The sequence below is a fragment of the Schistocerca cancellata genome, chromosome 8, assembly GCF_023864275.1.
Source record: "Schistocerca cancellata isolate TAMUIC-IGC-003103 chromosome 8, iqSchCanc2.1, whole genome shotgun sequence".
NCBI lineage: Eukaryota > Metazoa > Arthropoda > Insecta > Orthoptera > Acrididae > Schistocerca > Schistocerca cancellata.
The window spans coordinates 522213446-522501803 of NC_064633.1; the positions used below are offsets into that span (position 1 = coordinate 522213446).

The 288358-nt window shown below is 40.3% G+C and overlaps 2 protein-coding genes and 1 long non-coding RNA gene across 6 annotated transcripts; 1 reads left to right on the plus strand and 2 right to left on the minus strand.

Moving 5' to 3' along the window:
- Positions 1–22699: 22699 nt before the first annotated feature.
- On the minus strand, positions 22700–220959 carry LOC126095212 (putative protein FAM10A4). The gene is made up of 7 exons (XM_049909949.1): positions 220807–220959; positions 219865–220161; positions 193587–193754; positions 177552–177796; positions 40240–40464; positions 30280–30520; positions 22700–23546 (listed from the first exon to the last, which is right to left on the minus strand). The coding sequence occupies exons 2-6, from the start codon at positions 220154–220156 to the stop codon at positions 30284–30286; spliced, it is 1167 nt and encodes a 388-aa protein (XP_049765906.1). The 5' UTR covers positions 220157–220161; positions 220807–220959; the 3' UTR covers positions 22700–23546; positions 30280–30283.
- Positions 86858–160650, plus strand: LOC126095211 (uncharacterized abhydrolase domain-containing protein DDB_G0269086). 4 transcript variants are annotated; one of them, XM_049909947.1, is made up of 12 exons: positions 86858–86990; positions 137200–137307; positions 137393–137448; positions 137937–138968; positions 139158–139422; positions 141608–141660; positions 145571–145775; positions 149338–149454; positions 153414–153586; positions 156871–157062; positions 157525–157788; positions 158471–160650. In XM_049909947.1, exons 1-12 carry the CDS (start codon positions 86927–86929, stop codon positions 158849–158851), a joined length of 2910 nt encoding a protein of 969 aa, XP_049765904.1. In that variant the 5' UTR covers positions 86858–86926; the 3' UTR covers positions 158852–160650. The 4 variants fall into 4 exon arrangements, with proteins under 4 accessions (XP_049765904.1, XP_049765905.1, XP_049765902.1 ...); XM_049909948.1 differs by having other exon boundaries at positions 139200–139422; XM_049909945.1 differs by having other exon boundaries at positions 137937–139422.
- LOC126095213 (uncharacterized) lies at positions 159230–166407 on the minus strand. The gene is made up of 2 exons (XR_007521929.1): positions 163164–166407; positions 159230–163014 (listed from the first exon to the last, which is right to left on the minus strand). It is a non-coding gene; the product is annotated as an uncharacterized LOC126095213 (long non-coding RNA).
- Positions 220960–288358: the final 67399 nt, after the last annotated feature.

Below are 288358 nucleotides of genomic sequence, written 5' to 3' on the forward strand. Positions count from 1 at the left end.
ACAGCTTTGGAAAAAGGTGTTTAGTATTTCAGCTTTACGCGTGTCATCCTCTGTTTCAATGCCATCATCATCCCAGAGTGTCTGGATATGCTGTTTCGATCCACTTGCTGATTTAACGTAAGACCAGAACTTCCTAGGATTTTCTGTCAAGTCGGTACATAGAGTTTTACTTTCGAATTCAATGAACACTTCACGCATAGCCCGCCTTACGCTAACTTTGACATCGTTTAGCTTCTGTTTGTCTGAGAGGTTTTGGCTGCATTTTAACTTGCAGTGAAGCTCTCTTTGCTTTCGCAGTAGTTTCCTAATTTTGTTGTTGAACCACGGTGGGTTTTTCCCGTCCCTCACAGTTTTACTCGGCACGTACCTGTCTAAAACGCATTTCACGATTGCCTTGAACTTTTTCCATAAACACTCAACATTGTCAGTGTCGGAAGAGAAATTTTCGTTTTGATCTGTCAGGTAGTCTGAAATCTGCCTCCTATTACTCTTGCTAAACAGATAAACCTTCCTCCCTTTTTTATAATTTTATTTACTTCCATAGTCAGGGATGCTGCAACGGCCTTATGATCACTGATTCCCTGTTCTGCGCTTACAGAGTCGAAAAGTTCGGGTCTGTTTGTTATCAGTAGGTCCAAGATATTATCTCCATGAGTCGGTTCTCTGTTTAATTGCTCGAGGTAATTTTCGGATATTGCACTCAGTATAATGTCACTTGATGCCTTGTCCCTACCACCCGTCCTAAACATCTGAGTGTCCCAGACTATATCTGGTAAATTGAAATCTCCACCTAAGACTATAACATGCTGAGGAAATTTATGTGAAATGTATTCCAGATTTTCTCTCAGTTGTTCTGCCACTAATGCTCCTGAGTCGGGAGGTCGGCAAAAGGAGCCAATTATTACCCTAGCTCGGTTGTTGAGTATTACCTCCACCCATAATAATTCACAGGAACTATCCACTTCTATTTCATTACAGGATAAACAGCGACAAACACGCCACCACCAGTTGCATGCAATCTATCCTTTATAAACACCGTCTGTGCCTTTGTAAAAATTTCGGCAGAATTTATCTCTGGCTTCAGCCAGCTTTCCATACCTATAACGATTTCAGCTTCGGTGCTTTCTATCAGCACTTGAAGTTCTGGTACTTTACCAACGCAGGTTCGACAGTTTAAAATTACAATACGGACTGCTGCTTGGTCCCCGCATGTCCTGACTTTGCCCCACACCCTTTGAGGCTGTTGTCCTTTCTGTACTTGCCCGAGGCCATTTAACCTAAAAAAAAACCGCTCAGTCGACGCCATACACCCCTGCTACCCATGTAGCCGCTTGCTGTGTGTAGTGGACTCCTGACCGATCCAGCAGAACCCGAAACCCCACCACCCCATGGCGCAAGTAGAGGAATCTGCAGCCCACATGGTCGCAGAACCGTCTCAGCCTCTGATTCAGACCCTCCACTCGGCTCTGTACCAAAGGTCTGCAGTCAGTCCTGTCGACGATGCTGCAGATGGTGAGCTAGCGCTACTGGCAGTCTTCACCAAATCAGATAGCTGCCGGAAACCAGAGAGAATTTCTTCCGATCCATAGCGACACATATCATTGGTGCCGACATGAGCGACCACCTGCAGATGGGTGCACCCTGTACCCTTCATGGCATCCGCAAGGATCCTTTCCACATCTGGAATGACTCCCGCTGGTATGCACACGGAGTGCACATTGGTTTTTTTTCCCCTCCCTTGCTGCCATATCCCTAAGGGGCCTCATTACGTGCCTGACGTTGGAGCTCCCAACTACCAGTAAGCCCACTCTCTGCGACCGCCCAAATCTTGCAGACTGAGGGGCAACATGAGGAGTTTGTGGGGAGATTCTTAAGAAACGAAAAGTTGTAGCTAATTAAAAATAAATATTGCTGCACTGTTGAAGGGAAGATTTCGAAATATTATTACATCCATCAGTGGATACTACACAAAATAAATAGAGAGAATGAAGAGAATTGGAAGCATGTGCCACAACAGATAACAGACAAATTATTTGATATATTCATTATAGACCTAAGAAGTGCCTGGAAAAGTGGCAGTTAGACTGTGCATTCAACAACAGGGGAAATGCATACGCAAGCCGCTGGGCACTTGTGATACTTGCCAGAAAACAAAGACAACCTACACCCAATTATACCAGAATCCATCAAACACATAGTAGTGATTGACCTATTCAGACCATTGCCTGCATCCCGAGGAAATTAGACCCAAATTCTGGTTGCAGAGGAATTAGTATCAAAGTTTATGAAGTTTTATCCATTACAGAAAGCTAGCAGCAAGGCCATTATTAGTAAATCTGAAAAGGACTGTTTTAGCAATGCTTGTAAACAAAAATGAATCTTAAGTGAAAATGGATCCCAGTTCCAATCCAAGGAGTCGAGGGAAACGCTCGAAAGAGATCAAATAGAACAGACTGTCATTTCCCACTATAGACCAGCCTCCAACCTGGCCGAACAGACAGTGAAAGAGTTGAATCGGTTATGTAGGACGTACTGTCACCATAAGTATGGTTCATGGAGGAAGTACTTGGAAGAGTTTGAGCATATCTGAAACCCCTTACCCCATGATTCAATGGGGTTTGAGGCATGTGAGATATTACTTAATTGGTAGCCTGACAGTGTTTTCCTCAAGTTAGTTGAATACCCACCTGGAGGTAACAAAACCTGGGAAAGGAAGCTGCATCTTGTAGAAGAGAATATGAGGTAAAAGGCGAGGAGAAGATAATGAGGCAAAACAAATTAGTGAAATCTACTGTATAACCTATCTAGTAGGAGGCTTAGTACTGGTGAAAGTACATGTTAAGTCAAAGGAAACATATTCATAGATACATAAATGTAATCATGCGTACAAAGGACCATATAGAATTGTTAGGGTGCAGCATCCCAACATGGCTGAAGTATGCTCAAACCAAACAAGTACATGGTAAGGAACATGTCAAGAACATAGAGATATTATCCACATGAAGACAGAGGTAACACATATGAAAGGAAAGAGCAAGACAGTTAAAGTGTAGGGAACAAGCAGCTCTTTTGTCTGTACACCAAGGGGCGACTGGTACACACCTAGCTAGGTCTTCCTCTTTTCAAGTCTCATTCCTCTACCACCTTAACAGTCTAATACTAAATAGAAGTTAAGAAAATAACAGTGATTATTCATTATGTCAATAAATAGATTAACTAGTGGTTACTCAGACAACATCTAGAATGTAATAGGAGTTATTGTTTAAATTATCATATTGTCATGGTCGTTTTGGTTGTCCAGGCATTCCAATCAAAAGCAATTAGTAATACCTATGGTATGTTTTATTACGATTATAGGAGATAAATATTAAGTATTGAAGAAGTCATGTCTTATGTAATTGTTTGGAACTTAAATTACAAAAACAGTAGTGCTAGACCTGAAGGTAAACATCAGTTTCAATATGGAAAAGAGCTGTTTAGTATCAGCAAGGAGTTTTATGTAATCGTGTAGTTTTTGTCTCATAAGTAGTGAATGAATAAGCAAACTGTAAGGAATTGTATCTAAAGAACAGCTGATGGGTATGGTCAATAGATGAATGTGTATAGTGACGTATTGTCGCAGAAGAAGCTGAGTAACACAGTCACCATGGTGTGGTGGTTATGATACTAGACGGTTGCATGGAGGGTTGGGAGCTCAAAACTCACCTCAACTGTGAAATTTTAATTTCTATACTCGGTTCTAGCACATTCTAGAAGTATCGATAAATGTAAAGAATCATTGTACAGGAATGTTCTGTAGCTGTATATATACCATATGTGTTCTGGCCGGAGGCAGTTCACTCCGTGCTTTTGTATGTGCAAGTGCTTAATAAACCTCCGTTAAGTGAATTTAGTGTTCATCATTCATCTAATTACGCCTTCTTCTACGTGACATTACTCTGGTGGAGACGCTGGGTATTGGAACTTGTGATAGCGCACATTATCGATGACACAGTGGCTTCCATCAGGCCGGGATCACAATCTATCGGAGACACAAGAAGAAGAGGATGTTATGATGACAGCAATTGTGTGTCACCACATGAGACATCCTTCTGAATTCTCTGGTGACGATGGCCAAGATCTAAACAAGTGGCTGAAGGTATATGAGCATATAGGCAAATTTAACAAATGGGGTGACACCTTGTGTTTAGCTAACGTATTTCTCTATTTGGAGGGCACTGCCAAGCCATGGTATGAGAACAATAAGGAGGAGTTCACAAGCTGGGAAGTATTCCAGGCGAACTGCACAAGTATTTCGGCGACACACAACTACAGAAGTGCAAGGCTGAAGGTAAATTAAAGTGCATGGCACAGCGTCCAGGAGAAACTACAGCATCCTACATTCAAGACATCTTGGAGCTTTGTAAAATAGTGGATCCTAGAATGAAGGAGGAAGATAAGGTTGCACATCTCATGAAGGGTGTTGCTGAGGACATGCATCAAGCCCTACTCCTGGAGGTTTCAACAACAGACGACTTCATAAAATGGTGCCAGTATATTGAGACAATGCATCAAAAAAGAATTACACGCAAGAAGTTTGAACGGCTTCCAAACGTTGTATCGATGTCTGTGATGGAGGAAGGAACTGATTTCACAAGTGTTCTTCGTCAGATAGTGAGAGAGGAAGTTCAGAAGGTACTTGGATAGCACAGCGACAAAAAACCAAGATGCTTCAAGAGGAAGTGGACCAGACATTGAACCCAATCTCTCGTCCTTCATTTCCCTTTAAAATGGTGAAAAGGTCGAGACCCAGGCGAAGTTACATTCCTACAATGCCGCATGAGGTACCTCTTTGGGTACCAAGGAAGACTGACGTCTGGAGGACCCAGGATAACCAAGCAGTATGTTTCCACTGCGAACTACGGGGACATATGGTGCGCTATTCTCAAGAAAGGCAACAGATATTTGATGACGCCCGCGCCAGAAGACAGCAGACCCATCTTAGCCAACACTAACTCCGGAATGACAAACATGAACAAGAAGATGTGGGTGCAGGACGACATAGGTCACCATTGCTGCAAGCTAGCTGCTGGAGAGGACGCTCCCCAACATGCCAATCAAGATCACCATCACCGTTTAGAAGCTCCAGCGGATCAACTAGTCGCCGCAACCTGGAAAACTAAAGGGTGTGACCTTCTTTGGAGGTGAGGCCACCGAAGAGAAAAACCCTCCGCCGTCAATCACTACAAAAATGATAGAAAACTACATCAATATCCTCATGGATGGCCGACCAGCCCAAGCTCTTGTGGACTCTGGAGCATCATATTCACTCATTTTGGGAGAAGTACCACCGCCAGTTGCAGAAAACCGTATTCGTCAACAACAAAACATCTCTGCTGAAGGTACCTAATGGGAAATATGTAAAACCTACAGGAAGATGTGTCATTCGTGTGGGTATAAGTGGCCATACACAGCCCTTTGAATTCGTCTCACAAGAGTGTAGTCATGACGTCATTCTCGGATGGGTCTTTTTGAAAGTTATAGATTGTGGTCGCTCGAAGATTATGTTAGACGAGATGAGATACTGTGGACAGGAAGATGCCCATCCGAGTGTGGGGAGACTATGTGTGCTGGATGAAGTGATCATTCCTGCAGTCAGCGCTGGAAAGGTAACTGTCATGTGTCATACCATGCATCAGTCCATGGATCTTGTAGTGGAATTAAGAAAAGCATACCACTGAGGAATCACTTGGTTATCCCAGCCTCTGTCGTCCCGTTTAATAACGGATATGGTGAATTGTGGATAGTTAACTGTCGACGAGAAGCGCAGATCCTTCCAAGACGCATGTGTGTAGCAAACACTAAGCCATTCATTTCCGAACAGCTGAGTATCATACAAACCTCCCAGGACGAGTCTGTGGGCGAAATTGGTGCTACCACTAAAAGACAAGATCTTCTAGCTCGACTATCACCAGATCTCACTAAGGAACAACAGAAGAAGCTACTTGCCATTCTTCAAGATTTCTCTGAATGCTTCAATCCACAGGTGAAGAGCAAATTAGACAAATCGATGGTGAAGCACTGGAGTAGCACTGCAGACCATCAACCAATAAGCCAGAGAGCATACTGTGTGTCAGCAATGAAATGTCGAATAATTCGTGATGAGGTAGAGAAAATGATGAAGAATGACATCATTCAGCCTTCGCAGAGCCCATGATCATCACCAGTGGGTTTCGTCAGGAAGAAGGATGGCAGATGGTGCCTTTGTGTTGATTGTTGTTGTTGTAGTTGTCTTCAGTCCTGAGACTGGTTTGATGCATCTCTCCATGCTACTCTATCCTGTGCAAGCTTCTTCACCTCCCAGTACTTACTTCAACCTACATTCTTCTGAATCTGCTTAGTGTATTCATCTCTTGGTATCCTTCTACAATCTTTACCCTCCACGCTGCCCTCCAATGCTAAATTTGTGATCCCTTGATGCCTCAGAATATGTCCTACCAACCGGTCCCTTCTTCTTGTCAAGTTGTGCCACAAACTCCTCTTCTCCCCAATTCTATTCAATGCCTCCTCGTTAGTTATTTGATCGACCCATCTAATCTTCAGCATTCTTCTGTAGCACCACATTTCGAAAGCTTCTATTCTCTTCTTGTCCAAACTAGTTATAGTCCATGTTTCACTTCCATACATGGCTACACTCCATACAAATACTTTCAGAAACGACTTCCTGACACTTAAATCTATACTCGATGTTAACAAATTTCTCTTCTTCAGAAACGCTTTCCTTGCCATTGCCAGTCTACATTTTATATCCTCTCTACTTCGACCATCATCAGTTATTTTGCTCCCCAAATAGCAAAATTCCTTTACTACTTTAAGTGTCTCATCTCCCAATCTAATTCCCTCAGCATAACCCGACTTAATTTGACTACATTCCATTATCCTCGTTTTGCTTTTGTTGATGTTCATCTCATATCCTCCTTTCAAGACACCATCCATTCCGTTCAACTGCTCTTCCAAGTCCTTTGCTGTCTCGGACAGAATTACAATGTCATCGGCGAACCTCAACATTTTTATTTCTTCTCCATGGACTTTAATACCTACTCCGAATTTTTCTTTTGTTTCCTTTACTGCTTGCTCAATATACAGATTGAATAATATCGGGGACAGGCTACAACCCTGTCTCACTCCCTTCCCAACCGCTGCATCCCTTTCATGCCCCTCGACTCTTATACCCCCTTTCACGAATTGACAATACACTAGATTGTCTGAAGGGGGCTAAGTTATTCTCAACCATGGACATGTACTCGGAATGCTGGCAAATCGAAGTAGATGAGGCTGATCGTGAAAAAACTGCATTCATCACCCTTGAGGGCCTGTATGAGTTTAAGGTAATGCCATTTGTTTTGTGTAATGCACCAACAACTTTTGAACAGATGATGGGTAATCTTCTAAGTCACCTGAAGTAGACGATGTGTCTTTGTTATTTAGATGACATTATAGTGTTCTCAGAGATATTTGATGAGCATATAAAAAGACTGAGGGCCGTTCTTAAGTGTCTCCAGCGAGGTGGACTGAAACTTAATCCAAGAAAGTGTCTCTTTGGAGCAAAAGGAATCAAAATACTTGGACACCTTGTGTCAAACAAAGGTGTGCGGCCAGACCCGAAAATGTGAGATCTCTAACGGAATTTGTTATTCCTAAAAGTATTAGAGATGTGAGAAGCTTCCTCAGATTATGTTCTTATTGCTGTTGTTTTATCAAAGACTTTTGTGTCAAAGCCAGGCCACTACAAGAGTTGTTAAAAGCCGATGTTAAGTTTATCTGGATTGGTGCTCAACAATGTTCTTTCGGTGTGCTGCGAAAAGGTGTGACGACTGACCCTGTACTTGGTCTGTATGATGAGAGAGCACCTACAGAACTACACACAGATGCCAGTGGGAATGGGATTGGTGCTGTTCTGGTGCAAATTTCGGATGGAAAAGAGAAGGTTATAGCCTATGCTTCTAGGACACTTTCAAATGCCGAGAGAAACTACTCAACTACAGAAAGAGAATGTCTTGCTCTGATCTGGGCCATGTGCAAATTTCGACTGTATCTCTATGGAAGGCCATTCACAGTTGTTACAGACCATCATTCACTTTATTGGTTGACAGGTCTTAAGGATCCAACAGGACGACTTGCCAGGTGGGCACTATGTCTTCAAGAGTATGACATTACCATAGTGTACAAAAGTGAAAGAAAACACCAAGATGCCAACTGTCTCTCAAGAAACCCTGTGCAAGACTTTGATGAAGATAGTGACTGTCTCGCTGCACTTCAGGATCTCTCTGCTGAGCAGGAGGAGGATGCCAAGATATCTCAAATTATGCTTGCCTTAAATCGGCCAGAAGATGTGAAAGGACAATTTAAGGTAGTTAATGGATTACTTTGCAAGGAAAACTTTGATCTGTTTAGAAAGAGGTGGCTACCAGTGATACCTAAACACATGGGCTTAGATGTTCTACAGAAATTCGATGACACACCTGAGGACGGACATTTAGGATTTAATAAGACATACGATAGGATCTGCAAGAGATTTTTCTGGCCAGGTTTAGTTAGGAGTGTCCGTCACTACGTGTCGCACTGTCTAGAGTGCCAGAGGAGAAATGCAGTTCCTTGGGAAGCACCTGGCTGACTCATACCAATTCCACCAGCTGAAACGCCTTTCCAGCGTGTTGCGATTGACTTCCTCAGACGATTTCCAATGTCTGCTAATGGCAACAGATGGATTATTGTTTGCGCTGATTATCTGACACACTATGCCATTTCAAAAGGCGTGAAAACAGCCAAAGCATTCGAGGTAGGCAAATTCATTGTGGAAGACATTGTATTAAAACACGGTGCCTCAAGGTCGTTAATTATCGATCGAGGGAAAGTTTTTCAACCGAATCTTGTGACAGAGATAAACCGTCGGTGCAACATTACTCATCACATGACGACTGCCTACCATCTGCAAACTAACGGGCTTACTGAGCGCCTTAATAAGACCTTGGCCGACATGCTATCATTGTTCGTCATTGTTGAGCTGAGCAACTGGGATGAGGTGCTACCTTTCGTGACGTTTGCCAACAACACCGCCAAACAAGACACAACAGGATTTACGCCATTTTTCCTGGTGCATGGGTGTGAGGCGACGACAATGATGGACACTGTGTATCCGTTACATCCTGCAACCCAGGTTAAATTCGAAGCTCCAGTGACAGGCAACAAGCAAAAAGGTGACGAAGAGCGTAGCAGCAAGGGAAGTTCTAAGAAGATCACCACCAGGGTAAACATCAGTCATCAGGAGTCGGAGTATGGAGGACCGATGACTTGTTCCTGGACTACGAGGACATAACACCAAGATGCTGTTTTCTCAAGGAGGGAGCAATGTCACAGAAGAAGCTGAGTAGCATAGTCACTGTGGTGTAGTGGTTATGATACTAGACTGTTGCATGGAAGGGTGAGCTCAAAACTCACCTGAACTGTAAAAATTTAATTTCTATATTCGGTTCAAGTACATTCTAGAAGTATCCACAAATGTCAAGAATCATTATACTGGAATGTTCTATAACTGTATATATACCATATGTGTTCTTGTCAAAGGCAGTTCGCTCCGCACTCTTGTATGTGCAAGCGCTGAATAAACCTTCGTTAAGTGAAGTTAGTGTTTGTCATTCATCTAATTACACCTTCTTCTAGGTGACAATATAATTGCCAAATAATGGTCTATGTGAATAATGTTGAGATATAGAGAGAAGTTAATGACATATAGAGTTAATGGAGCATTGTGGAGTTTTTGTGTATTCATGGAGTTTAAGGAAGATGTTTGGTTGATGGCCAAGGAATATGTATTTTAAGTGAAGGTGACATTGAATTGAGATGGTGAGTTGAGGTAGATATGTATATGTTCATGGAGATTTATATAAGACATATGGAATAGCATGTAAGAATTGATGTCTGACTGTCATTTATGTGCACACAAGTTATCCTATTTATATCAGTTGTAGTTACAGGTTGTAAGGATGAAAGGCGTATGTTGATGGTAAGTGGACAATAACTCATGAAGAGTAGAGAAATAATGATTCAATCATCAAATTAGCTGTTGAGGTTCATAGTTTATGTTATAAGGTTGAGTGCTGGCAATATGTGGTAAACAATGATAATTGATATTTCAAATACTGAATCTACATAACAAAAACTATTTATCATCCTATGTATGATGTTAGTAACAGCTGTTCAAATTCGGTAAAAATTGCCTAGGGCAGAGTAATATAGCCATCTCTTTGGAAACTGATTCTGAGCCTACCACATTAGTGATAGAGCCACAGATAAGCACAACAAAAAGACTGACAGTCTTTTTGTTGTGCCTATCTGCGACTCAGCATCTCCGCTACATGGTGAGTAGGAACTATCCTTTTCATAATATTATTACATTCCATCCTGGATCTTCCAGTGTTCAACATTAGTGATAGACTTACATTTCCGCAATCTGGTAAGGAGTGAGGCACTGCCAATTATTTGTGTTACTTATTGTCTGTTGTTTAATATTTTTTGTGTTACTAGTGTGTTAGAGATAGAGGTATTTTGTCTCCTTGTATGGTGCTGAGTTGAGGTGATAGTGATAGCGTTTTCAGAGGGCAAGCCCTGCTAAAAGGATGAAAACCAAAGTGGTAGCCAAAATTAAGTTAATAAGTGCTTTTGTGCTGTGCTGCATAATAGGTATCTAGCATTTTATGGCACACAAACTGTTGAAAAGAGAGATTTATTGTACAGAATGTAAAGAATGTGTATAAACTATTTCTTATTTTTTTCTGTAAGATATGTTGAATTTTTTGTGTAAGATTTTCTATAGAGGCATTGTACAAGCAGAGCCAGAGGTAATTTACTCGATATTTTACAATTTCAATGTGTACTTGGATTTTTTTTTAATGTGAATAAACTTTTCCTGTGTTCTTTTTCACCTCCTGCTACAAGGAAGCCGTTTTGCATGGGGATGTAAGGGGCTCACAGTCCCTTACACAAGGATAAATGTAGTTTTGCCTCACACAGGTCATGGTGGTCTAGATATCGATAGTCGAGCACCAGTGAGATACAAAAGTTGTTAGTAAATGGAATGAATACAGGCAATGTGCAGTGGCAGAAGTCACTAAGTGAGCTTTAAGCAAGGAAGATGTGGTGTAATGGCAGAAGACCAACCATAATACTTATTGTCGAGTGAGTGTGTCCCCGACACTGTGTGTTGACCGTAAGCAATTTACCCGTCATGACAAAAGAGCTTATTCTGAAGTGTTTTATTAAGTATCTGCACCATATCATGACTACACATTTCACGTCATCTGCATCGACCACCTACAATTGGATTGCAGTAATGACAGTGATGTGTGTGTGCTACTTAATGCTGTAGGATTGTCTTCTCTATGGAAGTATTACCTACCGGGCGACAGGAGATGTCCCAATAACAGAGTCAAAGTGGTTAATTGCACATATATTTTATACAAGAAGTCCACTGTGTTGGTACAATCTGGGTAGACTGTCGTGCAACCATTAGAACCTGCTTGTACTAAATACGATGGAAACACACTACACAAAAACTCCCTCAAACAATTAACATTAGTTTTACTGATCACAGTCACAGGAAACAGCAACAAATACATGGCTTGTTCGATTGATCCAAGCTTGCAACTGAAAAACTTAACTTGCAGGGAACAAAACATCATCAGAGTAATCACATAACTATGCACTACCTAACTACAAGCATGGGGGATACAGAAAATAATCAAAGAATAAGAAAACCAAAACACACACTTATGTATATAAAACACAATGCCCCTGGTGGCTGGTGTGAAGCATTCGACAGTCCGATTGTTTCTAATGCAATCTAGTTTAACATAATCTAGTTTCTCTCAAGTCTGCCATCTGAACAGCATTTTCCAGGTGCCAACACCTTGTTGCCGTCTTGTTTGATTTATGTAAATCTTACAAAACAACCTAGCCACATCATATCCTCGCCACATTATATGAGTGGGGTCTCCGGGGCCTGCTAACGATTTTTATCCAAAATTTCCTGTCGCTCCGTACTTTCCATGTCTAAGTTGGTGCCTCCCATAGTTCCCCCATATCCAGGAGAATGGGTTCCCACAGGGCTCTGTATTGGGTGTATCTCTGTTTTTAGTGGCCATTAATGGTCTAGCAGCAGCTGTCGGGCCATCTGTCTCGCCTCTGTATGCAGACAACTTCTGCATTTCGTACTGCTCCTCCAGCACTGGTGTTGCTGAGCGGCACCTACAGGGAGCAATCCACAAAGCGCAGTCATGGGCTCTAGCCCATGGCTTCCAGCTTTCAGCCGTGAAGTTGTGTGCCATTCACTTCTGTCGGGGCCATACCATTCTTCCGGGACCAGAACTTTACCTTAATGATGATCCACTCACTATAGTGGAGACATGTCAATTCTTAGGACTGGTTTTCGATGCCCGATTGATGTGTCTTCCTCATCTTCGTCAGCTGAAGCGGAAGTGCTGGCAGCATCTCTGTGCCTCCTCTGCCTGAGCAACACCAACGGGGGTGCACATCGCTCTATGCTGCTAGCAGCTGTACAGAGCCCTTGTTCAATCCCGCCTTGACTATGGGAGTCTGGAGGCCCAGGTCAGGGCTTACAATTGCAGTTCACGTCCGATCTCTTCTGTCTGAAGTGGAGTCCTTGCCTTTACCACCTATACTTCAGGTGCATTCATGTACACCTCCATGGTGCACACCTAGGCTGAAGCTTCACCTGGACCTTTCACATGGCCCTAAGGACTCAGATGACCCCGCAGCTCTCCGCTGTCACTTCCTTTCGATTCTTGACAAGTACTGAGACCGGGAAGTGGTTTACACTGACATCTCGACAGATAATGGGCACATTGGCTTCGCATATGTTCATGGAGGATGTATCGAACAGTGCTTCCTGCCAGATGGCTGCAGTGTTTTCACTGCAGAGCTGGCGGCCATTTCTTATGCTCTTGAGCGCATCCAATCGTGCCCTGGCGAGTCGTTTCTTCTCTGTACTGACTCCTTGAGCAGCCTACAAGCTGTCGACCAATGCTACCCCTGCCATAATTTGGTAGCAACCATCCAGGAGTCCATCTATGCCCTGGAATGGTGCAGTCGTTCTGTGGCCTTTGTGTGGATCCCAGGCCTTGTCGGAATCCCAGGAAATGAACATACCGACAGGCTGAGCAAACAGACTACACAGAAACCACTTCTCAAGATCTCCATCCCTGTAACTGACCTGCAATCATTATTACGCCACAAGGTTTTTCAGAATGGTATAATCTCAGTACACACAACAAACTGCATGCCATTAAGGAGACTACAAATGTGTGGAAGTCCTCCATGCGGGCCTCTTGCAGGGACTCTGTGGTTCTCTGCCAGCTCTGTATTTGCCATAAGTGGCTACCTCCTCCGCTGCGAGGACCCACCTCGGTTTCGCTTTGGTTCACATATGACTATCATCCACATCTTGCTGAACTGCCCACTTTTAGTCCCTCTGCAGTGGACTTTTAACCTTCCCAGCACTCTTACCTTCGGTGTTGGGTGGCAGTGCCTCAACAGCAGATTTAATTTTACATTTTATTCGAGGGTTTTTTTTTTTATTGTAGCATCTAAGGGCGGGCATTTGGCTTTCTCTTCGCAAAAAGGGGAGACAGTCATCTTTTTCTATGTCCATAGTAAATTTGATACTAGCACTGGATAGAATTCAAATGCTCAAGAAATCGGCCATACCACAAATGTGTCATCCATGTACCTCCAGAAAACCATTGGTTTAAAGCTTGCTGAGTCCAGTGCCTTGTCCTCTCAAAGTCTTCCATGAATAAATTAGCTACCAGTGGGGAGCAGGGGCTTCCCATAGCAATGCCATCCTCTGCTCATGAAAATCACCATTAAACTGAAAATGAGATGATAAAAGCACATGTTTAAGTAGGGCCGTAAAGTGATTATCCAAATATTGGCCGATAAGAGATAAAAAGAGTCCTTTAAAGGTACCTTGGTATATAATATATCTTGGATGGTTCTGAGCGTGGTTTGGTCACAGGAACAGTAATTGTGGATCTCTCCGCAGCTTATGATACTTTGCAGAACAATATCATCTTGCATATACTACGTCAATTAACAAGTGATTATGACTTTACCAGCTTCATAGGAACTCACCTTCAGTACCATAGATTCTATGTCGAGCTACATGGCAAGAAAAGTAGATGGAAAAAATAAAAAATCAGTCTGCCCCAAAGTAACGTCCTAGCCCCTACCTTGTTTAACATCTACAGCAACGATCAGCCACAATCTCTTAACATAAAAAGCTTCATCTATGCTGGCAATCTGGCACTAATATTTCAAACCAAAGATTTCAGAACAGTAGAGAGGCATCTAACAAATAAGACTTCACACTCTCGTGCCACATTGCCAAAGAACTAACTGAAACTGAATCTGGTTAAAACTCAAGTACACAATTTTCATCTATGAAACAAAGGTGCCAACAGAAAATTTGAAGTTGTATGGGATGGCATAGAGTTGGAGCACTGTGACTTTTTCTAATTCTGACCCTTTTCCTAAACCTCTCCAGTCCTTTTCCTTCACCTCTCTTCCTTCCCCTTCAACCCTTCTGTCAGGAAGAGGAGCTGTGTGTTCTCTTGCCACTGCTTGGTGAGTAGATTTTTTTATCTATCCAATTACATTACTTTGGGCACTTGGTATGACAGCCATGATCATACACAGACAAACCATAGCCAAGTTATATGCTTGTTTACGATGTGTCCTGATGACGGGACAGTGGTCTGTGATGTTGTTATCTTGATACTTTTTGACCAAGTCCTATAAATGTTAGGCTGTTATTACCTTCTTTCAAACAGAAAAAAATTATATAGTTCCATTAGAGTAAAAAAAGTCAGCATTGTAATTCAGTGGCTACAAACGATAAAACTTACTTGCTAATATCAGATAATACACTATACTATCCGCTATAATTTGTTGACAACTGCGCCTCGGTATATTAATTCATTCGGGATATATTTGGGGTAGCCTGTCTTAAACTGCCTCGCCTTGTATATTTAACTGCTAATACAACTTCACTTTACTACTTGTTGTAATTATGTGAACATACAGAGCAGCGTCACAAAGGGAAATGTAAATGATAAATTCAGCACAACTGCCATTGTAAAATGCTGGAAAAAATTACATCAAACAGCTTAAAAGGATTTTTTTCTTAAGTTTCTTTACTGGTACAGTGTATTATTTGTAATACCTTGTTTATGTCAAGTACTTTGGAGTTTTTATGCTGCTCGTATCCAATAATGAATGTGTCTGATATTTCCCAGTCATACATCCAATTACATCTACAAGACTGGAGTTTCCTAGTACACATTCATGTCTCTACAAAAACAAATTTTTTTCTTATTGTCAGGGATATTTGAACATATGCTTGGCATATTTGGTATGCTGAATCTGAAAACGGATTTCCCCAATTGGCTCTAGTTTCTTAGATACAGGCTATTTCTGACATGTAGCATTTAATTTTTAAATTACAGTAAATCGGTTGTGAATTCCATAATTCTGTATGCCTATTCATTTCATATTTTGTGATTGCGTATGTACAAATCTACTATCTTATATGTTTACACGTTATAGAGGTGAAGGTGAGATTATGGGACGTGATAGTAATTTGAGACACCCTATTGTCTCACTCAAGGGAGTCAGTTGGTCACACTGCTACATTGAAGGTCAGGGTCCCCCACCTCTTTGTTTGTGCTCAGAGCGGCAGTTGCGCGAGGAACAAGTGTGTGACAGAATGGGATGTGTGTAATAGCTGTTAAAAGTTTTAGTTAGTGAAGAATTTCTTGTTCCTTGTATCAAGAAAAAGGTATCATTTTTAGTTGTTAAATTATTGTTAGTTAAATGTAAGTTATAGATCATATTATAATATATATTGTCTTATTAGTTCCACTTTATCATATTTATAAAAATATATTTTTGCAAATATAATTTTTATTTTATTTTATTCTTTTCATAGATAAACCTGAGCTCTTCGTGAAGAGGTTGTTTCAACTCTTCTGATGTGTTCTGCTATATTTGTGGAGAATACACTCTGCAAGAATAACGGAAGAACATTACTTTATAAAACAGGCCTATCTAGCATATTTTGGGATTAAACTGGGAGACAAAGTTAAACATTGGGCTCCTCAAAGTTTGCAAAAGCTGTGCCAAGTCTTTACGACTGTGGACTAATGGTAAATGGGTAAATGAAGGAGTTTATACTTTGGAGTGCCAATGGTGTGGCAAGAGCCAAAAAACCACCATAGTGATTGTTATTTTTGCATTGTCAATGTAAAATATTTCAATCACTACAAGAAGCATTTAGAATCAGCAAGGCGACATGTGCCATATAGCGTTGACATACCTCTACCAGTGTTCAGCACTCTGCCAAAACTGTTTCTTTCAGATGATGATGATTTGCAGGACCTGAACACTAGTAGTAGTGAATCTGAATATGAAGGAATATATCTAAAAACAAAGATGATGTGACTTACCAAACGAAAGCGCTGGCACGCCGATAGACACACAAACAAACACAAACATACACACAAAATTCTAGCTTTCGCAACCAACGATTGCTTCGTCACGAAAGAGGGAACCTTCCCTCTTTCATGACGAAGCAACCGTTGGTTGCGAAAGCTAGAATTTTGTGTGTATGTTTGTGTGTCTATCGACGTGCCAGCGCTTTCGTTTGGTAAGTCACATCATCTTTGATTTTAGATATATTTTTCCCACGTGGAATGTTTCCCTCTATTATATGAATATGAAGGAAGTTCCACAAGACATCAGCTCTTCAGTCAGGAAGAGCTTAATGATTTGATAAGAGACCTCAGTCCTTCTAAACAGTCTTCTGAACTCTTGGCATCTAGACTAAATGAGAAGAAATTCCTACAACCAGGACCTAAAATCACAGCTTACCAGACAAGAGAAGATCTGCTTCCATACTTCACTCAAGATGATGCACTTGTTTACTGCAGTGACATCCCTGGTTTACTACTAAAAGTGGGACTACCAAATTATCAACCTCAAGACCGGAGGCTTTTTATCGACTGCTCAACCAGAAGCCTAAAATGTGTGTTGCTGCATAGTGGTAACTGCTATGCATCCATTCCAATTGGCCACTCGATGAAACTTCATGAGGAATATGAAAATATACAAATGATTCTCCAGAAACTTCATTATAGTCAACACCAATAGGCTATTTGTGTTGATTTAAAAATGGTTAACGTTTTGCTTGTACAGCTAAGTCGATACACAAAATCCCCTTGCTTTATTTGCTTGTGGGACAGCACAACAAAGCATGACCACTGTGAAAAAGTTTCATGGCCATCAGAGATAGCTTAACTGTAGGAGCAGCTAATATAACTGTAGGAGCAGCTAATATCCTAAAAGAACCATTAGTTGACAGAAACAAAATCATTCTTCTACCACTTCATATCAAGCTTGGTCTAATGAAGCAATTTTTGAAAGCATTTGACAAAAATAGTGACTGTTTCAAATATATACACAAATCATTCCCTGAACTCCGTAATGAAAAATTAAAAGCTGATATATTTGATGGTCCCCAAATTGGGAAGTTTATACATGATTTGGAATTCATTAAAGTTATGCATTGCATTGAAGCATCTGCCTGGAGCAGTTCTGTCTCTGCTGTCAAGAATTTCTTTGGTTACCGCAAACGACATAATTGTGAGGAACTTGTGCAAAACGTGCTCAGAAACTTCAAAAGCTTGGGAGCTAAGATTCACTACCAGCACAGCCATCTTGATAGATTTCCAGACAGTCTTGATGACTACAGTTAGGAACAATGTGAAAGATTCCATCAAGGTTTTCAGGTGACGGAAGAATGATATCAAGATAGACAGGACAAGCATAGGATGACAGACTACTGCTGGAATCTTCAGCGTGACTGTCCTGATGATCAACACAAGAGAAAATCACACAGGTGGAGTTTTTCCATATGCTAATTGTTATATTTTTAGAAGACTGTTTTTTCCTTTCTTCTTCTATTACAAGTTGAATCAACAATGAAACTGCATTTTTGTGATCCTTTTCATATGTTTTTCTCATTTCCATTTGACTGTGTATACAATGTATCTCAATCAATATTTTGAATTTTTGTTTCTTTGTCTATCTACATATTGTATGTTACCACAATAAATAGAGCCAATCTAGCAAAACAAGTGACATATTTCAATTCAGGGCCATAAAGTTACCTTAAATTGACTGTCGATTAATTAGCAACAAAATCACTGATGACCAGCATAATTTAATGGATGGAAAATGCAATGAGAAAACTGTAAAATTACAAGAAACAATGCTTAGTCAATACTTGTTTCCCGGAAACAGAATTCTATGTACTGCCAGTACACATTTAAAAGTAGAAAAACTCTAAAACTAACTTTTGGAATTTTTTGTTCCTCCCTAAGGAAGTTAAGTTTACTGCTGTTTCTTTCTACTTGTAAATGTGTCTGCAGGACTTATAATTTCACCTGGAGGTGTGTATAATAGCTAAGCCTTTTGTCGCCTTGTATACTTCAAGCATCGTATACGTGATAACGATATGACTGTAGGAAAAAATTTCTTACATAATCTAACCCAGCACGTACATGTCACTTTCTCTTGAAGTTTCCCCAGCGGATCAAGTATTCCATTTTTTGGGAGTGCATCCAGGATATTATTAACTCTTTTACTGATATTTCGGCCGGTAACTGTTCAGCCATCCTCATGATGAGTCGCTAGCAAGATTTTTAAAGCACCTTAAACTGTGGAGAAAATGTGCAAGAATCAAAGATAATAGAAAAAAATATTACACTTCTACGAGAGAAACGAAACAAGTGCCGAGTCAGAAAATCCACGGTGCTTATAAAGTATTTGGTTGATTATTATGGATGGCATACATTGGAAAGTCAGGCAGTGACAACCTATAACAATATTACTTTGAGAGTACAGATGTGAAATGAAGGGTTTCCTTGGTTTGTCGAGCTGGAAACCCTCGCCTCAGTTGAACAGCAGGTTATCTGCCAATTGTATTTCCACAGTTTCATTCACCATTCAATCCCAGAAGGATGATGCTGTGTCCATTATCCTAAATTTCGTGTAATCTATGGAATGGCCATTGTAAATACAATGAGCAGCCTACTACAGATCAGCAAAACTGCAGTGCTTGGACATTTAAAAGAAAGCAAAGATACTGGCCACATACTCACCCTACTGGTATTCAGTGGTCAAGGAAGCTGTGGCAATACAATTATCAGACAACCTGCTCAACCGAGACTTGTGTTTCCAGCTCGATAAATCACGGAAATCCCTCATTTCACATCTACATCCTTCAGGGAAACACTGTTCTAGGTATTTGCTGCCTGACGTTCCAATATATGCCATTCATAATGATCACTCAAATACTTTGTAAGCACTGTGGATTCACTGACTCTTTGTTTTGCTCTTAGAGCCGTACAGTTTTGTCTATGACTAATTCTCTTGTTAGTGAAAGTGTTATCTTTGACGCATGAGTGTTTACTCCATAGGGCTTTAAAAATCTTGCAAGCGACTCACCTCGAGAATGGCTGAAACATTGTCAACTGAAATATCAGCACAAGAGTTAATATCCAGGATTCACTCATGAAAAATTATGGAACATGTCAGATTGTCTACTACATATAATTATTTCAATAAACTTCTGTTACTGGAGAATTTTCTGTTGGTGCGACATCAAAGTCACCACAACAAAATACCTCATAATAGTATTCTCCACCTATCACCATATATTTGACTACTACCCTGGCGCAAAAGAAACAAGATTGTTCACATTAATAAGAAACTGTTTGTCATGGCATATTAGTGTGTGACCCTCACCCTGAGACAAGTTTCAACAAACTCGATGGCAGTGGAGAATAAGCTCCTACAGGTGTTTTCCAGTGCTCCACTGAAACATGTCGTGTATGAGATTTTACACCACAGCTACAAGAATGATGCTGCAAATTTTTATACTTACCAAATATTTTGATTGTGATAATCATTTTGAACATAAGACTCGTTTGAGTCTACACTTATTGGCAGCCAGTCCTTCCACTGGTCAAACAGTTTCTGCATGGCTCTTTCCACAACACTCCTTTCACACTGCAATACTATACTGCTTAATCCAACAATCTTTTCTGCACATGAACGTACACAGTGGCAGACAACCCTTCACTGTACTGCAGCAACTGGCCTAGTAGATCATTATTGCTTAGTGTTACAGAACGGAAACAGATATTCAAAAATCCTAAAAGTGAATAAAAGAATATTATGAATGATTTTATCCACCTTTAGATGATAAAAGATTCACTTATGTTCCCATATTATGAAAAGTTTGAAGAGGTTGGCCTGATAACCGTTCCCAGGAACGTATATCCTTCAGTGTGCTACAGAAGATCCTCTGGCACCACAGCTGAATTTTTGGCAGTAGTATTCGTCTGCTGATCCATGTATACAACCTAAGGTTACATAACTGTGTTTTAAAAAGAATAAGACTAATGTAATCTGCACTAGTGAATGAAGTGTGTGAGTGAACACTGCTGCACACTATGATGCAACTATACAATCATGTCTGATATGGCAGTAAAATATTGATAATGGATTTAACATACCTTTATGAAGATACACTGCTGACGTAAAATGTTATGACCATCTGCTTACCCCTTGAGCAGGCACACCTCTATGTAACATGTGCCAACTCCAAACAACATTGTTTTGCACCATTTCGTTGTTGGTTCACAATTCCGAGCCCATACCAATTCCTTCATTATTGCTTTGCTAACACTGTGATAAACTGTGTGGTCATACATCAAAGTGAGCAGCAGTAATATACAATAAACAGGGAGCTAAGTAAGGGGGGGGGGGGGGGGGGGGGAATTATGATCCATGCAAGAAAATAACCCAGATTATGAGCTAGCTGCTTGCCGTGGGTCATTGCTGAGGGGTAACACCTGTCCGCAGCGACAGAGTGATATAATGAAAGTTTATTTCATTATTGACAAATTAAACTGTGCTTTAGTTCATATTATGTAAGTTTATTTTAGTGTTGTCCAATTAAACTAAGATTGAAATGTGATTTTGCTCATACTTGTTTACCTTGGTAACATTAATACAGCTATTATTTACAAGTGATGAAAATTGGCTTGCTCGCTCGAGGGTTAACATTCTGGTCCTCCTCTGCATGGCCTGAACTCCACTAGTCTTTGAAGGTTTCCACATACATGTGGCACAAAATGTCTACACACAGGTCACACAATAACCAAAATTATGGGCCGGTTGTCTGGGGGTACGGAATTGGTGTTCCGTATCGACACATATGTTCCATCGAGCTAAGACTGGGCGAATTTTGTGAGAAAGACATCAGCTTGCGTTCACTGCCATGCTTCTCAGACCACTATAACATGATTCTGGCCTTGTGACACGGATGATTATGCTGCTGTACGAGATCAGGTGTGCCACACATCAGGGCTGTTTACAGAGTGCTATAGCCCCATCTTCCACATTCTGTGATGAGGTGTAGACATTCAACACCGTGTTGCGTACTAGCGGTGTCAGTGACCTTCAACCACTTGCCATAGATGCTTGTTACAACAGCATGTAAAGAGTTGACCAGCTTTGTCGTTCTGAGATGCTCATTCCCATGTCTGAGAACACACAAATTGTCCTTTGTCGAAGTCACTTCTTTCTCAATTTGTGGCCTGTATTGTAGTTGGAATGATTCACTACTGTTTCTGCTCTGCTTATATATTTTGCTTACTACATAACATGCTACAGTGCCACCAGGCAGCACTTGATCTCATGGTGGGATGTGGTCACAATGTTGTGGCTCATTAGTGTACAACATTTTTATTTTTGTCGGTTTGCCCCCATCCCACTGCACCAACAGTGTATCATCAAAATTGACAAAATACACAGTCAGAACGTGAATGTGAATAAATGATAAAATAAAGTCACTGTCCCTACCACAAAAGAAAAAGAGTATAATACCACTCCACAGAAAGATTTTTAGTTACCTATAACAACAGTTTAATACAATAAAAAATGGCGAGGGACTGAATAATTGTTGCACACAATTTAGACAAGGACTTATTGTGATAAATGGATTCTGTGCCTCTTGGCTGCAACTTTGCAGAATTATGTACTGCTAACTTTTTTCTACTATTGGTATTGAAAATTGTCACCTTTTTCAACTTCCTCAACTTCTTTCCATGATAAGAATGTTACTTCCAGGCAAAAGATTAATTTCTATGGTGAAACAAAAGTTTGAATATGAATGTGAAGGAACTATTGGTATTGAAAATTGTCACCTTTTTCAACTTCCTCAACTTCTTTCCATGATAAGAATGTTACTTCCAGGCAAAAGATTAATTTCTATGGTGAAACAAAAGTATGAATATGAATGTGAAGGAATAATAAAGAAAAGTAAAAGTTGTACAATTTTTTCAAATATATTTTCACCATAAACATGTACACATAAGCTCTGACACATGCTATAAAACAAATGCAAAAGCATAGGGATGTATTACTGGAAACACGATTACTAAAAATTATTTATCAATTTATTTGCCATAATGCATAGGCTCACAATCTTGAATAGGGAACACAGTAAACTCAGATCTCTTTTTTTTTTTTTTCATTTTTGGTAATGCATGTGTTGAAATCATATTTTGGTAACACAATGACATGAAACATATCACTGTAAGACTGAATGAGTCAAAATAATTTGAGCAATTTATCTCTATCTTCTGCAGAAAATATCAATATTAAAAATATAACAATCTCAGGCTTTCACGGCATGTACCTTTCCCAGATTTGCTCAGACTGTTAGGTGACCAAAGAGGGAAACAAGAAAACAATGTAGTGAAAATCTGACCCTTAACTACCATTAATCATTCGACTAGCAATAGTTTTGCAACAGACCAAACCTGTTTCACTTAAGAAATGTGTGGATCCATTTTCAAAGTCTCTCTTATCACCGGAACACACAATACTAAATAATTGTGCATTTGGCATTACTTCACTGAATTTTGTACATAAAGCTTCCTGCAAAGCTGGTGGTATCCAAACATCTGAATAACTACAGCTGACCAATTTTACCTGTGTGCCTTTCAGTCTTTAGGGTCCAAACAAATCAGAGAAAAAGTAATGCCATGCAAAGAATAAAACATCACAATGTATATGTTTATGTAGCACAATGTATATGTGTCACAATTGACAAGAATGTTGACTCACTCAGCAACTATTACTAAGGTTTAAAAACATGTTAGTACTCATCCAATATAATAACAGTGCACTCTGGAAACAATGGCAGTATCAGTCTTGGCTACGAAACAATAGTATAGTATTTTGAATAAGATGCACACACTTTCAACATCTACAAACTACAGAACAATGCAGCCACCACAACAATGTCCATTTTCTTGAAATATTTGAAAGATGTAGCTGCCCAGTGTTCTTGGCACCATCTAAAAGCAATAGTGATAAAAATAATTTCAAAATTTGTGTTAGCAATAAACACAGCAAAACATATGAAATTATGTGACAAGTTCAAAACAAATGAATGAAAACAATGTACATAAAATCATACATAACATAAAACGATGCCAGTAGTCAAACCAAGTACACAGGCTGTCACATGAGGAATGGTCAGCACTCACGGATTTAACAGAACAGCCATTCACAGCAAAAAAGTCCAGTAAACATGGACTCCAAAATGCATACCTCCAGAACCATGAGCACTACTTCATCTTCAGTACTGTTAAACAAATCTCTTCTACTGCACGCTTCTACTGCATGCTCCTTGAGAAGTGGTAGTATGGACCAAATCAAGAAAAAAATGTCCAGTAAACATGGGCTGCGACGTGCATGCCTTAGGAGCTATGAGCCTTTGTTCATCTTTATATTTCCTGAAGAGTTCATGTATTTCTTATCTGCTCACCACACGTGAAAACAATAACAAGCAGAAAGTCTCTCTTCTACATTCACATCTACATCAGTACTTCCCAAGCCACCTTGTGGTGTGTGGCAGGGGGTACTTTGTGTACCACTGACATTTCCCCCTACTCCTGTTATAGCTGAAAACATGTTATAGTTGAAAACAGTTCGTGGGATGAATGATTGCTGGTAAGCCTCTGTGTGAGCTCGAATTTCCCTAATTTTCTTCATGGTCTTATTGTGAGATATACATAAGAAGAAGCAATATATTTGTTTATTATTCTAGGAATGTATGATCTTGGAACTTAAAACAATGAATCTCTCTGTGATGCAGAATGCCTCTCTTGCAGTGTCTGGTGCTGAAGTTGGTTGAACATCTCCATTATGCTTTTGTGCTTACTAAATGAACTTGTAACAATAAGCACTGCTCTTCTTTGGATCTTCTATATTTCCTCTATTAGTCCTATCTGGTACAAATCCCATACTCATCATCATCTTCATCATGATTTCCGTCCAGTGAGCCGAGTAGGAACTCAGTGAACGAGGATCCTGTACTGACGAGCAATATTCAAGCACTGGTTGAACGAGTGTTTTTTAAGCCACTTTCTTTGTTGATGGACTTCATTTCCTGAGGTTTCTTCCAATAAATCTCAGCTGGCATCTGCCACTTACTCATAATTAAATTTATGTGGACGATCCACTTCACATCACTCTGTACTCATACTCCTAGGCATTTTATGGAGGTAGCTACTTCTACTGAACATGTGCTCATAGCTTTTAAGCTGGTTTTACAGGACACATCTATCGTTTACAAGTCTGTACCAGTACTCAAAGCATACAAGGCTGGAACTGCCAACATTTTCATTAATCGTATTACTCGATACACCTAACATGTAAGTCTGCACCAGTGCCCCAAGCATAGATATTCAGAACCACAGGCTCATTTAAGTTAGTTGCATTGTTGAGTGTGAAAGTTAATATTTTTGTAACACTGCTATTTAATCATATAGAAACTTCTGAGGTCTTGCTTCATATTTATTACACAGTTATTGTTTATTTTGTGCAGTTATACTGAAATTACTTTATGATTATACAGAATTATGGACTAAAGTGTTCATTTTACGTCATGTTGGTATAAACAAACGATTATCTATGTTCATGTTTCACAGCGTTTTAGACATGGAGGTTGCAATTATCTACGCATCATCTGCTGTGACAGTGCTGACTTAGTTGTTAGGAGAAGAACAGAACAATGACAATAATGTCAAGAATAGGAATTGGGTTTGACCCTGGCTGGGAAGAAGGAGTGAAGACAGAGACATATGCTCCCTGTTAATGAAGTAGTTTAGACCCGAAGATGAACAATATTTAGGAACTTCATCAGAATGGATGCACCTTTTCAATCGTTCAAGATGGGATTCATGGGTTGACACAATAATGAGGGAAGCTATTTCACAATAGTGTGACCCCAAAAATGCGAAACAGCTTTTACAGCCCCCAATGGTCATGGCTGGCACAACTACTCTGACTCTTGTGGGTGTTTCCTGAACATTATCTTTCCTAGCATGCTAATATAGTACAAATGATGCAATCAAATCAAGCACTTCCGTTACTTTCACTAACTGACAAGGTATGTACACATCTCAAAAGTAAAATTATATGCACATTTACATGAAACATATAAACTCAAAATTAAACATTTACAGATGTATCTAATTGTGTGGTATAGTGTTTCTAGAAGACTATACAGACATCTTTCCTTTTTGTATGCCTCAATGAGCACACTTTTACTTTTTGGTTCCATTTTGATTTCTTCAACAACGAGCTATCATTAGATATACAACTTTTCTCAACAACAACACAAAAAAGAAAATTTTCATTTGTTTTATTGCTGTATTTATGAAACATTACTCACTGAAAAATGTACAAAATATCTTGCGCAATAGCCAAAAGAGTCCTCAAGAGTTCATGTATTTCTCCTCTGCTTACCACACGTGAAAACAATAACAAGCAGAAAGCTGGCTCGAATAACTGCATTCTACACATGAGCACCTACATCTCTTCTACTGCATATGTGGGGGGTCAACAGCAAATAGATTGGTTTATATTCCTCCCCAGTTGGAGAGATTTGTTTCACAATATTAAAGATGGTGAAGTGCTCATAGCTCTTAAGCTATACATTTTTAAAACCCATGTTTACCAGACTTTTTTGCTTTGAATGATTGTTCCTGTCAAATCCCTGAATGTTGGCTATTGTCCTGGGACACCCTCTATTTTTGACAGCAACATACAACTAAACCCTGAATCACTAACTGCTAAGAAAATTTGTGTTATAAATAATTTTTTGTTACATATGTAAATTGTACTTACAATGGATAATGTCACTGAAATTTTCTCAACTACCATGCTGGCACATTTGTTTGAAGTTCTTATTGACATCATCCGGTTTAAAAATATTAGCTCTGCCTCCAACTAAAACATGGATATCTCATTCTTTTAGTTCTGTGATCAACCAGCCAACTGAATGGCATCCACTGCTTTATTAATACTATTAACATATGATTAGACATATTGGAGAGTGTATGTGTAACTTTTTATTACTGTGGCTACATCTCTGTTGCCTTTGCTTTTTGTTTTGACAAGAATAACTACTCATACCCCAGTAGAGTGCATGCAGAATAATGTGGCCAGTAGAGGCACAGTTGGTGGGGAAACTGTGGGAAAAGCAGTAGTGATGGGGGTTGCAGACAGGTGCTTGGAACATTGTAGAGGAAATGCCAAGTGCCATTCTAAACTGAAGACTATGGTCATATTTTTGGTAAATATTCATACTTGCATGGTGACCATCCAAAAAGATTTACTATCACCTTTGCTTTGGTTAGTACCTAAAAAGAATTCCACTAAAAATAGAACAAAAGCATGAATCTGTTAACCATTTGTAGCTTTCAGAGATGTGTCATGAACTGTGAATTTTGAGTAAAAATTGTATTTTCCTTGTTGCCATGTTATAATTTGCTTCTAATGCCAAAACACAGCACAGTTTACACAATGTCACCTCACTGACATGTTGTGCAGCCACAGCCACAGATGTCAGAGAATTCTGACACAGTGGTTTATTAAGTGAAGCACTAAGGACAAGTAAGGTCGAGAGAAATCTGAAACAGTGAGTTATTAATGAAGCACTGAGGACAAGCAAGGTCAATAGCTTATGAAGAGACACATCCTTGGTATAAAAATAAATGTGTAATGTCTTCAATTCTGTTGTTCCAAAACCCACAGCACTTCTCATTTGACCAGCTGTCAATGTGGATTAAGAATTATATTCTTTCATCGAAAAAGTCTAAAGTTATTCCACTAACATGGTAGATAACGAAGTTTCATATTATAGCCATAGGGCAAAATTTGCTTGGTATCATTTGCCAAAATCTCGTTTCGATATCTCGCACTGTTTATGGAGGGGAGGAGGAAATTAGTGTTTAACGTCCCGTCGACAACGAGGTCATTAGAGACGGAGCGCAAGCTCGGGTGAGGGAAGGATGGGGAAGGAAATCGGCCGTGCCCTTTCAAAGGAACCATCCCGGCATTTGCCTGAGGCGATTTAGGGAAATCACGGAAAACCTAAATCAGGATGGCCGGAGACGGGATTGAACCGTCGTCCTCCCGAATGCGAGTCGAGTGTGCTAACCACTGTGCCACCTCGCTCGGTCGCACTGTTTATAAGATATGAGGGATGTTATGGATCCTTCATTCTTGCTTTATTGCAATCGCAAGTGAGTGAGCTACAGAAGATCAATTTTCTCAAGGTTGGTGACAAAGGAAAATTTTTATGTGGCAGTTAAATCTCATATGCTACAACATATTATGTACTACATAATATGCACCAAACACAAAATCATAGCAATCTCTATTTTTCTCTGCAAACTTTTTCACATTTTGTGCCATGACTGGCTTGAAATGGGCACTTCATATAAAACTGTAATCAACGAAAAATGAAATTTTTTTACCAAATAGTTTCTGTAAAACAATTTGAGAAAGACCTCAGGGCATGCGCCTCGTTTCTGTCATCACAGCTGGCCAAAAGCTAGCAAACAATGTTCTAAACAAATGGATGAACTAACCCAGCATTTTGAATGAAAACTGGTCACTGCACACCAGTCACCATACCCTGCGCAGACTCTGCCCATAATCAATACGTCAGGGGTCAACAACCCCTCCCCCCCCACCCTCTCTCTTTCTCCCCATTAAGTCTAAATGGCTACTTATAATGCACTGTTGATAGGTGCACTGTCAGATGAAATCTAGATCTGTAATGCATTAAAGAAGACCAATGACATTACAACCAATGCTGACCTCCTTTCTGTCCTGAATTACGAGGGCAGTTCAATAAGTAATGCAACACATTTTTTTTCTCGGCCAATTTTGGTTGAAAAAACCGGAAATTTCTTGTGGAATATTTTCAAACATTCCCGCTTCGTCTCGTATAGTTTCGTTGACTTCCGACAGGTGGCAGCGCTGTACGGAGCTGTTAAAATGGCGTCTGTAACGGATGTGCGTTGCAAACAATGGGCAGTGATCGAGTTTCTTTTGGCGGAAAACCAGGGCATCTCAGATATTCATAGGCGCTTGCAGAATGTCTACGGTGATCTGGCAGTGGACAAAAGCACGGTGAGTCGTTGGGCAAAGCGTGTGTCATCATCGCCGCAAGATCAAGCAAGACTGTCTGATCTCCCGCGTGCGGGCCGGCCGTGCACAGCTGTGACTCCTGCAATGGCGGAGCGTGCGAACACACTCGTTCGAGATGATCGACGGATCACCATCAAACAACTCAGTGCTCAACTTGACATCTCTGTTGGTAGTGCTGTCACAATTGTTCACCAGTTGGGATATTCAAAGGTTTGTTCCCGCTGGGTCCCTCATTGTCTAACCGAACACCATAAAGAGCAAAGGAGAACCATCTGTGCGGAATTGCTTGCTTGTCATGTGGCTGAGGGTGACAATTTCTTTTCAAAGATTGTTACAGGCGATGAAACATGGGTTCATCACTTCGAACCTGAAACAAAACGGCAATCAATGGAGTGGCGCCACAACCACTCCCCTACCAAGAAAAAGTTTAAAGCCATACCCTCAGCTGGTAAAGTCATGGTTACAGTCTTCTGGGACACTGAAGGGGTTATTCTGTTCGATGTCCTTCCCCATGGTCAAACGATCAACTCTGAAGTGTATTGTGCTACTCTTCAGAAATTGAAGAAACAACTTCAGCGTGTTCGTAGGCACAAAAATCTGAACGAACTTCTCCTTCTTCATGACAACGCAAGACCTCATACAAGTCTTCGCACCCGAGAGGAGCTCACAAAACTTCAGTAGACTGTTCTTCCTCATGCACCCTACAGCCCCGATCTCGCACCGTCGGATTTCCATATGTTTGGCCCAATGTAGGACGCAATCCGTGGGAGGCACTACGCGGATGATGAAGAAGTTATTGATGCAGTACGACGTTGGCTCCGACATCGACCAGTGGAATGGTACGGTGCAGGCATACAGGCCCTCATTTCAAGGTGGCGTAAGGCCGTAGCATTGAATGGAGATTACGTTGAAAAATAGTTTTGTGTAGCTAAAAGATTGGGGAATAACCTGGTGTATTTCAATGCTGAATAAAACAACCCCTGTTTCAGAAAAAAAATGTGTTGCATTACTTATTGAACTGCCCTCGTACATCATGGTCATGGAACACAAACATTCCCATGGAATCGAACATGATGAACTGGTTGTGTTATGTGTGCAAATAGTGTCTAGGAACACATTTATAAAAAAGCTAATAGCAACTCAAATATCTATCATATCTGTCATATAAATCGAAATAACAAGCATGACTTTTCCTGTCATGTTCATGCTCTGACTGTCCATTTAGCATGTCAGTGGGATGGGAAATCAGTTGCCTTTCAAAAACCTTGTCTGTGATGCTTTTCTCATAAACTAATAATTATTTTCTTCATTTACTACTAGGTGATAATGTGAAGTAATTCTAACACTGAGAAAACTCTATGCTACCCTTAAAAATGAAGTTGTAGCTTTTACATGTTAAGCTTAGATAAAAAAAAAAAAAGTATTGTGACTGAAGGCAGAATATTACTAGTAAAAATATCCCTAGGAACATTAATATTTGACTTTTGAATTTTGAGCAAGAAATATGCTTCACACCAGCACCTAAATGAAAATTTCCCAAATCTCACCAAGCTGCCACACCGTAACTGTAATTATACCCACCTTTTCAGTCAAGACCCACATCGTCTCCAGAGGAGGAAGGTGGTGGGGGTGGTGTGGGACCGGCACCTGGAGGGAATCCTGCCCCGGGGAAAGGCATGCCTCCCATCCCTCCGAGGCCTGCACCTGAAAACTTGGCTGTCAGTTTCTCCATGGCAGCCACAACCTTTGGATTGTTCTGGTACTTAACCATGTTGGCAGGATTGGTTGAGATATCACGGAAAGCTGCTGCTAACTCAGGATCCTGAAAAGATAAGAAAGGATTTAACAAATATAATAATCAGCAAAGAACCTCAAACAACACAGATTATTGCATCAAGTGCTTCTGATGTGTTGTTTTGTTGTCTTATTAAATGAATAAGTGATTTGTACAATTTTTCAGTCAACTAAAAATGATTTGTTTTCATCAAAGAAGTTTTAAGTGTGATATCTTGGAGTTGCTGTGCATCAGTGAGTCCTATGTTGAGACAATATAATCCATTTAACCATAAATTAGCCATGGCATTTGGTCAGAAGATCAGTTTAGATTGCCAATTTTCCACCTCATGACCTTTGTGAGACCTCTAGAGCTTTGGCTGCTGATAAATGATTGTGTGGTGCCATTTTTTTTTTTTTTATTTGTAAATTTCACAGATGTTAAAGAGTGTAGGGTGACTGGATAATGCATCCTGCATCTCCACATGATGAGGGTACTTCATATTCCACTGCCACCTCTCCCCTTTTCTGTTCCAAATGCTAATGGTGCATGAGAAGAACAACTACTGGTAGGTCAACTAAAAATGATTTGTTTTCATCAAAGAAGTTTTAAGTGTGATATCTTGGAGTTGCTGTGCATCAGTGAGTCCTATGTTGAGACAATATAATCCATTTAACCATAAATTAGCCATGGCATTTGGTCAGAAGATCAGTTTAGATTGCCAATTTTCCACCTCATGACCTTTGTGAGACCTCTAGAGCTTTGGCTGCTGATAAATGATTATGTGGTGCCATTTTTTTTTTATTTGTAAATTTCACAGATGTTAAAGAGTGTAGGGTGACTGGATAATGCATCCTGCATCTCCACATGATGAGGGTACTTCATATTCCACTGCCACCTCTCCCCTTTTCTGTTCCAAATGCTAATGGTGCATGAGAAGAACAACTACTGGTAGGTTTCTGTATGCATTCAAACACCTAGAACTTTACTTTTACAGTATTTTCAAGAAACATATGTACAAGGAAGCAGTATGCTGGTTGACTGTTGCAGAACATATGCTCTTGGCAGTGTAACAGTAAACCATACTGTGATTCACAATGACTCTCTTGCAGCATCTCTCACTGGAATTGAATGAGCATCTACATGATGCTTTTAACATTATTAAATGATCCCATGACGAAATCTTTTGCTATTTTTGGTATCTTCTCTATTTTCTCCATCCTACCTGGGAAGGGGCCTAGACTGAGGAGTAATACGGGGTGTTCAAAAAGTCTCTCCGCAGTGCCGTACGATTGTTAGCCGCGCGTGCCGTATGCCGCAGTGAATATACCTAAATGAAACTCAGTGAAATATAAGTTTTTAATTTATCGAACATTCATTTTTACTGAGATAAATGAAACGGTGGAATGTTGGGAGAGTCCACTTGAAGGAAAGTAACCCAGGCAGGCAAACAATCATAAGGCAAGCGCGGCTAACAATCGTACGGCACTGCGGAGAGACTTTTAGAACACCCTGTACTCAAAATACTCAAGTAAGGGTTGTAGTACTGTTTTGCACAATCTGTTTTGCATGAGGTCAATAATATTTCCTGAGAATTGTCTAATTAATCTCCGCCTAGCATCTGCCTTCTCTATGATTAATTTTATGTGGTAATTTCAGTTTCAGTAGCTCCATATACATACTGAGATATTTATTGGATGTGACTGTTTTCGGCCGGCCAGGGTGGCCGAGTGGTTCTAGGCGCTACAGTCTGGAACAGCGCGACCACTACGGTCGCAGGTTCGAATCCTGCCTCGGGCATGGATGTGTGTGATGTTATTAGGTTAGTTAAGTTTAAGTAGTTCTAAGTTCTAGGGGACTGATGACCTTAGAAGTTAAGTCCTATAGTGCTCAGAGCCATTTGACTGTTTTCAGAGATCATTTGGCAAATGGATAATCAAACAATGATGAGATTTTCCATCTGTTAGGTGCAGTGCATTACATTTGTTTCTCATAAGGGTCAAAACGCGCGCGCGCGCGCACACACACACACACACACACACACACACACACACACACACACAAAAAACAATCCATGAATATCTTGGATTCAATGCTAGGAACAATAACTACAAAAATTAAGGGACAGTATATGGAAACTTCATTCGGGCTTTGATGCTATTACATTCTCCTTCTCATTTGGTTATTTGGATATCCATTTTCTGTCTCCACTTTCATGTCGAATGTCCCAATGTTTCATTCTCTCCTTACATATGCATCCTGACCCCTCTAATTATACCCCAACCAAATTCATACACTGAATGAATTACCTAAGGAAAAGTGTGCCTGGTAGCCTGGAGAAATTTTAGATCAGAATAACAGAAATTATCTATAAAACTACTGTCCAATATCTTTGACATGCATCAGTTTCACAATCTTAAAACATACCCTGACCTCAAATGAGATGAGAATCATAAACAGAATGACCTCCTCCCTACAGACCAGCATGGATTCCAAAAACATCAGTCATATGAAACCAAGCACTCACTTTTCTCACACAACATCCACAAAACAAGGCAGTCAGACAGATGTAGTATCTCTTGGCTTCCAAAAACATTTGCCTCAGCAACAAATCATTGCTTATTAATGTAACTATGGTCATATATCAAACAAAACGTGTGACTGGAACTGACAACTTCCTAAGTGGACAGCCATCTGCAGGAGCAGAAGTAAAGTTAAGTGTGCCCTAGGAAAAAGTGTTGGACCCCTGATGTTCACACTGTCTATTAATGACCTGGCAAACAATATTAATGATAACCTTGAACTTGATGCAGTTATTTGTAATGAAGTACTATCTGAAAAAGCTACACAAATATCAAGTCAAATCTTGAAAATATTTGAAAGTACTGCAAACAATGGCAAGTTGCCCTAGATGTACAGAAAAATGAAACTGTATACTTCACAAAATAAAAGAACTTCGTATCCATGGCTACAAAATCAGTGATTCACGAATGGAATTGGTTCAACATGTACAAACAAATGTGTTAACAATTTGAGGGGATATGAAATGGAACGAAAATGTAGGTTCAATTGTAGGTAAAGCAGGCCACAACTGTTAGTTCACTGGTAGGATACCAGGAAAATGCAATCAGTGTACAAGTGAGAGTGCTTACAAAACTCTTGTGCGAATCATCCTACAATATCAGTGAAGTGTATGGGACCTTTACCAAATAGGACTAGTGGGTGATACTGAACAATTACAAAGAAGATCACCATGACTGGTCACAGATTTGTTTGAGTCACAGGAGAGCATCGTCAAAATGCCGAATAAACAAGCAGTATGTGAGGGATCCAGGAATATACTACAGCCTCTTTCATATCTCTCATGAAGAAACCCAAAGACAAGATTAGTCCAACCAGTAAATGTGAAATATCCTCTACTATTCACTTCATAGTGAGGTTATGAAAAGGATAGATTGCTACGCACCATACAGTGCAAATGTTGAGTCGCAAATAGACACAACAAAGACTGTCAAACAAGTAAGCTTTGGCTAAAGGGCCTCCTTCTGAATTAGACAACATAATCATGCAAACACAATTCACATGCACATGACCACTGTCCCTGGCTGCCTTGACTATATGGTGAGTAGCAATCTATCCTCTTTACAATTTTGTAATTATTCCATCCTGAATTTTTCACTGTTTGATTCTCTACACAGAAGTTCACAGAGTACTGATGTAGATGAAGATTTATGTAGTCTACCGTGTCATTATATTTGCTTAAAATTACTTATTGCTTGAAACTTTATGTGGCATAACTTATTTCCTCCAACCAGAGCTCTGTCAATGCCACACGCCAACTGTTCACCACTGTCATCATTTGCTGTGTGGAGTAGTGCAATGTACAGCCCATGTGTATACCACTTTGTTCATTTATGTTGCTGTTTCTGGTAGATTTTTGTGTCTGTTGAAGTAAGAGGTTAAAAAGACAGACCCAAGATACAGAATAAGAAACAAAACAAAAAGCCTGAACAAAGAATTTTGCTTAAAGAACAACTGTGTCAATTCAATTCATGTGAAATGAACAGGAACTTTGAGAGGAAAATCAGTAACCTCTCTAAATTTCCAGTGCTGTGATTGGTGTAATCTGAATCACTCAGTGTCATACTAATGTGGAAAAATACAAGAAGGAATTAAGAGAAAAACAATTTCTTGATTGTAACAGGAAAAAAGATTAATGTTCAAAAGTGCATAATAGCACTGTATCCTTCTGCAAAAGGACCAATTCAATGTCGTATAAACAGTTATCATCACAGAAACATGGAGGTCTACGGAAATTTAACCGAGAGAACAAGATACTAACATAGCCATTTCTCATATAGCTGATCTGGTGTACCTTAGACAAAATGCAAGAACGACAGTCTTTAAAAAAGTCTCAAAATTTGTCATTTTCATTCTCATGTAAAAATGTAAAAAATCAGGACTGTAGTTAACTGCTGTTGCCAACTGATATTTATTAAACATTGAAATTCAATTTTGTCTTTTACAATGATATAGAATTTGTTAGTTGGCCACAAGAAACTTGAATGCCTGATCCCAGCAGTGTAGATACACTGAAGAATTTAGTGCAAAAGCAACTTTACAAATCAGCAGAGTGTGCAGACACTGTCAAATATCTGCTGTTGTGCTGAAGGCAGTTTGTCTTCTGTGTTAAATGTACAATCCAGATGGCTATCTTTCTTCTACAAAAGGAATAGAATAAAACAATTTTTTCCTGTGCTCTGCATGATGCCAATAAATAATGTAACTGATAGCTATGTTCTGATTTTCAACACAACACAGTAAAATAATGAAATAAGAAGAAATAAAACATACAGTATTTGAAAATCATGTCATCAGAAACTAATGCCAAAATTGGCAAAATATAGCACCAAAATTTGCAGAAAATAACAAAAAATGATAAAGGAAATAACATCAAAATTGGCAATAATAACACCTTAACTCTGCATAAAATAGAATGATATTTTTCTTTCCCTGCCTATGCATAGAAATCATCTTAGTTTGCATAAGCCTTCTACCATAAGAAGTGAATCAGGACTTTTTCACTGCTGCAAGTTGTTCTCAAGAATCTCCATTTCAAATAAAAATTATTTCAAGTTTTTACCAGATGTAAAAGAACTTAATTTTGAGGACATAGTTTGAATTTTATTTAATACACAGCATATTTCATGGTTGTTCTCGGATAGAGACACAAGAAGTTAGATTAATTTTCCAACCACCACAGCAAAGATTATTCATCTATCTGCAGCAGCTGCCGTTGGTTGCTGACACCAGTTTTCTCGAACAGCTGCTTAATTTGAGGTTACAGCCGGGTTAGTTCGAGGCATATTCAGAAAGTAAGTGTACTGTGACCATAATGGGCTGTGGTTTTTTTCCCCCACAGTTTGCAACAATGAGTGACCAGAGCGAGCATCGCAGGAACAGAATAGTATGTAAACTCATGTTGTAGTGTTCAGTTGCATAAAGATGTCAGTAAGAAATCCCATCAAATGTGACCCACATGCTGTGAAGTGTTCCCCAATCACAGAAGAAATAACAGTTATTGAATCCTTTTACAATTCAAAAAGGTTTATGGTGAAGGTGTTATGAACAGAAAAAGTGCTTGTAACTGGTGTAGGGAGTTTAGTAAAGGCAGAACAAATGTTCATGACAAACAGAGGAGTGAAAGATCTTCCATTTTGGCTAACAAGCTGGTGCAAAAAACCAAGGAAACTGTTCCTAAGGACCAACAATCGACAGTGGATAAAATTTCTGTGATGTTTCCACAACTCTCCAGAACTCTCTTGTCTGAGACATTCACAGAAATGCTGGGAGACCAGAAAGTGTGCCCTTGATGGGTCCCAAACAGCCGACACAGCAGTACAAGAAACATCAGGTCATTAGGGGAGGCGAACATCTTGGTCAACTTAAAATGGAAGGTGAGGATTTTCTGAGCTATACTGTAACAGGAGATGAAACTTGGGTGGCACATCACACACCTCAGACAAAAAGAAAAACGTCATAGTGACACCACTTCCTCAACTACAAAAAAAAAAATTCAAAACCACAATTATGGGGGGGACAATCATTGCCTCAGTATTCTGGGATTGAAAAGACATCATTTTGCTTGAATTTCTGCCTCAGAGGGAGACCATCATTGCACAACAATATTGTGAGACCCTAAGAAAACTTAAAAGGAGCATTAAAAAAAGGAGAGGAAAGCTGACAAGACAGTGTGGTTTTTACATGACAACGCTCGTCCTGACAAGGCCTTAGCCACCGAGGCACTCTTGGACTCATTTGGTTGGAATGTTTTGAACCACACACTATATTCCCCTGTTTTGGCACCTTCAGATTAAAGAAGCTTGTGCCACGGCTAACCACATGCAGGTGGTGATTTGTGGAAAAATATTCAACAAGTGTATCAATAATATTCTGTAATTTTTTAAATACAGTTTTTCTAAAAAGATATAACAATATAGTGCACTTACATTATGAAAATGCCTTTTTATGAGTATCTTTTAGATTAATTATCACAGAATATGTCATCTGCCATTTTGTTCTCTCACAGACAGCAGATGTGGTTATGCTGTAGCCATGTGATAAATACTATACAATAAATTATTTCAATCAAAGTATAGCAGTATCTTAAAACAGTGCATTATGATTCTGCTCAAGCTTTCCCTGATGCAGAATAACAGAAAACTACAAACTTCATCTTGGCTCTTTATTTGAAACAAACACCTAGAAATAATAAAGCCATGTTCTATTTGTTCTTATATATAGGGGTAATGCAGGAGTAGCTCTAATAATGAATAAAAAAAATAGGAGCATGGGTCAGCTACGACGAACAGCATAGTGAACGCATTATTGTAACCAAGATAGACACGAAGCCCACACCTACCACAGCAGTACAAGTTCATATGCCAACTAGCTCCGCAGATGACGAAGAGATTGAAAAAATATATGATGAGATAAAAGAAATTATTCAGATAGTGAAGGGAGATGAAAATTTAGTAGTCATGGAGGACTGGAATTTGACAGTAGGAAAAGAAAGAGAATGAAAAGTAGTAGGTGAATATGGAATGGGGATAAGGAATGAAAGAGGATGCCACCTGTTAGAATTTTGCACAGAGTATAACAGTTCATAGCTAACACTTGGTTTAAGAATCATGAAAGAAGAGGCCTGGAGACACTGGAAGATTTCACATAGATTATATAATGGTACAACAGAGATTTTGGAACCAGGTTTTAAATTGTAAGACATTTCCAGGGGCAGATGTGGACTCTGAGCACACTCTACTAGTTATGAAATGTAGAGTAAAACTGAAGAAACTGCAAAGAGGTGGGAATGTAAGAAGATGGGACTTGGATAAACTGAAAGAACCAGAGGGTGTAGAAAGTTTCAGCGAGAGCATTAGGGAATGATTGACAGGAGCAGTGGAAAGAAATACGGTAGAAGAAGAATTGGTAGCTTTGCAAAATGAAATGGTGAAGGCAGCAGAGGATCAATTAGGTAAAACGCCAAGGACTAGTAGAAACCCTTGGCTAACGGAAGAGAGATTGAATTTAATTGATGAAAGGAGAAAATATTAAAATGCAGTAAATGAATCAGGCAAAAAGGAATACAAACGCCTCAAAGATGAGATCGACAGGAAGTGCAAAATGGCTAAGCACATAGAGGCATATATCACTAGGAGTAAGATAGATACTGCCTACAGGACCTTTGGAGAAAAGAGAACCACTTGTATGAATATCAAGAGATCAGATGGAAAACCAGTTCTAAGGAAAGAAGTGAAAGCAGAAAGGTGGAAGAAGTATATAGAGGGTCTATACAAGGGCGATGTACTTGATGGCAATGTTATGGAAATGGAAGAGGGAGTAAGTGAAGATGAAATGGGAGATATGATACTGCGTGAAGAGTTTGACAGATCACTGAAAGACCTAAGTAAAAACAAGGCCCCATGAGTAGACAACATTCCATTAGAACTACTGATAGCCTTGGGAGAGCTAGCTATGACAAAACTCTACCACCTGGTGAGCAAGAAGTATGAGACAGGCGAAATACCCTCAGACATCAAGAAGAATATAATAATTCCAATCCCAAAGAAAGCAGGTGTCGACAGGTGCGAAAATTACCGAACTATCAATTTAATAAGTCACAGCTGCAAAATACTTACACGAATTCTTTACAGACGAATGGAAAAACTGGCAGAGGCCAACCTCGGGGATGATCAGTTTGGAGTCCTTACGTTTCTAGCATTTGTAGACTTACAGAAAGCCTTTGACAAGGTTGAATGGAATACTCTTTCAAATTCTGAAGATGGAAGGGGTCCAATACTGGGAGTGAAAGGCAATTTACAATTTGTACAAGAACCAGATGGCAGTTATAAGAATCGAGGGGCATGAAAGGGAAGCAACAGTTGGGAAGGGGATGAGACAGGGTTGTAGCCTATCCCCGATGTTATTCAATCTGTATATTGAGCAAGCAGTAAAGGAAACAAAAGAAAAATTTGGAGTAGGAAACGAAATCCATACAGAAGAAATAAAATCTTTGAGGTTTGCTGATGACATTATAATTCCGTCAGAGACATCAAAGGACCTGAAGAGCAGTTGAACAGAATGGACAGTGTCTTGAAAGGCAGATATAAGATGAACATCAACAAAAGCAAAATGAGGATAATGGAATGTAGTCTAATTAAACCAGGTGATGCTAAAGGAATTCGATTAGGAAATGAGACACTTAAAGTAGTAGACGAGTTCTGCTATTTGGGGAACAAAATAACTGATCATGGTCGAAGTAGAGAGGATATAAAATGTAGACTAGAAATGGCAAAAAAAAAAAAAGCGTTTCTGAAGAAGAGAAATCTGCTAACATCAAGTATATATTTAAGTGTCAGGAAGTCTTTTCTAAAAGTATTTGTATGGAGTGTAGCCAAGTATGGAAGTGAAACGTGGACAACAACTAGTTTAGATACGAATAGAATAGAAGTTTTCGAAATGTGGTGCTACAGAAGAATGCTGAACATTAGATGGGTAGATCACATAACTAATGAAGTGGTACTAAATAGAACAACTTGACTACAAGAAGGTATTGGTTAGTAGGACACAGTCTGCGGCATCAAGGGATCACCAATTTAGTGATGGAGGGAAGTGTGGAGGGTAAAAATCGTAGTGAGAGACCAAGCGATGAATACACTAAGCAGATTCAGAAGAATGTAGGTTGCAGTAGTTACTCAGAGATGAAGAAGCTTGCACAGAATAGAGTAGCAGGGAGAGCTGCATCAAACCAGTCTCTAGACTGAAGACCACAACAACAACATATTAACACCACCATATGGTAGTTCGGGTTACACACAATCCCACTGTTCAAGAACTACAATAATGAAACATGTTTCTTCTGTCACATTTTGAAAGTAAATATCAACTTGTCATTCTGTAATTTTCCAATCTTTAAGATAAACTTGTCTTCTGATAAGATTGTACCTTCTGGACATAACCTTCTTGTCACAACAAACAACATATACCAACTTCAGGGTCAGGGAATGGGTTTAAACACAACCTGGGATGCAATGGACTTGTCTGTTTTCACAAACTCATTGATTAAGCAATAGGAGACACTGAAGTTCCTACCACTAAGTAAACATAAGAAGAAAGTAGTTTCTCCTTGTCATCTGCTCAAAAACCTCTGAAATAAAGCAGGTGCGTGTGACTAAAGACCATTTTAGTTTCCTGCATTATCTACCTACCTTGAAAGCCTCAACAATATCAGGATCATTAAGCAGTGAATAGAAGTCGAATCCAGGTGAGCCGCCACCACCACCACCGCCTTGCTGCTGCTGTTGCTGCTGGGATGCAGCCGAGGCTTTGGCATGCTCCTCACGTGCTTGCTTGGCACGTCGCAGCCGCTCTTGCAGTTCACGTTCAGCACGTTTGCGTTCGTACTTGCGGCGATGTTCCTCCAACTTGCGTGCCTGCACAATAAAATACTCTAGTATAAATGACATTATAAAGTGAAGGTTCTATTTGTATACCACATAAATAAAAACATTATAAATGCTAAGAGGCTAGCAGTTTGTCGGCTTTAGGATTCTGGATGCATGTTATTAGTGCCCTTTCAAAATTAAATCTGAGCGCTCAATAACAAAAAACAAAATATCAACAAAACAGAACTAAAAACAGTGACAAACACATTAGGCGATACAAATGCCAGAAATTGCTTTAACAATTCAGACACATTAACCCTCCCTATGAAAAATTCAGAATGTGATTTGCATCCTCACAGACATTTTTAACACCGGAAGCATCATTATCTAAAATGGAGTGCAAACTGCCATCTAGAAACACCTGATGCTCTTTTTATGGCGTAAAAACCACATTCAACAAAAAAAAGTTCGTTGCAGACATCACAATCTGGTTGGTCTTTTGTTGGTGGTGAAGGAAGTCTCTCTCTCTCTCTCTCTCTCTCTCTCTCTCTCTCTCTCTGTGTGTGTGTGTGTGTGTGTGTGTGTGTGTGTGTGTGTGTTTGAGAGATAAAATGGCACAACCCGTAAATGTGGAAAAGAATAATATTAATAAATTCTCACGTATTTTTTGTTGGTATAACATATCCTCGAAAATGAGAGGACACTGATTTTTTGTGTATGCTGTCTTTGCTACTAAATGAAAGACAGTTCAGCAGTTGTTATTTAATTTTTTGTACCTTTTTTAACAGAACAACAGCAGCAGTCTGTAGTACACAATTCAATTTCTAATATACACTTGGCAGATTGGAACAAAATTTAGTGTTATTTTTTATTATTTCATTTAACCCTTTAAAGACTACATCGAACCATTAATTACCTTTAGTCCACTTCTGCTTCTCATCATACATCATCTCACTGTGGGTCTATAATCTTTCTAGTGCCTATGGGTTTCTTTAGTTTCAGACTCCTTTCCCCATCAGATGTTTGGATGTGAACTTGTAAGAATCACACTTCTGTTTGTATGTAGTATGTGTAGTTTGCAGTCAGTCAACAGTGACTTCTGTGAAATCCTTTTCTTCAGACATGAAAACTTCTCTCAGTTACTTGTGAGTAATCCACTCATGTTATATAAATTTCGAATGTCTTATCTGTGCAGTGGAACTAAACATTCAGTCACAGAATACAGGTCATCTGAAAATTTGCACTTACACATACTATAAAGAATTTTGGGTCTGAATATTTCCCTCAGTGCCTGTCATACTACTTCCTTGATGGAATTCACATTGCTTCTTGGTGACAATGTCTCACTTGTGTAAAGAAATTCTGGGAGAATAACTGTGTGTCAGTGGTGAAGTTTGACTTTAGTGGAAAGGGACTTCTGTTATACATGTCCCAGATAATTTTGCAGACACTATGCAGTTTCAAGTTACTTATTTCCTCCCTAAAAGCCTTGAACAAATTCTGAGCACTGCTTTGCTTGAAGTTTCCTCCATTCTACTCAAATGGTAATTGTGCCTAATTCACCTGATTGTGATTGGTGTTTGTTTCTGTACTTCTAAACAGTACTACAGTTCTTTAGGCTTTGCCTGCTTGTATACTGAACTGCAGGACTCTGTCACATTCCAGAACACACCACTTGTGTTCATGTCTTTTTGTGAATGTAGGGCAAGTCTTCTTGCTGATTCATAAGTGGTGTCAAAAGTACATCACTTATTTGTCTGCAGTTACTGTAAACTTTTGCACATTTTGAGCTGATTCATGGTATTTTAGATGGGACTGAAGTGGATAATGATTTGTAAGTAGTTATGGCTGGACTATATGTAACCCTTGTATACTCAAATAGATCATGTTTTCCAGACAGAATTTTCCAGTGATTACTACATGATTGAACTGTTTTTAAACTGGTGTTATTTCAATCTGCCTCATTATGGAAATTATAGGCAATGTTTTATAGTCTAATTTTTCAAATGTTCATGTTTTTCACATTTGTCCAGCAGTGGAACTACTGGTAGTAATACTAATAGAGTGACCAGCCAACCATAAACAGCACAGCATAAACATGAATAAAAACCACAAAAAATCATATTAAAAAAAATAAACTGAAACAAATCTGTAATCTTAAAGTTGTTTACAACAAGTGACAGGAGATAGAAACACAAACTAATGTAATATCTGATCAAACTGAAGTTGTTGTATATGAAATGCAATTTATTCATCTTGTTGCATACAATTTGCAGATCAACTGCTTTACGTCAAGGGAGACGTCAAGATTTACCATGACTTTTTTATAAAAATAATACCACTTTTACATACATCATTATAATATTACTACACAATGCTCGCAGTAGTTTTTGTCACACATGAATTCTTCAATAAAATAATAGGACTTTTCCCTTAGAAAAATAAAGCGCAAACTTTTACACAAGCCAAGCTAGATTTTGAATACATTCCTGCATTTTGGTTTATAGTACTTATTTTAACCCATATTCTCTGGTGCTTGGGCACAGGAAGTTTCAAATTCTCTCTCTGTCAATTGTCATAACAGTGAGGTAGGTTTCAAGCGCGCGCGCGCGTGTGTGTGTGTGTGTGTGTGTGTGTGTGTGTGTGTGTGTGTGTGTGTGTGTGTGTGTGTGTGTGTGTGTTCTATACAGGGAAATCAAACCTCATAAATGTACAGGCAAGAAATATATAGTATCACCTTTTATTTTTTTTAAATTTAATATTATTTTTGAAGTGAACAACATGATACTCTTTGGTGACACACTTGTTTGTAATATTACAGGAGTCGTCCCTTTTGTTGAATTCACTCGCATGGTTATGCCACAATGAACAACTGACTCAATATAACAGTGACGACTATCTTACTGGTACCCATTTCATTTATCTGCTAAGTGGTCTTGTGAACCTTCAAATTCAAATTTTTGGTATGATATTGGCTATAAGACTTAACATGGTTTGCTTCTGTGGTCTCCTGATCATTACAAGTCATTTTTATGGTCTCTTCTGATGATTTAGTTACAAATTGTCATCATCTAGGTTTTAGTGACATTCAGTTGTAGTTCTTCTTCTTCTTCTTCTTCTTCTTCTTCTTCTTCTTTCTGTTTTGGCCATCTGAGAGCCACATTAATTCATACCAGCTTTGTTTCTTCTGGCCCCTCTCTTTGTCCAGTATTTTTCACTGTTCTACTTGGCAACCTTCTTTTCTCTTCTGTACGTGATGATTCTGTCCAGGATCTAGTTCTGTCCTGGAAACCCGTGAAACCTTATTTTTTTCCCTTTTTTAAATTTAAAAATCACCCTATTGTATATTTCTGGTTCCTATATTAAAATTTTTTCCAGATCATATTGTACCTCCTGGATTCAGCAGACTATGATTCTCTTCTTCACAAGAAACTGTGTTTGTTTACTGTGTTCATCTCACCTAGTCCATTCCAAGGATGTGTCGCAATAAAACGGTCCTCCTCTTCCTGGTGATTTCTGAGATTCTCTCTATCTTGGTATACAGTTCTTGGTTCACTCGTCTTCTGCTCTTTGAAGTCCCAATATCCTCCTGAGAATATTTTATTCCAGCAGTCCTAGTCTCTTAAGCACTTCTGTTCCTACAAGGTTAAGACTTTTTGCTGCATAGAAGACTTCAGGACAGATCACTGTATGGTAATGTCTCAATTTTGCTTTGAGCAAAATATTCTTCTTATTGCAAATGTTTATTGTTATTTTGTATGCTAAGTTCAATTTGTTTACTGGTGCACCCATTGCTTCTTTTTCTTTCTAACCAGTTTCTACACATTTCCTAGGTCTTTAAAATTCTTTGCCTTCTGAAGTTCTTCTCCTTCTATGTTATCCATCTAGGAGCTGTCATACTCTGTGTCTTACCGGTAAAGATCTGTAGACCTGCTTTAGCTGGTTGTCTCTGTAGATGCATTGTTTGGTTAAATGCCTCTTCTAATTAATCTGACAATATCATAATAATGTCTGCAAAAACTAGAAACTATATCCATGTTTATTTTTCCTTGTGCTCCAGTCATATTCCACCCTCTCCTCTCATTTCTCGCCGACATTCCCTGCTCACCTTGTCAAGTACACAGTTAAAGAGCAAAGGTAAGTCCGTCCCCCTGTCTCATTCCAGTTTTGATCTTGAAGGCCTCTAAAAGCTATAGTTTGAACTTAACCTTGTTGCTTAACATTTGGTTAATTAGTTGACTGGATTTTCTACTCAAACTCACCTCCTCTAAAATTTTTGGAATAGTGTTTGCCTGCCTACTGAATCATAAGCTTTCTTGAAAGTCTACAAATGTGAGCGCAAAGTTCTTGCTCCTCTGTTCTTGATATACGATTACTGGTCTCAGATTTAAGATTTGTTCTGCACTTGATCTCCCCATTTCTGAAGCCTTATTTGGTGATGGAAGTAGAATTAAAGATTTCTTTAGTACTTCCACTTTGGTGGAATTTTTTCAGAGACTGGTATCTAACTTCGAATTTGAACTGATATTCCATATCAAATAAGACTGAATGTTCATCGGTAGTAGATTTTAAGTCAATAACATGGAAGAGAGTGAGTTGGGATCAAATATTGAACCCTTTAGGGCTCTCTAAGAAACTTTTTCCAGTCAGAAGTATAACTGCTTATATTTGTTGCACTTTGCTCCTTATTTGAGCCAAACCATCATGATGCATTGTTCTTGATCTCGTTCATCCAGTCTGTTGCGAAATAAGGATTGGTTTACTGAACTGAATGCTTCTGTCTGAACATAGAATATTCCTGTCACCAATTTACCTACATATAAAGACACACATTAACCCTAACAATACCAAGGCATTTTCCAAAGCAGAGATTACCACCAAGGGGAGTAGGAGTGTATTTTATTCTCACACAAAAAGACGTTAGAAAAAACTAAATTCATTACTTGCTGTTGAATTATATTAACAACATACTTTGTAAAGAGGTGCCTGTGCTTAAGTTGGATCCATAGCCTGAAAATACCATTTAGTGCACACTCTCGGGGATATCAACGCCCTTTCAATAACATTTATTACCAACTTTATGACCACTACAAAAAATTTAAAATGCAAATTTCATTCATTGTTTACTCTCAACCTACTTTTTAATGAGATACTGATGTGTAAGTACGGTTCTGAACCTGGAAATACTGAATACTATATTCATTAGGGGAAAGTGACATCTGCTACTGAGACTTACATTTTTAAGTTTAAATGAATAATTTAAAACCTATATGGAATCTGGTAAAAGAAGGAATTTAAAATGGTAATTATTTTTGATTTTATAATACAAAGTAATGCTGACTGGATTACAATATTTTCGAAAGTTTGTCGTAAAGATCACCCCCCGTTTTGGTATTGCAAAGGTTAAAAACCAAAGCCAGCCTTACAGTTATGCGAAGCTATCTCAATAAAAAGGGCAAACTTTTTCCCCAAACTGCTAAAATAAGAGGAGAGGAAAAACTTTAGTTGGGCAGAAATTATAATTGAATACTGGTACTAAAGAATCAACCACAAACAGTTACGTGAACATAGTTTTGATCTTAGCGACGTTTGAGCGTCATTCCCGAACGCTTTCCGCGGACGCACAAGACTTTATATTGCGATTGACGGGTGCTGCCCCTCGCGGCCGTTAATTTAGGCGAGAGCATGAATCTTCAGCGGCGACAGCGAGATGGCGCTAGAGCGCTGCTCTATGCCCACCCTTATAAGGGGCGGCCGGCCAGTTAAATATAGGCGGAAGTCGAGCTCCGCGCGGGGGTATTAATACTGGGTAGATGCTCACCGCCACAACCACTAGCGGGGGCTCGAAGCCCGGACGCCGGTTCTATTTGATACGACGCCGCCCGCGCTTCCTTCATAGTAAGAGCAACGACGGGAGGAAACCTGAAAACAGTCATAACCGAATTTTCCAGTTTCCGTAGCTGAAAACTTAAAATGGAAAAACGTGAAATTACGATTTACTACTTCACTTGGTTCTATAACGCAGTATACATCATTCATGTGAAATCATTACGAAACGATGACAGATAAATAAAGCCGTACAGTTGAAAAAAACTGCGACAAACTATCAAAATTGTATTATGTATCGCCAATTAAGATTTGTGCCATGTCGCTATCTCACAGTAGTTTCTCGTTTCTTGAATAAATAAAGTTTTCCTGTGTCACTAACCAATATTCATCAGGTTCCTCTGACATCATTTTGCGTCATATATGACCTAGGATGAGAAATATGTAATCATCTGGCGCAATATAGCTACCAAGATAATTTCGTGAGCACCGGTACAATTTTTTTTTTTTAAAAAAGCTGCCACCACAAATCTGAGTCTTATTAGTTTCCGTTTTATGTAAAACTGTAGTGGCACCTGCATGCCTTGGTACATTCTTTCTATCATGTTTACGGTTTCATCGACCACAGAACACCTTGTAAAATTACTTGCAGTTTGCACAAAAGCGGCGTTTATTAGAATCTGCACAGCAGAATGAGAAATGATACGTACCCATTAATTTAACACAATAATATAATTACTGGTTTCTAACTATAAGATACCACATTCAGACAACAGGGTGTGAAAATCGGTGTATGTCGAGGGATTTAAATGTACACAGATATAAGCAGAAGAGTTTTATGCCACTTAAAATTTCGATACTGGTTACTTTTTCCCTTACGCGTATAAACCATGAACAGAATCATATATGTACATACATAACAAAATGCTAATCTTCTGAATGATGATGTAAATTTGAGCCGGCCGAAGTGGCCGAGCGGTTCTAGGCGCTTCAGCCTGGAACCGCGCGACCGCTACGATTGCAGGTTCGAATCCTGCCTCGGGCATGGATGTGTGCGATGTCCTTAGGTTAGTCAGGTTTAAGTAGTTCTACGTTCTAGAGGACTGATGACCTCAGACGTTAAGTCCCATAGTGCTCAGAGCCATTTGAACCATTTTGTAAATTTGAACGCTATCAATCTTAATGCAAAGCACTAACAAACTGAAAGCTTTGTGATAGATAAGTCTCAGTTTCGAAACTATGGGTGGCATTATTCTGTAGCAATGAATAAAATTATCAAATTGTTTTCTGTTTCTGTTCACATCTCGTATAAAAAAAAGCATGTCTCCAACTGCCCCATAACAATTCTAAACCCTGTGAATCAACGTGCGTATAATTCATGGGTTTCATGTAATGATAAAATCTATCGAAAAGATGCAATGGTTCATAGGGGTACCCCCTCCATTGCGTCATTTAGCCCTTTCCCCTCCTATTTTTCTGTCAATCGTGTTCTCTCATCTCTAATCTAAACATCACTTCTAAAAGCCACTTTGCGGTATCATCACTTACTGTACACCGTCTGCCTGCCGTTTTCATAGAACCACAAATCGGACGAGAAGCATGCGATCATTTGCACAAGTCAGGGCTAGCTGCTTACTATTATACAGAGCAGGCAACTTGCGCTGTCTGAGGGACAGCCGGTGCTACAAGACGAAGAGTTGGAAACCGTCTGCGACGACAGACCAGGAGGAAAAAAGTAACAATACGACGCGTCAAACCTTGCCCTGCATTGTGACCAAAGCGGAAAATAAGTTATGCCGAACGACGCCCGTCATAGGAGCATGAGGGGTTAAGGCGTATGGCGACGTGGTTTCTGAGTTAAGCTTTCGAGTCTCTGAGGCATCAAGGGATCACCAATTTAGTATTGGAGGGCAGCGTGGAGGGTAAAAATCGTAAAGGGAGACCAAGAGATGAATACACTAAGCAAATTCAGAAGGATGTAGGCTGCAGTACGTACTGGGAGATGAAGCAGCTTGCACAGGATAGAGCGGCATGGAGAGCTGCATCAAACCAGTCTCAGGACTGAAGACCAAGACGACGACGACGACCACCACAACAACAACAACAACAACAACAACAACCCTCGCATGTCCATCAGCAAACAGACCTGCGTCGAGTTCCTATGGGACTTGCTGCCGACTGGACCTTTAACTCGTATCTTCAGTCCACACCGAACAAACATATATATCCAAGGGGTAGTTCAAATGGCTCTGAGCACTATGGGACTCAACTGCTGAGGTCATTAGTCCCCTAGAACTTAGAACTAGTTAAACCTAACTAACCTAAGGACATCACAAACATCCATGCCCGAGGCAGGATTCGAACCTGCGACCGTAGCGGTCCTGCGGTTCCAGACTGCAGCGCCTTTAACCGCACGGCCACTTCAGCCGGCTATCCAAGGGGTAGTCATAAATTTAAATTAGCACCTAGAAAAAATGGATTTAGTAATTAAGTAATTGTTTGCAGGTACATATCTGCAGATCTGATACATATTGAAATTTCCGTCCCACACTGCCACAACAGGCCACTGGAGAAGTAAAAAACAAACGGCGCACTCCGACTGTAAAGTGGAATATCGTGCGTAATTTCTTTTCTGCATCTGAAGGGCAACATCGCTGCAATAATCCACAATGGCGTCATTTTCCGCTTTCGTCTACAACTGTTTTAATTGTATTGAAATTTCGGCTTATCTCTCATTCGTCAAGTATAAGATTCGATAACATATTAAGCTTCGCAATACCATGGGGAGTTTCTTTATGCCCACCTTTTTTGAAATATTGAAATCTAGTCACGTACCTCATACTTTAAAATTTTGAAAAAATAATTGTTTTCTAATGAGTTCTTCTAGCAGATACCATAATTGTTTAATCTTTTCCAGTAAAACTTTAGCCAAAAATTTAAGTCTTAGCAATGATTTTTCGCAGCATATGTCATTCATATTTTCCGGTTCTGGACCGTTCTTACACATAAATATATCTCTAAAAAGTATGTTGTAGATAAAAATCAACGACAGTTAATTAAATTGGTATTTCTTTTAAATTCTGTGTCAGCAATAATTAAAACTTTACGACTGTCGGTCAATTTTCCCACGGCGGAACACAGGCAGGCCTGCATTTTGCAACGTAGCGCGGTAAGTACCACGAATACGGCACCTGGGCCGTGTATTCTGGGACACGTGAGGCGGGCAACATCCCACCTGTACACTTTACACTCGTTTTCGAATACAGTGGCTACAACAGCACTGGCAGAAGGGCCTGCAAAACGTACTAATTATACCTTCTAAAGCTGTATCTTGAACACAACAGTGCTCTGGCTGTTTCGCTCGTTTACACTACGGTTCCAATCAACGTTATTTTACTTCAGACCGCCCAGTGGCCCTACCTTAAATATCATTAATATCATTACTTGCAGCCTCAGGGGAATTTTCTTTGGTTTTGAGAGTACTGCCTCATAACGACGTAAGAAACTACATTATGAGGGAATTTAGAGCCTTCCACGAAGTATTAAGGTCGATCAACGACATTTTTCACTTTACTGGTTTAAAACGTGAGTTTTATTTATCATCACGAGACGAAAATGTTTCTATTAAACTGCAGAAATAACGAGGACAATGAACAGTTGCTTCAACTCCTCTATTGTGCGTGAGAGTTTATGAAATCTGTAACAGCGTTTCCTAACGCATGTAGGTATAAAGTTTTCTTCTTATTTTTAGATGAGGAACTCTAAGCTCTGGTAACATTTTCGATACGCCTTCTAAATATTAGAGTGTAAGTAAAACCTGAGATTGAAAGACAACTTTTTCAGGCTTGCAGATAATAGGCCAATTAAAGAAATACTCATAAATTAAATGAAAGAATCCATCATGTGACTGTCCCATACGTTCATTACTAACAGTATACCGTCTTTTCGTTGCAATAAGGCGATTTATCCAATAACGAAGTTCAACTTCGTTTAGCGCTTGAACAGTCTGCGACGTTGCTGCACATTTCTTAGATCTGGCTGTGTCCAACAAGTTCTGATTCAATTAAGCCTATTGTCAATTGCTTCGCTGGCTGCACGAGTCTTAGCCTGAGCGAAGAATACATTTCCTATCTTCCAAACAAGTTAAGTGTGTGTGTGTGTGTGTAAATCAGAGACTGCTCACAGGCAAAGGGCCCATTGCGAGGTGCAGCGACGCTGTCCAGCGATCTCCGCTCGGGGGTTGAGAATGCTCAACAGATGGCAAGCTGTTATGCGCTATTTGCAGAGGGCTTACACGCGCGTCAACTGCTTTGACGCAAAGCAGTCCCACGGGTGCGCGCGGAAGCAGCGGAACGTACACAACGATACACGAATCACGCCCACGTTACTTTTCACCGTACGCGACCGCTTGGTTGCTCTTGCGACCAATTCGAAAACGTTTTACCCAAATACTGAACGTAGACAAGACATAGTAGCACATATCCGTATTAGCAAAACGTGAATAAATTACCAGGTGTAGAAGTATGAAACCGGAATTTACTATAGATGGTACTAGCCGTCAGTGTACGGCCCGTGAGACCGCGTCTGCAGCGCCATTTGCTTCCTGTAACGGCTGACGACAAATGTCAACACACCATGGGCGTAAAGGTAGGAAGGAGCAATATAGTGCTTGACTGTTCGGTGAAGGTATGTTCTCGAAACTTCAACAAAAGCCCGTACCGAGCTGTTGAGCGTCATGCACAAGGTGGTTTTTTTTATTGCAAACGTTTTATTTTTGACAAACCTTCACATAATGTGTTACATTTTATCTACTAATATGAGAAGTTGGCATGAGGTCCCAACTCACAATGGACACGTTTCGTAACAAAATTTTCGAAGATCAGAAGATGTCAGCCAAGCCTGTCGAAGCCTGTTGCCAAAAGTACGTACGTATTTATGCGATCTTGTACAGAGACAGTTTTTTAACAATTAGAACAGATAGCTCCTTCTCACTTCGCAACATGAGAAATTTCACTAAACGTATAATACATAAGTAGGTGGAAAGATCCGTTACTGCTCAATTACGCTTATGGTTCGAAACAGAAACAATCGTCAAATGTCGGAGCTCTGACTTCTAGAAAATGCTATGCTCAGTGCCAAACCCGAAGCCATTAAATGTTTCCCAAAAATGAAGTCGTCATTACACGATAGACTACAAAGGCGCACTCGAAACGGTGGATCATCAAAGGCTTTTCAAACTGTTCCCATCAACAGAAAAAGTAGTAGCTGTGATTTTCTGAGATTATGACGCAGTTCTCATGGCATACTCTATAAAGGCAGAGCCATCATCGTTGGGTATCAGGGTTTACTAGTTGACAAATTGAACAGTTGTATTTAGTCTAAGCGTCCAAAAGGAGAAAGTTTCTTACACGTCACGATGGCTTATTCCTCACATACGCCATCGATCGTTGCTTCGAAGTACTTCCACATCCGCCGTTTCATCTCATAGCAACCACTCTTTCACCTGCACCTACATAATACTCTACAAGCCAACTAACGGTGTGTGACGGAGAGTGCTTCTGGCACCACTAACTGATTTCCCCCCGCCTGCCATACACACGAATGGCGCCTGGGAAGAATGATTGTCGTTGAGCCTTCGTATTAGCTCTAATTTTTCGGTTTTTTTTCCCGTCGTGGTCATTTCGTGAGATGTATGTGGGTGGAAGTAATATGTTATCCCTCTCCGCATAGCTCTCGCGCCGACTAAACGCGCCATCCTTCGCTGGATCTTCTCTTTGTTACCAAATTTGGACAAAATGGCTGGGTTGACCAATTCAACATACTATGATGCTGAACCTGAGACACACTAATTTTGCACTTTTGGGTAAATCTTATTGTATTTATGGCATAAAATGCCTGAAAGATGGTAGTGATTCTGCATTTACTAGTAAACTGAAGAACATTATGAATGCAACAGTTTCCATCAGACATCACCGGAACAGTGGCATGTGCAGAATTAAAAGGGCGCTGATGTAAGCAGATTCCATATCACGTAAACTTTTTTAACAACCCTAGAGGTAGTTTTCAGATCCCTTATATGGGAAATTGGAGAAAGGAAAAATGCGTCGAACCACTTTCGTCTTGCTGATGTCACTGAACTGTTAGGTTGCTGCGAAGATGATCTTCAACAAAGGAAGGAACAACATAATACTCTGGTGGTTATTAAGATTTCAATATCAGGAAGGATAGTAGATTTTAAAATTCTACTTATTGTGCGTATGAGCCACAGCACGAAGAACGTATGATATGGAGGTAAATAGGTTGTAAAATTTAGTACACGGAGCTGCCACCTCTGACAGCATTAATGTCTCTAATCCGACTGTGCTTTGGCTTGAACTGAGCATGGATCACTGATACAGGTACGTCATTCCATGCTGCTCCGCCTTTATGTCAGATTTCAACAATAGTTGCGGTTGGCGAATGATGGCCTGCCAGTCTCTGGGCAATCCATGACAACATGTTTTCAGTGGATGAGAGATCTGGAAATCCGGTTAGCCAGGGCAACAGTCGAGCACCCTCTGCGTCGAGGTAGATCAGAAACTTGTTTTATTTTGTTGAAAGATAACGTCAGGAAAACTCTAAGATAGGGCATGTCGGAAATGAAACGCGCGATGTCCATTATCGGCTCTGCGAACTACAGGTGATCGCGTTGTGTACCTAATGGCAACCTATACACCACCACACGAAGTGCTGGGCCCGAACGACGGTGACGAATGCGATGTGGCAATTTCCGTCTCCTCGGAGCCTCCACACACGGATACGTCCATCCTCATACTGTAGGCAAAACCACGACTTGTCTGAAACGACGACACGGTGCTACTCATGTGTCAGCGTCGTAGTTGAGCGCAGCACCACTGTCGGTTGAGGTCCCTCCGCTGACGCGTCAAAGGAAGCCGCAACAATGGTCGCAGATTAGGACTCCTGTCCTATTAGTTCCGCGATCAACCGGCCATATTTATACTATCTTCTGCTTTATTAATATTATTAATGTATGACAACAGTATGAACACATATAAGGGAGAACGCGTCTATTTTTTTATCGTGGCTCTTGTTTTTTGTTTAACAGGAGTAACTACTCATACGACAGTGTTTAGCGTCCAACAATATTAAATCCATCCATCAATCCATCCATCCATCCACAATGTGTGTTCTACGATTCTGTATTCGTATCACAGTCGACCTACGCGTGCTGTAATATCGCGAACAGTAAATCGCAGTCTCGATTGACCACAATCGAATTCCGACATACGAATGTTGTCAGCCGTTCCTCCTCCTCCTCCTCCTCCTCCTCACACGAAGCACAACAACGTCTTCCAACAATTCACATTGAAATGCTATTTTTGCTGCGTTATTTCTCTCTAAACGCAGATGCCGTTACTACTGCCTACTTTGTGCGGTTGCGCTGCAATGTTAATCAATTGCATATCCGAGCAAAGTGCAAGCCTACACTTCATAACAATTTCACGTTTGTTGCAAGCCTTCTTCGTGGTGTTGCAGTTCTCATGCCCGGTACTGGTCTGGATCGGGAGGGTTAATTATAACGGCAACGAATATGAAATAGATGGACCGGGCGTAGATGAGTTTTGAAAATACACAGGAGAAACATGAATGCGCACTGCTAAATGCTGGAATGCATGGAAAGGTTGAGTGGTCGTCTTTACCCAGAATTTGGTATTAATCTGTACCATTAAGGGACAACACTGGCGAAAAATGCGAAATATAGGGCTACGACAGGCAATACTGACCCTACGTCTTATCTTTGAAGATAGGTTAAACAAAGGCAAACCTATGATTCTAGCATCTGTAGACTTAAGCGAGAGCTTTTGACAATGTTGACTGGAATACTCTCTTTGAAAATATGAACGTAGCAGGGCTAACAACATAGAGAGCGAAAGGTTATATACATCTTGTACAGAAACCAGACGGCAGTTATGAGAGTCGAAGGACATGATGGAAAGCAGTGATTGAGAAGGGAGTGGAACAGGTTTGTAACCTATCCTCAATGTTATTCAGTCTTGGAGAACGAATTACAGTTCGGGAAGCAGAATTAGAAAGTTTCAGGTTTGCCGATGACACTGTAATTCTGTCAAAGACAGCAAAGGACTTGAAAGAACAGATGAACGGAATGGACAGTGTGTTCAAAGGGGATATAAAACGTACTTCGACAAAAGCAAAACAAGGGTAATGAAATGTAGTCGAATTAAATCAGGCAGTGCTAGGGAAATTAGATTAGGAAGCGAGACACGGAAGTGATAGATGGTTTTTGCTATTTGGGCAGTAAAATAACTGATGGTGGCCGAAATAAAGATGATGTAAAATGTAGACTGGCAATGGGAAGAAAAGTATTTCTGGAGAAGAGAAATTTGTTAACATCGAATATAAATTAAGAGTTAGAAAGCCTTTTCTCAAGACATGTGTCTGGATTGTAGCCTTCTACAGAACCATAAAAGCTTATCGTCAATTGTACTCCGGCAGAAGAGACTAATTTCTTGTTCTGTATCATGTGGCACGTTGATGTTGAGGGTTAGTAATATATATACATAACATTCCTGTGGACGTGGATTGTAATAAAATTATTTCATCCTGCTCACGTTGTAATAAACTGATCTGCTAATTTGTGTGTTTAGTATCGTTTCGGCCCTCTCCAGGAGTCGAGCTAAGAACCCATCAATGTACCGACGAGTGTTATGGTACGCCAGAACAGCATCAGCATAAACGGACGACATTATCAGCACTGTTACTGGACATCATTAGCGTAAAAGTGGCATTTTTGTCACAAAGTGTTTCAGCACCCGAATACTCACTTAAGTTTTGCATATATAGCTTTTGCAAGCCATATACTATCTCCCTATATCACTCTTCATGTTATAATGGCACAAATTAATTCACTTTGTTGTTGTGGTCTTCAGTCCAAAGAATGGCTTGATGCAGCTGTCTATGCTACTCTATCCTGTGCAAGCTGCTTCATCTCCAAGTAACTACTGCATCCTACATCCTTCTGAATCTGCTTAGTGTATTCATCTCTTGGTCTCCCTCTACGATTTATACCCTCTGCACTGCCCTCCAATGCTAAATTGGTAATCCCTTGATGCCTCAGAATGTGTCCTACCAACCGATCACTTCTTTTAGTCAGGTTGTGCCACAAATTCCTCTTCTCACAAACTCTATTCAGTACCTCCTCATTAGTTATGTGATCTACCCATCTAATATTCAGCATTCTTCTATAGCTCCACATTTCGAAAGCTTCTATTATTCGATGTTAACAAATTTCTCTTCTTCAGAAATACTTTCCTTGCCATAGCCAGTCTACATTTTATATCCTCTCTACTTCGACCATCATCAGTTATTTTGCTCCACAGATATCAAAACTCATTTACTACTTTAAGTGTCTCATTTCCTAATCTAATTCCCTTAGCATCACCCGGCTTAATTCGACTACACTCCATTATCCTCGTTTTGCTTTTGTTGATGTTAATCTTATATCCTCCTTTCAAGACACTGTTCATTCGATACAACTGCTCTTCCACGTCCTTTGCTGTCTCTGACAGAATTACAATATCATCGGCGAACCTCAGAATTACAATATCATCGGCGAACCTCAAAGTTTTTGTTTCTTCTCCATGGATTTTAATACCTACTCCAAATTTTTCTTTTGTTTCCTTTACTGCTTGCTCAATATACAGATTGAATAACATCGGAAGAGGCTACAACCCTGTCTCACTCCCTTCCCAACCACTGCTTCCCTTTCATGTCCCTCGACTCTTATAAATGCCATCTGGTTTCTGTACAAATTGTAAATAGCCTTTCGCTCCCTGTATTTTGCCCCTGCCACCTTTAAAATTTGAAAGAGAGTATTCCAGTCAACATTGTCAAAAGTTTTCTCTAGGTCTACAAATGCTAGAAATGTAGGTTTGCCTTTCCTTAATCTTTCTTCTAAGATAAGTCGTAGGGTCAGTATTGCCTCACCTGTTCCAATATTTCTACGGAATCCAAATTTATCTTCCCCGAGGCCAGCTTCTACCATTTTCTCCATTCGTCTGTAAATAATTCGTGTTAGTAGTTTGCAACCCTGACTTATTATACTGCTAGTTCAGTAATTTTCACACCTGTCAGCACCTGCTTTCTTTGGAATTGGAATTATTATCTTCTTCTTGAAGTCTGAGGGTATTTCGCCTGTCTCATTTATCTTGCCCACCAGATGGAAGGGTTTGGTCATGACTGGCTTTCCCAAGGCTATCAGTAGTTATAACGGGATGTCGCATATTTCTGGGACCGAGTTTCTACCTACACTATGTGATCAAAAGTATCCGGGCTCCTGGCTGAAAATGACTTACAAGTTCGTGGCGCCCTCCATCGGTGATGCTGGAATTCAATATGGTGTTGGCCCACCCTTAGCCCTGATGACAGTTTCCACTCTCGCTGGCATACGTTCAATCAAGTGCTGGAAGGTTTCTTCGGGAATGGCTGCTCATTCTTAGCGGAGTGCTGCACTGAGGAGAGGTATCTATGTCAGTCGGTGAGGCTTGGCACGAACTCGGCGTTCCAAAACATCCCAAAGGTGTTCTATAGGATTCAGGTGAGCACTGTGAGCAGGACAGTCCATTACAGGGATGTTACTGTTGTGTAACCACTCCGCCACTGGCTGTGCATTATGAACAGGTGCTCGATCGCGTTGAAAGATGCAATCGCCATCCCTGAATTGCACTTCAGCAGTGGGAAGCAAGGAGATGCTTAAAACATGAATGTAGGCCTGTGCTGTGATAGTGCCACGCAAAACAAGAAGGGGTGCAAGCCCCCTCCATGAATAACACGACCACACCATAACACCACCGCCTCCAAGTTTCAGTGTTGGCACTACACTCGCTGGCAAATGACGTTCACCGGGCATTCGCCATACCCACACCCTGCCATCGGGTCGCCACATTGTGTGCCGTGATTCGTCACTTCACACAACGTTTTTCCACTGTTCAGTCGTCCAATATTTACGCTCTTTACATCAATCGAGGCATCGTTTGGCATGTAACGGCGTAATGTGTGGCTTATGAGCAGCCGCTCGACCATGAAATCCAAGTTTTCTCACCTCCCGCCTAACTGTCGTAATACTTGCAGTCGATCCTGATGCAGTTTGGAATTCCTGTGTGATGGTCTGGATAGACGTCAGCCTATTACAAATGGTTCAAATGGCTCTAAGCACTATGGGACTTAACAGCTGAGGTCATCAGTAACAGCTGAGGTCATCAGTCCCCTAAACTTAGAACTACTTAAACCTGACTAACCCAAGGACATCACACACACCCATGCCCGAGGCAGGATTCGAACCTGCAACTGTAGCAGCATCTGTCTATTACACATTACGACCCTCTTCAACTGTCGGCGGTCTCTGTAAGTCAACAGACGAGGTCGGTCGGTACGCTTTTGTGCTATACGTGTCCCTTCACGTTTCCACTTCACTATCACATCATAAACAGTGAACCTGGTATGTTTAGAAGTGTGAAAATCTCGCGTACAGACTTATGACACTTGTGACACCCAATCACCTGACAACATTCGAAGTCCGTGAGTTCCGCAGTGCGCCACAGTCTGCTCTCACGATTCTAATGACTACTGAGGTCGCTGACATGGAGTACATGGCAGTAGGTCGCAGCACAATGCACCTAATATGAACAATGTATGAAACTTCCTGGCAGATTAAAACTGTGTGCCCGACCGAGACTCGAACTCGGGACCTTTGCCTTTCGCGGGCAAGTGCTCTACCAACTGAGCTACCGAAGCACGACTCACGCCCGGTACTCACAGCTTTACTTCTGCCAGTACCTCGTCTCCTACCTTCCAAACTTTGCAGAAGCTCTCCTGCGAAACTTGCAGAACTAGCACTCCTGAAAGAAAGGATATTGCGGAGACATGGCTTAGCCACAGCCTGGGGGATGTTTCCAGAATGAGATTTTCACTCTGCAGCGGAGTGTGCGCTGATATGAAACTTCCTGGCAGATTAAAACTGTGTGCCCGACCGAGACTCGAACTCGGGACCTTTGCCTTTCGCGGGCAAGTGCTCTACCAACTGAGCTACCGAAGCACGACTCACGCCCGGTACTCACAGCTTTACTTCTGCCAGTACCTCGTCTCCTACCTTCCAAACTTTGCAGAAGCTCTCCTGCGAAACTTGCAGAACTAGCACTCCTGAAAGAAAGGATATTGCGGAGACATGGCTTAGCCACAGCCTGGGGGATGTTTCCAGAATGAGATTTTCACTCTGCAGCGGAGTGTGCGCTGATATGAAACTTCCTGGCAGATTAAAACTGTGTGCCCGACCGAGACTCGAACTCGGGACCTTTGCCTTTCGCGGGCAAGTGCTCTACCAACTGAGCTACCGAAGCACGACTCACGCCCGGTACTCACAGCTTTACTTCTGCCAGTACCTCGTCTCCTACCTTCCAAACTTTGCAGAAGCTCTCCTGCGAAACTTGCAGAACTAGCACTCCTGAAAGAAAGGATATTGCGGAGACATGGCTTAGCCACAGCCTGGGGGATGTTTCCAGAATGAGATTTTCACTCTGCAGCGGAGTGTGCGCTGATATGAAACTTCCTGGCAGATTAAAACTGTGTGCCCGACCGAGACTCGAACTCGGGACCTTTGCCTTTCGCGGGCAAGTGCTCTACCAACTGAGCTACCGAAGCACGACTCACGCCCGGTACTCACAGCTTTACTTCTGCCAGTACCTCGTCTCCTACCTTCCAAACTTTGCAGAAGCTCTCCTGCGAAACTTGCAGAACTAGCACTCCTGAAAGAAAGGATATTGCGGAGACATGGCTTAGCCACAGCCTGGGGGATGTTTCCAGAATGAGATTTTCACTCTGCAGCGGAGTGTGCGCTGATATGAAACTTCCTGGCAGATTAAAACTGTGTGCCCGACAGAGACTCGAACTCGGGACCTTTGCCTTTCGCGGGCAAGTGCTCTTGCTCTTAGAGCACTTGCCCGCGAAAGGCAAAGGTCCCGAGTTCGAGTCTCGGTCGGGCACACAGTTTTAATCTGCCAGGAAGTTTCATATCAGCGCACACTCCGCTGCAGAGTGAAAATCTCATTCTATGAACAATGTATGTTTTTGGGGCTGTCCGGATGCTTTTTATCACACTCTTGTAAGTCTTTCAGTGCCCTGTCGAATTCTTCACGCAGTATCATATCTCCCATCTCATCTTAATCTACGTCCTCTTCCATTCCCATAATATTGCTCTTGAATAACCCTTTATATACTTCTTCCACCTTTCCTTCTTTGCTTAGAACTTGCTTACTATCTGAGCTCTTCATATTCATACAGGTCGTTCTCTTTTCTCCAAACGTCTCTTTAAATTATTTTGTACGCGGCATCTATCTTACCCCTAGTTATATACGTTTCTACATCCTTACATTTGTTCAAATGGTTCAAATGGCTCTAAGCACTATAGGACTTAACAGCTGAGTTCATCAGTAACAGCTGAGGTCATCAGTCCCCTAAACTTAGAAATACTTAAACCTAAGTAACCTAAGGACATCACACATATCCATGCCCGAGGTAGGATTCGAACCCGCGACCGTAGCAGCCGCTTGGTCCCGGACTGATGTGCCTAGAACCACTCGGTCACCGAGGCCGGCTTACATTTGTCCTCTAGTCATTTCCGCTTAGCCCTTCTGCACTTCCTGTCAATCTCATTTTTCAGACATGGTTCCTTTTCGCCTGCTTAATTTACTACATTTTTACATTTTCTCTTTTCATCAATTAAATCCAATATTTCTTGTGTCACCCAAGGATTTCTACTACCTATCGTCTTTTTATCTACTTGATCCTCTGCTGCCTTCACTATTTCATCCCTCAAAGCTACCCACTCTTTTTCTACTGTATTCCTTTACCCCGTTCTTGTCATTCGTTCTCTAATGCTCCCTCTGAAATTCTCCACAACCTCTAGTTCTTTCAGTTTATCCACGTCCCATCTCTTTAAATTCTTAGCTTTTTGCAGTTTCTTCGGTTTAATCTAACGTTCATAACCAATAAACTGTGGTCAGAGTCCACATCTGCCCCTGGAAATGTCTTACAATTTAAAACTGGTTCCTAAATCTCTGTCTTACCATTATATAATTAATTCATACTGCGTTTGAATTTAGAATTAAACTGATTGTTTGTAGCGAATGGGTATAACTATATAACAAACAAAAATGATAACTTGTAAACAGATTTTTATTTCCTCAATACCAGACAGAGACGTCACGTTCAATCTTGGCTGATGCTTTTAGATGACAATATACCATGCTTCCATAACATAAGGTTTTCTCGGAAAATTCATTTTGTGGTTTCGTTATTGTTCAGTCCTGGTTTCTACCCTGTCAAGCGCAGCTGATAGAGAACCGGCCGTATGTAATCACATGGTAGATGTCGACAAGTAGGCAGCGATCTGCCACTAGACTACTCAATTATTGGCTGTCGGCGACCAGGCAGCGGCCGCACAGAAGAGGTTAATGTGGAAGCCAACAGAAGAGGATGTGTGCATCGCGAAGGAAAATATACGGCCAAGATGTGGATCACACTATTTTTCGAAAAATCGCAACTGGCTGGTGAAAGTCCAGAGCTTTACGATGAACACTCGTCTTCAACACACCCTGCTACTAAGCGACAATCTTCGGTTCTGAGAGCAAGACGGAGCAGCTACGAACTAAATACCCGCTCCCACAAATAGCTTACTACGTACACAGAAGCGGCGTTTAGTTTCATACACCTGGCAATGATAAATTATGCGGTAGCGAAGAAAACAGCGTAAGCGACGAAGAAATGAAAAATGTACACTTCAGGAGCACAGCTTGAGGACACAAATCAAATAAATAAGAAAACAATGAACTACGACCAAAGTAACAACACACGACTCGACGATTTCTGATCATTGCCAAGACAGAACGCATGGAAGACACTGCGTGGATCTGAAACAGGAATAAACGCAACGTAAGTAATTTTTTTCACCGCAGGCAAAATACTTACTAATGAAAACAGATTTAATATAGAAAAGCATAATTTTTAAATTTACGAATCATGTGAACGTTACATTCCTACTGTGAAGGATACTCTGTAAATCGGTTGCGTCAGGGGACGTTCTTGAAAAGGCTAATAATTTGACGACTGCTCGCATAATGCACGTTCGAATCCTGGTTCCGGCACAAATTTTCGTCTGTTACTTCAGACATATATAAAAGGAGTAACTAACAAACATTTGCTTTCGTCAGGCACACATGCAATCACACAAAACACACTGAACAGAAAACAGCACACGTTAACTATGAAGAATTTTGGTATTTAAGGCAGTTGACGACTACGCAAAAGAAATAATGGTAGTTTACGAAGAATGCTTATTACCGGTTTGACGTTCGGCAACAATATATGGACTAACAATGCAGAAAAATCATTCAAAAATTTAGAAATTTTTAGCGAATGGGTGATGTGTGTTCACAATTACTAGAAGAGACTGTAATGAAAACGAACTCGACAGGGTCAGGACTTGTAGCCACGAGTACGGATGAGAGATGACAAATGTCGTTCTTTGCTGGATTGCAAGAGATATTGAGAACTTTAATTAATTCTTGCTGCTGATGATGAGTGAGCAGTAGCTGTACTAGTGCAGCATAGCGGAACTCTTCTGCTTTCATGTCAAGGAAAATGGTGCGGATAGTCATCGTTTGCTAGTGGAAGTGTGTGGACAACACACACTGACCGAAATAAGGTGCAGAGATTTCAACGATTCAAAGCCAACGATTTTGAGGTGAAGCGTCCTGGTCGATGTGGTATATCATGAGCAGCTGCGACTGGGTGATATGGTAAATACTAAATTCTAAGAAACACAATTACTCTAGTTGAACCACGCAGAGGCAAACTCCCACAATATGCCCAGAGACATATTGTGTTGCAAACCGACTGACTTCGACGGGATGTCTTACCCCAAGTGCCAAATCACCATACACCGCTCCTTCTGATTATCATTTGTTTCGATCTATGCAGCACGGCACTTCTGAACGACACTTGACATCTCTTTTAACGCTCCCGAAAACTGGCTCCGTGAGTACATCACCTCAAAAGAACCTGAATATTTTTTACCGCGTAATCCATTTGTTACCCGAAAAGTGGGAAAAGGCTGTAGCTGCCGAAGCACACTACATGAATAACTTGTCTTATAATTCTATTAAAATAAATGTGTGTTTTCTTTCCAACAAAAACCGAGAATTAATTCAGGTAGCCAATAACAAAAAGGGCCAAAGAACGCCCTAATGGAAGATTGGTAAATTATATTGTTGTTGTTGTGGTCTTCAGTCCTGAGACTGGTTTGATGCAGCTCTCCATGCTACTGTATCCTGTGCAAGCTCCTTCATCTCCCAGTACCTACTCCAACCTACATCCTTCTGAATCTGCTTAGTGCATTCATCTCTTGGTCTCCCTCTACGATTTTTACCCTCCACGCTGCCCTCCAATGCTACATTTGTGATCCCTTGATGCCTCAGAACATGTCCTACCAACCGATCCCTTCTTCTAGTCAAGTTGTGCCACAAACTTCTCTTCTCCCCAATCCTATTCAGTACCTCCTCATTAGTTATGTGTTCTACCCATCTAATCTTCAGCATTCTTCTGTAGCACCACATTTCGAAAGCTTCTATTCTCTTCTTGTCCAAACTATTTATCGTCCATGTTTCACTTTCATACATGGCTACACACCATACAAATACTTTCAGAATCTACTTCCTGACACTTAAATCTATATTCGCTGTTAACAAATTTCTCTTCTTCAGAAACGCTTTCCTTGCCATTGCCAGTCTACATTTTATATCCTCTCTACTTCGACCATCATCAGTTATTTTGCTCCCCAAATAGCAAAACTCCTTTACTACTTTAAGTGTCTCATTTCCTAACCTAATTCCCTCAGCATCACCCGAATTAATTCGACTACATTCCATTATCCTCGTTTTGCTTTGGTTGATGTTCAACTTATATCCTCCTTTCAAGACACTGTCCATTCCGTTCAACCGCTCTTCCAAGTCGTTTGCCATCTCTGACAGAATTACAATGTCATCGGCGAACCTCAAAGTTTTTATTTCTTCTCCCTGGATTTTAATACCTACTCCAAATTTTTCTTTTCTTTCTTTACTGCTTGCTCAATATACAGATTGAATAACATCGGAAGAGGCTACAACCCTGTCTCACTCCCTTCCCAACCACTGCTTCCCTTTCATGGCCCGCAACTCTTAGAACTGCCATCTGGTTTCTGTACAAATTGTAAATAGCCTTTCGCTCCCTGTATTTTATCCCTGCCACATTTAAAATTTGAAAGAGAGTATTCCAGTCAACATTGTCAAAAGCTTTCTCTAAGTCTACAAATGCTAGAAATGTAGGTTTGCCTTTCCTTAATCTTTCTTCTACGATAAGTCGTAGGGTCAGTATTGCCTCACCTGTTCCAATATTGTAGAAATCAAAACTGATCTTCCCCGAGGTCGGCTTCTACAAGATTCTCCATTCGTCTGTAAAGAATTCACGTTAGTATTTTGCAGCTGTGACTTATTAAACTGATAGTTCGGTAATTTTCACATCTGTCATCACCTGCTTTCTTTGGGATTGGAATTATTATATTCTTCTTGAAGTCTGACGGTATTTTGCTTGTCTCATACATCTTGCTCACCAGATGGTAGAGTTTTGTCAGGACTGGCTCTCGCAAGGCCGTCAATAGTTCTAATGGAATGTTGTCTACTCCCGGGGCCTTGTTTCGACTCAGGTCTTTCAGCGCTCTGTCAAATTCTTCACGCAGTATCGTATCTCCCATTTCACCTTCATCTACATCCTCTTCCATTTCCATAATATTGTCGTCAAGTACATCGCCCTTGTATAGACCCTCTATATACTCCTTCCACCTTTCTGCTTTCCCTTCTTTGCTTAGAACTGGGTTTCCATCTGAGCTCTTGATATTCATACAAGTGGCTCTCTTTTCTCCAAAGGTCTCTTTAATTTTCCTGTAGGCAGTATCTATCTTACCCCTAGTGAGATAAGCCTCTACTTCCTTACATTTGTCCTCCAGCCATCCCTGCTTAGCCATTTTGCAATTCCTGTCGATCTCGTTTTTGAGAAGTTTGTATTCCTTTTTGCCTGCTTTATTTACTGCATTTTTATATTTTCTCCTTTCATCAATTAAATTTAATATTTCTTCTGTTACCCAAGGATTTCTACTAGCCCTCGTCTTTTTACCTACTTGATCCTCTGCTGCCTTCACTACCTCATCCCTCAAAGCTACCCATTCTTCTTCTACTGTATTTATTTGCCCCATTCCTGTCAATTGTTCCCTTATGCTCTCCCTGAAACCCTGTGCAACCTCTTTCAGTTTATCCAGGTCCCATCTTCTTAAATTCCCACCTTTTTGCAGTTTCTTCAGTTTTAATCTACAGTTCATAACCAATAGATTGTGGTCAGAATCTACATCTGCCCCTGGAAATGTCTTACAATTTAAAACCTGGTTCCCAAACCTCTGTCTTACCATTATATAATCTATCTGATACCTTTTAGTATCTTCCATGTATACAACCTTCTTTTATGATTCTTGAACCAAGTGTTAGCTATGATTAAGTTATGCTCTGTGCAAAATTCTAACAGACGGCTTCCTCTTTCATTTCTTACCCCCAATCCATATTCACCTACTATGTTTCTTTCTCTCCCTTTTGCTACGCTCGAATTCCAGTCACCCATGACTATTAAATTTTCGTCTCCCTTCACTACCTGAATAATTTCTTTCATCTCATCATACATTTCTTCAATTTCTTCGTCATCTGCAGAGCTAGTTGGCATATAAAGTTTTACTACTGTAGTAGGCATGGGCTTCGTGTCTATCTTGGCCACAATAATACGTTCACTAGGCTGTTTGTAGTAGCTTACCTGCACTCCTATTTTTTTATTCATTATTAAACCTACTCCTGCATTACCCCTATTTGATTTTGTATTTATAACCCTATATTCACCTGACCAGAAGTCTTGTTCCTCTTGCCACCGAACTTCACTAATTCCCACTATATCTAACTTTAACCTATCCATTTCCCTTTTTAAATTTTCTAACCTACGTGCCCGATTAAGGGATCTGACGTTCCATGCTCCGATCCGTAGAATGCCAGTTTTCTTTCTCCTGATAACGACGTCCTCTTGAGTAGTCCCCGCCCGGAGATCCGAATGGGGGACTATTTTACCTCCGGAATATTTTACCCAAGACGACTCCATCATCATTTAACCATACAGTAAAGCTGCATGCCCTTGGCAAAAATTACGGCTGGAAGCTTTTATCTAACAGTGGATGTCATACGTCTGGTGATGTAAAACACAATAAAATCGAAGAGCCAGTTAATGAGTATTTCGTATTTTGGGCAGTTGAAGGCTATGACTGAATGGACAGCAATATAAATGAACATAAGAGTAAAAATGACCAGCTAGCTTATGAATTACGGTTGTAACGTCCCACCGGTAAGTGAGTAGTTAAAAATGGTTTAAATACCTGTGAATATCTTGACTTCGGTGTCTCTCGACGACTGTATACATGAGCTAAAATATGCTTGTTCAATAAATACGGGTTACCATAATGGATTTCACTACAATGGTGTAGGCCACAACTGAAGTAAAGTAAGTACGTAAATTTATTCACTTCAAAACCTATATCTTACGAGCTCACGATCAATCTTCGCTGTAATAAGCCTCGTTGTTACTACTACAGCTAACCGATGGTAGTACATGCTACACTGGCGATATTAAATAGTCCAGATGCAGTAATTTGATAGAAATGCGTGTGTGAGGTCCATTGCATTGTGCAATACTAATACTCAACAAAGTACGAATATAAAGTCACATATCATTCTGCCTTTTGCGATATTAAATCAAACTGTTTAACGGCTCCGAAATAATCCGTCACTGCACTGTTCTAATATGCTGTTTTAGAAAATGCCCAAGCCACGAGTTGCTCTATTGTAAATCCAAACCTGAATCATGCACTAAGAACTTAATCTCAACTGTACGCACAGATCTGTCCTCTAGTGGGTCCAACACTCATCTGCCTGGCAATACTCGAGGCAGAGTATTTATACTCTTCCTACAATGTACTACTTCTTATAATAATGCAAAACATAGTTTATAATATGAAATAGTTTAACAACGTTATCAAACACTCTATAATATTCTCAACTTTGCTAGAACAAGTTTAAGACATTTTCTAAACAAATAAAAATCACATTAATATTGAAATTGCAGATATAAGCATTGTAACAATGCTAAACGATCAATTATCTATATTTTGTTAATTAGACTCGAGATTTAATTCCTACCATTTACAGATGATGAGAACGAAATACTTTATAGTTTTATCAAAACATTTTCCATATATTAATTTCCCGAATCTGATTTTCACTGTTTAAGGTGCAAAGGGTATTGTAACTACTATTGTTTGGTATTGCTATTATTCTTCTAAAAGCCTTTTTCCTATTATCGAAAAGTAATTGATTTTAATTACAGCTGGAGTTATAAGAGTATTGATCTAGTAATACATAATGCAAGGGTGGTAACAATAAGCCTGGTATGTTACACGGTGCCGAGACAAATACTTTAATACGAATGTTCTCTAAAAACTGAGGGGGAGGGGGGAGAGGGAGAGAGAGAGAGAGAGAGAGAGAGAGAGAGAGAGAGTGAGTGAGAGAGAGAGGTGGGGGGTGGGGTGCACGGTCCAGTGAAGTTGAAGTTGCGACACGCTTTTAGTACCCAGTGAGTGAAACGTTTCGCGCAGTAGACACAGCCGGCAGTGGACACCCGCCAAGTTGCAGTTTGCGGAACGTGCGCCTCTTTACACCGAAATTCCTTTTTTTAGCCGGTTGTTTACCCTACCACCCTTAGGACATTTGGGTGCTCTCCTACCTTAGACTACACAAATCACATTTTACGATCTATCAATTTTTCCATGAATATATGAGAGTTATAAAGACTGGAATGCATTCTTGAGACAGCGAATTGCGATGTACAGGGACCTACTCAGACGTAATCGCAGAGATTATTACAACTGTCGGTCACTAAATAAATCGTAAACGCCAGAATACTGCATACCATTTTAAATATCGTGGTCGAGTGCTTTCTTAGAAGGTGGTAGTCCACATTGTACGGAAGATAGCTGGTAAACAGTATTCCGCGGTCAACGGTTGGTGACGCACTCCTAGTGCAGGACAGCAGGAATGCCACAGGAGTAAATTGACGAGAAGTGATGGTGGGGACTGCATTTAATATAAGCTGCTTTCAGTACAGGAATTCAACAAAGGACGACAAAAATCGCAAAGGGATGGTTAGTCAAGTAATTAAAATAATGATTTTCTTGGCATAAGCAGTTGTATGAGGTGAGGGAGAGGGCAAAATAATTTACAATGTAACCACGGAGTGTGTCGCCGGCGTTGTTGATGTAAGATTTTAGCACTGATTTTCGGAAACTGTGGACACTGAAGAGTCGATGGAATTAACCGTATCGTGATTGCCAATTCGGGCTGTAAGTATTCCGAATAATTCTCTTAGCAAGAGACAATGACCCCACACAGTGTTTTGTCGCTTATGTATGTCACAGACAAGAAGCCGGCAGCAGGGGGCAGTACCTGGCCCTGAATAACTTTCATTCTGATCGTTTCCGAAGAAATGCTCCCTGTGTTTTTGTAGCAATGGTGCCACCCACAGACTTTTTCACATACAGATACAGTATTTTCACTCAGTTTCAGTGTCCATATATATTTTACACACAGATCACTAAAAAAGGAATTCAGAAAGGGGCTTCTGTATTTAGATAGATGAAAGTTTCGCGCAAATGTGATATTTTGTGGTGCAAGGGGGCTGCTTGCGATGTAGTCAAACTGGCAATATTTGGGTCATTACATCTAACTAGGCACGCTCTTCTAATTTTACTTTGTTCATGTTGTTGTTGTTGTCTTGAGACCAGATACTGGTTTGATGCAGCTCTCCATGCTATTCTACCTATGCAAGCTTCTTCATCTCCAAGTAACTGCTGCAACCTACATTCTTCTGAATATGCTTAGTGTTTTCATCTCTTGGTCTCCCACTACGAGTTTTACCCTCCACATTGTCCTCCAATACTAAATTGGTGTGGCCGGCCGTTGTGCCCGTGCGGTTCTAGGCGCGTCAGTCTGGAACCGCGTGACTGCTACGGTCGCAGGTTCGAATCCTGCCTCGGGCATGGATGTATGTGATGTACTTAGGTTAGTTAGGTTTAAGTAGTTCTAAGTTCTAGGGGACTGATGACCACAGATGTTGAGTCCCATAGTGCTCAGAGCCATTTGAACCATTTGAACTAAACTGGTGATTCCTTGATGCCTCACAATATGTCCTGCCAACCGATCCCTTCTTCTAGTCAAGTTGTGCTACAAATTCGTCTTCTCCCCAATTCTATTCAGTACCTCATTAGTTACGTGATCTACCCATCTAATCTTCAGCATTCTTCTGTAGCATCACATTTCGAAAGCTTCTATTCTCTTCTTGTCTGAACTATTTATCGTCCATGTTTCAGGATTTTAAAGACAGTATTCCAGTCAACATTGTTAAAAGCTTTCTCTAAGTCTACAAATGCTAGAAACGTAGGTTTACCTTTCCTTAAGCTATTTTCTAAAATAAGTCGCAGGGTAAGTATTGCCTCATGTGTTCCTACATTTCTACGGAATTCGAACAGATCTTCCCCAAGGTCAGCTTCTACCAGTTTTTCCATTCGTCTGTAAAGAATTCGCGTTAGTATTTTGCAGCCGTGACTTATTAAACTGATAGTTCGGTAATTTTCACATCTGTCAACACCTGCTTTCTTCGGAATTGTAATTATAAGTCTGAAGGTTTCGGAGGAGAGCTTCTGTAAAGTTTGGAAGGTAGGAGACGAGGTACTGGCAGAAGTAAAGCTGTGAGGACGGGGTGTGAGCTGTGCTTGGGTAGCTCAGTTGGTAGAGCACTTGCCCGCGAAAGGCAAGGGTCCCGAGATCGAGTCTCGGTCCGACACACAGTTTTAATCTGCCAGGAAGTTTCAAGGCATTGATTGTTTCTTGGCGCTAACATACTTCACATACGACCAGAATCTATTTGGATTTTCTGCCAGGTTTCAAGAAACTGTGGAAACTGTTATAAGCGTCTCGCATTGAATTCCGCGCTAAATTTCGAGCCTTGTAAAAGATCGAAAATCTTGGGGATTTCGTGTGTGTTTAAATTTGGCATGTTTGTTTCGTTGTTTCTGCAACTGTGTTCTGACCCGTTTTGTATACCAAGGAAGATGAGCGCCGTCGTTTGTTAATTTATTTGGTATAAATCTCTCAATTGCTGCCGATACTATTTCTCTGAATTCAAGCCACATCTGGTCTACACTTTATAATTAATTTGGAAGGAGTGGAGATTCTCTCTCAGGAAGGCGTCAAGTGAATTTTTATCTGCTCTTTTTGAATAGGTATACTTTTCGTTTATTTTTGGAGGATTTGAGGGTTACAATATTCAATCTCGCTACGACAAACCTGGGTTCACTAATCCCTGTATCCGTTTTGATGCTCGTTATTAACCCAGGATTATTTGTTGCTAAGAGGTCAAGTGTGTTGTGAAACCGTTTACTATTTGCGTGGGCTCATGAACTAACTGCCCGAAGTAATTTTCAGAGAATGCGTTTAGCACAATTTCGGATGATGTTTTATGCGTACCCCCGGAATTAAACATGTATTTTAGCCAACATATCGAGGGTAAACTAAAGTCACCACCAACTATAATCGTATGAGTGGGGTACGTGTTGGAAATCAATCACGGTCCATACGTGGAATGTACGTTGGCGGCTGTAGGATCGTTTAGTCAGCCGCAAATACCGGTTCTCTAATAGTGTTCGGCAAAAAGAACGTCGCTTCCCTCCAGGAATCCTCATATAAAGTCACGAAGCATCCTCATAATACTCGCGTGTTGCTCAAACGCACCGGTAAAAAAATCTAGCAGCACGTTTCTTACGAGCCCCCCCCCCCCCCCCCCCCCCCCCACACACACACACACACACCTGATCAGTCGTGTAACTACCACCATAGTGAAAATCCGGTGAATCTTTGCGCAGTACTCTAGTTCGTCCGTCTATCGAGTCACGTCGCAAATTGTCATTTCTGAGGGCAGAGTGAACACGTAAAAATGCCTAGAAAATAGTGTCATTCGCCAAGTGCGAAGTCCTGCTGAGTGATTTGGCCCGTTTTCATGCAGCTCACATAACTTCTCGGCCGCACACTGCAGGTGCAACGAAGTCGCTCCTGCAGCATTTTCGATGGAAAGTGATTGATTACCCATCATACAGCCCAGGCTTGGCTCCCTCTGATTTTCACCTCTTCGCTCACATGAGCCGCTGGCTATGAGGACAGTATTTTGGCAGGCAACAAGCTGCAGAGCAGTGTAGGGAATTGGCGGAAATCACAGGCAGTTAACTTCTATGACTAGAGTATTGGGCAGTTGGTACCATGCCACGACAAATATCGAAGTCGGAGAGCCGACTACGTAGAGAAATAGACGGGACGTGTAGCTAAATGTTGCAAACAAAACATGTTTTACTTTCACTGCGGTTTGTTCCCTATCGATCGGAGGTTCGGGGGCGGGGGAGCTCGCATTTCCTTCGACGGCTTCCTTTAAACCGACCTGTTGAAGATCCCAAACATCCGACCAATACTTAAGAAAGGGTCGAACTAGTGTTCCATATGTGATACGCGGTCTCATTTCTAGATGGGCTACACTTTCCCAAAATTCTCCGAATCAATCGAAACCGACCATTCACCTTCTCTACCGCCGACCTTATGTGCTCGTTCCACTTCATGTCACTTTGCAACGTTACGCTTACATATTTAATCAACGCGAATGTTTCATACAGCACATCACTAACGCTGTATTCAAACAACACAGGATTGTTTTTCCTACTCATTTGCATTAACTTAGTTTTCTAAATTTAGAGCAAGCTGCCATTCATCACAACAAACAGAAATTTTGTCCAAGTCATCGTGTATTTTCCTACTGTTACTCCACGACGTCATTTACCCATTAACTAAAGTTTCATCAGTGAACAATCCTAGATTGCTGCTCACTGTATGAGTCAGATTTTTATGCATATAGAGGACAAGAGAGGTTCTCTTAAACTTTCCTGGGGTGCTCCTGAAGATATCTTTGTATCTGACGATCACTCGGCCCCCAGAACAACGTACTGGGTTGTATTACGTCGTGGCACTCTCATATCTGAGGACCTATTCCGTATGGTCGAATCTTCGTTAACAGTCTGCAGTAGGGCTGTATCAAGCGCATTTCGGAAATCTAGGAATATGGAATCTGCTTGCTGCCCTTCATCCATGGTTCCCAGAGTATCGCGTGAGAAAAGGGCAAGCAGAGTTTCGCACGAAAGATGATTTATAAATCCGTGCTGATTTGTGGAGTAGAACGAAATTTATTATATTAGAACTTAGAATAAGCCCACGAATCGTGCAGCAAACCAATGTTAAGGGTGTTGGTTCGCAATTTTTCGGATCCGTTCTTTTAGCCTTCTTTTATACAGGAGTCACTTGGCATTTTAATGGTCGCTTGGATCTTTACGCTGGGCTAGAGATAGCGAGAAATGCAAGCTAAGTGAGAGGCCAATGCCGAAAAGTACTCTCTGCAAAACAGAACTGGGATTCCATTTGGACCTGGTCACTTATTTGTTTTCAACTCTTTCCGTTCTTCTCATCGTTAGGGATACTTATTTCTGTGTCCTCCATATTGGAGTCTGCGCGATGGTCAAACGTCGGTACAGCTCTACGATTGTGCTTTCCTTTCGCTGTCTCCTACTGCCACACCAAACTGGTCGACGAGTGACTGGTTAGAAGCCTTTGACTCCCTTAGTGATTTTATGAAGGACCAGAATTTTATCGGGCTCTCCGTAAAATCATTGGCTATCGTATAACGGTGGAAGTAATTCAATTCTTCACGCATGCATTTTTTTTTTTAATAGCGCACGAGTTTTTACTAACTTTTGCCTGTCAACATTTCCGTGTCCTGTTTGGGCGGAGAGTGCACCAATCTCTTCTCCCTCATCGTTTTCCGAATCCAGTTATTAAACAACAATGGGTCTTTAACAAATTTTATTTACTGACTTGGCACACACTTCTCCAGAACTTGTCACATATTTCGTTCGCCGGTTGCTGTTACGCTTATTTGATAAAAAATGCAAACGCACTAGTGATAGCCTAGAAGTGGACGAATTATGTGATTTCATTTACAGACGCACCGCACCTTTCCAGAAACGTACCATCACGTCTGTCTTCCATCTGCCGCCCCTAACACTTATTTCAAGTCTTCTCAGTTCACATCGCTTCTTAGCATAACCTCTAAATCCTTATACGATGTGATGTGATATGCCCCATAGGTTCACCAGTAATCTTGTAATCGGATACTGTATGTCCCTTTCTAATTCTGATGTTCATTATCTTGCATTTATCCACATTTAAAGACAGCCGCAGTTATTACACTGTATATGTTTCCGAAGTCTCTGTGTATTTCCTTACGATCGTCTAACGACGACTCCTTCCTGTAGATAACAGCGCGGTCAGCGAACATTCTCACAATGCTGCCGACCCTATATGAAAAATCGTCCCTGTCTACTGGAGGAAAAACGAGTACTTGAGTTAAGGGTCACTACAGATGCAGCACAACCTCGTTTTGGTACGGAACGAAATCGGCCGCGTACTATCAAACAAAGCATCCATGCATTCGTAGTAAGCAATTTAGAAAGATTACGGAAGAGAAAAATCTAAATGGCCGGACGGAGAATTGAAAAACCGTCCTGCTGAATGCGAGTCTAGTGTCTGGTCACAATGCCACCTCGGTTTGTTTCTGTGTGCGAGGCGTATTCGTAAAGTACGGGCTGTTTCCCTATATTTACAAGTTAGCAACTTCTCACTACAAAGTTGCACGAATGCGAAGTCGTCTATTGATTGTCTGCGAAGTTACGGAACTGATTTCGTAGTCTTTTGTCGGTGTAGGTGAAAGCAAACATCTAATGGATTTTACAATCGTTGCTCTCGCCATCTGCAAAGAGAGTGCTGTAATTAAGTTTTTTTTTTTCTTTTTTCTTTTTTGTGAAAATTGAACGACAGCTGCTGAAATTCACCAGCTGTTAACCCTAGCTTATGGATCTACAGTAATGAGTTAGCACAATGGTGCAGAGACTTTAAAAATGGCAGTACAAATGTGTATCGTGGAGAGAGAAGTGGAGGGCCCAGTATCCAGACCGATGGAATAGAGGGGCAAGAGTTCCAAAAACTGGTTTCGGATCGATGACTTAAATTAGTGCTAAGGCTCATGAATTTCATCGTAGTGGACACAACAACTACTTACAATACCTTCACAGAAAAGCTCGAGTATCGAAAGCTGCACGCTAGGTGGGTGCCGATAATGTTTACCGACCACCACAAAGAGAAAGGAATGTCAAGCGGAGTCGAGTTTTTGGAACTAATGGTTCTACAATTGTCTATTCTTGTGTTTGGAACAATGAATTCGTAGAGGTCCTTTAGAAGACGACGTGGAACTTAAGATCACACGCCCGGTGGGGCTTTCATTATGACATGAAAACATCGATACACTCGTGACAGTGATAGTCGGTCGAGCTTTCTTATGTGACAAAATACCGTCAGATTTGAATCGCTTGTAACTACGAGGCACTCAAAGGACAAAAGTCATGGAGTATATCCTAATATCGTGTCGGACCTCCTGTTGCCTGGCACAGTGCAGCAGCTCGAGGGGCATCGACTCAACAAGTCATTGGAAGTCCCCTGCAGAAAGACTGAGCCACGCTGCCTCTACAGCCGCCCATACTTGCCAAAATGTTGCCAGTGCAGGATTTTGTGCACGAAGTGACCTCTCAAGTATGTCCCATAAACGTTCGCTGGGATTCATGTCTGGCGATCAGTGTGGCCAAATCACTCGCTCGACTGTCCAGAATGTATTCCACACCAATCGCGAACAACTGTGGCCGGTAACATGGCGCAATGTCGTCCATAAAAATTCCATCTTTGTTTGGGGACATGAAGTCTATGAATGGCTACAACTGGTCTCCAAGCAGCCAAACATAACCATTTCCCGTCAATGATCGGTTCAATTGGACCAGAGGACCCATTTCATTCTATGTCAACAGAGTCCACACTATTATGGAGCGACCACCACCTCGCGCAGTGCCTTGTTTGTAACTTGGGCCCACGGCTTCGTGGGGTTTACACAACACTCGAACCCTGTCGTCAGCTCTTACCAACTGAAATCGGGACTCATCCGACCAACTCACGGTTTTCCAGTCGTCTAGGGTTCTACCGACATGGTCACGAGCTCAGGAGAGGCGCTGCGGGCGATGTCGTGCTGTTACCAAAAGCACTCGCGTCGGTTGTCTGCTGCCATATCCCATTAACGCCAAATGTCGCGGCACTTTCCTTGCAGACACATTGATGTGAAGACCGTCGGCCACTGCGTTCTCCGTGGTGAGAGATAATGCCTAAAATCTCGTATTCTCGGCACACGCTTGACACTGTGGATCTCGGAATATTGGATTCCCTAACAATTTCTGAAATGGAATGTTCCATGCGTCTAGTTGCAACTACTATTCTGCGTTAAAAAATCCGTTAATCCGCGTCGTGCGGCCATAATTACGTCGTAAACCTTTTCACATGCATCACCTGAGTGCAAATGACAGCTCCGCCAATGCACTGCCTTTCTGCACCTTGTGTACGCGATTACCGCCTTCTGTACGTGTGCATATCCCTATCCCACGACTTTTGTCACCTCAGCGTAATGCGAAGACAATGACTGAGCCCACAACGGGTGGGTCATGCCAGCAAGTGTCTGTCGCACAATATTTGTTTTGCACCGCGCGACTGCTACGGTCGCAGGTTCGAATCCTGCCTTGGGCATGGATGTGTGTGATGTCCTTAGGTTAGTTAGGTTTAAGTAGTTCTAAGTTCTAGGGGACTTATGACCACAGCAGTTGAGTCCCATAGTGCTCAGAGCCATTTGAACAATTTTTTTCTGAATTTGTGTGGTGTGAAACCAATTGAAATTCATCGACAGTTGAAGGAGACATGTGGTGACGGAGTTATGGATGTGTCAAAAGTGCGTTCGTGGGTGCGACAGTTTAATGACGGCAGAACATCGTGTGACAACAAACCCAAACAACCTCGTGCTCGCACAAGCCAGTCTGACGACATGATCGAGAAAGTGGAGAGAATTGTTTTGGGGGATCGCCAGTCAGCTCAATGGAACCACACAGATTCACCGCCACCAAAAAAATTTCGGGTAACCGCCAGTGCTGAAAAAATGATGGTGTCCATGTTCTGGGACAGCGAGGGCGTAATCCTTACGCATTGCGTTCCAAAGGGCACTACGGTAACAGGTGCATCCTACGAAAATGTTTTGAAGAACAAATTCCTTCCTGCACTGCAACAAAAACGTCCGGGAAGGGCTGCCCGTGTGCTGTTTCACCGAGACAATGCACCCGCACATCGAGCTAACGTTACGCAACAGTTTCTTCGTGATAACAACTTTGAAGTGATTCCTCATGCTCCCTACTCACCTGACCTGGGTCCTAGTGACTTTTGGCTTTTTCCAACAATGAAAGAGACTCTCCGTGGCCGCACATTCACCGGCCGTGCTACTATTGCCTCAGCGATTTTCCAGTGGTCAAAACAGACTCCTAAAGAAGCCTTCGCCGCTGCCATGGAATCATGGCGTGAGCGTTGTGAAAAATGTGTACGTCTGCAGGGCGATTACGTCGAGAAGTAACGCCAGTTTCATCGATTTCGGGTGAGTAGTTAATTAGAAAAAAAATCGGAGGCCTTAGAACTTGAATGCACCTCATATTATTCCAACCTCGTATAGCGCGTGGAAAGAATGAACACCTATATCTTTCCGAACGAGCTCTGATTTCTCTTATTTTATCGTGGTGATCGTTCTGCCCTAAGTAGGTCGGTGTCAACAAAATATTTTCGTATTCGGAGGAGAAAATTTGTGATAGGAATTTGGTGAGAAGATTCCGTCGCAACGAAAAACGCCTTTCTTTTAATGATATCCAGCCCAAATCCTGTATCATTTCTGTGACACTCTCTCCCATATTTCGCGATAATACAAAACGTGCTGCCTTTCTTTGAACTTTTTCGATGTACTCCGTCAGTCCTACCTGGTAAGGATTCCACACCGTACAGCAGTATTCCAAAAGGGAACGGACAAGCGTAGTGTAGGCAGTCTCCTTAGTAAGTCTGTTACATTCTCTAAGTGTCCTGCCAATAAAACGCAGCCTTTGGTTAGCCTTCCCCCACAACATTTTCTGTGTGTTCTCTCCAATTTAAGTTGTTCGTAATTGTAATACCTAGGTGTTCCGTTGATTTATCGTGTAACCGAAGTTTAACGAGTTCGTTTTAGTACTAATGTGGATGACCTCACACTTTATTTCGTTATTTACACGATAATGAAAGATGTCGTCTCATATGACATAAATATGCTCGGAATGATGAACGTTCAAGTCACAGGAAAACTCGCGGCGAAAGGAATTCAAAAAGCCTAAGGTGTCCAATGCCGAGTGAATGCGAGAGCTGCGGCAGGGTCGAGAGGGAAAGGAACAAACGGCGCAAAGCGATTACAGAGCTGGCCAATCGGGCATACAGCGTCCTGCGACAGTCCAGACGTCTACGGGTTATGTGCAGGCGCCGTTGGAAGGCAACACAGAAAACAGCGATACTATACAGATGGCAATTTGACGATTCCAGACGAGTAACGCGACCACGACATACGACGTGTTGTCAACCGACGCTACTGCGATCAACTTGTGATTTATCTATTCTGTAACCATTACACTACTATGCATAATCATTGTATTAAAGAGATCGGCGATTAAATTATATATTAATATGAAATACTTGTAATGATTTGATCCCGACGTTTCCACGAAAAATCTACGGCGCGGACCCGAACTGTGCTCATAATATATACTGCCCGGCCAGTATTAGGACTGCGATAGTCTAGTAAAAAATTCATCGAGTCAACCGCACTCAAACCAGTACACGGAAACTTGAACTGTGATCTGATTCTCCTAGGCGGGCTGACGTGAGCGCAGCGTCTGTGAAGAACGTGGGGAATAGTAGGGCAGCGCACGTGACGTATCCCACGCTGGCGGAAATGACGCGGGAGACGAGCGTGGGTGTTCGCCACGCCTCCACGCGAAACACTGCGCTACTCGAGCCAACACACAAGCGCACATGCAGAGAGAGAGAGAGAGAGAGAGAGAGAGACCCGGGGTTCTCTAACGAGGATACACTATTATGCCCGGTCAATTCTTATCCATTTGAATATCCAGGCATGTGTACGAACACTGTTCTTACCGATTCCAGGGTAATGGCCGCTCTATGAACATTTCTCTTCTCAGTTAACAGCTGAATTCCTACTTACAGCTTTCGTCCCGTAGTACCTTAATGCCTCTGAAAACTCCGTGAGGGCAAGACGAAGACTTAATCGCACCTACGGGTTATGACGACAAAATCAGAGAAATTCTTATTTAACGGATATTACCCAACAGTTTTCTTCGTACAATCCTTCCGTAGATGAATGGCAAAGAGATAAAAATGGTACTTGTCGTTTGTGGTGTACTGGTATAGATATAAATCGAGAAACATGGAAGGAAGATTAGGATTTAATGTCCTACTACACAGGGAGTACAACCTCCACCGATTCGTCAATGAAAGAGAAAAAAATTGAGCATGTCCTTCTTCAAATGAACCATCCCAGTATTTTCCTTATGCGATATAAGGAAACCTATTCCTAAACGGGGACAGGAGTCGTTGCTTGCTTCATTTCACTATGCAAACGATCAAATAATGTTGCGTTACAAGATTCAATCGATAATTCACTCTTTTCTAAACAGTTCACGACGATAATACTCAGAGGGTACCGACAAACTAGTGTCACTGTTTTGCCCATTGATTGGTTTTGTTTTCAGGATGTAATGGTGGTTGGACCTTACGTCTACAGCCACATCTATACTATGCCTCAGCTTCTTCAGACGCTATTATAAAATGAGAGACATCGCCTTCTTAGCTCTAGATTCGGCACATTTCGCACCATCGCAAGCACAGGAAACGCAGAAATTCATTACGAAATTTCAGTTCGTAAGAGGATCTCACGAATTTTAATACGCCCGGTTTCTATTTCAAGATTTTCACTAGCGTTTCCTTAAAGAGAAACATTAATCGCGCAACCAGAAGCCACCAAATATGCACTGCTCTTATGACCACATTTAAATTTATACATACACGAACAATTAGTTTACAACACTGCGTCAGAGATCGTATAAAAAATCCACAACTCACTTTATACTGGAATGTGGTAAAAATCTCTCATTACTGAACGGCGTTTGTCTTTGTCCGCTTCTGTGGATCATATGAAATAAACCAAACTAATTCGCATTGTGCATTTGTTTGAGAGGCTGAATAAAACCTTTACAAGGTCATGTTCACCAAAAGTTTCCACTATTTACTATAAATTTATCCGCTTATAAACCCAGCCTCTGGTGTTATTAAAAACTAACAAAATCCGCACAAAATCGATGGCGATTACTGCCCTTCGTCGTATATTCGTTTGTAATTTCTCTCTCTCTCTCTCTCTCTCTCTCTCTCTCTCTCTCTCTCTCTCTCCCTCCCCTACCCTGTCGTTAACGCTGGTTTCAGAAAAGCTCCGTGGGCGCTCGCTGCGACTGTGACTCAGTGAAGCAGTCACATCTGGACTCTATACTGACCCAGTTTGCAGAACAACATGCGCATCCGCTGTGTCTGTTCTAATTCTATTTGGTGACGTCCAGAGTTTCCGAAGGAAGTCAGGCCTCTAACATTATTTTAGACGTTGAGAAATTAGTAGTATTCGGAGCTGATGTAACACTGGCTATTCCACGAGTTTACTTCAAAGAAATTAAGTTCTGTTAATATCTCACGTTTCTGTCAAATCGATCCCCAGTTTACTAAAAGTCTTCATTTGTTGGAATATGTGGCAGTCAGAGAGTACTAAATGAAACGCAGAGACAGACTTTTGCAGGCGTCTAGTTTCTTTTTAATTTTTCTCCCTTTAATTCGCAATCCGGGCCTCATTCATGTATGTCTTCACCAAGTTTGTGCGTGCTATTTGCCAGATACCCTTAACCTTTTGCAAAGCAATTAATAAGAAGGGTCCACTTTGCTTTCCTAAAAACAATGACCTCAATCTTTGCAACAGATGATATTATTATCCATGCAGTCAGGGTGAGTCAAGTAAGATGTAAACGTATTTGAAATTATAATGAAATCAAGACCATTAGCTGCTTACAGGCGTTGATAAATATAAACGGGAACAGTTGAAAATGTATACCCCAACCGGGATTCGAACCCGGGATCTCCAGCTTACATGGAAGACGCTCTATCCGACTGAGGCAACGAGGACACAGAGGGTAGTGGGACCTCAGGGACTTCTCTCTGGCACGCTCCCCGTGAGACCAACATTTCCAACTAAACGTCCACACACTACATTTGTAGTGCCCCTGGCCACTATACTCATTACTCGCGGCAGTCAATCTACCGATTCCCACAAGAGTTTGAGCAATGTGAGCGCATACTTCTTGCATCACCTGTAATCTGTCCGTTACTTTAGTTTCTACCTGATTTTCATGTTTATTACTTTGTCAAAATATCTTCCAAGACATCTGCTAGCTTCAATGAAGGGAACATTCTTTCCTCATCATCCGTTACGATTAAATTTTGCGATCTATAAATGCCTCTCGCAAAACTTACCAAGGAGCGAGATAATTTCTTAAATTCTCAATTCAACTCAATAGGTGTGCGCTTTATTCTCGTTGCTTCCGCCATATGATTCTGTCCGTCCGTCTTCTTTCTGCCGTGTATGCTATCGTTGTATTTTCAGGGGGATTCTCCAGCCATTCTTCTGGCCGTTCTAATCTTCACCGGCTCTTTACATTCATCATCAAACCACGGCTCCACCATTTCTTTGCAACTCCACCAGTGATTCCGGACGAAAGGCGAGTCATGACTTTTTCATGGTATCATTATATGAGCATTACAAAAAATAGGTTGAAAGTAAAAAATTTATTATAGAAAATTACAGGAAATAGGTTTATGAAGTCATAGTTAGTACAATGTCTCAAACTGCCGGCTTTCGGCATTTACACACTCCTGTAGTTTGGTTTGTACACTCAAGCACAGCCTGGTACAGAATTCTTTATACTGATAGAAGCCGATCTCGGGGAAGATCAGTTTTGATTCCGTAGAAATGTTGCAACACGTGAGGATATACTGACCCTACGAATTATCTTAGAACAAAAATTAAGGAAAGGCAAACCTACGTTTCTAGCATTTGTAGATTTAGAGAAAGCTTTTGACAATGTTGGCTGGAATACTCTCTTACAAATTCTGAAGGTGGCAGGGGTAAAATACAGGGAGCGAAAGGTTATTTACAATTTGTACAGAAACCAGATGGCAGTTGTAAGAGTCGAGGGGCATGAAAGGGAAGCAGTGGTTGGGAAGAGAGTGAGACAGGGTTGTAGCCTATCCCCGATGTTATTCAATCTGTATATTGAGCAAACAATAAAGGAAACAAAAGAAAAGTTCGGAGAAGGTATTAAAATCCATGGAGAAGAAATAAAAACTTTGAGGTTCGCCGATGACATTGTAATTCCGTCAGAGACAGCAAAGTACTTGGAAGAGCAGTTGAACGGAATGGACATTGTCTTGAAAGGAGGATATAAGATGAACATCAACAAAAGCAAAATGAGGATAATGGCAAGTAGTCGAATTAAGTCGGGTGATGCTGAGGGTATTAGATTAGGAAATGAGACACTTAAAGTAGTAAAGGGGTTTTGCTATTTGGGGAGCAAAATAACTGATGATGGCCGAAGTAGAGAGGATATAAAATGTAGACTGGCAATGGCAAGGAAAGTGTTTCTGAAGAAGAAAAATTTGTTTACATCGAGTATAGATTTAAATGTCAGGAAGTCGTTTCTGAAAGTATTTGTATGGAGTGTAGCCATGTAAGGAAGTGAAACGAGGACGATAAATAGTTTAGACAAGAAGAGAATAGAAGCTTTCGAAATGTGGTGCTACAGAAGAATGCTGAATATTAGATCGGTAGATCACATAACTAATGAGGAGGTATTGAACAGAATTGGGGAGAAGAGGAGCTTGTGGCACAACTTGACTAGAAGAAGGGATCGTTTGGTAGGACATGTTCTGAGATATCGAGGGATCGCCAATTTAGTATTGGAGGGGAGCGCGGAGGGTAAAAATCGTAGAGGGAGACCAAGAGATGAATACACTAAGCAGATTCAGAAGGATGTAGGCTGCAGTAGGTACTGGGAGATGAAGAAGCTTGCTCAGGATAGAGTAGCATGGAGAGCTGCATCGAACCAGTCTCAGGACTGAAGACCACAACAACAACAACAACAACAACATGAATGTCTTTGGATGCTTTTTACATGAATTGACACTAATGGTCAAGAGTGCATGGTTTTTTTGCAAAGACTATCTTTGATAACACCTCATAAGAAAAAGTCGATTGGAGTGAGGTCCAGTGATCGTAGCGCCATTCAATTGGCCCTCATCGGCCTATCCACCTGTTAGGCAATTCGTTCTCAAGAAACCCATGCATTGTTAGTGCATAGTGGAGAGGAGCTCCATCGTGCTGGTTCAAGTGGCTCTGAGCACTATGGGACTTAACATCTGAGCTCATCAGTCGCCTAGAACTTTGAACTACTTAAACCTAACTAACCTAAGGACATCACACACATCCATGCCCGAGGCAGAATTCGAAGACAGGCGTCGTGGAAAAAACTGGCCCGATGATTCCATGACATGAAAGGCACGGATAAACTGTAAACCCAAGTTGATTCAATTGTTTTCTTCAGTTACAGCATACGGGTTTTCTGTAACGTAATACACACAGTTATGCCTATTAACAGCGCCTGGCAGCCTAGAATTCGCTCGTAAGACCAACAATTTTTTTCGAATTACGCTGTCACCTGCATTTCTTCATTCCGAAGCATGTCGCGGAATTCTAAATGGCGATCTGGACCCTCATCTAGTAATCCATGAAGTAATCTTGGCCGATACACTTATAAATCTAAACGCTGCATTAGACTACCCAATGATTACGGGAAATGTTCAGCAACTCAAAACAGGTTCTCCTTTTGGATTGCTTCGGGCTTTGGATAAATGCCTGTGCAACTTCCATTTCATTTTTATGGTTAGTAACATTCACTGGTCGACCACTCTTTGGCGCATTACAGATAGACCCAGGTAGATCAAATTTGTCGTGCAACCTGTAAATTGATAGCCTACTTGGTGGAGGTGTATTGAATTATTCTGCCCATTTCTGTCAAACCCGTTAAGGATTTTCTGTCTTCCTCTCTCGTTTAATTATCCACTTTCGTTGGTGGTCGCTTAAATTTCAAGCTGTGATTAACGGACTATCAGAAAAATAAAAATCTGTCTTAGAGCTGATAAAAATGTAGTATACCATATTTTATACCTACTTATCCACCCCCTCCCGATATTTACTGCCCTTGCAGACAACCCTCGAGATCTCGCAGATGATATAGTTATCTATACGAAGTACTACCTGAAAAAGGTTGCACAAATACCCAATCGGATCTTGATAATATTTCAAAGTGGTCCGAAGATTGGCATCTTGGTTAAGTGTTCACAAGTGTAAAACTGTGCACTTCACAACACGAAAAACTGAAATATTATACAGGGTTTTCGGGAATTCCTGTTACAAACTTGTAGGACTTCAGACGTGAGTGAGTACATCATAATTTGAGCAGTAACCCATGTGCGGTGATACTGTTTCCATTCTACGACGGTTTCACTTCAGATATTAAACTCATCCATTTCAACTTTAGGAACCGAATTAGGCCTGATGCAGTACAATTATTAGGTAACAATTCCAAAGGAAACATAACGAAACATCCACTTATCGCGTAAGCGCATTTGTTTGTAGTTAACGCACTAACTGGTTCTGCATACTTGATGTTCCTACTAAACGTACTGCACTCGTTCTCGGGAGAAGTGCCACTGAATGTCCGCCTCGCAGCAGGGCAGGCGTTAAGTGCCATTAGGTGGTTGTCTGACGTAGTACACGCCCTCCTGTTCAGCAACTTGAGACTTTTCTCTTCCTATCCACAGACGTGGATCCACTACGTAGAACCTGAGAATTTAAGAAGTAAAGAATCCCAGAATCACTACTGCTGTGTAAACACCGCCAGGCGGGTCTACCATGCCAAGTTGCTTGTTATATTTATCAGATACACTACCTGATCAAAAGTACCCGGACACCTGTATCTAATGCGGTATTGCGAACTAGAGGTCTCGAGAGGTGAACGGCCAGTATAAAACTATGCGGGCAGTGTTGCGTTTTCAGCAGAGAAGTAGCTTTCCGGCAGGCATATGATAGCATTAATCGGCCAGCCCTCTGGAAGATAATGCAGTAATTCAGCATATCAATAAAGTACGTTAGGCTGACTGCAGCTTGTTACAACAGAGCAAGTTGCCAAGTATGGTCTGCAAATCAATTGTCGGCACCCTTCACAGTTATGAATAGGTTGAGGAAGGCTGACGCTCTGTCGCCAGTAGAGATGGGCAAACTGAAACACGTAATTGTTTCGAAACAAATGAAACAGTACAATGTAATGTTCCGATACGTTGTTTCGAAACAGCGAAACAGTTTGTGTTTTGTATTCTAATAAACCTACACATTTTATCATCTTGAATGTCTACTGTATAAGTATGTCCATATAAACACAAATGAGGTGCGAGAGCGCTAATCATGTCGCAGAAAGTATGAAACTATCACTTAGGCGTCTCGGCAGTTTCGTATTTCCTGCAGCAAATGCGCTGCTTTCGTGTCGCGTGACTTTCATACTTTTCAATTGGCTGAGGACAGCCATAGCTGAAGACAGAAGAACCACCACGAACGGAACTGGAGGTGGGAGCAAACTGCAGAAACACACATCCCGTTAGTATGGGTAATATTCCCATCCTGATAATTTCCATCTACATAAAGGGAATCATTGTGGATAATAGGCACAGCGACTATAGACTCACAAATAACGCCAAATAATTCGAATAAATAACAAAATATAACAGAATTTTTTTTGTCTTTCAAGGTGTTTCGAACTGTTACTATAAATTCACCATGCTTCCCAGCCCTTCCCGTACACCATTACACTGTCAGTGATTTGTCAAACAGATTGCTTGCAATTATACCTACATCAAATTTATGTATATGTCTAATAACGGTCACTACGCCTTTTTTTTATTCAAAATGTTGTAGGCTTACTTGCGTTTCTTAATATGATTACTGTACACGAACAGAGAAGCGTATGTTATAAAAAAGTGTAATTTAACTGAATGATTTTCACATATTTATTATTTTGAATGTGAATAGTATGCGTTGTTTTATTGTTTGGTTAGTGTTTATAAAGCAGATGTTACGCCATTTCGAAACAGGACAGTCAGCTAGAAACGAAGCTTTCTTTTCGGATATCTTACGATTCATGCTATTGCTTGTCAAAAAGATTTCGACACTCTTGAAAGAGTTTCATGATGTGGTATGTTGTGTTTCAGTACCTGTGCCGAGCCCGAATCTCGTCCGACACAGAGTGGAATGAAACATCACTGTTTCGATACAATTAGTCCGTTCCAGGCACAGGTGGACTGAAACAGCCTTATTTTGAAACAACGATACAGTTTCTGTGTCTGGCTCGAGATCGAATCTGGTCCGAGACAGGGGCGGTATGAAACACCACTGTTTCGAAACAGTGAACCACAACCGTTCCGAAACACTGAAAAAGTTCCACGTATCGATACACTGTATCGAAAGATAGAAATAGTGGCCAAGTCTAGTCGCCAGTTCTGTTCAGCAATGCGCTAGAAAAGTTGATACATCCAGTTGACCGTACTAGAGTGATGGAAGTGAGGTGATCCTTGCATTTGCAGATGATGACGTGATCGTAGGCGAAACTCTGAATGAGGTGAGAGTAGATACATCTCGATTTATGACAGAAGCGAGCAAACTAGGGTTACTCGTCAATTATGAGAAAACAAAGTATAGACAAAATGATATGGACGCAATCGGTATAAACGGTCATAATTTTGAGAGTAGAAACATCCAAGTACCTGGGGTCAATATTGTCAAATAAAAGTGACGAGAAGGAAATTCTACAAACAATAAATGCGAATCGGCTGTTACTACATTTTAAACCCCCTACACATGTCACCCACAGTATATAAGGAAAGCAATATACAGATGTATGTGACAGGTTGTATTGTACGGTTGTGAGACGTGGGCAGCTATACAAACCGTGGAAGAGCACACCCGTGCACTCGACAGCAAGACTTTTAAGGAAAATTTATCGTCCGCTACATACTCAGAAACTGGAAGATGGGAAAGAAGGCGGAATGAAGGTCTGCGTCGGCGGTTAAAAAAAGCTGATACTGAGAGAGTGATTGCTTGACAGGACATGTTCTCCGAGCAGAGGGTACTCTGGTAAGGAAAGTATTAGTACAATAGCCAACTGTAGAAGGGGTCGTCCGCAAACGAGATGGAAAGACACAGAACTTTATAGTGACCCTGGAAGAAGTAGATCCAAGAGCCAGCATTGAGGGTAACAGAGACAGAAGTACAGGTCAAACATATGTAATCAATTTTTTTGATGTTACAATTCTATTCAGTCACGGTTCGTGGACTAGACGTGTTGATCAATTCATTATGTTTTTATGTTTATAAATTTGTATATTTTTGGCTTCTGTCATGAGCCTAAATGGCCTGTTTTTTTGCAATAAATGATGATGATGATTAATAATAATACCTACTGTACACCTACTTATGCATCCACCTCCTGTACAATATACGCTTCCCTGGAGTGTAAAGACTGTAATCAAAGGTAAATTGGAGCAGAACGAGGAATAGACATAGTGAATAATGAATGCAATAACAAGGACGAAAATACAGGAGGATGAAACGGAAGAAATGACATCCGTGTTAATGCACAAAAATTATTAAAATCATGTGCACGTAAGATTTTAAGTGGAAAAAGAATTGTAGGAAGAAGAAATGAGCAATTGAAAAAGTTAATACGGTCATTAAGATGACGTGACAAAGGAATAAATAAATTACATTTAAATTAATTAAATGAATAAAAATAATGATCCTAGTCATTTCGATAAAGATTTGTAAACAAAAAAATTCGAAGCAGCTAATGAGATTCGAAACCACAAGCTCCTGCATATTAGGAAAACAGTCTTCACTGGTTAATTTTTTTTTTTTTAATGTGTAGAGCACCACGTAAAGTTCCGCATTTTTATTCGTCGATTATTCGCAAACGAGGGTTCGGCAGGGTGAATGGCTGCAGGGCGTCACACCTGGAACCTTAACCTACAATACCGGGGCGCTGTGGGCGCGGCCCGGCTCGGTCGCGGCGAGGCGCTAGTGGCGCGCGCGCCCCGCCGGCGGGCCCGGCGGCCAGTGCGAGCCGCGAGAGCCCAGCGGCCAGCCCTCCCAGCTCGCCATGGGGTCCTCCACCGCTGCCACTGCCACTGCCGCACTCGTCTTCGCCGCAGCCTTTGTCGCAGGTACTGCACAGCACAGCACAGCACGCCACTCGCTCACCTCTCCGTCCTGCGCCCAAGAGGAACCACCGGACCGGAGCGGGACATTCCCTCCACCCAAAGACAGTGCTGCAAACACCCGCACATCGCTGTGCTACCGTTAAGCCGTCGCATACCCTGTAGCTTTCCTCGGCTTCTTCACAGTGCGCCCGACTACACAGACGCTGAGGCACGAAATCTCGACTCGTTTCAAAACGCCTCAATGTGAACTCCGATACCACTGTGTTGACTACTTATTGTGTTGTGAAGTCGCTGCGAGGGATCACATTATAATTCCGCCCGCATCAGGTGGGGAATAATAAGAAAGCGAGGAAGGCATCCGTCGTAGATACGAGAATGCTTTGAACCTAGACTGCACACGAATGAAACAGGGCTAGTTCCAACTCAAACGGTTCCAAAGTCGAGACAATTACTCGATATAAAAATTTAATACTTCAGTGAAGTACACGCTAGTGTTGACTATACCAGACGAGTTAAAACTCTGTGATGGACCGGGAGTCGAACCCGGATACTCGTCTCTCGCAGGAGTTACGTTACCAATTGTGCTATTCGAGTACGGCTCACGGCGTGACCCAAAACTTCGAGTCGGCATTGACTTGCACCTATAATTTCTCCAATCTTCACAGAGCTCTCTCCTTCGATGCTGTTAGGAACAGCACCTTCGGAAGAAAGGATATAGCAAAATCGCAGGTAACCGGCTTAAAAACCCAGTCTGGCACGCACTGATCACGCATATTTAAAACAGTTGCTTACATTTCAGTTCATAATACCAATTGTAGAAGATAGTAGTCATGGAAGGGACTTTAGACATTATTTCCAAGTCTCTGTCACGGTCATTGAGTATTGTCTCACGGTGAGGATGCCAGACAAATCCACACTATTTTTCTTGAGGGAATATTCGCCTGCAGTTATTTTGCGGAAGACACGGCAAATCTACATTAGAATGGCCGGAGATGGATTTCAACCCCACTCCTCCCAAATTGTACATGTTAGTGCTCTAACCACTGCACCACTTCCATCGTCACTGCAAGTAATCGAGGTCAAAACAAGGCTATAACCCAAGTTTCCATCAGTTTCCAGTAACAACAAATGCTTTGTGCGACACAACTTCACTGCACCCCTTACAAGGCTGCAGTCAGTTTTCTGCCTGTTTATATTTCCCGTTTAAGACAATTCGTATGAAAACAGTATGGCAAATTTTTGTACCATGTATCACGACTCAAAAAAAAATATTCCAAAAACCCAGTTGCTGCACAGCTCTAGCACTAAAGTGCTTTATTCTGTCCAGAGCCGTGTGTTAAGTCACGTGTGACATTTGAGCCCAGCCAGTACGGCGGCAGCTCTTGCAGAACGTGTGATAGGCTGCAGGTGCGCAGTCTGACCTGCAAGGGATGTCCAAAAATAGCGCCGGATCGTAAGTGCACGGACGCTTCATTGGAGAGACGGGGCTGCAGGTTGTTTAATCGCCCGTGCCGCGGACCCTACCGTAAAATGACCGACTTTTTTCGTCTTCGAAATCTGACTCTGCTAGTTGGGGGGCTCCCAAGAATTGACGCTAAGCTGGCTCGATGTTCTGGCGCTACGTCAAGTCACTTTCTTGCAATTATTCACCGCCTCTGACGACCCACAGGAAATAGTATCCCTCTTACAAAAGCACATTTTCCTCGCCGAGTTTAGATAACCTGTCGCGTTAATTCGCTCTTCCTTGCCGAACTTATAAATATCATTGCATCATTTCCCTGGAATATCTCCAATAGTAAACTTAACTTTGACGTTAATTTTGTCACGATCTGTATGATATTCGAATGAATTATGTAACAGCACGTAACAACGATGAAGGTTTAACTTAGATGGAACAGCGTTAAGAACCGTGGTTATGTAAAATGTTCTATCTTAGGAATCTCGTCCAATCTACGGAACTGATGTCGTACGAGAACGCATGAATAACCGATGGATAAGCAGTCTTCACCACCACCATTGATACATCGTAAAGTGAGCAGGTACACTGCTTCATATCGCTCAAATTCCGTGCAAATTCTTTGGCGGCGCTCAAAGCTTTTAGCAAAGGTGGCCCAGTTGGGCGCTGGACAGATCCCAACGGCTGACGCACGAGACACGTAACGCGCTGGCGAGCAGTCAGCTGAGGCTCTGAAACCCTAAGGGCAGCAGTTGGCGCTTACTAAATAGCGAATTCCCACGTCAACGCAAAATGAGTTACACAAGATACCTGAATGGTGCGAAAAGTAGCAATACGTCCTCAACAATGAAAGGTGTTTTTCTCGCATTTCCTTTGGATGAAAATGACAACTAAATACTTAGAACCTCAGTTAGAAGAAAACTTTAACTGAAATGGTCAGATGGAGAATGACGAATCAGAGAATGCGCTTTGTTGACAGGACACTTACAAGGTGCTCAACAAATCAATGACTTTTTCGTTGCGGTGAAATCTTTTCACAAAATTCCAATGAACAACTTCTTTCTCCGAATGCTGAGATATTTTGTTCCTCCTGCTTAAAACGGGCAGAATGTGCATCTCGATAAAATAAGAGAAATCACAGATCGCAAGGATATATTTACGTGTTGATTTTTCCCACGCGCTCTGCAAGAGTGGACAATAAGAGATTTAGTTTGTAGGTGGTGTCTTGCACCACAAACTACACCGAATTTTGCCAACAGACACTTTTCCGTGAGAAATGCCATATTTACGGACCCGACGACGACGCAAGATGACGTAAATTCCTTATCCCTACCCCAATCCATAAAAATTGTTGACGATGCCAACGAATGCATCATTCAGTTCGTTTGAGCTCCTTGGAAACTAACTCGAAGTGGTCGAAAGAAAGTGATAAGAACCGAATAAACTGAAATAGTAAAACTGAGTTTAGCGTATGACGCATTTCTAGAAATCAATGGTCCATTTCGAAGATCGATATGTTTACAGCGTCCGCGTTTCTTATCCTTTCGTCTCCCTTCTACGGAAAGAACAATAATCTTTATTAAGTACCAGTAGCAGGTTGCCTATCTACTGGCTTTCAGGGGCAATAAAAATTTCATTTTCAATACTTCGCGTAATTATTGATGTAATTTAGAAATTTAAAATGCTGCCATAATCTACTTATTAAGAGGTACAATCTTAAAGTAAAAGTTTAACACAATACGACAAGCCTTGCAGCTACAAAATGTGTACGTGTCTCGTGGCACCCTTAGTAAAGGTGCGCAAATACCGGGACTTCATTCATCCAGTAGTTGAGAATTAGAACGCTTCCAATAAACTTTGCGCATAATTTCAAAGCTTTACGAAACTTTTTCTCCCTGACGCCCCCCCCCCCCCCACACAAAATGATGAAAGGAAAAATGTTGTTTTTTTTTCCAAAACCATGTTTTTGCTGTTCATACAGTAAAACTTCAGCATCAAGCGTGAACTCTATTCGCAATACATTTTGTAAACAGTATCTACATATACCACCGAACGTAGTTGCAAAATTATATCACTGTACGACACACAATTCAAGTGATATGTTTTGATTAAAATGGAGCGCAAATCACCAGACTAGATCCATCCAGCATTTCGTAATGAAAGCACTTTGTGACTGTCAATGAACTTTAAAGCATAATTTCAAATATTTAACACATTAACACATCTGTAAAGTAATCAGACGTCTGAAACTGTTTCACACGTGAGCGTTGGATAAGTTAAAGAATCAGAGGTTTACTGGCATGGACTAGAGAGAAGAACCAGCGAAGAGCAGCTACAAAAAAAGATGTACGGCATCACAGAGCAGTTTACTGTTGAAATTACGAGAGGGTACGCTCCAAGAACTGTCGGGCAAATTATTACTTCTTCCCACACACGACTCGCCAAGTGACCACAACGAGAAAATCAGAGTTCATACGGAGGTTTGCCGGCGGTCGTTTTTCGCGAGTAGCTTTCGCAAATAGAACAAGGGCAGCGGGAAATGACAGTGGTACCTATAGTAATCCCGTCCCACACATTAAACCGGTTGGCGAAGTAGAGATGCAGATGTAAAATAATATGCATTTTTTTCAGTTGTCCTGTACACATGAATATGTTTCCTAGTTGAGCGCCAAAAAGCACGGTGTTGCCTTTAACACTAAGATACCCTTTATGTGGTGGCACAGTTAAGTCAGTCGAGAAAACTGTTTCTGGCTGAACAAATTGTTTCTAGAGAAGCAGTACGTGCGGAAAGGACAAACCACGCATCAGCAGCAACCAGAAGTTTCAAAAGTTTTCAAAGTTGTTCAGAAAATAGTAGCCTAACTGTGATGGCAATAGCTGATCATGGTTTGGGTGTAGCTTTAACACACTATCGTTGTCGATATCATTACCAAGACAGATTAAGAATTTCAAAAGTGTCTGCCTATGAAGTATTTCACTGATTATTCCAAGACCTCTTGAAGTGAAGTTGGGAAAATCACGTGAAAGTCTACGCCAGAGAGAGAGAGGGAGAGGGAGAGGGGGAGAGGGAGAGGGGGAGAGGGAGAGAGAGAGAGAGAGAGAGAGAGTTGAATGAGACTGCGTTTTCCCCGGACCACTAGAAGAGGATAGTTAAACGACTCCTGGAGAAAGCCGGGTTTGGAAGAGAGGACACTTGAATGAAGTTTTTGTATTTACCACGCACCACAGTCAAATCATTAGCTGCCGGCGACGCTTAACAATTTGTCGTACTGCTGGCATTGCAGGATTAAACGCACCAACTTCGTTGCAGGATGAGAGAAAAATCGACCGTGATCAGTAGACAATCATCGCAATGGCTATTTCTTGAAATTGTTTGGCTACAGCGAGGAAATGTGCGTGATCTGTTGCAAGGAAAGTTAACAGCAGAATAACCCGTAAACACTGAGGTCACTACAGAGGAGTGCTAGCTCAACTAGATCAGTTTGGCCTTGACCTTCTCGGGAGAGAGGGGGAATACATACCCAGGTAAGCCCGAAGAAAAAGAAAGGAATACCCATATTAGATCTGTGGCTGTGAATTTAAATCCTGCTACTCACGAAAATGAGACTAAAGTCAGAATCACTGCGTCCTTGCGTTCGTTCCCACTGTCCGAATGGTGCGCGCGCGCCTAGTCCTTACCCTGAGATAGTTAATATTCGGTGCGACAAACACCAGCTTGCTTTAAATGTAAATAAATTTAAGTTAATGCAGATGGACGCGAGAAAATTTCTGATAATGCGTAATACGCTATGAATGGTGTGACGCTTGACTTCGATTAACTATGCTGGCATAACGTTGTGAAAGGACACGATATGGAACAGCAAGGCGAATGGACGACAACGGTTTATTGGGATAAATACTGTTTTTTCCCTTCATTCTTCTATCTGTTAGTGTTTTCCACGTATTCTGTTCCTCGCTGTTTCTGCGGAAACCACGTCATTTCTTAACTAACATGCCCGCCTAATTTTCAATACCCTTTGGAAGCGATACATCTCAAACGCTTCGATTCTCTTCTTTTCCCTTGCGAAAGCTAGCGAACCCATTAAAGACAGCGTATAAAGGACGCTTGTGCGACCCATTCCTGAATACTACTGGGAGTTTATGGGATCCTCGTCTAGTCTGATTACAGGAATGGAGCTTACATATTTGTTACGGAAATATTCCACAAGCCGAGTTCCAAATTGCGAATCCATGGAGGGATTTTTCCGCGATTTGATATCGAGCAAATTTAGAGAGCCAGCTTTCGTGACTGCAGAACTACGATACTTCATCTTGTGTAAGGACCGTGAGGATAAAATAAGGATGCACGGGTGCTATCGTTTTTCTCTCGCTCCATTTGCGAGCGAAACAGGACCGTGAACATACTGTGGCTCGCGGAGTATGTATGCACAGGCGTACGTACACTCAGGAAGAAATTGAGAAGAAAACGTGAATCTCAGCACGCTGGACACAACAGTTACATGCGTTCTTTCGAGAATTTAATTGTGTTTGGAAGGTCATAATGAAGAAAGTTAAGTTTTCAGCGTCCCCTCGATGAGGTTATCAAAGACGGAGTACGTACTCTGACTAGTCAAGGATTGGGAAGGAAATCGGTCGTGCGTTTTCCAACCATTGTGGTATAATTGTCAAGTAATATAGGGATGGCCACAGAAAACAGATTCGGATGGCAGGACGGGAATCTGAGTCTCTCCACCCAAATGCTCGGTTACGGATCGACCAAGCTTCGCGCACGGTCCTCTCAGATTCAGAGAAAATTTTGGCAGAAGACCGAACACAATTGTTTATTTACGCCAACGGTCCCATATCTACATTAAATACGAACGATTAGCTCGAGCGTTAAGACCGGCGGATGAATCACTGGAGGGATGCACGTTCGGAGCTGAATGCACTTTCGCCAGCAGCTGTTACGTGCAACTATGACGAAACTCTGGCGGGCGAGCGAGAGTGCTGGAGGTCGCTCGCACTGCGAGGGTCGCCAAGGTTCCGATGCGGGGACCCGACGCACCGCCGCCGGCGACAGCTGGGCCGCCACCGGCCGCCGGCGCAGTCATTGGGCGATCGCACGCTAGCAGGCAGGGCAGGCGCGCTTTAAAATAAACGTGACTATTTCCGGACACGAAAGCTGAACCCCTGGCCAGCCCGGCAGCTGCGGCGCCGGTGCGCGCTGAGCGACGGCTGTAGGCGCCAGGGTCAGGACACCTTCCTACCCAACTGTACAAACACCCACATTCTGCAAACCAGTGTGAGGTGGACGGCAGAGGGTACTTTCCATTGTACTACAACTCGAGAGTTTCTTTCTGTTAGAAACGCGTATGGAGCGCGGGAAGAATGACTGCTTGAACTCCTCTGTGAGCGTAGCACTTCGTCTACTCTTGCCTTCTCGGTCACTACGTGAGTGATTTGTAGAAAGTTGAAGAACATCTCTAGATTCTTCACTTTACACTTGTTCTTGGTGCTCTGTAAGTATACTTTCAGATACACCTTCAAGAGACTAGCAAATTCACGTTTTTCAAAGATTAAGTGACGCTATCCCGTGACTTAAACAGAATTCCACCTGCCATTCTCCGTATAGGTTCCCTGCTTAGTCCTATCTGCTACAGACCCCACACACCTGAGCAATAGTCTAAAATGGGACGCAAAAGCAATTTGTAAGCAGTCTCCTTTGCAGAAAGATCATATTTCCCCGGTAAATTACCAAAAAACCCAAGTTTTCCACCTTCCTTACTTACGATTCAGCCTTTGTGATCATTCAGTTTCGTATCCCTACAAATTGTTATACCCAGGTATTCGTATGAGTTGACCCATTTCAAGTGTGACTCTGTGACGCTGTCGCTGAATACTACTTTCCTATGTTTTGTGAAGCGGACAATTTTACATTACTGTACGTGTAAACCAAGCTGCCGATCTGTCCAACCCTTTGAAATCTTATCAAGGTCCGAATGGATGTTGTGCAGATTTTTCAGGCATCTGCTGCTAAAAATCTGCGATTACTGTTAATACTGTCTGCAACCTCATCTGTATACAGCATTAACAGCAAGAGCCCCAACAAGAGACACTCGTGGAGTGCACCTGAAGTTACTTCTACATCTGTCGATGACTCTCCATCCAAGATGACACCAGCGTCCTCCCTATAAAGAAATCCTCAACCCATTCGTAACCGAGCCAAATGCCAGGGAGCCGTTGTGGTTTACTCTTAAGACTCCACAGCGTACGATCCTAAAAAAAAAAATTAAAAAAATAAAAACTATCAATATATTGCTTCCTCCTAGATATATGACCGAGCGAGGTGGCGCAGTGGGAGCACACTGGACTCGTATTCGGGAGAACGATGGTTCAATCCCGCGTCCAGCCATCCTGATTTAGGTTTTCCGTGATTTCCCTAAATCGCTCCAGGCAAATGCTGGGATGGTTCCTTTGAAAGGGCACGGCCGCCTTCCTTCCCCATCCTTCCCCAATCCGATGAGACCGATGACCTCGCTGTTTGGTCTCTTCCCCCAAAACAATCCAATCCAATCCTAGATATATCTCGTGAAAAACCATAAAGGTAAAATTTAAGAGAATTGAACTTGCAGAGAGGCTAACCATCAACCGTTCTTTCCGCCAACTACTCGTGACTCGAACAGTAGGGTTAGTATAGATGTAGATCTTAGTATCTTTGAAGGACAGTTCCTTGCGTGGGGGGACTACAGCTGCCCCGCGGAATGAACTCAGTCGACTACACTAACGTTTGTGAAAGCAACGACTACCGAACGAGTCTTCAACCTCAAGTTTGGCATGAACGCCACAGTGCGTCACTGGGGCTTGTCCTATTTAGCGTGGTACACCGTTGCCTTTCTCCGACCTTTCAACTGACTTACTCCGCAGGTTATAGAAAGTTTAATGAGAGCGGTTCCGAATAATGGTGCAGCTTGAGTTTTCTCACATATGTAAATAATTACCTGAGGTGAAATACGCGGTAAGTAACTTAAAACTCCTGGAGTAGGCTGAAAATTGAACCCTCAATGTTTGAATTTGTAGCCCTACACACACTTAGCCATCAAACCGCAAGAAAATACATGTTACTGAAATGAGCTCTCACAACATATTAGGCTTACACTGATGAGCCAGAACATTACAACTTCTCACCGCTAGATCAAACGCCGACGGGTGGCATTGCGGATACGTGACGAGGTAAGGAAAGTTTAAGACGTAATCAGATGAAAACGAGACATGTGAAAAAAAGTAAGTAAACAGTGTATTATTTCGGAAGCAATCGCCGTTACGTTAATACATTTGTTCCACTGTGTGACAAGTCTGTCAGTGCCTTCGTGGAAAAATGCGGTTCAGTGCTCCAAAAAAATGGAAATTGGGTGGGGACAGATCGAGACTGTATTGACGTTGTGTAGCGGCTTCCCAGCGAAACTTCTGCAACATAGTCCGAACAACCTTGGCAACATGTGGGTCCGCCAATGTTGTTTTGAGTATATTTCAGACGTTTCGCTGGAAAGCCGCTACATCCATACAGTCCCCTTCTGTCCCCACCAAATTTCCATTTTTTTTTTTGGAGCACTGAACCGCCTTTTGCCACGAAGGCACTGACAGACTTGTCTCCCAGTGGAACAAATATACTGATAGTAACGGCGTTTGCTTCTGAAATAATACACAGTTTACTACTTTTTTATCTGTCTCGTTTAAATTTGACTGCCCAATACAAAGAGAGACAAAGAAGAATGGGAAATCATTCAGCGACTATACATCCGTAAATGGGGAAATCAACTAACATAAGCGACTCTGTCACGATTGTTATGGTTCGGAGCCGAGCACCTCGGAAACGGCGAACCTGGTCGGCTGTCGTAAACATCTATGGAAAGTTTCTGAAGAACGATGAAACCACGAGAAGCGATAAGGTGCTGGATGTCACACCTCAACACTAAACGTGGAGGCAGAAGGCTTGCCCTCTCCATAAACCGTCGTCTGTAGTAGATCTGACGACAGACAGTGCAGGTGAAGGTAAAGTGTTTCGGAGAACACGGTGCAACCTATATTTTTGAACACTGGGCTTTGCATCAGATGACCCTTACGTGTTCTCACGCTACCCAACGATGTTGCCATTAACGATTGCACTGGGCACTGGATCAACGAAATTGGACCACGGATCAATGGAAACGTGTCTCCTAGTCTGGGACCAGGTCGATGGTCACGTCGGATACGCCGTCATCCAGGCGAGCGGATGCTCGAAGCATCCACCACGCCACGGACGCAGGTCGCTGGGGGCAGTTTTACGCTATGGGAGACACTGACCTGGGCTTCAATGGGACCCATGGCAGTAATCGAAGGAACCGTCACAGCTGCCGGCTACGTGGACATTATTGCGGGCCCTTCATGCTTAATGTCTTCCCGGCGGCAATGATATTTGCCAGGACATTAAGTGTCCGTGCCAAAAGGAGGTTCAAATGGCTCTGAGCACTATGGGACTTAACTTCTGAGGTCATCAGTCCCCTAGAACTTAGAACTACTTAAACCTAACTAACCTAAGGACATCATACACATCCATGCCCGAGGCAGGATTCGAACCTGCGACCGTAGCGGTCGCGCGGTTCCAGACTGTAGCGCCTAGAACCGCTCGGCCACTCCGACCGGCCCACAAGGAGGGAATCATGTTCAGTGGTTTGAGGGACATCACAGTGAGGTCACGCTGAAGTCTTGGTCACTAAATTCACCTGATCTGAACCCGAGGGAACACGCCTGCGACGCTCACATCACAAACCACGAGCACGTCATTTATGAGCACAGCGTGATCTATGCGTAGACAGTTGGTGCCGCATAGCTGCTACGGAAATCTACCACGGATTTGTCGAATCCATACCACGCACAGCAGCTTCTATATTGCTTTACCAAGGCGGACAAACACAATATTATACAAATGCTTTGGCTCATGAGTGTATTGCTCGTGTGGAGAACTTGTTACTTTCGATGAACCTAAGTCCCTGCAACGTCTGCCTTCATCTCTCACTGGAGGACGATAGGAACCTGCACCATAATGTGCGTTCATTTCTCCACCTAAACAGCCATGTGGACGCTCTCCATACGTTCTGAAAAACAATGCGCCACCCTTTCATTCCCGACTTACGTGAGAATGGTTCACTCTGCTTCACACACCTGAGCGCTCTCGAGCGTTCCCCGATTCTACACTCCTGGAAATTGAAATAAGAACACCGTGAATTCATTGTCCCAGGAAGGGGAAACTTTATTGACACATTCCTGGGGTCAGATACATCACATGATCACACTCACAGAACCACAGGCACATAGACACAGGCAACAGAGCATGCACAATGTCGGCACTAGTACAGTGTATATCCACCTTTCGCAGCAATGCAGGCTGCTATTCTCCCATGGAGACGATCGTAGAGATGCTGGATGTAGTTCTGTGGAACGGCTTGCCATGCCATTTCCACCTGGCCCCTCAGTTGGACCAGCGTTCGTGCTGGACGTGCAGACCGCGTGAGGCGACGCTTCATCCAGTCCCAAACATACTCAATGGGGGACAGATCCGGAGATCTTGCTGGCCAGGGTAGTTGACTTACACCTTCTAGAGCACGTTGGGTGGCACGGGATACATGCGGACGTGCATTGTCCTGTTGGAACAGCAAGTTCCCTTGCCGGTCTAGGAATGGTAGAACGATGGGTTCGATGACGGTTTGGATGTACCGTGCACTATTCAGTGTCCCCTCGACGATCACCAGTGGTGTACGGCCAGTGTAGGAGATCGCTCCCCACACCATGATGCCGGGTGTTGGCCCTGTGTGCCTCGGTCGTATGCAGTCCTGATTGTGGCGCTCACCTGCACGGCGCCAAACACGCATACGACCATCATTGGCACCAAGGCAGAAGCGACTCTCATCGCTGAAGACGACACGTCTCCATTCGTCCCTCCATTCACGCCTGTCGCGACACCACTGGAGGCGGGCTGCACGATGTTGGGGCGTGAGCGGAAGACGGCCTAACGGTGTGCGGGACCGTAGCCCAGCTTCATGGAGACGGTTGCGAATGGTCCTCGCCGATACCCCAGGAGCAACAGTGTCCCTAATTTGCTGGGTAGTGGCGGTGCGGTCCCCTACGGCACTGCGTAGGATCCTACGGTCTTGGCGTGCATCCGTGCGTCGCTGCGGTCCGGTCCCAGGTCGACGGGCACGTGCACCTTCCGCCGACCACTGGCGACAACATCTATGTACTGTGGAGACCTCACGCCCCACGTGTTGAGCAATTCGGCGGTACGTCCACCCGGCCTCCCGCATGCCCACTATACGCCCTCGCTCAAAGTCCGTCAACTGCACATACGGTTCACGTCCACGCTGTCGCGGCATGCTACCAGTGTTAAAGACTGCGATGGAGCTCCGTATGCCACGGCAAACTGGCTGACACTGACGGCGGCGGTGCACAAATGCTGCGCAGCTAGCGCCATTCGACGGCCAACACCACGGTTCCTGGTGTGTCCGCTGTGCCGTGCGTGTGATCATTGCTTGTACAGCCCTCTCGCAGTGTCCGGAGCAAGTATGGTGGGTCTGACACACCGGTGTCAATGTGTTCTTTTTTCCATTTCCAGGAGTGTATATCGAACATTTGGGACGCCATCGGTGAGATGTGCGCACCTTGAACCCAGGTTGTCCGATTTCAGGTGGTTGTGTCCAACGATTGATTGATCATGGATCACGGTCACAATGGCGAAACATAATTCTCCAAATCGCTAAATAGGTGTCTTTAACTGAATTACAGAGTAGAAATGGAAAACGTTCTAAGTGTCAAATCTGACGTTTGTCAGTGGAATGAACAAACACTGTGACTCTGTTTATATTTTACTGACTTGTATAAAAAAAATGGGGGGAGAGAGAGAGAAGGTATTCTGATACAACAGAATTGTGTTGCTCACCGCAGCACCGGAAGAAATGACACAAGACAGAAAATAAAACTTTATTAAGAACGTTCTAACAAGGGAACCTCCCCATCGCACCCCCCTCAGATTTAGTTATAAGTTGGCACAGTGGATAGGTCTTGAAAAACTGAGCACAGATCAATCGAGAAAACAGGAAGAAGTTGTGTGGAACTATGAAAAAAATAAGCAAAATATACAAACTGAGTAGTCCATGCGCAAGATAGGCAACATCAAGGATACTGTGAGCTCAGGAGCGCCGTGGTTACCGTGAGCAGCTTGGGAACGAGAGGTCTTTGGTTCAAGTCTTCCCTCGAGTGAAAAGTTTACTTACTTTATTTTCGCAAAGTTATGATCTGTCCGTTCGTTCATTGAAGTCTCTGTTCACTGTAATAAGTTTAGTGTCTGTGTTTTGCGACCGCACCGCAAAACCGTGCGATTAGTAGACGAAAGGACGTGCCTCTCCAATGGGAACCGAAAACATTTGATCTCAAGGTCATAGGTCAACCGATTCCTCCACAGGAAAACACATCTGATATATTCTATACTACATGGTGACGGCATGTGCGTCACATGACAGGAATATGTTGTCGACCCACCTAACTTGGCAAATGGGTAAAAAGATTCTTCTACCTTGCCCGATTTAGGTTTTCTTGTGGATGTGACAATCACTCCCAAAAAAGTGATGAAAACATAAGAGTTAGTCACATAAACTGCAACAAATGAATGCAACTGTTTCACAGTCGCACAGTTTTCCCTGTGCTCTGTCAAAACATATGTTTTTAACGTTTTCAAATTTTTACGTGTGTAGACTGTCAAATCCTGCATATGTCCAAGCAAATCTGGACATGTCCTGGAATTCTGGAGAGCGAAGTTGATCATGTGTGAGTGCCTGAACTTTGATAACTGACACACGCTCACGTAAACAATACTGCTCTGTGTACCTGTGCAGCTTCGCAAAATCATATAATCTTTTCACAAAGTATTTTATTTGCCGAAAACCAAACACATCTAACGGTTGCACAAGAGGTGTACAACCTGGAGGAATGGTAATCACGTCTAGTCCCACACTAAAATTGTACAATGCCTGATCCTTCTGTCCTGTATTAGTCTTTTCCCCATTTTTCCTGACGCACTACAATTAACAATGACATTCGGCGTTTGCGCAAGTACCCTATTCACATGTTGCTGAACTTGCGGTCCAAATACATCATTTTTTTCCTGCAAACATAAATAAAACGTAGGTAAAAGAAATCCTGCTTAGTTCAGAGCATATTATGTGGTATAACTATGTGAAGTGGCATGCAGCTGGTCTACAGTACATTCCGTGTCGCCTCGCCTTCTCCAACTAACGATAACGTGCGGGACTGATCTGTGTTGATAATATATGCGTCTTCATACTGTTGGAATCTGACGTTAGTTTCTGTAACAAACGTCTTGGAACACTAAAAGTTCTTCCAGTTTATTCGCGTAGTTCTTGCTTACATATTTCGTAATCTTCCTGTTCGTAATTTTGCATTTTCTTTTGAACGCGACAAGCCAATGAGATGAAGCCTTGAAGTCCAGGCCGATTTGTTTAGCGTAATGCAATCCCCAAATCTGTGGGTCTGTATCATGCACTGCACTTAATTCATTTCTGGCTTTAATAAATTGTCGGTATATATGTTTTTCTAGTTCACTGAACTTCTGCCTTCGAATTCCACCTCGTTCCACGACTTCTTTGCAATATTTAATTGTGCTTTTTTCCTCCATCCCTTCAAATTTCTTAAATTTACTTCTTACTTCACTACATAATCTATATGTGCGTCTTTTAATTGGTTTGGACAGTAAACTGTATTGGAGCATTTCCTTCATGTAACCCAAAGAAATACCATCAGATTGAAGTCGCAGTATTTCCTCTTCGTGTTCTTCGTACGGATCGTCAACAATCTCATCATCCGAACATACCCAGCCTGGGGCTGGCAACTGTGATGATAACGATGAACACGGATGTCCAATACTCCGTGTGCTTCAAAATGAATATCGGCGTTTTGAGGCTTTGTAACATTTGTTACATTCAACTTACACTATAAATGAAAGAGCAGTCAAATAGTTTTTTTGTACACCAATGCGCATGGACTGTTTCCTATGTCTTCCGTCGGAAAGCGCTGGTAGCAAAGACGGCGAATGGTGAACAGACAGCTTTTTGTGTTTTACAGTTCTCAAGGACTGAATCTGTTGTTATGGTGCAACGTGCGTTCCGTATTACGTTCCACTGTAATCCTCCAAGTGAAAATTAAATCCGTGGTTGCAACGAGACTCTGGTAAATTGAATTTTTTTTTTTGGGGGGGGGGGGGGGGGGGAGAGAGAGATATACGGCGGCGGATAATTTATGGGCCTCTCTTTTTCGGTGAAGCAATTATATTTGGTATTTCGTATCTCGATGCGCTAGAACTATGGCGCTTGGGAGCAGCTGAACCACAGAACTTTATCTGGCAGCAAGACGGTGCACCGCCTTACTGGCGTAACTCAGTACGAGATTGGTTAGACGACGCTGTAACCGCTGGAGCGGCCACAAGGGCCAAATGACAGAGCTTGTTTCGCACGGCCTCCACGTTCACACGATCTGACGTCATGAGATTTTTACCGTTGATCAAGGATCACGTGCATGTGCATGTGCCTCCGTTATTATCTGGTCTATTTAACTTTAATAAAACAGGATTGAAGCAGACGCAGCAACAAATACTATGCAAGTCTTCTTGGGAATCGTGTCTACCCCTACATGAAGTACGTTTTTCCTGGGCACGGTGGCATCTACCAGCAGGACAATGCAACGTGCCACACAGCTCGCACTGCACGTGCGTGGTCCGAAGGGCACCAGGTGGAGTTTACCGTACTCCCCTGGTCACCAGAGTCCCCGAATTTAAGCTCGATCGAGAATGTGTGGGACCACCCAAGCTGTTCACGACACGGATCCTGGCGCAGATGGCCACGGCGCTGGAGTCTCCAGGGCTCCACATAACCTGTCGGTACCTTCCAGAACCTCACCGACACACTCCTTGCGCGTCTCACAGCGGTCCGAGCTGCAGAAGGTGTTTTGGTTATTCACAATCTGACAGGCTGTCACATTAAACTGAACGGTCAGTGTAGATATGATGTAGATTCCTGACGCCACATATCCAAATCCGGGGCTATCTGACTCTCAGTAGACTGTCGATCGCCCCGAGAGGCTCTGCGTAGTTCCCTTCGGAGTCTGCTGGTACAACAGCTCCATACCTAGCAATCATACGCAACTGCTCTCTCGACGAAAGACCCGTATCTAATGCCTGGAAACGCGCACACGTCACACCAATACTAAAGAAAGGAAAAAAGAATAATCTGCTGAACTACAGGCTCATCTCACTGACGCCGCTTTGCAGGATTTTTGATCATATTTTGTGCTCGATTATTATGGATTATCTCGAAGAACACGATTTACTGACAAATGGCCAACACGAATTCAGAAAATATCGTTCTTGTGAAACACAACTAGCTCTTTAATTACATGAAGTGATGAGTGCTATCGAGAGGATATCAAATTGATTCCACATTTCTAGATAGCCTTCTGTCACCATTCTTCAAAAGCAACTTCTAATCAAATTGTATGTATACGGAGTATAGTCAGAGTTGTGCAACTGGATTCGTGACTCCCTTTCAGAAAAGTCACACTTCGTAGTAACTGGCAAAGTCATCGAGTAAAACATAAGTGACATATGGTTTTTCCCAAGGAACTATGATGGCCCTGTGTTGCTCCTAATTTATACAGGATGGTCTGAAATAGTTTGAAAAATATTGTAAGAGTGTTGCAGGGTAGGTTGTACTGAGAAACTATTGTTAAGAAAAAATTCGAAATATTGCGTCATTCCCGAGTTAATTAGCACTGGAGCTTCTCAGACTGTTTTTATCACCCTATAGAATCGATTCAGAGACAATCTGGGCAGCCCTCGTAGACTGTTTGAGGATGATGCAGTCATTTACCGTCCAGTAAAGTCAACAGATGGTCAAAGAAATCTTTAAGGGCAAAAAGTGGCAACTGACTCTACATATCGAAAAGTGTTAAGGTCATCCACACGAGTACTAAAAGGAATCCATTCAAGATCAGTCACACTACAAAACACACGAATGGAAGGCTCTCAATTCAACTAAATACCTAGGGATTACAATTATGAACATCTTAAATTGGAACGATAACATTAATAAGGCGATTTACTGGCAGAACATTTAGAAAATGGAACATGTCTACCCAAGAGACTGCCTACAGTACGCATGTCCATCCTCTTCTGAGAGTACTGCTACGCGGTGAGAGGTAGGATTGGCGGAAGGCATAGAGGAAGTTCAAAGGAGGACAACTCGTTTTGTATTATGGCGAAATACGTGAAAGAGTGTTAAGGATATGATACGCTAGTTGGGTGGGAATCATTAAATGAAAGGCGATTTTCGTTGCGACGAGACGTTTTCACGAAATTTCAATCACCAACTATCCCCTCCGAATACGAAAATATTTTGCTGACCTCAACCTACATATGGAGAAATAATGATCATAATAAAATAAGGGAAATCAGAGCTCACACCGAAAGATGTAAGCCTTCATTTTTCCAGCGCGCTGTTCGAGAGTGGACCGTTAGAGAAATAGTGCGTAGGCGATTCGATGACCCCTCTACCAAGCACTTAAGTTTGAATTGAAAAGTAGTCCTGCAGACGTAAATGAAGATGAAAGTTCTTATGGGACCCCAAACGTTTCAAAACAAACGTGCACTTACTACAAAAAGATTCGTCAAAAGGCCTGGATTTCTTGTCAAAATATGTCAGTTTTGTGATAAATACAAATCCTCTTCGTTTACTGCAGACTTCTTGACTATGATCTGCTTCACATTTAAGACAGAAGAAGTAAAAATAATAATAATTCGTGTAACTATGATCACAGTGACTGGTGTTAACAGTTGTTTCCACACAAATGTTTCCTTTTTAACACTGAGGAGCGGACTTTCACTTTCTGCGCGCGAGTTTTACAAACCATACCACTATTAACTTGGAACGGTCACTCTGCTTCAGATATGACAAGAGAATATCTCATGGAATTCTAGAGTAATTTCTTTTAAAGCACCGGGTAGGCAAGATTACATCACTAACTAATTCTTCGGCTTTTTCATAAGAGTCCTTGCAATGTTTACTCCCGCATTACTCAACTAAACGAACCCGACGACAAAAATTACGATAATTAACGATTTTCGACAGCGTTCTATGTACTCTAGTGTGAGAGGAACTGGAAGAATAGGAGGTGTGTTACAGTGTTTTCTCAGATCCTTCTGTTTCTGGATTTTTCATTCACTCACATGAATTCAAAGGATTTTATCGAGGAAAAGAACACTGATGGGCCACGGAGTGAGTACGGAAATACAATTAGTAGGTTTATATGGGCTTCCACATCAGGTTTTCTGTGAATCGATTTCCCGATATCGTTTCTGGTTGGTCATGTAAACCTCTCAATGTCCAACCTGGAAATGTCGGTTCGGCCGCTAGCTTTCAGTTGACACAGTGTTCGCTCCCATGTATACGTTCCACTGCATTAGATTCGTCATTCCCTTGTCGGATTCACACTTTCTTAATATGTCGGTAATATGAGCGAAGTAATTTTGTGTCGAACGAATTCATTATTAGTTAAGAGAAGCATATTTTATTTTTATTACCCGGAAACAAACAGAGAAATGCTGATTATTAGCTGGATAATCGAAAGTGCACAATCAACGCCGGAATGGATAAGATTTTTAAGTAACTACTCTTGATGAAATTTCTCCCCTACATATGAGTTCGCTTAGGAAACTGTACTCTCTCCAGTAAAATCCTCACGTGTAAATTATTATACTGCCGTCGTACATACTAAATCGGCAAGTTGACTTCCAGACACAATTGTTAGCAAGAAAATCTGTCGCTCGAAAAACGACATCTGATCGAAATAGCAAAATCTATTCAGAAAAACACGTAAACGCGACACCAAAAAACGGCTTCCGCTAATCGATTTTCACCTTCCGGAAGTTTTGCGGAATGCAAACGCGGTGAATATTAGTTACATTTGAAAACTTGTAATACTAATTATGTCATCTCATGTAATACGGGTGAGACATTAACTTTTCTCCACCGTCATTAAGCAGAAGGTTGGCCTGCATACCACAGATACCCGCCTGAAAACCACGTCCGGGCCGGCTGGATTCGAAAAGGGGCCGGTTCGCCTCCCCGTCCCAGAAGCGGGCGCTCCAACGCGCACGCCTATCCTGGCGGGTGCTTCCTGTTAGGACTTCCATAAGTTCTGGAGAACAACCGCCGCCATCAGAAAGTCAGAAGCCCTTAAACCAGCCTAGCAGGCCTTGACCACAATCCCTCTGGAAGGGTTATGGAAAGACCGGCCTACCTCCAAGCCGATGTACTCCTCCGTCCTCCGGATACCGGATCTTGCGTCCACGACAGCGAATATGACGTGCACCTAGGTGCGGCCAGCAACTGGTATGTTACAGCATTGTCGTAATCGCGATACAGACTCACACGTGTAAGAAACTCCTCAAAAAGCAGCAGACATAACAGCATGTTCACCACGGTTACGTATTCCGCAATGTGGATGAAGTAGGGCGGGCGAGGAGCCAGCTGCTCTCCGATACGTCGCCATCTGTCACGCTGCAGAAATATCGGAGCCGGACGTCTGAATATTCAGTCCTGTCCCTCGCTTTATATATATTAGGCGGCGCACACGTTCGGATGAGATAATTATAGAACACAAAGATTCGCATTTACCTAGAACATCGCTATATTCGCGATGGTTGCCAGGTCGACTAAAAGGCCGAAACAGTTCCCTCGTCACACACACACAGCGCGCTCCAAGTCCTCACACTTAACGGACAGCCAGAAGCAGGACAACACTACAGGACGGCGTCTTACGGTGCTTGCCAAAGCTAGTAAACACCTGAACACAGCAGAGAAGATTTGGGCTAATCGCTGTCTCACGTAGACAGTAGTGGTTGTTAAGTGTAAATCCCTAATATTTAACGCTTCTTTCCCCATTTACGATCGGATAAACTTAAACTGGCAGACACGGAACGTGAAACCAATGACAGGGACGTGTCTCAAAAGGGAGGGCAGATTCTGAAGAAAGTCGTGCATAAAAATGACGCAGATATAATAATTAATGTGATGAGCACTATTATATTTTTCTTCTCTTTTTCCTTTCCACCGTTGTAGACAAGACTTTCATGAGTAATTTCCACATAATTACGCAGACTAGGACTTCGGCAACATTAGCGATGGTGGCAGAACCGCGATCTTCAAAGGAGAGAACACGCATCACGGTGCAGCCTAGTTGTTAGACAGTGATTCCCAGTCTTTCTGAGGCTACTGCCGCTTAGTGATATTAGCTAGTACCCGCTTCCCCACCATCATCTGCGTTAGCGTCCAATTAAATTTTAGAAAGAAAAATAATTTCTTTGGGTGCTTTCATTTTTAAAATGACAAAAAATACACGATACTTCGTGTTACAGGTATTTTGTTAAACCACAAGCTAATGAGTCAATGACACAACTGGTACTGTTTATTTCTAACAACATTTTAGAGAATAATGAAGCAATTCTCACTGTCAGAAAAGCAAGCTAACTGTTCTCATTGAGGACAGACACTTGTTACATAACATTCTTCCTCTGGACTACTATTTTCCCTAGCAGTACATGCTTCACCCGCACCCTGCATCCCCACTTAAATTCAGCCAGATTAAAATGTGTGTACTATACTTGCTGTTATTTTGGTCTTCAGTCTGAAGACTGGTTTGATGCAGCTGTCCATGCTACTCTACCCCGTGCCAGCTTCTTCATTTCCAAATAACTACTGTGACCTACATCCTCCTGAATCTGTTTACTGTATTAATCTCTCGGTCTCCGTCTACAATTTTTACACCTGCACTTCCCTCCGAACTTCCCTACAAATTTACTGTTTGTAAATCGCTTCATTGCTGGATCTCTTACTTCTGAACTGGCAGAAATTGAACACTTCAGGGAGCCAATACATGTTATATGAAAGACATTTATTAACACAAATTATCTCATTAGCATTTCACAAAAAAGAAAATTTTCTTGATAACTATTTACGAACCAAAGGTATAGCACAATCGCATTCCAGCTTCGTACACGGTTCCATTCTTGTAGCTAAATAAAACTAATTATAATCTCCCACCACATACAATATGTAATTGTGAGTAGTAAAATTTAAAAAAAATATATTTTTTAATTTTTTTATTTAGTTAGGAGTGCAGTCCATGACAAAACACAAACGTGAATTAGTATAACATCCCTTTGCTTTCAGCCTATATGTCTCAATTTCACAGTGGCTGAAATGTAAGGAAGATGTTCATACATTAGTTTCACAAGTTGTAACCTTCATCCCACTGGGCCATGCATTAATGCTAGCATTTGGGGAGAAGAAAGTAATTACTGGTACCTTGTGTAACAGTATTACAATTTTACAAAACAGTGATAATAGGAATGATCTTTTAAGAATAATTTAGTTTTGCAACCAAATGCAACCCCTCAGAAAATGTAATTACACCAAGTTGGGGACCACTGTGTTACAGGCATAGTTCGCCACGCAGTGGGTAACGATTTCTCCACTGTCAGATACGTATCTACTGCCCCAGTGTTCACAATGCGTGATTTCGTGCCGTCAGCTCTGCCTCTACAGAAAGTAGCTTTGTATAAATGAAGCATAACTACATCCATTTCTGAACTTGGGTTTTCGATAGCATTTGAGCTTTTTCATAAAAAAATTGCTTTTTGTTTAGCTCGATTTCTTTGTTACGCAGTCTCTCGTGACATTTTGAAAAAACTGATTCAGTAAAAAAAAAAAAATCAGTTCTTTTGATTGTTACAGTTTCACATTACTGATTGATAATGAACAGGTTACTCATAAGTTTATAGACTAATTCTTAATGAAATTCTGTGGAGTTATGTTACTGCATATATAAAATAAACATTAACTAATATGATTTTTACATGCATATAAAAGGCTATAACAAAGATTAAAAACTTGTAAAACATGTATACACTCGTATATTAATGCACAATCTGAGTGCACTTTACTCACTGATAAAGAACATACATACGACAAACCCAAGTTCCCACAGTAACAGGCAGTTAGAACCAAATGGAAATTAATGCAGATCCAACAACTTTTAGGAAAGCAAGCAATAACAGTCTTCCCGGGATTTCAAATGTGTACGTAATCAGCTAGTGAGCTGTTTCGGTGGGCGAGAGGTGAAAGCGTTATACTTGAAATCTGCAAACTATCTTTCCTCCATTTCTCTTATGACACGACATTGAACTATAGCTTTAGTACTCTCATTTAACTGGCATCTGAACTACAATAATTTTCCGAAACGTGCTGCATTCAGACCTTTGGAATTTAAAATATAATCAAAGTGAGGATAACAATCGACTTGTTTCCACATTTTGCACGGGAATGTATTCTTCGTGGGGATAACTTTTCCTTTTTCAAGTTTGTGAAATCTAACATTTAAAATAACAAAATCTGAAACGCCAGCAACATGTCTGGAGTCAGCTGTTACATGGAAATGAACATTTTTTTAAGACGATAAAAAGAGTTTTTCCATCTCCTTCGGTAAAGCTCTAGTCTCATTATTTCTCTTTCTCTTGAACTGAATATTAAAGGTGGACTGTATTTGGTTACCGGCAAGAACAGAAAGTGGTATTATCTTCATAAGGGAGCCGAGCTGGAAATTAGCGTAATCAGTGCTCGTTGGCTCACTGCTAACAGGGTGATGCACGGCTGCGATAAGAAATATCAGTAATTCAATGCAAGTATTTAAATGGTTGGTATTGCAATGATTCTATATAGGTATCAGACTTTGTAATACGAGTGTAGAACAAATGCAGGTTCCTTTATTGACCATGCAGTGTGCAGTCAAGGTTGCAGCAATGGCAGTCAATCAATAGTATCACCATATCAGTAACATCCAATTTAACTCGACGTTCGACATAAAAGAGGCTGCAAAAATATTTATAAATCAAAGTTAGGACAATGAATAATGACAATATTACTTAAGAACATTGTAGTTTTCAACCAAATATTATTAGTCCAAGTAATCTTGGTTAGCTTCCTGTATCACTTTCTTCTCGGCTTCCTCTGCCTGAACTGCTAGCACCATATGCCAGCAGTTCAGGCAGAGGAAGCCAAGAAAAAAGTGATACAGGAAGCTAACCAAGATTCTCAGCAATTGTTCTTTACACAAAATTCCAATCAAAAAAGCTATTCATTTTACATTATCTGAGAATTTGTCAGGCTGGTATGCTTTTTATATACTGCCCTATTATAATTTTTAGTGCCCAAGCTAAAACAAAGGTACACTGTCTGCAAAGCTTCAATCCACCATACTTTAAGGTATCACACTCCGATGTATGAAAAGGCTTAAAATGTCTGTTTACTTTTGGATGAGTCAAGCTTCAACTCTCTGATTACAAATGAGTCACCGTGTTAAATATTTGACATTAACCATATACACCAGAAAAAGTTAAGAAAAGATTTGAAATTATGTTTGAAGTTTGTCGGAAGCCGCTAAGTGCTTTCATTATTAAACACTAGATGAGTATAATCTGGGTCATCCGTCCTCCAATTGAAGCAGAAGTTAGTTCTCCGTGCGCCTCAATGTTTACTTCATATATCTCAATGTTTATGATGTCGTATCTCTTGAACTGTGTGTCACAATGATATAATTCTGCAGATGCATTCAGTGGCACTGTGACAATATCTGCAAAAAGTCTTGCAAGTAGAGTTAGCAGTAGAGAAGGAATACAAGCAGCAATCAAATGAAAACAAGACAGGTGGAAAAAAGTAAGTAAACTCTTCATTATATCAAAAGTAATCACCAAAAATAACTGTTTAACACATTTATCCCACTGTGAGACATGACGGCCGTTGCCTGCATTGAAAAATGCTTATTGTTGCCTACAGAAACGTGACTGTAGCCAGGTGTGCACCTCTTCGTCCAAGGCAAATAAAAAACCACAAATGTTTTTCTTCAAAACTCTAAAAATATACAAATCGCAGCAAAACTTCTGCAGCGTCCTCGAAACAACCTCGACTACGTATGGACAGGCATTTCGTCGGTAGGTTGTTTCGACTACACTGCGGAAATTTTGCTCGGACGCCCTTACACATCCTTCATACACACACAGAATCTCTCCCCAAGCCATTTTCATATTTTTGCAGCCCTGAAAAAAAGACACTCGTGGCCATCAATTTGCTCGAGACGAGGACGTGAATGCCTGGATACAATCATTGATTCACAGGCAACCACAAACATTTTTCCATGAAGGCAATAATTGTCTTGTCTCACAGTGGTATAAATTTATTAACATTTTTTGTGATTATTTTTGAAATAACGAACAGTTTACTTACTGTTTTTCCATCTGCCACGTTTTAATTGTACTACCCTTGTAAATTAAAATTTCATACTTGATGCCGAAGTTTTACTGTATGAACAGTAAAAATTTAGTAAATGATTTTTTTTTTTTTTCATTTCATTATTTTGTGGGGCGTGTCAGTGAGAAAAAGTTTCATGAAGGTTTGAAATTATGTAGAAAGTTTTTTTTTTTTTTAATAACTCTTCCTCAGTTGCTGGATGACTATAGTCAGGGTAATTTGTGCACCAACATAACAAAAAACAAAAACAGTTTCAAATTGTAATACCTGTCTGAGCGTCTAAACTTTTAAAACATAAGATTATATCTCATAACGAGTATATTATGACAGCACTTCAAGTCTTTTATTCAGGCAATAATTTTAGGAAATACTGAAATCAAATTTGTGTTGTTCCTGCAAGCTATTAGGTGGGCAGCCTACAACTGGACCTATGCACCAAGAAACAGGTTAGCCATGTAGCAATACAGACACTCCACACGTCACCTTAAAGCATGTCGCGGAGAGTACTTCTGGTACCACTACCATTTCCTCCCTTTATTGTTACGTTCACCAATGCTGCATAGCACAAACAACTGTCGGCAAGACTCTGTACGAACTCCGATTCCTTGAGATGGATGTGAAAGGAAGTAATATGTTACTCGGCTCTTCCAAAAACGTAAGCCCTCGGGATATTAACCGTACACCTGTCCACGATGCACAGTGTATATCTTGCATTTGTCGCTGCACTTTGACAGACATCTCTGTAATGCTCCCGTGCTTATAAACGAACACTTCACGAAATACTGCTGCTCTTCATTGGGTCTTGTCTATTTCTTTTATTAATTCTACATCTACATGCGTACTCCCCAAGCCACCGTACGGTGCTCGGAGGAGGGTACCTTGCGCCACTACTATTGCCCCTTTCCTGTTCCGTTCACAAATAGTGCGAGGGAAAAACAACTCCAGCACGAACTCTAGTTTTTCTTACTTCATGGGCCTCCCGTGAAATCTACATTGGTGGCAATAGTATCATCTACAGTATTTTTCAAAAAGTGTTCCACGAAAAGAGCACTAACTTCCCTAGAGGGAGTCCCACTTGAGTTCACAAAGCATCTCCCTAATACTCAACGTATCGATTGAATCTACCAGTAACAAATCTCGCAGCGTGCGACTGAACTGCTTCGAAGTCTTCCTTCAGTCCGCCCTGGTGAGGATCCCAAATACTCTAGCAGTACACAAGAATAGGCTGAACTAGTGTTCTATACACAGGGTGTTTGGGGAGGAAAGGTCAATATTTTACATAGTGATAGTATAAGTAATTCTGAACAAAAAATGTTATATGACCACAGGTCCACAAATGCTTCGTTAGGGAGGTATGGGTATAGGAATGAACGTTAATTCTGCAAAACTGATGTGCACAATGAGAACATATACACAATACGACTACACAATAATGTGATTTTCTGGAAAACAATGTTACAGAGATGTACAGTTATGAGATACATTTTTACATAATTTTAATCTACTTTGCATTTAGTACGTAATGCATTACAACATGCATGTTACATGTATTCAGTTGAAAGAGACATACCACGTCTTTTATAAACGGCTTTAACATTTATCGTACAGAGGTTGTACAGTTCACACAACAGGTTTGAATATCCCACCATGAATGTCAATGCACTTTTACACTCTAGCGATAATATGTTGTGTTGCTCATTCAATTGCCTGTGGTTGGTTCCTAATCAATTCAGCAGCATCCACGATGCAACGAAGCAGTTCATCTCGTGTATTTACCTTCACTTTGTGCACCTCTCATTTCATCCAACCCTACAAACAGAAATCTAAAGGTGTAAGGTCAGATGATCTTGGATGCCAGTTAATAGCACCACCACGGCCAATTCAGCGGTTAGGGTACGTGCGGTTGAGATGGTCCCTCAAAAAAATGGTTCAAATGGCTCTGAGCACTATGGGACTTAACTTCTGAGGTCATCAGTCCCCTAGAACTTAGAACTACTTAAACCTAACCAACCTAGAGACATCACACACATCCATGCCCAAGGCAGGATTCGAGCCTGCGACCGCAGCGGTCGCCCGGTTACAGACTGTAGCGCCTAAAACCGCTCGGCCACCCTGGCCGGCTGATGGTTCCTCACATGTAAGGTAACATATAGAGGGGCACCGTCATGTTGAAAGTACATTCCAGTTCGCTTGGCTAAAGGAATGTCTTCCTATAGTTCCACAAATGAATTTTCCAAAAAATGAAGGTACGTCTGTCCCGTCAATCATTGATCGATAATAAATGTATCTATCAAAAGGTTACTGATCATGCCACGCCAAACATTTATGGCAAAACGAACTTGGAAATTGTTACCCACTGAAGAGTTTGTATTTTCCCATGACCATCGATGATTATTGCACGTGTCGTTTATTCCATGTCGTGAAAACTGGGCTTCGTCAGTGAACAATAGGCATGGAAGCAAATGACTATTCTCAACTACCCAGTGACAGAATTGAAGTCATTGGGCATTGTCACCAATGTGTAGATTTTGGACACGGCGTATGTCAAATGGATACAGGTTTGCCAAATGTAATGTTTCCCATGCACGTGTCTGTGGGTCATTCATACGCACGAACATTCTTCGTATGCTCATACTGGGACTCTGCTCAACACTTGCGATAATTTCGTCCTGTTCTTGCAAAGTCTGTTGACGTGCATGCTCGGACGAAAAATGTTTGCTTGGAAGAGAGCCTGTTGCGTGCAAAGCGATAAACACTTTGGTAAACACCCTACAATCAGGTAATCGTTGAGTCGGAAAGCGCCTGTGGTATTCTTCTCTTGCAGCGGTAGCACTACCATCGCAGAAGCCATAAACATACACCATACCTGTGTATTCCTCATTACTGTAGATGCGTGGCATTGTTAGCAGCGCTTGTACGAACACAGTTAACACCATACACTAACCGATCTGTCACCGGGAGACTACACAATGTGGCTTACACGGCACAACTGCACAAACAATGGGTGATTGTACTAAGGACATCACATGACCATAATACGTGGTAGGTTGCACAGCACAAACATGACATGATCCGCGCATTGTTTACAAGAAAATCACGTTACGTCCAGTTGTATTGTGTATACGTTCACGTTGTGCACATCAATTTTGCAGAATTAAAGTTCTTTTCAATACCCATACCTCCCTAACAAAGCATTTGCGCACCTGTGTTCATATAACATTTTTTGTTCAGAATTACTTATACCACTACTGTTTAAAATATTGACCTTTCCTCCCCAAACACCCTGTACAGTCTCCTATACAGACAGATCACACTTTCCTAAATTTCTCCCAATAAACCTTAGTCAATTCACTTTCCCTATTACTGTTCTTACAGACTCAGTCCATTTTATATTGTTTTGCAATGTTACACGTAGATATTTAATTGATGACTATGTCAAGCAGTACACAAGATTCTTCTGCCATTTATCATACCAACTAGAAATTTTGTCTAAGTCATACTGTATACTCACTCAGTGACGACACCTTTCCATACACCACAACACCATCACAAAACAACTGCAGATGCTGCTCATCCTGTCTGTCAGATCACTTATGTAAATAGAGAATAAGGGCAATCCTATCGCATTTCCCTGGGGCACTCCTGGCGATACCCTTGCCTTGGACGAACACTGGCCATCGAGGACAATGTTGTGGGTTCTGTTAGTTAAGAAGTCTTTGAGCCATTCACATATCTGAAATCCTATTCCATACACTTGTACATTTGTTAACAGTCTGCAATGGAGCACCATGAGAAACGCTGTAACAGTTTGGAGACCATGCACTTGGAGGAATATTGGGCCAAGGGAACCGGCCATTTCTGCAGTTACTGGCAATCATGTAATTGAAGGATCTTAAACTTACTAACAACGGGGCCAAGCTTCAAGATTTTTAATATTTACTTTAGTTCTTCGATAGATCACAAATTTTAAAATAATGACCTGAAAAAATAATTATTTTCCCAAGGAAAAAACTGCGAGGTGAGTTACTGAGCAAATTTCTTCCTCTTGAGCTTTCAAAATTACTTGCTCACTCAACGAAGATGACGTATTTGAAGCAGAATTACAGAGAACTGCGGAACATATCGAGTAAAAGCAAAAAAATTATATCAGTGATCATATTGGCTCAGGCATAAACAACAGTAGCTTTTACTTTCGACAGTAGCTATTATGTTCACTGTTTCTTTTGAAATAATTGTAGAAATGAACTAAACAAGGCACCACCAGTCACGGGGCAGTTTGTGAGACTTCCGCACATAGTTGTTATATGAAATGAGTCCAGTTTTAAAGCGACTATGGCTCACACGTCAATAAAATCGTGGCCCGACATCTACTCGGGCGCGATCTTCGCAACAGAGTCACGGAACGCGCTGTGTTCAGGCTTGGTGTTCAAAGTGTTGAGAAAATCTAGGAATATGGAATCTGCCTGCCGCCCTTCATCCACAGTTCACAGGATACTATGCACGAAAAGGGCAAGCTGAGAGACGCTTTCTAAACAGGTGCTGATTTGTGGACAGATCTTCTGCCTCAAGGAAATTTATTGTATTTGAACTTAGAATGTGGTTAAGAATTCTGCAGAAAATCAATGTTAAGGATATTGGCCAGCAATTTCGCATTCTTGTACCCCCTCTGCCATCCTTATATACAGAAGTGATCTGCACTTTCTCCCAGTTGCTTGGGACATTCTGCTGGGCGAGAGATTCACACCAAATGCAAGCTCAGTAAGGGACCTATGGCCTGCTCAGTTAGCCGTGCAGTTTAACACATTGCTTTCCAGGCAGGAAGGTGTGCCGGTCCCCAGCACGAATCCGCCCAGCCGATTAGCGTCGTGGTACGGTGTGCCAGCCAGTCTGTGGATGATTTTTAAGGAGGTTTTCCTCCTGCCTCGGCGAATGCAGGCTGGTTCCCCTTATTCGCCTCAGCTACACTATGTCGGCGATTGCTGTGCAAACCATCAAACCATAACTACCATGCAAACACTGGGGTTACACTCATCTGGTGTGAGACATTCCCGAGAGGGAGGATGGGGGGGGGGGGGGGGGGGTCCACTGTGGTCCGAACCGTACAATAATCCTGCGTTCACTGTGGGGCAGCGGAGGAGTGAGTGGACTGCTGTAGCTTGTTGTGGGGTTGTGTACCACTGAGGGCTACGGCGGGGACAAAGCCTCTCCGTCTTATCTAGGTCCCCAGTTCCATACAATACAAGGGACCAATGCTGTAAAGTACTCTCTATGAAAATAAGTTAGGATCTTATACACCATCCCAGTAGCCACTATGTTGCAACTTCAGGCCTAAAACATCAAATGGCTACTAATGTAAATTAGACTGTGGTGGTGGTCAAAACCACAAAAAAGTCCTGTAAATATATACCTAGAAACAAATACTTGCTAAGATAAGGGCCATTCTGCTTACACTGATAATGTTCAGGACTCAGTGGTGCTGGCTGCCTTCCTGTTGACAACTCCTGCTCATTTCTCATTGGTTGTATTTGTTTATTTGTTTAATTTATTTACGTGTCAAGTTCCGTAGGACCAAATTGAGGAGCAAATCTCCAAGGTCATGGAAAGAGTCAGTACATGAAATTACAACATAAAAGAAATAACAGATAAAAATAAATATTTACGAACCCGAAAAAGTCAGTCCATAAGTTTAAGGAAATGCAATCAACAATACAACAAGAATCAGCTTACTTTTTCAAGAAACTCCACGGCAGAATAGAAGGAGTGACCCATGAGGAAACTCTTCAGTTTCGATTTGAAAGCGTGTGGATTACTGCAAAGGTTTTCGAATTCGAGTGGTAGCTTATTGAAAATCGCTGCAGCAATATACTGCACACCTTTCCACACAAGAGTTAAAGAAGTCCAGTCCAAATGCAAGTTTGATTTCCGCCGAGTATTAACTGAGTGAAAGCTGCTTATTCTTGAGAATAAGGTAATACTGTCAACAAGAAATGACAGTAAGGTATATAAATATTGAGAGGCCAATATCAAAATACCCAGACTCATGAACAGGGGTCGACAAGAGGTTCGTGAACTTACACCACTTATTGCCTGAACCATCAATTTCTGAGCCAAAAATATCCTTTTAGAATGAGAAGAGTTACCCCAAACTATAATACAATATGACATAATTGAATGAAAATAAGCAAAGTAGACTAATTTTCGTGTTGAACGATCACTCACTTCTGATACCATTCGAATACTAAAAATGGCAGTATTAAGTCTTTGAACAAGAACCTGAACGTGGGCTTTCCATGACAGTTTACTATCTATCTGAACACCTAGAAATTTGTACTGCTCAGTTTCACTAATCATATGCCCGATCTGTGAAATTAAAACACCAGGTTTTGTTGAATTGTGTGTTAGAAACTGTAAAAACTGAGTCTTACTGTGATTTAGCGTTAGTTTATTTTAGAGAAGCCATGAACTTATGTCATGTACTGGACTATTTGAAACCGAGCCAATGTTGCACATAACATCCTTTACTACCAAGCTAATGTCATCAGCAAACAGAAATATTTTAGAGTTACCCATCATACTAGGGGGCATATCATTTATATAAATAAGGAACAGGAGTGGTTCCAACACTGATCCCTGGGGCACCCCCCACTTGACAGTACGCCACTCAGATCCCACATCACAGCCGTTATCAACATTGTGAATAATGACCTTTTACTGCCTGTTGCTAAAGTAAGAGGTGAACCAATTGAGAGCTACTCCCTGTGTTCCGTAATGGTCCAACTTACTGGAGCAATATTTTGTTATCAACACAATCAAATGCCTTAGTTAAACCAAAAGATATGCCAAGTGTACGAAACCTTTTGTTTAGCCCATCCAGTACCTCACAACGAAAAGAGAATATAGCATTTTTAGTTGTTAAACGACTTTTAAAGCTGAACTGTACATTTGACAGCAAATCGTGTGATATCTAATGATCAATTATCCTTAATATAAAGCCTTTTCAATAACTTTTGCAAACACTGATGGCATAGAGACAGGTCTAAAATTACCTACATTATCCCTTTCTCCCTTTTTATAAAGACTTACTACTGAGTACTTTAATTGCTCAGGAAACTGACCATCCCTAAGGGAAAAATTACAAATATGGATAAATACAGGGCTAACATGTGCAGCACAGTACTTTAATATTCTACTAGGCACTCCATCTTATCCAAGAGAGTCCTTAGTCTTCAGTGATTCAATTATTGACTCAATCTCCCTCTTGTCTGTATCACAGAGGAGTATTTCAGACATCAATCTTGAAAGTCATTTGCCAAGAAAGTTATATGATTTCCTGTAGAAATTAAATTTTTATTTAATTCACCAGCAATGCTCAGAAAATGATTGTTAAATACTGAACATATATTTAATTTATCAGTAACAGAAATATTTTTACTGAGAACTGACTTTATATCGTCGACCTTGTGCTGCTGACCAGACACTTCCTTCACAACTGACCATATGGTTTTAATTTTATCCTGTGAATTAGCTATTCTATTTGCGTACCACATACTCTTTGTCTTCCTACAACATTTTTAAGCACCTTACAATACTGTTTGTAATGGGCTGCTGTAGCTTGATTGTGACTACTTCTAACATTTTGATATAATTCCCACTTTGTTCTACAAGATATCCTTATCTCACTAGTCAGCCACCCGGGCTCCTAGTACCCCATTTAGAACATTCTGATGGAAAGCAACTCTCAAAGAGCATGAGAAATGTGTTAAGAAGAGCATTGTATTTATCAGCTATGTCTGTGGCACTATAAACAGCCGGTCAATCTTGTTCCTTGACAAGGTTTAAAAGAACTCTCCATTGCTGTTAATTAACATTCCTAAATAGTTTGTAATGAAATACGACTTTGGTTTGAGTGCAAAAGCCTTTTACTGTTAGAATTTGTGCATCATGGTATGAAAGGGCATTCACACTTTTACTAACAGAATGTCCATCTAGTAATGAACAATGAATTAAAATATTGTCTACAGCTGTGCTACTGTTCCCCTGTACCCTAGTGGGAAAAAACACATTCTGCATCAGATCATATGAATTTAGGAGATCTACCAACATCCTTTTTCTTGCACCATCATATACAAAAGTAATATTGAAGTCACCACATATAACTAATTTCTGGTACTTCCTACAAAGTGAATCAAGAACCCTCTCTAGCTTGAACAGAAATGCATGCTCTGAAGTTGGAGATAGAGGACTTATAAACAACAACAACTAGGAATTTAGTTTCACTAAATTCAATTGCCCCTGCACAACATTCAAATATCTGTTCGGTGCAGTGTCATGATATGTCTATGGACTCAATAGAATACTGTTTTTTACGTATATAGCCACTCCCCCACCTCGACAGGAACTCCACGAGAAACACCCAGCTAATCTTTATCCTGTAAAGGAAGCCTTTGAATTGTCAAATTATTCAAGTGGTGCTCTGATATACCAATAATTTCAGAGTCAACATCTATAAGCAGTTGACTAACTTTATCTCTATGTTGTTGTTGTTGTTGTTGTGGTCTTCAGTCTTGAGACCAGTTTGGTGCAGCTCTCCATGCTACTCTCTCCTGTGCAAGTTTCTTCATCTCCCAGTACCTACTGCAGCCTACATCCTTCTGAATCTGCTTAGTGTATTCATCTCTTGGTCTCCCTCTACGATTTTTACCTTCCACGCTGCACTCCAATGCAGATACGATACTGCATGAAGAGTTTGACAGAGCACTGAAAGATCTAAGATCCCTTGATGCCTCGAACATGTCCTACCAATCGGTCTCTTCTTCTTGTAAAGATGTGCCACAACCTCCTCTTCTCCCCAATCCTATTCAATACCTCCTCATTAGTTATGTGGTCTACCCATCTTATCTGCAGTATTCTTCTGTAGCACCACATTTCGAAAGCTTCTATTCTCTTCATGTCTATACTATTTATCGTCCATGTTTCACTTCCATACATGACTACACTCCATACAAATACTTTCAGAAACAACTTCCTGACACTTAAATCTATACTCGATGTTAACAAATTTCTCTTCTTCAGAAACACTTTCCTTACAATTACCAGTCTCCATTTTATATCTTCTCTACTTCGACCATCATCAGTTATTTTGCTCCCCAAATAGAAAAACTCCTTTACTACTTCAAGTGCCTCATTTCCTAATCTAATTCCCTCAGCATCACCCAATTTAATTCGACTGAATTCCATTATCCTCGTTTTGCTTTTGTTGATGTTCATCTTATATCCTCCCTCCAAGACACTGTCCTTTCTGTTCAACTGCTCTTCCAGGTCCTTTGCTGTCTCTGACTGAATTACAATATTATCGACGAACCTCAAAGTTTTTATTTCTTCTCTGTGGATTTTAATTCCTACTTAAAATTTTTCTTTTGTTTCCTTTACTGTTTGCTCAATTTACAGATTGAATAACATCAGAAGAGGCTACGACCCTGTCTCACTCCCTTCCCAACCACTGCTTCCCTTTCATGCCCCTCGACTCTTATAACTGCCATCTGCTTTCTGTACAAATTGTAAATAGCCTTTTGCTCCAGGTATTTTACCCCGGCCACCTTCAGAATTTAAAAGAGAGTATTCCAGTCAACCTTGTCAAAAGCTTTCTCTAAGTCTACAAATGCTATAAACACAGGTTTGCCTTTCCTTAATCTGTCTTCTAAGATAAGTCGTAGGGTCAGTACTGCCTCACGTGTTCCTACATTTCTATGGAATCCGAACCGATCTTCCCCGAGGTCGGCTTCTAAAAGTTTATCATTCGTCTGTAAATAATTTGCATTAGTATTTTTCAGCTGTGACTCATTAAACTGATAGTTTGGAAATTTTCATATCTATCAACACCTGCTTTCTTCGAGATTAGAATTAGTATATTCTTCTTCAAACCTGAGAGTATTTCAGCTGTCTCATACATCTTACTCACGATATGGTAGTGATTTGTCAGGGTTGGCTGTCCCAAGGCTATCAGTAGTTCTAATGAAATGTTGTCTACTCCCGAGGCCTTGTTTCGATTTAGATCTTTCAGTGCTCTGTCAAATTCTTCATGCAGTATCGTATCTCCGATTTCATCTTCATCTACGTCCTCTTCCATTACCATAATATGGTCCTCAAGTACATCGCCCTTGTATTGACCCTCTATATACTCCTTCTACCTTTCTGCTTTCTCTTCTTTGCTTAGAACTGGGTTTCCATCTGAGCTCTTGATATTCATACAAGTGGTTCTCTTTTCTCCAAAGGTCTCTTTAATTTTCCTGTAGGCAATATCTATCTTACCCTGGTGAGACAAGCCTCTACATCCTTACATTTGTCCTCTAGCCATCCCTGCTTAGCCATTTTGCACTTCCTGTCGATCTCATTTTTGAGACGTTTGCATTCCTTTTTGCCTGCTTCATTTACTGCATTTTCATATTTTCTCCTTTGATCAATTAAGTTCAATATTTCTTCTGTTACCCAAGGATTTCTACTAGCCCTCATCTTTTTACCTACTTTATCCTCTGCTGCCTTCACTACTTCATCCCTCAAAGCTACCCAGTCTTCTTCTACTGTATTTCTTTCCCCCATTCCTGTCAATTGTTCCCTAATGCTCTCTCTGAAACTCTCTACAACCCCTGGTTCTTTCAGTTTATCCAGATCCCATCTCCTTAAATTCCTACCTTTTCACTGTTTCTTCAGTTTTAATCCACAGTTCATATCCAATAGATTGTGGTCAGAGTCCACATCTGCTCCTGCAAATGTCTTACAATTTAAAATCTGATTCCTAAATCTCTTTCTTACCATTATATAATCTATCTGAAACCTTCCAGTGTCTCCAGGCCTCTGCCACATATACAACCCTCTTCCATGATGTTAAATCAAGTGTTAGCTATGATTAAGTTATACTCTGTGCAGAATTCTGTCAGGCGGCTTCCTCTTTCTTTCCTTACCCCCATTCCATATTCACCTACAACTTTTTCTTCTCTTCTTTTTTCTACTGTCGAATTTCAGTCCCCCATGACTATTAAAGTTTCGACTCCCTTCACTATCTGAATAATTTCTTTTATCTCATCATACATTTCTTCAATCTCTTTGTCATCTGTGGCGCTAGTCAGCATATAAACTTGTACTGTTGTGGTAGGTGTGGGCTTAGTGTCTATGTTGGCTACAATAATGCATTCATTATGCTGTTCATAGTAGCTTATCCACACTCCTATTTTTGTATTCATTACAAAACCTACTCCAGCATTACTCCTTTTTGATTTTGTATTTATAACCCTGTATTCACCTGACCAGAAGTCTTGTTGCTCCTGCCACCGAACTTCACGAATTCCCACTATATCTAACTCTAACCTAGCCATTTCCCTTTTTAAATTTTCTAACCTACCTGCCTGATTAAGGGATCTGACATTCCGCACTCGCATTAAGGGATCTGACATTCCACTCTCCGATTCGTAGAAAGCCAATTTTCTTTCTCCTGATAACGACATCCTCCTGAGTAGCCCCACCCGGAAATCTGAATGGGTGACTATTTGACATCTGGAATATTTTACCCAAGAGGACGCCATCATCATTTAGCCATACATGAAAGCTGCATGCCCTTGGGAAAAATTAAGTCTGTAGTTTCCCCTTGCTTTCAGCCGTTCGCAGTACCAGCACAGCAAGGCCATTTTGGTTAATGTTATAAGACCAGATCAATTCAGACTGTTGCCCCTGCAACTACTGAAAAGGCTGCTGCCCCTCTTCATGAACCACATGTTTGTCTGGCCTCTCAACAGATACCCCTCCATTGTGGTTGCACCTACGGTACGGCTATCTGTATCGTTGAGGCACACAAGCCTCCCCACCAACAGGAAGGTCCATGGTTCACTGGAGGGGGGGGGGGGGGGGCTTTATCTCTAATACCTCTTATATTTTGATGAAATATGCTTATTTCTTCTCTACCTGGAAACATTACATCTTCGGGAGGTGCGCCCTTAGTTAGAGGGACTTCCTTTAAGCAGGTATACCTATCAGCTGACTTCAATCTAAAAAAGGTGCAGCTCTAACACCAACTACTACAGGAATTTTTCCATGAGTGACCCCCCCTCCCCCCCACCACCACCACCACCCACTACACTGTCACCTGTAAGCTTAGCCAGCCTCCCCTTCCCATACATATTGGGGTGCAGGCCATTCCTAGTGAACTCCAATCCACTGATAGACCCAACTGGCACCACTGAGATGTGACCCATGACCTCTGCCAGCAGCGCCCTCCCCAGCCCCATGTTAATGCACCTAACAGCTGCATTAAGATGAGGCCGATCATGACGCTGAAACAGTTGCACGAAATGCACATTAGTGCCACCACTTTGAGTAGCTATCTTTACCAGGTCACCACCTACATCATATTCCCCATCCCTATCAAGACTGTTCCCTGCTCCACCCATTACCACAACCTGATCCTCCTCCGTAAAATTCCTACATAACTCCTCTATGCTGTCAGTCACCTGAGTCAACCCTGCACTAGGCTTCACAATGCTGGTGACCTGGTACTCACTCCCCAACACTTCCTGCAACTGCTGGCACACACCGTGTGAACTACCTAACAGCAGAACCTTCTTCATTCTGTTAGACTTTGCAACTAACCTAGGCCTCCTAATTGCTGAGGACTGTGCATGTTCCCTACATCTACAGCAACACATTTCTGTACATGAGTACTACAACTGTCATGCTGTTGTCAGACACTCATCTGTCTCCTACATCAGCCATCCATACTTATCGTTTTGAGACTGTTTTGCTATCAGAACAAAATCAGTGATTTGTTAGAGTGTGAGCAACCTGATTGGTGTACTGGAGTCCCATTTTCTCATATGGGAGACATTATATCCTGTTACGGTTTAGTCAATGGCATTAAACGACAGACACATCTCGTGTATGCCAAATGACATCTTCAAAGTCCCATTCCATCTGAAATAATGTTCAGCTAGTTGTTATAGTGATTTTCAGACACAGGATTGTTTGCAACAAGGGCAATGGATTGCAGTAGACTGTGCACAGTTGGCACTTTTGATATGAAACTTTTGTGATGAGCAGGTGATAATCCTGAAACCAGTATGTGAAATATTGGAGCTTCTGAAGGTGTAAAGGTGGTGCATTTAGCATGAGCAGTTGCTTTACCCATACCTTCTACAGAGTGTGCAAGCTCTCAGGCCAAATGACCTTCATACAGAATCACAGTACTGCCAATTGATTCTAAGACGGAGCATTAAAGATCTGCAATTCACAACTAGCATTTTATTTACAGATTGGACGGGATTCTCACAGAGTGAAATAATAATAATAACAACAAAAACCAGGTGTGGGCAAAGGAAATTCCTTGATAGATCATGGACGAAAGGCACAAAATTTGTTATTGTATCAATATGTTGGCACAAATACTGAGTAGCACACTCATAGGGCTGTACACTTTTCTTGATAAATTCCTGCATGGGAAGTAACCCCTGTTATTGGAGAATGTTACTCTTTCAGAAAGACTTCAGAAGTGGGTTATTGGCATTGGGACAATATCTGTTTTCTACATCTTGTATGACAGTGCATAATACAAACATTTCATAAGCAACAGATTGGTTTCTGGCTACATGGATATTTGAAGTCACAGGTTTATTCCAACCCACCGACAATGAGCACACATTACAGAAGCTTATGTCTATGCTTGTGACCAATTTTGAGGGCAGCTGAGTGTGTTCGGAGGAGTTAGTCATTCTTTGTAGAGGAGGGCTGACGAATGTGTAAGAATGAGTGTCAACAGACAGACGGTCATCATAAGACAGAATGACACTATCTCAAAAATTATTTGTTTGTGGTCATGTGTTAATAACTTTCTTTAGTTCTGGCCAGTACTATCATATCTGACAAAATGGGGCACTCTACGTAAACATCCTGTATAAACAAACCAATGGTTAATGGTGAAATATCGATGGGGCTGTTTGTGAGCTATGTTATTCTTTATAGGAAATTTCCAACACCAGGCAATTTCAGAAAAATGCAGGTAGACCTGCTTGGAGTTGACATTTGCTGCAGGGATTGGCAATTGATCCTGAGTGCTAATAAATCTAAAGTACTACACTTAAATAGGCAGAGAGATCCACTATTGTTCTATTACATGACTCAAGATAAATTACTGCAACCAGTAACAGCCTACAATATCTAGTACATAACCTACATAGTCACCTAAAGTGGAATAATATCATAACACTAGTTCTGGGAAAAGCAGACTCCAAGCTTGAGATTCATTGAAAGATTTCTGAGGAAATGTAATTTATGCGTGAAGGAAGTAGCTTGCAAAGCACATGTTCAACCAATTCTTGGGTATTGCTCGTCAGTCTGGAGTCCTTATTAGGCAGGAAGCAACTGAAAGAGTTGAAACAAGTCTCCAGGTCTGGATGGAATCCCAACTCATTTTTACAGAGAGTACTCCACTGTATTGGTGCCTTACTTAGTTTGCATTGGTTGTGAATATTTCGCTCACCAAGAAATCCCAAGAGACTAGAGAAAGTGCAGGGGAGTCCCATAATATAATGAGAGGGACAGGGGTAAAAGAACGCAAAATTACTGGGCAAAATCTTTTACAATTGATTTGCAGCAGAATTCTTGAACATATTCTCAGTTCAAATATAATATATTTTCTTAAGACACAAGGGCTTCTGTCCAAAAATCAGATCGAATTTAGAAAGCATCGCTCATGTGAAACTCGGCATGTCCTTTCCTCTCTTGGAGGACTAAATCATTTTGTGTGATATATATGGAAAACAAACAACAGAAGGAGAAAAAGTAACCCCTCACTTACAACATCCACAAAGGCCACACAGCTCCAGCTGCAGTGCTGCTACAAACAAAACACTTTCTATCAACATACTGAGAATGGCACTCCTGAAGTTCAAAGCTATGCCTATTGTACCTGAGAAGATTGGTTGAGGTATCTTACAAACTATCCTCTTGTGTCTGACTTCCCGATAATGTGACACAGGCCAGTGGTCTCAAACAAAGTCACTGCCTCCTATATGGCATAACAAATATTAAGTTCACATGCCCAAATATTCTAATCATTTAGGAGTTTCTAAGACCCCCAAATTACAACTTATTACTTTATGTTTGGTCAATAATCAAAGCCAGATCTCTGGCTTCATTTAGGATATGGAATTGCAAAGAGAGTGTGACTGACATCAGAATGAACAACCCTAAAAGCTTGTGACTAATTAGATGAAATTGAAAAATAACACCTGGAAACAAAAGCTGAATGCTGTAACAGCACAGGCACAGTACGTCTGCTAACAATGAAAGCTCCAAAGGAACAGTCTTATGTGAAACATGCTTCTCCTCCATATCTCCTCACCCATTTTGATAATGTTATCATTATCTCTCTTTTTTTGTTTTAGTTGACCAGTCCATCTGTTAAGTGTGACACTACTTTGGCCAGGTTAGTGGCTATATGAAGGGACCTTAAAAGTAACACGTTGTCCCACACTCAGACCATTCCACGAGAGGCACAAGGTCAGAGAAACGTACGTATTCTGGGTTTCCCACAGACAAGAATTCTGCTATGGTAAGATTTAACAGACACATCACTGTGTGGGACTGAAATGGCGTGGCAACTGGAAACCTATTCTAAAGTTGAAGTATGAGAGACATTTTTATTCTTGTGGACAAAATGTCTAAATTGCACATAAATAAACCATGAAATTCTGGCAGAATACAGACCAAACGCAATGTTGCGTCCAGACATATTGAAACAGTGCCAACAATTTGACCCAAGCCACACACATGTGGCTGATGCTGATTGAGAAGAAAGTCTATCAACACTGACCACAGACAACAATGTATGGGCAATGGAGTAACAAATTCACAGCAATCACAAGTTTTCCAATAACAAGGACATCATTCACAGCAGTTTTTGAATGACTCTGTAACCAAGGGCCAGATTTCTACCACTGAGGAACTGAGTGACTGGTAGAACATCCCAACCATTGTTTACAGGATCTTGACGACTATGTCGAAAAATAATATTGTATATCTAACAACAGAAACTCCAGGTTGGAATATCAACAACATAAGAAAAGATAGATTGCTACTCACTGTAAAGATGACACGTTGAGTTGCAGTCAGGGACAGGCTTTTATCTCTGGCAGCATGAGCTGTGTAAGTGTCTTTTCGTTGTGTCTTGCCGCAATTCAATGCCATCTTTATAGTGAGTAGCAATCTATCTTTTCCTTATATTGCTAATATCATGTATCTGTGTCACTTTGAAGTGCAGTGTACCATTAAATAAAAGTTACTTGTTCTGCTGTGTGACAATGTGTGACTCACTTTCTAGAGTCACCTTGTCCAAACTTAAATAAAGATCTCACATGACTCAACAATGTTGATAAAAGACAAAACACTTCTGATTTCAATGCAACTGATACTTATTCATTTGTCAGTCAACACTTCAAGGGAACCAAAACTATCAACATATTTTGCACTGTTCCATTTCCTGGGCACTTGCAGCAGGATCTGTAATGTAACTCTTATCTGAGTCTAAGTCATTCACATACAAGCAAGTATTTCAGGTCCTCTCTACCACTACAATTTGGTATCTAAGGATACAAACTCTCGGAAGAATGCTTGAGTGAGGTTCTTTAAGTGGCTAGGTGTGAATAGTCTCCATATATACGATATTTTTACCAGACTGAACTGATTAATTTGTCAAGAAAATACAAGAAGAAATGTATTCATTTCATAACACTTATCTGGCCTCAAAGCAACATCATTCAATGATGGTAAACAGAAGAAATGAAAACTAGCTTCTGCTGATCTCTGAGCATCAAGGTTCTGTGAGAATTAACCTACAGTTTATATTATGACTGCAGAAACTGTGTATAAAATTAATGCCACACGTAAAGGCATGACAGTAATCTGCTACAGGTGGTACTGCACAAAAACTTAACCAAGTTTTCTCTGTTGTATACCAGCCAATAGAGAAACAATGAGGGAGACATTTGCAATCTTCCATTATGCATATCTGCAGTGACATGAACTGTACCTCACAATGGACATCCTCAAATTCAGTTTCTGGCAGTTGTTTAGAGGTAGAGGTAGCTGTTCTGAAACTTTTTAACTGTCCTTAAACAGAATATATGGGGTTGTAAAGCATTCACAATGGCAGAAGTAAAGTTCAAATTATGGGTGCAACAGGCATTCTAATTCATTCATAAAGCGAGCAGACACGCTGGCAATAATTTTCTGTTGACATGGCAGTCAAATTTTGATTGTCACATTGGATCAGTAACTTGAACTATATAACATATCAAATCCCAGTGCATCCAAACAGTCCTCCAGTCTTTGCTCACAACGGCCACATCACATGGCTTATGTGTATCACACAGATATCGTGGATCTGTACGAACACAGCACGCGGCTTATTGCCTACTTTGTTTATTACACTGTTGAATGAACAGCACATGCTATTTCACATTGCACATAAAAGATGCAACCTGATTTTACAGTTCTTTCAGCACATCACTGTGTCTACATCTGTATCTATACTGAGCACTACAACATCTGCTACATGGCACAGAGAGCACAGTACACCTGTACCATTTTACTCCTAACAATTCCAATCATGGATGGTGTCTCAGAGAAATAGTATTATACTTTTATTTTACAGTAAGTGAAATTGTTGAATGGAATGATCTGTAAAATAAGGGAAAGCAACCATTCACCTATAGTGGACTGATGTGTGGAGCATACAAACATGTAACAGAAAGCAGCATTAATACTAGCTTTTGAGCTCTTGCTCTTTTTATTGGAATAGTACAAAGTCACATACACAGCCACTCAAACGTACACACCTGCAGCTGAAACAAGACTGTTTCCACAGTGGTTACGAATCGTAGTGACTATGTGGCTGAGGTTCTCCACCAATTTTCCAACACTTCTTATACAAACTAATGACCATGGCTCCATTCCAGCAGCCCAATATGACCTCGGGCAGAGCCTCAAGGCCTTAAATCCATCCCAAAACCTGATGCCTGAATCCATCTTCCTCCTCACTCAAGCAACCCCCCCCCCCCTCCCACACACACACACCTACAGTCCAAATTCCAAACCCATAGGTCTCCCTGCTAATCATCCCATTGTGACTGGATACAATGCTCCCACAGAACAAACCTCTGCCTTTCTTGGTCACTATGAATACAACATCCTTGTACACCAGGCCCTCATGCCCATGGCCTTGTGGCCATGGAACATTGCCTTTCCCAGCATTGCCCGGATAACAAACCTACCACCTCTTTCCTGGTCCTCCTAGCCAATCACATGCTGACCCAGGATTATTTCACTTTAGAAGGCCAAAGCTACAAACAACTCCATGGCTACTCACATGGCACCATCCTATGCCAACTTATTTATAGAATACTGGAGGAATCTTTCGTATCCAGTTAACATTTAAAATTCTTTGTCTGGTTCATGTTCATTTGTAATATTTTAGTGATCTGATTAGTGATGTGACTGATGACACCGGCAACCTTTGCTTTTTCCTCCACAGCCTCAGTACCTACTCTCAAATCTGCTTCACCTGGTCCTCCTCAGTACAATGAGGTACCTTCCTAGATGTCAACCTGCACTTTTGAGATGGCTTCATAATATGTCTGTTCATATCAAGCACACCAAACACCAACATTACATTCACTTTGACAACTGTCACCTCTCCCATGTAAAAGAATCTCTCTGTAACAGCCTTGCCACCGTTGAACACCACATCTGCAGTTGAAAGCAGGTGGTGTCGAAATATAGCAATAATCCTACCACAGCTTTATTGACAGGAAATATCCTACCCAGTTCATCCAAAAACAAATCTCCTATGCCACCTCCTCCTCTGACACCTGTAAAATTGTGAACCAGCCATCAATCAGCACCCCTCTGATCACTCACTACCACTCTGGCCCTGAAAAGCTCAACCACATCCTACACAAGAGCTCTGACTACATCTCATCATGCCCCTACCTCTCATCGTGCCCTGAGATGAGGGATATTCTATCCATAATCCTACCCACGATTCCCAAAGTAGTGTTCCACCACCCACCCAACCTTCAGCATACCACTGCCCATCCCTATTCCAATTCTGCTCCCAATCCTGCACCCCTTATGGTCAGCCCCGGTTCAAGATCTGTTCCATACATCCGCTGATCAATTCCTACAGCTGTCCAGTCACAGAAATTTTCTAGCAACTAAAAAGGCAGGGCCACATGTGAAAGTAGCCTTGTTATATATCAGCTAAGTGGCAATTGCTACACAGCATTCATGTGGGCATGACAAGTACACAACTGTCAAGCTGTGGCAAAATGCAAACTTGACCATACAGCAGCCAAACATGCTGCAAACTACAAGACAAATGACTTGAACAGCTGGTTCTCTGTGCGGTTATTTGGATACTCCCCTCCAGCACAAGTTTCTCTGAACTATGTAGGTGATGATAATCTCTCCAGCATATTGTGCACTCAAGTAATCCCCCTGACCTAAATCTCTGTTAACACACACACACACACACACACACACACACACACACACACACACACACACACGTCTCTGTCTCCCTCTTCATTTCCATCGTCCCCTCCATTTTTCCTTTTCCTATCTCCCTTATTTCACAGCTCTTACAAGTTCTACCCTCTGAACTACCCTCATTTTGTTGGGCAGCCACTAATCCATTTGTCAGAAGACCTGCCTCATTTTATTCCACCCTTGGGTAGTGTGTGTGTGTGTGTGTGTGTGTGTGTGTGTGTGTGTGTGTGTGTGTGTGAACTTGTACTAGAAAAGCAAGAGCCCGATAGCTAACATGAATATTGCTTTCTGTTACATGTTTGTTTCTATGCTCCACACATCAGTCTGTTATATTTTTAAATATTTTTTTTTGTTTTTCTATGTCTATAAATATGTAACTCTATCTCTTAACAAATATCTGTGCTGGATAACTGTCACAAAAATCGGTCACACAATAAACAATAAATTAAACAGCAGCTTAAGGTGTTACATGTTGCCACTTCTACCTCCATATACATAATGATATCTCAAACTTAATCACCGCGATCATTATGCAACATGTATGTGGGGAAAGCAGTATGTTTCTTGACTCATATTGGAATATACAATTGAAGGGTCATATCATGCACAACACAGCATCCCGCAATGGTGATTTCTGACACAGTCTGCACTTATTAAACAAACTTGAGCTGAATCATAATGAAATTCTTAAATTCCTGTCTCCTCCTCCTCTATTCCAACAATTCAAGACTGATGAACAAGACTGACAACCAAGTTGGCAGTAGTTTTTAAGAGACTACCTTCATAGGTGAATTACATTTCCATAGACTCCTTCTAACAAATCTTAGTATGACTTCTGCCTTTGTAACAATTATAACTGGGCCAAAATAACACAATGATTGACAGCTGCGCACGATAGTGTGCAATGTTCTCTCTGCATTATGGCCTGGCAGCAGCAGCTGTGCGGTACTATACTGGATAAATTCACACGAGCCACGTCAAGAAGGGACACTGAATGTTGTGTCACGTCCTTGTGCACTTTAGCCACTGTCTTCTATCATTCAGTGGCGTAATATTAGGATGCTGTATAGAGAAACACAGCACACAACAAAACAAACTGCAACAATTATGTTACTGATTGCAAGAGTTGTACACAACTGAATGTAATAATCAGTATATAAGGCAGCAGAGTGAAATAGCAACAGTGAAAAGTACTGAATGTACACTAAGTGCATTCTCTATTTGGTTGTTATTATGGCAGCTGTCCTGTAAAGAATTAAAGTTTGTTATTTTGATCCAGATATAGAGAACTATGCATATCTGGAAGATGATTATTTGGAAATTTGGAGCAACAAACAGATGTGAAACTAATTACACTGTTCTACCAGTTTTGTTTGTTGCAGGATTGTTGCAATTTTTTTCATATGAATTAGCATTTCATGATCGTTATCTTGATATAAAAAGGAAAATACTCCAAAGAAGATTATAAATTCACAAAATGATAGAATGGCTGGCTGGTACTACCTTCAGGAGGCGTATTTCCAATACTGTCAACAGACATTTTTTTAACATCAAAGAAACTGTTACTAGATCCCAGAACTATTAGTTCCTTCCTCAGGGGGGAGCACAGGCTCTATCACTCAGCTATCTTCTTCGGGACACTCTCTTGCTCTATGGGGTTGTTTCATCTTAAATCACTCTGGAAGGATATTTCTAGATAACTGTGACTGTTTCCAGTTGCTGCATGGCATATTGTGTCTTTTCATATATTTATACACAATCCAGTTGCTTATTCTAAAGGTCAATATGACTCTTATCCCAAGCTATGCTTTTGTAACAATTTTCTAATGATGTGAAACTCTGTACGTAAGTGCAACATGTGTATGGATTAGTTTGTGTTGATAGGTTGCATTTTCCAAATATATCTCTGTTTTTCCTACTGATGTTACTTAGCAATGATTACTATTGTATTCTGTCACTCTCCTCCCTCCCTGTATACTGTAATAGTACCAGACAAAATGTACATATTTTATTTGCTGTAGAGGGAAATGAAGTTATGTTGTTTGGTTCACTGTACATGACAATTACGTTTTGCATTCTATTGCACTTTTCAGGCATTTCATTGTTACTACAGTCATAACAATTGTAATTACCTCATCATTTGTATCATTTGCACCTGATACTTTGGTCCTTAGATTTCCTTTTTAATTTTTCCTGTAAAATGCCTTTTTACTTGAAAGATGGGTATTGTTAAAAAGCACTACATGTTTCATTTAGTGGAAGGTGAGATGAAACAAACAATCATTTTTTTCATGGGCTTTCCACAAACTGATATAGGCAGACACATTCAGTGCCATCAAATATCTTCTTTAAAAATTATCAAAAGAAGATATTTGATGACACTGAGTGCATCTGCCGTAAGTATACATCAGTTTGTGGAAACCCCATGGAAAAAAAAAATGATCCCCCACATGACCCATGGACCCTGCCGCTGGTGGGGAGGCTTGCGTGCCTTAGTGATACAGAAGAGTATCTGTTGAGAGGCCAGGCAAACATGTGGTTCCTGAAGAGGGGCAGCAGCCTTTTCAGTAGTTGCAGGGGCAACAGTCTGATGATTGACTGATCTGGTCTTGGGCAACAGTCTGGATGATTGACTGATCTGGTCTTGTAACATTAACCAGTGCTGGTACTACGAGCGGCTGAAACCAAGGGGAAACTACAACCATAATTTTTCCTCAGGGCATGCAGCTTTACTGTATGGTTACATGATGATGGCGTCCTCTTGGGTAAAATATTCCAGACATCAAATAGTCACCCATTTGGATCTCCGGGTGCGGACTACTAAGGAGCAGGTCAACATCGGGAGAAAGAAAATTGGCATTCAATGGAATAGACCTTGGAATGTCAGACCCCTCAATACAGTAGGTAGGTTAGAAAATTTAAAAACGGAAATGGATAGGTTAAAGTTAGATATGGTGGGAATTCGTGAAGTTCGGTGGCAGGAGCAACAAGACTTCTAGTCAGGTGAATACAGGGTTATAAATACAAAATCAAAAAGGGGTAATGCAGGAGTAGGTTTAGTAATGACTACGAAAATAGGAGCGAGGATAAGCTACTATGAACAGCGCAATGAATGCATTATTGTAGCCCACACCTACCACAACAGTACAAGTTTATATGCTGACTAGCTCCACAGATGACAAAGAGATCAAAGATATGTATGATGAGATAAAAGAAATTATTCAGATAGTGAAGGGAGTCGAAACTTTAATAGTCATGGGGGACTGAAATTCGACAGTAGAAAAAAGAAGAGAAGAAAAAGTTGTAGGTGAATATGGAATGGGGGTAAGGAAAGAAAGAGGAAGCCGCCTGACAGAATTTTGCACAGAGCATAACTTAATCATAGCTAACACTTGATTTAACAATCATGGAAGTAGGTTCTATATGTGGCAGAGGCCTGGAGACACTGGAAGGTTTCAGATAGATTATATAATGGTAAGATAGAGATTTAGGAACCAGATTTTAAATTGTAAGACATTTGCAGGAGCAGATGTGGACTCTGACCACAATCTATTGATTATGAACTGTGGATTAAAACTGAAGAAACAGTGAAAAGGTAGGAATTTAAGGAGATGGGATCTGGATAAACTGAAAGAACCAGAGGTTGTAGAGAGTTTCAGAGAGAGCATTAGGGAATGATTGACAAGAACAGGGGAAAGAAATACAGTAGAAGAAGAATGGGTAGCTTTGAGAGGTGAAATAGCGACAGCAGCAGAGGATCAAGTAAGTAAAAAGATGGGGGCTAGTAGAAATCCTTGGATAACAGAAGAGATATTGAACTTAATTGATGAAAGGAGAAAATATAAAAATGCAGTAATGAAGTAGGCAAAAAGGAATACAAACATCTCAAAAATGAGATTGACAGGAAGTGCAAAATGGCTAAGCAGGAATGACTAGATCACAAATGTAAGGATGTAGAGGCATATATCACTAGGGGTAAGACAGATACTGGCTACAGGAAACTTAAAGAGACCTTTGGAGAAAAGAGAACCACTTGTCTGAATTTCAAGAGCTCAGATGGAAAGGGAAAACAGAATACGAAACAGAATTGTCAGGTACAAAGAGTTCAAACAACACAACTTCTCAGACATTTCCTTCTACAGGAAATAAAATAGTACATTTTGTCAAGTACTATTGCTGTACACAGGGAGAGAGGAAACTGACAGAAAACCAGTAAAACATTACTGTAGTGAAATGAAGGAACATATAATAGGGTACACACTACTAAAAGCACTAACTAGATCATAATTTAAAAAATGCCTCAATACACTATAATATCCAAGCCACTTTGCTCTGAACTTAAACTGCATGAGCTTCATATATAAAATACCCTGTGTGAACAATCAATAACAATTGTTGCTTAGAAGCAGCAATAAGAATAGCAAGAGATACATTCAGCAGATGCCGCCTATCAGTGCAAACTTCCACATACCTTCCACAGGATCTCTCTCTCTCTCTCTCTCTCTCTCTCTCTCTCTCTCTCTCTCTCACACACACACACACACACACACACACACACACACACACACATTACAGTTTCCCTTTTTCAGTTACAGTCATTTCTAGTTGTCTTAATACCCCTCCATGCTCCACATAGGCACCTTCTTCTTCTATCCACAGTTAACAATCCATTGTCAGCTGACTGAGTCAGGACGAAAAGTACATGCTATGAGGGGTGGTAGTATTAATACATGCTTTGAGGGGTTGTAGTTTTAGTACAAGCTTTGAGGTGTGGTAGTATTAGTGATTCTGAACAAAAAACTTCATATGGACATAAGCCCTATTCCAACTGGTTCCAGACAGAAGGTGTCAGGGCACAAAATTAAACTACATTAAATTTCCTACAATAAAAAGACCCTTCTCATTTCTTCTCTAGGACTAACAGTTTGCACGAAGAGAGAGGGAGAATATTGAAATCTTGCACTTAGCGCATGTGCTCTGATAGTTTTGTAGGCCAATTTGAGATAGTTGATAGATGACGTGTCCTCTAAGAAATTGTTCGTTTCAACTTCCTCTGAACTAATGTGGTACATTCTAAACAGTGACAATGTTTGAACACTATAGAAAAAAAAATAACACTGTACATTAAATGTGGTCTATCTCGGAAACTATTCTGAACTGCATATGACTTTTTGGTTCAGAATCACTAACACTATCAGCCTTCAAAGTAGAACATTTACCTTTTCTTCCGATTCATCCTGCATTAACAAGGATGTCTCATCTGCCATATCTAATATTTTCAGGTATCGTAACTATGCATTTACCGATCACTGTTTCCAAAACTTAACTAATACTCTATGTGTATCCCTGTGCCCTGATATTATACAATATTTCATAAAAGAACACGGGCTGTATCGGAGCATTATTGTAGCTGATACCACAGAGTGTGCAGTGAAGTAAGGTGTATTCTTGGCAAGGGGTCTGTGATAAATATAGCTGCCCAGTTATGTCACACACTGTGTGTAAGGAGGCAGGCTGCCGATTAGCTAACTCTTATAGCGTTGGTACCAACTTGGCACCCAGTATCATTAACTGTGGTTACGACTTGTGCTTATTGTATCTCCTCTTGTCTTACAATGAAATTACTGCCTAATTTAACTTTACTATTATGAAAATGTCTGTGTAGTTTCAACCCTAGTGATCCAACTAATACTGTGCATCTCTTACAAGACGAAAGGGTTTGTTATTACCCAAGAGAAAAGACAAAGCTACGTATAATTTACATCACACTTAAGGAAGATTTAACCAGTACCTAAGTTAATGAAAAGTTTCTTCATAATACAGCTAGTAAAACTGTAATTTCAAGCAAGGGAGGGGGTGGGGGGAACAACAACAAAATCATAGAAAAAGTTGCACTTTCATATAACAAGTGCAATTTGGATGCATCTCCTGTCTCAAACAAAAATTGGAAGATCACTTTTCCTGTGTATACTAAGAGAATTCACCCTACAGTCTTGATGTGGGAAACGAAAGCAGAGTGAAAATTACTAAGAAATATCAGTACAAAAAGCCAAATAAACAAATTGTTAAAATGTAAATCTATTACGCTGCATAACTTATACCTTTAAAATACAGCAATAACAAGCAGGTAAAATGGGACTTTTATTTCTTTGATCCTTTTGGCATCTTGTTTGCCTGAAGGTCACTTGCACTTTTCAACAGAATTAATTTGCAGCAGGAGCAAATGCTATTAGTATAACCTCACACAGAGAGATATACTTCAATAACAACACACTTCAGCATTAATGGTTTACAATCAAGCAATGGATTTCTTGTACAGCCAGAACACAGAACAAACTGGGCAGACAAATGGTTGGACTATTAACTGAGCTTCTGTCTTAAAATAACTATTGGACTGTGTGGCAGTGTCTACTGTGCCAGCAGCCAGAATAAAGGACAACCTACATCAACTCTCTCTCTCTCTCTCTCTCTCTCTCTCTCTCTCTCTCTCTGTGTGTGTGTGTGTGTGTGTGTGTGTGTGCCATTTCCATGGCTTGATTTAAGATTAGGCTATACAATATGTTGTGAGCTAAGTAATAAATACAGTCAGGGCTATACTTGAAGACAATTGAGAACCACAATAGAGAAGTCACAGAAATGCAAAATTTTGTAAAGTATACTAGCAATTAGTGGTAAATGTTCAATGATCATTATATAACAATTAACGCTAATGTTTGTCTTTTACATGTGTCAGCAGTGTACAGCCAGGAAGCCCAACCAATAGACCCAGTGATCGAATCTCAATGTCGGCCTTACGTGGAGAAGGCCCTCAGAGAGTTCGGCACATCTGAATATCCTCCAGGTACCGTGGCATGGCAATATTAGTAATCATATTACGAAACAAACAATGTGCTTAGTAATCTTACAGAAATCATTTCTGGCTACAGGTGATAAAGAACAGCAGCATGCTGAACCAGCAGTGTCATCAGAAGATACTGATCAGGTACTGTAAGCTGGGCACTGAGATGAATTCAGCAATTATGGTGCTGTATCTTTTAAAATGAGAACAAAATCCTAAAACAAATATTAATTAGCATACATAATTTATACTCAACAATAAATAATTATTGATGTGTTTTATAGGTTGTATGTCTCTGGACCAAGAAACTTTTCAGTTCCTGACGTTTCATCCAAAGCTGCACTGGACATCTTCAGTGGTCCTTCTGATGACACTAAGTTTTTCCAACAATTGGCAAGACTCAGCATCCCTAGGAGCACCTCCGATGTCCAGTGCAACTCTGTATGAAACATCATGAACTGGAAAGTTTTTTGGACCACGGCCATAATACAACAACAACAATCCCCAAAGACTCATCATCCACTATGACATGTGCTTGTGAAAGCCTTCACTGAAGAAAAAATTCCACCTAATTAAAATTTTCAAAGTATAGTAGAAATTCAGTGTAAGTGTAATTACACAATTCTTTCTAGGTGCCAAAGTCTGGAGAGGCAGACAGCCCCACTGAGACAGTAGAAGTATCTACCGAGGAGGTAACAAGCAAAGAGGAGGCCATAGCAAGTGCAGAAGAAGGATTACACAGCACTGAGGATGAAGCAGCCAGTGCAGAAGAAGGACAACAAAGAGAAGAACGGAGTGTTCCCACTGAAGAACTGGGATCACCTGCAAGTGCTGAGGAGGTGACAAAAGATGGTGCTGTGAGTGTAGAGGAGGCGGCCGCCAGCACGGAGGAGGAGGCGGCCGCCGCCAGTGTGGAGGAGGAGGGAGCGGCCAGCGTGGAGGAGGAGGGAGCAGCCAGCGCGGAAGAGGCAGCCGCCAGCGCGGAAGAGGGAGCCGCCAGCGCGGAAGAGGGAGCCGCCAGCGCGGAAGAGGCAGCCGCCAGCGCGGAAGAGGCAGCCGCCAGCGCAGAAGAGGCAGCCGCCAGCGCAGAAGAGGCAGCCGCCAGCGCAGAAGAGGCAGCCGCCAGTGGGGAGGAGGCGGGAGCAGCCAGCGCGGAAGAGGGAGCAGCCAGTGCGGAAGAGGGAGCAGCCAGCGCTGAAGAGGGAGCAGCCAGCGCTGAAGAGGGAGCAGCCAGCGCTGAAGAGGGAGCAGCCAGCGCTGAAGAGGGAGCAGCCAGCGCAGAAGAGGGAGCAGCCAGCGCGGAAGAGGGAGCAGCCAGCGCGGAAGAGGGAGCAGCCAGCGCGGAAGAGGGAGCAGCCAGCGCAGAAGAGGGAGCAGCCAGCGCGGAAGAGGGAGCAGCCAGTGCGGAAGAGGAAGCAGCCAGTGCGGAAGAGGGAGCAGCCAGTGCGGAAGAAGGAGCAGCCAGCACGGAAGAGGGAGCAGCCAGCGCAGAAGAGGGAGCAGCCAGTGCAGAGGAGACCGCGACTAGCGCAGAAGAGGGTGCAGCAAGCGCAGAAGAGGCTGCAGCAAGTGCAGAAGAGGCTGCAGCAAGTGCAGAAGAGGCTGCAGCAAGTGCAGAAGAGGCTGCAGCAAGTGCAGAAGAGGCTGCAGCAAGCGCAGAAGAGGCTGCAGCAAGCACAGAAGAGGGTGCCGCCAGTGCAGAAGAGGGTGCCGCCGGCGCAGAAGAGGGTGCCGCCAGCGCAGAAGAGGGTGCCGCAAGTGCAGAAGAGGCTGCAGCCAGCGCAGAAGAGGCTGCAGCCAGTGCAGAAGAGGCTGCAGCAAGTGCAGAAGAGGCTGCAGAAAGTGCAGAAGAGGCTGCAGCAAGCGCAGAAGAGGCTGCAGCAAGTGCAGAAGAGGTTACTGCAAGCACAGAAGAGGTTACTGCAAGCGCAGAAGATGCTGCCGCGAGCGCAGAAGAGGCTGCCACAAGCACAGAAGAGGCTGCCACAAGTACAGAAGAAGAACAAAAGGAAGATGAGAAACAAAAAGATGGAACTGATGAGAAAGCAGCTGAGGATGCAGAGGAAAAACCTGTGGATATTCCTGAAGGAAAGGATGTTGGTCCTGAATCAGCTGAGAGTAAGTGATGCTCTTCAAGTTTTGCCTTTGTACTTCAATATGTGTACTTCTAGTAGCAACAAGGTGAGTGTACATTAACATTCATGCATTTAAATCTGATAACTGTAAAAACACGAAGAAAACAGCTGGTTGACACTCTCTCAAACAAAATTCAGTGACACCTGAATAGTACTCATCAACTCTAATGAAATTCAGTCTTCAGACAATGCTTGCCACTGATGAAAAAGTTTAATAAGTTACTTCCATCATTCTCCTGTCAATCACACTGAAAACTCTTGTTCTGTTATTACTCCTTCATACCTCTATTTGCATAAGTCCTTTGCCCCAGCATCTTTTCTCTTGGTCGTGACTTTTAAAGAATGATAGTGGCACATGACAAGAATTTATTACAGTCCAATTTAGCCTCTACTATCAATGAAACAATAAATCTATTTCAAAATAAAGAATGCTATTCGCAAAATAACTACACTGTGAAAAACATCTACTGACTCCTTAATCCTAAAAACTACTAAAATTTCTAGTCATAAACTATAGTTCAATGAAACTGTTATTTGTGATAGTGAACTGACAGCAAATAGAGTCAACAACAATTTAAACTTCAATTTGTATCTGTAGATAGACTCAATCCTCTCAAGTCTTTGCAAATCATTCAATAACACCAATGTTTCCTTGTGCTGGTACTTTTCATGTGTTCAGAACAGGCATGATTTTCATACTGTTGTACTTTGCACTGCAAGGGAATATGTATGAGGGTCACCCCAAAAGTAATGCAGTTTTTCTTTTTAATCCATCTTTTATTCTACATGTTTTAAAGTTTTACAGTGTGTAGATACATCCTTTAGAAACAATATTTTCATTTCTCCACATAATTTCCATCCCTCTCAACTGCCTTACGCCATCTTGGAACCAGCGCCTGTATACCCACCTGTTAAAATTCTGGACCAACCTGTTGGAGCCACTGTTTGGCAGCAAGCACTAGGGAGTCATAATCTTCAAACCTTGTTCCACAAAGAGAGTCTTTCAGTTTCCCAAAGAGATGATAGTCACATGGAGCCAGGTCAGGACTGTACAGCAGGTGTTTCAGTGTTATCCATCCGAGTTTTGTGATTGCTTCCACGGTCGTTTGACTGACATGTGGCCGTGCATTGTCGTGCAACAGCAAAACATCCTGCTTTTGCCGATGTGGTCGAACACGACTCAGTCGAGCTTGAAGTTTCTTCAGTGTCGTCACATATGCCTCAGAATTTATGGTGGTTCCACTTGGCATGATGTCCACAAACAAAAGAGTCCTTCGGAATCGAAAAACATCATAGCCATAACTTTTCCAGCAGAAGGCGTGTTTTGAATTTTTTTTTTTCCTTGGGTGAATTTGCATGATGCCACTCCACTGATTGGCTCTTCATCTCTGGTGAAAAATGATGGAGCCATGTTTCATCACCTGTCTCAATTCTTCCAAGAAATTCATCTCCACCATTATCATACTGTTCCAAAAGTTCGCTGCATGCCGTTTTTCTTGTTTCTTTGTGAGCCACTGTAAACATCCTGGCAACCCATCTGGCACAAACCTTTTTTAATGCCAACACTTTCAGTATTCTGCAAACACTTCCTTCCCCTATCTCAACATAGCGTGACAATTAGTTCACTGTGATGCATGTCAGCAGTCACCAATTCGTTAACTCTCTGCACATTGCCTGGAGTGTGTGCAGTACAAGGCCTGCCACTGCGAGGACAATCCTCAATATTGCCGTGCCCGGTTTCATCACGTAACCTGCTTGCCCACCGACTAACTGTACTGCGATCGACAGCAGCATCTCCATACACCTTTTTCAACCTCTTGTGGATGTTCCCCACTGTCTCGTTTTCACAGCACAGGAATTCTATGACAGCATGTTGCTTCTGACGAATGTCAAGTGTAGCAACCATCTTGAAGACATGCTGTGACAGTGCCACTCACGGGAACAAGCTGAACTAAGTTCGAAAACAAGCGGGAAGGATGTATCTGCACACTGTAAAACGTTCACACATCCAGAATGAAAACGGTATTTTTACAAAAATAGTGTGCATTTCTTTTGGAGTGACCCTTGTACAAAGAGCACAATATTATTCACAAAAGAAGAGGCAAAGAATATTTCCTCTATGATTGTTAAGTTATCCAGTCAACTGTGTGTTTTATTTCTTTCTCTAGGTGAGGAACCAATAACAGAAGCGGAACCAATCCCGGAGGAAGAACTAACACAGGTAGGCCTTTAGATATTTTTTTTTTTTTTTTTACAATACAACTTAATGGACAGCAATCGAAATCTGCCACTGCAAATTAGGCTTGAAGATATGTATGATAACAATCCCAAACAATATTCCATTGTTACATCTTAAATTGAAACTTCAGCTTATTATTCACAGAGCAATGATTAGACAATAAGCACAAGACCATGAGTAATTCTACTCTTAACAGACAGTCTTCCTATTTTCAAATCATTTACTATTCATGTTCTCTCTCTCTCTCTCTCTCTCTCTCTCTCTCTCTCTCTCTCACACACACACTCACTCACTCTCTCTCTCTCTCTCTCTCTCTCTCTCTCTCTCTCACACACACACACACACACACACACACACACACACACACAGTTGGACTAACACTGCCAACAAAAATTCCTTTGCTAAATTTTAACTCTTGGCTATTCTAAAGGAAAAATCATCTGTCAAAACATTTATAATACCCCAGAAGGTGAAAACACGTTTAATCTTAGTTGAAGATGTGTTTATCTTGGGTAAGACTGAAGCACACTCAGCTTCTGAAGAATTTCTTATGTGCTGCTCGTTTACAGAGCAATGCTTCCAGTGCTGAGTGTACATTAGCACCAACAAAGTAACATGAAACTGCTTCTTGGTTGGCATGTTGTTGTAGTTCAGACTGTGTTACACTACCCCATGTGCTCTTATGTCACTGGTACTATGCATCGATCACTGGAGGTGCACCTACATTAACAAACTGGAAAAAAGAAATGCCTCGGAAGTGGTGTATACTTCACATGCTTGCCTTAACACAAAATTTTTGGTCTCGTGGGGAATTATCCATGTCCTTACCGATTTATCAAGTCTGTAGGAGCAAATTGAGGAGCAAATCTCCAAGGTCATGTAACATGTCAGTACATGAAATTACAACATAACAGTAATAACAGATAAAAATAAAATGTTTATGAGCCCAAAAAAGTCAGTCCATAAGTTTAAAAACGCAATCAACAATACAACAGGAATCAGCTTACTTTTTCAAGTAACTCCTCAACAGAATAGAAGGAGTGACCCATGAGGAAACTCTTCAGTTTCGATTTGAAAGCGCGTGGATTACCGCTAAGATTTTTGTATTTGAGTGGTAGCTTACCGAAAATGGATGCAGCAGTATACTGCACACCTTTCTGCACAAGAGTTAAGGAAGTCCAGTCCAAATGCAGGTTTGATTTCCGCCGAGTATTAACTGAGTGAAAGCTGCTTATTCTTGGGAATAAGGTAATATTGTCAACAAGAAATGACAGTAAGGTATATAAATATTGAGAGGCCAATATCAAAATACCCAGACTCATGAACAGGAGTCGACAAGAGGTTCGTGAACTTACACCACTTATTGCCTGAACCACCCATTTCTGAGCCAAAAATATCCTTTTAGAATGAGAAGAGTTACCCCAAAATATAATACAATATGACATAATCGAATGAAAATAAGCAAAGTAGACTAATTTTCGTGTTGAACGATCACTCACTTCTGATAGCATTCGAATACTAAAAATGGCAGTATTAAGTCTTTGAACAAGGTCCTGAACTTGGGCTTTCCATAACAGTTTACTATTTATCTGAACACCTAGAAATTTGAACTGCTCAGTTTCACTAATCATATGCCCATTCTGTGAAATTAAAACATCAGGTTTTGTTGAATTGTGTATTAGAAACTGTAAAAACTGAGTCTTACTGTGATTTAGCGTTAGTTTATTTTATAGAAGCCATGAACTTATGTCATGTACTGCACTATTTGAAATCAAGCCAATGTTGCACACAACATACTTTAACTACCAAGCTAGTGTCATCAGCAAACAGAGTTACCATTAATACTAGAGGGCATATCATCTTTATTTAAAGAACAGGAATGGCCCCAACAATGATCCCTGGGGCACCCCACCAATTGACCGTACTCCACTCAGACCTCACATCACAGCCATTCTCTATATTGTTAATAATGACCTTTTGCTGTCTGTTGATAAAGTAAGAGGTGAGCCAATAGTGAGCTACTCCCCGTATTCTGTAGTGGTCCACCTACTGGAGCAATATTTCGCAATCAATACAATCAAACGCCTTAGTTTAATCAAAAAATACGCCTAGCGTTTGAAACTTTTGTTTAACCCATCCAGTACCTCACAGAGAAAAGAGAATATAGCATTTTTCAGTTCTTAAGTGACTTCTAAAGCTGAACTGCACATTTGACAGCAAATCGTGTGATATAAAATGATCAATTGTCCTTAGGTACACAGCCTTTTCAATAATTTTAAACACTGATGGCATAGAATAGTATATATAATAGTTGTCTACATTATCCCTTTCTCACTTTATATAAAGTGGCTTTACTACTGAGTACTTTAATTGTTCAGGAAACTGACCATTCCTAAGGGAAAAATTACAAATATGGCTAAGTACAGGGCTAACATGTGCAGCACAGTACTTTAATATTCTGTTAGGCACTCCATTATAACCAGGAGAGTCCTTAGTCTTCAGTGATTTAATTATTGACTCAATCTCCCCCTTGTCTGTATCACAGAGGAGAATTTCAGAAATGTTTGCTTGACAACAGCCAAAGTCAAAATTTCCTCAACAGTAAGTCTGATTACAAATAAAATAAGACTATGCAGGAAAGATCATTCTCTGGTAGTTCTAACTTTTTCCAATCATATCCCTTGTTCAGTAAAATATACTGCACATAAATTAAGAAAGAGTGTGATCAAAATAATTTGCAACTTTTGACAGATCAGCCAAGTGGAGGGGACACAATGTTGATGCCCAGGAAACATGAACTATGAGACAGTTTATCCTCTTGTGCCACCCACAGGTCAGCAGGTAGAGTGCATCATGCTGCTACGCCGTTAGTAAACAGAATCGTGTAGTGCTCAGCACCAGCTGTTTCCATGCTCAAGGGTTTTTTTTATTAGTATTGTCTCAGTAGCAGTCTCAACATTAGATCTACTATAAACATCATGTCCGAGAACACATTAGCTGACTTCAGAGATATCAAGGGTTAGAATGGGAATTCCAATCTGCCAGACAAGGCTGTGAATATTCTGAACCAAAGTGGGGATATAATTTTAGATGTTTCAGGAGAGACGGACAGAACAGCCATTGTACACAACATTTATGAACCTATTTCCTCCAGAAAACACTGACCATGAAACGTAGTTCTGACAGAATGGTAACCAAGATGTATGCATTGCAGCAGGTGGAATACACAAACGTAAATGGTTATTATCAGTACAAGGGGTCCCCTAAAAAAAGAGCTTGGCTTCCAGCATAAGCTTTTGTCTTGGAAGTTCACCATACAGAAAAGCAACATAGTGGCCTAATGATCCTAGTACCTGTGTGCCACAAGAAGCATCTCTTTCAAAGACACTGCGTGCCTTGACAAGACATGTTAATGTGTGCCACACATTCACAGAAGGCTGGAGAGGCTGCACAGCCAAATGAACAACAAAAGCATTGATATAACTGGGTGGCAGGATAATCATTCTTCATATTAGCTCGGCTTGTGGTTTCAGTACAAACTGCTATTGGTGCTCTGTTCAAGAAAGCTAGATAAGTATCATGAGGAAATTAATGTCACAGTTTTCTGCAGAATGGCTTCCAAATTTTCTGCCCCAATATGTATACAAAAGCTGCAACACTACTGTCAAGGAAAGCAGAAATTTTTTTGGCGCAGAAAAATATTTCATCAGTGAAAATTGTATTTGTCATGAATACGGTTCATGGAACTTGGAATGTGCAGAACTGTCAAAAGTCACAACTTATTTTAATTACACAAGAAATACATGTAAAACTTGTCTATTGTGATAACTTCATTAACTCACAGATATTTAGTACTACTGATTTTATAACCCAGTAAACTGATTTTCCACAGGAAATGGAGATTCCAGACAAGCTGCGACCTAGAGAACACATTGCAAAAATACTGCAACTTGATTCTGAATCTGCCGAAAAAGAGCTAATGCTGAGCAAGGTAGCCGATATTATACTGCGAGATTTAAAGCGCCTCTATGACAATGCTATCAAGCCTCTTGAAACACTTTATAAATACAGAGATCTCAGCAACCGACACTTTGGAGGTAAGCAGATATTTAATGTTTGTGTGCAGCTGTACTACTCTCCTTTCCACAGCTAGTTGAATACAGAAATGATTTTATCATCTGCCTCAACAACTACATTCCAAGACTACTACTTCATCTCATTTATACCTTCTGAGATACATATGTGTGTGTGTGTGTGTGTGTGTGTGTGTGTGTGTGACTGTACGTTATCACTTTCTCCAAGTTACACTACACAGGTTCTGCCAGAATCAATTGTCCTCAAGTGTTCCAGCACTGTATGATGCCCTTGTGTATTCAGTGCCTAAAAATCTGGAGGGTGGAGGGAGATGAACATTTAACCTTATGCCAACAACAAGGTTATTACAGGATAACAAAGCAGGATTGAGGAAATAAATAAACTTTTTTTCCTTTTCAATCCCAGAATTTGCCTTAACAGGTTTAGATCAGGGGTCATCAAGCCTTTTCACTCAAGAGCCAATACTAACATTGTGGGATAGTACCTCAGGCTGTGTATTATTCGTTAATAACCTACATAAATTAGTATGTTATGAGCTCCCCAATACACTAACTATAGCTAAGGTGCTAAAATTTTGCCCACTACCCACCAAGTACCGATCGTTAAAAGTGGGCCCCATGCGAAATAATTTGTCTAAACTGCTAGCCTCAGGGGCAGAGCGGCATGCATTTGGAAATAAGTGTCTCTACAAAGCACATTGATGAATCCATGTTATTTGCATTTGAAAATTGTAGCATAGCAGCTCAATAGTATGAGGCACATAGGCACACGAGTTGTCAGCACTGGAAGATAAAAAATAAAACATAACGTCCTCTCAACCCCAAGTGGTGGCGTTACTTGCCGCTCTGCCCCTGAGGCTAGCAGGATTGAGGAAATAAATAAACTTTTTTTCCTTTTCAATCCCAGAATTTGCCTTAACAGGTTTAGATCAGGGGTCATCAAGCCTTTTCACTCAAGAGCCAATACTAACATTGTGGGATAGTACCTCAGGCTGTGTATTATTCGTTAATAACCTACATAAATTAGTATGTTATGAGCTCCCCAATACACTAACTATAGCTAAGGTGCTAAAATTTTGCCCACTACCCACCAAGTACCGATCGTTAAAAGTGGGCCCCATGCGAAATAATTTGTCTAAACTGTTCTCTGTTTCAGATTGCTACCACCTTCAGTGATCCCAAAGTTTTTACAATGTAATTGACAAAGTATTGCCATATTGTCTGTGTGAGCAGGTGATTACTTGAGTAACGACAGTAATTGTACTTAGATTTAAATGTATGCTGCAATTTGAGACACAATCACATGAAACATTTTGAATGTCATTCTTCTTCTGTTTACTGCACTGAATTACAACAGACTTAATTCATATTCATTGCTACAATGCATTTGGAAATACTGAATTACAACAGACTTAATTTATATTCGTTGCTACAATGCATTTGGAAATAAGTGTCTCTACAAAGCACATTGATGAATCCATGTTATTTGCATTTGAAAATTGTAGCATAGCAGCTCAATAGTATGAGGCACATAGGCACACGAGTTGTCAGCACTGGAAGATAAAAAATAAAACATAACGTCCTCTCAACCCCAAGTGGTGGCGTTACTTGCCGCTCTGCCCCTGAGGCTAGCAGCCAATTTTACACAGCTTATGCCACTACTCACCAATGTCCAATAAGACTGAAGAAATCTTAAAATATTGTTTTCTCTGTAAGTATTTTTGTTTGTTACTGAGCACGAAAACTACAGAATTAACAAGTTCTTCATGTTATCTGGCATTTTTGGATTCAGCTATTAGTTGCTGGATACATATTGTTATAAATTAGGGCTGAGAACCACGGGCTGCATGATTATTTGATTCAAGTCTCATGCGGTCTGCGGGCTGCTGTTTGACAACCACTGGTTTAGATGACAGTTGAACAGGGATTTGAAACCTCATCTTCCCGAATGTGAGGCCAGTGTCTCACCACTGTGCCACCTAGTTCAGTCATTGCCTTCGCAATTCTGGGTTACAGCCACTGCACCTCAGTTTAATTGCCTATGTTTTCCTGTGCATCTGATATCTATTTCTCGAAGTTTGTACAGAAAACCATACATTTGCTACATGTAAATGACAGCATGAGAGAATTCATTGCAACAAGCAGTGGTGCCATTCAAATAATAGCAGTAACTCCTAACAAGAAATAAGAAAAAGTAAGAGCACAGAAATTGTAACTTGGAAATGGAAAACCCGTTTAAGCATCGGAAGTAAGATTTCCTGGAATGTTCATGGTCAAAGGCAGTATCTCACAGATATTCATAAAGTCTCAAAATTAAAAGCTACAAACCAGAAGGCAGAGAAGTCTGGGAATTAAGAACAAATGGTCACTGTCAAAGACAACTGCCTGTTAGCTGATATAATGGTGGTGAGAATAACGATTTTGACTTCAGCGATTACTGACTCAGTCCATAGCCCACAGCACTGCAGAAAAATAAAGATAAGTTGGGCAGGATAAGAGTTTCAGAATGGAAACTGGGAGAGAAAAAAGCGGCGAATGAAACTACACAGTACATTCCTTTCAGTACTAAACTTCTGAAACAACGGAGTCTAGAAACTCAGAAACATCATTCACAGAGTGCACAGCTTGTAGTTCAACAAAAAGCTGTCTACACATTTTACAGGCTTTAAGATGTGGCTACTATTGCACTAAGCAAAGAGTGAATTAAAAAAAAAAAAAAAATAAATAAAATAAAAAAAAATGCTACACCTGAAAAGTTACACAGTGAAAGCAATGTAAAATATTAAATGCAAGGTTAAACAAATTTAATGTACCTATAAATGACTGAGCTGAATAATTCAAGTATCTACTGGAGCTCTCTAAATGTTCTTTGACAGCAATGACAAAGTGTTAGCAATCAGGCTTTCCTTCTCATCCCATCCAGTAGGTCTCCCCTGTCCCACAGCTCTGGGTGACTTTTGCAAAATCTACCACTTTCCTAGACCTCTACAGTCCTTTTCCTTCACCCTCTTCCTTCCCCTTCAGCCCGAATGAGGAGCCACTGGCTCTGAAAGCTTGCTTAATTATAACATTCTTTTATGTGTGTGTTCTGCCACTGCTTGGTGAGTAGATTTTTTTAAACCTATCCATGAAATTAAAGTATTAACAATGATTTATTTGGTATTATAGACAAGATGTTCTGGTAAGAGTGACATAAAACACAAATTTTTCTCAGTGTTTCACACATAGTAAGATGCAAGGATACAAACAATATGACAAGGAAGGAAATAAGTTGAGTGGGGACATATGGCATAAGGAAGTTGTAAAAGTAGAATGGATAGGAAGAATAAGTAAGATAGGTGTAATTTCAGGGAATAATTCATGCTGTATTGCTGAAGGCCTTATTACCAAATAACACCTATTTCTTGATACTGGCATTATTCAATACTGGACATGCTTAAGATGACATGCAATCTGCTTGGATCCAAGCAGGTGAGAGTAGTGCAAAACACTGGCAAACACTCTAAGTCAAATGACAATGTAAGACAAGCTGTTTTCTAATACTCTCTTTTCATTTTTCTTTCAGATCCCGAAATCTTTTCAAAACCTCTGATACTATTTATGGGTCCCTGGAGTGGAGGGAAGTCCTCTATCATCAACTATCTCTTAGACAATGAATACACAGGAACCGCACTACGAACAGGTAAGAAAAATGTCACATCAACAAGATGTGTGTTCAGCAAAAATATACATTTCAAAAAAAGATATGTTTCTTCATCTATAATCCACTACAAGTTTGCACTGAATCATGTCAATGAAGAGTCTCTTCTCTATAAACTAAACCAGATTCTTCATGTTCCATAAATCAGAATTACTCTAACATGTTATGACAGTATTTTTGTCTTTTTACTTTCAAATTTGCTGCATTGGTATTATGTGTCAATATTATGCATTGAACAATGGAAATTTCTAGATGCACAGTATGTAAAATAAAGGAAAAGCATTCACTCACCTATAGCAGACCGACTGCAGTGCATAGAAACGTGTGACAGAAAACTAGGTAGTTATTAAGCTTGCGAAAAATGCTCGGCTATTATTTGGTATTCATCCTATTACGCAACTTTTATCCTATTCAGCTGAATACTGAATATCTAGGTACTATTTGGCCAAACATCGAATACTAATGTAAGATGTGTCGTAATCAGATAACTGGTAAAATTAAAATATTTTTTTTATTTCATATTATTTTTATTTTCCTTGTAATCATTGTCCGCTGCTCGTGGTCTCGCGGTAGCGTTCTCGCTTCCTGAGCACAGGGTCCAGGGTTCGATTCCCAGCGGCGTCAGGGATTTTTCCTGCCTCGAGATGACTGGGTGTTGTTGGGTTGTCTTCATCATCATCATCATCATCATCATTCATCCCCATTACGGTCGGAGGTAGGCAATGGCAAACCACCTTCACTAGGACCTTGCCTAGTACAGCGGTGCGGGTCACCCGCATTGTTCCCCTACGCTCCGTCCCGGAGTAAGGGACTTCCATCATCATCATCATCATCATCATCATCATCATCATCATCATCATTGTAATCATTAAACTAGTGTTGGGTAATCGACATCCATATTACAAATGTTACAAAAAGTTAGGTATCAAATAAAATACATTTATGTATTCTGCAGGCTAATTTTTTAAAATAATAAATGACTATGCATTTGAATTCTCGTAATTGAAATTCAGAATTGGAAGATTATGGTGTGGAAGGAGTAAATTTTCTGAACTTTTAGGCAGCAGTTTACTCGTTTTCTTCTCATAGACATTGCCAACTTCAGAGGAAAGACACTCCAATTAAACACTACTTCTGGCGATGGCAAATATTTTGCTGCAAGATTTATCAAACACACAAATTTATCTTTTCTTGCTTGCCACCACACATATTATCATGATGCGATATGTTATTAATACTTAAATAAAGGTCTAGTTCAGTTGAAACTGCATTATTTTCTTTAGGTGTCCTGGTATGAGCTGCCCCCCCCCCCCCCCCCCTGCAACCACCTCTACAAAGCAATCCATAAAAGATGAGTGAATAGTTTGGCATAGACTCTGCACTTCGATTTTCATCCTCTTGGCCTGAATAGGGGACGAATTCACACTACCGTTGCTCCTTGTTTCATGATTCATCTTTAGGCTATCGATCAAAATATACTGCCTTACTTTTTCTCTTTGCAGTTGACTCGTGAAAAACATTTTAAAGCATGGGCTTTAAGTGGTAGCCATCAAATAATTTTTACTTTTTGTGATTTCTTCAAATCAAACTTGCAAACCCTTATTGTATATCAAGCCTCACCTGGCTTAATTTGTGTGTCAGCTCTGACATGCTCATTTTATTGCAATATCGCATTAATTTAACAACATATTTATTTAACAATAATTTCAGAAGTGCAAGTGTATCCAGAATTTTGTGATTCTCATTACGTTCTCAAATGATTGTAGTAATTTCTAAAGTTGGTCTAAAAGCTCCCAGTGTGCAGCAATCACATTGGCAATATCACAATCCATGAGACAAGTGTGAAATGTCCAGTTTTTGTTCCATTAGCCTTGCAAGCATATAATGGGTGGAATTCCACTGCGTTCACACATCTTGCACCGATTGATACTGATGGAGATCCAAATCTTTTAGGATGGAATGCAGTTTTTAAAGTGCAGTGCCAAAATGATTGAAATGAGTTATGATCCTCCTACCTGTTACTATCATTTGAGTCACATCTGACTGAGCCTTCAGACAATCATTAACAATTAATTGAAGAGCATGAATGAAACAATGCACTGAAGCCAACTCTGCATTACTAACAACTTTTATTATGTTTTGTCCATTATCACAAATAACGACATGAATTTTTGCCTGCTGGATGTCCCATAAACTTGCAATCTCCTGTAAACTAATCGCTATGTTTTCTGCTGTGTGTTGTCCTTCAAAATGGTTGATGCTCAATACTACATGTCTCACATTCAATTCATGATCAATAATACATGCAGTAAAACTTAGAACACAGTTTTGATTATGCAAGCATGTCCACAAGTCACATGTCGCAGAAATATAATCAGTCTCTGAAATTAATCTTTTAATTGTCTCAACCAGCTTATAATATATTTCTGGAATTATTTTGTCTGAAAAGTAAGGGTGGCTTGGTATTTTATACTGTGGCAAAGCACTAATAGTTAGTCTTCTAAAACTAACCCTTTCTCTTATATTTACAGCCTCATTGTCAAGTCTTTCATTTTGGCAATCAAAAGATGGTATTTTTTAGCCTTGGGATCATTAATATCTCATGGTTTACATATTTCAGAACATTCTTCAAGACTCACTTGTTTTCTTGATGTCAAAGGTTTACTTCTGTATCTTGATCCACAATTTATTGCCCCTTAGGAAGTGTGGACTGCAACTTACTATGTTCACCACTGTGTTTATTTTTCAAATGATTTATCATTCCTGATGTAGTTTTCATCATCCTTGAAGTATGTCCATCTAGGCGATTTTTTTAGAAGCCTTAATAAATTATTATTTGTCAGATCTTAGGTGATTTCACTTTTAAACAAATCAAAAGATAGAGAGTACAATGAATTGTGCTTACATACTGACGATGTTTATCGATCTAAACTTGTCAAAAAAACATCCAACGTTGTAACAACTGTGCGTGGGGGACAATGTGGTGTGGGTGGAGGTAAGTAAATTTGAACAAACAAATGAGAAACAAATACGCTGGCACAAATTTTCCCGTCATGTGCCAGCCAAACTTTTTTCCTAATTTTCAGCTATTCGGCTAGAAAGCCCACAGTATATTTGGTACTTGGCAGTGGCTGAATACACTATTCAGTGCAAGTCTGCTATTTGTACTAGTTTTTGAGCTCTTGGTCTTTCTCTAGTAAAAGTTCACACATTCACAGACACTATCAGACAGACACCCAAATACACACGCCCATGGCCAAGGTGAGGCGTAAAACAGAAATACTAAGACTGTTTCAATACACCATCTACATACCTTCATCTACTTTTCCCTAATTAGTAAAATTTTTAAGAATACAAGTCTAAAAGCAGCTCTTTAAGCTCTAATACTTATGCTGTCTGTATGTCCACTATCTTCCTTGTCATAAGCAAGTGGTCTCTCGCCAGTTGTTCCCTATTCTCTATCACTCTGTATAGTTATTTTGTGGTCTTAACTATGCTAATTATAGTCACTAACTTTTGCAGCCTTTAATGGGTAGAAAATGTAAAGCTGAAGAATGAACCAAAAGTCAATAATGCACATGAATAAATATTTTCCCAGAATATTTTCATAAATAACAGTAATATGCTGAGGGAATGAAAATAACAGCCTACAAGTTGCTCACTATATACTGGCTTTCACTTTCTCTTCTTCTGATTTTTACACCGCATCCTGTTTCTCTATTTGAATTGATGTCTTCTTTGCTCTTTTTATGTCTTTGTTAGCCTTTTATCTTCTTATGTTAGTAAGCCACAGCTTAAACTACTAACGGAATAATATTTATCTTTTCTTTTACATGTTTGTAAAGAGTGTAAGAAGAATAGCAACATCATACCGCAGAATAGAATGAACAGTTCTGTTACACTGTTGTAATACTCTCTGAGGCATTAAATTAACTTTTTAGGTGCTGAACCATCACCAGCCTATTTCAACATTGTTATGTGGGGTGACCGATCAGAGGTGCTAGACGGAACGCAGCTCGCAGCCGACTGGACATTTTCTGGCTTGCAAAAGTTTGGGCAGGGTCTGCTAGATCGACTGAGAGGTCTGCGCTTACCTAACAAATTGCTCGAAAAGGTAAGCTGGGCTATTTTACTTAATACATTGCATAAAGATCAAACTCAACCATGGAAGTGAGAATAATATTCATTCCAAGCATTTAGATTCATAACTTTGTGTGCACTGTATCCACAAAGGTTCTTTTATAGGTTAATGATTTACAAATGATTACAATTAATACAAGGAAAGCACTAACAACTGGAGATCCTGATTCTCCTTCATAAAATTCTTGGTGAACAGATCAGAAATCATATGTGGTTATTAACGTGTTTTGCTACTGTGTAGATTTCCTATCTATACTAGCTACCAGTGATATGTTTCCAAACAAAAATCACACATGACAAGATCACTGTATTTCTGGTTATTGTGTAATATTGTCAATTTGAGCAGTTTCTTCATATAAACATATAATGCTAAAGCAGAAGATTAACTCAGTGAAACATTCCTTGTACAGGTAGAGGGAGAGGGAGAGGGAGAGGGAGAGGTTGAAACCTTAATACAGTAAGTGAAATGAGGAGACATGAGTGCAAGGATGAGAGATAAGAATATACTGTAAAGCATTCAACTGATCTCCAACTAGCAAAAATATTTGTGAGAAAACTGACATTGGAAAGAATGGGAGTATTTGTGTACTCCATCATAATATGGCAATTAGGCACAATGATAAGACTTTCCAGATCACTGTCACATTCGTGCTACTGGTACAATTGTTGCTCCGGATAGGAAATTTAGTAAAAACTTGGAATATATTTAAAATGAACTGCAGCTTTAATTTTGTCATTAGTGTTGCTATAAAGCAACTACCTTTGTTCTGGCACCAAAACATGTACCGTTATGGAAACAGTAATAGTCAGAGCTATAATATGACAACGCAATATCTCATCCAAGATGAAGATATGGTACATGATTAAAACAGCTTCAAAAAAACAAATATAGTTATCCTTTGCCCCTACGGTGCCTCTCAAAACATGTGGTGTATAGACATCTTTCTTTAATCTTACTTTCAGTCTGTAAAAATCTGCATCTCTTCTGAAATACCAACAGCATTCTGAAGAGTCAGGATGCAAAATTTCTAATATTAGTGGCAGACAAGATTTCATCGACACCATTATTGCTCAAGTCAAATATTGGTAAAATCAGACCTCCACTCTTCTCGTTCCTCCGATTGTATCTCTTCGGGACTGTAACATCCTGCATTTTTCATAGCTGGGTTCATATAATGCAATCTAAGTCTTCCCCTTGTTCTCTTCTCATTTATACGACCTCTTATTGGTTTCATAATTTAGTCTGTAGAGCACATCCACTCTTTTGATTTTCCTAAATAAATCTTCTGTTATATACCACAAATTCAGCCTTACTCCTTTTCAGCTTAAAGGTCTGTAAATCACAACTGTGAATATCAATACTCCATGCACAACATATTTAAATAAATAATATGTTACATTCAAAGATTTTACACTGGTACAGCATAATCCTTTTTTTCTTATTGAAAGCACTTTTTGCTTCAGCAATTCAAATTCTACTTTACTGTGGCTATCCATGGTGCTCTTACTATTTAATTAAGTACAGAGATCTATCTCCTCCAGGATTACTTTTCCCTATACTGTCTTGTGCAACAAAATTTTTGAGCATAAATAACACACTCAACTGCAATTTCATTAAAACGACTGATTTAACCAAAAGATTTTGAGACACATCATATAACTGATTCTATTTATAAAATGGACTGTTAGATCTGTTCACTTAGTGCAACTCATTAAAAATGTGTCAGCTCTAATCCTAATAGACTTTTCCATCGAAGCTATTTTCTGTGAATAACCATAAGTTCAATGCATAACAAATTATTAAGTTGGGGTGTCAAAGTTACTATTCATGAAAGGCACTTGCAAACAGATTGCCACAAGGGGCAGCTGAGACAACAGGGTAGTGTTCGGAATGGCCAGGCCCAGTGCTCACCTCATCTGCCACACTCATCATGTTGTGTGTAACGAGAGTGGAAAAAGAAGGCCTTCTAGCATACAAAGAAGGTACTGACAGATTTGTCATGTATTACCATCTACATACCTCCTCTTAGGTTACCAAATGTAGCAGAGGATACATGACAGAAGTGATCCTTGGGAAAGTGTCACCAAGATACTGAACTGGCAGACTCTTGAAGTTAGATGTAAACTAAACCGAGTTACAGTTTACAAACCGGCTTTAAATGGTGCCTCTATGAATGTATTACACCCCCCTACTTGTCGATCAGATGTGGATTGTGAGGATAAGATTAGAATAATACAGCACACAAAGAGGCAATCAAACAATCATTCTTCCTGCGCTCCATAAGTGGATGGAATAGGAAGAAATCCTAAGAACTGGTACAATGGGACATACCCTCTGCCATGCACTTGATGGTGGTTTGCTGAGTATAGGAGTACATGTAGACATAGACCTAGACATAGAAGTGAGATCAAGACACCATTACATCACACTAGGGTCATAGACATGCTTCCCAGTTCATGGGTGAAAACCACTTCAATAGAAGGCAGAAATAGATATAATGAATCAACTCAGATCCTACCACAATAGTTTTAAAGCACAAACTCTGGTAGAAATTGTAGTACGAAGATTTTGAGAAAAGTTGAAAACAAGAGAGCCTTGCTCACTCTTGTCTACAAAGTTTCCCAGTTACAAAGGGGAAGGATACACCAACAGTGTGCTGTGGGGGACTGAAAATGTGATTGATGAAACGTCTTGGTCTGTATGTTAATGACACGTCTTCTTGCATTCATCACAGACATTATGGGATCTGAAAATGGAACTGTACAAGATGAGGTGAGAGACAGAGATGGCTCTAGTTGCTGAACAAGCAAGTCTCATAATTTGTCTGTCGTCCTGAAAGGACTATCACATTAACACTCCTGTCTTCAGTGATGACAATCTTCCTTTGCTCTGGACTATAGCTGCGACTACTTGTAGTAAGAAATATTACAGCCAAATTACACATCTTGGCTGCCAACACCCAGGATTTTAGCTCATTAAAAACTCCAAAACAGCCTTTCATAATGTCTCGTAAGTCTAGGACAGCTTCCACATAATCTGACCAAACTAAATAATTTTGTGTGGCAGGATTAGTGGCAAAAAGAAGACTCTTACATAAATAAAATTTATCCAGTATGCAATAGTCATACCTAAAGCTCAGAAACGAGCTACGTACTATTCGAATTAAAGTGACTACTTATTTTCTCAGTGTGCTTATGAACCTGAAAAACAATGATGCAGTTTAATTTCACTGGAACTGATGTAATCAATGTTCACAGGTTAACATAGTGGAAATTCCAGGAATTCTAGAAATTCGTAAACAGGTAGAACGCCTGTTTCCTTTTAATGATGCGTGTCAGTGGTTTATCGATCGTGCCGACATAATATTTCTGGTATACGACCCAGCAAAGCTGGATGTGGGACCTGAGACCGAAGCGATCTTGGACCAGCTGAAAGGACGGGAGTCACAGGTAAATCAGGAACTACAATTTTTAACAAGACAACACACTAAATAATACTTCGGTGGGCCTAGAAAACCAAACCAAATTTATATACTGTGGCAGCTATTTATTTGACACTGCTTGGTTACTAATTTATCCCAATCCAATACTGTGTGTACCAAGTTGGGTTTTAACTGCTCCAAATATTCCACAGTCACGATCGTCCCTACTAACACTTCCACCCGTAGAGGTTAAATGTCATCAGGACAGTCACCAATCATCTTAGTAACACTATAAATTTTGGTTTCAACACTAATACAATTCATTTTTTTTAGTTTTACACCCCCCTTTTCTTGCCTGCATGCCATCTCTAAGGGCCCTGAAGATGCCTTACCCCAACCATAATGGTCCCCTTATACATAGTTATATGTGTACCAAACACATACAATACACACATACAAACTGTCATTGCTAAGACAGACGGTTTTGCAGACTCGAATTGTGCTCAACAAGGCAGACCAAGTGAAGCCTGAGGAACTCATGCGTGTCCAGGGGACACTTATTTGGAACATAAGTCCGCTGATGTCAAGCTCAGAGCCTCCTGTTATGTATTCAACTTCATTATGGTCACTGCCTTATGAGCTGGGAGCACCCGTGCGACTATTGCAAGCACAAGAACATGCATTCCTTCAGGATATGAGGAAAGCTATCGACAGACGAGTGGAGAACAAGATTGCTAGTGCCAGACGCTTTGCAGTAAGTACAAATTAATTTAAATCACTCATACAAGAACTCTAATTAACATACATACAAACATACTCTCTAAAAGTTACATGGCTGCCCATGCCCCACATTCTAATATGGTGAATGAGATATGTAGTAATTGCTCTTCCACTGCTGTATATAAGATTTCCGGTGACAAATTACATCAGTACAACAGCATGATTACTGGTACAGATCTCCAAATATGTAGGAAAATTTCAGATGATAAAACAGAGCATAACAAGTAGAAAGAATTTTAAAGGGCATTATGGATTTATCACTGTCTTCTATATACAAATATATTTATTTGTTACAAATTTTTAATGGTTTTAGCAAAACAATATTTGTGCTACTAAAAGATAACAGCACAAGATGTGTTTATTACAGCATCTTGAATGGGAAATCTTGACAATCTTTTGCAAGTCCAAACAGCCTCATTTCTCAATCATTAACAGTAATGCATGTAAACACTTAAAGGCAAGATTATACCAGCTGTTACAGGAGTAGGCATTAATGATTAATTACCTACAACAGATATGAAAACTGTTAGATGCAGCCCACAGCTATAATCCCATGGTGTAATGTAAAGTTAATCATTAGTTATTCTATGATTAGATTTCTAATCACTTAATTAATTTCAATAAAATTTCTAGGTTGTATCTTCTTTTTTATGCAGGTGAGAGTCCGGAACCACGCAAAAATGGTTGATTGCTACCTGACAACATATTACAATCACAAAGGGCTCTTCGGTAACCGCAAGAGGGTTAGTGACGACATCATTGAAAGGCCACAAGACTACCACATTTATGAAGGCCTCAGCACTCTGACTAATATTTCACGATACGACCTTCCCGACCCAGATGTCTACCGCGACTTCTTTCGACTGAACCCTCTCTACGACTTTCCTCTTCTATCATCCACGTGTACATACTTCCGGGGATGCCCTATAAACCGATTAGATGTTGCCATCGCATATGACCTGCCTGAGTTGGTAGGGAAGTACCACAAGGGTGTAGAAGAGGCACTCACACAACTGAATGCACGGGTCCAGAGTTGAGCTTTTCCAAGATGGTGGCTGCAGAAAGTGTACAATGCCCAGGGTCCACCTTCTTAATGAGTAAGAGTAAGCTGGAAACCACTTCCAGCAGGCAATGCGAACAATATGTGATTTGTGTGGGGAAACAACAGATGACAGTGGCTGATCATACGCTGAGCCTGTACTCAATATTAACTCTGACTATGAGCAGCATAGACATTTAAAAAAATAAATAAATAAATAAATAAATAAAATAAATAAACCAACAAAAAATGATATTCACAAATGCGAGACTGCGGCCATCACTTCTGGGACTACAATTAAAATAGTCTCAATCGAGCTTTTAGAACATAAGCATAAAAAATGAAGACACAACACCGAATATTTTTCAGAGAAGCATAATTCAGTGACAGGGTGCTATTACTTCTACTTTGCACCTTAACACAGAACAGAAAGTCGCCGATAAATGCAGATACGTTAAATAAACAAAACAAATTTTATAAGAATTATAGGCATATGTGACACTGAGATTTTAAAAAAATTCTGAGGTTTTCAGATAATTCCAGCAAATCAACAACTGAAATCCAGGGGGGAAACAATACAGCAAACTTGAATTGCTCCTCTTTATAAAGCAGACAAGTAGAAAGTGTTTGGAATTTTTGGTCATTGCATACGCTTTCAAAGAAGACAGACCAAGTGAAATTCTAGTTTGGAGCATAATTCAGTTAGTGCAAGAATGTGAAAAAGGCCGCTAATATGTAAACTGCCACTGTCACCTGCGACATGCATAGTTCCCTAAAACGAATGAGAAATTCACTAATCCAAAACTGACACTACAGAGGCTCAGAAAGTGCACCCTGTGGCATAAATTTGATTGCAACCAGTGAAGTGGAAGGAAGCTCTAGACATTCCACTTCAAAAAGCTTTAACTCAGCTACAGGAACATAAAAAGTTCAAATGTAGCAACATAAAGTGAAACAGTGTCCTACCAAAAGAACATTGTGTAACTGTCCAACAACTTAAGCACTAAGTGGAGAAGTTAAAGAGTGATTATGCAGTGTCATGACTGTGTGAACTTAGGCATTTTACATAGACCTTTCACACATCTTTATCCAGAGCTGCATTTCTGCAAAAATATGCCTTGCAAGATAGAAAATGAAGACTTGTATGAGAAATTTAACTTCACGTTATTTTATAGAAGCAAAGGGAGAAAAGTTCCACAATCATGCAATAATATGATTTTTGTATGTCATATTTCTACAATCTCTACTCAAATCACATACAGTGTGTGGTGTGATGATATTTAGGCACATGTATCCTTATACAATCCTCAGGGTATAAATGCAGGTACAGTTTAGTTTGAACAAAGCAGTAAGTTTATCTTTTTTACTGTTAACTCTGGTTCATACATTTATGGCTTGCAGAAGCATAGTTTGCTGCAGAATGAGATAAGTAAGGTGCTGTGTACAAATGTGTTCAAAATGAAAAACAGCAACCTCTACAAATTTCATTGATGGATATAATAAAAAGGCACATCACAAGGTCCAAGCAATTCAAGTGAAAAGAAGAAACAATATGATGTGTATTTTACAATCAAGGATTAAATGTGTAAATTTTGTGTGTGTATATGCAGTGCTTCAAGACATTTCCTGCACAGCCACTAAACAAGTTATGTGGCAATCGCATTTCCTTGAATGTCTGTGAGTTCCCTAGAACTACCAACAGAGATTGTTCTCCAAATTGTATGTGTGAGTGAGTGTATTTTTGTTTGTAAAATTTTACTTAAGTATTCATAATAAAATCAATGTACTGTTTGTTAATAGTGTGTTAAGCATAATTACCAACAAACAGAATCAAGCTTACGAAACAAATCTTCAAATTGCTTTTGACGGGAAGTGTATTAGTTCAATACCACCAGAAAAACGTGGGAACTTCACATTACATTGAAACCAATGACCTCATTACATATAATGATATTCTGAGGCATCCTTGCAATACAACACAACCTGTGGCACTGAGACTGCCACTCTGTATCAGATATGTGCAGCAGGATAACATACTATGCAAAGAACTGCATGGTGTGGAGGAAGGAAGCTCTGACTTCCTCATTCACACAGCCACTATACCTATAATTTATGTTTTGTACATAACATCTACCCCACGGAGGGTACTAATCTTTCTTGCAGGTAGAGTACACTATAGATAAGGAACAGCTTCATAACAGCCTCATTGCTCACTCTAGCATAAAAAGATCGAACACAGCACAGTGTTAACAACATGCTGCACCCAAAACTGGCCAACACAATGCTATTGCACAAGCACGGTCTGATCACTATGGTTGGCAGTGGTGAGGCACAAAGTGCAAGCACACCTAATTCTTCTGATTTCTCTCACTCAGAAATAGGCACCTGAGATGCTGAGAAAAAATACACTGTATGTTGTGTGTTATAGAAAGACTTTCTACAGATTGCCAGATAACCAGTCAGCCATTGCGAGCATGTAAGACTGTAACATTACAGATTTGTAGATAATGTGTAACATGAGTTGTATCTTCCTTTCTGCTTTTTTATGCTGACTGCCATCATGAAAGGGTGAGTTTTAGTAGCATTTTTGTCTGATACTACATGAGCACCAGAAAGTGATGCCCTGTAAATACGGACGCACACAAAAAATCAATAACAGCTGACATTATCATTCACTGGTACAATAAGAAAAAATTTACACCTAAAATGCAAATGATATTTTCTTAAAGAGTTTTTGTGTCATTTAAATAGATACAATTCTAGGGTTCCTGGCTTAATCACTCTCCCTCCATACACATTTTACAGTTTTTAATATCATCTTTGTTTGCTCCCTGAAGAGCAAAGGAAGTGTATGTGTAACAGAAATAATGAAGTCATTACACACACACACACACACACACACACACACACACACACACACACACAAAGAAAATATCTCCTACACTGTCTTTTCCTTACTGAAATCCTGCACAATAATACAAAGCTTTACTTTCTTTTACCTGTAAATTCTGTATCAGAGACAAGTAATAGCAATAATATTAAAGTTCCAATGAAAAATCATAATCACCACCACACACGTCATCTCCAACATTCTACTGCCAATTCAAAAGCCTCTAATACATGACATAGCAATTTTTTCCCTTTGCTTGTCTTCTGATCCCATACGTCATAAAATTAATGTTACACATCTTAAATGCTTATTTACATAGACATTTCTTTTCATATAGAGGTATATATACAGAAACAGTCAAAGAGTTTCAAGGCATATAATGTAGACTGTCTGTACATTCCAGAATCTTGCAATCTAGATACTATTCGCATCCAGTACTGCCTAAGGCATCTGCTAACAATGAGATATTGTGGCACACTGCTACTACTGGGGAATTCCATCACAGCTTAGTTGGTAGTTTTCCTATGCACTTCATTACAATATTTTAAATGACATATCACTTTTAGCTATTACTGTTTCTATTTCACTGTCACAATTTTAGAATTTGTGCCATTTTCAAGCATAAGATTTCATTTCATGTTTTGTCATACAAATATGTTAAAAATAACACTGTTGTAGGCATTATAAGACACACATATACAGTAAAACTTCGTTTATACGTTTTTGAACGGACTACAGAAAAAAAAACTTGTAAGTGTGAAAAACATATATATGAAATACAGCACCATACTATAAAATGAATTGGTAAACACAAATAAGAGTCCAGGGGAAAAACCTGATAAGTCACAATTCTTATTTTTTTCAGGAGACTAAATTTAAAGTTTCAAGAGTCATAAAATTTTATTTTTCAAGTTATATTCTTCATTTTTGTTTTAGACCTTAATATATCTTTCAGAGAAAGAGTACTGCTGAAATTATACACATCTGAATAGGATTTACAATAATATGATGCATTTTTATTACAAAGGCAGGTAATACAGAGGAAAAATATGACAAGTCCATAACATATTGCAGGTAACTACAAGATTTTAAATTCATGTTACAACAAATTATCTCATATAATCATTTAATAATCTTCTATAAAAGGTCCTGTGCTTTTTCGATAGTGGATTAATGCAAAAGACAATCAAAATACACTTGCACTTCAGTACGGCAAAATCTTTTCAAGTCTTGTAAATCTCTGTATTTCTCAGCAGATATTTTAAGATCACCTGCAAAAAATCAGAATCCCTTAATTTAAATAGCTATATGCCTAATACTAAAAAAAAAACTTATTTCAATAAATAAAAAACTTCCAAATCATATTGCTGTAAAAGAATTACTATACCTTCATATTTAGCAGAGGGTAGGCTGAACTCACCTTCTTTTAGGCTGGAATCTTGCCCTTTCTTTCCATGAAGAAGTAATGAAGCTTGCTCATATGCTTCACTGTAGCTTCCTCTATACCGAACCAGTGCTGCATGGTGTTGTGTGACTTCCAATTCTCTTATTGGCCTGGATTGGAAAGGAAGTTTCTTCTTGTACATTGTATTATCCAGATTTGATTATCTCTCGTTGCTCCTCAACATCAATGATAACAAAAGGCGAAGAGAGTGTGTGTAAATTCTGAAAAACCTAACACCAGTCCTTTGGAATTTGACATTCCTGAGTTTGGTCTATCATACCAATATTTTTGTCACATTTGAGGTACGAATGACCTCTTATGGGGAATGTCATCATAACATAGTCCAATTGTTTTTCTGTATGGACCAGATGGTGAAGGAATCTGAACACAGTGGCATTCTTGTTTCGCCCTCCGCAGGAGTCACAGAAGATCTCCAGATGTCTGACTTCTGGATTTAGAAAATTGTGCACAAAATGATGAAGGAATGATGAAACTTCGTCTGCTCCTTTTCGGCCTGTGCTCTCTGGATACATGTAAAAGTATCTGTCCCCTGTTGCCAAAACATGAACATTGAATATAAATACAGAAAGCTGTCACTTATAATAAACTTCATTTGTCTTTATATTTGGACAAGGAAAGTTTTTGCTATAGTCCATCGTAATTGGAACCTTTGATGGATTTTTTTTTGACATTCCATCTTTGCCTTTCTTTCCTGTCATAGAACACTTTGTTTTCTGAGATGCAATTCATGAACTATTTCATTGGATCGAAGTTCGGAATGAAGCCTTACTTTATTTTCACCAGATGATGTTAAAATCAGTTCCTTCTCCAAACTTTTCTTCTTGGCTAGATACTCATCGCAGGAGCCACAAGTATCAGATCGTGGATATCCAAAACTTATATTGAAATCTGAATTGAATATAGTGTGGTATGTTTCATACGGCACATTCTGATCCTAAAACTTCTCATTGAACATATGGAACATTTTTTTAATATTAAAAGACTCTGGTAGGTAAATTTTTTCTGACTTCGTCAAACTGTAGTGGCTATGGGGCCTTTAAATGATTTAATGTGTGCTCTTATTATTGCACGTGTTTCATCTTTCAAAGCCTGTGGGCTGGATCTGCGTTTCCCTCGGCCGTCTTGTAGAGGTTGGTCTCCAGATTTAAGTTTCTTCAGTAAATAATCTACCTTGGCCTTCTTTATTCCATGTAATGACATAAATGCTTGCTTGCACACATGTACTTCTTGGATACTTCCATTAATGGTAATACAAACACTGAATTTATATGATGCATCACGAAACTTTGCTTCCTGCTCTTCTCTCTTCTAAGACGCCTGCGCTGTACAGGGACCACCGCGATTAAACCACTTGAACAGAGGTTTATTTCATCATGATTTTGAAAGTGGTTCATGCTGTTAATAATATTTTCATCACTGACAATACCATGACAATTGTTTTTGCACTTACATGGTTCTCCTGTTTCATGTGACGGCAATCTTAAAACGTTTGGAAGCATCTCTAATGCGGCCATACTTCTTCCTTTTCTTTGTCGGCTTCTTTGATGACATTCTGTAGTTTTCTTCGCAAGTAGATGAGTCACTGTCTTCTTTATTCATTTTACACTGACAGAATACAATGCTAGATCTAACTTCCTTCACAAACTCCACAAAGCTAACAACAATGGTCAACTTGTACACAACAATGACTGTGGCAACAATGATAAAACAATGATAACATTAGTGAAAACAGACCTGCGCGGTCTGGGAATCATTAAATCATAAAATTTTATCGTTGCATTCTCTGGACTTGTCAGGATATTCCCCTGTTTTGCATGGACTTATAATGTTTTTCGCCTGCACATGCTTACAAGATATCAGAATATCTCTTGACTCATCAGGTTTTAGACCAGTTCTGTAAAACAAGCTATAATTATACTGGCTGGTCTATTAAATTATGAAAAAAATGACCCAGAAACTTTGGAATTTTAGACTTATCAGGTTTTTCCTCTGGACTCTTCAAAATAAAAAGTTACATTCTACAAAACGTTATATAGACTTACTAGGTACCATACATAATGAAGACATAAAGAGAAATGTAAACCTCTACACAGAAAAAACATTTCGTAAAAAAGCCCACAATTTTTGCTTGTATTTTTTGACGCAGCAATAGTGTAGACTGTGCCCTCAAAACAGGATAGCTCTGTCATTATTTCATCAGAAACATTGTGGCGCGTCAATTATTTCTAACGCATTTACTGCATCGTTAAACGTCACGGAGGAATGCTGAGGCTCTTCTGTATCATCCCCATCGTCAGTTTCTTCCTCATTCAGGTCCCGCGATGCACACTGAACTATCTCAGCGATAGTCACAGGTTCTGTAGTGACAAGGTTTTCATCGACATTCACATAATTCTCAAATGATGCCTGCTCTTCAAGTCAATTCCATTCTCCATCATTAGGTGAAATACCGTCAGTATGATCATTTCCACCATGATCGTGGACTTCATTTCCAAATCCGGCTTTTCAGAAACAGTTCCAAATGGTATTGTCTGAAACTCTGTGCCATGAAGCTGCAATGTAGTGCATTGCCTATCAAAAGAAACAAATTCATTAATAATTTCTCGAAGTGTTCTTTGGCTCCAGTAGCATGACATGAAATAAATGGCAAGTAAAAATCTTACCTGTAAAATGTTTAATTTCATTTCTTCCTTTTTTTCAATGTTTACACACCTGATATCATGCTGCATGAGCATTTTGCAATAGAGCAACTTCAAGGTCAAGTGGCTGGAGCTCACTCTTGCAATTCGCTGGAAAGAATTCCATGGTCACATTTCTCAAATAGGAAGTAAGGGGAGGATGTGCTACACACCTGTCTACGAACAATAAAATCTTCTGGCCTCCTGCACCTATTTTCAAATCAACACTTTAAAGCCAGCTTTCGAAAACTTTTGTTGTAATCCATGATTTCTTGTTACTAGTGTATTTTGTGGAAAAAGTGACAATGTTCTAAAAACAATGGGGCTTAGCAAATTTCCTGATATAAGTGGGTGGAGCTCTTCACTCCCATCACTGATAGCACATAACAGCACTGTCACACATTGTTTACTTTGTTTTCCTCCGTTGCAGCTCTCGCCTTTGACTGCCAGTGTCCTTGTAAAACAAGCCTGCCTCATCTGCATTGAAAATGTTTGTAGGAGCATATTGGGATTTCAGTTCTTTCCAATCTCGCACAGTCTCAGGATCGACACTTTTGCTTTCGCCACACGCATTCTGACAGCTGATGCCATGTCTTACCTTAAATTTGTGCAACCAATTAGATGAACCACTGAAATTCTCCACACAGAGTCGAACTGCAAATTCATTTGCCTTTTCACAAAGTATTGGGCCACTAATAGGAATGCCTTCTGCTCTACGTTGCCTGAACCACTGCAACAAACGATCTTCCACGTCTTCATATTTCCCGCCCTGAATACGTGTCCTCTTACTTGTAGAAATTCCGAACACTGGTGCACTATCTTCAATTTCTTTTGTCTTTGCTGCTATAGAATTTAAAGTAGATGCAGAAATTCCTAATTCCTTGGCAATATCCACTCACTTTAGATTATTGTTTTCCTTCACAACTCTTAAAATTCATAGCTTTTCAGCGATAGTAATGATTTTCTTTTTTCTTCCACTCATGTTACCAGTTCTCAAAATAATTAGAAATGTAGTAATACGGTACTATAGCCTTTACAGTATGAAGTGTGATGTGTTTTGGGATTCCCGAGTGACGCACATCAATTCTTGTCCAGTTGTGACCTAGTTCAGCAGATGCCGTGTAATTTCAGGAAAACAAATGAGTGCTACATATACAACCAATCTTCCCTATGGCTATCACCACTGGCGTAATGGTAAGCTTCATATGTTATACTGTACTTTCCAGTTCTGTGCAGTCTCTGTATAGCATATGGTTTTTGTAATGACACTATTATTGTAGTTTATACTGTTGTTGCATATCTGCCAATCTATAAAACAATCCCAAGTCTGTCACATTAAAAATTAAGTGTTTGTTAGATTCGGATGCTCACAGCAAAGTCATTTTCTAGTTGACAACCGCGGTGCTGTGTTAACAGGTGGACCTTAGGCCAGTATTATACTATCAAATTTTCTTTGATAATGATCTTTGATGTGGCGCAAAGAGGGTATATCACACTGTCATCAAACATTTTGTCAAAGTTCCTACATGATGGCTGATGACGACTTAATACTATTCTCTGCAGTTCAATTCTAATTACGGCATCAGCGGTGCAGTATTATACTTCATCAAACATTTTGTCAAAGTTCCTTCATGATGGCCGATGACGACTTAATACTATTCTCTGCAGTTCAATTCTACTTACGGCATCAGCGGTGCAGTGTGCAGATGTTGGCAACACCATCTTCATATAATGCAAATGTTTTGTTATGAAATGTTCATTTTACGAGTATAACTAACTTACTTACTTAGTGGGCAAGGGTACATACAAGAATCTGTCAACCACACAGCAAGAACAGATTTAATCATTTACTTCGTGGTGAAATGGATTCCCAGCAATGAATAGTCATTGCCAACATCAACACACTATGCCACTGATGCCGTAAGTAAAATTATACCTGGTCTGCAGGTGCATACACTGCAATTGCATTGTCATTGCATTTACAAGACAAGCAGAAGAAAAGGAAACATACTTGGGTGAAGCCGTGGACTTTATAGCGAGATGCGAAAGATATACAGCAAAATTTGCTATGGGAGCTGCAAATCAAAGACATAAAGTCGCAAGAAAATCCCTTTGGGAATGGACGAGAGTACATTTCAATATGTGCTCAAGAAAGTGGCTCCTTATATTATGAAGCTGAACACTTTCCTTGGAAAAGACAGACTTACCACAATACTGACATTTCTAACTACTCTAGTTTACAATACCGGTATAGTGCTGTAATGCTGCAGTGCACATTGATGAAAATAATACCAGAAACGTTTGAAGCTATTTATAATGCACTGAAGGAGGAATATGTGAAGGCAAATAAATTTAATATATACTGCAATCACGACAAATTTTTATTCCCACAGAAGTTGTAAACTTTCTCCTTTATATTCTCAGGTGTATATCCTGGTCATACTTCATGGCTAATAGCTCTCACTTTTTATTCCGTTTTTGTGTTCGGGATGTCTTAAGCCACACAGTGCTTCATCTGCCTCGAATATTTCGATCAATTTCATTATATGCGACACACCATGTAAATTTGGGAGCCATATTGATAAACATTGTGTGTCAGACAGATGCAGCGATGCTAACACTCCAAGTGGTTGATTTCTCCATGCAGTAAACGTAAGACGAACACTTCCTTTGATCAAATCTAAGGTGAGGTGCTAGATTTGATAAAAAAAAAATTTGACCAATGCCTAACTTTGACAAAGTTCCTTATTACACTATCAAATTTTATTATACTCTAATATCAGCCTTACCAATCTATCTACTTCCTGGCAACCCACTATGAAACACTGTGTCATAACTTGTGCACACTGTGGATATTTCGCTGGGACAAAGAAAAAGAAAAAAAAAGGAAGTATAAGTGAGAAAAACGTATAAGTCAAAAATGTATAAATGAAGTTTTACTGTAGATAGCAATCATTAAAGACGACACACAACAAGCAACCTGATACTTGCAGAGACAATGTTCGAAGGCAAGGACATCTACTGTGTCAATATCACAATTTACAAACCTTACCTACAATAACCATATACAAGACAGGTGATTACAAGACAGGTGAACTGGAAAGCCTTGTTTAAGCAATAGGTCACCACATCCAGTGCACAAGGAAAAACTAGTACAACAATATTTCAACATGCTTCCCACTTTGCAGCACTGAGAAAATGTTGACCAGTATTGTAGATAACCTTGTGGCAAACAAGATGGGCACTTTTACAAGGTCTAGCACAAAATATGTTAATGAATTAAATAATAAAAATAGTGACATGAAAGACTAACAAAGTTCCAAATAATTTTCAACTACAAGTGGGAGGGTCCCTGCACTTCTTTGTTTGCGCAAGTTTCCTGTTGTTATAATGCTGGAAATTCCAGAATGGAATCTACTAGTACATCAAAACTGCGGGAGTAATTAAGAATATGAAACTCAATAAATGAAAGCTAATTTGAATTTCAATCTAAGGACACAACTTAAAAATCACATCAATATTAAACAACAGAAAATCCAGGATGGAATAAAGACAATTTTATATAATAGGATAGACTGCTACTCACTGTATAGCACAAATTTTGAATCACAGACAGGCACAACAAAAAGACCCTAAACATGTAAGCTTTGCAACTCAACATCTCCGCTACATGGTGAGTAGCAATCTATTCTTTACATAATACTGTCACATCAATATTACTCACACATCAATTTCATCCACAGGATGAAAGTTTTCTAGCACAGAACTTGGACTGTGTCAAGATGAGTATTTCATTATCACTCATTGAAGTTACACAGACATTATGTCTAAAATTATACATTTTGAGTTATATGAGCAATGACCTTCATACAGCATACGTAAACACACATCTACCTTTTCATGTGTGCAACTATAATTTTCCAATAAAATGTAACATGATATTGCATTCTTTTAGCTCTTCCATCCAGTCAGACTTTAGCAAACTTGGTTCTGACATCATTACTTCCAAATATATTACTGTAATGTGAGTTCTGTCTATAGCTGTACTGTGTAAAATTCCTATGAACACAAGAGTATGCTGTCCTTTCTACATGTTACTAACACTTGTTTATTAATGGACCCTTGATAAAGAAAGCAAAAAGAGATAATAGTAAAAAAATTTAGACAGAATGCCTCTTTATAAATTCAACACACACACACACACACACACACACACACACACACACACACATTTCCTGCTCTATAGGTATCAGCACTAGCTTTTTGACAGTGATCAACATTTTCCTTCAGCAGACATCCACCATCTAATACCAACAAAAATTTTCATTGAGGTCATCAAAACCAAACATTCTATGCGAATTTGTTTGTTTTCCAGTCTCCTGTATTGCCTGGCACTGCATAAATGGACCAACATTTTCAAGAACGTATTGTACGTATCTTGAAGGATAAACCCCACTGTCACAAAAGGTCTCTTAATATTTCCTGAATTTATGTAATCAGTACATTAGGCATATCTTAAATATTATGTTACCCAACATTTAAACAGAGCTACAAACCCAAATTCTACAAAATGTATATTGCCCTAACATGTTACAAAGTTTTTAGGTCAGCTTGAGATACAAGTCTCCCTCTCTATTATAAAAGGCTGTCATTAACAAAACAAGTGCACATTAATTACAAACTAGACAACACTATAGTACATCATCATTTCCACCTCTCCAGTATCAATGCTGCATAGCACAGAGGCACATTTACAACTACAAGGAATATTACTATACCCTTACCCCAAGTTAACACTCATACTACAACCTATTAAAAAAAATCTTAATTTCTGTGGATGTGGCTAAGAAGTTATGCCTAGAAGAAGATATAATTCAGAAGACTTCTACAAAATAAAAACACAGCTTCTTCTATCAATCATATGCAATATGCAAATGTAAAACTAGCTGTGCAGCATCCAGAATGAATAAAATAAATATAACAAGGAAAGGCAGGAAGGAGAAAGATACATTATACGTTTTACAGCTGTAAAGGATTATCACTTGATATTTCTGAGAGAAGCACCTGTTATTCAAGAGAGTTAAGGAAGGTGAATCTATACATTCTGTAGTCAATCTTACAGTCTGAAGGAAGAGGATTTCATTCTTTACTAGATTTGGGTTACCAGAACAGCAGCCATGAGCTCGTCTATCAATGAAATTGATTTAAAGAAATCTTATACACCCTGAACTACATCAATTTTCCAAAAGGTGTATTGGATCGAAGGTTCTGTGTACTCAATACTGTCCAACATAACAAACAAAATTATACACAATAGATTTGTGGTTTTATATTCTTGGTGAACTTGTCATATTACATTTACATAAAATTCTTAGCTTTTGATAACATTCGTCATAGCCTTCATCATGAAAACAAGCGACTGTCATAGAGGTGATGGAATTCCACAGAAGTAAATGATTCTAATAACTATAAAAAATGTATTGTTAAATGATCTGGACCATGCTAGAAATTAATGGAACACATTCACCAAGAAAGCCACCGAGATTACACAGTGTGTCAACAACTTTAACAAAGATATGCGGAAACAGCTACATGGTACTAAGAGACTACAGACAAGGATGTCCTGTATTACATGTCCGAGATTGGAATAATGATGCTGAGGACATTTCATCATTGATCCCTATTTAATCCCTGGTCACAAGGGGGCACAACTAAAAAATTTACACTGTTGGAATTCTGTCAATTGTTTTCCTGATGAAGAAAATGATGGATACTGTTGAAAGCTCAGCATGTTATTAAATTTTAATGCAACAATTTCATCGAAAACATTTTATACTTGAAATGCTATCAGGTATACACCCAGGTGACATTGTCCAGACAGTGCTACATTTTGGCAAGATGACTCTGCATCCATGGGTTGTGTAAGTGCTTGAACATTATCTTGTGGGTGCCATCTTACACACCACCTGATGAAAAAAGGGAAGCACTCAGAAGACACAGTCGCATGTCAATGTATATTCATACTTGTACACACCATCGGATTAGAGTTGCAGTTCTCTGTGACAGGCTGAGCAGCCATGAGAATTCATTAGTGCTGTTTGCATTTTATGTTGCTACCAAGACAGGTAAGGCCAGGAACAGTGTCAGACATTCAGTAAAAGGACACAGAGATACTGCATACTTGTGAGAGGCAGCACTATCAGCACCTGGCAGAATTTGAAAGAGGCCTATTGTGGGTCTCCATATGGCCAGCTGGTGGAATCAAGCAATATCCAGATTTGTGGGGCATTGGGATACGATGGTGGCCTGATATTGAACTGCACTGAAATGTGATGGCAGGCGTACTTGTCATCGAGGTTTCGGTCAACTTCATCTAACCACCACAAGAGAGTATCACTGCATTGTACACCAAGTACATTGTAAACATTTCACATCTGTGACTGGCATCCAAGAACAAGTAATGGATTTCCTGCCACATTCTGTATCATCCCACACCACTGCTAAAAATTACCGGCAGCTGTACTAGGGAATTACCATCCGATGCATACAATGTTGTTAACACCACAAAACTAATAGCTAGGAAAGGTCCCATTCTTCCAATGTTTTGGATAGGCACAGTGGTGCTACTCCTGGCATTCTTGTGTGGGAAGCCATTGCGTATGACTTAGATCACCACTGGAAGTGACAGAGAACTGTGACAGCACGACAGTATGTCACAGACATCCTGCAATGTCACATGTTGCCTCTCATGTGACGTATCATGGTGTCATTTTTCAACAAGACAACATTCATCTACTCACGGCACTTGTCTCTATGAACTGTCTGTATGATGTCAAGTTGCTCCCTTGGCCAGCAAGAACACCAGATCTGTCACTTATAGAACATGTTCGGGACCATCTTGGACATCAATTCTATCACAGTGCCAGTATCTAAGATATCAAGCACCAGTTGCAGCAGTTGTGGGTCAGCTTGCCACAGAAAAGGATTCAGTGGGTTTATAACACCCATCCCAACTCAATTAGTACTTGCATCCAGCCCAGAGGGATTGCAATACTGTACTGATAAGTGGGCCATAATGCCAAGTTCTTTGTAAATTTGATTCAAGTGTTCTAATCATGTCACATATGCCCTCAATCCATGAATTTCATTTTGTTTCCTCTTTCCCTTCTGGATGCTTCACTTTCTGGCAAGCAGTGTATATCAGTGCTCTCCTAATGTCAATTCTGGCCCCTCCGCAGCTGGGTAAGGCGCCGTTAGTGAGGTGGAGTTGGATGTGTGCCACTGGGGCACGAGCTGCAACACTGATGCCATGTTGTCACTGTTGTGTTCAGGACACTCTGTAGTGGAGAAGACATATCTGCATGCTATTGTTTCACTTATTCAAATGGTGTGGCAGGAACACATCTTTAAACTAATGGTGCTTTGAACAAGCTCAAAGTTGTGTCAGATTCATTACTACACTGAGAATATCTGTCTTCATTTACAAGCCCATCCTGTGGCTGGATCTGCAATATTTCCTTTAGGATGCAGCCCTCAAGTTGTCCTATAGGAATCGATAGTGATGTGCCAACATTATGACCTTGTAAACAAAATAAGCGGTTTTCAACTAAGTAAAGGGCATACTTCAAAGTATAATGCCAATCAATTTGAATATCTATTCATCTCATGCACACTGGAGGGCGGAAACAATATCAAAAATTTGGACTCTTTCACTCTAGCAGTGTCCTGAATAGGAGAATGGCACAGCAATGATAGCCACAGCTTGTGTTCTGCAAGTGTACTTTCCATACAACCTCACCAAAGGGAACGTGCCCAGCCACCGAGGGTCCAGGATTGACTACAGGAGGGTTCCTGTCATAAATGACAGTACCCATGGAAAAATAGTCAGTCATCTGCACCACCTCAGAATGGCAACTAGTAATTATGCCTAAATACTGCACTATCCAGACAATCCCAGGCACCTGAATAGCTGAGAGCAGCTCAGGATCATCACAGGCTGGGAAAGCCTGAGGTCACATTTCACATTAAAATCTCACTGTTTTCCACATGGATCCATCACTTTATTTTCAGCTTTTAAATGTACTGTTGTGGGTGCGACAGCACCACTCCTTGTTTCAGAGGAAGTAACCTTTCCATCAAAACAGAGCAATTGGTTTTGGCTGTTCATTCAAATTTTACAAATATCTATTTATGACAAAAAAAAAAAAACCCACACAATCATTAAAAATTATTGGTACTGAAATAGTGTCTCACAAGCATTGTACAAAAAAAACCTGAGACACTACAAAATTTGATGCTCATAGTTTGTTATTTTACATATCACCAATAAAAATGTTCATATCAATGACAAGATAGTGAGTCGTGCTTAAAAATTGATGATTATGACAGGGTTTGATGATTATGACAGGGTACAGCTCTAAGTCTATGCTCAATATTGTAGGCAGTATCCATAAAGTAGGTCTTGCCAATGTGTTACAATTTGACTTTCTTATCAGTGGCAATAGTCTTCAGAAAACTATCTTCTCTTTGAGAAAATGTCCATTGCAGTCTTGATGTTCAAGGGATTACAAAAACAAATCACTGTATACTAAATATTCTAGCAACCATTTTTGAAGTAGAAGCAGAAGTGCACCTTGAAAACTGGCTATTTTTAATGTACACTCTCTCAATTTCTAAATGCAAAACCTGTTTTCAAATGAATACAGCCCTCACAGCCTTACAAATGTGATCTGTGACCATCTTTCTAATTTTTATTTTAAGTAGACAATTTCTTACTAAGAATGACTGAAAAATAAATAATCAGGTAACTCAAAACAGTGGTGGAAAATCTAGGTTGGAATCTAAGTAATGCATAAAACAATCACCAATTGTTCAGCTGAGATATAGAATGGTCGACAGTCACAAAAACAGAAGAGCTTCTGGGCAATATCCTTATTCTGAATTGATAGAAGACACACAGGCACACATGAATACCTACATAATCCCGACCAACTACATCACGTGCTGCAGCCCAACTCAACTGGAGTCAATAGATGTTGGATGGAGTTGGTAAGAGGAGAAAGGAGGTGTGTGTGTGTGTGTGTGTGTGTGTGTGTGTGTGTGTGTGTGTGTCTGACACATCCTGAGGGGAGCTGGGTGGGGCACACAGTCAAGTGAAGAAAAGGTCTGTAACTGGATATTAATTACTGAAATACAGTGACATTACCAAAACTCCCCATGGCCAAGGCAAAAAGAAGTAAGGAAACTGCAAACATTAAACTGAATTATTAAATCACATGACCGTTTTACTTACAGTAACACTTTTCTATCTTTGCAAAGCATACAATTCCTCAAGCAAATTTTTTGTTAAGGAACTACTTTATAATTACTCTATACATTTAAACTGGCCTTATAGTAAATGAAAACAAAACAAAACATATGGTAATGTCACAATCTGAGGCCAGTAGAACCGCTAAAGACATAAACATTAAGGGAAATGCTTCAATGGAGTGTCCTCTTAACTAAGCCCTAATAACAAATGTTAACAGGATTGGATAGGCTATAAGGGAAAGAATGCAACCAGGAAACAGAGCTTAATTTGCAAATATGCAACTCTTCAGAAACAGTCTTGGCATGGTTGGCTGGGAGGCCCCATTCGGGGAAGTTCGGCCGCCAAGTGCAAGGCTTATTTCAGTCGATGCCACATCGAGCTACTTGCACGCTGGTGATGGGGATGAAATGATGAGGACAACACGACACCCAGTCTACGAGCGGATAAAATCTCCAACCATGCCGGGAATCGAACCCAGGTCCACTTACATGGAAGGCAGGTAACGTTACCACCCAGCTGAGCAGGTGGACAGAAGAAATACAAAGCTACATATATGTAACTCCCTAGTCCACCCAGTTATCACGTATGGGTCAAAGGTATGGACATAGACAGAACATGACAAAAATGCACTAAGACACTCTGAGCGGAATATACTATGCAAAATCTGTGGTCCAGTAAGGGAGGAAGAAGGCTGGAGAATATGCTACATGCTATATTACAAGTATTAATACAAGGTAGGGACATAGAAAAATTTGTGAAATCACAGCGAATATGATGGATAGGACAGGTGCAGAAAATGGCAGAGGATAGAACTCCAAAGAAAATGATGAAATGTGTGATCCATTCAGCTAGGCAAAAAGGGAGATCTAGAAGAAGATGGATTGACGAAATAATAGTGGGTCTCACTAGTATGGGAGAGTCTGGAGCCAGAAAAGAGCAGCAAACAAACAAGAAACATGGAGGAAAATCACTGAAGAAGCCAAGGCTCACCAAATGTTGTAATGTTACCGAAAAAGAGAAGAAGTAATTTATTCATAATTCTAGCAGACTGAGTTCCCACTGTACGAACAAATCTGCTCCAAATCCAGTGGTAATGGTTCTACACTGACAAACAAATAAGAGTTCTTGTTCTCTTCACAAACAGTCAGGTGGAAGAATTACATTCAATAAGGTATAATACGGATTCATGTAGTAACCACTATATGACTATATGAGAACACATGCACGCACAGGCACGTGCGCGCGCGCGCACACACACACACACACACACACACACACACACACACACACACACACACACACAGAGAGAGAGAGAGAGAGAGAGAGAGAGAGAGAGAGAGAGAGAGAGAATAAAAGGCAATTGTCCTAAAGAACACAGGTGGCGAAAGGCACCAGATTTAAAACATTTCACTGTTACTGGTCATTGGAGCTACTCACAGTTTCAATAAAAATTATTTTTTATCTGCTCCAATGAAGTTGGTACGAAATTCTTCATCTTGTTGCAAAATGGAATACATGAATTAATTTCAATAATTTTGCTACTATTTCAAAAAACAAAGTAGGTATGTAATGTTACTTACAAAATGAGTTAAATTCCTCTACTACTTTGCCAAAAACATATTTCGGTCTTATTTGTAAGTACTCTTTATTCTGTGCTTACTATGTGTACATGCTTGAACATGCTCCTGAAAGGTCACAAAAAATGACCCACTTCTTCTTCAGCATACACTGCATTTCTCTCACGACCCTTAGAGATCAGAAAATCTATCTTCAAATGATAATGTAAATAATAGCCTTCATTTAGCACAGCATTATGAGACTGACAGTAATAATCCTGCACTGTTAAGTGACTTTCAATGCACACTGGTACTACCGGAATTTATTTAGACTACAGGCACTACAACAAGATATGGAAAAAACCAGATTATGCAGGTATGGAACTGCCAATGCGAGAATGGCATCCCTGTTATGTAAAGCTAAGGTGAAGATCAACAAAGTGAAATGAGATGACTCTTCAGTTCTCTTACCTCTAGAAAGTGATCTTAGTTATCAAATGAAATAAGTTTCCTTCCGGCAAAGTACTGCTAAATGCTATAACATTCTACTGCCTTCCAACCACTTACTACAGCCGTAACAGCCATATGCAACTTAATAATTTGCATGGGTGAGTATGGTTAAACAAGCTTATGATGATGTATTCTTCACAAAAATGATCTATCAACGTGTACATAAAAAATTAAAGCAAGGTTTTTGCTGACGATGTGGGGCAGTAACCAATCACTACACCAGAAACAGCAGCAAGCTAAAAATGTCCCACAGCCAGCCACCCTTTCCATCTATCTGACAGGTACTCACATTCGGTGTGACCTCGCGCAACCACTCGTCAGCTTGTTCATCGAAGTCTATCTTGCAAGCATCACGCAAGTCACTGGCAGCCTCTTCCCAATGGCCAAGGAGACGGTGTGCCCGGCCTCGGAACTTCAGAGCAGCGGCACAGTCGGGATTAGCTTCCAACGCATGGGTACAGTCACGTACACAGGCATTTGGTTTGCCAAGAGCTAATAATGCCTGCCCACGTTTAGCATAAAGCAAAGCAGAACCTGTAACAAACAAATCTCTCAGCAACAGACACATTGTACACTACTGACAAGCTACTCAAGTACTCCCAAACTGAATAAAATGTACATATGCAAACAAAGAATATTTACAAATGCAATCAATTTCCAAGCCAAGAAGAACAGTAAGCTTAATGCAGAATCATCACTGTTCTTATATACCTGTGTTGCTAGGCACAGGGACTTTCAGGATACCCTTGGTGGTAGGTGAGGCAGCAATGAATATTAAAAGCTAGGGTTTCATATGCTTTGTTAGCAATGAGTTACATGGATTTATGATATCCAGACTTCTAATTGTGAAGACTGCATTCTGGTCCCAGCTGCCAGAGTTGGCAGTCATATGTGCGTGAAGTGTGCTTCCTTGTGTGTGTTTCTCTTTCTTTATCTGACGAAGGCTGTGGCCGAAAGCCAATGTGTAAGTGTCTTAATTGTGCCTGTCTGCAACTTAATGTGGCATCTTTACAGTAAGTAGCAATCTACCTTGTTCTTACATTGCAAAACTACTTATTTCACAAGCAAATTTTTTGGTGATTCAATCATCTCTTACAGGTTATGGCCCTCATATGTTCTTGATTTAACATCTCGCGACTTTTTCTTGTGGAGCTATTCAAAGGAAGGGCCCATAAAAACAGACTGCACGCACTGGCAGGACTAAGAATAAGATAACAACCGAGATTTACAACCGTGTTGACATTTTCAGCAAAGTGGCCTCAACTGTGGTAAAATAAGGTCATGCATATGTTACTGAACAGGGCAACCATATTGAGCAACACAGTATAACCTCGTTAGCATGAACTCGCTTAAGACAAACCCGCGGTTTATGTGAAAAAACATTGGCACTGGCAGGAATACATTAGTTCTTATGGGAAGTTTTATCATTTACACAAATTTCGATTATGGTGAATTACAAACTCCTTTTTCAGTTCCTACACAAATTTCTTTGTAACACATTTTTTTTTTAACTTCTGATATTACAGTATTTTTAATTATTAATTTTTTCCGAAACGAATGCAAGAAATGTTACTACAAAGCTAACTGCCCAATGTTTACTCGTTTCTAAGGTATTGTAGGTCAGCAGCCACATTTATCACCTCAACAATCAAAGTGTACAGTACGTTCACATAAATGCAGTAATGTGTGGATTGACATTTAGAAACATACTTGATGTCTGTTCTTTTAGTTATAGTCAAATCAAGTTAAAATACTGAATAAAAATCTACAAACGGTAGCACTCAAAACAGACAGCTCTAAATGTACAAGTAAAGCTTAAGGCACAAGGTGAAATGGGCCACTGTACAAAGAAAACAGCAATTGCACAGCAGTTTGGAATTCCCAAACCTACTTTATCTATGATAATTAAGAAATAAGAAAAAAATCATTAATGTTTTATCAGGTTCCAGAAACAAATCTAAATGATTTCGTAGTGTAAAGTAAGAAGATTAGAGACATTACAGCTAGAATGGTTCAATTATATGCCTGCATCTACCACATCTTTACGTCAGCCTATGATTCAGTCAAAAGAAAGTGAGACTGACAAAAATATAGGCATCAAAAACTTAAGTTATTCTGGTGGCTGGATGTATCAGTTTCAAAAGAGAGATATTCAGTTTCATCTGTACAAATGTCTGGTGAAGCATGTAAAGTTTATGAAGAAAGTGCAAGCACCTGGCTACATGAATTTGATGGCATGAGAGAAAAGTATGCCTCGTGTGATGTGTTCAATATGGACAAAACTAAACTTTTCTACAAACTTTTTCCAAATTGCACCCTGGGGATAAAATACTATATTGCAGTGCCTGTGTTATTCTGAATCACGAAGCAATGTTCCTTCGGGTATGCATGCATGTTCAAAGGAATAGGCACTGTGACTTCAGCCACTAAAAATACATGAAATGCATTCACAGCTGCGAATAAGGACAATCATCATCAGCTGTGTAATGGAATGATGACAATGAAATTTTGAGCCAGACTGGGGTTCAAACTCAGATTTCCCACTTACCGCGAGTGGTCAACTTGCCATATGGCTATCCGAGCACAATTCACACCCACACCCAAACTTATGTATGTTGTCAACCGTGTATCTACAACCTGTACTCGTACATCCATTATATGAATATTCCCGTACAGGGGAGACATTTTACTTGAAAGTCACTTGCCCGGTATTGGGAATAAATACAATATTGCAGTGCTTGTGTTATTCCAAATTATGATGCAATGTTCCATCGGACATGCATAAATGCTGGGAATAAAAGGTAATAAGTGTCACAATGGAGCATGCAGACAACAATGTGTAACTCTTGCCCTTGCGTGTAATGTGGATGGCAGTGAGAAGTTTCGTCACTGGGCTATCGGTAAGTCCAAGAAACTGCATTGTTTTAAAAACAAATATGAACACTTTCCCTTGCATCCACTCTCATCATACGAAAGCTTGGATCGAAGGCAGATCATTTCACATGTGGCTTCTTCTTTTCAACAGTAGCATGATTGCTCAAAACAGACTGTTGTTCTTACATTGGACTGATGTACTGTCCATAACATACAGGATCTGAACCGAACCGACATAAAGGTTCAGTTTTACCATCGAACACAACAAATCACCTTCAGCCCTTGGATCCTTCATTTCTCTCTCATGAAGAGAGCTTATTGCGTGTGACTTGTAAGAGCTGCAATCTGTGCTGCTGAAAACAATACTGTAACCCCAAATTGGTATCTGCCTGACACAATAAAAGCTACTGCAGCAGCCTGGGACTCCTTGTCACCACATCATATACAGAAGTGCTTCAACAGAGCCTGAAGTCAGAGCAACACTGAAGTTGTCCAAAGTTAGACACTGCCACTTCACATGACGAACGGACTGTTCTGCAAGATACTGCAAACCTTGGGATTAGTTTTAAGTAATTCATTATATGTTTCTGTGGAATCTGATGTACCAAAAGCTGTGACCATGGTGCAAGAAGGGTCATCAGGAGAAAGTGTGGAGGAGGAGGACGACGAGGAGGAGGAGGAGGAGGAGGAGGAGGAGGAGGAGAATACCTACCTGTCAGGAGATGTTTATAGCCTTGAACTGTTTACAACTATTTGCTTCAACATCTGATGTCACTGCTGTGTTTATGGAAGCTACAGTTACAGCTGGTTGTGGAATTACGAGATATCTTCATTTCCACGAATGTCAGCAAACCGTACTTAAAGTTTTTCCAAGAAAATAGTGGAATTTGCGAGTAGTTGAGACTTTTACATCAATTTATAGTGTTATAAGTCTACATGAATGTAAAGTGATTGATACTGTGGTGTATGATGCATTACTGTACTAATGTACTTGTATACATATTAAAATCTGTGTTTTTCAGTTAACAAGAATTTTTTTTTAACACAAATTCTTGAATTTTCCGTCTCTTCGGATTCGTGTTAACGAGGTTATATTGTATATTATAAAAAAATGAGTGCGAGATTACAAAATATAATATCTTTTGATGTGTGCTGCCCTTCCGTTATACATCACAGTTACATGAAATAACAAATCTCTTTTTCAAGCAATATTTAATTAAAATTCATTTTTCACTGTATAATTTAATGGCTGCTGATGACAACAGTACATTTAGTTCATATTTAGCTTTCTTTAAATACATATTTGCGATCTACTACACCTACAAACTATGTGAAAGAAAAAAGTAAACAACTGATCACTTCTAGATTGAAATAGCCCATTTAAGAGGCTTCATTGGAGGTCTGGAAAAGTATAAAAACTCTTTACTGCTTCAAATCACATTAAAATTTCATTGAAAGATTTTGAAAGGTCCCTCATGGTTCCACACTGTACACCAGAGCAAAACCTGTAGTCGCACTGCACTCCAAAGGAGTGCAATTACATCCAACGGGGTAACTGGTCCACAATCCGGTTAGTAAAGGGGTGAGTCGTCGTCATCTGTGTGTGTGTGTGTGTGTGTGGGGGGGGGGGGGGGGGGGGGGGTTCAGCAGTGTCAACTGTTGTCACGAACTTTGCCCTGTTGCTCATCACACTGCAGACTGTTAGTTTTGACCGCGCAATGTGTGGGAGTCAAGGCCCAAGGAAAGGTGTAGTTTCAGAGGGGGGTGACAGCCTTCTCATTGTGTGACACGTCCACAGAGGCATTGGGCAGAATTGTGGTGAAGTTTGGTGCTAATGTCACATCATTAACCCACCTTATACCTCACATAAGCTTCTGAGCTCTGGCCTTCTTTTCCGCATATGTTGACAGCTTGCTGCTTGAAACCATCATCAAGCCTGAGGGTAATGTCACAGGATGCCACACTTTTGCATCATTGCAGAGGAAGGTCATAAGCATCTTTGATCAAAATTTCACACTTCAGTGTCACAATCAGAGACAACTACAATATTTCAAAACAGTGTCCCTTTAATTGTGTTGCAGAGTGCAGTTGTGGAAGAAAATTCGATTTATAACTAAAATTTTATGCTAATTTACATCTTGACTGAGTGCAGGAGCATTACAGCTGGTATGCTTAATTTGAACAGAATCTCTCTAGATTTTCTGCACTACTTTGAGGCAGAGTTCCATTGTGGAAACTATCACAGGCATCTCACACTGAAGTCCGCATTAAGCTTCCAACATTCGTAAACCAGTGCCAACCTTGAAGATAGTGTGATCTTTTATAAATCTGGGGTGCTTATTTCACTTCCTTTGAAATCGAGCCACATTTGGCTGACATTTACATACTTAATATGAAAGGAATAGAGACTGTCACCTGAATGTTTCACATTCATTTTTGTAACATTACAAATTAATAGGGCCTGTAGTCTAGTGGTAAAACGTGCGCCTGGAAACCAGAGGTGTGGGCTTGAATCTTTGTTGAGTCACTACATATTTCAGTCTTTCTTTAACATAGTCTTCACATTGCAATGAAATGAAGATCTGTGGAATTATTATTATTAACAAGGGAAACTTCCCATCACACCCAACTCAGATTTAGTGGTAAAATGGCCCAGTGCATCGCCTGTCAAAAACTGAACACAGAACAAGCATGAAAACAGGAAGAAGGTACACTGAACTGTGAAGAAAGAAGCAAAGTAGAAAGAGTGAATGATCCAACTTAAGATGTGAAACATCAAGCAAACTCCAAGAACTATGGCGTCTTGGTTGTGTGGTCATGGTGTTGGATTACAAAGTGGGAGATCTGTGTTCAAATCTCCATCATGATGACCCCCCCTCCCCCCTCCTCTCCCTCTCTTTTTTATTTTTTTTCCCCACATTATGAACTTTCTGTCTGGTCACTGACATGTCTGGTCTGCTTCTGAAGTCTTGGTAACTGTCATACTATACACTGGTTATACAATACGAGTCATGTGGTAAGAATGTATTATCGTTGCAAGTAAATGTGATGAATAGTGAGAGCAGGTGAGATGCTGCATACAGCTCTCATGGAAGTGAAAACAACAAATAAATGGGCATGAACTATGTTACAACAAAGAAATTTAAGTCAAAACTTACAAAACAGAATATGTGAGCCATAACACATGGTACTTCTGTAGAACAAATAGAAGGTACGTATGTCTGGAGGTCCCTTCCTTACACTTCGCTGTTGCAAACGGACGTTACACAATGACACTGACATGAATTTGAATACAGTGAACAGACACGTCAATGACCAGGCAGACAGTTCAGTTCATAATTTTGTGGAGAAAAAAAAGTAGTAGGGGGGCACGAAGGAGATTGGAATGCAGATCTCTCCGTTCGCAGTTCAACAGTGTGGCCCACAACCAGTACAAAATGGTTTTTCAAACCTGCTCATTGTTGCACATCTTGAGCTTGGACCATTGACTCATTCTGTTTTGCTTACTTACCCACAGCTCAGTACACCTTCTTCCTGTTTTCATGCTTGATCTGTGTTCAGTTTCTGACAGGCTATCCAATGGACACTTCTCTTAAACATTCATGATAACAGACCTAGTATTTTCTCCCACATTGTTACAATAGCATGTCTGAGTTTTTGGCATAACAATGAACACAAAAATGAGACCCACAGATACACAAAAGTCAAAACCAAAATTTTTGCACACTCACAGTTTGACATAGGAGGGTGAATATATATTTGGTGTAATTTTTGCTTTAGGAAGAAGGGATCAGTTGGTAGGACATGTTCTGAGACATCGAGGGATCACCAATTTAGTATTGGAGGGCAGTGTGGAGTGTAAAAATCGTAAAGGGAAACCAAGAGATGAATACACTAAGCAGATTCAGAAGGACGTAGGCTGCAGTAGGTACTGGGAGATGAAGAAGCTTGCACAGGATAGAGTAGCATGGAGAGCTGCATCAAACCAGTCTCAGGACTGAAGACCACAACAACAACAACAACAGGACTTTTCATAAGCTAATTATCCTATTTTCGGAAAAATGGCAGAAGAGAGGTAAATTCTGAGTTAGGTTAATGGAAAGTCCTTTCAGAATACAGCATCAGACTGTTTACTGTTAATTTTATCCCTCAAGTGAACATGTCATTTTTTATAACACAATCAAGCACACAGCGTTCCTTGTATGCACATAAAGAATAACTGACTGTGTTGTGAAGGTAAATATCTATGAGCAAAACCACAGTTTAATCTTGGTTAAATTAAATAATGATAAAGCAAACTTACATTATATGAGCTAAATAACTGTTTAATTAAGCAATAATAAGATTGCATTGTATCACTCTGAGATGCCATGTACAATTGAAATGACACACCCTAAGCATTAAACAGTGCAGTTGTATCAGATCACGAATCTTGGTCATTTTCTTACATGGATTGTACACTTTTTCTCACCTAGCTCGCTGTTTATTTTATATTATTGCTGCTCACTTGAGTGTACGATGGCAAAACTTATCACTTTGTTAGGTGAAGCAATGATGAAGAAATAGGTACAGGCTCACAACTGTAAAGCAACAATGGAACCATACATGTGGCAGCCCATTCTTCACGGAGTGCTGCACTGAGGAAAGGTATCGATGTCGGTCGGTGAAGCCTGGCACGTCAGGAGTCTGTGCGGGCCAGTCCATTAAAGGGATGTTGTTGTTGTGTAACCACTCTGCCACAGGCCATGCATTATGAACAGGTGTTCAGTCGTATTGAAAGATGCAATCGCCATTCTTGAATTGCTCTTCAACAGTGAGAAGCAAGAAGGTGCTTAAAACATCAATGTAGGCCTGTGCTGTGATAGTGCCACAAAAAACAACAATGGGTGCAAGCCCCATACATGAAAAACACAACCACACCGTAACACCACCAACTCCGAATTTTACTGTTGGCACTACACACGCTGGCAGATGACATTCACTGGGCATTCGCCATACCCACACCCTTCCATCGGATCGCCACATTGTGTACCAATTTTTGTCACTCAACACAACGTTTTTCCACTGTTCCTTCATTGTTTCGTCAGATGAAATGGGTGTCACAGTAGCTCTAGTATATTTCCCTCATCCATCTCAGCAGTACTGCTTCAGGTCTTGTGCAAGCTTTCAGGGAGGAGGGATGTTACATCTCTAGACATCATTAATAGCACAAAAGATGTGGTGTGTTGTAACATTTTGATTCTATGAAATAAAATGTTCCATTTCTAACCCACTCAGGCCGACGAAAGATGTACCTGGGAAGCGAAAACATTCCTTAGGTAGTTGTTAAATGTGGAACATCCCACAGTGTGCACTCTGGTTTGCCGTATGTGCATATGTCGACAAGGTGCGACGGCAAGTGAGCGTCTCCACCTGCTGTGGAGGGCCACTTATGCTTTGGCTTCATGGCTTGGCAGTGCCATGGAAGTCACAGAACAAACACCAGAACAATTGAAGATTATATATGAGAACTGTCATTCTGTAATGTCAAGGAAGTACACGAATACACTTTGCAATCTATGTCGAGCTACCAGTTAAGACAGATCTGTTTGACCATCCATCATAAATAAAGTTGTACAATGGAAACATTATGCTTATGATACAAAAGAGTTACCGCCAAAGTGACTACATTATTACAGTAGCTAGAATAGATCAGACCTCTCTTTCAGCACCTGCCAACTGCAGAAGTGAAGACGTCTCACGTCACCGTCTAGTGGTACTGCACAGCTGGTCCACTACAGTGAATAACTTCAAGAATGGCGACAGCAAGATATTTCTAAGGTAAATGTAGGCACACATAACAACCAGGTGACAGACTGTGCATGGTGTGGAACACATCATACTAAAAATACAACCTGTTACACTTCTTTTGGCATCCTAGTGCAAGATGAAAAATAGAGAGCACTAGCAATTTAAAAAAAAAAAAATCCAAGAATTTTGACAAAAATATCAGAAGAAGATACAATGTTGCCTATAGCAAACCAAGCCAATAAGTGAGAAAATATAAGTGGGCACATGCATCAGTGCGGGCTGAATTAATTTGAATCGTGAAGAAGAAATCATTTTAATTTGGTAAATCACTAGAGGTGTTAATGACTATAAAGAGTCGAAGAAAGAATGTTAGTTGATCATAGCAACATGGTCAACAGTGAAAGATCAGACCTCTCTTTCAGTGCTTAAGTAACATTTGGCAAGTGAGTGGGGAAGAATTTCATCAATGAAGTGACTGAATTCTGAATTGTGATTTCCAGACTACAATTGCAGCAGTGATTTCCGTTGGCATCCCTGCAGCGACTGAATGGCATGGCAATAGTGCAGCTCCTTCGCAGTGCAGCGGCCAGTCAGCTCATTGCCACATCACTTATCCCATGCATGACACACAAGCAGCACCATACAATTCACTGAATGACTGATTAGGCAAGTTGTAAACAACACCAACTTGATTTCTTTTCTTTTCTTTTTCTCTCTCTTTTTTTATTAGTAGATCATTCTGTGAAGATTGTAAAGACACACTTCACTAACTTTGGGTAGTTAGGTCTCAATCTGGTGACACTGTTTAAATACAAATGAGGATATACCTATTGTTGCCGAAGTTGTAAGCCAGTTCAGATTAGGAAGATAGAGGAGTTGGCAGCTCTTATTAAGGCTCAATGGGTGTAATTAAAAAAATTGGTATACAAATGTCTCAAATGTAAAAACACAAGGGGAGAAAATAAAAAGATGAAGGAAGAAGGTAGCTTCAAAAGCATATAACATATCTAACATAGAAGCAACCTTATTGAAGTTACCTAAGCAGTTACAAACATAAAGCAGTTACAAACATAGACAATTAACCAATGTGACTTAGTAAGAAATGTGGCTCAAGAACAGTTTAAAGAGATAAATGATAAGATGCAAAGACAGAAGAATTGTCAACCCATTAATTCAAAAGTATGCACAATCAAAACTCAGACACGTGAGGCCAGGTAGGGGTGTCAGAACAAAGTAGAGAATTAGGCAAAGTAATTGGTGCACCAAACACTTATCTACTTTTGAGGAGTGTCTGCACGAGCTAGCTGAACAAAAAGAACAAGAGAAAGTTGAGCCTACTAGCGTTACCACCAATGCTTTGGGTGATACTGTAGAACATCAAAAAGTGTCTCAAAAGCTGTGGGAAAAATTATAAGATTTCAAATACCAGAACAATTTTAAAACATTGAGACACTGCGTTAGTTCAGTGGAGCTTGTAATAGAAAATTTACGTGTCTGAGAAGCTTACTAAAATGTACGATGATTGTAAACCTAAGTATGATAAACATTTGAGTGAGCTTACAAAAGTGTACAATGACTGTAAATGTAAGAATGATTAATTTTAATGAATATCCTGATGCAGGATTTGAAATTGGAGTTCACTTATGGGATAGGAGTATGCTTGTCAATACGGAGAGATATTCATTCGAGGGTTTTTTTTTTAAAAAAAAACGGGATTTCCTTTGGCGGAGCTTGTGTGGTACACATTTCTGCCTGTAGGCATGTATAGCACGACTCTTTGCCAGTTAAGTGCCACCTATATTGTCGACCTGGCTTGTTCTGTTCATCTGCAGTGATTGTTTTTGCTGGCTGTTTTGTTCTCGTTTTCTGTTTTTATTATGGTAAGTTCAAGTGAACAATGTGCAGCTGTAAAATTTTGTTTTCCACTCAGTAAAAATGCTGATGAAACACTTTTAATTTTGAAAACTGCTTACCAAGATGATGCTTTGTGAAAAACTCAAGTGTATGAGTGGTTTGCTCAATTTAAAAAATGGTAACATATCAATTGATGACAAACCTCATTCCGGACGTCCATCAACTGCCCGAATCGATGAAAATATTGAAAAAATTCAATAGCTTGTGCTCACAGGCTGTCAATAAACAACTGATCAACTGTCAGAGATAGTGGGTTATCTTGGGAGTTCAGTGTTAGACAAAAAATACCCAATTGTGGCAGACGAGACTGGTTCTTCCACCATGACTATGTGCCTGCACACACAGCTGTGTTACACAGTTTCTGGCTAAAAACAGCATAATGGCATGGTTCCACTGCCCCACACACCTTACTCGCCTGAACTGGCTCTGTGCGACTTTTTCTTATTTCTGCACATGAATAGGCACATGAAAGGACACCGATTAGACAACATTGAAGAAGTCAAGAGGAAAATGAGGCAGGAGCTGTCAGCCATTTCTAAGGATGGCTACCAAAAAACTGTTTCAAACAGTGGAACAATGTATTAGTTGTAATGGAGAGTATTTTGAAGGGGATAAGGTTGTTTTGTAAAACATTTGAAGTATACAGCTTTTAAAAATAATTTTGCAGTAATAAGAAAGGTAAATATCAATGAGTATTTAAAAGAAGCATTAAGTTATGGAAATGTATTTCCAAAGTTATGTGTACTACTGTCAGTTGGCAGAATGAAATTTATTAGCAACAGATGCTATGTAATGAGACACATTTGATTCTATGCAGGTGAGATGTATAAATTTGTAAGAGGTGCATGGTTTAGCGGTGATTCTATTCTCCTGGCCCTAGATGAGGCTATAGTATGATGTGTGGAGGGCACCTAAAAAGCATTATGAATCCAATGTACCTCAAGTTAACCAGTCCTCTAACTGGATAAAAGCCTAGGGTTTATTTTAAAGTCGTGTGTTGAACATTTACTATTTTATTTTTATTACTTACCAGAGGCTCTTTAACTTTATTACCCATTTGTTTAATGGTGATTGAAAGCTAAAGGACAGGTTTGAACTACAAGATGAACAAAGCAAGCAACACCTTCAGCAGTCAGTCAGATTAAGTCAATTAAAAACTACCACCAGAGCTGCAACTGTAATGCCTGGGTGCTATGTAATCTCTGGAGTATGATGAATATTACAAATGCATTATTAGTACAATGAGCTACTACTGATGAAGGACCATAGAGAAAGAGACCAATAAATTTTTTTACGGATATTGTGGACATTAAAATAGTAAGAAACACACAGCAACCAAATACAGATGCTGTTAAAAATTTCGAAAATATGTATGATGTTAAAATATATGTTAGGCACATCATGTACACCGGTGAAGAGGATGGGAAAGGAATCCACACTCCAAGTGGAGCATGCAAGCAAAAAAGCAATAGATTGGCGAGTCCGTTGTATTGCCGCCGTAGCATAAAATAATGCTAAGACTATTGTTATCTGGTAAGAGGACACTAATTAACAATTGCTTCACAGCTCATGTGCGAAAATAATCTCTGATGAGAGAGCACTAATAAATAAATGACTTAAATAAATGAAATAAAAATGCTATTAATAACAAAATCTATTACATTAAGACATTAACATACACATACATAAAAATGTGACCCCTCCAATAATTAAGAATACAGATAAGCCTTACAATCTAGTAGTAATGAAAAATCTCTGGCAAATAGTTACTGACAAGGAGTATTTACTGGACAGTGAAGACTTCTGGGAGAAGTGTGCTAGAATGTTTTTAATAACGGATAATAAAACGAATGAAGGAGTAATAACACGAGAGAAGGCTCATACACACATACACACAAAATTCAAGCTTTCGCAACCAACGGTTGCCTCATCAGGAAAGAGGGAAGGAGAGGGAAAGACGAAAGGATTTGCCTTTACAAATGTCTCCTTGTGTCTGTGTATATGCGGATGGATACGTGTGTGTGTGCGCGCGCGAGAGTGTATACCTGTCCTTTTTTCCCCCTAAGGTAAGTCTTTCCGCTCCCGGGATTGGAATGACTCCTTACCCCTCTCCCTTAAAACCCAAATCCTTTCGTCTTTCCCTCTCCTTCCCTCTTTCCTGATGAGGCAACTGTTGGTTGCAAAAGCTTGAATTTTGTGTGTATGTTTGTGTTTGTTTGTGTGTCTATCGACCTGCCAGCACTTTTGTTGGTAAGTCTCATCATCTTTCTTTTTAGATATATTTTTCCCACGTGGAATGTTTCCCTCTATTATATACATTACGACATTAAGTAGATTTGTCTTATTTTATAAAAACTGTAAAGATTAAACAGAGATTAAGAGCAAACTTAGAACATAAATTAAGTGGCTGCCTTTTAACATATATAGTCACCATTTGACTAAAGACATGAAGAAAAAGTACATTTCAGACATTGAGAACTGCATTTTTGTAATTACCTTTGACATGAGAAAAATGCGACCACTCCAATAATTAAGAATACAGATAAGCCTTACAATCTAGTAGTAATGAAAAATCTCTGGCAAATAGTTACTGACAAGAAGTATTTACTGGACAGCGAAGACTCCTGGGAGAAGTGTGCTAGAATGTTTTTAATAACGGATGATAAAACGAATGAAGGAGTAATAACATGAGAGAAGGATCATTGTTAGATGATTTTAATACAATACGTGTAAATTATTGCACTGGAAGAAATATAGGTAAAAAGATATAAAAGAAGGAATCACGCAAAATAAGTTTGGAATAACCAGATAAAGTTTATATGCTACAGAGAAACTTCATCTCTGGGATGCATAAAGATACAGGTCAGATGCTGTGCATACTGTTGAAGATTTTTAAGATAGGGTGTACTTGATTTTATATAGATATCGGATAAGAGAAGGATATTCAGACAGAGCGAATGGACAGTCTAATCCTTGTTCAGATGAAAAAAATCTGCAGCTCCGTATTGAAAAAATGAAGCCATGACGTACACTTTAGTCTCCAAGAGTTAATACAGAAGAGTCAGGACTCAGTCACAATAACACAGGAATGTTTCAATGTGTTTCTCAGGAGGAGGAGGAGGAAGAGGAGGGATAAACCAAAATTGAAGAATTCTTGAATTCCCTGTATAGAATTGCTATGGTACTGAATAACAAAATTAGGAAAAGGCTAGATTGCTACTCACCATATAGTAGAGATGTTGAGTCGCAGGCAAGCAAATACATTAAAGCTTTTGGCCAAAAGGCCTTTTTCTACATATATTCACACAAACACTATGTGTGAGTTGTGCTTGTGTGAAAGTGTGTACATGTCCTACTTTAGAAGAAGGCCTTTTGGTTGAAAGCTTACACGTATACAGTGGAACTTCGATTTTACGTTCTTCGATTTTACATTTTTTGTAATTCTATACCATATAATTGTAATCCCTTTGGGGGGGGGGGGGGGGCGCTGAAAATTCCCTGATTTTACATTTCTTCCTAGAACGGTTTACCTTGATTTTAAGTTCTTATTTGATGTTTCACTTGACTTATTCCCGGTCTCTTCCTATTGATATTTCATGTGACACAACGAGTTATAAGTGGCACAAAAGACATATGGTTCACGCCACGGGCGGTGGCAGAGTTAAGGGAATATTTTAGGCCAGTGTGGAGAGGAGAGACACAACTTGCAACATTTAGCTTCAACATGCAATTACGATACAACTATTGCTACGTTGCAGCAGTAATGAGAAAAGAAGACAGTCAACATGAAGTGTTCTGGACCAAGCCAATATGAGATGAGGGGGCCCACCCACCACATTTTCCACTTATAGATCAGTCTCAACCTTTTGCTTTTATTTCCAATGTATTGTATTCAGCAACAATATCAATTGTCAACATTTTAAATTCAGACACCGAGTCTCAAAGAATATGCTCAGTCATAATCAAGGAAATGTCGCCCATCTCCAGCTAGTGAATTCTTATTGGCTGGCGACTTGTAAGTTGCCCAATAGCCAGCGTAGCCACCACACCACACTAACACACATAAAAAGAGCTCACCTACCGGTTGTGTGGAGAATGGAAATGGCAATTCAACAATGGGAGTGCAGGTAGGGGTGAAAGCATTTTTTGAAGAGCTGAAAATATACTTTTCGTGCAGACAATGTGCTATGACAGAGACGTCACATGGGAATAGAACAAGGGTATTGTGATAACACATTTTAAAGACTTTCGTGATCAAATCTGACACAATACAGTTGCAACAATTATGTACACTACTCATGTATATACTCTGCACCACACACTGTACATCGGGAAGTTTGGCAGCAATGGTAGAAGGCATGACGCGAAACCATAGCAGCTGAGCTTTCTTTCTAATTTACATTTTACACAGTTTACAGACATTTACTGAGCCAACTTCTGATAAGGTCGTAATGTCAACTGGGGAAGTAAACCCATTTTTTCACATCTCTGTTTCTCTCATAAAGCCTAAAATAACACTTTAACAGTGGTGAGCTTATGAAGTGGAGTTTGTAAGAAAAGCATTAAATAATAACAGCAATGCTGACCAAGTTTGTCATTAAGCAGATGTCAACATTTATGCTTACAGTTTAATCACTTAGTAGCTGTGATGTTTTTGGCTTAATTCAACATGTTCATCAATTCTTGCTTTTTTCTGGGTGAGCATGAAGGATGATTTCTCAAAAATGCATGTTTTGAACATAAAAGCTGTGGTCCTACCCAGATAACAATTTCATTTTTTTGATGAATTTTTACTTGCTGTTACACATCTGTGATTTTTTTAAAGAACTGATGAAATGCATTGCCACAAATTATTCTATAAGCATTGTATTGTACACTTAATTTCCTTCACTTACATTTCATACAAAGCATTGGAGAGGATTGCGATTTTTAATCATATATGCAAATTACATGTGTTTTTGGTCGATTTGGGGGCGGGGGTGGGGGTTAACACTTTCCTTGATTCTGCATTTTCCTCAATTTTGCATTTTTTAAGTCTGGACCACATGAAAATAAAAAATAGGGGTTTCACTGAAGCAGTCTTTTTGCTGTGCCTGTCTGAGACTTCTTGAGATCTCCTCTATATGGTGAGTAGCAATCTATTCTTTTCATGATGATGCTGCTATTCCATCACAGATTTTCCATTTTGTGTGTGTGTGTGTGTGTGTGTGTGTGTGTGTGTGTGTGTGTGTGTGTGTGTGTGTGTGTGTACTGAATAGCCTTACTTCTCGTCTAGGTACTGAATGATCAAAATGTTTTCTTTGACTTCAGCAGTGTGGTTGAATTTCAGCCTGGAACTGATGATTTAAGCAAACCAACAGAACAGATACCTACGATTTGAGAGGAACATGGACAAGAAGCTTAGAACAGAACTGGGGCAGGTATTACAAGGTGGAGAGAGTCAGAGACATTGCAAAAGGGGAGAAACCTGGATTATGTTTGTGAAGGGAGGGATTGTGAGGGAGAGCTTCAAGAAAGATAGCCTCTCTCAAAGTTCCAGTTCTTTCATCAAATAATACAGTTACAAAACTCGTACACCTGCTTATGGCACTGAACTCCATATTCTCTGCCATATGTACAAAAATAGTTATGGTTAGAATTGTGTTACTTAAAGGAATATATAAGCATAACAGGGTCCTCAGCAAGTTAATAGGTGCCTGCTGGCTTTTCAAAACTACATAACAATAAATATGTCAACAATTTTTACCAGAATTTAGAATAATAGCTTCAGTGTAAAGGTCCACAGCTTTTTGGTATTCTCCTTCAGCATAGGCACTAATGGCTTCTCTTTTCTTCTCATTAGATTTCTCAATATCTTCTTCTGATGCTTCTTTTCCCAACTCACCCATTGGAAGACTTTCATCTTTATCAGGTTCTGAAAAAATCAACAATAGCAACTGCAACTGAATTATTTTTACAAAGCACTGAACACAGTTTGGAGCAGTTACTTAATGCAGAGAATGAGATATGTCATGTAAATCAAACTTACGCAGTTATTTGTATAGGGTGAAGTCTCAAAGAAATGTAGGAACACACATGAAGAATAACAAAAAAGTAAATAAATATATACATAAAGTAAAAAAAATTAAATAAATAAATATATCTGTGGATTACTTCTGTAGCCTGACAGATGCTACAGTCACACATGGGCTACATTTATTCTATATGTAAAAACTATCATTTATTACTATGTTGTCTGGAAAATACCCTAAGGTATTCATTTTAACATTGGTCTGACAAGGAATAAAAGTTTATACCAAGAGCATGCTATTGTGAAACACTGTAATGTGGCTTTTAAAGGCAATGAAGTACGACAGAATCTTGAAAAAATTATGTAGAGAATTTTAAAAAATTGTTGACTAGAAATTCTCCCTAAACAGGGGATGTTAAATACAATGATTTCTCCGACACAGTTACTGGCATCCAATACGTAACAGGCATCAGTGAGCTCCAGGAATGTGACGGTGGGCACTCAGTGACCAATAGTTAAAAGTTGTCAGCAGATGCCGTTTTGTCTACTCTAGTTTGTCTTACCAGCTATTACATATTTAAAACACAAGATAAGTAATGACACAAGGAGGTGCACTCAAATGCACTGAAAATTGTGATACTTTTTTCAACAGATTTGGACTGCTTTTATTAGCAAAGCAAACTCAGTGATTATAAATATTTATTATTCCTTTTCAAATGTTGTGATAACAATATGTTATTCTTTTCATAGTCAGCTGAGCATAGAGCCATTCACTCATCAATTCTTTCCAGTTTTGAGAAGTCCACCTATTTCTGAATTACATTGGTTTTCCAGCAAAATTCTTCCCTTTTTTATTTGAAAATTTCATATTACATATAGCCATGAAATACGCTGGAACTGTATGTCCTGCAGTAAGAGATGTTTTTCTTACTTTGTTCTGAAATCATTAGTTTTACTTGACTGCATACTTAATATTGAGTTTATAAAAACATTTTATACAGCAGAATGCTTCCCATACTCTGACAAGATTTGGAATCAGTCCTAATATATATCAGCATGTTAGTGATTGTATCCAGCCTGTCAAGTTAAATGGCTTGCTCACAGCCCCAAACTGAAACTCAACAAACATCTTTGGGTGAACTGATGTGTTGTTCACGTCAGATCAATTCACTCGAAAATTTGATAACTATTCACCATGTGAGAACAATGCAAACCAATCCTGTCTCTGGTGTATGAGAATTTAACAGATGACTTGTCACAAAAATTAAATGCTATAATAATAAAGTTTGTACTACACACAATTTGTCAATGTGTGTCCCTGCAATGAATAGAAGTTGCTGTCCAGAAATTTTTGGCAAGATATATGCAGTTAAGAGGTCAAATATGGGTGAATATGTTTAAACACCGTATTCAGTTCAAAATGTTGACCATGCACCTTTCCACAACAAACACAGAAAATTTGAAGTACTCAAACAGTATGAAATCGAAAACCAAAAGTGTCTCACAACTGTGTGTGTTCAAACATAAAAACACAACTAACTTAGAAAAGTGTGCAATTTTCACACCTGTTACATGTATCTAGCAAACACTTAATAAAACAAAAAAATGTAGAATCTTAGGTCTATAATATCAATGAGTCACAGTTGGAATCAAGCAACTCATACAAACACCTGGGTGTAAATGCTTGTAGTGATATGAAATGGAATGATCACATACGTTCAGTTGTGGATAAAGCAGGTGGTAGACTTCAGTTTACTGGTAGAATACTGGGGAAATGCAATCAACCTACAAAGGAGATTGCTTACAATTCACTAGTGCTACCCATTCTAAAACATTGCTCAAGTGTGTGGGACCCATACCAATTAGGACTAACTAGGGGTATTGAACGTATACAGAGAAGGGCAGCATGAATGGTCACAGTTTTGTTTGATATATGTCAACAAATCCCTTGTACGACCCATTCTACAATACTGCTCAAGTATGTGGCACACAGTCCAAATAGACTAACAGGGGATATTGGACATATACAGTGGCAGTGAAGGGCAGCGAATGGCCACAACTTTGTTTGACGCAAAAGGGTGTAATGAAGGTGCTGAAAGAAATGAACTGGCAGACTCTTGAAGATAGACAGAGGTCTGCGTGGATGCGGATATCCGCGGTATTTGTAACATGGCGGATAAAATCGCGACCGACGCGGATATCCGCGGGTCACTTGTGGATAATGAGCAACGTATCTGCCCAGTACGTATGTTGCCATGTTAGTTGAAAACTTCAAGTCTGTTGATGTTCTTGGAATCTTGCAGGGCCCGGGTAGAGTGGATGTCTGTTGTCCTCAGCCCCTGGCTACAACCGATGTAGCTGTACCCAAGAGACCTGCGCCTAATCCATTTCCGCGACCGTGTCTTTTGTGTGGCCTGTGAAGTGCTCTATGGGTGGAAAACCTGCCTACTGTCTACCAGACAGGTGCCCGTTGCAATTTTCTGCTGCCTTCAGTTAGAGCTTTGTAGTGGCCGAGTGACAACGTGCATCATAGCAAATATCAGTGAGAGTTCTTTCTTCAAATGAACACCATATCGATGGATACAATTTCGTGTAAGGTGAAAAAAGGTGATTTTACACTAGTGAAGGAAAACAAATTGAAATCGCCAATTTGGAAAAAATTTGGATACGTATTTGATGGCAACGAAAAGATAAAAGATATAGTGGCTTGTTTTGCATGTAAAAAAGTATATTCCTACACTGGACACAAAAGTGGAACTTCAAATTTGCTAAAACATTCGTGTGAGGCTGGACAAAGTAGCATAATTACTTAAATACCAAGAGAGACGTGAAAAGTTCCTGAAGTTCCACCAAATTTGAATACAGCCGCGACAGAAAAACTTATCAATCTTGTCAGCAAAGACATTTTACCATTCGAAGTTGCGTGTGGATCTGGGTTTCTCGAGACGGCAGTTTCTTATTGATGTGGGGGCCAAGTACGGTGCAGTGAGTGCTAAGGAGCTGATACCTCAGCCAACCACCATATCCAGAAATTTGAAGGAAACAGCGGATCGTCTGCGTGAAACTGTCTCCACAGAAGTGAAGAATATATTCAGAGATATAGGTGGAGCACTAACTGTTGATTTATGGACTGATTCATACCATAAAATAAACTATATGGGAGTGACTGCACATTATGTTAATTATGAAGAAGTGAAACTTGAGGATCAAATGTTGTGCACCAGAGATTTTGAGAGTGAGATTAAAAAAAAACAGGAGAAAACATTAAAATTGAATTAATTAAGATACTACGGTCGTTTGATTTATTCAGTGCTGTGAATTACATCGTGTTCGTTACAGATAGAGGTCCAAATATTGTGGCAGCACTTCGCCAATACAAGAGGCTCTCGTGCTCAGCACACATTCTTAATAGCTGGAGCACACGACTCGAGAAGAGTGACGTGCAGCGACTAATAAATTCCTGTCAAGCTATCACAACTTTCTTTAAAAGATCTAGTCTTCAGAATCGCCTTCAGAAGTCACTGAAAGGAGATATAGACACACGATGGAACAGTAAATTGGATATGTTTGAGACTATTAATTCACAATGGTTTGAAGTTCTGTCAATTTTGTCAGAGAAACATCAAGATAATTTGATTGATTCTATAGACAAGAGGATGTTGGAAGATATAATAACCTTTCTGACACCATTTAAAATAGCTTCTTGTGATCTCGAAGCCTCCAAAACCCCTATGCTTTATTTGTGTGTGTTGTGGAAGTTAAAACTTCTCTCCTTCCTTGAAAAAAATGATGGCGACAGCCCATTTCTGATAGATTTAAAGAGTACAGCCAAATCTATTTTAATCAGCAAATGGGACATAACAGTAACCCATAAACTTGCAACGTTTTTGAATCCAAAATATAAAAACCTAAAATTTCTTAACAGTGCCAAAAAAGATGAAGTTGTAAAGGAAGCGAAAAATTACGTTGCGAGAAATTGTCCACAGTTAAAAGATAAGGAGGAAAAAACATCTGGAATTCCTGCAAAAAAAACAGAAGTCTGACGTACTTTTTAATGAATTTGAAGATTCCTCAGAAGATGAATCTAAGAAAGATCTTGACTTTGCGTCAGATGAAATTCTCAGATATACGAATGATAAAGTCCAATTTTCGGAAAGCATCGACCTGATAGCTTGGTGGCATGGATGTGAAAACATCTATCCACATCTTTCCAAACTCGCATACTTCGCGCACTGCATTCCAGGTCCAGCACGCCATCTGAGAGAAGCTTCTCTACTGCTGGACAAATAATGCAGGACCGACGCACGTCTTTGAAGCCACAGACAATTGATGACATCATGTTCCTGCATAGTAATCTTCCAAAGTAAAAAGGTACTTGTACAGCTTCTCTTACTTCACTGTATTTTTTGGGCTTATCTGAATTAGTTACAATTTTTTTTCATCTGATTCTTTCTTTTACAGAATTTGAATCAGAAGCAAGCAGAGATGAAAATATTTAATCTGAAGCCTGTGAGTTTTTATTGTAATATTTATAGTAAAGAATTTCCTCAACATATTGTTAGTATTTTTACTATTCCCAACAAGAACATTTAAGTAGCATTAGGTAAAAGAAGGAAATATTTAACAAGCAATTTGTTTTGTTGTAATTTTCATATTAAAGAGCTCAATTTTAAGTTTTTACTCTTCGCAACAAGAACATTCAACAGCTAACACATCACATCAATATTATTAAACTAGGTAATGATGATCTCATAAGTGCCTACCTAAATTTTAGCATGCACTACAGTAACATTTGCAGCCGCCGAGCGTTGTCGCTCTTTGTGAACAGTGAAACAGCCTGGCCAGAGCGGTGGCATGGCGGGCCTTGTAATTAATTACAAGTGGGACTTCAACCTACGGCTCACGACCACCAACAAGTTGTGACTGCGATAGCCCGTGAAAGATTATTCAGATCACATTGAAAACTTACAAAATATTCAAATCATCCAAAATAATAATGTGTCTTTTAATTTACCAGCCAATTAGTAAAGATAAGGGCTGAAATTCGTAACAAATTTGAACATTTTAACTGTAACTTGGTATTGCTTAACAGGGAACAGTGCCTAACATTTGAAGTTATGGGACAGTGGTTTTTATATAGACATCTTGAAATCGTTTGCAGTTCCATTAAACTCTGAAAACAAAAATTTACCATTGAAAGTATTAACTGCGAAATCTACTGCAAATTTTGTCTTAGTAATTTAGACCAATGTTGAGGATGTTTTAAAGTGTGAAAAACTTTGTTTAGTTGAGAATGAAGCAGACATTTCATTTATAGTTAGGTCATAATTCGATAAATCAGCCAAAAGGTGAGGTTCGAGATTTCAATCGTATTTTTAGCTAAAGCTAAATGGACTCATAATTTCTATAAGCACTGATTTTGTTGTCACTCTTCGGAAGACGAGTTATTTCTTCCAGACAACGTCAATTATTGCTGGCAGTGTAACTTTTACACAGGTGAACCAGCATTTTGCAGTGTAGGCCTAATACTGTAAATATTTTCACCTGTAAATGACGATGACTGAACGCATAAGCTATAATATAATCATCAGCTGACATGAATGGCTTCAAAATTTGACACATCTAAGCAGTGAGTACAAAAAAACTGTCGGTAAATGATGCAATGTGCTAGTAACAGTTTAAAATCATCGTCATTTTCAGCTGCCTTCGCACATGAGCAGCGAAATATAATTGTTTCTATACATGTATTTTCATCATTTAATACTATTACATTGAATTTTATTTTTTTAAAATAGCGTTTCCAATCTCACGAGATCCAAGCCGCTAGTGTGTGCGCTCCGGAGCGCCAATGCTTTCCTGTTTGGAATAGTCAGCTTTAGAGTAGGTATAGAGCATTTCCTGTGATTTAAGAAGTCAAAAGTAGTTAAGTTGCCACAGAAATGGCACCCTAACAATAACTATGTCATTACATACCATAATTCTAAGTACTACTGTCTATTACTATTAATTACTCATTCAAAACTTAAATATATGTGGATGCGGATAAGGAACTTGCGGATACGGATTAATTGCTGTGGATGCAGTTGTGGATTAGGACCATGCGGATGCGGATTGCACTTTTCTTATCCGCGCAGACCTCTAAAGATAGATGTACACTATCCTGAGGAAGTCTACTAACAAAGTTACGACCCTCTACATATCACTCATAGAGATTGTGAGTACAAGGTAGAATAATTACAGCACACAGATGGCCATTCACACAATCATTCTTTCCATGCTCCAGATGTGAATGGAATGGGAAAAAACCCTAATAACTTGTACAATGGGATGTACTCTCTGCCATGCACTCCATGGTGGCTTGCAGAGTTTAGATGTAGGTAGACTCAATTGTTGGCGAGTGATTGACTTTTCTTAGTTTTTAGATATTTCAATCCACAAAACCCCCTTGTCACAACAATGAAAAAATCTACTATGAGTAAGACAATAGTTTATGAGTGGTATAAATGTTTCAATGAGGGTCCAGATGGCTTTGGAGACAACAACCACCCTGGACACATTAGCACACCAATTACTAACAACAATACGGAAGAAGGACAGAAGATGGTTCTGGAAAATCACCATGATAGAGGTTTCCGATGATTTCTGCGAATCCTTTGGTTCATGTCAAGCAATTTTTTCATGTTTTGGGCACGAAATGTATAGTAGCAAAGTTTGTTCCGAAATTGTTAATATCGACCAAAAACAATATTGCGTAGACATTGCTCAGGAATTGCTGAATGAAGCAGACAACGATCCAAAACTTCTACTTAAGGTTATAACAGGTACAATACATGGGTATGCAAGAATGATGCCAAAATCAAGGTCCAATCGGTGCAATAGAAACTGCCTGATGAGCCAAGACTGAAAAAAATTCGACAAGGTCAACCATATGTGGAGGTTCTTTTTATTGTTTTCTTCAATTTCATTGGGATGGTGCATCATGAGTTCCTGCCTTTCGGTTGTATGGTCAATAAGAAATACTACCTGGAAGTTATGTGTTGTCTGTGTGAAGCAATCTGAAGAAAATGACCAGAATTGTGGCAATACTCTTGGAGATTGCAACATGATAATACTCCTGCTCACACCTCAATGTTTGTAATTTTTTTGGAAGAAAACAAAACCTTTGTTGGCTCAGCTGCCATATTTGCTGGACATGGCCTCCTGCAACGTCTTTCTATTCCCGAAGCTGAAGGGTACTATAAAAGGACAATTTTTTGCCACCTTCGAGCAAGTAAAACCGAAATTGCTAAAGGAGATGAACACCACAACAAAATGTGAGATCCAGAAGTGCTTCCAAGAATGGAAAAAGTGTTGACACAATTGTATTATACCTAAGGGGGGATTGCTTCATAGGGGACAAAGTTAATGTTGGGTAAAGCTTTGACAATGCCAGACACTTGGTGCGATGTCAGAAGTGCCAAATGAACATCGGCCAAAGAACCCAAGACAGAAGCTGACAGGCAGGATGTCAACAAGAGATTACAAAAGCTTCAATAATTTTGCACCTTTATGTTACTTTATGAATAGTGAATAAGCAACCATTTACCAGTCCTACATATGATTTCCTTACATTTTCAGCAATATTATGAAACCCACAGATTGCTACTCAGCACACAGTGGAGATATTAAGTCGCAGATACGCACAACAAAAAGACTGTCACACAAGCTAGCTTTCAGCCAAAAAGACCTTGGCAGGCAGAGATTGTGGTAATGTGCGTGTGAGCTAACTTAGTTACATTCCACCCTGGATTTTCCATTGTTTGATTTTCACCTTGATGTACATCCACACAATACCTCCTTCATATTACACAATAGCAGATTCAAGGGAACAAAAGCACATGCACAAAACTTAGTAGAAAGAATGTACATATGTCTGCGTGTTCCAGGGTCCACACATTGCCTCATCGTTCACGCAGTCTGCTACGCATTCATTTCTTTGTTTGGCAATTTGGACTGTGTTTACTGTGATGAAAGGTGAAAAAAAAAAAGAAAACACTCTGATTACTATGGGTATACCAGTATCTGAATTACAGGAATACAACACACAAAGTGATGTCAACATTCTGTTTGCGAAGTTCGGTCAAAGCTAGATTTTAGATTTTCTTCTTGGGAAACAGCAGTGATAAGGCTGGCAAACATATTGCATTAGCTGGCAACTGGTGACTTATACACCAGTTTGAGCTATTTATTTCACATTTCAAAACAAAGTTTTTCAATGATTGTTCCTGAAACTGAGACACTTGTGGGCCCTAGCTGCCTGTTGTCTACTGAACAGCACAAGAGATTCCCACAAACCCAAAAAGCAATCTACTATGATACCTGTCCTCCAAGTTGAAGAAATTCTGCATGCACTACTGGAGATGTAAGTGCTTGCGGACTGTCACAAGTGGTAAAGTACCAGTGGTTACAAGTGAAGTGACAGATCAGCAGTTTTTTTTTTTTTTTTAGGGTAGTGAGGGCAGAAACAAAAGATGTTCAGAGACAGGCTGAAAATGACATTCACATTGATAAAACAGGCAGCCAGAAAGAAAATTTTAATGTACACAATTCACGCAGACAGCCTCCGATTGAAACTAGAGAAATTGGCAGGAAAATTAGGTTCATCCAGTTGTAATTCAGCCAGTGCACAAAATCAGTTATCGTTAATGCATCAGAATATCTGAGGACTAAGGGGTAAGCTTCATGAGTTGCTTATTTGTGTTGAAGAATTAGAGTTGAGCAAACCAGTTGATATAATCTGCCTCTCTGAACATCATGTGACCAATGGTATAGATATGTTAAATGTAACAGGATTCAAGTTAGCTTCTTATTTCTGTAGAGAAAATATGGAGAAAGGAGGAGTTGCCATATTTGTCAGAAACTGTTTTGATTTCAAGAATATTGATGTTGATAAATTTTGCTCAGAGCAGCACTTTAGAAGCTTGTGCAACAGAAGAAGTATTTCATAATAAGTACTTTATTATAGTAGGTATATACAGATCACCTTCAGGAAATTTTAACCTCTTCATAAAAAATCTGGAAGCTCTGCTGTCCCACCTCACGGTTTTTTTTTTTTTTTTTTTAAAAAAAGGGAAACAGAAGAAAATAGTGGTTGCTCGAGATTTTAATTTGAATTTACTGAGAAGCTCTGTCAGCGAACAATTATCGCAATCAGTAACACTATCATTCAATTTAGTTCCTACTGTGAATTTTGCTACTAGGATATGTAAATGCTCTGAGACTGCTATTGATAACATCTTTGTAGACAAATCTAGGGAAAAAGGCATGTCACAAAACCAATAGTATATGGGCTATCTGATTATGACATGCAGCATCTTGTGTTAAACGTTGAAACTTGCCAGGATAAAAAATCTATTAAATCTGAGTACAGGAGGGTAATAAGTCAAAAATTGAGAAATTCAGGAAATTGCTCAGAAACATAAACTGGATAGATGTCTACAATACTTCTGACTCAAATGGAAAATACAATGCATTCATTAATAAAGTTACCTCAACTTCTGAAAACTGTTTTCCCCTAAAAATAACTCAAATCACACAGAAGTAAAAAAATAAACTGTGGATTACGCACAGAATAAAGATATCATATGGGTCAAAAAAGATACTGTATCTACTATCCAGGAACAGCTCTCAAGTTATAATTGGAATGTATTACAAAAATACAGCAAAATATTTAAGCAAATAATCCAGAAATCAAATTGGCTTTATTATGAGAAAAACATAATTACATCATGCAACAAAATAAAAACTGTATGGGATATAGTGAAGACAGACACCGGTGGGGCCAAAAAGGAAGAGGAATAGATAGCTCTAAAAATAAATGAGACATTGGTAAAAAGTACATGTAGTGTTGCAAATCTCATAAACAATTACTTCATTTATGTTACTGACAGCTTGGGGTTATCAGGTTTGGTGAACAATGCAATGCAGTATCTGAGGCTAGCCCTTAAAAATACCTTCTGTACAATGGAAAAAACACTCGTGTCTCTCAAAGATGTTGGTTGGTTGGTTTAAAAGAGGGGGGAAGGGACCAAACTGCTAGGTCATCAGTCCCTTGTTCCAAATAAAACAATGCCACAAGGGTGAGAATAAAACAAGCGAGACTGACAACACAAAACGGAGAGAAAGGAAAAACCACAAGAACGATGGAAGGGCATGGACAAAATGGGAGAAGAAAAACACAGAAACCCAAGAAACAGGTAGAAGAGATTAAAACAACAAAACAGATAACCACGGCTGGCTGACCATGAGAATAAAAAAGGAGAAGCCAGCCATGCTGCAACACATTAAAACCTCCACCCTAAAAGCACTAGGGTGGAGGACACAGAGGGACAAAGGACATGCACTAAAACTTAGATCAAATGATAAAAGCCACCCTCATGAATAAAACATATAATTAAATCAGCTAATGAGGCACTGTCAGATAAAATTAGCGTGAACGAGTCCGGTAACCAAAGATTTCATCACAGTGCAGTCAAAGTGTGACAGTGCACCAGAATATGGGCGGGTCTTCAGGAGGTAGCCGTGGGTCACCCAAGTGTGGCCAATGTGGAGTCGACAGAGAACCACAGAGTCCCTGCGAGAGGCCCACATGGAGGACTGCCACACATTCATAGTCTCCTTCATGGCATGCAGTTTGTTGTGCTTAATGAGACTATGCCATTCCGTCTACTAAAGGCGCAAAACCTGTTAGCTTAAAAATGAACGCAGGTCAGTAATTGAAATGCCAATCTCCATAAACGGTTTCCGTGTAGCCTGTTTGGCAAGCCCATCAGCAAGTTCATTGCCTGGGATTCCGACGCGTCCTGGCGTCCACACAAACACCACTGAATGAGCGGACCGTTCCAGGGCAGAGGTGGACTCCTGGATGGTTGCTACCAAAGGATGACAAGGGTAGCACTGATCGATAGCTTGTACACTACTCAAGGAGTCAGTATACATAAGAAACAACTCCCAAGGGCATAAACGGATGTGCTCAGGAGCACGAGATATAGCCACCATCTCTGCAGTGAAAACACTGCAGCCATTGGGCAAGGAATGCTGTTCGATATGCCCTCCATGGACATACATGAAGCCAACGTGACCATCAGCCATCGAGCCGTCAGTGTATACCACTTCATGGCCTCGGTACATGCCAAGAATCGAGAGGAAGTGACAGCGGAGAGCCGTGGGGTGATCCGAGTCCTTGGGGCCATGTGAAAGGTCCAGGAAAAGCTGCGGCCTACATGTACGCCATGGAGGTATACACGAATGGACCTCGAGTATAGGTGGTAAAGACAAGGACTCCAGTTGAGATAGAAGGGATCAGATGCAAACTGCAATTGTAAGCCCTGAGCTGGGAAGCCAATGCGGGAGATGAACCGCCGTGGGTGGGAAAAGGTGACGGTAATTCAGATGCGCAGCAGAACTATGAACATGTGCAATGTAACTGGTGAGCAGTTGTGCACGGCTGACCTGCAATGGAGGGACTCCAGCCTCTGCCAGAATGCTGGTCACTGGACTTGTCCTAAAAGCTCTCGTTGCTAGTCAAACACCACAGTGGTGCACTGGGTCATGTTAATGCAATCATGAGGGCACCACCGCACCATAAACCAGACTCCCATTGTCAAGGAGGGATCAAACAAGGGCTCTATGGAGCTGCAGCAGTGTAGAGAAATCTGCACCCCATTTGGTGTTGCTCAGGCAGTGGAGGGCATAGAGGTGCTGCCAGCACTTCTGCTTAAGCTGACGAAGGTGAGGAAGCCAAGTCAATTGGACTTCAAAAAACAGTCCTAAAAATCAATATGTCTCTGCTACAGTGAGGGGATCATCAGTAAGGTAAAGTTCTGAATCCAGATGAATGGTATAGAAGTGCATAACACAAAACTGTGTGGCCGCAAGCTGGAAGCCGTGATCTAGAGCCCATGACTATGCCTTGTGGATAGCTCCCTGTAGAGGTGCCGCTCAGCAGCACCAGTACCCAGTACTAGTGAAGGAGTACGAAATGCAGAAGCCATCTGCATACAGAGAAGGTGAGATGGACGGCCCTACAGCTGCTGCTAGACCATCAGTGGCCACTAAAAATAGAGATACACTCAATACAGAGCCCTGCGGGACCCCATTTCCCAGACATGGGGGGGGGGGGGGGGGGGGGGGCCTGTGGGTGGCACCAACTTGGGCATGGAAAGTAAGTACGAAGCGACGGAAATTCTGGATAAAAATCAGGAGCAGGCCTCGGAGACCCCACTCGTATGATGTGGAAAGGATATGATGTCACCAGGTTGTGTCATACGCTTTTCGTAAATCAAAAAAGACGGCAACAAGGCACTGGTGTCTGGAAAAGGCTGCTCAGATGGCAGATTCGAGGGACACAAGATTATCAGTGGTAGAGTGACCAAGGCGGAAACCACACGGAGCCAGTAGGCCACGTGACTCCAGGACCCAACCCAACTGCCGACACACCATACGTTCCAGCAGCTTACAAAGAACTTTGGTGAGGCTGATGGGCCAATAGCTATCCACACCAGGCAGGTTTTTGCCTGGTTTGAGCACTGGCATGATGGTGCTCTCCCGCCAGTGCGATGGAAAGACGCCATCGCGCCAGATCCGGTTGAAGATCACGAGGAGATGTCGCTTGTAGTCAGATGAGAGATGTTTAATCATCTGACTGTGGATCCGCTCTGGCCCAGGAACTGTGTCGGGGCAACATGCAAGGGCATTAAGGAGCTCCCATTCCGTAAATGGGGCATTTTAGGGTTCACTGTGGCGTGTAGAGAAAGAGAGGACTCTCCCTTCCATCCGCCATTTTAGAAAGGTTGAGGGGCAATTCACTGACACAGAGGTGTGAGCATAGTGCTCAGCAAAGTGATCAGCAATCATGTTTATGTTGGTAGATAACAACACGCCATTTATGTTAGTAACGGGAATACCTGTTGGGGTCTGGTACCCAAAAACTCGTTTGATCTTTGCCCAGACTTGGGAAGGTGACGTATGGCACCCAATGGTTGGGATTTATCTCTCCCAACACTCCTGTTTCTGACTTTTGATACGCTAGCAAATGCAGGAACAGAGCTGTTTAAAAGGCTATGAGGTGCTGCAGGGAAGGGTGCCGCTTATGCCGCTGTAGAGCTCACCGAGACTCATTAATTGCCTCAGTGACTTCCAGCAATCACTAAGGGACTGTCTTTCCGCCAGGGGCACCACAAAGGACGAGGGATCGCATTTTCCGCCGCAGATACGATCATTGTAGTTACCTGCTCAACCACCACATCAATGTTACTATGTGGGGGAGATTCAATGGGGACAGCAGAGGTGAAAGCCACCCAGTCTGCCTTGTTTAAAGCCCATTGGGGTAGGTATCCATGGGCTTGACTCCGGGGCAGTGACAGGAAGATGGGGAAGTGGTCACTACCACACAGGTCTCATGGGCTCTCCAGGGATAGATGGGAGAAGGCCACCAGGACTACAAACCGAGAGATCAATGGCCGAATATGTGCCAAAAGCCATACTGAAATATGTGGGGGCACCTGTATTTAAGAGAGATCAATGGCCGAATATGTGCCATGTGCCATACTGAAATGTGTGGGGGCACCTGTATTTAAGAGGCACAGATCGAGTTGTGACAGTAATTTCCGAAATCTCTGCCTTGGCCAGTAAGCACAGTGCCACCCCACAAGGGGTTATGAACGTTAAAATCTCCCAAAAGTAGGAAAGGTTTGGGGAGTTCAACCAGTGCAGCCAAAACATTCAGGGGTACTGCAACATCTGGAAGAAGATATACACTGACACAGTTATTTCCTGTCTCGTACTTATCCTGACAACCGCAGCTTCAAGAGGGGTTTGAAGAGGCACAGGTTCACTGCAAACTGAGTTCAGGACATAGGCACAAACTCCACCTGTCACTCTATTATAGTCACTACAGTTCTTGTAATATCCCCTATAGCTGTGGAGGACAGGAGTCTGCATTTCCAGGAACCAGGTTTCCTGAAGGGCAATGCAGAAAGCAGGTGTAAAGCTCAAGAGTTGCCATAGCTCAGTCAGGTGGAGGAAAAAAACTGCCGCAATTCCACTGGAGAATGACGTTATCATGAGGCTGGGAAGGCATGAAGTGCACAAGGCGGCAACTTATGTCTCAGGGTCATCTGCTGCCACTGGAGGCTGGGAAGGCATGAAGTGCACAAGGAGGCAACTTATGTCTCAGGGTCACCTGCTGCCACTGATTGATATTTGTGGCCACTTCTATGGTCAATGAGGCATCAGTGCGATCCAGGTCCACAGGGGGTGCTAAGATCTCCACCTCATCCTCAGGTGCAGAACTAATAGGGAGTGGTGGTGATGGGAGCCACCAGAGGGTCCTGTTTCTTAGCAGACTTCTTCTTAGTTTGTTTTCTCTCTCGCTTCTCTTTAGGGGCTTGCTGGGAAGATTTCTCCATAGCAGCTTCAGACACGGATGAAGACTGTGAATCTCCGCCATGGCATTAGTGGAGACCTCGGGAGAGAGGGCCCCAAGGAACCCCTTCCGCACAAGAGGAGCCGGAGGAGGCTGTTGCTTCTCCGGCACGGGGGGAAGGGACCAATGTCCCCTGCGTTTGGGGCAGTCTTACTCCCGAAGTAGGTGCTTTGGAAGCAATGGAGGAGGATTTGTCCCGTACCACCAAGGGGGTGGACGTATTCTGGTGACCCGGAGGGCACACTGTTCATGGCACAAAGTGAGGAACCACTGGCACTTGGAACAGCGATGGTGACGCAGTTGCAGCATATGTCGACATTAGCCGAATGGGGTGTAATCTTTCAAATTTATGTTTAGCCTCTTGGTCAGTCAACCAGTCCAGGGTCTTGCACTCCATGATTTTCCACTCCTTTCTGAGCACTGGACAGTCTGGCGAGCAGGGGGGCGGGGGGGAGTGCTCTCCACAGCTGATTCAAGTGGGAAGAGGTGCACTTGGAGTATCTGGGTGCAGTGGATGTCCAGTCTCGACATGTGGTGCTGGAAGTGCAGCAGGAAGACATGTGCCTGAACTTCCAGCACGTAAAGCACCGCATACGGGGAGGGATGTATGGTTTAACGTCACAGCGGTAAACCTTGACCTTTTCAGGCAATGAATCACACTCAAAGGCCAAGATGAAGGCACCGGTATCAACCCTGTTGTCTTTGGGTCCCCTGTAAACATGCCAGATGAAACAAACACCCCCCTGTTCTAAATTGGCATATGTGGGGAGTTTACAGCTTAGGCATCATCAGCAGTGCGATCCCTGTGTTGTCAGGGGCCTCCCACCAAATGGGTACATGACGGTCCCACCACAACGGACTGGCTACTGTGCTGGATATTAGGTGCAGATAAATCCAATATTGTCATGGGGGCGAAAGAGGACAGGAGACAACAGAAGAAGATGACATACCCCGGAAAGTGTCCTGGTCCAAATAGTCGAATCACAGGTGGAGATACAAAGCCATGACAAGAGATTCAGGAGATCGAATCTAAGGGCAGTATGGATAACTTGTGCACCACATAAGCCATCCTTCCCCATATGGCCCGCACTTCTGTAAAATTTTGAAAGTGGCAGATCAAACCATAGAATGGGACCTGGACTCATAGGGTAAAAAAAAAAGTATGAGACCCTTTTTAGCCGCCTCTTACAACAAGCAGGAATACCTCAGGCCTATTCTAACCCCCGGACCCGCATGGTGTCCCAAAGAGGTAGCATCCATCATAAAATCCTTAAAATGTAAGTGTTCCAGTGGGTATGATAACATATCAACAAAGCTGATCAAAGAATGCTCATGCGAGTTGAGTTCTATCTTAAGTTATTTGGGTAATCAATCTCATATCAGCGGAACATTTCCAGACTGGATACAGTATGCTGACGTTAAGCCTTTCAAGCATCTCCTTATGCATCTGACTGCAAATAATATATTGTCCAAGTCACAGCTTGGATTTCTTAAGGGTTCTGATATAGAGAAAGCTATTTACACTTACAGTGAGAATGTACTTAATTCATTAGATAATAAATTAGTGGCTACTGGTATTTTCTGTGACCTGTCAAAAGCCTGTGACTGTGTTGACAACAGGATTCCCTTAAGTAAATTAGAATATTATTGTGCCACCAGCAATGCTGCAAAATGTTTGAGTCTTATCTATCTAACAGGAAACAAAGGGCATCACTGCAAAAATTCCTGTGCAGTAAGCAGTCAGTCTTCATCTGACTGGGAATTAATTACATGTGGTGTTCCTAAAAGTTCCATCTTGAGCCCATTGCTTTTTCTTGTGTACATTAATGACCTCTCAACTGTTAGATTGCCAGATGCTAAGTTTGTTTTGTTTGCAGATAATACAAACATTGCAATAAGTAGCAAGTCAGGTACAGATTTACAAATAGCCGCTAATCATATTTTACTGACATTAATAAGTGGTTTAAAGCTAATTCACTGTCATTACACTTTGAGAAGATCTACTATATGCAGTTCAGAACCTGTAAGTGATTTCCTTCTAGCATGTGTATAACCTATGAATACATGCAGATCGATGAGGCTGACAGTGTTAAATTTCTGGGATTACAACTTGATAATAAATTCATTTGGGAAACGCATACCACAGAACTGCTTAAGCGCCTAAACAAGTCTGTACTTGCCGTGAGAATGATGTCAGATGTAGGAGATATAAATACAAAAAAATTTGCATACTCTGCTTACCGTATTTACTCGAATCTAAGCCGCACTTTTTTCCAGTTTTTGTAATCCAAAAAACCGCCTGCGGCTTAGAATCGAGTGCAAAGTAAGCAGAAGTTCTGAAAAATGTTGGTAGGTGCCGCCACAACTAACTTCTGCCTTCGAATATGTGTAGCGCTACACAGGCATCCTTTGCAGGCACAAAGATAAATACTCTACATTCTGAATTTTTTCCTACCTGTGAGAAGAGATGGTTGCTAATAGGAACTTCTATGAATTGTGAATCACACGCAGTATTCTCTTCACCATAAGAATAATACGAATATAAACATTTTACCATGCATTCTTTCGTATTTGCTGCTATCTAATTTAAATCCTGTCCGCGTTTTTGTAATCCAAAAAACCGCCTGCGGCTTAGAATCGAGTGCAAAGTAAGCAGAAGTTCTGAAAAATGTTGGTAGGTGCCGCCACAACTAACTTCTGCCTTCGAATATGTGTAGCGCTACACAGGCATCCTTTGCAGGCACAAAGATAAATACTGGCGCCAAAACCTCTGAGTCAGTAAAAAAATTAAAAGAAAAGGTGGAAGACGAGCTTTTTTTCTCTGCCCCGAGTTTCAACCACTTCATTTTCATACATTATCCAACGAAGTAAATACAAATTCCATATTGTTCATCTTCGAATGTAGCAGCATTTCAATGTATTACGAAAATCCGACTGGCAAGACTGGGATGTTTCTCAATATGGCCAACTCTACATTCTGAATTTTTTCCTACCTGTGAGAAGAGATGGTTGCTAATAGGAACTTCTATGAATTGTGAATCACACGCAGTATTCTCTTCACCATAAGAATAATACGAATATAAACATTTTACCATGCATTCTTTCGTATTTGCTGCTATCTAATTTAAATCCTGTCTGCGTAATAAACTACGAAACTAGAGTGAGACAACAACAAACGCGGAAGAATATACATATCATGTCATGTTTATATTCGTATTATTCTTATGCCTAATAGTGATACAGTCAGAATTGAAGCACAGCAATTGACTAGATTTTTAAATATAAGATGACTAATTTCTGTGCAGAATATAATGTACTAAAGAGGCGTCTGCAAAGAGTTTCAAACGGAGAAAAATTTTCACTAAACTCTCGTTCAGAACATCTTCTATCATACGCAGCCTATTATTTGGTTCTTGTTGATCATTATCAAAGAAAGCAGCAGTGTAGTAACAACAAATAGCAGTCTCTTGCCATTGTTTCGATAATGAGACGATTCCTCTATTTTTAAAATTGTAAGCAGCAGTAGCACGCACAAAAGCAAGCCATGCCGCAAGCGGCGACAGGCTGTAAACTCATTATCAGAATGCGACAAACAATGCATGACAGTACAGTAATGCATTTTCAGCTTAGAGTGACGTAAACACCTATAACAAAGAGAACGGCACTTATCAGATCAAATAAAAATAAGCAATCAATTCAAACCAGACGAAGCACGTGAAAAAGGAAGGGTACCCGTATAAATATGGACGGAGCGACTGACGCATAGCAATGGCTACCTGGTACAGCTTAACTGTTAAGCTTACGACTCGAACCAAACTACTGTAGCTGTATCGTCATTTATTCGACCTAAATTGTGTCTCATATTACAATGGACCAACTTTGTTTCGATTTGGAGGTGTGGCCTAAAACTTTTCTCTCCTCTTGAATTTCGAGTCTCAAACTTCAGGTGCGGCTTAGATTCGGGAAAATTTTTTTCCTTGACTTCGAGTCTCATTTTTCAGGTGCGGCTTGGATTCGAGTGCGACTTAGATTCGAGTAAATACGGTACTTTCATTCTATTATGTCATATGGGTTCATATTCTGGGGCAACTCATCAAACCGAGCATAAGTTTTTAGGGTGCGAGAGCGTGTGATAAGAATAGTTTGTGGTGTATCTTCAAGAACAGCATGTGGAAACATGTTCAAGGAACTTGGTATTCTAACCACTGCTTCTCAGTATATTTATTCCTTAATGAAATTTGTTGCAAGTAATACATCCCTATTTCCAACCAATAGCTCAATACATAGTATCAATACTAGGAATAAGAACAATCTACATAAAGACCTAAAATCACTTACCTTGGTCCAAATATTCAGGAACAAACATTTTCAATAAATTGCCAGCAACCATTAAAAACTTGGTTTCAGACAAAGAACAGTTTAAACAGAGTTTGAAAGACTTTTTGATAGGCAACTCTTTCTGCTCCATAGATGAATATCTTAACTGAGAGTGTTAAACCAGCTTAAGTAAAAATATTTGTTTGATATCAGTTTTGACAGCATTTGGTCACAACAGTCAAGATTACGTATTTTGTGTATGATAAATGTATTAATAGTGCATAAGTGTTTCATTCTGACAGCATGTAAATTCTGCAAATATTAGCTGTTCCAGTTTATTGCATTATATTCACCTATTTCGACTATCTCCTGACAAATGATCAGGGTAGTAAGTATTCTATTCAAATGTTTTATGTTACACTTTCTGACATATTCCACACCCACAAGAATCATCTCATTTTTTTGGGTCTATGGAACAAAAACTGAATCTAATCTAATCTCTATGCAATACAGTGACCATAACATAACACACACACACACACACACACACACACACACACACACACACACACACACACACACACACACAAACAAACAAACAAATATAGATAATATGAAAAATATGTAATTGTAGACGTAACATTAATGTAGTGGGACAACCACCATATTTTGGGGTTTTCGATGGGGACAAAATAAATATACAACAAGCCTAATATGGAAGAAAAACCAAACAAAAACTAATACAAAAATCAAGGAAACAAAACCCTCACCAAATGAAAAAAAATCACAATAAAAAACTGGTATCAGAAATTTCACTTGATCTATGTAGCTCAAATGTAGTTCAAGACACCACACACGGCTTCAAAACATGCCACTCAAAAGTTTCACTTGATATGGGGAAAAGAAATCCATGGTACTACAAAACCATACACAACTCAAAAATCCAGTATCTAATACAGCACTTGAGCTATAGACACTGGGGAGGGGGGGGGGGGGGGGGGGGGGGGGGGGGGGGGAATCATCACCAGAAAAAAATGGTTCAAATGGCTCTGAGCACTATGGGACTTAACTTCTGAGGTCATTAGTCCCCTAGAACTTAGAACTACTTAAACCTAACTAACCTAAGGACATCACACACATCCATGCCCGAGGCAGGATTCGAACCTGGGACCGTAGCGGTAGCGCGGTTCCAGACTGTAGCAACTACAATCGCTCGGCCACTCCGGCCGGTTCACCACCAGAAAATAATTAATGTAGCGTAATGAAATTTTAGAAACATGTTTGTCTAGGTAACATATGTAAGCGATTAACATTGCAAGATTACAGGTTAAATTAGGCACAAGATAAGCCAGTGAAAATGTGAAATGCTGGCGCATTAATAACCATTATCACCGCCAGATTGTTGAATGCAAGCATACAAGTATGCATGCACTGTGTTGTACAGGTGCTGGATGTTGGATTGTGGGATGGAGTGCCATGCCTCGTGTACTTGATCAGTCAATACAGGGATAATTAATGCTGGTCATGGTTGACGCTGGAATTGTCTCCTGATGATGAACCATATGTTCTTAACTGGAGAAAGATATGGTGATCAAGCAGGCCAAGGAAACGTCATGACACCCTGTAGAGCATGTTGGGTTACAACAGTAGAATGTGGATGAGTGTTGTCCTACTGGCAGACCTTCCCGGTACTGCTGTTCATGAATGGCAGCACAACAGTTTGAATCACAAGACTGACATACAATTTGAAGTCAGGATGTGTGGGATAACCACAAGATTGCCTCTACTGCCATATGAAATTGCACCCCAGACCATTACTCCAGGTATAGGTCCAGTGTGTCTAGCACACAGACAGTTTGGTTGTAGGCCCTCTACCAGCCTTCTCCTAACCAACATATGGCAATCTGTGTTATGAGGCAGAACCAGCTTTCATCAGAAAATACAAGAGACCTCCACCCTGCCCGTCAATGAGCTCTCACTTGACACCAGTGAAGTCACAAATGGAGGTGGTTTGAAGCCATTTGAATGTGTGCTACACGGCCTCTGGCTTGGAACTGTCTTTGAAGTAACCCATTTGTAACAGTTCGCTGTCTCACTGTGGTGCCACATGCTGTCCCATCGAAAACGCCGCACATATTGGTCTTGGATCCGATATGCAGCTACTTTGGTCAATCTTCTACCTTCTAAACAAATATAACACTACACATATTCACAATTAAACCAAATAACTGTAGGAATTTTATTATGGTCTACACGCCATCTCCCATGCAAATCATAGATTGAACTGTCCTCTACACAACACAAAATTTCAACCGTCACCATGCACATGTGCACACTCAAGAACCGCTCGGCCACCGTGGCTGGCCCATGATTTTAAAGCTGTTTTAACCTCATCCACGAAAAAAGTTCATGGGAACGCTGTAGTGGACACCAGCAATGTGCAGCGTTGTGTGAAGAAGTTTGGTAATGGACATTGCAGATAAACTGTGTGCTGTAGTCGGCAGACATCATTTCTCACGGGCGCCAATCAAGGACAGGCGATGAAGTGATGCGAGAAAACACATGTTGCAAGTTCACAATTAACAGCAAAACCTCTGTAGCCACACTTAAGAACCTTAAGGAGGCAGTAATGTGTGCTCCCACATATGCCATTTTTCATAACCCAAGCGATTGCAAGAATAGGCCGGTCAACGGTGTCTCATGCTCCCCATCTGACTTCTACCTGTTTGGACCTAAGAAAAATTACCTATATTTTTACAGATTCAATGACTTGGATGGGGTTATAGCAGCTTTAAAATCGTGGGTAAAGAAGCAAAACCCTGAATTTTTCTAAATTGGTTTTGATGCCTGGATTCAATGATGGCACAAATGTGAAAAATCCACGGTGACTATGTTGAACAATAGTCTCATGCACAGGAGGGTTCAAGCTAAGATCTGCAATAATTCTACTGTTATACGTTCATTATTATTTTTTATGATGCAGGCGGCATTACTTTTTGATCTAACACTGTATTATCCATTACTGCTGACATCAAAATTATCACTAAGCCCCACAAGTGGCTTAAGTGTAGAACAAGATAAAAGCAGTCACAGTGGTGTTTCTTTACTGCTCATAGGTTCGCAATATGTCAGTTTTACATAGCAATGTAACCAATGAGAGGCAAGAAAACAAATTTTGTACTGCTGAAATAGAAAAAAAATATTATTTTCTTCATTGTTGTCATAAATATATTTTTATGACAATTTACAAGGTTGTGGCTATGTTGGAACCCAATAGCACAGTTTTAATTAATAAATCTGGTTGTCAAAACAGCTGCCTGTTTCTTCTGAATATGTTACAGTTTCGGAGGTAGTGATGTAGTAATATGAGAATGTGCCAACATTCCTTTGAAACACATTGTCTGTCCATGGCTCTCTCAGTAGACACAATGTACACAACTGACCATGATCTAAACATTCACTGCCACAAACCCTTCCAACATTATTCTCACAAACAGTACGCAAGGAGTTCAGTGAAGCACTAAAATCGCTCACAAACAATTCAGAAATATAAACATCACACTAGAGAGCCCCACAGCACCTTCAACACGCCCTCTGTAAACACAATTAGATTGGCTACTTAAAAAGAGACTTGAACAAAATTCCCCGAGATTTACTGGCAATAAACAGTAGTTTAGCTGCAATTTTTAAGCATCAATAATTTATATGGAATAAATTGATATAACTGACATACTTTGAAGTATTAAATATTTAAAAAATTTTGATTTATAAACCAGAATAAAATTTAATTTCAATGCAAGGTTAAAAAGCACAAAATTCTCTGATATTTTATGAAATTCCTTAAATTCCCTGAGAGTTCTCTGATTTTTCCATGTTTAATGCAATTCTTGGAGAATTCTAGGGTTTCCAGAAGAATCGCCATCCTGACAATCCATTTCAAATATGTCACACCACCATGATGTCATGTAACGTAACACAATACATCATGGGTCTAACCATAGGGTGGTACTACAAATTTCAGTTGACCCAATAAAATAATCTGTGCGCCTGAAAAACAAAAGTAGCATTGACTATCAGCTACATAAGAATTCATTCTACTTTTCATTTTGCATGTTTTTCATTTGTTCCCAAACTTAATATGTATTTCTAGGTTCTTCATGGTAAAAGAACAAAATGTTTTATCTATCTTGACTGAAAAATAAGCTCAAACTCTTAAAAAAGAAAATTATAAAGATTAGGATGAAGTAATACAATGTGTCACACTTCCCTTGGCACTGTGAAGAAGAGTTATATTTCATATGTACAATATTAATTTATACTTTTCAATCCCACAGCATTATTATATCTACTAAATTATTAAGTTACCGTACTATCCTAAATAGGTTATGACATCCCTATATTTAAATCTAAGATCAGGCAAAGAAGGATTTGCTTTTTTATTGTATTTTTGAAGATAACCCTAATGGAGAGTTTGCAATGCATTGAGATGTCCACAAGCAATCTAGTGCACAACAAAAAAAATAATGCTCTGTGAGCTTTACAAATATGGCAATAGAAAGTACTGGTAGAACATTAATAATTTAGTAGTTGGTAGCTCACTAAGGTGCTGAGCTCTTGAAAGGCACATTTAAAAAAACACTCCCACCGTCTGGCCACCAGCGGATAGCACATCCAAAGCGAATATAATTCCCTTTTCCAGTATACTGATTGTCTCACAAGACTTTCACAAACAGTCACGATCCTTCAAACCTACTCTGCAGACAGATTTCCCGCACCACATCTCCATACACCCTGAATCCTACCTCATCCCCAAGAATCAGCTGTAAACAAGCAACCCCCATTGTGGACTGGAAATAGTGTACCGTATCTTTCATCAGGGCTTCGACTTTATACCATTTTATTCTATACACAATTCTTCCCTCCCAAAATTGTATACCACCACTCACCCAATTTACACAATATACTAGTCCATCCATAAGCCACGCCCACTCTCAACCCCTTTCCACATGGAACCTTCCTCTGTGGAAGACTCAATCTGATACACCCACCCAGCACATACAATACTAGTCCTGCAATAGGCTTATCCTACCCAATCAGGATGGAAGCAGTCATGTCATTCAGCAGCTCTGTTTCAATATCAGCAAATTGTTTTAAGTGGTCACGACCACCAACCAAATGTTCACCTGAAAGAATGTGCACTGACAAATGGTGGCCAAGGGCAGAGTTCACATCCAGTGACAGAACATGCTGCCGAGGACAATGTGCTCTATTTCAACTGCTGCTTCCCAACCTGGGCCATCTGGATCCTTGCCCCAAACAGCGGCTTCCCTGAACTATGTGTAGATTGTAGTTGTCCTAGTAACGCATCCTTAGTTATCGTGATCCTCCTGGCTTCAATCTCCACTAGCCCCATCTCTCTACTCTACCCCAAGACTCTCAACTCCCAAATATCTCTCCGCCTGTTGTCTGCCCCACCCAATATACTCTTCCATGTCATGATCATGCCATTTTACAGAAGTCACTTTCAATATTTACTAGTAAAATCAGTAGCACAGACATTCAGTCAGTGGAGAGACCAAATTAAATTTATTGGTCAAAATGGCATGTGGTAGAAATTTTGAAAAAAGTTCCAACTGGCTGTTTAAATGTAGCAAAGTTTCCCAGCCACCAAATAAGGGTTGGAGTAGCGGAAGTGGTGCAAATGGCAGAGGGGAGCAGACTGCATTCAAAGATCTTTTACTTATAAGTGATTATGTACATACATTTACCATAAAATGAGTGTTGCTAAATGGGTCATGGTCATAGGATCTATTAATGATCAAGTTAGTTACAAAAGCAATACGTCAGAATATGACAACGTGGATACAAATTGCTGTGCAAGACGCAAGAAAAGGACAATTGCACATCATTCTTTCCACCAATCTCACTCATTATGCTAACATAAAAATCAGTTCAGAATGTGTCTAGCACTGAGAAATATTCCGATGGTACATTATGAGAAATTATTATAAACACCCACTAAAGAAGCACCCTCAATAACTAAACAACTCAACCCAATAATAATTGTGTTCTGTAACAACAAAAGCATAACTGATGCTACAAAGGGTCATCGAACCTACTGAAGCCAGTCATCAATTTTGACTCATGACATAATGATGTGGCCTTCAACACCATGAGCGTATAAAGAGGTTGAATAATGACAATATTTATTTTGCTTCACTATTACTTACTGAAATACATATAGCAGTGACCCATTTGTAGTGTATCCCATGACATAGATAAGGCTGGGAAGTGACAGTCTGACTGAGACTTTGTACAGACATGAACACATACACAAAATCTTAATTGTGGTTTACAATAATAACATGAACTGGAGGTCATGTTTCAAATCATCTTAAATGTCTAAGTCTGCAACTTCTGGGTGAACATATTATATCAGAATCAGGAGATGGATGTGTCACACAGTCGACCAACTTTTAATTACACAGGGAAAGAGACTGAATATAGTTATGCATATGCTATTGAACATGTTTATTTTTTAAAAATCAAGAAATCATGTGAATGATCAGCATTTTGCCATACTTTTCCACTTCAAATATGCACTATAATTGTAAAGTTGACTCATATCACAACATCGTGATAGGTCATAATTACAATCCACAGAGCTTGCCAATAAGTAACTAATTGATCTGCAGCAGAGCACAATGTACAGGTGACAGTTTGCTCATGAGTTGATGAAGGTATTGAATGAGGAATTGTGAGAATGAATACCACTGGTCAAAGAAAGCCAGTGGTATTGGTATGTTCAATATTTCCACGACAAATATAAACCCTGTAAGCAGTCATGTCCTCTAGCAAACCAACAACATAAGAATGATGATTATTTCATCACATCTCACCTGATATCTTCCCAACAGCCAGTAAATATTTTTAGAAATTTTTTTTAAGGCCCCATTTACCTCTACTTTCTAGGTAAATGCTCAGTTTTCCTGTTGTTCTTATGATCAGTTAAAAGGCTGCCCATTACATGAGCAACCATTTGGCAATTCCACAATAACATGCAATTTACTTGAACATTCATGAAATATATTCTGACACAGCCTTTTCCCCTTACACTCTCCATGTTGTTAGAAACTACATATTCTGGTTAGTGTATGTGCTTTCATTTCTACATTACTACAAAACCAAAGCTTTCTACATTTGTAACAGCTGTAGCCATTTGAGGTCTCTTACCAACAACTCCTGTCATGTCTAATTCAACATCACTCTCTTCACTTTCCACTTTGGGTTCATCCTGTTCAGGCTGTGGCTCAGCTTTCTTGGACTCCTTTGTTGGGGATGGCATTTCTCCATCTCCATGACCACTTGTCGGTGAAACCTCAGGAATTTCTGCTCCAAGTTCCTCCAAGTATTCACGGAAAAATGACAGTTCTGCTGTCTTAATAATTTTTGGATTTGTACGACACATATTTATAAATGCACGCAGCTGTGTTAGCTGCTCTTTGCCAAAGGGTAAATTTGCCATTGTGCCTGCAAAAATCGGAAACATTAATAAGATGGAAGCATACTAATAAGAACATGTGATTACTCCAAAAACCCTTTAACGACGACATTAGTGATAACAAATTATTAATTCTTGGCTATTTCTTTAACACGCACAAATAATCACGCACTGACACCGCACACTCGACAATAAATTTCTGTTTGTCGCAGCACTGAACGAACTACAAAACCCATTTGTAACATTAGTGTCTAAGGAATCACGTCCAAAATTGAAATATTCCCTAAAACTAGTTATCCTTTTTTCCGGCCATTGTTCATTCCACAATGTTAACTTCACATTCGGTGTACTGTCATTCGAACGCACTATTATGATCCATGCCGCCCTTAAACGAATTTCTGTCTTCCGCGAATAAAGTTGTAAACAGAAAGTTCCAGTTCCATGCTATAAAATAACTTTCTTGTGATAAGTAAATAAACAAATTATTTTACCAATGTACATACACTATATAAATATTTGGCATCCCCCACTAGGAAGATTAATGTTCAGACTTTATGAAGTAAAGCAGCTTTTCATCGTCATGCCCAGCAAACTGTTTACTGCAAATAATTTTATTGCATAATTTCGACAACAATATTTTCTATAACAATATGATAAACATCTATCACTTTTACCTTTACCACACGCGCTCGTCAAGAAACCGCAATTCGAACTCTTGTCCACAAACAAACTTCTAGAAACCAAAGATCATGAAACACGAGGTTACGGTGATACGTTTACTCATGCCATAGATCTTTATCTGAATCTCGCTACAGATCACAGTCACGACACTACGCCTCGATTTTGTTCCCTAGTGCGCCAGCAGCACGCCAAGCGGGCAATAAGTTAAATTGTTGGGTTCCGCGCGATCGTGAAAGCGAAAGCGAAGAGTAGTTGTTTATTTTGGTACCGTATACGCAATGGTTTGTACTAATGGGAACATAGTGGAGGGCAATAAACTGCAGCAACTGTAAGTTTGCTGTCATTTATTATAGACAATTTCATTTTTTACATTCTATATTTTGATTTCTGTGTATAACAAATCCAATTGTAGACGATTTCATTTTGTATATTCTATATTGTTAATTTCTATGTATGACAAGTCGAATATCGTTTATACGATGACACAGATGCTAAATAAATAAATAAATACATAAACAAGAAGATACCACATCTGTCTTTTTTAGGTTTCCTAAGGACCCTGAGAGGTATATCCCAACATCTTAATAAACTGTACCGACAGGATTCGCTTGCAAACTATAGGTATATTTATGATTAATGTTTCGTTTTAGAAATAGAAAACGGATAATGAATAGCAGACTAGAACATCTTATGAAAAATGACCCTGTTTACCTTCATAATAAAGTTAAGTTTAGTCCGCTACAGGTCGAACATAACCAGTTCATTAATGCAGACAATGTGGAATGCAGTTAACCAAATTGTTTGACATTTCAAATAAGCCACCTCAACAGACAATACGAAAATGCTTCTAAAGCTTGAAAACACTCCTATGGCACAGAAGAAGCCAGTTCAACTCTACTTACATCAGCGCCAGATTCAACTGAATCGTCAACACAGACATGCTTTGACGATGAAGTGGTGAAAATGAGTGTAGTTATTTGTGTCTAGAAAAAGCGTGTGGAATATCAGAATGTGCGGATTGCTAGACTTCGTGTAAATCTATTGCAGGACAAGGAAAGTTCCACGCATTTTAAGTACAGAGAGTTCAAATGGCTCTGAGAACTATGGGACTTAACATCTTAGGTCATCAGTCCCCTAGAACTTAGAACTACTTAAACCTAACTAACCTAAGGACATCACACACATCCATGCCCGAGGCAGGATTCGAACCTGCGACCGTAGCAGTCCCGCGGTTCCGGACTGCAGCGCCTAGAACCGCGCGGCCACCGAGGCCGGCAGTACAGAGAGTAACAGAAACTGTATCTGAATGATCAAAAGCATGACAAATAAATTTTGAAGACTATAGGGTCGCGATATTTAAAAAAGATGCCCTTGACTTGTTGTTAAGCCAAATTAGCATGTCATCTGCATCATGGAAAGAAAAAAATAAGCTGTTTGCTGTTTTATGTTTCCATTACTGCGTACATTACAGAGCTATGTGGAAGGGATAGAAATTAAATGTGGGATAAGTGACAATACGTTCCACCTTTTAATGCAGAAGGTACAGCATTTCTCCAATGCTGATAAACTAGTGCATATGTCATTGGGTGAAAAGTCTCTAATGGCAAATTTAACACAGGACAGCATTTCTGACAGTGTTATTGACTTTGAGGACTTGGGGTTTGCACTCACAGTATATTTCTCCCACTACCTGGTGAGGAGGCTCACGTGTCTCCATGATACAGATAGCCCTACCGTGGGTGCAGCCACAAACGGAGGGGTATCTGTTGAGAGGCCAGACAAACGTGTGGTTCCTGAAGATGGGCAGCAGTCTTTTCAGTAGTTGCAGGGGCAACAGTCTGGATGATTGAGTGATCTGGCCTTGTAACACTAACCAAAGCAGTCTTGCTGTGCTGGTACTGCGAACAACTGAAAGCAAGCGGAAACTACGGCCATAATTTTTCCCGAGGGCATGCAGCTTTACTGTGTGGTTGAATGATGATGGCGTCCCCTTGGATAAAATATTCCAGAGGTAAAATATTCCCACATTTGGATCTCTGAGACATGACTACTTAGGAGAAAGAAAACTGGCGTTCTACAGATTGGAGCGTGGAATGTCAGATCCCTTAATAGGGCAGGTAGGTTACAAAATTTGAAAACGGAAATGGATAGGTTAAAGATAGATATAATGGGAATTAGTGATGTTCGGTTGCAGGAGGAACAAGACAAAGGGTCAGGTGAATACAGGGTTATAAATACAAAATCAAATAGGGTTAACGCAGGAGTAGGTTTAATAATGAATAAAAAATAGGTATGCAGGTAAGCTACTACAAACAGCATAGTTAATACATTATTGTGGCCAAGATAGATATGAAGCCCATACCTATCACAGTAGTACAAGTTTACATGCAACGAGATCCACAGATTACTAAGAGAATGATGAAATGTATGATCAGATAAAAGAAATTATTCAGATAGTAAAGGGAGACGAAAATTTAATAGTAATGGGTGACTGGAATTCAATAGTAGGAAAAGGGAGAGAAGGAAACGTAGTAGATGAATATGGATTGGGGGTAAGAAATGAATGGTAGAATTTTCCACAGAGCACAACTTAATCATAGCTAACACTTGGTTCAAGAATCATGAAAGGAGGTTGTATACATGTAACAAGCCTGGGGATACTGGAAGGTTTCAGATATATTATATAATGGTAAGACAGACCTTTAGGAACCAGGTTTTAAATTGTAAGACATTTCCAGGGGCAGATGTGGATTCTGACAACAATCAATTGGTTATGAACTGTACATTACAACTGAAGAAACTGAAAAAACGTAAGAATTTAAGGAGATGGGACCTGGATAAACTGACAGAACCAGAGCTTGTAGAGAGTTTCAGGGAGAGCATTATGGAACGATTAACAAGAATGGGGGACAGAAATGCAGTAGAAGAAGAATGGGTAGCTTCGAGGGATGAAGTAGTGAAGGCAGCAGAGGATCAAGTAAATAAAAAGACGAGGGCTAGTAGAAATCCTTGGATAACAGAAGAGATATTGAACTTAATTGGTGATAGGAGAAAATATAAAAAAGCAGTAATGAAGTAGGCAAAAAGGAATACAAACGTCTCAAAAATGAGATTGACAGGAAGTGCAAAATGGCTAAGCAGAGATGGCTAGATCACAAATGTAAGGATGTAGAGGCATATATCACTATGGGTAAGATAGATACTGCCAACAGAAAAATTAAAGAGACCTTTGGAGAAAAGAGAACCACTTGTCTGAATATCAAGAGCTCAGATGGAAACCCAATTCTAAGCAAAGGAGGGAAAACAAAAAGGTGGAAGGAGTATATAGAGGGTCTATACAAGGGCTATGCACTTGAGGGCAATATTATGGAAATGGAAGAGGATGTAGATGAAGATGAAATGGGAGATATGATACTGCATGAAGAATATGACAGAGCACTGAAATACCTAAGTCGAAACAAGGCCCCGGGAGTAGACAACATTCCATTAGAACTACTGATAGCCTTGGGAGAGCCAGTCCTGACAAAACTTCACCATCTGGTTAGCAAGATGTATGAGACAGGCGAAGTACCCTGAGACTTAAATAAGAATATAATAATTCTAATCCCAAAGAAAGCAGGTGTTGATAGATGTGAAAATTACCGTACTATCAGTTAAATAATTCACAGCTGCCAAATATTGACACGAATTCTTTACAGACGAATGGAGAATCTGGTAGAGGCTGACCTCAGGGATGATCAGTTTGGAACATGTGAGACAATTCTGACCCTGTGACTTAGAACATAGATTAAAGAAAGGCATACTTACATTTCTAGCATTTGTAGACTTAGAGAAAGCTTTTGACAGTGTTGACTGGAATATTCTCTTTATAGTTCTGAAGATGGCAGGGGTAAAATACAGGGAGCAAAAGGGTATTTACAATTTGTACAGGCACCACATGGTGGTTATAAGAGTCGAGGGGCATGAAAGGGAAGCAGTAGTTGGGAAGGGAGTGAGACAGGATTGTAGCTTATCCCCAGTGTTATTCAATCTGTATATTGAGAAAGCAGTAAGGGAAATAAAAGAAAAATTCTCAGAAGGAATTAAAATCAATGGAGACGAAATAAAAACCTTGGGGTTTGCCAGTGGCATTGTAATTCTGTCAGAGACAGCGAATAACCTGGAAGAGCAGTTGAACGGAATGGACAGTGTCTTGAAAGGAGGATATCAGATGAATATCAACAAAAGCAAAACGAGGATAATGGAATGTGGTCCAATTAAATCAGGTGATAATGAGGAAATTAGATTAGGGAATGGGATACTTAAAATAAAAAATGAGTTTTACTATTTGAGGAGCAAAATAACTGATAATGGTCGAAGTAGAAAGGACATAAAATGTAGACTGGCAATGGCAAGGAAAGGGTTTCTGAAGAAGAGAAATTTGTTAACATCGAATATAGATTTAAGTGTCAGGAAGTCGTTTCTGAAAGTATTTGTACGGAGTGTAGCCCTGTATGGAAGTGAAACATGGACGATAAATAGTTTGGACAAGAAGAGAATAGAACTTTCCGAAATGTGGTGCTACAGAAGAATGCTGAAGATTAGATGGGTAGATCACATAACTAATGAAGAGGTATTGAATAGAATTGGGGAGAAGAGGAGCTTGAGGCACAACTTGACAAGGAGAAGGGACCGGTTGGAAGGACATGTTCTGAGGCATCAAGATTTCACAAGTTTAGCATTGGAGGGCAGCGTGGAGGGTAAAAATTGTAGAGGGAGACCAAGAGATGAATACACTAACCAGATTCAGAAGGATGTAGGTTGCAATAAGTACTGGGAGATGAAGAAGCTTGCACAGGATAGAGTAGCATGGAGAGCTGATCACACCAGTCTCAGGACTGAAGACCACAACAACAACAACAACAATATAAGTGTCAGGAAGTCGTTTCTTAAAGTATTTGTATGGAGTGTAGCTATGTATGGAAGTGAAACGTGGGCGATAAATATACACTCCTGGAAATGGAAAAAAGAACACATTGACACCGGTGTGTCAGACCCACCAAACTTGCTCCGGACACTGCTGTACAAGCAATGATCACACGCACGGTACAGCGGACACACCAGGAACCGCGGTGTTGGCCGTCGAATGGCGCTAGCTGCGCAGCATTTGTGCACCGCCGCCGTCAGTGTCAGCCAGTTTGCCGTGGCATACGGAGCTCCATCGCAGTCTTTAACACTGGTAGCATGCCGCGAGAATGTGGACGTGAACCGTATGTGCAGTTGATGGACTTTGAGCGAGGGCGTATAGTGGGCATGCGGGAGGCCGGGTGGACGTACCGCCGAATTGCTCAACACGTGGGGCGTGAGGTCTCCACAGTACATCGATGTCGTCGCCAGTGGTCGGCGGAAGGTGCACGTGCCCGTCGACCTGGGACCGGACCGCAGCGACGCACGGATGCACGCCAAGACCGTAGGATCCTACGCAGTGCCGTAGGGGACCGCACCGCCACTTCCCAGCAAATTAGGGACACTGTTGCTCCTGGGGTATCGGCGAGGACCATTCGCAACCGTCTCCATGAAGCTGGGCTACGGTCCCGCACACCGTTAGGCCGTCTTCCGCTCACGCCACAACATCGTGCAGCCCGCCTCCAGTGGTGTCGCGACAGGCGTGAATGGAGGGACGAATGGAGACGTGTCGTCTTCAGCGATGAGAGTCGCTTCTGCCTTGGTGCCAATGATGGTCGTATGCGTGTTTGGCGCCGTGCAGGTGAGCGCCACAATCAGGACTGCATACGACCGAGGCACACAGGGCCAACACCCGGCATCATGGTGTGGGAAGCGATCTCCTACACTGGCCGTACACCACTGGTGATCGTCGAGGGGACATTGAATAGTGCACGGTACATCCAAACCGTCATCGAACCCATCGTTCTACCATTCCTAGACCGGCAAGGGAACTTGCTGTTCCAACAGGACAATGCACGTCCGCATGTATCCCGTGTCACCCAACGTGCTCTAGAAGGTGTAAGTCAACTACCCTGGCCAGCAAGATCTCCGGATCTGTCCCCCATTGAGCATGTTTGGGACTGGATGAAGCGTCGTCTCACGCGGTCTGCACGTCCAGCACGAACGCTGGTCCAACTGAGGCGCCAGGTGGAAATGGCATGGCAAGCCGTTCCACAGGACTACATCCAGCATCTCTACGATCGTCTCCATGGGAGAATAGCAGCCTGCATTGCTGCGAAAGGTGGATATACACTGTACTAGTGCCGACATTGTGCATGCTCTGTTGCCTGTGTCTATGTGCCTGTGGTTCTGTCAGTGTGATCATGTGATATATCTGACCCCAGGAATGTGTCAATAAGGTTTCCCCTTTCTGGGGCAATGAATTCACGGTGTTCTTATTTCAATTTCCAGGAGTGTAGTTTAGATAAGAAGAAAATAGAAGCTTTTGAGATGTTGTGCCACAAAAGAATGCTGACGATTAGATGGGTAGATCACATAACTAATGAGGAGGTATTGAATAGAATTGGAGAGAAGAGAAATTTGTGGCACAACTTAACTAGAAGAAGGGATCGGTTAGTAGGACAGTTATTAAGTTAGTTAGTTACATGTTCCATTGATCAATAGCACAGAAAAACTGTTATGATGTGGAACATGTCAAATGCACAAGAAATGTGCACAGGAAACAACAGGAAACAATTTTTTGTCTTTACATTATAGTGTGATACCTAAATATTTCTGTTATTATCCCATTCCCTTAAATGGCATAACATTCATATATTATATCTCCAGATTTATTTACTCTTACTCAAGAATTCGTCTATGTTATAGAAGGAGTTGTCAATGAGGTGTGATTTCAATGTGTTTTTGAAACTATTACTGCTGTCTGTCAGACATTTTAATTCATCTGACAATTTATCAAAAAGTTTTATAGCAGCAGATTTTACACCTTTCTGTGCCAAAGATAGGTTAAGTAAAGGATAGTGGAGGTCTTTTTTTTCTGGTATTGTAATCATGAATGTCACTGTTGATTTTAAACTGGTCCATGTTGTTGAGAAAAAATTTCATTACTGAGTAAATATACAGTGAAGCAGTTGTAAGAATTGCTAACTTTTTAAACAGAGGCCTACAAGATGTGTGACTATGAACCCCACATATTGTTCTAACTACTTTCTTTTGAGCAGTGAATATCTTTTGCCTAAATGTTGAGTTGCCCCAAAATATTATTCCGCATGACAACAGAGAGTGGAAGCATGTGAAGTATGTTAGTTTACTAATTTCTTCATCCTCAAAATTGGCAATAATACTGATTGCAAAAGTTGCTGAACCTAGTCGTTTTAAGAGATCCAAAATATGAATTTTCCAATAAAGATTTTCAACTATATGTACACCCAAAATCGTAGTATGCTCTACCCTGGCTACTGACTTCTGATGTGTTTTGTTTATTGAAGGAATTATACTTTTTGCAGCAGAAAATCGGATGTACTGTGCTTTTTCAAAGTTCACAGCTAGCCCATTTGCAGAAAACCAATTAATGACTTTTCCAAAGACCTTATTTGTGTCATTTTATGTTGGATGTGATTTTACTGGATTAATAAATATGCTTGTATCATCAGCAAACAGCATCAGTTCAGCATCTTGATTCACATAAGAATGGAAGTCATTCACATATACCAAGAACAGGAGGGGACCCATGATCGAACCTTGTGGAACACCTAATGTAATTTCACCCCTGTTAGATGAAGTGGAAAACTCCTTTGTATCACTTGAAGCATATAAAGAGACTTTTTGCTTCCTGTTCTGTAGATATGACTTAAACCACTCATATGCTGTTCCATTTATACCATAGAATTGTAATTTCTCTAACTTAATGTCATGGTTCACACAATCCAATGCTTTGAATAAGTCACAGAATATTCCTACTGGTGCCTTTTTACTATTTTAATACTCTATTATGTGGATAGTGAAATTGTATATTGCTGTCTCAGTGTAACAGCATTTCTGAAATCCGAACTGTGTTTTACTAAGTATCCCGTTACTGTTGAGATGGCTAACCACTCTTGAGTACATTACTTCCTCAAAGATTTTTCAAAATGCGGTAAGCAAGGATACTGGCCGGTAATTATTGACATCTGTGGTTCCCTCTTTTTGTAGAGAGGCCTGACAATGGCATATTTTAACCTGTCTGGGAAAATACCTTGAGATAGTGATGCATTACATATGTGACTCAGAACATCAGCTGTAATTGCTCCACATTGTTTTAATATCTTATTAGAGATGCTATCTACTCCAACAGAACATTTATTTTTCAAAGATTTAATAATTTTACTTATTTCACAAGAGGTTGGTAGGTGAAACTTAATCTGACTAATTTTTTTCAAAACAGGCTCTTCCATGTACTGCTTGACTTTTTCTTTTGAACTATTCTAATCAATTTTTCTCCTACACTTAAGAAATGGTTGTTAATTACAGTAGCTACTTGTGTACTGTTGGTTAGGATGGTCTTGTTCTCTTTAATAGTAATACTACCTACCCCAGTGGTTACTTTTCTTGTCTCCCTTCTAACAACATTCCATATTGATGTTATTTTATTGCCGGAGTTGTTAATTTCTTGTCTAACATACATATTTCTTGATTTCCTCACAAATTTTCTCAGTATGTTACAATAATTTTTATAGTGTAAAACTACTTCTGGATCTTTACTAGTTCTTGCTGTCTCATATAGTTTTTTTTCTTTCTGAAGACACTTTAATACCTGTAGTAATCCAAGATTTCTTTGAAAAGTTTGCAGTGTTGCATTTAGTAATTTTATTTGGTAAACAATGTTCAAAAAGGGATATAAATTTATCAAGAAATATATTCCATTTATCATTAGCATTCGGCTCATTATATACATCTTCCCAGTTTACATTTCCTAAACTTTCTCTGAAGTGATCTATAGATACCGTGTTGAGCACCCTCACACTTTTACTTAATGGCTTCTGAAGTGTACACCCTGTTAGGTTTTGTAAGTTAATCAGTTATGCATCATGGTCAGATAATCCATTTACCACAGGGAAAGCATGTGTTTGTTCTACATCCTCTTGCTGTACAAATACATTAACTATTAGAGTACTACTGTCTGTGTAGGGAAATTGATCACTGATTCTAAGTTATATGTTGTTAATAACACTTCTAGTTCACTTTTCCTATCAGAATTACTTAGAAAGTTTTCGTTGAAATCACCATAGATTAATAATTTCTTCTTTTTGTCTGACAGATAGCATAATAGGGAGTCAAACTTTTTTATGAACAGCTCCCAGTTCCCTAATGGGGACCTGTACACTGTTGCTAATATCAATACTACATTATCTAGCTGAAGTTCACATGCTGTTTTATGAAAATGGCAACTCCTCCTTTACTCATTCTAGATCCACAAGTGTAAGATGCTAAATTATACCCACTTATGTTGACACTATCCATGACCACAGTTACATGGTGTTCAGACAGACAGAGTATGTCAATCTCATTCTTATTTGTGAGCTCATCTAAACACACTAATTGCTCATCTACTTTATTTTTTATTCCCCAGATATTTTGATGAAATAAGTTGATACTGCCCTTAGCTTTACCCTATTTACTGTACATGAAGTTTCTTTTATTCTATTTATCTTGATTGACATCTGTCTGGACTTTGGTTTTAACCTAAAAAACCTGTCTGCCTGAACCCATTAACCACAGGGATCACCCCTTGTGTAACTGTGGACCCCCTTACATTTTCTGCTAATAGAGAAGCTAACTTATTTTTCCCCATCCTATTCAGGTGCAGGCCATGTGTAGTGTATCCCCACCTACCAATAGCATTTACGGGAACAACATTTATATGAGATTTTGCTGGTGTCTGGAGCATCCTGTTCAGCTCAGTGTTAACATGCCTTACAGCAGTGTTTACCCAGGGCTGATCATGGCACTGAGCGACCTCCTCAAACCCCACATTTATGTGCTCAGTTTCTGTTCCTATTTTATCTAATACTGTATCTCGGATTCATAGCCAGGCTGTTTCCTGCTCCCCAACTATAATTACCTGATCTTGCTTCTCAAAGTCCCTGCATAGCTGACCTAAATTTTCTGTCACCTGGCTAAGGCTAGCACTTGGTTTCACAAAACGTGTGACCTGGTACCCTGCACCTAATTTCTCCTGAAGCTGCTTGCCCACACCCCTCCCATGACTGCTGCCTATAAGCAGAATTCTTCTTTTCCTATTCTGATTTGATACTGACCTGTCTTTTTTTTTCTTTAAGCTAATATTCTGCTTCAACCTACATTCAACAACATCTGGATGAGGCCCTTCTTCCACTTCAGATAGCAAGCCAAACTGATTTACTAATTGAATTTCTGGAATTTTTTCAAGTGTTTCCCTTGTTTGCCCTTTGCTTGCTACCTTTTCCCAGTTCCCAGTCTCTTTTTCCTCCCTTAACCTACATAATTCCAAGTTCGCGTTTTCTAATTCAGCCTTAAGGGCACAAATCTTTCCCTCCTGTTCCGCGATTTTTCTGTCCTTTCTACATAACCTACACTGCTATGGAATAGCCTCATTATCTACCCTTGTTTCCTTTCCGCTGTAACGCCCCAATGAAACCACAACCTACCGTCTATACAGAACACCCCCTCTTTCAAATTTCTACGGCAACCACCACACTTGTCACACATGGTTTGATTGTAAAATGTAACGTATGCAGAAAATAACTTCAACAATATCACAATAGTTTCGTAGCCTGTACTAATACATAACTAAACACTGTGAACAAACTTATAATCTTGCTTCAGAAACTTTTAATTCACCACACAAATTCTGGATGAGAGACACGAGTTAATTTAACCTTGAAATGCTAAGTCTAGTCAAAACAAATATCTATGCTCGTAAGAAATTTACGCCTAAGTATGTAAACAAAACGGCTGCCGGCCTATTCGATGTAATTATGTTTAGAAAAGTGAAACCTTCAATAGATAAATTAGACAAGAAGTAAATTCAATATTCTAAAATGTAATATTAACTAAATTAGCTCTTATTTCAATATTAATCGCTTAACTTAGTGAGAGCTTCGTACACACGCGTCTGCCTGGCTTGCAGCCAGGGCTGCCATGTGAGAAAAAGATGTTCTGAGGCATCAAGGGATCACCAATTTAGTACTGGAGGACAGTGTGGATGGTAAAAATCGTAGAGGGAGACCAAGAGATGAATACACTAAGCAGATTCAGAAGGATGTAGGTTGCAGTAGGTACTGGGAGATGAAGAAGTTTGCACAGCATAGAGTAGCATGGAGAGCTGCATCAAACCAGTCTCTGGACTGAAAACCACAACTACAACACCTGGCAGTTGCTTGTCCCACTTAGAATAATATAAAGATGAAGGTCGCATTTGTCGCAGCAGGGGACAAATGGGGCGTCGATCCCTTTTGCACACAGACATACATGTCTGTGCTTCTTATGTGTGAATCATGTGTTTATATTCCGTTGATATCCACCCAGTAAGCTGCAGTTCTACCAAACGTCACAAGTGTTTCTTCACGAATGTATTGTAACTTGCCACTGGATTCATGATTTTTATCCCTTTTGCACTTAGGCGTACATGTCTGTGCTTCTTATGTGTGAATCATGTGTTTATATTCCATTGATATCCACGTGGTAGGCTGCAATTCTAACCAATGTCGCAAATTTTTCTTCACGAATGTGTGGTAACTTGCCGCTGGATTCATGATTTTTATCCCTACTTGCGGTTACATTAGAATCATTTTTAGAAATATCTATGTCTTCTGATGTTACACAAACTCTCGGAGGCAAAAAATAATTTAAATATTTCGTAAATCACGTAGGAAAGGGATGCAAAACAGACATACTTACGACGCATCTGAAGTTCTCCTTTCTCACCACTTGGATCGCCAGTGTCGCACAAGCTGTCAAACGGTATCAACTTTAACAGGAGTGAGTGTCGCGACTGCTATGTTAGACTATGCTACAGATTAAAAAAAAAGATTATAATATGAAAATTTAAAATAACGCATTTAGGTCAGGTGGCTGTCGTAATTAAGAGTGGTCAAATGTTTATTAAGTAGGCGGAACAAGTCTAGAAACAGGCTTACCATGCGTCTTGTTTATTTATTGTAGGTACGTTTTGAATTTGTAAATAACTGTATTATACTGTCCTGGATACAAATAATAATAATAAGTTCAGACAGTCCTGGTTTTATCCGGGAGAGTCCTGGTTTTTAGGCTGTTGGCGGTAATGTCCAGGATTGCAAAACGTCCTCGATTTGAGAATTTTATAGCCGGTGAGGATTTTTTTTTTAATCATAGAGTTACATATTCGACAACTCGTTTTTAAGTGTTCTCTTACAACCTTGTCTCTCTCAGCCGACATTGCAGCAAGCTCTGGCGTTGATGAGAAGGCATGGCTATCGATTCCGCTACAAATTTTCACTTAGTCATTTCGTAAGACAGCAGGGTCAATGTGCTGATGTTGTTTTCGGGTGTGAAGCAACTAGTCTACACACTTTTGATCATTTTATCTCTATTCGTTTTTTGTCTCACCTAGTAGCAGTGGATAAAAGAAAGTGTGTGTTCATAGAGTCCTACCCTAGTATAGGACAAGTGTGACAGTCAATGTGAGATTGCTCTCAATTTGTTATACACCACAATACAAGACCACGTCCATACAAGGGATAGCGATAGACTAACTAAAGCGCACTCACAGTTCCAAAGATGGCCTCAGATCACAGTCAATGGTCAGCAAGATTAATATGTCACAGCATCCCCAAAGCTCCCGTCCCCCCTTCCATTACTGTGGAGCGTTGGGAATGGGGGGGGGGGGGGGGGATAATCTCTGTGACCTGACGATGTTGAAGCAGTAATAAACACGTGCGACAGGAGAGGCATGGTGAGGTTTGATTCATTGCAGACATCATTCAAAACAGTGTTTGTGCTTTCTGGAACGTCCATATGTGGAACAGTGTTGTGCTGGCTGAAACACCCATACATGGTAGCTGTCCCATATCATCACATATGGGTGATCCTGAAGATTGCTGAGTCCAGCCATAGTGGGACAAGTCATAGGCATCGGTTTTCTGAGCGGAGCCAGCAGGGTTGGCCTGTGAGGTGGAAGCATTGGAATCCTCGGCAGAGAGGTTGAGAGGATGCTTTGTTTTGGGTGCAATAATAATGAGGCAGGTGCAGTAACATTGAGGCAGCGGTCTGCTGATACTTGTGGCTCAATAGTGTGTGAAATGACATGATGTAGCAGTTCTCAGCACGAAATTCCAGCTGTTGTCCATTGATGGCCAAACAAGTCAACAAATTTGGTACCCAGGTCGTAGGTAGGAAGTTTTGTGCATCACAGCGCGTTTCAAAATCGTTGGGGCATCCATGTGTGCTGTAAGGCCGCCCAGCTGAGTGTCAGGGGGTGGTGCTGACAGGCACAAAAGAAGTGGTGATTTGTTGGTGGAAGAGTCGCTGTACAGGATCCATGCAAGTCTGACACAGTTTATCGTCACTGTCATAATATCTCGAAAGTGTGTACCCCTCACTTAATCACTTGTGCAGGCCACTGTCGTTGTGGAGCATAACGAAATAACAAAATACACTCCTGGAAATGGAAAAAAGAACACATTGACACCGGTGTGTCAGACCCACCATACTTGCTCCGGACACTGCGAGAGGGCTGTACAAGCAATGATCACACGCACGGCACAGCGGACACACCAGGAACCGCGGTGTTGGCCGTCGAATGGCGCTAGCTGCGCAGCATTTGTGCACCGCCGCCGTCAGTGTCAGCCAGTTTGCCGTGGCATACGGAGCTCCATCGCAGTCTTTAACACTGGTAGCATGCCGCGACAGCGTGGACGTGAACCGTATGTGCAGTTGACGGACTTTGAGCGAGGGCGTATAGTGGGCATGCGGGAGGCCGGGTGGACGTACCGCCGAATTGCTCAACACGTGGGGCGTGAGGTCTCCACAGTACATCGATGTTGTCGCCAGTGGTCGGCGGAAGGTGCACGTGCCCGTCGACCTGGGACCGGACCGCAGCGACGCACGGATGCACGCCAAGACCGTAGGATCCTACGCAGTGCCGTAGGGGACCGCACCGCCACTTCCCAGCAAATTAGGGACACTGTTGCTCCTGGGGTATCGGCGAGGACCATTCGCAACCGTCTCCATGAAGCTGGGCTACGGTCCCGCACACCGTTAGGCCGTCTTCCGTTCACGCCCCAACATCGTGCAGCCCGCCTCCAGTGGTGTCGCGACAGGCGTGAATGGAGGGACGAATGGAGACGTGTCGTCTTCAGCGATGAGAGTCGCTTCTGCCTTGGTGCCAATGATGGTCGTATGCGTGTTTGGCGCCGTGCAGGTGAGCGCCACAATCAGGACTGCATACGACCGAGGCACACAGGGCCAACACCCGGCATCATGGTGTGGGGAGCAATCTCCTACACTGGCCGTACACCACTGGTGATCGTCGAGGGGACACTGAATAGTGCACGGTACATCCAAACCGTCATCGAACCCATCGTTCTACCATTCCTAGACTGGCAAGGGAACTTGCTGTTCCAACAGGACAATGCACGTCCGCATGTATCCCGTGCCACCCAACGTGCTCTAGAAGGTGTAAGCCAACTACCCTGGCCAGCAAGATCTCCGGATCTGTCCCCCATTGAGCATGTTTGGGACTGGATGAAGCGTCGTCTCACGCGGTCTGCACGTCCAGCACGAACGCTGGTCCAACTGAGGCGCCAGGTGGAAATGGCATGGCAAGCCGTTCCACAGGACTACATCCAGCATCTCTATGATCGTCTCCATGGGAGAATAGCAGCCTGCATTGCTGCGAAAGGTGGATATACACTGTACTAGTGCCGACATTGTGCATGCTCTGTTGCCTGTGTCTATGTGCCTGTGGTTCTGTCAGTGTGATCATGTGATGTATCTGACCCCAGGAATGTGTCAATAAAGTTTCCCCTTCCTGGGACAATGAATTCACGGTGTTCTTATTTCAATTTCCAGGAGTGTAGATAGAGGCCACCAGTAATCTATGGTCCATGTAAATGACTAGTGGTCTGACTTCCAAATCCTATTTGAACTAATGAACAACTCCAGAACCGCTAGAAGTTCACGATGGTAGGCAGACCACTTGTGCTGTGAAGCTATCAGTTTACGTGACAAAAATCGAAGCAGTTGTGTAAGCCCACCCCAATAGCAAAGTCACTCATGTCAGACATAATACTGAGTTGAGCATGAGGAAGTGGGTGTGCCAAAGTCATGGCACGTGCTGGGCAGTTCTTGAGCTGCTCGAAGGCCTGCTGTATATGGGAGGGGACCACACCAGCTTGAAACGCAGCAAGCATTGTATGTGCCAATTTCATTAATAATTACAATATATTTATCATCCTGAGGCTGACCACAGGAGAATTCATGGGGAAAATGTTACTGATGTCATAAAACATGGTGACTAGCAGTAGGGTGCCCTGTGTGATGTCCCTCCTTATTAACTCTGATGGTTTGTAATGGGTTATGAACGTCTGGGATGGATGCGAATGTGCACGGGATTCGAGGGTGAGTGACAGGAAACACTATGGCTGAACAGGTCGGTGCCAGATGTATGGGACCATATACTGGATGGCATAAGATTCTGGGAAGTGAAGACAGCCAGAACCCACAGGGGGCAGCGAGCATTATACTCCCACAATGACAGCTGGTGGCTAAGGAGCAGCCTTGGGCAGTATGGTGGCATGTGCAGGAGCTGGTGCGACTTTTCTATGTTGCCCTAACTTTTTTTGACGATTAGCGTCTGCCTCTTGTAGAAAGCACAGACCACCAGAAACACACTCTATCCTTGTAGTGGTCCTCTCTGAGTTTCACAAATCCGGATGCAAGGGTATTGACATTGGTGGGAGAACATGTGGTTGGCGTACAGAAGTGTGCTATCACACCACTGCATTGAAATTAATACTTGTTGGTAGTAGAAGAGAGTTTCATGTTATCATTGGAAGCAGGAAAAGACACGCTATTTTTAGTGGGATTCCCTGTGGATAGAATCATCATGGTTGGACCGCAGTAATTTTGCAGTTGGTGACTGGACTCGTTTTGTTGGCAAGGAATACGCAGTATGAGAAGTACCTGCCAGTGGGACGTGAAATTGTCCACATTGGAGAAGATTTCCCAGTAAGATGTGAAGGTGTCCGCATCGGTGGTCTTGTGGGTAGGATGCAAAAGTGCCCAGATCGGCTTGGTTTTGCAGCACAGTAGAGGATGCTGCACCTTGGAGCCTTGATCAGATGTTGACGCCTCCGACTTCACAAAAGGGGCCTGCACATCTACATCATGCAGTTTGACACATCACAATCTTACTTATGCTGAGAGTGGTTGGCACCACTGGCAAAGTACTTAAATTGATTTCACACTTGTGGAATCCGAGACAATCGTCTGTCTCATCTCCTTTGCACTGGTAATGAATGTATGCTTTTCTGGATTTTTGGTTGATTTCACACTTGTGAAGTCCAGGATGATTGTCTGTCTCACCTCCTTTGCACTTGTAATTAAGTGTGGTTTTCTGGATTTTTAACCATCAACTTCCAGCCACTGTTCTTATCAACCATCCTTTATAGTTCTCAGTCATCACTGAACACTGTGAGGAAATAAATTCTCAGGTGGACAAGAGGTAATTACTGATACAGGAGTGGAACTGCTTTAAATTTAATATTTATGTAAATTTGGATTGATCTAATTGTTCCTGGTTTTGATTATTCACTAATATGTTGATCTCATAAATGTGTTTATGAATAAATCTGAGTATTGAGTTTAATCAGCGTTTCTGTTCGACCCCTTCACGTACATTAAGTAGTAGGTGGTGTGTCGATTTTTTGTCTTAGTCTGTAATAGGTCTAAGTTGGTACAAATAAAAAAGGACTATATTAGGAGATTTTCAAATCAATAAACAGTATTCGCAGAAGTTTCCATCTTAGTTCACTGATCTAAACACATTACTTTTCTTCCATTGAGACGAGTTAGATAAGGAAGAGCACAAGGAGAGTGCAACAAATTGGTGTGTATGAAAGTTTTTATTTCCACTGCTTGCATTTAAATAGATTCCAAAATGTTTACCGTGAGGATTAATTCATTAAAGGAGTGTACTCAAATACATTAGAATGTAAAAGACCATCTTTCTAAATTTATCACAGAAACCGCAATTGCTACCATATAGATTTCCTGATTTTTTAAAATTATTCATTTTATTTCTTTGTAAGATTATCATTTAATTATGTGTAATTGTTCAGAGCATGGAATTAAATTTTGCCTATATTATTATGTTGAATTTTATGAACGTTTTTAGATTGATACATCATTCTATCACATGAATTTCTTAGTCCAGTCAATGAAGTAAAGTTAAAAATTGTGTAGTCACAAATTTTTGCATAGTGCTAGAAGGGAATATTGTGAACCACATACTAAAAATCCTGAGCGGTGGGGTACGAGAATTGGTTAGAGAGTGGCTTTAAAGGCCACTTTTTATGTTTTCCCAGTACAAAGGTAAGCTAAAGGCACATTAAGGTTCCCACAAAAAAAGATCTGTTCATTTTCTCTCTATGGCCTATACTTCTCGCATTCATGTGATGGAAAAATCGTGTATCATCAAAAATAATGTCCTAAAGGAATAAAATTATTGTTTATCTTTAAATGAAGTGGGTTAAAAACAAACATTCAATGTGAACCACATCTAAGTACAGCAGAACCATATTAAGGGATAATTATTGTGTCTCAATGGGTAACAAGGTTTAGGGGGAAGATGTGTGGGGTATAAGCGAGAGGGAAGATGGGTCGCTGGACTGTGTTCATGCACTCTCCTCCTTCATAGGTCTGGAAACTGAAGATCGAGCAGATGATTCGCCACCCACATGAATCACTGGTGATCCAGTGCACAGACATGCCTAGGCAATACGTATTTTGCAGAAAAGGCGTTAACACTACATGTAATGCAGATATGAGTTCCTAGTAGCACTAACGCAGGTAATGCACATGGACGACAGGATCTACATAAATCTCTGCACCCCATCCTATACTGCTAGAGGAGAAATTGAATCTTAGTCATCCTATATGGCAGCTGTAGTGTTCTTCCATGAAAGGCAACTTCCCCCTTCACGAAAGCTGCTTGCTTTTCAGTTTACAGGCGCTATATCTGCCCAGTATTTCCTATCCAGTTCTCTTATGCCAGTAGAACAAATAACTTCACTGAGCTCATGTTATACTAGTAGTCGAGCATTTTCTGTATTAACTGAGTATTTGCATTGTTAAGTGAACTATTATGTAAAAAAGGTTAACAGCTGAAGCTGTCAGCTGTCTACAGCATTAAAGAGCCATTTCCAAATGTAACATGCTTTCAGTATGTACACAACAGCGTCGACTTCATTGCTGTATTATTTGAGTATCACCACCTGGAATACTTTTCACAGCATGAGAGGTACGAAATGCATCACCCCAGCCTCAAATCTCCGAAAATCTCAAGAGGCCCAACGGTTGAAATTGTCTCTGTCTACCACTGATCTAGGTCGCTAGGTGTTTTGGAACTTCTGAGATGTCAGCACAAGTCAAGCAATACTTTTCAATAGACCTGAACATAATCAGTTCCATTCCATCAGACACATTCACACCCATCTTTGAAGATACATACTGCATATGCATAGTAAGTGACTCCACTCATTGCAACCCACTGTACAAGTCTCAGCAGTTCCTGAATGGAAAAGATTTATGTACACAATCAATGTCGAAAGAAATGGAATAAATTTTGGTCATTCAGCAATTCACCACCAAGTGACCAAAACCCAATTACACAGCTTTACAATATGCTGTCAACAGTAGACAGCAGCAATGTGCCGCATTCACCAATCAGATCCCTTCCTGACAACATCACACTTATAAATTGAAGTACAGGAACGTACTGTACATCTTGTATGACGAAGCCAATATCATTGTAAAATGATCTACGGTAAATAAAATTCTTGATTCTTGATAATAGCTCATGTAACAACTACAAATAAGTACTCACTGAATAAACTGAAAATGAATTCACTACATAAACACGAGCTCAGTGAAGTTATTTTGTCTGCTCACACAAGAGAACTGGACAGAAAGTGCTCGGGATACATTGTCTGCCTGTAATCTGAAAAGCGAGTAGACCAATGAGGGAAGTTACTTTACCCAGTAGAACACTACAGCTGCCGTGCAGGATGACTAAGAATATATATCGATATATTTCTCGTCTAGTAGCGTAAAACAATGTGCAGAGATTTTTGGGTAGATTCTATTCACACGCATTGCCTGCATTAGTGTCATTAGTAGCTCATATCTGCATTCCACGCAGTGTTAACACATTTTGTGCAAAATAAACACTTCCTGGGTATGTCTTTGCACTGTGTTCCTTGTGATTTACAAGGCACATTGTGGAGTGGTTGTATAACTTTGTGAAACACTCTGTAGTTGTTCCTTGTGATGTAGTTGGGTAGACAGAAAGGGGAATCATCTGCTCGACCTTCAGTTTGCAGACCTATGAAAGAGGGAAGTGAATGAGCACTATCTGTCTACCTGCCTTTCCTTTAACTTCTACCCCACACTTCTCCCCCTACCCCACGTACACCTGAAGGACACCATTTATCCCTTAACATTGTTCTACTGCACTTAGATGTAGTACGCATATTGAATATTCGTTTCTAACCCACTTCATTTAAGGATAAACAATTATTTTATACCGTTATAAGAATATTTTATGATAAACTTCGTTTTTCGCTTCCCCTTTGCATGGGAAGTGTTAGCTCCAGAAACAATGCATAGCAACGCTTTTATAGGATATTTAATGTAGTTTATCTTTGCACTGGAAAACATTATCGCTAGAAGCCGTAATTTTCAACTTACTCTAGCAAAACGTAAAAGGTGACCTTTATACTACCTCTACAATCCTCACAACCCACTGGTCAGGTTTTGTAGTATACTTAGTCATGACCCTCCCTCCTAGCACTGTGCAAAAATATGGACTACAGGATTTTTCCTGAAACTGACCGACTTTGGCCATCAGTGACTGCGCTATTCTTTGGTATATTATGAGCCTTAAAACGATGCATCATAGCTATTTTAATTTAAAAAATAAGGGCCTCAGTGCTAGTACCCTGCGGATAGAAATTTTTATCTTTCGTATTGTACATAGAAGCAATATCCAAAATGTTGTCTGTGTGGACATAGCTCAGTAACACATTTGGGATTTACATAGCTCCTGCAACTAACACAAGAGCCATTGAACAAATTCACTCAAGAGATTTGGTAGAATCAGATTTGGCTTTGTTATTTTCTTTCCTTGTTTTTTGGTAATACTCATTTACTGATGGACAGAGTGATTATATTAGTTAGCTGACAGTCTGTTTTGTTTGAACTTTGTTTAACGAGCTTATCTCAAACACATCAGGACCACAGGATGTCTTGTTTTTTGTTTTACTTTCTTTGTTTTAGTTTTTATCCAGAATGGATATAGGAATATGGTATTATTATTACTAGGGTATTCCATACCATTACTTGGATTACATTGGTTTTTAATTAAATTTTGCTTTTGATTTTGAGGACTGTTTATTAAACATGTTACCAACCTGTATCGGATCTTCAACAGTTCTTCATTCACTTTTTATGACGAATTTATTGCACCTTGCTTTATTTCTGTCTTATTACTATAATCACTTTCAAGATTGATTTCATTTTGTTACTTTGCAATTTGATAGTTTCATTTGCTAACTTTTATGCAGCTAGTGTATGTTAGTTACCTGCATGTTCAATCGATCAAAATCATGTCCTCTTACTGTGATACTGTCACAGAACAAGCTAAGTAGCATCGTCACTGTGGTGTAGCTGTTATGATACTAGACTATTGTATGGAGGGTCATCAGTTCAAAACTCACCTCAACTGTAAAATTTCAGTTTCTATAGTCGGTTCGAGGACATTATAAAAGTATCCACAAATATTAAGAATTATTGTACTCGAATGTTCTGTAACTCTATATATACTGTATGTGTTCTGGCCGGAGGCAGTTTGCTCCGCGCTCTTGTGTGTGCAAGTACTGAATAAACCTTCGTGAAGTGAAGTTCGTGTTCGTCTTTCATCTAATTACACGTTCTTCTACGTTCGTCATTCATCTAATTACACGTTCTTCTACGTTCGTCATTCATCTAATTACACATTCTTCTACGTGACATTACTCTGGTGGAGACGCTGGGTATTGGAACTTATAATACCGCCCATTATCGATGACACTGCGGGCTCCCATCAGGCTGAGATCGCAGTCTATCGGAGACTGAAGAAGAAGAGGACATTACGATGAAAGCAACTGTGTGCCACCAAATAGACATCCTTCTGGGTTCTCTGGTGATGGTGGCCAAGATCTTAACAAGTGGCTGAAGGTATATGAGCGTATAGCAAAATTTAACAAATGGGATGAGACCGTGTGTTTGGCTAACGCATTTTTCTACTTGGAGGGCACTGCCAAGCAATGGTATGAGAACAATGAGGAGAAGTTCAAAATCTGGGAAGAATTCCAGGCGAAACTGCGCATGTATTTCGGCGACACGCAACGACAGAAGTGCAAGGCTGAATCTAAGTTAAAGTGCAGGGCATAGAGTCCAGGAGAAACTACAGCATCCTATTTTCAAGACGTCTTGGAGCTGTGTAAAATAGTGGATCCTAGAATGAAGGAGGAAGATAAGGTTGCACATCTCATGAAGGGTGTTGCTGAGGACATGTATCAAGCCCTACTCCTGAAGGGGTTTTGACAGCAGACGACTTCATAAAATGGTGCCAGTATATCGAGACGATGCGTCAAAAAAGATTGACACACAAGGAGTTTGAATGGCTTCCAAACATCGTATCGATGTTTGTGATGGAGGAAGTGTTCTTCGTTAGATTGTGAGAGAGGAAGTTCAGAAGGCACTTGGATTGCACGGCGAGCGATGAACCAAGACGCTTCAGGAGGTCATAAGGGCGGAACTGGAACAGACATTAAACCCAATCTCTCGTCCTTAATTTCCATTTAAAACGGTGAAAAAGTCGAGACCGAGGTGGAGTTACGTTTCTACAATGCTGTACGAGGAATCTGTTTGGGCACCAAGGAAGACCGACGTCTGGAGGACCCAGGATAACCAACCAGTATGTTTCCACTACGGACGATGGGGACATGTGGTGCGGTATTGTCGAGAAAGGCGGCGGATACTTGATGACCTCCGCGCCAGAAGACACCAGACCGATCTTAGCCGACGCCAACTCCGGGACGACGAAGATGAACAAGAAGATGTGGGTGCAGGACGACGTAGATCACCATCGCCACAAGCTAGCCGCTGGAGAGGACGCTCCCCAACACGCCGATCAAGGTCTCCATCGCCGTTTAGAAGCTCCAGCCGATCATCTAGCTGCCGCAACTTGAAAACTAAAGAGTGCGACATTCCTTGGAGGTGAGGCCGCCGACGAGAAAAATCCCCCGCCGTCGATCCTTACAAAAATGATAGGAAACTACGTCAATATCCTCATGGATGGCCGACCAGCCCGTCCTCTTGTGCACTCTGGAGCATCATATTCAGTCATTTCGGAGAAGTGCCGTCGCCAGTTGCAGAAAACTGTGTTTGTCGACAGCAAAACATCTCTGTTGAAGGTGGCTAATGGGAAATATGTAAAACCTACAGGAAGATGTGTCATTCGTGTGGATATAAGTGGCCAGACACAGCCCTTAGAATTCATCGCCTTACAAGAGTATAGTCATGACGTCTTTCTCGGATGGGACTTTTTGAAAGCATCTCTTGCTAGTTATAGATTGTGGTCACTCGCAGATTATGCTAGACGAGATGAGATACTGTGGACAGGAAGATGCGCATCCGAGTGTGGGGAGACTATTTGTGCTGGATGAAGTGATCATTCCTGCAGTCAGCGCTTTGGTAACTGTCATGTGTCACTCCATACATCAACCCATGGACCTTGTTGTGGAATGTAAGATAAGCATACCACTGAAGATTAACTTGGTCATCTCAGCCTCTGTCGTCTCGTTTAAGAACGGATTCGGTGAATTGTGTATAGTTAACTGTCGCCGAGAACAGCAGATCCTTCCAAGACGCATGTGCATAGCTAACGCTGAGTCGTTAATTGCAGAACAGCTGTGCATCATAGAAACCATCCATGCCAAGTCTGTGGGAGAAATTGGAGCTACCACTATGAGACAAGATCTTCTACCTCGACTATCACCAGATCTCACTAAGGAACAACAGGAGAAGCTACTTGCCATTCTACAAGAGATCTCTGAATGCTTCAATCCACAGGTGAAGAGCAAAATAGACAAATCGACCTTGAAGCACCGGATTAGCACTGGAGGCCGTCAACCAATAAGCCAGAGAGCATACCGTGTGTCAGCAATGAACGTCGAATAATTCGCGACGAGGTAGAGGAAATGATAAATGAATGACATCATGCAGCCTTCACAGAGCACATGGTCGCCACCAGTGGTCCTCGTCAGGAAGAAGGATGGCAGTTGGCGCTTTTGTGTTGATTACAGGAAGCTTAATAAGATCACTAAAGAGGGCATTTGCCCTCTTCCACGAATTGACAATACACTAGATTGTCTGAAGGGAGCTAAGTTTTTCTCAACCATGGACGTGTACTCGGGATACTGGCAAATCGAAGTAGATGAGGCTGATCGCGAGAAAACTGCATTCGACACCCCTGAGGGCCTGTGTGAGTTTAAAGCAATGCCGTCTGGTTTGTGTAATGTGCCAACAACTTCTGAACGGATGATGGATAATCATCTAAGGCACCTGAAGTGGACGATTTGTCTTTGTTATTTAGATGACATTATAGTGTTCTCAGAGACATTTGATGAACACATAAAAACACTGAGGGCCGTTCTTAAGTGTCTCGAATAAGGCAGACTGAAACTTAATGCAAGAAAGTGTCTCTTTGAGTAAAAGAAATCAAAATACTTGGTTACTTTGTATCAAACAAAGGCGTGGAGCCATACCCAGAAAAGTGAGATCTATAACGGAATTTCTGTTCCCAAACATATTAGAGATGTGAGAAGCTTCCTCGGATTATGTTCTTATTACCCTCGTTTTACCAAAGACTTCTGTATCAAATCCAGGCCACTCCAAGAGTTGTTAAAAGCCAATGCTAAATTTTTCTGGGGTGATGCTCAACAAGATTCTTTCGATGTGCTGCGAAAAGCTCTGACGACTGACCCTATACTTGGTCTGTATTGGTAAGAGAGCACCTACAGAACTACACACAGATGCCAGTGGGTATGGGATCGGTGCTGTTCTGGTGCAAATTTCGGATGGAAAAGAGAAGGTTATACCCTATACTCGGACACTTACAAAAGCCGAGAGAAACTACTCAACTACAGAAAGAGAATGTCTTGCTGTAGTCTGGGCCATGTGCAAATTTCTCTATCTCTCTATGGAAGGCCATTCACAGTTGTTACAGACCATCATTCACGTTGTTGGTTGACTGGTCTTAAGGACCAACGGGACCACTCGCCAGGTGGGCACCGCATCTTCAAGAGTATGACATTAGCATAGTGTACAAAAGTGGAAGAAAACACCAAGGTGCCGACTGTCTCTCAAGAAACCCTGTGCAAGACCATCAAGACTTTGATGAAGATAGTTTCTGTCTCACTGCACTCCAGGATCTCTCTGCGGAGCAGAAGAAGGACACCAAGATATCTCAAATTATACTTGCCTTAAATCGATCAGGGGATGTGAAAGGACAATTTAAGGTAATTAATAGGTTACTTTGCAAGAGAAACTTTGATCCGTTTGGAAAGAGGTGGCTACCAGTGATTCCTAAACACATGCTCTTAGATGTTCTATAGAAATTGCATGACACACCTAAGGCAGGATTTATTAACACATACGATAAGATCCGCATGAGATTTTTCTGGCCAGGTTTATTCAGGAATGTCCGTCAGTATGTGTCGCACTGTTGAGAGTGCCAGAGGAGAAAGGCAGTTCCTCAGAAACCACCTGGCTGACTCATACCAATTCCAACAGCCGAAACGCCTTTCCAGTGTGTTGAGGTTGACCTCCTAGGACGATTTCCAACGGCTGCTAGTGGCAATAGATGGATTATTGTTTGCATTGATTATCTGACACTCTATGCCGTTACAAAAGCCTTGAAAACAACCGAAGCATTCGAGGCAGCCAAATTCATCGTTGAAGACATTATACAGGGTGGTCCATTGATCGTGACCAGGCCAAATATCTCACGAAATAAGCGTCAAACGAAAAAACTAAAAAGAACGAAACTTGTCTAGCTTGAAGGGGGAAACCAGATGGCGCTATGGTTGGCCCGCTAGATGGCCCTGCCATAGGTCAAACCCCCATTTTTAATACAAATTCGTGTAGTACGTAAGGAAATATGAATGTTTTAGTTGGACCACTTTTTTCGCTTTGTCATAGATGGCGCTGTAATAGTCACAAACATATGGGTAACAATTTTAGACGAACAGTTGATGACAGGTAGGTTTTTTAAATTAAAACAATAAACCTAGGTACGTTTGAACATTTTATTTAGGTTGTCCCAACGTGATACATGTACCTTTGTGAACTTATCATTTCTGATAACGCATGCTGTTACAGCGTGATTACCTGTAAATACCACATTAATGCTATAAATGCTCAAAATGATGTCCGTCATCCTCAATGCGTTTGGCAATACGTGTAACGACATTCCTCTCAACGGCGAGTAGTTCGCCTACCGTAATGTTAGGACATGCATTGACAATGCGTGGACGCATGTTGTCAGGCGTTGCCTGTGGATCACGATAGCAAATACCCTTCAACTTTCCCCACAGAAAGGAGTCCAGGGACGACACATCCGGTGAACGTGCGGGCCATGGTATGGTGCTTCGATGAACAATCCACCCGTCATGAAATATGCTATACAATACAGCTTCAACCGCATGCGAGTAATGTGCGAGTAATCATATTGGAAGTACATCGCCATTCTGTCATGCAGTGAAACATCTTGTAGTAACATCGGTAGAACATTACATAGGAAATCAGCATACATTGCACCATTTAGATTGCCATCGATAAAGTGGTGGCCTATTATCCTTCCTCCCATAATGCCGCACCATACATTAACCCGCCAAGGTCGCTGATGTTCCACTTGTCGCAGCCATCGTGGATTTTCCGTTGCCCAATAGTGCATATTAAGCCGGTTTACGTTACCACTGTTGGTGAATGACGCTTTGTCGCTAAATAGAATGCGTGCAAAAAATCTGTCATCGTCCCGTAATTTCTCTTGTGCCCAATGGCAGAACTGTATACGACGTTCAAAGTCGTCGCCATGCAATTCCTGGTGCATAGAAACATGATACGGATGTTGATGTAGCATTCTCAACACCGACGTTTTTGAGATTCCCGATTCTCACGCAATTTGTCTGCTACTGATGAGCGGATTAGCCGCGACAGCAGCTAAAACACCTACTTGGGCATAATCATTTGTTGCAGGTCGCGGTTGACGTTTCACATGTGGCTGAACACTTCCTGTTTCCTTAAATAACGTAACTATCCGGCGAACTGTCCGGACACTTGGATGATGTCGTCCAGGATACCGAGCAGCATACATAGCACACGCCCGTTGGGCATTTTGATCACAATAGCCATACATCAACACGATATCGACCTTTTCCGCAATTGGTAAACGGTCCGTTTTAACACTAGTAATGTATCACGAAGCAAATACCGTCCGCACTGGCGGAATGTTACGTGATACCACGTATTTATACGTTTGTGACTATTACAGCGCCATCTATCACAAAGCGAAAAAAGTGGTCCAACTAAAACATTCATATTTCTTTACGTAATACACGAATATGTAATAAAAAATGGGGGTTCCTATTTTTAAAAAACGCATTTGAGATCCGTTTGACCTATGGCAGCGCCATGTAGTGGGCCAACCATAGAGCCACCTGGTTTCCCCCTTCAAGCAAGACGAGTTTCGTTCTTTGTAGTTTTTTCGTTTGATGCTTATTTCGTGAGATATTTGGCCCGGTCACTATCAATGGACCACACTGTATTAAAACACGGTGCCCCAAGGTCGTTAATTACGGATCGAGAGAAAGTTTTTCAATCGAATCTTGTAACAGAGATAAACTGTTGGCGCAACATTACTTATCACACGACGACTGCCTACCATCTGCAAACTAACTGGCTTACTGAATGTCTTAATAAGACCTTGGCCGACATGCTACCAATGTTCGTCAATACAGAGCAGAGCAACTGGTATGAGGTGCTACCTTTCGTGACGTTTGCCTACAACGCCACCAAATAAGACCCGCGAAAGGCAAAGGTCCCGAGTTCGAGTCTCGGTCGGGCACACAGTTTTAATCTGCCAGGAAGTTTCATATCAGCGCACACTCCGCTGCAGAGTGAAAATCTCATTCTGAAGACACCGCAGGATTTATCCCATTTTTCCTGGGGCATGGGTGTGAAGCGACTACGACGATGGACACTGTGTTTCCGTTACAACCTGATGACGTGGACGACGACTACATCGGCCAGGTGTTAACCAGAGCTAAGGAAGCTCGGCAGATAGATCGACTTCGCACGCTGCAGGCTCAAGAAAACACTCGCCGAAGGTATGAGACGAGCCACCGCCCTGTTGTCTACAAGATAAGCTCTAGATAATACTGAAGGGAAGGCGAAACAAAGACTGCGCTTTGTTGGCAGAACACTTAGAAGATGCGACAAACACACTAAAGAGACAGCCTACATTACACTTGTCCATCCTCTGCTGGGATACTGCTGCGTGGTGTGGGACCCTTACCAGGTAGGATTGACGGAGGACATTGAAAAAATGCAAAGCAGGGCAGCCGGTTTCGTGTTATCGCGCAATAGGGGTGAGAGTGTCACTGATATGATATGCGAGTTGGGGTGGCAGTCACTGAAACAAAAGCGGTTTTCTTTGCAGCGAGATCTATTTACGAAATTTCAATCACCACCTTTCTCTTCCGAATGCGAAAGTATTTTGTTGACACCCACATACATAGGGAGAAATTATCATCATAATAAAATGAGAGAAATCAGAGCTCGAACGGAAAGATTTAGGTGTTCCTTTTTCCTATGCGCCGTTCGAGAGTGGAATGGTTAGAGAAGTAGTATGAAAATGGTTTGATGAAGCTTCTGCCAGGCACTAATAAGTATTAACTGCAGAGTAACCATGTAGATGTAGATGTAGATGTACCAGCCTGGTGATCTCGTCTGGATCTTCACTCCTGTTCGGAAGGCTGGTCTCTCTGAGAAGCTCCTCAGGCGCTACTTTTGACCTTATAAGATTGTAAGACAGTTGTCTGATATTACTTATGAAGTTGAAGATTTCGATCCCGACACAAGACGACGAAAGATCAGAGATACGGTACACGTCCTTCGAATGAAGCCCTATAAGGATTCTGCAACCAAGGGTAAATTCGAAGCTCCAGGAACAGGCAACACACGGAAAGGTGACGAAGAGCATAGCGGCAAAGAACGTTCTACGAAGATCATAGCCAGGGCGAACTTCAGTCATCGGGAGTCGGAGTATGCAGGACTGATGACTCATTCCCAACTAGGACGACGCAACCCCGAGACGTTGTTCTCTTAAGGAGAGAGCAATGTCGCAGAAGAAGCTGAGTAGCACCCTCACTTTGGTGTAGTGGTTATGATACTAGACTGTTGCCTGCAGGTTCGTCAGTTCAAAACTCACATGAACTGTAAAATTTCAATTTCTATATTCGGTTCGAGGACATTCTAGAAGTATCGACAATTATCAAGACTCATTGTACTGGAATGAGCCAGCTTTACAGGTAGAGGACACATCAACAGAAAATATGGCAACATGCTTCGCTATTTGCCTTCCTGTACCTTGTTACATAAGGCTTAAAAGCTGCTATATTAAGGTTTCTAAAAATTTTAATGATTTTCTTATGCAATGTATTATTATGTATTTGACTTTACCTTAGCTTTAATTTTCTTCACTGAGAACACAACAATCAAAGCAATTTTTATAATTACAGAAAAATGACAAACACTTCGTTGACATAATTTTTGGAAAAATTTTCCCAACCTGCTTGTTCTATGATGCAGTTGAAAAACATTGTTTTCATTGGTGACTCTTCTTATGGCATCATTGTCTTTTGCACTGCAAGTATTATTAAGCAGATTTTAAGAACAATCTAATTCCTTTGTGATTTGAAAAATCAGCGTCTGTCCCTCAATGCTTTAAACATATATTCATTCATAAATTAATGTATGGTAAATGTTGTTTCATTTCTCTGTCCATATCTTGTGGTAGCTTGTATTGTCGGTGACACATTGCAAGAGATTAATTAGCTCAGCAACTCATCTCTTTTAGAGTACGTAGTTCAGATGTTTGCATACTACTCACCTTGCAAACTTGTGTATTTCCATAAAATTTAAAGTTTTTCAGAAATGACTTACAAACTTGTAATAAAAAAGAAAAATTAGTTGCTAGTGATCGTTATGAAAATACAATAATAATTGTCTTTTCTAGTAGTTCAAACTATATTGATATTCTGTTTCAGTGAACTGCGCCTGTCTCTTCTCTATCCTACTCAATTTATGATCACTCACTCAGGCAGTAATGCTGATGCTGGTGGAATAAACAGGCAGTGGATTTTGTGCAGTGAATGGCTAACCAAAAACAAGTCCAGCATATGGAAAAGAAGTCTTAAGCATATACAACAGCCCAGGAAGCAATCGAAATGACAAACATTATATAGGCAAGACGAAATTTCCTCTGTTCAGTGGCGCATAACTAAAGGTTTTAAAAGCCAGCAAGAGATTCGGTAGCAAGAACCAGGCCATGGTATTTATTGGCATACTCTTGTCAGGAACTGGCTCCTCATAACATGCTGGTATTGGCAGCAGCACTTCGCACAGAAGCAAGCTGCAAATAGTGTACACAGCGTGAATATTTCTGATATATTTTCCCTATTACTGACACATAGGCTGGGTGAGGAATCCGAATCACTATCGGGTACCAAAGTCTCAGTTTTATGTCTTTTGATACACAGCCCTTCCTAAAAAAGAATACACTTATTCCACCACACCTGTAAGTTTGCTACAGTGGCTACTTATCATTTCAAAACCTGTACAGCAGCAGTGTAAGCTTGTATTTCCTGGTGCTGCTTTACACTAGGACCTTCTTCATTTTGATGGTAGTATTGATACTTTTCACATGCTAGTTCCTTGGTTGCTACTACCTTTACTGGTGATTTTTCTTAGTGACACTGTTTATACTGCTGCTATCTCTATTTTTACCCTAAAAAAGCACTTCCTGTCGTACCTTTGTAACGACAGGAATTTGACTATAGATGACCTGGCAACCCCTCTCTATATTCTCACTATGAGATTTATCAATTTTCTCTTCTCTGAAACTGAATTCACATCATTTATTTAGTATTCAATTATATTTTGAAACCTAGCTTTGGCTCAAGGAATTTCACATCTCAATAAGAGGAGCTCAGATCCACCAAATTTATTGACTCTGTACAGTTCTGTTATCATACACTCTATTATTTTGGTGTCATGATCGCTTGTATAAAACAAGAAGTGCTTACTTCTTAATGTGATGGCTATGAGTGCAGATGCCTTGGAGTACATAAACGTTATGAGAGATACTCCATTCAAAGATTTACTTTCACTGAAGCATCTGGGTGAAGCCATGCTGCACTTTGTCAAGTTCATATTTGGTGTGTTTTCTATTATTACTACATCATAGCCTATGTCCTATTAATGAAAGCTGTTCCATGACACTAGCACATTGAGGATATGTCGAATAGGTAAAGCTTATTGATATTGAATCTCAGATAACGAGTAGTGGAACAAGATGTGTTGTGGTAAATACAGCAAATCTGGTCCATGGTCACGCATTGGCAAAAAGTCTTACTATTCACCTTCACATTTCTGAGCACTTTTGAGACTTATTGTCAATAATTACAAATTAAGCATGAAATATGGAAATGCTAGTAAGTATTCAAAACGCACTGAGTATCTGGTGAAACAAACTACCAATCATTGCCAGAAAAAACAAAAAGACTGTCACATGTGGTCAGCCGCCAATAAGGTATAAAAGAAAATATACAAGCTAGTTATTTTAGTAGACTTGTTTTCTAATCAAGAACGACTTCAAACACATATGTAGAAGAAATATGTTCTGGTACTGATATAGGTGTAATTAGATTAAAAACAGCCGACCAGTTGCAAAGGATAAAGTAATCTTTACCTAGGTTTCGATAGGTTTAAACCTATCTTCTTCAGAAGATGGCCTGAGGAAAATGAACATCGTGTTTTATATGAAAGGTACACACATAAGTCAAGATTAGAGTTTAACATATATTAAGAGAATCTTGTGTTACAAAATATGAGAAAAATTTCTTGTACTTACAGTATTACATTAACACGGAGTGATACGTCATTGCCATTTTTACAAACATCTCCATAGCTCCATTAGTTCAAATACAATATAGCCCTAAGAGTAGGGTTTGTCAGATAAATAAAATTAAGTACATGGAAGTCAGAGAGCGTATAAGCAACTGAGTAAAATCGGCCTGCGTGGTAGCACTGTGGCCAGGGCAGGTGGCGCTCAGGTCGCGTACTATGTGCCGATTGGCGTACTGAAGCAACATGTAAAATATAAATATTAATTGCGTCTTTAGATAGAGTGACAATAAATAAAAGGAAAGCATTTAACATTCCTATTATGACAATGTGGGAGCCTTAGAAACAATAACGTAGAAACATACATCAAAAAGGCAGGTGGCGCATACGCCATGAGTTACATGCAGTGGCATATACCGCCAAAATAAAATTATATTACCATATTAGAGAAGCACATAGAATGTATATAAGTCAAAACTTTAAGAATAAACAGTAATGGCAGCTTAAGACATAAATTACGAAACCTGGTCCACAATCTAGTTATTATACATTCACTGGGATCCAAGGTTTTAGGATAAGCGAGAATTACATGAGGGCCGGTGTAGTGGCAGCCATACATCATGAGTAAATCACATTGCATAAAAGGTAGTGAGCTTAGAGATATAAAAGTGCATTATAGCTTCCTGAGGAAATAGACTACTGAGGTTATCAACATTAATGTTATGAATTAAATAGTACGGGTTTAAAGCCTTCAAAAAATTGTTTACAGGCAAGGTTCAACTGATCGTTGAGTATTTTAATATTAAATTAATATTAAATTAATATTTATATTTTACATGTTGCTTCAGTACGCCAATCGACACATAGTACGCGACCTGAGCGCCACCTGCCCTGGCCGCAGTGCTACCACGCAGGCCGATTTTACTCAGTCTTTGAGCTCTAGGTGTTTAAAAATAAATAGCTCTTCCCACAGATCTAGTCTCCGTCCTTTAACTTGTCTGTGTAGGATAACCGTGTCTTCTAACTGTTTAGGCGTATGGCCGGCTATCAAGAGGTGTTCAGCAAGAGTAGAGTTGTGAACATTAGCTCCTTTTTTTCCTAATAGATGTTCTTTATATAGTGTTTTAACAGCTCTGCCTGTTTGACCAATATAATATGAGGGGCAGTTATTACAGGTTAGTTTGTATACACCTGAATTAGAAAACCAATCGTTAGCAATTTCTACTGAATGTATAAGATTTCTTTTTAAACTGTTGTCTGTAGAAAAGGAGACGTTACAGTTATATTTTTTATTTAGAAGACGTTTAATCCTATATGATATGTTACCCAAGAAAGGGATGGAAATAAATTTTTTAGTTTCTGTGGTATCTGTGGGGAGGTTATTACTCAAAGTCGAACAATTTTGGGAAATTTTCTTATTAAGCAGGTGATCGATCATATTCTGGTTGTATCCATTATTAACAGCAATCGTTTTGATGACATTCAATTCCTTTTGTTGGTCCGCAGGTGATAAAGGCGTGGTTACCATTCGGTGAATGGCGGAATGAAAAAACGCCAGTTTGTGCGCTTTAGGATGAGTTGAGTCAGCAGGAATGACATTATCTGAATATGTTTCCTTGCGGAAGATATTGAAATGGAAGGTATTATCTTGTATAGAAATCGTTAAATCTAGAAAATTAAGTTCACGTTTATCATTTTGAAGTTCTTTTGTGAAGGAAATTTTTTCATGTAGACCATTGAAAGTGTTGAAGAGCTGCTCTAACTCATGGTCAGTGCCATCAAAAGATGTAAGGTGTACATCTTACAGATTGAATATTGTTAATTAATCTGTAATGTGTACACTTGACACTAGACTGGTGTCCTTCGACATCGTCAGCCTCTATACAAATGTCCCGGTTGATGAAACCATAGGCCTTGTAAAAGAAAATCTTTTTAAGCATAAAAAACTAAGTGAAACCCAGATTGCTGAACTTATTGGTTTGCTTAAGGTCATATTAAAATACAATTATTTCACATTTAATGGGAAAATGTATATACAGCCAGATGGTCTAGCAATGGGCAGCCCCCTCGCCGGTATTCTAGCAGAGATTTTCATTAACGCCCTGGAAACAGCATTTTTCAATTCTAGTTCAGAATTACACCAAAAAATCCGCTACTATGCACGTTATGTAGACGACATTTTCATTGCTTTTGATGGCACTGACCATGAGTTAGAGCAGCTCTTCAACATTTTCAATGGTCTACATGAAAAAATTTCCTTCACAAAAGAACTTCAAAATGATAAACGTGAACTTAATTTTCTAGATTTAACGATTTCTATACAAGATAATACCTTCCATTTCAATATCTTCCGCAAGGAAACATATTCAGATAATGTCATTCCTGCTGACTCAACTCATCCTAAAGCGCACAAACTGGCGTTTTTTCATTCCGCCATTCACCGAATGGTAACCACGCCTTTATCACCTGCGGACCAACAAAAGGAATTGAATGTCATCAAAACGATTGCTGTTAATAATGGATACAACCAGAATATGATCGATCACGTGCTTAATAAGAAAATTTCCCAAAATTGTTCGACTTTGAGTAATAACTTCCCCACAGATACCACAGAAACTAAAAAATTTATTTCCATCCCTTTCTTGGGTAACATATCATATAGGATTAAACGTCTTCTAAATAAAAAATATAACTGTAACGTCTCCTTTCCTACAGACAACAGTTTAAAAAGAAATCTTATACATTCAGTAGAAATTGCTAACGATTGGTTTTCTAATTCAGGTGTATACAAACTAACCTGTAATAACTGCCCCTCATATTATATTGGTCAAACAGGCAGAGCTGTTAAAACACTATATAAAGAACATCTATTAGGAAAAAAAGGAGCTAATGTTCACAACTCTACTTTTGCTGAACACCTCTTGATAGCCGGCCATACGCCTAAACAGTTAGAAGACACGGTTATCCTACACAGACAAGTTAAAGGACGGAGACTAGATCTGTGGGAAGAGCTATTTATTTTTAAACATCTAGAGCTCAAAGACGGTAATATACTCAATGATCAGTTGAACCTTGCCTGTAGACAATTTTTTGAAGGCTTTAAACCCGTACTATTTAATTCATAACATTAATGTTGATAACCTCAGTAGTCTATTTCCTCAGGAAGCTATAATGCACTTTTATATCTCTAAGCTCACTACCTTTTATGCAATGTGATTTACTCATGATGTATGGCTGCCACTACACCGGCCCTCATGTAATTCTCGCTTATCCTAAAACCTCGGATCCCAGTGAATGTATAATAACTAGATTGTGGACTAGGTTTCGTAATTTATGTCTTAAGATGCCATTACTGTTTATTCTTAAAGTTTTGACTTATATACGTTCTATGTGCTTCACTAATATGGTAATATAATTTTATTTTGGCGGTATATGCCACTGCATGTAACTCATGGCGTATGCGCCACCTGCCTTTTTGATGTATGTTTCTATGTTATTGTTTCTAAGGCTCCCACATTGTCATAATGGGAATGTTAAATGCTTTCCTTTTATTTACTGTCACTCTATCTAAAGACGCAATTAATATTTATATTTTACATGTTGCTTCAGTACGCCAATCGGCACATAGTACGCGACCTGAGCGCCACCTGCCCTGGCCGCAGTGCTACCATGCAGGCCGATTTTACTCAGTTGCTTATACGCTCTCCGACTTCCATGTACTTAATTTTATTTATCTGACAAACCCTACTCTTAGGGCTATATTGTATTTGAACTAATGGAGCTATGGAGATGTTTGTAAAAATGGCAATGACGTATCACTCCATGTTAATGTAATACTGTAAGTACAAGAAATTTTTCTCATATTTTGTAACACAAGATTCTCTTAATATATGTTAAACTCTAATCTTGACTTATGTGTATACCTTTCATATAAAATACGACGTTCATTTTCCTCAGGCCGTCTTCTGAAGAAGATAGGTTTAAACCTATCGAAAACTAGGTAAAGATTACTTTATCCATTGCAACTGGTCGGCTGTTTTTAATCTAGTTACGTTGAACCGTTGCTGTTACGCAGCTATGTTTAAAATGATATAGGTGTATTTCCTGCTGGTGGTTTTTCTCGTTGTTTCAGTTACTTTCAAGATCAAAGGAAGAGGTTCGCTTTCCTTGCAGTGAATTTTAATTTTTCGCAAAAATTAGAACTTATGAGGGGCGTTTGAAAAGTCCATACAAAAATAAAAACTCCTTACTTGTTTCGGGTAAATTTTTTTTTATTTTTGCCATAGTCTCCTTATAGACTTACACACATCGTCCAATGCTTTTCTAAGTTATTGATCCCTTCTGAACAATAGGAATTGTCCAAATCTGCAAAATAGCTATTAATTGCTGCAATCACCTCCTCGTTTGAATAAAATCTTTGTGCCACCAGCCATTTCCTCAAATTGGGGAACAAATAGTAGTCCGAGGCAGCCAAGTCTGGAGAATAGGGGGGGGGGGATGTGAAACGAGTTGGAATCCTATTTCCATTTATTTTGCGATCACAACTGCTGAGGTATGCGCTGGTGCATTGTCATGATGGAAAAGGACTTTATTGTGGTCCAATCGCCGGCGTTTATCTTGCAGCTCGGTTTTTGAACGGTCCAATAACAATGAATAATATGCACCTGTAATAATTTTACCCTTTTACAGATAGTCGGTGAGAATTGTCCTATGTGAATCCCAAAAGACAGTCACCATAACCTTTCTGCCTTTTTGGTGCTGATTCCCCCTTGGTAATCCGTTGCTTAGATTGTTGTTTGGTCGAAGGAGGATAGTAATGTATCCATGTTTCATCCACAGCGACGAAGTGTCCTTAAAGTCCTGTAGGTTCTTCCTGAACAGCTGCAAACCATCCTAGCAACACTTCACACGATTCCGTTTTTGGTCGCGGAACTCATCTTGTGGATAGCTTTCTCATGTCCAAATGTTTATGCAAAATATTATGCACCCATTGACTCGAGATGCCCACAGGACTAGCAATCTCACGCACCTTAATTCTTCTGTCATCCATCACCATATCATGGATTTTACCCATAATTTCTGGAGTTGTAACCTCCACAGGGCCTCCAGAACGTTCAGCATCGCTTATGCCCATATGGCCACTCTGAAAATTTTGAAACCACTTATAAACTGTTCTATTCGAAGGTGCAGAGTCACGGTAATGTTTATCGAGCTTCTCTTTAGTCTCCTGAAGCATTGAGCCTTTCATACAGTAATGTTTAACCACAACACATAATTATTTTTCGTCCATTTTTTGACAATCAGTCGATTTCCTTGATTCACACGAATGGCAAACGCAAAGAAATAGAGCAATATGAGAGAAAACTTGGTTTGTGTTCATTCCAAAGATGCTACTAACTAAACATGACCGCGATATGCGCCGGTGGTGCCATCTCTCGGACTTTGCACGAACTTTTCAAACATCCCTCGTACTTTATACAACCAGCACATTTATTTAGCAGTGGGGGATTTTCTCCGTAAGTTCTTGTTATAATCACCATGTAAATAACGAGTATGTAGTGGACAGGTTCTCACCTCAAAAGAAAGAAAATACAGCAGTCGCAATTTTCTGCACGAATTAGAACAAATTCACACAGTTAGTGCATCTATTTAACATTGAGGATCTTCTTAAGTACTGTTCATATTGCATACTGCTATGTAAATAACAAGTAAGAAGGCCAATTCATACTGGCCATCAAGGCACCATCATGTCACAGCACCTTCACGGTGTGTACACACTCTGTCATGTCATGGCATGTCAAGTCAGTGGAAGTCATGTAATCTCAGTTCACATAGCTCCCTCAACTGTTTTTTCTCAGGAATTACACTCTTCAAAAGATTATTTTCAAGCGCTTTTACATGCAAAGTCAATTACACAACATGGTAGCTTAAATACGTCGATACTGTAGTCCACTAGTCCACATTTGCACGAAATTGACATTTATTGAACTCAAATAGTGTGTAGCTTGCAGGGATAGCTTGTAATGTAGAGAAGGAAGGAAAAAAGAGCAAAACACTACAAAAAAGTGTTTGGGACCGAAAAATATCATTAAGTGACACAAAAACGAAATTTCACACATTATACAAGGTACTTGTGGAAAAGGAATCCACATTTCATATGGATTTTAGAAAGTCTAGGTTCCAGTTTTTTTCATTTGTCACATCAAATTGCACCCAGAATTACTAAAAGGAATACACTGTTACAAGCAGCCATCACACCCCCCCCCCCCCATGAAAAATTGCTTTGTTTAAGTTTAGTTCCCAGTCTGGTGCAAATTTTTGTGGAATAGTTATATCTCCCTCAATACCTTCCCCTTCAAGAGTCATAGGTTTTCGTTACATCTTCTATTTGGCTTCTGAACAATTCAAGTGCCTTACTTGTACTGGGGTTAGCTAGTGAAACCACGTAAATATTGATCATTGATGCTTATAAAACTGTTTCGCACACATCCAGGGGAGCTACTTGGGAATAAACAAGTTTGCCACAAACACATATTTAAACAAACAACTCTAATAATTACTTAATGTATACAACACAAAAAAGCATTTTGCCACTGTTGCAATGTCTGAGAATTTCAGCCCGTTTCTTTATGAAACACTTCAAATGCCTGACACATACAAATAAATTCCACTTACTAACGAATCTGTTTCTACTCACAGAATTTTTTTTCATTTTAGGATAAAGTCATATTGCAATCCATTTCACTGTAAAAACATGAAATATTGTTGCATTTTTATAGAAATCCACTTTAGAAATGTATTAGAGGGCAAGTAATTTAGTACAGTCTTTGTCCTACAGTTCAGACTGTTGCCTCATTGCTTCAATTAATCTTTCACCATTTATTATAAAATTAAAAATTTTTAACAAAACAAATAAAAAAACAAAACGAATTATAACAAATAACAAACATAACGAACAACAAACAGCTGATATCAACAATGAATACCACGATGAAAGAAAATATATAGATCAGCATGTGGCCATGTATTGGGAGAAAATGAATGTGGGACAGATAATGTCAATCGTCAAAACTTTCTACAATGCCATGATATTGCATGATGTGACGAGATGGCAAGTGTGGATGCCACCATTTGAAATGCATTGCAGAATGTTTTGTCTGGATTTGACGTGATGTGATGTGATAGCCAACATGAATTGATCTTGAATTGGGCAGGTTCTCACTCTCAAAGAAAAAAAGACAGCAATAGTTTTCAAATCTGCAATGAATTAACCAGCTGAACACACAAAGAGTTTTGCTTTCATTTGTCTGCTAGAATGGCTACCGCAGTCAATATTAGACCTTCACAACAGACACATCTATCAATGCCTTCAAGAAAGCCAAAGTACACCTTCAAAAGGAGTGCAATGACATATATGTGAATAAAGGCACATTATCAATACTGTGAACATCAAGAGCTCAAATGGAAACCCAGTTCTAAGCAAAGAAGGGAAAGCAGAAAGGTGGAAGGAGTATATAGAGGGTCTATACAAGGGTGATGTACTTGAGGACAATATTATGGAAATGGAAGAGGATGTAGATGAAGATGAAATGGGAGATACGATACTGCGTGAAGAGTTTGACAGAGCACAGAAAGACCTGAGTCGAAACAAGGCCCCCAGAGTAGACAACATTCCATTGGAACTACTGACGGCCTTGGGAGAGCCAGTCCTGACAAAACTCTACCATCTGGTGAGCAAGATGTATGAAACAGGTGAAATACCCTCAGACTTCAAGAAGAATATAATAATTCCAATCCCAAAGAAAGCAGGTGTTGACAGATGTGAAAATTACCGAACAATTAGTTTAATAAGCCACAGCTGCAAAATACTAACACGAATTCTTTACAGACAAATGGAAAAACTAGTAGAAGCCGACATCGGGGAAGATCAGTTTGGATTCCGTAGAAATACTGGAACACGTGAGGCAATACTGACCTTACGACTTATCTTAGAAGAAAGATTAAGGAAAGGCAAACCTACGTTTCTAGCATTTGTAGACTTAGAGAAAGCTTTTGACAATGTTGACTGAAATACTCTCTTTCAAATTCTAAAGGTGGCAGGGGTAAAATACAGAGAGCGAAAGGCTATTTACAATTTGTACAGAAACCAGATGGCAGTTGTAAGAGTCGAGGGACATGAAAGGGAAGCAGCGGTTGGGAAGGGAGTAAGACAGGGTTGTAGCCTCTCCCCGATGTTATTCAATCTGTATATTGAGTAAGCAGTAAAGGAAACAAAAGAAAAATTCGGAGTAGGTATTAAAATCCATGGAGAAGAAATAAAAACTTTGAGGTTCGCCGATGACATTGTAATTCTGTCAGAGACAGCAAAGGACTTGGAAGAGCAGTTGAACGGAATGGACAGTGTCTTGAAAGGAGGATATAAGATGAACATCAACAAAAGCAAAACGAGGATAATGGAATGTAGTCGAATTAATTCGGGTTATGTTGAGGGTATTAGATTAGGAAATGAGACACTTAAAGTAGTAAAGGAGTTTTGCTATTTGGGGAGCAAAATAACTGTTGATGGTCGAAGTAGAGAGGATATAAAATGTAGACTGGCAATGGCAAGGAAAGCGTTTCTGAAGAAGAGAAATTTGTTAACATCGAGTATAGATTTAAGTGTCAGGAAGTCATTTCTGAAAGTATTTGTATGGAGTGTAGCCATGTATGGAAGTGAAACATGGACGGTAAATAGTTTGGACAAGAAGAGAATAGAAGCTTTCGAAATGTGGTGCTACAGAAGAATGCTGAAGATTAGATGGTTAGATAACATAACTAATGAGGAAGTATTGAATAGGATTGGGGAGAAGAGAAGTTTGTGGCACAACTTGACTAGAAGAAGGGATCGGTTGGTAGGACATGTTCTGAGGCATCAAGGGATCACCAATTTAGTATTGGAGGGCAGCGTGGAGGGTAAAAATCGTAGGGGGAGACCAAGAGATGAATACACTAAGCAGATTCTGAAGGATGTAGGTTGCCGTAGGTACTGGGAGATGAAGAAGCTTGCACGGGATAGAATAGCATGGAGAGCTGCATCAAACCAGTCTCAGGACTGAAGACCACAACAACAGCATCAATACTGTGACAACAGATTGATTTTTTGGCAACTTACGCGTAGTACATCACTTGTATTTTAATAATTGTGTAACACAAATAAAACAGAGAAATACAGTCATATCTCAATGTATGATCTATTTTGCATGTAGATGTACATGCTGTTCTCAATAAACTTATCTTTCGTTGCTTGCAGAACACAGTGAAAACAAACTGATCGATGGAGTTTCCATATGTAGCCATCCAGCTGCAGTCGAATGGCGTCAATCGATTGTTGGGTTAGCCTCGTGGCATCACAAAGTTAAAACGACTTAATTTTTTTCTGGCGTGGCAAAAAGTGGAGCCACTAGAGTGATACTGAGGCGAAACAAGCACTGTATCGTTTAAGAGGTACAGAGGCGAGCGATTGTTCTGGGCCTTAGCACGTTCAATACTCTTACCACCACCATGTCATCATAACAGGCCTGTGGAATGCATCATAAGCTAAGAGTGAAATTAAAAAGTAAAATGACTTTCCCAAATTTTATCAGTGTACGTTTCACCATATTAATGTTAACATTGTAGAGGCTCAGAATGAGAAAATGAATATGTTTTGCTAAAAATATTATTTTAAGAAAAAATAGTGGCGCTAAATAATGAAGCTAGAAAGCTAAAAACTGTTGTGCAAATGTATGTCACAATTAAAAGTTACAAGTCTCAACTTGATCATAGTAATAGTTTAGTCAGAGCTGGTGGTCTTACGAAAAATTGAAGGCACTAAATATTAGACTCAAAAGATGAAAATTCATATTTAGCCTAAGTTTGATCTAAAAACTTTATCTCTGTGACACCAATAAGCTAACTTTATTTGTTTTCATATTATTTATTAAAAACGAAATTTGGAAAGAAAACTTCCTTATTCATAATAGATTAAGTATCATTTGTACTTGTTATAAAACATTATACTTACAGTACATCATTACTTTATTCTAAATAACAATCATTACAAGGAATCTCAAAGAGGCAATTCAAAGGTCATGTTTTACTCTTGGTTCCGTTCTAAAAATTCTAGGTGGCAATGTTTAAATGCAGGCAAGCTAAAAATTGTTCAAAATTTCAAAATTTTTCAAAACGCCTGCAATCACTGCGCCTCAGATGACGTCACAGCTAGATACCTATCAATAGAATTTTCGGTAAAGTAGGAAGTGATCTCGCGAGGACTGTACGCCATCCTGGGTGGCTTAGATTTCACAGAAGTAACAGTTTCTGTGCCACCAGTGGGGCATAGTGGCGAGATTATTTTCCACTTTTAAGGGGAGCAATTAATTTATGATGATTAAAAGTCAGGGCGAAGACCATTTTACCTGGAACCTTCGATAGAGATCACCTCTGAACTGTTAATATTGGTTTTTCCTATAGAGACACTATCATTATTATCATGAATATTATTATGTTTTGTGCTTTTATAGAATATATTAATCAGTTAAAACTCAAAACTTTTATTTTAGTCATAGTTCTTGATTCCAGTGAGCAAATAGCAATTAGGAACATCTTCTTTCAGAGCATGTAAAGAATAATGTGGACCTGCAGACAAATAAGTATGGTCAGCATGTTCTCCATCACTTTCTGGCTGACTGCTTTCAGACTTTTGTAAATGGCGAAGTTAGGTGTCAAGTACACATGCGCAAACTATTTAAGTGTTTTTCCACATTAACAACATAAAAAATCTAAAGACCAGAAAGATTATTTACCCCCAACCCCACAATATGACCTGAAATTGGATGTTTTCACACGCGACGTCTCTGATGCCAATGAATGGGATTCCTTTGCATGTGGAAAACCAGGTGTAAACAATAATTCCGCCATTGATGCCTCCAGCATTAGGCCAAATAGGCTTGTTTTAGAAGAGTCACAAGGAATAAATTGTCGCCTCTCTCATCTTGACTCCAGTACTACGTTCACAGCAGCACCAGTTCACTTAATTGTGTGTTTGATTGTACGAACCATGACATGTTGGAGAAATTACAATTCTATGGTATAAATATGAGTGGTTTAAGTCATATCTACAGAACAGGAAGCAAAAAGTCTCTTTATATGCTTCAAGTGATTCAAAGGAGTTTGCCACTTCATCTAACTGGGGTGACATTACATTAGGTGATCCACAAGGTTCAGTCATGGGTCCCTTCCTATTTGTGATATATGTGAATGACCTCCATTCTTATGGGAAACAAGATGCTGAACTGACACTGTTTGCTGATGATACAAGCATCATTATTAATAGAGTAAAATCAAGTCCGATAGAAAATGATACAAATAAGGTGTTTGGAAAAGTCATTAATTGGTTTTCTGCGAATGGGCTTGCTCTGAACTTTGAAAAAACACAGTACATCCAGTTTTCTGCTGCAAAAAGTATAATTCCTTCAATAAACATAACATATCCAAAGAAGCCAGTAGCCAGGGTAGAGCATACTAAGTTTTTGGGTGTACATATAGATGAAAATCTTTATTGGAAAATTCATATTTTGGATCTCTTAAAACGACTAGGTTCAGCAACTTTTGCAATCAGAATTATTGCCAATTTTGAGGATGTTGTCATGCGGAATAATATTTTGGGGCAACTCAACATTTAGGCAAAAGATATTCTCTGCTCAAAAGAAAGTAGTTAGAAGAATGTGTGGGGTCCATAGTCAAACATCTTGTAGGCCTCTGTTTAAAAAGTTAGGAATTCTTACAACTGCTTCACAGGACATTAGTCGCTAATTAAATTTTTTCTCAACAATATGGACCAGTTTAAAATCAACAGTGACATTCATGATTACAATACCAGAAAAAACAAAGACCTACACTATCCTTTACTTAACCTATCTTTGGCACAGAAAGGTGTAAAATCTGTTGCTATAAAACCTTTTGATAAATTACCAGATGAAATAAAATGTCTGACAGACAGCAGTAATAGTTTCAAAAACAAATTGAAGTCATACCTCCTTGACAACTCCTTCTATACCATAGATGAATTCTTGAATATGAGTAAATAAATCTGGAGACATAATATATGCATTTTGTGCCATTTAAGGGAATGGGATAGATAATAGAAACATTTAGGTATAACACTCTAATGAAAATTAAAAAAAACTTGTTCCCTGTTGTTTCTTGTGCACATTTCTCGTGCATTTGACATGTTCCACATCATAACGGTTTTCTGTGCTATTGATCAATGGAACACATAACCAATGAACTAACTAACTACTTGTTAGATTAATATTCAGTTAGTTACTAAAACCTTAACAATCGGCTTTTTCTTGGGTGATTTTGTCTTTCATTAGCAATAGCCATTGATAATGGGTTTGACATCTAGTTCTTAAAAAATTGCTATACAAGTATTTTTACAGCACTGTTATGTAGCTACAGATAGTAAGTGTCAGATCATTGGTACAAGAAAGGTAGTGTCTGTTAAGTGCCTGTCCTCTCATTTATGACTTACACATATGTGTGACAGTGAATAACACACCATAAACAATTTGTAATTAGTTATTCTGATTCTAAACCTTACGTTTCACAGCCATCTTTTGTCTACAAGTGAGGTTCCAAATAAATTAATATAAAATTAGCTTTATATTAAGTTAACTTAAATATTAATTAATTAAATAATCTAATTATCGACAAGTTTGTAATTATATTGTTATAATTTTTAATATAATTTTTATATTAATATAAGGTATTATATTTAATATTATTATATACTTTATAATACAATAATTTATTTTAAGCTAAAAACATAAGTAGCTATAATCCTCAGTAGATAAAAGTATTAAAATAATCATTTAATTATAATAAAATAAACTTATAAGTATTTACATTTAATTAAATGTCATATATTAATATTCAAGAGTAGGAAAAGGGAGAGAAGGAAACATAATGGGTGAATATGGATTGGGAGAGAGAAAGCCGTCTGGTAGAATTTTGCACAGAGCATAACTTAATCATAGCTAATGCATGGTTGAAGAACCGTAAAAGAAGATTCTATACATGGAAGAATCCTGGAGATACTAGAAGGTATCGGATAGATTATATAATGGTAAGACAGAGATTTAGGAACCAGGTTTTAAATTGCAAGACATTTCCAGGGGCAGATGTGGACTCTGACCACAATCTATTGGTTCTGAACTGTAGATTAAAACTGAAGAAACTGCAAAAATGTAGGACTTTAAGGAGATGGGACCTGGATAAACTGAAAGAACCAGAGGTTGTGCAGAGTTTCAGGGAGAGCATAAGGGAACACTTGACAGGAATGGGGGAAAGAAATACAGTAGAAGAAGAATGGGTAGCTCTGAGGGATGAAGTAGTGAAGGCAGCAGAGGATCAAGTAGGTAAAAAGACGAGGGCTAGTAGAAATCCTCGGGTAACAGAAGAAATATTGATGAAAGGAGAAAATATAAAAACAGTAAATGAAGCAAGCAGAAGGGAATACAAACGTCTCAAAAATGAGATCGACAGGAAGTGCAAAATGGCTAAGCGGGGATGGCTAGAGGACAAAAGTTAGGATGTAGAGGCTTATCTCACTAGGGGTAAGATAGATACTGCCTAAAGGAAAATTAAAGAGACCTTTGGAGAAAAGAGAACCACTTGTATGAATATCAAGAGCTCAGATGGAAACCCAGTTCTAAGCAAAGAAGGGAAAGCAGAAAGGTGGAAGGAGTATATAGAGGGTCTATACAAGGGCGATGTACTTGAGGACAATATTATGGAAATGGAAGAGGAGGTAGATGAAGATGAAATGGGAGATACGATACTGCGTGAAGAGTTTGACAGAGCACTGAAAGACCTGAGTCGAAACAAGGCCCCTGGAGTAGACAACATTCCATTGGAAGTACTGACGGCCTTGGGAGAGCCAGTCCTGACAAGACTCTACCATCTGGTGAGCAAGATGTATGAGACAGGGGAAATACACTCAGACTTCAAGAAGAATATAATAATTCCAATTCCAAAGAAAGCAGGTGTTGACAGATGTGAAAATTACCGAACTATCGGTTTAATAAGTCACATCTGCAAAATACTAACGCGAATTATTTACAGACGAATGGAAAAACTGGTAGAAGCCAACCTAGGCGAAGATCAGTTTGGATTCCGCAGAAATGTTGGAACACGTGAGGCAATACTGACCCTACGACTTATCTTAGAAGAAAGATTAAGGAAAGGCAAACCTATATTTCTAGCATTTGTGGACTTAGAGAAAGCTTCTGACAATGTTGACTGGAATACTCTGTTTCAAATTCTAAAGGTGGCAGAGGTAAAATACAGGGAGCGAAAGGCTATTTACAATTTGTACAGAAACCAGATGGCATTTATAAGAGTCGAGGGGCATGAAAGGGAAGCAGCGGTTGGGAAGGGAGTGATACAGGGCTGTAGCCTGTCCCCAATGTTATTCAATCTGTATATTGAGCAAGCAGTAAAGGAAACAAAAGAAAAATTCGGAGTAGGTATTAAAGTCCATGGAGAAGAAATAAAAACCTTGAGGTTCGCCGATGACATAGTAATTCTGTAAGAGACAGCAAAGGACTTGGAAGAGCAGTTGAATGGAATGGACAGTGTCTTGAAAGGAGGATATAAGATGAACATCAACAAGAGCAAAACGAGGATAATGGAATGTAGTCGAATTAAATCGGGCGATTCTGCGGAAATTAGATTAGGAAATGAGATGCGTAAAGTAGTAAAGGGGTTTTGCTATTTGGGGAGCAAAATAACTGATGATGGTGGAAGTAGAGAGGATATAAAATGTAGACTGGCAATGGCAAGGAAAGCGGTTCTGAAAAAGAAAAATTTGTTAACATCGAGTACAGATTTAAGTTTCAAAAAGTCGTTTCTCAAAATATTTGTATGGAGTGTAGCCACGTATGGAAGTGAAACATGGACGATAAATAGTTTGGACAAGATGAGAATAGAAGCTTTCGAAATGTGGTGCTACAGAAGAATGTTGAAGATTAGATGGGTAGATCACATAACTAATGAGGAGGTATTGAATAGAATTGGGGAGAAGAGGAGTTTGTGGCACTTCACTTGTTAAGAAGAAGGGACCGGTTGGTAGGACATGTTCTGAGGCATCAAGGGGTCACATATTTAGCATTGGAGGGCAGAGTGGAGGGTAAAAGTCGTAAAGGGAGACCAAGAGATGAATACACTAAGCAGATTCAGAAGGATGTAGGTTGCAGTAAGTACTGGGAGATGAAAATGTTTGCACAGGGTAGAGTAACATGGAGAGCTGCATCAAACCAGTCTCAGGACTGAAGAAACAACAACAACAACAGTAACATATTAATATAAACCATTTATTATAATATGCCTCAATCGAAACAAATTAGCTCAAAATGACCAAAACAATACACAAACTAATTTCTAAAAAAACTTTTAATTTATATATTAAATAAATAAAGTGCCTCATTAAAGGCTCACCTTGATAGGGTAAATTAAGTAAATAAAAATTACCTTCATTAAACAAGTTACATAAGATAGAATTAAACTACCTCCTTTAGTATCAAAAACACCTTAATGTAAAAAGGTAAGCAAATCAAGCTAATGGGTTCATACCCCATTTATAGAAGTATCAATCCTCTCCTTTTTAATGACCAACAACTTTCCAAAACTTCTCTTCCTATCAACATTAATGATAGTAATGATCATGTCCATTTCATCAAATTCCTGATTTGGGGTTTGAATAGGACTTGAGATCAACTTACTTTCATTTATTCCACTAGTAACAAAAAATGATAAAATAATGATAAATGTATCATCAATTAAACAATTTATTGTCCAAGCAATAGCATCGACAATACTATTATTTTCAATTTTGTTAATTCAAATAAAATAGCCAATAGGAACAGAATTTATCCCCTCAACAATAAACAGATCCAGATTGTTATTAAAGATTGGATCTGCACCCTTTCATTTCTGATTTCCAGAAGTCATAGGCGCTTCAAGCTGAAACAACTGTTTAACATTAATAACATGACAAAAAATGGCCCCAATAAAGGTACTATCATACTGTATTCAGCTAAGAACCTTTATTGAACCATTCTCATTTTAAGAATTATTATAGGAGGTTTAAATCAAACATCTTTACGACAACTTCTAGCATACTCTTCAATTAGACATTTAGGATGAATAATCAGATCCTTAACAATCAGAGAAAACGTCTGGGAACTATACTTTATTATTTACTCATTACTGAGACTAATCAAAGTCTTTTATTCCAGCAAATAAATTTATGCTCTATCAATCAGGTTTATTCAGCTATAAACATAAAAACTGAAATTAAATTCATAATATTTTTATCCCTACTATCTCTAGGTGGTTTACCACCATTTCTTGGATTCCTATCAAGGTGAATTGTAATACAATCATTAATAGAAAACAACATAACAACCATTATAACTAATATAGTTGTACTAACTACAATTACACTTTATTATTACATACATATTAGATTCTCGGCAGTAATTATATCATATACCGAAAATTCATGATCTATAAAGATAATGTCTCAAAAATCAAGAATTATTCTTCCTATAACCGCAATAATTTCAACAATAGGAATGATTTCGACATCAACCTTAATCTCACTATAATAAGGACTTAAGTTAAATTAACTAATAACCTTCAAAGTTATAATTAAAAGAATAATCTTTTAGGCCTTAGTAAAACTTTACACCTCTAGAATTGCACTCTAGAATCATAATTGAATATAAGACCAGAGTATAGTATGAGAGAAAATATCTCATAAGTAGATTTACAGTCTACCACCTAAAATTCAGCCATCTTACTGCAAAAATGATTATTCTCAACAAACCATAAGGACACTGGTACTTTATACTTTCTATTTGGAGCATGGGCAGGAATAGTAGGAACATCAATTAGAGTACTTATTCGTGCTGAACTAGGTCAACCAGGATCACTAATTGGAGACGACCAGATTTATAATATTCTTATTACAGCCCACACATTGGTAATAATTTTCCTCATAGTAATGCCTATTGTCATTGGTGGATTTGCTAATTGACTTGTACCATTAATAATTGGTGCACCAGATATAGCATTCCCACGAATAAACAATGTACGTTTTTGATTACTACCACCCTCATTAACCCTTCTTCTTACATCTTCTATAGTAGATAATGGTGTTGGTACAGGATGAACAGTTTAACCCCCTCTAGCAGGTGCTATTGCACAAGGAGTGCATCTGTAGATCTGGCCATTTTTTCACTGCACATAGCAGGTGTATCATCAATTCTTGGTGCAGCAAACTTTATTAGAGCAGCAATTAATATACGATCAGAAAGTATAACTTTAGACCAAACACCTTTATTTGTTTGGTGTGTAGCTATTACAACTTATCCTTCTTCTTTCACTTCCAGTTTTAGCAGGAGCTATTACTATATTATTAATGGACTGAAATCTAAATACATCATTCTTTGACCCTGCTGGAGGGTGAGACCCGATTCTATATCAACACCTATTCTGATTCTTTGGGCACCCAGAAGTTTACATTCTAATTTTACCAGGATTTGGTATTATTTCACACATTGTATGTCAAGAAAGAGGAAAAATTGAATCATTTGGTACATTAGGTATAATCTACATCATGTTATCAATTGGATTAATAGGATTTATTGTATGGGCACACCATATATTTACAGTAGGAATGGATGTTGACACACGAGCATACTTCACATCAGCAACAATAATTATTGCTGTACCTACAGGAATTAAGGTATTCAGATGATTAGCCACATTATATGGAACTAAATTCAAGTCTAATCCACCATTATTATGAGCTCTAGGGTTTATTTTCCTATTTACAATTGGTGGATTCACAAGGTCAGTACTAGCAAACTCATCACTTGACATTGTATTACATGACACATATTATGTAGTAGCTCAATTCCATTATGTCTTATCTATAGGAGCAGTATTTGAAATTATAGGAGGGGTTATTCAATGATACCCACTATTCACAGGGTTAACTATAAACAATACATGATTAAAAATTCAGTTCACAATTACATTCATTGGGTAAACTTAACATTCTTCCCTCAATACTACTTAGGATTAGCAGGAATACCACAACGATATTCAGACTATCCAGATGCATATACACCATGAAATGTAGTATCAAGAATTGGATCTACAATTTCTATTGTAGAAATTATTATATTCATTGTAACTATATAAGAAAGAATAATTACAAACTGAGCAATTATATTCAGAGCTAATATAAGAAGATCAAGAGAATGACTACAAAATAACCTGCCTGCAGAACATAAATACTCAGAATTGCCATTAATCTCTAGATTCTAGTATGGCAGATTAGTGCAGTAGATTTAAGCTCTACAAATAAAGGTTTGACCTTTTATTAGAAAAAACATCAATGGCGACATGATCAAATTTATCCCTTCAATATGGAGCTATGGTCATATTATTATTAATTACAGTAACTGTAGGTTATGACCTAAGTTACATACTATTTATTGCCTATACAAACCGAAACATACTTCATGGACATCAAATTTAAACCATCTGAACAACATTACCAGCAATTACCTTAAATTTATTGCTCTCCCATCACTACAACTACTTTATTTACTTGATGATTCAGTAGATGCAATAAACACAATCAAAACATTTGGACGACAATGGTACTGAAGATATGAATATTCAGAATTTATAGACGTAGAATTTGACACCTACATAACACCAGAACAAGATTTAGAAAACGACGGCTTTCGGCTACTAGATGTAGATAACCGAACAATTCTTCCAATAAATACAGAAGTACGAGTATTAACAAGAGCTTCAGACGTTCTTCAGTCATGAGCAGTACCTGCTTTAGAGGTTAAAATTGATGCCACACCAGGCCGACTAAATCAAGGAACATTTACAATAGACCGACCTGGACTATTTTTCGGCCAATGCTTGAAATTTGTGGAGCAAACCACAGATTAATACCAATTGTTATTGAAAGAACTCCAGTAAATTTATTTATCAAGTAGTTATCTAAGATAATCTAAGGAGTTAGTTAAAATGAATAGCATTAGAGTGTCAATCTAAAATAACTAAAAAATTAGTACACCTTGAAACATCAGATGACTGAAAGTAAGTAATGGTCTCTTAAACCAAAAAATTGTAAATTAACGACTACTTCTAATGGGGAAATTTAAATCCAAATCCCTCAAATATCTCCTCTCATATGATTCTCCCTATTCATTACATTTTCAGCTAATTAAATCCTATTCAATCAAATAAACTTTTGCTCATTTGAACCTAACCTCATTAAAAGAGCAGAAAAAGAACAATTGAGATAAAAAATCTAAATTGAAAATGATAACAAACTTATTCTCAAAATTTGATCCATCAACTAATGTCTTCAACATGTCATAAAATTGAACTAGAACATTTTTAGGACTATTATTAATCCCAACAATGTTCTGACTTACACCATCACAGATTAATATTATATGAAATAAATTAAACTTAACTATACACAACGAATTTAAAACATTACTAGGACTAAAATCATTTAATGGAACAACATTCATCTTTATCTCAATCTTTATTATAATATTATTCAATAATTTTATAGGACTATTCTCTTACATTTTTACTATGACAAAACATTTAGCATTAACATTTGCAATCACTCTGCCTATATAATTAACATTTATATTATTTGGATGAATCGATCATTTTAACCACAAATTTACACATCTTGTATCACAAGAGATGCCTCCTGCATTAATATCATTTATAGTATTAATTGAAACAATTAGAAATGTCATTTGACCAGGTACACTAGCAGTATGACTAGCAGCAAACATAATTGCCAGACACTTATTATTAACCTTATTAGGAAACACAGGACCAACTACAGCAATAAATTTTATTTCACTACTCATTATTGGACAAATACTTCTATTCATCCTTGAATCAGCAGTAGCAATAATTCAAGCTTATGTTTTCGAAATTTTAAGAACGTTATATTCTACAGAAGTATACTGGACTTATCTTAACAACTAACTCAAATCACCCATTCCACTTGTTGTTGTTGTTGTTGTGGTCTTCAGTCCTGAGACTGGTTTGATGCAGCTCTCCATGCTACTCTATCCTGTGCAAGCTTCTTCATCTCCCAGTACCTACTGCATCCTACATCCTTCTGAATCTGCTTAGTGTATTCATCTCTTGGTCTCCCCCTACGATTTTTACCCTCCACGCTGCCCTCCAATACTAAATTGGTGATCCCTTGATGCCTCAGAACATGTCCTACCAACCGATCCCTTCTTCTGGTCAAGTTGTGCCACAAACTTCTCTTCTCCCCAATCCTATTCAATACTTCCTCATTAGTTACGTGATCTACCCATCTAATCTTCAGCATTCTTCTGTAGCACCACATTTCGAAAGCTTCTATTCTCTTCTTGTCCAAACTATTTATCGTCCATGTTTCGCTTCCATACATGGCTACACTCCATACAAATACTTTCAGAAATGACTTCCTGACACTTAAATCTATACTCGATGTTAACAAATTTCTCTTCTTCAGAAACGCTTTCCTTGCCATTGCCAGTCTACATTTTATATCCTCTCTACTTCGACCATCAACAGTTATTTTGCTCCCCAAATAGCAAAACTCCTTTACTACTTTAAGTGTCTCATTTCCTAATCTAATACCCTCAACATAACCCGAATTAATTCGACTACATTCCATTATCCTCGTTTTGCTTTTGTTGATGTTCATCTTATATCCTCCTTTCAAGACACTGTCCATTCCGTTCAACTGCTCTTCCAAGTCCTTTGCTGTCTCTGACAGAATTACAATGTCATCGGCGAACCTCAAAGTTTTTATTTCTTCTCCATGGATTTTAATACCTACTCCGAATTTTTCTTTTGTTTCCTTTACTGCTTGCTCAATATACAGATTGAATAACATCGGGGAGAGGCTACAACCCTGTCTTACTCCCTTCCCAACCGCTGCTTCCCTTTCATGTCCCTCGACTCTTACAACTGCCATCTGGTTTCTGTACAAATTGTAAATAGCCTTTCGCTCCCTGTATTTTACCCCTGCCACCTTTAGAATTTGAAAGAGAGTATTTCAGTCAACATTGTCAAAAGCTTTCTCTAAGTCTACAAATGCTAGAAATGTAGGTTTGCCTTTCCTTAATCTTTCTTCTAAGATAAGTCGTAAGGTCAGTATTGCCTCACGTGTTCCAGTATTTCTACGGAATCCAAACTGATCTTCCCCGATGTCGGCTTCTACTAGTTTTTCCATTCGTCTGTAAAGAATTCGTGTTAGTATTTTGCAGCTGTGGCTTATTAAACTAATTGTTCGGTAATTTTCACATCTGTCAACACCTGCTTTCTTTGGGATTGGAATTATTATATTCTTCTTGAAGTCTGAGGGTATTTCGCCTGTTTCATACATCTTGCTCACCAGATGGTAGAGTTTTGTCAGGACTGGCTCTCCCAAGGCCGTCAGTAGTTCAAATGGAATGTTGTCTACTCCTGGGGCCTTGTTTCGACTCAGGTCTTTCAGTGCTCTGTCAAACTCTTCACGCAGTATCGTATCTCCCATTTCATCTTCATCTACATCCTCTTCCATTTCCATAATATTGTCCTCAAGTACATCGCCCTTGTATAGACCCTCTATATACTCCTTCCACCTTTCTGCTTTCCCTTCTTTGCTTAGAACTGGGTTTCCATCTGAGCTCTTGATGTTCATACAAGTGGTTCTCTTATCTCCAAAGGTCTCTTTAATTTTCCTGTAGGCAGTATCTATCTTATCCCTATTGAGATAAGCCTCTACTTCCTTGCGTTTGTCCTCTAGCCATCCCTGCTTAGCCATTTTGCACTTCCTGTCGATCTCATTTTTGAGACGTTTGTAATCCTTTTTGCCTGCTTCATTTAATGCATTTTTATATTTTCTCCTTTCATCAATTAAATTCAATATTTCTTCTGTTACCCAAGGATTTCTACTAGCCCTCGTCTTTTTACCTACTTGATCCTCTGCTGCCTTCACTACTTCATCCCTCAAAGCTACCCATTCTTCTTCTACTGTATTTCTTTCCCCCATTCCTGTCAATTGTTCCCTTATGCTCTTCCTGAAACTCTGTACAACCTCTGGTTCTTTCAGTTTATCCAGGTCCCATCTCCTTAAATTCCCACCTTTTTGCAGTTTCTTCAGTTTTAATCTACAGTTCATAACCAATAGATTGTGGTCAGAGTCCACATCTGCCCCTGGAAATGTCTTACAATTTAAAACCTGGTTCCTAAATCTCTGTCTTACCATTATATAATCTATCTGATACCTTTTAGTATCTCCAGGGGTCTTCCATGTATACAACCTTCTATCATGATTCTTAAACCAAGTGTTAGCTATGATTAAGTTGTGCTCTGTGCAAAATCCTACCAGGCGGCTTCCTCTTTCATTTCTTAGCCCCAATCCATATTCATCTACTACGTTTCCTTCTCTCCCTTTTCCTACACTCGAATTCCAGTCACCCATGACTATTAAATTTTCGTCTCCCTTCACTATCTGAATAATTCCTTTTATTTCATCATACATTTCTTCAATTTCTTCGTCATCTGCAGAGCTAGTTGGCATATAAACTTGTATTACTGTAGTAGGTGTGGGCTGCGTATCTATCTTGGCCACAATAATGCGTTCACTATGCTGTTTGTAGTAGCTTACCCGCATTCCTATTTTCCTATTCATTATTAAACCTACTCCTGCATTACCCCTATTTGACTTTGTGTTTATAACCCTGTAGTCACCTGACCAGAAGTCTTGTTCCTCCTGCCACCGAACTTCACTAATTCCCTCTATATCTAACTTTAACCTATCCATTTCCCTTTTTAAATTTTCTAACCTGCCTGCCCGATTAAGTGTTCTGACATTCCATGCTCTGATCCGTAGAACGCCAGTTCTCTTTCTCCTGATAACCACTTAGCAGACTATATACCTTGACCACTAACAGGAGCAATTGGAGCAATAGTCCTAGTGTCAGGATTAGCAAAATGATTCTACCTATTTAACATTAATTTATTTATGATTGGATTCGAAATTACCTTATTAACTATAATTCAATGATGATGAGATGTAGTACGGGAAGGAACCTATCAAGGATTCCATACAGGAGTTGTATCAATTGGATTACGATGAGGAATAATTCTATTTATTGCATCAGAAGTATTGTTCTTTTTATCACTCTTCTGAGCTTTCTTTAGAAGAAGACTAGCACCAACAATTGAACTAGAAATATTATGACCTCCAATAGAAATTCAACCTTTCAATCCTATACAATTCCGTTATTTAACACAGTTATTCTTTTAGCCTCAGGAGTAACCATAACATGAATACATCACAGTTTAATAGAATCTAATCACACTGAAGCATTACAAGGCCTATTCATCACAGTACTATTAGGATTATATTTCACAATACTTCAAGCATATGAATATTGAGAAGCTCCTTTCACTATTGCAGACGCAGTATATGAATCAAAAGTTTTCATTGCAACAAGGTTCCATGGATTCCACGTAATTATTGGAACAATCTTCTTAACAACATGTCTACTTCGACAATCAATAAACCAATTCTCACGAAGACACCACTTTGGATTTGAAGCAGCCGCATGATATTGACACTTCGTAGATGTAGTATGATTATTTTTATATATTTCTATTTATTGATGGGTACATAATTGTTTTTCTGGTATAAATAGTACATTTGACTTCCAGTCAGGAAGCTTGATATAAATCAAGAAAATCTTAATTCTATCTACAACTGTTTTTATTAGATTTGTTATTCCAATAATTGTTATAATCCTTGCAACAACACTAACAAAAAATTAATCAATGACCAGGAAAAAAGATCACCATTCGAGTGTGGGTTTGATCCAAAAAGATCAGCACGAATACCGTTCTCCCATTGATTCTTCTAATTGCAGTATTTTTTCTAATCTTTGATGTAGAAATCGCACTAATTCTACCATTTGTAATTATTTTCAAAACATCAGGCATTATAATCTGAACAGTATCAACAATATTTTTTAGTCTAGTCCTATTAGGTGGACTATATCACAAATGAAATCAAGGAGCCTTACAATGAGCAGAATAAAGGGTTGTAGTTAACTATAACATTTGGGTTGCATTCAAAAAGTACTGACATAATCAATCAACCTTAAATAGAATAAGAAGCGAAATATTGCAGTCAGTTTCGACCTGAAAGATTGGTTAATAATATACCCTTATTCTTATTAGTTGAATCCAAAAAGAGGCATATTACTGTTAATAATATAATTGAACTATAAAGTTCCAATTAAGGAAATGTAAAGCCAATATGAAAGCTGCTAACTTTTTACATTCCATTAACATTTCAAAAATTTATATAGTTTAAATAAAAAATTACATTTTTACTGTAAAAATAATATATTTATATTTATAAATACCTAAAAGTAAAAATATTTCCTTAACTTCTTCAGCGTCACACTCTAATTATAAATTATTTAGGTATAAGAAAAATAACATCACCAAAATAAATATTCAAAAAATAAAAGTTAAAAGATAAATCTTGAAGTTAGAATCATATCAACCTTGAATATAATAAATTAAATAAATAAATAAACTACATAAACATTGGCCACAAAATAACTCACCTCAACCACAATCAAATGATTTGAATGAATAATAACCCAACTTTAAAGGAACATATCTAACAAACTTAGTTGAAAGGAAAGGTATAAATAATATAGAACTACTAAATCTAACAAAAGAAAGCATACTTTAAAAAGTTATGAGAAAAATCACACTTAGAAATAAGATAACCCACATAAGAATCAAAAACAACAACTGTAATCGTCAAAAACTTTCAATAATAAGGCAAAGCAATCACATGAGGAATAGAGAAAATCTACCAAGATAAAAGACTGCCACCAAAAACAGCAACAAATAATAAACCAATCATACCAAATGAAATATAATAACCCTTATCATCATCATCATCATCATCATCATCATCATTTAAGACTGATTATGTCTTTCAGCATTTAGTCTGGAGCATAGCCCCCCTTATACAGTTCCTCCATGATCCCCTATTCAGTGCTAACATTGGTGACTCTTCTGATGTTAAACCTATTACTTCAAAATCATTCTTAACCGAATCCAGGTACCTTCTCCTCGGTCTGCCCCGACTCCTCCTACCCTCTACTGCTGAATCCATGAGTCTCTTGGGTAACCTTACTTCTCCCATGCGTGTAACATGACCCCACCATCTAAGCCTGTTCGCCCTGACTGCTACATCTATAGAGTTCATTCCCAGTTTGTCTTTGATTTCCTCATTGTGGACACCCTCCTGCCATTGTTCCCATCTACTAGTACCTGCAATCATCCTAGCTACTTTCATACCCGTAACCTCAACCTTGTTGATTAGGTAACCTGAATCCACCCAGCTTTCGCTCCCATACAACAAAGTTCGTCGAAAGATTGAACAGTGCACAGATAACTTAGTCTTGGTACTGACTTCCTTCTTGCAGAAGAGAGTAGATTGTAGCTGAGCGCTCACTGCATTAGCTTTGCTACACCTCACTTCCAGTTCTTTCACTATGTTGCCATCCTGTGAGAATATGCATCCTAAGTACTTGAAACCGTCCACCTGTTCTAACTTTGTTCCTCCTATTTGGCACTCAATCCGTTTATATTTCTTTCCCACTGACATTACTTTCGTTTTGGAGATGCTAATCTTCATACCATAGTCCTTACATTTCTGATCTAGCTCTGAAATATTACTTTGCAAACTTTCAATCGAATCTGCCATCACAACTAAGTCATCCGCATATGCAAGACTGCTTATTTTGTGTTCACATATCTTAATTTCACCCAGCCAGTCTATTGTTTTCAACATATGATCCATAAATAATATGAACAACAGTGGAGACAGGTTGCAGCCTTGTCTTACCCCTGAAACTACTCTGAACCATGAACTCAATTTACCATCAACTCTAACTGCTGCCTGACTATCCATGTAAAGACCTTTAATTGCTTGCAAAAGTTTGCCTCCTATTCCATAATCTTGTAGAACAGACAATAACTTCCTCCTAGGAACCCAGTCATATGCCTTTTCTAGATCTATAAAGCATAGATACAATTCCCTGTTCCACTCATAACACTTCTCCATTATTTGCCGTAAGCTAAAGATCTGGTCCTGACAACCTCTAAGAGGCCTAAACCCACACTGATTTTCATCCAATTGGTCCTCAACTAATACTCGCACTTTCCTTTCAACAATACCTGAGAAGATTTTACCCACAACGCTGATTAAAGAGATACCTCTGTAGTTGTTACAATCTTTTCTGTTTCCATGTTTAAAGATTGGTATGATTTTGTCCAGTCTGATGAAACCTGTCCCAACTCCCAGGCCATTTCAATTATCCTGTGTAGCCATTTAAGACCTGACATTCCACTGTATTTGATGAGTTCCGACTTAATTTCATCCACCCCAGCCGCTTTATTGCACTGCAACCTATTGACCATTTTTTCCACTTCCTCAAATGTGATCCTATTTCCATCATCATTCCTATCCCATTCTACCTCGAAATCTGAAACATTACTAATCGCATTTTCACCTACATTGAGCAACTCTTCAAAATATTCCCTCCATCTGCCCAAGGCATCCACAGGATTCACCAGCAGTTTTCCTGACCTGTCCAAAATACTTGTCATTTCCTTCTTACCTCCCTTTCGAAGATTGCTAATTACACTCCAGAATGGTTTTCCAGCAGCTTGTCCCATAGTCTCCAGCCTGTTTCCAAAGTCTTCCCACGATTTCTTCTTGGATGCTGCAATTATCTGTTTGGCTTTGTTTCTTTTTTCAACATAACTTTCTCTGTCTACCTGGGTTCTGGTATGTAGCCATTTTTTATAGGCCTTCTTTTTCCTTTTACAGGCTGCCTTGACTGTATCATTCCACCAAGCTGTTTGCTTCATCCTACATTTACACACTACTGTTCCAAGACATTCTTTAGCCACTTCTAGTACTGTGTCCCTGTACCTTGTCCATTCCTTTTCCAATGACTATAATTGACTACATTCAACTAACTGGTGCCTTTCTGAGATCGCTGTTATGTACTTGTGCCTGATTTCCTTATCCTGAAGTTTCTCCACCCTTATCCTCCTACATATGGACCTGACCTCCTGCACTTTCGGCCTCACAATCCCAATTTCACTGCAGATTAAATAATGATCAGTGTCATCAAAGAATCCCCTGAATACACGTGTGTCCCTAACAGCCTTCCTGAATTCGTGATCTGTTATTATATAGTCAATGACAGATCTGGTTCCCCTGCCTTCCCAAGTATACCGGTGAATGTTCTTATGTTTAAAAAAGGAGTTTGTGATTACTAAGCCCATACTGGCACAGAAATCCAAGAGTTGTTTGCCATTCCTGTTGGCCTCCATATCCTCTCCAAATTTACCCATAACCTTTTCATACCCTTCTGTTCGATTTCCAATCCTGGCATTAAAATCACCCATGAGCAGAACACTGTCCTTGTCCTTTACTCTAACAACTACATCATTGAGTGCCTCATAAAAACTATCCATCTTATCTTGATCTGTCCCTTCACAATGCGAATATACTGACACAATCCTAATTTTCTTGCTAGACACTGTCAAATCTATCCACATCAGTCGTTCGTTTACATACCTTATTGCAACTACGCTGGGTTCCATTTCTTTCCTGATGTAAAGCCCTACACCCCATTGTGCTATTCCTGCTTTGACTCCTGACAGGTAGACCTTGTATTCTCCCACTTCCTCTTCTTTCTCACCCCTTACCCGAATGTCACTAACAGCTAAAACGTCCAGCCCCATCTTACTTGCAGCCTCTGCCAGCTCTACCTTCTTCCCAGAGTAGCCCCCATTGATATTAATAGCTCCCCATCTCATTACCATTTGTTTGCCAAGTCGTATCTTAGGAGTCCCTGGTTTGTCAGTTAGAGGTGGGACTCTGTCACCTCCAAAGGTCCGAGGCATTTTGCTCTGATTGTTGCCAGCATCATATTTAAAGTACCAGGGAAGCAGGTTGCTAGCCTTACTTGCCCCGAGTCCCATTGGGTTTTACCCCTAACGGCTGAGGGACTAAACGGTGGATTTGGTAGTCTTTGCCGTATGAGCACAAAGGTGACCACGACTCAGAATATGTCCGAGATGCCCAGCCTTATTCCAAAGTAACTGGTATCCCGACTGTCGGCAGCACTTACTTGGCCACTCATACGTTGCCCGTGGTTCATGAACTAGGACATGACTACAGGAACCCACACCATGAACCATAACCCTTATCATCAAACGAAAATCTAGAATAAAAATTATTATGCCCAGATATTGAATAATAAAATAAACGAAAAGAATAAGAAGCAGCTAGACCAGTAGAAAAATAAAAAAATTAAACAATTAATTCATCTTAAACAAACCATTTCAAGAATAAAGTCCTTTGAATAAAATCTGGCCAAAAAAGGTGTACCACACAAAGACAAACTAGAAACATTAAAACAAAGAGAAGTTAAAGGCATAAAATTCACAATGGATCCCCATAAACGAATATCCTGGGAATCCTTTAAATTATGAATTACTGAACCTGCAAACATAAATAACAATGTCTCAAATAAAGCAAGAGCCAATAAATGAAAAAATGCAAGCTTTGGATAACCCATAGCCAAAATTCTTATTACTAAACCAAGTTTTCTTAAAGTAGAGCCGGCCGAAGTGGCCGTGCGGTTAAAGGCGCTGCAGTCTGGAACCGCAAGACCGCTACGGTCGCAGGTTCGAATCCTGCCTTGGGCATGGATGTTTGTGATGTCCTTAGGTTAGTTAGGTTTAACTAGTTCTAAGTTCTAGGGGACTAATGACCTCAGCAGTTGAGTCCCATAGTACTCAGAGCCATTTGAACCATTTTTTTAAAGTAGAAAGAGCAATAATTTTCTTTAAATCAAATTCAAAATTAGCACCCAATCCAGCTATAAATATAGTTACACACGCACTGAGGGTTCCGTATGAACTTAGTCATGCATATTATCACGTAGAAGAAGATGTAAGTAGATGAATGATGAACACTAACTTCACATTACGAAGTCTTATTTAGCACTTGCACATACAACAGTGCGGAGCGAAGGGACTCCGGCCAGAACACATGCAGTATATATACAACTACAGAACGTTCCAGTACAATTATTCTTCACAATTGTGCATACTTCTAGAATGTTCTCGAACCGAGTATAGAAATTAAAATTGTAGAGTCCAGGTGGTCCTCCATGCAACAGTTTAGTATCATCACCACTACTTCTTCTGCGACATTGCTCCCTCCTTAAGAGAACAGCGTCTGGATGTTACGTCCTCCTACTCTGGGAACGAATCATCGGTCCTGTATACTCTGACTGCCGATGACTGATTCTCGCACCGGTGGTGACCTTCTTAGCACTTCGTTTGCCGCTGCGTTCTTCGTCACCTTTCCGCTTGTTGCCTGTCGCTGGAGCTTCGAATTTACCCTGGGTTGTAAGATCCTTATAGGGCTTCATTCAAATGACGTTGACCGTAGCTGTCATCTTTCGTCGTCTTGTGTCGGGGTCGAAATCTTCAACTTCATGAGTAACATCAGACAACTGTTTTACAACCTTTTAAGGTCCAAAGTAGCGCTTGAGGAGCTTCTCAGAGAGACCAACCTTCCGAACAGGAGTGAAGATCCAGACGAGGTCACCAGGATGGTAGAAAACAGGGCGGTGGCTCGCGTCATACGTTCGGCGATCGTTTTCTTGAGCCTGAAGCGTGCGGAGTCGAGCTAACTGCCGAGGTTCCTCAGTTCTGGTTAACTCCTGGTTGATGTAGTCGTCGTCCACGTCATCAGAATGTAATGGAAACACAGTGTCTATCGTCGTAGTCGCCTCATGCCCATGGCGTAAATCCTGCGGTGTCTTGTTTGGCGGTGTTGTAGGCAAACGTCACGAAAGGTAGCACCTCATCCCAGTTGCTCTGCTCGACACTGACGAACAATGATAGCATGTTGGCCAAGGTATTATTAACGCGTTCAGTGAGCTCGTTAGTTTGTAGATGGTAGGCAGTCGTCACGTTATGCGTAATGTTGCACTGACGGTTTATTTCTGTCACAAGATTCGACTGAAAACTTTCCCTCGATCTGTAATTAACGACCTCGTGGCACCGTGTTTTAATACAATGTCTTCCACGATGAATTTGGCTAACTCGAATGCTTCGGTTGTTTTCACGGCTTTTGTAATGGCATGGCTTGTCAGATAATCAGTTCAAACAATAATCCATCTATTGCCACTAGCAGACGTTGGAAATCATCCGAGGAGGTCAATCCCAACACGCTGGAAAGGCGTTTCGGCTGGTGGAATTGGTATGAGTCAGCCAGGTGGTTTCTGAGGAACTGCCTTTCTCCTCTGGCACTCTCGACAGTGCGACACATACTGACGGACACTCCTAAATAAACCTGGCCAGAAAAATCTCTTGCGGATCCTATCATATGTGTAATAAATCCTAAATGTCCTTCCTCAGGTGTGTCATGGAATTTCTGTAGAACATCTAACAGCATGTGTTTAGGAATCACTGGTAGTCACCTCTTTCCAAACGGATCAAAGTTTCTCTTGCAAAGTAACCTATTAATTACCTTAAATTGTCCTTTCACATCCCCTGATCGATTTAAGGCATGTATAATTTGAGATATCTTGGTGTCCTTCTTCTGCTTCGCAGAAAGATCCTGGAGTGCAGTGAGACAGAAACTATCTTCATCAAAGTCTTGATGGTCTTGCATAGGGTATCTTGAGAGACAGTCGGCACCTTGGTGTTTTCTTCCACTTTTGTACACTATGGTAATGTCATACTTTTGAAGATGTGGTGCCCACCTGGCGAATGGTCCCGTTGGGTCCTTAAGACCTGTCAACCAACAACGTGAATGATGGTCTGTAACAACTGTGAATGGCCTTCCATAGAGAGAGAGAGAAATTTGCACATGGCCCAGACTACAGCAAGACATTCTCTTTCTGTAGTTGAGTAGTTTCTCTCGGCATTTGTAAGTGTCCGAGCATAGGGTATAACCCTCTCTTTTCCATCCGAAATTTGCACCAGAACAGCACCGATCCCATACCCACTGGCATCTGTGTGTAGTTCTGTAGGTGCTCTCTTACCAATACAGACCAAGTATAGGGTCAGTCGTCAGAGCTTTTCGCAGCACATCGAAAGAATCTTGTTGAGCACCACCCCTGAAAAATTTGGCATTGGCTTTTAACAACTCTTGGAGTGGCCTGGATTTGATACAGAAGTCTTTGGTAAAACGAGGGTAATAAGAACATAATCCGAGGAAGCTTCTCACATCTCTAATATGTTTGGGAACAGAAATTCCGTTATAGATCTCACTTTTCTGGGTCTGGCTCCACGCCTTTCAAATGGTTCAAATGGCTCTGAGCACTATGGGACTCAACTGCTGAGGTCATTAGTCCCCTAGAACTTAGAACTAGTTAAACCTAACTAACCTAAGAACATCACAAACATCCATGCCCGAGGCAGGATTCGAACCTGCGACCGTAGCGGTCTTGCGTTTCCAGACTGCAGCGCCTTTAACCGCTCCACGCCTTTGTTTGATACAAAGTAACCAAGTATTTTGATTTCTTTTGCTCCAAAGAGACACTTTCTTGCATTAAGTTTCAGTCTGCCTTATTCGAGACACTTAAGAACGGTCCTCAGTGTTTTTATGTGTTCATCAAATGTCTCTGAGAACACTATAATGTCATCTAAATAACAAAGACAAATCGTCCACTTCAGTTGCCTTAGATGATTATCCATCATCCGTTCAAAAGTTGTTGGTGCATTACACAAACCAAACGGCATTACCTTAAACTCATACAGGCCTTCAGTGGTTATTCGTTCAGTTTTCTCACGATCAGCCTCATCTACATCGATTTGCCAGTATCCCGAGTACATGTCCATGGTTGAGAAAAACTTAGCCCCCTTCAGACAATCTAGTGTATCGTTAATTCGTGGAAGAGGGCAAATGTCCTCTTTAGTTATCTTATTAAGCTTCCTGTAATTAACACAAAAGCGCCAAGTGCCATCCTTCTTCCTGATGAGGACCACTTGTGACGACCATGGGCTTTGCGAAGGCAGAATAATGTCATTCTTCATCATTTTCTCTACCTCGTCGGGAATTATTCGACATTCCGTTGCTGACACACGGAATGCTCTCTGGCTTACTGGTTTATGGTCTCCAGCACTAATCCCGTGCTTCACTGTCGATTTGTCTAATTTGCTCTTCACCTGTGGATTGAAGCATTCAGAGAACTCTTGTAGAATGGCAAGTAGCTTCTCCTGTTGTTCCTTAGTGAGATCTGGTGATAGTCGAGGTAGAAGATCTTGTCTCGTAGTGGTAGCTCCAATTTCTCCCACAGACTTGGCATGGATGGTTTTTATGACGCACAGCTGTTCTGCAATTAACGACTCAGCGTTTGCTATGCACATGCGTCTTGGAAGGATCTACTGTTCTCGGCGACAGTTAACTGTACACAACTCACCGAATCCGTTCTTAAACGAGACGACGGATGCTAGGATGACCAAGTTATTCTTCAGTGGTATACTTCTCTTACATTCCACTACAAGATCCATTGGTTGATGCATGGCATGACACGTGACGGTTACCATTCTAGCACTGACTGCAGGAATGATCACTTCATCCAGCACACATAGTCTCCCCACACTCGGATGCGCATCTTCCTGTCCAAAGTATCTCATCTCGTCTAGCATAATCTTCGAGCGACCACAATCTATAACTGCCAGAGAAGCTTTCAAAAAGTCCCATCCGTAAAAGACGTCATGACTATACTCTTGTAAGACGATGAATTCTAAGGACTGTGTATGGCCACTTATACTCACATGTATGGTACATCTTCCCATAGGTTTTACATACGGGGTGTTCAAAAAGTCTCTCCACAGTGCTGTATGATTGCTAGCTCCGCGTGCCGTATGATTAGACGAATTGAATTGTGTATTCGACAACAGGAGGGACACTTTCAACATTTAATGTGAAAATTTGTAAGTAAAAATGAATATTCAATAAATTAATAACTTGTATTTCGCTGAGTTTCATTTCGGCATATTCACTGTGGCATAAGGCACCCGTGGCTAACAATCATACGGCACTGTGGAGAATCTTTTTGAACACCCCGTATTTCCCATTAGCCATCTTTTGCTGTCGACGAATATGGTTTTCTGCAACTGGTGATGGTACTTCTCCGAAATGATTGAATATGATGCTCCAGAATCCACAAGAGCACTGGCTGGTCGCCCATCCATGAGGATATTGACGTAGTTTCCTATCATTTTTGTAGTGATCGACGGCGGAGGATTTTTCACTTTGGCGGCCTCACCTCCAAGGAATGTCGCACCCTTTAGTTTTCCAGGTTGCGGCGGCTAGGTGATCGGCTGGAGCTTCTAAGCGGCGATGGAGACCTTGATCGGCGTGTTGGGGAGCGGCTAGCTTACGGCGATGGTGATCTATGTCGTCCTGCACCCACATCTTCTTGTTCATCGTCGTCGTCCTTGAGTTGGCGTCGGCTAAGATCGGTCTGGTGTCTTCTGGCGCGGGCGTCATCAAATATCCGCCGCCTTTCTCGACAATAGCGCACCACATGTCCCCGTCGTTACAGTGGAAACATACTGGTTGGTTATCCTGGGTCCTCCAGACGTCGGTCTTCCTTGGTGCCCAAACAGGTTCCTCATGCAGCATTGTAAAAACGTAGCCCCGCCTGGGTCTCGACTTTTTCACCGTTTTAAAGGGAAATTAAGGACGAGAGATTGGGTTTAATGTCTGTTCCAGTTCCTCCCTTATGACCTCTTGAAGCGTCTTGGTTTTTTGCTCGCCGTGCAATCCAAGTGCCTTCTGAACTTCCTCTCTCACAATCTGACGAAGAACACTTGTGAAATCAGTTTCTTCCTCCATCACAGACATCGATACGACGTTTGGAAGCCGTTCAAACTTCTTGTGTGTAATTCTTTTTTGTTGCATCGTCTCCATATACTGGCACCCTTTTATGAAGTCGTCTGTTGTCGAAACCGCTTCAGCAGTAGGGCTTGATATATGTCCTCAGCAACACCCTTCATGAGATGTGCAACCTTATCTTCCTCCTTCATTCTAGGATCCAGTACTTTACACAGCCCCAAGACGTCTTGAATGTAGGATGTTGTTTTTTCTCCTGGACGCTGTACCCTGCACTTTAATTTATCTTCAGCCTTGCACTTCTGTCATTGTGTGTCCCCAAAATACTTGTGCGGTTCCACCTGGAATACTTCCCAGCTTGTGAACTTCTCGTTGTTCTCATACCATTGCTTGGCAGTGCCCTCCAAGTAGAAAAATACGTTAGGCAAACACACTATCTCATCCCGTTTGTTAAATTTGGCTATACACTCATACACTTTCTGCCACTTGTTTGGATCTTGGCCACCGTCACCAGAGAACCCAGAAGGATGTCTATGTGGTGGCACACAGTTGCTGTCATCGTAACGTGCTCTTCTTATTCTGTCTCCGATAGATTGCGCTCTGTTGAATATGGCTCGAACTCGGGTTTCTCGCCAGATAAACGGCGGCTCTGACGTGGCCTGATGGGAGCCACTGTATCGTCGATAATGGGCGCTATCACAAGGTCCAATACCCATCGCCGGCCGGTGTGGCCGAGCGGTTCTGGCCGCTTCAGTCTAGAACCGCGCGACCGCTACGATCGCAGGTTCGAATCCTGCCTCGGGCATGGATGTGTGTGATGTCCTTAGGTTAGTTAGGTTTAAGTAGTTCTAAGTTCTAGGGGGCTGATGACCTCAGATGTTGAGTCCCATAGTGCTCAGAGCCATTTTCCAATACCCATCGCCTCCACCAGAATAATGTCACGTGGAAGAAGGTGTAAGTAGATGAATGGTGAACACTAAGTGTTGTTCAGCACTTGCACATACAAGACCGCTGAGCGAACTGCCTCCAGCCAGAACACATACAGTATATATGCAGCTACAGAACATTCCAGTACAATGATTCTTCACATTTGTGGACACTTCTAGAATGTCCTCGAACCGAATATAGAAATTAAAATTGTAGAGTCCAGGTGAGTTTTGAACTCACGATCCTCCATACAACACTTTAGTATCATCACCACTGCACCATGGTGTTACTCAGCTTCTTCTGCAACAATATAAATAGCTAATCCATTCCGATAATCGAGAATCTCGACCAGTTTTGCTTGATATCAAGACTGATACTACCAAAATACCAGTCCCAGAATGCAAGATTTCTGAGGATGTTTTAATTTCAATAATATTGTGATACCTCCGCCCGGGGGGACGGGGGGGGGGGGGCACTTTCGCCGTCTCAGAGCAACAGGAGCCATGACAAATCAGGAAGTGGAACCCATGCAGCGAGCGCCTGAGGTACAGACACTAGCGATTCTGCAACCACACAGGGTTCAGATGTTAGAATGCACACATCTCGCGAAAGAATGGATACATTGCAAAGAGCCTGGCGGACAATGAGAAGTGTATCAAAAACTGATGGACCCCTGCAACCATTAGTACAGACCAACAAGAGTGCACACATGAAGGCATATGAATTCTTCTGTCCTGGCAGCCAACGTTTTACCTGTGTTGAAACAAAGAACGTCGCAACGATTCCAGCACCCCACTGGCACTGGGGTGAACATACAAAGAGCGTGAAGAATTGTCACAGAAAAGCTTGCAAAAGAAGTCAGCCTGATTAAAAAGATGTTTTCTTGACAGTAAGGAAGTTTCTTACTAATCACGGATGCCAACAGACTTTGAAACGATGCCCAAACACGAGTCCATCCAGGCCTCACGCAGAGATAGGAGCTACGAAGAAGTGTTTTGTAGCTGCTGTCAAAACAACTTCGGAATGCAGAAAAACATTGGAAGCAGGGGGCAAGGCTGCTGTCA

Excerpts from the sequence above, each read along its gene's own strand:
- LOC126095211 (XM_049909945.1), top strand. The coding sequence starts at position 86,927 with ATGGGGTCCTCCACCGCTGCCACTGCCACTGCCGCACTCGTCTTCGCC. Across the intron at positions 157,063-157,524 it reads TGAAAGGACGGGAGTCACAG|ACTCGAATTGTGCTCAACAA; the intron begins GTAAATCAGGAA and ends ACGGTTTTGCAG. Across the intron at positions 157,789-158,470 it reads CTAGTGCCAGACGCTTTGCA|GTGAGAGTCCGGAACCACGC; the intron begins GTAAGTACAAAT and ends TTTTTTATGCAG.
- LOC126095212 (XM_049909949.1), bottom strand. The coding sequence starts at position 220,156 with ATGGCAAATTTACCCTTTGGCAAAGAGCAGCTAACACAGCTGCGTGCA. Across the intron at positions 193,755-219,864 it reads AGACATGACAGGAGTTGTTG|AACCTGATAAAGATGAAAGT; the intron begins GTAAGAGACCTC and ends TGATTTTTTCAG. Across the intron at positions 30,521-40,239 it reads ATATTGTTGAGGCTTTCAAG|GATCCTGAGTTAGCAGCAGC; the intron begins GTAGGTAGATAA and ends TTATCTTTTCAG.